This window comes from Podarcis cretensis (assembly GCF_951804945.1).
Source record: "Podarcis cretensis genome assembly, chromosome: 16".
Taxonomy (NCBI): domain Eukaryota; kingdom Metazoa; phylum Chordata; class Lepidosauria; order Squamata; family Lacertidae; genus Podarcis; species Podarcis cretensis.
In genome coordinates this window covers 18,669,398-18,931,732 of record NC_137186.1, presented here as the reverse complement: position 1 = coordinate 18,931,732, position 262,335 = coordinate 18,669,398, and the positions used below count along the sequence as shown (strand labels likewise).

General features: G+C 46.6%; 1 protein-coding gene and 4 long non-coding RNA genes across 11 annotated transcripts; 2 read left to right on the top strand and 3 right to left on the bottom strand.

Moving 5' to 3' along the window:
* Positions 1–19,918: 19,918 nt before the first annotated feature.
* MEF2D (myocyte enhancer factor 2D) lies at positions 19,919–160,549 on the top strand. 5 transcript variants are annotated; one of them, XM_079956839.1, is made up of 11 exons: positions 19,919–20,008; positions 96,369–96,678; positions 123,597–123,800; positions 136,119–136,256; positions 140,394–140,604; positions 141,883–141,939; positions 145,831–146,021; positions 147,128–147,148; positions 151,408–151,537; positions 156,599–156,824; positions 160,132–160,549. In XM_079956839.1, the coding sequence occupies exons 2-11, from the start codon at positions 96,625–96,627 to the stop codon at positions 160,457–160,459; spliced, it is 1,560 nt and encodes a 519-aa protein (XP_079812965.1). In that variant the 5' UTR covers positions 19,919–20,008; positions 96,369–96,624; the 3' UTR covers positions 160,460–160,549. The 5 variants fall into 5 exon arrangements, with proteins under 5 accessions (XP_079812965.1, XP_079812964.1, XP_079812968.1 ...); XM_079956838.1 differs by lacking the exon at positions 19,919–20,008 and adding an exon at positions 73,115–73,329; XM_079956842.1 differs by lacking the exon at positions 19,919–20,008 and having other exon boundaries at positions 156,599–156,692; positions 156,729–156,824.
* Positions 35,491–51,662, bottom strand: LOC307205118. The gene is made up of 3 exons (XR_013833885.1): positions 50,839–51,662; positions 50,262–50,398; positions 35,491–35,735 (listed from the first exon to the last, which is right to left on the bottom strand). It is a non-coding gene; the product is annotated as an uncharacterized lncRNA (long non-coding RNA).
* Positions 104,279–107,848, bottom strand: LOC307205183. Its single transcript, XR_013833943.1, has 2 exons — positions 106,983–107,848; positions 104,279–105,452 (listed from the first exon to the last, which is right to left on the bottom strand). It is a non-coding gene; the product is annotated as an uncharacterized lncRNA (long non-coding RNA).
* Positions 160,550–193,457: 32,908 nt separating the features above from the next.
* On the top strand, positions 193,458–247,510 carry LOC307205069. Of its 3 annotated transcripts, none has more exons than XR_013833820.1 (4): positions 193,458–193,551; positions 217,768–218,109; positions 220,214–220,318; positions 247,206–247,510. It is a non-coding gene; the product is annotated as an uncharacterized lncRNA (long non-coding RNA). The 3 variants fall into 3 exon arrangements; XR_013833821.1 differs by having other exon boundaries at positions 193,459–193,551; positions 220,217–220,318; XR_013833822.1 differs by lacking the exon at positions 193,458–193,551 and adding an exon at positions 215,073–215,148.
* Positions 247,511–254,715: 7,205 nt separating this feature from the next.
* On the bottom strand, positions 254,716–261,671 carry LOC307205153. Its single transcript, XR_013833919.1, has 3 exons — positions 261,267–261,671; positions 255,773–255,833; positions 254,716–254,776 (listed from the first exon to the last, which is right to left on the bottom strand). It is a non-coding gene; the product is annotated as an uncharacterized lncRNA (long non-coding RNA).
* Between the last annotated feature and the right edge of the window lie 664 nt (positions 261,672–262,335).

The following is a 262,335-nucleotide window of genomic DNA, read 5'->3' as shown; positions in this document are numbered from 1 at the left end:
TCATCACATCCAATGGGGATGTTTTGTTTGTGATGCTGTTTCCTCATGATGGTGGTGATTGTGGTGGCGGCGGCAGCCTCCTTTTGGGAAGCGGGTTCGCATGAAAGCAGGGAATCGAATGTTTTGCCAACTGTCTGCACTGTGTTGTTGCTGTTGCGTTTGTGTGTTTTCTCCTGTTGCTATGGAAATTCTAAGGGAGACAAGCCAGGAGATCAGGCGGGTGGGCAGGCAGGGAGGGGGGAGGGGAGGTAATGGGTGGAAAGGGAGCTGATGATTAAAATAGATGTTTTGAATTAAGGATATGTAACTGTGCTTTAAACCAAGGCTAGACAACACAGTGCCCTCCAGATGTCATTGGACTCCAACTCCCATCAGCCCCAGCCAGCATGTTCAATGGTCAGGGATGAAGGTAGCTGGAGTCCAGCAATAATAGCCGAAGGGGCCACAGGTTAGCCACCCCTGCTTTTAAATCCATATGCGCATGTGTGAGAGAAAGTTTCTCATGAGAGATGGTGGGTGGGGTGTCAGACCAGGACTACCTAACATCAAATCCCCCGTCCATCCATGAAGGGGATGGGCCATTCAGCCTAGCCTTCCTTACATGCTTGTTGTGAGACAAAAGGAGGACATCACTGCTGTCTCGCTGTGCTCCTTGGAAGACATGAGGGGGGAAACATATTATGTGTCACTAAGGGGACCTAAATAGAGAAATAAATAGGATGGCAATGTGGAGGCCTTTATTACATAGATTCACCCCCTTATAGCAAGGGGCCTCCCTTTGTAAGAAATACACCAGGGATGAGGAACCTCATGCCCGGGGGAGTGGTAAATGTGGCCCTTCAGGCTTCTCAATCTGGCCCCCAGAATTCTCCATGGGTAGCTCCTCCTCCTCCATCACAGCCCCTCTGCACAGGCCGTATCCCATGCCAAATCTACTTCCTAACCTTCTTGAATGTGCTGGCCTGGCCAGAATGTGCCCTGAATTCGGATGATGCCCCATGATTACCTGGATGGCAGACAGAGAGGGTTGTGTGTGTGTGTGTGTGTGTGTGTGGAAACTAGCTTATCACACCAAGGTCAAAATTTTGTTGCTGCTCCCGCTTTTGCCTCTGGCCTCTTTGGCCATGTAACCCAGAAGGCCACCTGAAAGGAAATGTGCTCCTCAGGCTCAAAATGGCTGCCTGTTTCTGCACTAAACGTTAGGCTGGACCTCCTGACGATATGAGCAGTTGGGACAGGGAAGCAGGCTGCTCTCTCCTTTGTTAAGCTTGAAGCCTTCATAGCCACCGATAGGGGATGGTGTAGGAGGCACCTTCCTGCATCAGCAGAGGGTTGCACTAACGGCCTTAGAGACCTTCCACCTCTGTGACTCCATGGAGCCGTTCTAGCTTAAGTCACCAGAACCCTGAAGGGCACAGAGGATCTCCGTCCTGCCCAAACACTTAGCGTCCATCAACGTGCAGAGGGCAGAAGCCAGGCCTCGGCCACAGTCCTCCTGGGGTATTTTCCTCCCTTGAGGTGTCTAAAATGGTTTCAGGCACTCCTTGGCCAGAGGCAAACGTGGGAGCTGTTTCTCTGCCTGGCAGGGCCCAGGGTGGCTGCCTTTCCTCTTTGCCCTTCATGCCCTCCTCCTGCCTCCTCGCCCTTCATTTCTCCTTCACGGATCTCTAGTCCTTGGAGATGTGTCCTCTGATCATTCTGAGTCTGCGCTGCAGATTCCCATCCTCTCTTTCCACCCGCACACACACACACACCCGCCCCAACTTCTCTTCTCCAGCAGTTAGATGTTAAGCTTGGCCTAGTTTTTCCTTCCTTTTTCTCTGGCTTCGCTGTTGCAATTGGGGCATGAGCTGATTCAAAGCACATTTGCATTGCTTTAAATCCAGACTAACACAGCACTGTCTTGTTGAGTCAACTGAGAAAGAATGAGTCTTCCCACACCCTTTGGGGCTCCTGTCAGCTGCTTTGGGGCAGGGAAGATTATTGATATTTATATTAAAATTGATATTTATATATAAAATATAAACAAGGGAGGGGAAACGCAGGTCCAAGCCCTCTCTATCTAGCCCTCAGGACTCACATCTTTTGTCCTATTTTGGGTGGTATGTAACCCCCCCCCCCATGTTGGTGTCTTGCTAAAACTGGACTCTGCATTCAACTACTTTCCTGGCTGTCCAGAAATCAGCCGAGGGCTGAGTGAGCCGTTATGCTCAAATACAGTACATATTTTATCTCAAGGCATGCATTTCTAAATATGCATTTTTAGGATAATATATATCTTTTAATGTGCTTTGGTATGTTTTTTGAACCTGGAACTGCACTGCAAAATCTGAAGGATTGCAAAATCTGAAGGATTATTATGATCTGCAAAATCTGAAGTGCAAAATCTGAAGGATTATTATGATCTGACCCATCAGTTAGTCCAGGAGATGTGGATCAGGTGAGTTGGCTTTAAAATGTGAGCCAAAGGAAAATCTCCTCCATCCCTCAGTGATACCTGTTTACCTGTCACAGCTTTCCCCAAAGAACCGACTTCCCAAATGTTGGGATCGTTATTTTGTGAAGGACCCAAGAATTCTGTTCTTAGCTTCTACTCTCTTGTTTTTAAATCTGGTTCAAAACAAGCTTAAGTATTAGTGCTCATATTAAAATGAATGTGAAATGGGGTTGACATTCCCCATATTTAGACCCAAAGGAGGGCAAGGTCCTCTGAGGGTAAGGCTGCAGTTGAGTGTTGCTTTGATCTCCAATGGCCTCTCCAGGTAAGGCTGGGAGAGACACACACACACCTGGCTGAAAACCCCAGAAAGCTGCAGCTAATCACTGTGGGCAATACTGAACCAGATGGGCCAATGGTCTGACTTGGTTTAATAAGGTAGCTTCTTACGCTGCAATGCCTGTGTCAGGGATGGGGCGCCTGTGGCCCTGCAGATGTTGTTGAACTGCAACTCCCATCAGCCTCTTCCTCCACGGCCAATGGCTGGGGCCTGACCATTGGCCATGTTGGCCAGGGCTGATGGGAGTTGTAGTCCCAACAACATCTGGAAGGCCACAGGTTCCACATCCCTGGCATGTATAGTTACCAATGCAAGTTCTGTATTGCCTGAAAGAAAAAGAACTTGGTGAGCATCATTCTGACTGCAAGAAGAAGTTGCGTCTCCCATGTGAGACCCCTTCCGCTCCCACAATAATTACCAGGGGCTGTCTGGCTTCTCCTTCAGCCCCTCAACACCAGTGCCTAGAACAATTTCATTTGTTAGATGGCGAACCTTCTTAAAATTAATGAACATAAGGTTGTCATGGTTGCCAAGGTGACGACACGTCGCCTTGGCAACCACGGCAATGCAGAGCTGGCGGAGTTTAATAAAGGGTCACGTTAGCAAACACGGGGGAGAAGCGAGAATATTTTTTTGAAGTGGGGGGGGGCCGAAAGGGGAGGCGGCGGAGAGAAGGAGTCAGCTCCCACCCACGGGATAGCGGCAGCCGGCCCAAGGCCTGCAACTCTCCAGTGCCCTCCTACGTTTAAGCTGGCCCTCTGGCCACAGTGAGGGGGGAGGAGTTGGGAGGACACAGGGAAAGCGCTAAGCAGGGGGACTTGCTCCACATTCAAGCTTCCCTCTGGGGCCAACCAGTGGGTAGAGGTAGCCTTGCCCAACCTGGTGCCCAGGTGTTTTGGGCTAAAACTCCCATCAGCCACAGCCAGCACAGCCATACCATTACTGCAGAGGCACAGGGAAGAGAGGAGATGGAGAGCGAAGGGGAAGAATCCGAGGGGAGCGTAGGAGAAGAGGACAGTGGACCGAGGGATTCCATGAGCCTCTCCAGCGAATCGGAAGATTCACAGTAGGGGGCGCCAGTGGCCAGGGGTAGGGGGTTCCCAAGGGGAATGCCCCAGGAGCAAGGGGGCAGCAGGGACTCCCAGAGCAGTAGCTGGAAATCAGGACCAGCTTCCCCACCAGAGCAGAGTGGGGGGGGAAGAGTCCCAAGGATCGGGGCCAGTGCATTCCCCACCAGGGAGAGAAGATAAGGCAGGGCTGACCACGCCTCCATCAGAAAGTCGGACAACGGAGGAGAGGTCAGATCCGACCAGTGTCCCGGAAGAGGGAAGCAGTGACCGAAGTACTGTAACGGTTAGGAGAAAGGTCACTGGGCTGGCGCGAGAGGCAAGTTCAAATGTACAGGAGCGCGGGACAGCAGAGAATGAGGATTGGGAACCGGGTCCTAAAGCCCGCCGGAGGGAGGGGGAGGAGCTAAGCGACTCAGCGTCGGAAGAGTCCAGAAAGGGCAATGCCCCAGCGGGCAGGAGGACCCAGAGGAGGAGAGAGCAGCGTAAAAGGTGGAGCAGGGCTAGGATCTTAAACTGGTGTCATAGGGGAGGAGACTCAGACGGGACTTCGCCGGTCTAGGGTTTAAGACGTAGAGCTGCACGCTGTGGCTTTGAAATGGAAACTGAACTTCAATAAAGACTTTTGTACATAACGACAGCCTCGCGTTGGTCCTCTGTGAGCTGGGACCTAGGGGCAGCTCTGACAGTTATGTATTCATTAAATAATTTTATTGCCCACCCTTCACCAGCCAGATCCTTCGGCGGGGTTACGGCCATTTATGGTTCCGTTGTAATCCAAACATCTGGAGAACACCAGGTTGGTGAATGTGGTGTTTATGTATCTTTGCAGGTGAGCTGAGGAAAGTGTGCATGTACCGTATTTTTCGCCCCATAGGGCGCACCGGCCCATAGGGCGCACCTAGTTTTTTGGGGGGGAAATAAAGGAAAATTTTTTTTCCTTTATTTCCACCCCCAAAACAAGGTTGGGGAATCCAAACCAAGTTGGGGAACAGCGGGATGGCGGCGCTCCGCCTCCCCGCTGTCCCCCAAGCTTGTGGGGCTGGCGCTGGGGAGAAGCGCGCTTCCCCCCAGCGCCAGCCTCCAAACCAGGTCGGGGAACAGCGGGATGGCAGTGCTGTGCCTCCCCGCTGTCCCCCGAGCTTGTGGGGTTGCCTGATATCTGCACGAAGCCTGGGGCATGCTGTGCAGCGCGCCCCAGGCTTCGGGATGCAGGCTGCTATCCGCAAGCCTTGGGAGCCCGACGGGAACTCCTGCAGAGCTCCCAAGGCTTGCGGAGAGCTTCCTGAAGCCTGGAGAGCGAGAGGGGTTGGTGCGCACCGACCCCTCTCGCTCTCCAGGCTTCAGCGAAAGCCTGCATTCACCCCATAGGACGCACCCACACTTCCCCTTCATTTTTGGAGGGGGAAAAGTGCACCCTATAGGGCGAGAAATACGGTATATATTGGGGGGGTCTATCTATCTAAACAACTGCAGCACTACCCTTATCTGAGTGCTCAATATTACTTTGCATCTGCAGTGTCCTGTGTATTGACATCAATAAAAGGCTTTTTTTAAAAGCCTAACTCTAGTTGGGGGGTATTTTGTTTTTTGGGGGGTCACAGCTGGAGTGGGGAAAGGGTGTGAGAGAATATGGCCCTGCCCAGGGGCATGTTTGGCCCCGCCCATGGGCATGTTTGGCCCCACCCATGGGCATGTTTGGCCCCACCCATTCTGGGTTCCTCACCCCTTATCAGGCAGCTTGGGTTGTACAAAATGTACCATTGCTTATCATAAACAGGTTGTTTTGAAAATCCCACTTAGATGTTTTTGCCTGTGAAGATTTTCCATAATTTTTAACCTTCACACAAACAACTGAGCCCCTGTCGCCAAAAAATAAAAGGAGGAAGGAAAAAAGAACAAACAAAAATATCAATACTGTTTGTTACAAATGCATGTTACACATTAATAAAAAAGATGAAGTAATATTCAGAATATACTAACTGCAGGCATTGGTTTAGGATTATGTAAACCCTATTCAGAGTATGTTTCTCTAGTGCCTGTCCAGCATTATTTCCTTACTCTAATAATTCCAGCTTCCTTCCAGCTTCCAGGTCATGTGGCCAGCATGACAAAGCCACCTCTGGCGAACCAGAGCAGCACACGGAAAGCCGTTTACCTTCCCGCTGGAGCGGTACCTATTTATCTACTTGCACTTTGATGTGCTTTCGAACTGCTAGGTGAGCAGGAGCTGGGACCGAGCAACGGGAGCTCATCCCGTTGCGGGGATTCGAACTGCCAACCTTCTGATCAGCAAGCCCTAGGCTCTGTGGTTTAGACCACGGTGCCACCCACATCCAGTATCGCCATACTGGAATTCAAAACAGACTGCTGTAGGGCTAGGCCATGGGAACTCTTAGATCTCTGGCCTCAGAAATATACAGCAACATAATGTGCGTAATTCAACGTTTCCGAGATATTAAAACATGAGTGAGATACCCATTAAAGTGCTTGGAGAAGTGTGTGTCTGTGTGTGAGAGGGGGGGGGGTGTCCTTGTGAAAGTCTGGATGCTGGACCAGACAGGACTTTGGCCTGATCCAGCCAGACTCTCCTTCTGTTCTTGGGCTCTTTGGTGCTGCCCTAGGAACTCACGACGGAAGCGGGGAGCACGTAACAGCATTTACTTTAAACATTTGTGGTGTTCTCTCAGGCCTTTGCCTGTTCTAATACTTTATCCTGGGCCTAGCCTCCCCTCTGGAAGGTCTCCCCACGCCTCACCCTGTCCCGCCTCACATTGCCCTTCCAACCATTCACAAATCTTTGCAATAGCACTCAATTCAGATATTTTCTCTCTCCCTCTCAAAATGTAGGCTGCATTTATTTAAAACATTCACACGCCTCACCTCTCTCCCTCAGTTCAAAGGAGCTTACAACGCATTCCGGCTCTAAGGAGATGTGATCTTCTGGAGGTTTATTATACTTGAAAGCTTCTTTGGAACAGGCAAATACCTCTCTGATTTTTTATTTATTTTGCCTATGCTGCAAAGCAAGTTTAGGTCCTCCCTGACTTCAACTTGCCCACTTTTTTTTACTTTTTTTTTGCGCCTAAGTCTTGTTAGCTTGCTCAGGCTTAGATCACCCAGAGACACCCTTCCCTATTAAACAGAGTTGTAAATATTTGGTAATTGGTTTTCAGTGGTTATTTTAACAAATTTGACTGATGCTTTACATACCTGGTTGTTGTTTATTGTACTTTATTTTGTTTGTATTGTGGTTATCAGCCACCCTGAGGCGGAGTATAAATTTAACAAATAAATAAGAATTAATTAAAATCCAGCCATTCCTCCACAGACTGAAGTAAAAGCCCTGTTGTATTAGGCCAAAGCCAGGTCCATATAGTCTAGCATCTCTCCTTCTCACAGTGGCCAACCAGGTGCCTGAGGGAAGGGCGACCTGAGCACAGCAGCACTCTTCCATCCTGTGGCTCCCAGCAACGGGTTTTCAGAAGCATTGCTGCCTCCATCCAACCTTGGAGGCAGAGCACAGCCATCATGGCTAGTAGCCTTATACCCTCCATGAATTTATCCAGGTTGGTGGTCATTACTGCATCCTGTGGGAGCGAGTTTCATCGTTTAACTACGTGCTGCATGAAGAAGTCTTTTTATCTGTCCTGAATCTTCCAACATTCAGCTTCATTCGATGTCCTCTGGTTCTAGCATTATCAGAGAGGGAGGGAAACTTCTCTATCTGCTTTCTCCACGCCAGGCATAATTTTATAAACTTCTATCATGTCGCCTCTTACGTGCCTTTTCCCTAAACTAAAAAGTCCCAAACGCTGCAACCTTTCCTCCTAAGTGGGAGTTGCTCCACCCTCTTGACCATTTTGCTTGCCCTTTCCCAACCTTTTCCAACTCTGCAATATCCTTTTTGAGGTCAGGCCATTGGAACTGTACACAATATTCCAAATGTGGTCACACCATATATTTGTACAACGGCATTATGATATCAGCAGTTTTATTTTCAGGGGGGCATAAATGGTTCTTCAGCCTCACAGCAACCCTGTGAGGTAGGCGAAGTGGAGAGATGGTAACTGGCCTCACAGGTGAGGTGGGATTTGAACCTGCATATCTTAAACCCTCCTGTTGACATGCTAATCCTACACCCCTTGCCCATGATGCCACATCAAATACCAGACAGATGTGGGTTCACGTATAGGCCACGCCACAGAGTACAGTGGTACCTGGGGTTACATATGCTTCAGGTTACATACGCTTCAGGTTACAGACTCCGCTAACCCAGAAATAGTACCTCAGGTTAAGAACTTTGCTTCAGGATGAGAACAGAAATCGTGCTCCGGCGGCGCAGCGGCAGCAGGAGGCCCTATTAGTTAAAGTGCTGCTTCAGGTTAAGAACAGAACTCCAGAACAAATTAAATACTTAACCCAAGGTACCACAGTACTGATCGGAGGAGAGGGTTCCCTCCCTTATCTGAGCCTGAACCTGCCCCACCCCCACTATCTCCCCCCAAGACACAAATGTCAAAGAGCTTAAATGCAATTTTACGTAACCTAATGAAGACCAGACTGGCCACTAGCCCATCTTTGGCATTAAATTTCTGCAAAAGATGCTTGGGGGAGAATTTGAGTAGCCTGAAGGAAAAATCACATATTGCCAAATGAGCAACAGCCTCCTAAATATATGGGGTGGGGGGTGTACTTAAGGGGAACACAAGAAACAGTCAAGGAAGGACCTTCAGGTAACCTTGAGGTCTTAGCACACAACATCTATCAAACCCATCTTAAGGACTAGGAATTTGTCCCCCTTTTTTTAAAAAAAAGCTGAAATTCTCCCGACTAGCCTTTCCTGACATGATACTTTGCAAATGTTTTGGACTGTAAAGGTAAAGGTAAAGGTACCCCTGCCCGTACGGGCCAGTCTTGACAGACTCTGGGGTTGTGCACCCATCTCACTTAAGAGGCCAGGGGCCAGCGCTGTCCGGAGACACTTCCGGGTCACGTGGCCAGCGTGACATCGCTGCTCTGGCCAGAACCAGGGCCAGAGCCAGAGCCGCACACGGAAACGCCGTTTACCTTCCCGCTGGTAAGTGGTCCCTATTTATCTACTTGCACCCGGAGGTGCTTTCGAACTGCTAGGTTGGCAGGCGCTGGGACCGAGCAGCGGGAGCGCACCCCGCCGCAGGGATTCGAACCGCCGACCTTTCGATCGGCAAGCCCTAGGCGCTGAGGCTTTTGGACTGTAACTCCCGTCAACTGCAGCCAGCACCTGTTGAAATCCTCACTTCTACACAGAGGCTCTCCAGAGTTTTGAACTACCTGGAGATGCCATTGGGGCTTGAACCTGGGACCTTTTGCATGCTCGACCACTGAGCTACAGCCCTTCCCCAGTAAATCTTTAAATCTTCCCTTTTTGTTTTCATCATACATCTGAAGAGCCTAGGTGGGACAGCGAACTTGCTTCACTTTGGAGGAGCTCAGAAAGAGAGAGAGAGAGAAAGAGAGATGTTATTACTCACCAAAAAAGGAAAACTTGTAGAGGCCCGGCTGCGGGAGGGAGGGAGGGAGAGCTGGTTCATTTGAGATGCTGTGCATTTTTATTCCGTGAGATAGGGGCTTTTCGTAGCCTCATGCGCTGATAAGCAGCATCCCTTCTGGGACTCAGGCCTCCTGGGTAGAACAAGGCACTTGGCTCCCTGGGCCAATATATACATCAGGGAAGTGAAGTGTGGGAACGAAAGCGACGGGGGGGGGGGGGGGAGGGCTGGGGAGAGTGGGAAAAGACAGCAGCACTGCAAGGAAATGCTGGCATTGGACCAAGGCACCATGGAACTCCTGTACAAGGCTGAGAAAGCTTGGAGGCTTCCCAGTTTTGTGGCGTGTGCCCCAATCCTTCTGTACGTTTTCCTCAGATGGCCATCACTACCTCCTGTTGGCGTGAGTTCCACAGTTTAACTCTGTACTGTGTGAAAAAGGACTTTATTTTATCTGCTCTGAATCTTTCAGCTTTCAGCATCCATGTAAAAATGCAGCAGGTGAATCTAACAGAGAGGCAGTCAAACTGGTGCCACTCATATGTTTTCGGACTATTCCTCCCATTATCCCTCCGAATATTGCTGGCCGTGATGGCTTAAGGAGGGGGGGAGACTGAGATAAGTAGTAGCCCACAACACCAGGAGCACTTCACAATGGCAGCCCCCCCCCATCTAATTCATAAAAGGAGATGGTGGTGGTGCAGAACATTGGTGTGTAATTATTTCCCAGCAGATCAGAATGTGCTGAGTCCAGTGCTTTTTTCCTGTGGGTACTGAAGGGTACGCAGTACTGGCACCTCCCCCACCCCTATCCTGAGGTTAAAAGTGTGACACTTCCTAGTGAGTTCTGGCACGTTTTCTTTTTTTAAAAAGCATTGGTTTTAACAGAGATGAGAAAGGTTTTTCTCCCTCAGTCTGGTCACAGTGCCCCTTTTCACGCAGTGCTTAGTTAAACCGTGGAACTCCCCCCCACAGGAAGCAGTGAGGGCCACCAACAGGGATGGCTTTGAAAGAGTACTGGACAAATCCACAATCGGAGGCAGCAATGCTTCCGGCTATCAGTTGCTGGGAATCGCGGGAGGGGAGAGGCCTCTTGTGCTCAGCTCCTGCTTGCAGGTTTCGCCGAAGAAGCACCTGGTCACCCACTGTGAGAACAGGATGCTGGACTAGATGGGCCCTTAACCAAAGCATCTGAAGGAGAGTATGTCAACTGCGTCGCTTATGGTGTGCAGACGGTCTCAGGATCAGGCCGTGCTGGCTTGCCTCGCTGCATGCATGCAAGCAAGCAAGCAAGCAAGCAGGCAACCAACTCCCTCCCCCTCCCTCTCCCCCGCCCCTTGCCATCTGCAGCTGCCTCTGGGAGCCAAAACAGCTGCCTGCCTCTTTAAATCGCTCTCTCCCACGTGCTGTCTGGTTGTGCTGGAGACGGTGACGCACTTGTGACGTCAATGGGCGCTAGGGGAGAATTTAGAGCCGGGGAAGGGAGGGGGCAGCTGGAGAGAGGGAGATGTCAGCTCATTTGCATTAAAGGGCCGGCCAGGATTTGCTCCCCCGCCCTTCTGGTTCTCTGGTGGAGGGAAGGGGCGCAATAGAGAAACGACGAGGAGGTGGGAGTGGGGGGGGCACCAAAGTGCAGAGACGCCCCCTCGGGCCCCCCACTCCGGGCTCGGGCTCCCTCTGCAGTCTCCTCACAGTCGCAGACCCTGCAGTAAACAGCGTGTCCTTCCGCGCCACCAGCCTGAAATAATCCCTCGCCTGCTGTCACTCAGTGACACGATGCCCGCGGTGGCGGCAGCGGCAGCACGAGAGGGCAGGGAGGGGACACGTGAGCGCTGCGCGTGTGCAAGCGGGGGCAGGGAGGTTGGCCGGGCGGGTTGCGCCTGCCAGGCGCAGCCACTCGGTCACTAACCCCAACTTTCCTTACCTGCCTTAGGCAGCAGGTGAAACTTTTTCCGGCAACGGTTCCCTTCTCCTGAATGTCTCAGAGGAGGAAGGACCTCGACTCTGTGCTAGAGCATCTGCTTGGCATGCAGAAGGTCCCAGGTTCCATCCGTGGCATCTAGGAAAGTTTCCGGGCTGAAACCCGGATGAGCTGCTGCCAGCCAGTGTAGGCAGAACTGAGCTGGGTGGGCTAACGCTCTGACCCAACAGAAGTATTGATTCATAGCCATGTTGGCGAGAACCTTATTTTATTTTGCGTGACTCAGTGACAGAGCAGGTGATTTGTACGCAGGAGGTCCCAGTTCAGTTCCCTGCCTAACTTGGTAAAATCAGTTCATCCTATGTAAATCAGTTCTTTGCACAGAACAATGTGGGTTAGCACCTTTATCCTGAGGGAAGGGTGTAAGCTCAATGGTCAAGCACCTGCTTTGCATGGAGAAGGTCCAAGCTCCAACACCTCCAGATATTTAGTTATGGGGCTTGTTGGCCAGATGCTACCCAAATGTCTTGCAGCACATTTAAAATATTAATACATTATACCATACAGGGCTGCTTGAAACTGTGGAGAGACACTGCTGGTCAGTGTGAACAATAATAGGACAGATGATATATTTCTAAGCAGCAGCAGGAAGACTAGATTAATGCTCACCCTTCTGCATTTATGCAGCACATTTCAAGCGTGACATGCTTCATTTCTGTAATTCTTACAATAACTCAGCAGGGTAGGCCAGTCTCATTTCCCACAAATTATAATGTATTGAAGAGAGAGAAAGCCACGTGCTTAAGCTTAGTACAGTGGTACCTTGGGTTAAGTACTTAATTCGTTCCGGAGGTCCGTTCTTAACCTGAAACTGTTCTTAACCTGAAGCACCACTTTAGCTAATGGGGCCTCCTGCTGTTACCGCGCCGCCGGAGCACGATTTCTGTTCTCATCCTGAAGCACTATTTCTGGGTTAGTGGAGTCTGTAACCTGAAGCGTATGTAACCTGAGGTACCACTGTATAGATAAGAACGGAAGGGGCCTGCTGCTGGGATCTTTATCAAGTCCAGTGTTCTGTTTTCCACTATGGCCACCAGGAAACTGACAGGTAGGAGAGGGAAGCAGCAGATTTCCCTTGCTGTTGCTCTCCAGCAATTGGTGTTCAGAGGTAGACTGTTTCTGAACATGGGTGCTCCATTGACTCCCAGACATTTGAGGGACTGCTTGTTGATTTCTGAGAGATTCATGGTTAGTTTCTGTTTGGTATTTGATAACTGTGCATGTGATGATTTGGGTATTTTAATGAGCTTCTGTAGGTTTTTTTTAGTGCTGCGTTTTTATTGTATGGATCAGTTTTATTTTTTGTATGCATTATGCAAGTTGTCTAGATGCTTTATTGTAGTAGGCAGCCAAGAATTTTAATAGACAGAATGATGAAGAAGAAGAAGAAGAAATTTATTGTACACATTTTGATGTCAGCTCAAGATGCACCTTTTTGCACAGGCCTTTGGGGGCTGGAGGATGAGATCAGGATATCTCTCAAATTTGGCATTTACATATTAAGTGGTTTAATTGTATTGAGCTGTGTGTAAAGTGCTCTGGGTGATGGGCATAAATGCATGGTGATGGGCATAAATAAATTCTTAAAAATCAAATTTAGGTCTTATGCCTATTAGCTAATGATAGACCTGACCTTCTTAAAACGGTGGTCATCCACACACCTTGTAGTGGTGAATTCTGTATCCGTTCTGTGGAGGAAGACTTTCTTCTGATTGGCCAGGTTGTCCATCTATTTCATTGGTTTGGAAAAGGGCAACCAGAATGATCAATGGAATGGAGTGATCCCCCTCTGAAGACAGGCTGCAGCATAGGTACTTTTTAGTTTAGAGCAGGGTTTCCCATACTTGAGTCTCCAGCTGTTTTGGGATTACAATTCCCATCATCTCTGACCAATGGTCCTGCTAGCTAGGGATGATGGGTGTTATAGTCCCCAAACAGCTGAAGACCCAAGTTTGGGAAACCCTGGTTTAGAGAAAAGGTGACATTATAGGGATGTATAAAATCATGCATGGCATACAGAAAGTGGAGAGAAAAAAGTTTTTCTCCTTCTTTCATAATAACATTCGAATTTGGGGACATCCAGTGAAGCTGAATGTTGGAAAATTCAGGACAAATAAAAAAAAATACTTCTTCATGCAGTACGTAGTTAAACAATGGAACTCCCTCCCACAAGAGGTAGGGATTAATAATAATAATAATAATAATAATAATAATAATAATTTATTATTTATACCTCGCCCATCTGCCTGAGTTTCCCCAGCCACTCTGGCCAATCGAGTGTTAAAAACAATACAGCATTAAATACTAAAAACTTCCCTAAACAGGGATGGCTTTAGAAGAGGATTAGACAAATTCACGGAAGATAAGGCTATCCAGTGGCTACTAGCCATTATGGCTATGCTCTGTCTCCACACTTGGAGGCAGTAATGCGTCTGAATATGAGTTTCCGGAAGCCATGGATATAGGGGTGGAGAGAGAGAGCTCTTGTGCTTGGATCCAGCTTGTGGGTTTCTCACAGAGATGTAGTTGGCCACTGTGAGAACAGGATGCTGGACTAGATAGTCCATTGGCCTGATCCAGCAGGCTCTTCTTATGCTCATATTGCAGGAGCCAGCATTCTAACATTATAGAGTTGGGCTCCTGTACAGTGGCGTAGTGTGGGGGGTGCAGGGGGGGCCGGCCGCACCGGGCGCAACATCTGGGGGTTAGGGTTAGGGGGCGCAAATCCACGGGTTAGGGGCGCAAATCCACGGGTTAGGGGGTGCAAATTACTTGCCTTGCCCCGGGTGCTGACAACCCACGCTACGCCACTGCTCCTGTATCCCCATTGATTCCCTCTTAACTGTGGCTTGATTAGCACATTTTTATTATGAGCAGCAGTAGTAGTAGGCAACAATCAGTTGCACATCAAGCTGTCATTAAAGACAGAACAGCAGGCCAGGCTTTTTTCCTTGTCAGATGACAACCCGATTTACCCACCTGGAATCAGTGACTGACAGTCCCAAGATCAAAATTTGCCATGAGCAGTGGAAAAACCCCTGCCACAGATTGCCGAAGGAAATGGCATGTGTGGTGCATAGCCCCTATCTTATCTTCTACACCACAGGGAAAGTTGTTGCTGACCAGAGCTTTTGTGCTAGAAGAGGCTCTGGGGTAGAAAAACTGGAGTGCAAGTCGACAGATGACTTGGAAAAGACATTTTAAAATTAGGCATTTCCTACAAGGGACTTCGCGTTCTCTGCAGAAAACCTGCACGGTTCAACATTTTCCTGGAATCTTGTGCTCGGCACCAGAGGGCGATAGAGTGCCACAACCTCTCTGTACCTTGTTGCCCCAAACATGGTACGGTTGTCTTTGAACACCACAAAGGTCAGTGAGATGATAAGGAAAAAATTGCTTGAGTGCATTAATGAATAAAAATGCTTCTTAAAAGTGTTTCTTCTGAAGTCTTAGAGATGAACCTCAGAAAGATTGTGGGAATAATATTTGCATTTTAAAAAATCACCAGTGAAGTTTCTGGGGTTGTGACTCATTCTGGGAACTGTAGGGCCAAGATAGGCAAATCAGATGAAGGCTGGCTGCATAGCTCCATTGCCTTATACTAAGTCACGTTATTGGCCCATCTACTTCAGTATTGCCTACATAAAGTGTGGGGGAACTCTGACCCTGCAGAGGCTGCTGAACTACAACTCCCATCATCCCGTTGGGCACACTTGCTGGGGCTGGTGGGAGTTGTAGTTCAGCAACATCTACAGGGCCAAAGTTTCTCCACATTGCTCTACACTGACTGGCAGCAGCTCTACAGGATTTTAGGCAGGGGACATTCCCAGCTCTTCCTGCAGATGCCAGGGATCAAACCTGGGTCCTTCTACATACAAAACTCTTCCCCTGTAGATGACAGTTTCTTCAGTGGACAAATTGTCAACGCGGGAAGTTGTCACCCTAAAGGAGAGCTATTTAGTTACATGGGGAGTTTGTGCAATGGTAATGGGTAACTTGCAAATAATATGTCCAGTTTAGAAGCTCTTTGGGGAAACTGGATGTAATTACCCAAACTGGAGCTGATCTAGGAGATTGTGGAACACACAGTGGCGTAGCGTGGGGGGTGCAGGGGGGGCCGGCCGCACCGGGCGCAACATCTGGGGGTTAGGGTTAGGGGGTGCAAATCCAGGGTTAGGGGGCGCAAATTACTTGCCTTGCCCCGGGTGCTGACAACCCACGCTACGCCACTGGGAACACACACACAAAGGAATAATTAGTACAAGGAAATGAGTCTGGTGAATGTGGTTGATATTTTATTTTGGCTGTGAGTCAGTGTGTGTGTTTTTAAAATGCAGCTTGATGAGGATACTTAGGACACATCCAGATGGAGAACTCTTCCAGGAGCAAACAGATGCAGTCAGACCAGGAATAAAAGTTGAAGTGTGATGGCTTTGTTTGCAAAACCAGACTCAAGCAACTGAGGCTCCGAAAAGGCTTGAGAAGGGGAAATCACTCACTATGCAAAATACATTTTAACAATTAACTTGCAGATGGATTCTTCTCTCCCCGTCCCCTCCCCTCCTTGTTTCTAAGTTAAACTTCTGGAAATGTGATATTTTGCTGTAGAGGTTGCATTGTTCTCTGACACTGAAAATGGCTTAGGTGTGAATTCATGCAGTGTAACTGGTCTCTCAGCTGTGTGGAAAGCGAGTAAGGTGTGTGTAGGTGTGAGTGGGTGTGAGTGTGAGGTTTCTGTTTCCTGATTTGCCAATTGCAAGTGGCTGATTTTGCTATGTGGCACCCCAGGCCTGGAGAAATTCTCTCTAGCTGCACTGTAAATGAGAAGAAAGCCAAAATCACAAGTGCATTTAATGTTCTTTAATTGCACATGGGAATCTTCACCCACTTCACCATGAATCACAAGTCCTGCGACTTTTTTTCAGGGGAGATTGTGGCCACATTCGCACCATACATTTAAAGCACTGTGATACCACTTTAAACAGTCATGGCTTCTCCCAAAGCATATTGGGAACTGCAGTTTGTTGAGGGTGCTGAGAGTTGTTAGGAGACACCTTTCTCCCTCACAGAGCCACAATTCCCAGAATTCCCTGTGAAGAGGGATTGGGTCAGACCCTCCAAGTGTCCCTATTTTCCAGTGACAGTCCCAGATTTACAGAAGCCATCAGAGTTTCTGATTTGATCATGGAATGTTCTGCTTTTCCTTAGAACATCCTTATTTTCATTGGAGAAATGTTGGAGGGTATGGAGTTATTTGATTCCAGAGTCAAGGAGAAAAGTAACTATACAACCTTTAGAAGATATCTGAAGGCAGCCCTGTATATGGAAGTTATTTTAATGATTAATGCTTTATTATGTCTTTATTTATGTTGGTAGTTGCCCAGAGTGGCTGGGGCAACCCAGTCAGACGGATAGAGTATAAATAATAAAATTATCACCATCACCATCATCATTATCATCTAGTACGTCCCTATTTTCTTGAAGAAGAGACAAGCCCATTTTTCAGTTTCACACAGTTCTCAGTTGTTGGACTACAACTCCCATCATCCCTGAGCGCTGGCTTGCTAGCTAGGGGTAATGGGAGTTGTAGTTCAACAACATCTGGGAACCCACAGGTTGAGAAAGGCTGCGTGACCAGGGTATCTCAAGCCCATCCCCTAGGCATACCTCTTCTCGGGCGAATATAATTTGGGGGGTAGTTTTAGTAATATTATTTTATCTAGACTAGAGAAAAGTCTGCCGTGTTCCTTCTGAAACACTTTTGTGTACTTCCTAGGGGGGGTAAGCGTGCCACACTTTGGGAAACAGTGCCCTAGGGGAACCCTTCAGACTCCTCATGGGCTCATGAGGGAATTATATTCATTCATTCTAGTCTGTACCTATTTAGAAGTGCTAACTGGCCTTGCAAATGCTTCTATGTATATGTATTACAAGGTCTTCTCTCAGTGCTATTTTTTTTCCAGAAAAAGAGGAGCCAGAACTCACCAGGAACACCTCCCTCATTCTCTTAAAATTGCAATGGTGCCCCCCTGAAAGGTGCTGGAACTGAGTTCCAATGAGTTTACTTCTCCTAAGGGGGAAAAAACACCTTTTTGAATCTGAAATTTATTTATTTATTTGATGGTGACCCTCTAGAAGAGATAACAGGTCCTCTAGCTGTTGCCTGTGAATGTTTCCCTTCCCTGGCCCTTCAAACCTTGAGGGGACAGTGTCAGCTCTCTAAAGAGAAATGTTTTTGATATTCTGGCGCTTTGAAGCGAACAAGGTTTTCCCATCACACTTATACAGGGAAGAGAAGTTAAATATTATTGTTGCTATTACTATTATTATTACTAGTTAGAGGTAGGTAGCCGTGTTGATCTGCCGTAGTTGAAGCAAAATAACAAAATTCCTTCCAGTAGCACCTTAGTGACCAACTACATTTGTTATTGGTATGATATTTCGTGTGCATGCACACGTGGTATCTGAAGAAGTGTGCATGCACACAAAAGCTCATACAGTGATACCTCGGGTTAAGTACTTAATTCGTTTCAGAGGTCCATTCTTAACCTGAAACTGTTCTTAACCTAAAGCACCACTTTAGCTAATGGGGCCTCCTGCTGCTGCTGCGCCGCCGGAGCACAATTTCTGTTCTCATCCTGAAGCAAAGTTCTTAACCCGAGGTACTATTACTGGGTTAGCAGAGTCTGTAACCTGAAGCGTATGTAACCCGAGGTAAAGGTAAAGGTAAAGGTACCCCTGCCCGTACGGGCCAGTCTTTACAGACTCTAGGGTTGTGCGCTCATCTCACTCTAGAGGCTGGGAGCCGGCGCCGTCCACAGACACTTCCGGGTCACGTGGCCAGTGTGACATCGCTGCTCTGGCGAGCCTGCACCAGCGCAGCACACGGAACGCCGTTTACCTTCCCGCTATTAAGCGGTACCTATTTATCTACTTGCACTTTAAGGGTGCTTTCGAATTGCTAGGTGGGCAGGAGCTGGGACCGGAGACGGGAGCTCACCCCGCCACGGGGATTCGAACCGCCGACCATACGATTGGCAAGTCCTAGGCACTGTGGTTTTAGTACCACTGTACTAATAACAAGCTTAGTTGGTCTCTAAGGTGCTACTATTACTATCATCATTATTATTAGTTATATACTACTTAATGCCAACTCAGGCTTCTAAGCGGTTTACAAAGTATAACATTCAGTTACCAGTTGGCTTAAAAAAAAAAGTAGACCCATTTCTTTCTAATTAACCCTACTCTCCTGAAAGAGTCTAGAGGACCTGTGTCAGTTGGTTCTTCATGTAATGGCAAAGTCCTCATGAGTCATCCCTTGCAGGGTTTTAGTCCCAACACAAAAGTGGGGGGAAATGGCCAAAAACGGTCCTAAAATTGCACAGAAAGGTTTTTTAAAAAGGCATGAAAACTGTGTCTAGCAATTTCACAAGCCTTTGGAAGTGCAATTCTAAGAGCCCTTGTAGGCCTGTGGAGAGTTGGAGTTTGAGGAAGGAGGTTGGGAGCAAGTGATTGTGTTAGAGTTTGTGTGGTAGAGTTTGGCATCTAGTAAGCGCTGCTGGTTTTTCAAGGGTTTCCAGAGATTTGGAGGGTGTTTGCTGGTTTTCCCAATAGGCATTTCAATTATATGTGATTTCATGTGCAGTGCCTCAGAACATAACCCCCACATAAATTGGGAGTTGCCTCTCTCTGTGTATAGATATACAGTAGATATAAGGGGCAGGAAATGTCCATCTGCCTGAGTTTTTTTAGGAAGAAAAAAATACCATGTTCTTTAAATGGATAGTGTAATTTGTGAGTTTGGACCCATCAGACCTAAATAACGGGTGAAATCATGCCAAGTCATGATTCATTCTTGAATCAAAATGGCGCCCGCATCCAAACGTTCATGAAGACTGCCACCTCCACCTCAGAAACCCTTGTGCCGAGTTTGGCAACAGCATTTTGAGAAGTGCCTGAATGCATGGACAAGAGACAGACAAGTTCCTGTAAAGAATCCTGGGAATCGAGTTTGTTAAAGGGTGTTGGGAATACTAGCACACTTTTGTTTTCAAATTATGTATCCTTACGTCGCAGTAGCAAGGACCCTTTTCAAAGAAGTATTTCTGGTGATCTCTGAGAAAAGGCAAAACGTATTCTACAGCTTTTTATAGTACTTGAACTGAAACTCCCCCCCCCCAAAAAAAAACCACCTGCTGCCACATTTTGGCTACCTTTTTAGTTGATTGAAAAGTTATCTTTATTAAAAAAAATAGTAGCTGCAAAAGAATAGAATGTGTTTTCTATATACGTAAGCATGAAATACAATATTATAATGTATTCATATACAAAAAGCCAATTATGGTTCAAAGAGCTTTGCATATATGTATTAGGTGACCTTAATTTCTATCACATTTTAAGCAGAATGTTGTTTGATGAGTGAAAATAATCCATAAGGCCGGTCGTTGTATTGGAATCGTCTTGACCAAATGTGGTTTTAAGCAATTAATCTAACCAGCCAATCAGTTAAATGTCACACCCTCTTATTTATTCTGCTCTTTCTCTCTCCCTCATGGCTTCTTTAGGAATGAACACACTGAATATTGATGTGTCCAGCTGTTCTTTGAGGCTGGGAGGGAAAAAAGGCTGATTAAGAAAAAAGAAACGAAAGAAAAGGTAAACAAACACACACGAGAGACAATGTTGTGCAGTGGTTAGAGCTTGGGGCTAAAGGGCATTGCATTCTCCACGCAGCTGACCTGCCTTGCAGGACTGTTGTGTGGAAAGAACCGGCCCCATCGCCCTTTTGAGAAAGCGGTAGCATTAAAATGCAAATAAACCTTTGAAAAATGGCTCGTAAAACCATTTAAAACGCTATAAAATCTTTTAAAGGGAGAGACCTTTTAACCCGTCTTGCAGGGCTGGTGTAAAAGACCGGGGGGGGGGGGCAAGCCACGTCCGCTGCCCTTTTGAAGAAAAAGGTAGCATGGAAGAATGCAATGCACTTTTAAAAGAAAAAGTGTGCGGAGGACCAGAGGGAAATCCTAGTGCTGCCATTTCTGCCAAGCCACCCAGAGGGGGCCCAAATCCAGTTGCAATACGGAGGGAGAGGGAAAAGAGGGCAAGGCGGAGCGCGGGCCGCTTTAAGCAATCCTTTGGCGAGCTGAACCAACTTCCCGCAGGCGGAAGGATATACTGGCAGAGGCCGCACTGCAACCTAGCTTGCATGTTTGCAAGGAGGAGGAGGTGTGTGTGTATTGAGATGTGCGTGTGTATGTATGCATATATAAAAAATTTTGGGGCCTGGTTGGCCCCGCCCTTCCTTTCCTGTGATTGGACCCCGGTCGCCATCTGCTTTGCTTCCTCTTAGCCCCCCCTCCTTTTCCAATACTTGGGTTGCACACACTCACACATACACACACACAATCTCTCTCTGGCAACGTTGTAGCCTCTCCTCCACCCCCCCCGGGTTGTGCAATGTAGTTGCCTTGTTATTAATTTATTATTATTATTTTTTAAAAAAGAATTGTCGCTAGGAAGGAAGGGAAGGAAGAGAAGCGCGAGAAGAGGAGAGAGAGGCAGAGCGAAGAAAGAAAGAGGAAGAGGAGGAGGAAAAATTAAAAAAAAAAATCAAACGAGGACGCAGGATTGCAAAGAATCGGCGGCGGCTCCCAGGAAGACGAACTTTAAAGCTGAGGGGGACTGAGATTGGCATCGGGGCTGTATGCTGGGAATGTGCTTGTCCTCCTTTTAGGCGGAGGGAGGTTGCCTGGTTTTTCTCCCCCCCCCCCCGCGCGCACTCCCCGCCGCCTTTTTGTTGTTGTTGTTCGAGAGAGGCCCTTGAGCCAGCCAGCCTGTTCTTGGGAGATCAGCTGTCTTTGGAGGCGCTCCGAGGAGCCAAAGGCAGAGAGAGAAGGTAAGTGAAACTTACACGCGTTGTGTCAGTTTTCTTGGGGATGGTGTTGTTCTTGTGTCCTCCAACCCCACCCCCCGTCTCTTTCCGGGGTGCAAAGCAGGATCTTTCTTGAATTGGGTGGGGGAGACCAGATCCCCCCCCCTTCCCGGGGCCTGGGGTTGTTTGGAGAGGAAGACGGCAGGAGGCTGAACAGAAAAATAAGACATGGACTCTTCCAAGCTCATTTCCTCATGGCATTTCTGTTTCTACCCCCCACCCCGCAAACAATGGTACAGTACTGTAAAGCGAGGAAGCGGGGGGGGGGGGAGATGTACCAAGGAGAGGCAGGGCAGAAGTGGCTGCTTTCTTAAGTGGGGGGAGATATGTGTGTGAGTGTTTTTAGGGGTCACCGATGGGGAGGGGGAGATGAGGGAAGTAGTGGAGATGGGCAGCTTCCAGTGGAAAAAGCTAGAGAATTGATCCGTGTGTGTTTGGGTGGGAGTGGTGGGGTGTAAAAAGAGAGGCAGAGAAGGGAGCAAGCACTTGAGATGGTTGTGGAGAGTTGGGGTGTGAAATCTAGTGTTGCTGGAAAATAGGAATAAAATAAGGTGAAAGGGAGAGCTGTGGGTGAAAGTGCAGGTAATGGGGTGCATTAGAAAGTGGGGTGCATAGTGCTTGGGTGCCTCTTCAGAGGTGGGAGGGAGAGATACAGGGAACTTTAAAATAGAAGATAGGTAGGGAAATTGTCCCAGTATAATGTATCTTGGGGTTATCCTGAAATGCAGGTTTCATTATGGTGTGTGTAGTCAAAGGTTTGGGGCAAAAAGTGCATTGGAAGAATACTGTAATTCTAAGTGCGAGTTGTGTTTTTTTATGAGAACTGAGGGAGAAATATTGGGGTGCTTAGATTCTGATGTTATGAGACGGCATTTGTAGAGAGGAGGGGAAGAATACACCCCCCTCCCGCCCCACTGACTTGGGAAGAATGAATGGTTAAAAAGGAAAGAGGAAGGATAATAAGGAAATACGATGGGTACAAATTATGCAGTCTGGCTGAAGAATATAAGGGAAAGAATCATGCGAAACTGGAGGAATGGTTTCTTGATATGTGGAAGGAACTGGTGGAAAGCAATTCTGCAGGAAGTGAAAGGGTTTGTGCGGGGGGGGGGGGGAGAAGGTTAAAGGGGAGCATCTTGGAGCAAAAAAGCCAACTATTATTTTATGTAACTGGTGCTCTTTAAAATGTGCTAACCTCTCTAGATCTTGACGTCCTGTCAAGTCAACAGTGTTCCCATTTGACAAATGGAGGACTGAGGCCCAGAGAGACCAGCAGTGCAGGCATATGTGCCTACCCAGAAATAAACCCCATTGAGTTCGATGGCACTTACTACGCAGAATTAAGCACATAAAGTATTTCAGCCTAAGTTTGCTTAAAAGCCACTAATGGAGATGAGAGTCCACCACCTTCCAAGGAAGGCTGTTCCTAAGTCAGTATGCTTGATGTTTAGTAAAAAAAACCAAACCCTGTCTTGTCATTTGAATCCATTGGTTCTAGAGCAACAGCAAAGAAATCTGCTCCATCATCTGTGGGACAGCCCTTCTCAGGACCTTTTATGTTGGTCCTCAGTTGCTGTCCCAAATTGAAAACTGTGTCTCTATGTGCGGATATTCGTTGGCAGCTCACTGTCCTTATCAACATAAGCACAAAACAACAGAGCAGCCACGCAGGATTTGTGGGTTGTCCTTTGTGTTGTGTGTAGGACTGTGAGGAATTGCTTTATGCCCCTACGAGGTGTCCTTCGCAAGCCTATCACCCTCCAGAAGTTTTGGGCTACAACTCTCAGTTGTGATGCCTGGGCTGATGGGACTTGTAGTCTAAAACATCTGGAAGGGGGCAGGTTTGTGAAGGCTGGCTTGGAGGCTTAAGATTCACAGAGGCACTTTATTTTAAAGCATCACAAAGTCTCTAGGATGTTTGCTGTTGCTGGTTCAAGAGTATGAGCCAAGAAGTCTCAGGTTCAGATATTACATCTGCCATGACCTCCCCAGATACCCTTTGCCAAGTCCTCAGCACACACACCTTGCCCCCCATATGTCTTGATCAAAGCAAATAATTATTGCTACTAGCCATGGGGAGCCAAATAGAGCCTCCAAAATTGGAGACAGGGTACCTGTGACCGCTAGATTCTGAAGAAAGGGCTGTTGCCTCTGTGCCCTATATATGGCCTTCCTGAGAGTATTTGTTGGACCCACCTTGACTTGACCCAGCAAGGCAATTCTTGAGTTCATAATACTGGCCTTCTGGCCAGCCCCGTTGCAAGAATTACCATCACAGGGCATGTAAAGAGTTTTGAGTGCTTAAGAGAGAGAGATTTATGGCAGTAATATTAGATTTGCTACGCTACCCCAAACCTCCAAACAGACATTTATATGACAAACTATTTATGACCTCATTGGCCTCAGAAGTAATTTGGAGCTCAAATTAGGCCAAGTGCCATCTTCCAGTGGGACTGATTCTCTTGGAACACAGCTGTGCAAGCCTTTGTATTACACGGAATTCTCTGCTGGACAGAATGAAGAGCTGTGTGTAACCTGAAGCATTCCAGATCCTCACACCAGTATGTGTTGTTTTGAAAACATTTCCCAATACCCTTTTATATGTGTGTCAATGTTAATAGCAGTTTTTGGATATGCTATGTGGATGGGGCCTGGTAGTTATATTTAGCAAACTGTCTCTTCCCCAAATCCAGAATTGTGAATAGGCAAGGATTATGGGAGTTGTAGTCCAGCAACATCAGCTTCCCCCATCGCTGACCTACTTTGTTTCTGTTCTGATTGGTGATGATTCTGCTGCTGCTGCCATTTAGTGCAACCATTGCAAGCTGGTGTCCTCCACTCATAGGTTTTGGATTACAACTCCCATCAGCTGGCTGGGGCTGATGGGAGATGTAGTCCAAAACATCTGAGTGGAGGACACCAGCTTGCAAAGGCTGCACTGGTGAAATATTAGTGTGCATATGTGTGTAAGCAATACTTACACTGGTGCCTGTGTTTGGAGAGGGCAATGTGTCTGGCTTTTGCAGCTGGAGGAGTGAAGCTCATTGGACTAGCAAAGCCAGATGCTCTTGATAAGCAGAAATTGTGGGCTTTGTTGACCTCCTACTTTGTGGAGGCTGCCAGCTCTGGTTGTTTGGATCCAGTTAAAATCCTAGAAAAAGCTGGTTGTGTGGACTTCTTCGGCCATTTCCCAGAGATGATGATGGGTCTCAGAGGACTGTTGGAAGAGGGCAGCGGGGCATCTGCAGCAGCTGTGCTAAATGTCAAATTGTTCTTGACATGTTTTTGGGTGTTTGTGTCTCTCCGGGCACCCTTTTGGGAAGGGAAGGCTGTTACTTCTGGGCTGATACACTGGGTACTATTCCCTTTTCAGGCAGCAGGGAAGACGGGTATTTTGAATTTTGCCAGGAGTGAAAGCAGAATCCTTGTGATGTGCCGGGTGATGGTGGGGACTGGATTTTTTTATAAAAAGGATGAGCAATTGTCTAGATGGCTTGCCAGCCAAGGAGTGGAAACAAGTTACTTCTCCCAACCCGGCTTATAGCCAATCCATATTCATCTGCACACCACACATCCTCTGTCTCCCTTGTGGCAGTGGTATCTTCCCTACCCCCTCTTTTTGTTTGCCATCTTAGTTGTCCTCTTGCACAAACATCACACACACTTCAGCACTACCTTTGATGTACTTTGTTGTTCTTGTTTTCATAGCTGTTTCCCCTGTGGTACAAGTGTGTTTGTCACTCGGCTGGACCCTTTCCCCCTTATATTACTTGTCTGCTTGTGACTGACTCTTGTGTGCGTTTACGCACATTTTTCTCACCTGGCCGAAGTCAGCCTCTGATATCCAGTGTTTGCATGGTGCTTATTCTCTCTCTCTCTCTCTCTCTCTCTCCCCCCCCCCCCCCCCCCCGTCTTTGCAACAGAGGCCCATCTCTGTCTGCCCCTGCCTTCCAAAATGAGGCGGGTAATGTCTACAGCGAGGGCCTTTTTGGTGATGGTGCCCTGTTTATGAAACACCCTTCCTCACACCCACCACCTACACTTTGGAACTCGCTGCCTTTTGACATCAGGCAAGCACCTTCACTCTACTCTTTTCAGGGCCTTCTAAAAACAATGTTGTTTAGACAAGCCTTCCCAGATATAAAGAATGTTGATGTGTGCTTTAATCTGTTTTTAGCTTATCATTCGGTTTAATTATTTTTGAATGTTTTAAATAACTGTTTTTACTAATAATTTCATTGTTTTATTCTTTTGTAAACTGTTTTGAGGTGTCTTTTTTTGTTTTTTGTTTCAAGCAGTATATAGATTATGATGTGAATAAAATTAATAGACAGATGCCAGTTCAGGGCCTGTGTCTTCAGTGCTTGATCTGTTTGTTTGACGTTCGAATGGCTAATGGTTTTTTTTAACTCCTTGCGTACCCCCATTTCAAGACTTTGAGGTGTATGATTTGCCTGTATGATTTATCGCCATCCCTCTTGCAGAAGATTATAAATGGGCAGAACAGGATCTGTATCTATCTGTGTCATATAAACCGTTGCTGGTGCTGCCTGTTTGAACAGTTGAGGGGATGGCAGAATGGAGAGCCTGGGGTTTGAAACCGTCAGCCTGTTTCCCCAGGATGTTAACTGGCTCACCTGCCCTTTAATCTAGGCCTGGCTGAGTTCAGCTCCAGAGGGATAATATGTGGTAATGAAGCTGGCTGCTTTTCACCGGTTTGTGCGCACTCTTATTGCCTCCTGTTGTTTTTGCTGGTTTCTATGGTTATTGTTATAATTTGTCACTTTTATGAATGTTGTAGCCGTTTTGCAGGCTGGGATGTGGCCCAGTGGCATAAACCAGCAGTGCACACGTTCACCCCACCCTCACTCAAGTAAATATAGTCTCACTTCTGTAAGCAGAGGTGCACAGTCTTGGTTGCTGTTAAGAGTCCCTCTCTCCAGATCCAAACTCTATGCAGGTGTGAGAAAGGGGAGCTCCACAACCCTCAGCCCAGTATCGCACTCCATTTCTGCTTTGATGTGCCCTCTGCAGGGATGTTGGCCTCTGTTATCCTGTAAAATTCATATGCCAAGTTTGGATGGTTAGATATAAAAATATCCTATTGAGATACTTGTATCATCATCATCATCATTAAAGGTAAAGTTAAAGGGACCCCTGACCATTAGGTCCAGTCGTGACCGACTCTGGGGTTGTGGCACTCATCTCGCTTTATTGGCCGAGGGAGCCGGTGTACAGCTTCCTGGTCAAGTGGCCAGCATGACTAAGCCGCTTCTGGCAAACCAGGGCAGCGCACGGAAACGCCGTTTACCTTCCCGCCAGAGCGGTACCTATTTATCTACTTGCACTTTGACGTGCTTTCGAACTACTACCTTGGCAGGAGCTGGGACCAAGCAACAGGAGCTCACTCCATCGCGGGGATTCGAACTGCCAACCTTCAGATCAGCAAGTCCTAGGTTGTGTGGTTTAACCCACAGCGCCACCCGCATCCCTATCATTATTATTACTGTTGCATTTATATCTTGTCTTTCCTCCAAGGAGCTCAAGATGGCAACATGGTTCTTCCTCTCCTCATTTTATCCTCACAACAACCTTGTGGTGTAGGTCAGGGTGAGAAGTAGTGACTGAGCTCAATGTCACCCTGTGAGCGTCATGGCTGAGTGGGGATTTGAACCCTGGTTCCCTAGGTCCTTGTCTAGCATTTGAACCACTATACCACACTTGCTCTCAGATTTCAGGTTTCTTCATGGCCTAGAAACATCTTAAGTCAGCCTTCCCCAAATGTGGTGTCAACTGGGGCTGATGGGAATTGTAGTTCAAAATGACTGTGCTGGCTGGGGCTGGGGCTTGAGGGGGACTGTAGTCCAAAACATCTGGAGTCAGGTCACCAGCTTGGGAAAGGCTGTATTAAGGTGGCATGTTTTTAGATGTCTTGATGGACAGTGTTGCTTGTACAAGGTTTGTTGGGTTCCTCTAAGGACTAGTCTATCTGGCCTCTGTTCCTGATAGAGATGGACTTTACCAAGAGAGCACACTTTTATTTATATACTAAGATAATCTATATCCTGTCTTTCACAACATGCTGTTGGGGCAGGTTACATTGCATCACAAATACTACTCAGCAATGCAAACACTTTACACCTATGAAAATATTGTTGTGCAGTTCCTTTATTTGGTGGCACAGTAAATAAATCCTTCCTGCCGGTCAGAGGCAGAATGAAAAAGCAGCATTTTTACCTGGTGTTGGAACCTGCCCGCCATGGGTACCTGTCTAATATGAAAGCGGAGAGTCCTCTGGGTATGGGGTGCCACTCCCAAGAAGGCTCTGTTCTATTTTTTTCTGGACAATCAGATCTTTGCTAATGGTGCGGCTACCAATAGAGCCTCGCTAGCTGGTTTCCACTTAGAGGCAGGACAGTGTTTGGAGAGGGTCCCAAGTTGTTCAGGGCTTCATACGCCAGAATCAACACCTTGAATTGCTCATCTGTGTGGGCTCCCAAACTCATAGCCACTCATAGTCAAGGGTCACCCACAAAACACGCAGATTTGGTTTTAACACATGGCCTTAGGGAAAATGGGGTTCCTGAGTGTTTGAGTCTTTTGTTTGGCTGCCCAATGTGTCTCTGGCAGGTGACTCTGTTTTTCTGCCTTCATTCTCAAGTTTTATTTTCTCTCTCCCTCCCTCCCTCTCTCCCTCCCTCCCTCTCTCTCTTTTCTTCCTTCCTTCCACCAGCTGGTTCAACTGCCTGCCTGTGGCCATGTCTCTAACGCTGTGCGGTGGGGCTTATTGCTCTTTCCCCTTCCTGTTTCCTTCCTCCCCCCACTTTATCGTCAGCATCAAAGAACCTGTTGTAAAAAAATAATATTAAGATGATAGTTGACGGTCTTTGGGTTCTGAACCACTGTCTGGAGCTGATAATGATAACTGATCTAAGACTGAATCCTGACAAGACAGAAGAGGGTCTTGGTTGCATAGGAACGGTCAATCTAGTGATAGGAGTTGGGTCCATGGACACATTTGCAAATGGGAGAAATTGTTGTGGGCATCTCTCTCTCTCTTTCTCTCTGACACACACACGGGTTGCCTGCTCAGACCCTGAGTTTTCAGGGCCCAAACCTGAGATCTAGGGATGGTGTTATTATATTTAACCACAGTCACTGAGAGCATGTCATTAGAATAAAAAAGTACTGTATCACAAGTGAGCAAATATGTTGCTGGTTGGAATTTAAGATCGAAACCTTAGCTAAAGCAGAAGTGAGGGGACCGTTCCTTCTCACCTGCTTAGGGAGCCTAAGTAGGGAATATTTAATCTAAAAGGAGAGAGTGAAGGAGGACAGAGGACTTCAGAGAGGCTATGCAGTAATTTGTAGCTGGCTCCTGCCAGGCTAAAGCTTGTAAGCTGCATGCACAGTCTTCTTAATGAGCACCACCACCATCATAAGTAATCATCATAATAAAATTTAAGGCACTTTTCCCCACCTGGAGATTCAAGCTCTCCTGCTGCCACCTGGAGGGGCCCTGGAAAACCTGGAGAATTCAGACAAGCCTTACACACACATTCACACGCTGCAATCAAACAGACATCTCAACCTCTTACACTGGCTACAACAGGATGCTTCTTTCAAGCCTAATCACAGTGTATCTGATACACTTGGTATCTGAAGAAGTGTACATGCACATGAAAGCTCATACCAATAACAAACTTAGTTGGTCTCTAAGGTGCGACTGGAAGGATTTTATTTTTTTTATCCTGTGAGGTACGGTAGGTTATGTTGGGGGAGAGTGGCTCAATTCTGACATGGGGTCGTGCAGTGGTTAAGGAAACTTGCCATATTTTTTGCTCTATAAGACTCACTTTTTCCCTCCTAAAAAGAAAGGGGAAATGTGTGTGCGTCTTATGGAGCGAGTGCAGGCTGCACAGCTATCACAGAAGCCATAACAGCAAGAGGGATTGCTGCTTTCACTGCGCAGCGATCCCTCTTGCTGTTCTGGCTTCCGAGATTCAGAATATTTGTTTTCTTGTTTTCTTCCTCCAAAAACTAGGTGCGTCTTGTGGTCTGGTGCATGTTATAGAGCGAAAAATACGGTAACTCTGATTTTTGACTTATGGAATCGTAAAGCTTGGTTATAATTCTGTTTCCATCACTCGGGACTGGTGCACCAGGGAAGCATGAGTGAAATTAAGAAGCATGGGTGTTAGAGGATACTAGCTGGCCGCTGTTTGAAAATTTAAATCATAGATTTGGCTGTATAAACAATTGGTTTGCGCAAACCATTATTTGATTTTCCTTCCCCTCCTCTACCATGCTAACTCATTGCACCCCAGAAGTTTTGGCGACAACTCCCGCTGGTTTGTGTTTTGAAATGATTTCATATTTGATTGTTACTGTAATGATGTGTTGATGTGGCCTTTTTTGTTCTGTTTTGTGTGAGCTGCTTTGAGCGCATTTATATGGAAAAGCAGCATTCAACTTTTGATAAAGAATGGTGATAACTTCCATCAGCTCTGTGCTCGTGAGGCGTGATGCGAGTTGTATTCCAAAATGTCTAGAGAGCACCAGGTTGGCAAAGGGCTGTTCTGTTCAGCTATTGGCCAGTAACACTGTTGAGAAATCTGTGGTGGAAGAGAAAATCTGCAAGTAATCTGGGGGAAATTGGCCACGGCAATAGCAAATTTGGGATGTGTTTTGATAAAACACCGGGAGGATTTGAAAACCACCATAGTGTTCCCTTTTTGTCTTCTTTTGCAATACATATATTTTTTTTTAAAAAAATGGGATTACTAATTTTTGTGTGTTGTCAACAGTTTAAGTATGCGTGAGGATCTGTTTTGATTTACATTGCGAAATAGGATTCAAAGGTTTTAAAAAGATTGCAAAACCACAGTGAGGAAGCCCATCGGCTGGAATATCAAGCAGTTCATACCAATTTTTTTGAGGGTGAAGGGAAGTTAATTTGCCCTCCTCCTCCTCCTTGACAGTGAGTTGAAGAGTAGGACAAATTGAGTGAAGGCTTGGGCCTACCACTATTCAGGGTTGCTGGGTCTTGGGGACACCCCAAACCCTCTTACAGAGTAGGACTTCCACCTGCTCAAACTATTTTGCAACGGTTGTGACGTGGATTTTAGATACCTCATCCCTGATCAATGCCTGTCCTGATCTTCTGTCTCTATATATACTGCTTTTCATCACTGTTCCCACAGCCAATTAAAACCAATATCAACAATTAAAATGTCTTTAAAATATTAATATAAAAAGACTGTGGAGTACATAAAATCAGGTTTGGTTTTTTGTGATTAAGTGCATCTTGGGATCTAAATAAATAAAACAACCTATTGATTCAATTATCAATAAGTGAATGAAATACTTGGTTAGTGTGTATTGCTAGATTTTCCCTACTTTGTAACAGAAAAACACCCCTGCTAGATCAGGCCTCCTAGTCCAGTATCCTGTTTCTATGCCCAAATCTCCAGGAAGTCAGCAGACGGGTGCCACAGGTACCCTACTGTTGTTAAAGTTCTCATTATTTTAATCTATATGCTATCTTTCTACACGAATATGTCCATGGTCGCTCACAAGAAAGCAAGAACAAGAACAGCAGTGCATATCAAAGCGTCATCACAACAATCTATTGTTTAACCAATCAATTTCAAAACAGAATACAGCAATCCAAATAAAACCGCATCTCGTTTCAGTCATAATTGCAGCTTTGTAACATTTTAAATTCATTACAAATAGACAATGTCAATCATTAAAGCAGCGCATCAGTTCCTGTTCTTTATCTGTTGTTAAAATGTGTAAGCCCTCTAGAGTCAAGTATGATAAAATGGTTCCAAGTTTGATATTAATAAGACAGCCTTTGCTAACCTGGTGCCCTCCAGATGTTTTGGACCCCAGCCCCCATCAGCCCCAGCCAGCACAAGTAGTAGTCCAAAACATCTGAAGGAAACAATCTTAACCTGGAGGTTGAGAATGGCGACAATAAAATTATGCCCGGCATGGAGAAAGTGGAGAGAGAAAGTTTTTCTCCACTAGAACCCAGTGGAGACTGTCCTATGAAGTTGAATGTTGGGAGATTCAGGACAGATAAAAGTTATTCATGCAGTGCATAGTTAAACCATGGAACTCTCTCCCACAGGAGGCAGTGATGACCACCAACTTGAATGGCTATAAAGGAGAACTGAAGAAATTCATGACAGAGTAGGCTATCAGTGGCTACTAGCCACAATGACTATGCTTTGCCTCCACAGTCAGAGGCATCAATGCTCCTGAATGCCAGTTGCTGGGGATCACAGGTGGGGAGAGCACTGTTGCTAACATGTCCCGCTTGCAAATTGCCCGCAGGTATCTGGTTGGCCACTGATAGCATACTGGTCTAGAAGATGTGCCACAGCCCTGATCAACCAGTCTCTTCATCAAGGTTCTGCTTAGCTAGCATGGTCAGTAGCCATCGGCAGGCCTATATAATATTGTGCAGGAAACTCCCCATTTATGCAGGGTTACATTCCAAGGCACCATGCACTGCATATATTTTGGAACACCATTGAAAAAGCCTGCAAACACCCTCCAAATCTCCTTGCTCAAGCTCCAACTCTCCACAGGCCTCAAAGGTTGGTGCAAAGGCTCCTGGGATTGCATTTGCAAAGGCTTGTGTGGGATTGCTAGAAACTGTTTATGTGGTATTTTTGCCATTTTCACACTCTTTTAGGGTCATTTTTGCCCCTTTTCATGCTACTTTCAGGTTCATAGAGATGCGTGTGTGCACGTGTCTTGAATGTGTTTAAATGGGGAGTTGTCTGTACTATCCTTGTGGATTTGAAGCTCCAATGGAGATTGGCTGAGCTGTTGTAGTGGCACAGAATGTTTGGGTCTTGTTTTGGAAACTGTGAGGGAAGGGACAGTTGTCAGCCTGACTGGGATTGAAATGGCACGTGAGGGTAAGATGAGGATTGGTAAGCAGGGTAGGTAGATGACAAGAGGCCTAAAGGAAGAATACAGAGCATATTTCAAAAAGTAAAACCAGGACACCCCAAAAGTAGTTGAGCTTTTTGTTATGCAATTTTTCAATTGACTGGCCTAAGATCCAGGACAAAGCACCGCCTTTCGGAATTCCCTGCCCCCTGGACCTCAATTCCGCCTTTGAAATCCCATTAATGTCTGGAAAAATCTGGACATATGGCAGCCCTATTTGTGGCTCCCAACTATGGAACTCTCTACCACCAGAGGCAAGTCTGTCAGCTTCAATGAGGTGTTTCTGCCATCTATTAAAAAAAAAACTTACTCCCTTTGGCTGTTGGGGACTGATGAGATGGTTTCCTTTCTGTTCACTGTGAATGATGTATTTGGGGCTGATTTTTGAATGTGGTGATTGTATGGTTTTATTGTTGATTTTTTACTATATATTTTTTATTATATTTCCTATGCACCATCTTGGAATGCTCAGATGAAGGGTGGTCTAAAAAATATAACAAGTAATAATAAAGTAATAATATTTAATTGAAAGGACAGATACTGTCTTTGCTTTTCAACCGGTTCAAAGCAATGAAGTCCAGCAAGACTTAATTGTTCTCTTGGCTGAGACATCTCTAGGATGTAGGGCCTTAACTAAACATGTTGACAAGTTGAACTGCTCCAATTAATGGTTAGTCATTTACTCAGCACTTGTAGCGTTTGGTTTACAAGCCTGATGCCATTCGTCTTTCCAGCCCTTGCAAGGTAGGCCATAATAATGTTCCCATTTTGTGGAGGAGACACCGAAACAAACTAGTCAGGGGGAGTGTGAGCTAGAATCTGAACCCCGATGCAGGTCCACTCAAGGTGTATTTGGTGGGGTTTACTCCCAAGTAAGAGTAAAGGGGATTGCAGTAATAATAATGTCTTTTCAAGTTCAACTCCTTCTCTCTGAAGTGTTTATGTTGAAGATGCTGCTGAAGAAGCTATAAAAGGAGGACCAGTCAGACCTTTTATTATTGGCATAGATGATATAATTATTTTGGGATGAGGTTAATAGAAGGGGTTTGGGGTCAAAGCAAATCCCTTAATGCTTAAGCCATTGTTGTAAGAACACCAGTGGTTATGAGTGACCTTTCAGGCAGTCAATAGCAACTGCTTGGCTTTTTAAAAGAAATTGATTATAAATTGCCTCCTAAATGATTGATTTTAGCTCTTTCTATAAGCTGTAAAATACTCTCCAAGCAAAGAAAATAAATTTGTACCGTACAAAATCATGAGGTGAGAGTTTTTTAAGGGAGGACTTTGAATCCCAATCAAATCAGATTCTTAATTTTTATTATTTGACAGCCTTTGCCAACCTGGTACCCTTCTCCAGATGTTATAGGACTCCAACTCCCATTAGTTCGCAGCCAGCACAGCCATTTTGGACTCCCAACTGCGGCTGATGGGAGTTGTAGTCCAAATCATCTGCAGAGCACCAGTCTGGTTGAATGCACAACAGAAGCACCCATTTAGGTCAGATCAGGCTGGGTCCATCTGGTCCAGTCTTCTGTTTCCAGCTGTGGCCAAGCAGGTGCCTCTGGAAAAGCCCTCAAGAGGAAGTAAGCCTGAGTAGGGATTTGAACCTAGGTCTTCCCCTGGTTCCCCCAGCGAGCCCTGGTCAACAACTAAGCTGCCATCAGGGCAGTCAGTATTTGAAGGCGGGTTCCAGGGCTGCCCCCGCCCCCCATGAGGCAAGGTGAGACAGCCACTTCAGGTGGCAGGATCCACATTGCACAAAATCTGGGAGGGTGCAGGAAGTTTAGTGGTGAAAGTGGGCAGATGTGTTGTGGGGGAAACATCTGCCTTGTTTGGACTTTCAGCAGCTCTGCTGGTTATTTGAAAACAGAGGAAAGGGACAGAATCTGATAAGTAACTTCATTGGGATTAAGGAAACAAGTCTGTCTGGGGCCCTACCAGAGGTGGCCAGTGGCCATGGATGCTGGTGGGTGGCGCTGGACACATACTTCAGCTTTCCAAGAATCCTCATTTCTGTTTTGTCTTTTAAAAAGTAAGTCTCTAGTCCTTATGGTTGTGAAGATGTGCTTGGATCGTGTAGGGACAATTTCCATGGAAGAATTCAGGGGCTGAGCACCATCGCTGAAATACCTGTGTTCTGCCGTCCTCTGCTCTGTCTGTGTGTAATTGACAGCGACATTGTTTTTTTACTTTTGTTCCCTCTTGCTTTTTTGGTCAACTCTTGAAGCACCATGCAGATTATTAAATTCTCTGTGCCAGTTCGACTCAAGATCTGGCCTCCAGCCGGGCAGTGAAACCCCACCTCCTGATTTCCTGGAAAATGTCTGGGACCTGTTTTATCCTTTTAAATACCGGTTGTTCCTGACTTGCTGAGATGCAAGGCAGAGGGAAATGAGATTTTCTTTGGCAAGGAAGAGGGGGAGTTCCAAGGGGTAGGATGCATCTCTTATTTGCCATTTCCCCCTCCTGTGAGAAAACGGGAATAACCTGGCTAGAAGTGGTCACGTTAGATCAGAGGTCTAGAATGAGTTGCAATTGCAGCCCAGGCTACTGTCAGAGAAACAGTTCCTTTGCGGGCTGAGTTTTGGCACAGCTTTCGCCTTTAAAATTATGACTTTGCTTATGATATTGCTAAATTTGGGGCTGGCACACACAAAAAGATTTGCTGGCATTTGAGACACACACTGAGAATCTTGGTTTTCCCAAGGGTGGCGATTTCTCTGGTTTCTCTGGTTCTGAGGGCCAAATTTCATTGTTAAGTTTTCCCTGTAGTAGAGAGAGAGAGGAAAAATATTGGGTGGTGGGAGAAATCTCTTGTGTCAAAGATGATTCTGAACAAGAAGCTTAAAAATTTGTGGTTTCTAAGGCTATCTCAGGAGTTTTAGGAAAATCTGAGGCCAGCTGTTTTATGATTAATTAGAAGAGCCAGTGTGGTGTAGTGGTTGTAGAGTTTTGGGCTAGGTCCTGAGAGACCAGGGGTCAAATCCCCACTTGGTAATGAAGCTCACTGGATGATCTTGGGCCAGTCACTTACTCTCAGGCTAACCACCCTCACAGGTTTGTTGTGAGAATAAAATGAAGAGGGGGAGAGTTACGTACACCACCTTGAGGTCCTTGGAGGAAAAGTTGAGATAGAAATGCAATAAATAAAAGTAATTTCCAAAGTTAGATGTTTTTTGCTGGACTGTGTGGCCAGCAGTGATAACTTTGCACTCATACATCTGATCACAGTTGCTCTTATGTGTGTGGATTATTGAACAGGCACTGAAAAATCCCCCAGTAATAATGATAGTTTTAAAAACAACAACAAAACAGTGCTGGGTGAGGCTTTGTAGTACCAAACATCTGGAGGCAGCAGGTTGGATAAGTCTGGTCCAGAGAGATGTTCTTGCAACAGTGTTTTCCAGGTTGACCATGGCCTCTTCCTCTAATAATAAGGCATTTGTGACTTCCTAGATCCAGCTAGATGGTATTCTTCCACTGGATGTTAAAAGCCAAGAGAGAAAAGGCTTTAGCACTGGTACCCTAATGGCAACACTTCTAACATTTTGCGTCTGTTGGAAATCTTAGACTTCCACGTATATTAAAGTTGTCTTGTGTAGCTCTGCTGTATCGTAGCTATAAAAGTTGCCTCTCGCCAACCCCGTTTACTGGAAATTGTGACAGATTCCGTCTCTAATTTACATTAAGAGCGGAATCCCCTGTAAATTCCCAGGCTGTCTTGAAGGGAGCAAAATCAATAGGCCAGGAAGGTGCCAGCAAGTTCAGTGTCATGTCAGGAAACTGCGACCTTTGTCTCCTTTGAAAACCAGCACCTGCCCTCCTACGCAGCCAATCCCTGTCTCTTCTCCCCGCTGTCCCAATTTTTGAGCAGTATGCAGACAAACATACATGAACCTCTGCAGCAATCTGTTTCAATTTCATTTTGTGTACCCTGATTTTAAATGTCTCCCCTTCTTTCCTGTTTTGAAAATGCATAAACAGAGCCTCCTCCCCATGATGGTACAACCTTAATCTGACACATCTAGACAGCTGGCAAAAGCAAATTCACAATTGGATAGGAAGGACATGGGAGGGGGGTGGGGAGAAGAAATATTTTTGGCTCTGTCAAGGCCTGACGCTGCTGAGTCACTGGATCTAGGTGGGGACCCACCAGGGAGTATTTATTGGAGTGGGAGAGGGTGGATGTTGCTTGCTAGGCCTCTTAGCTGAGAGACTAAGCAACGCAGAAGAATCTTGCTTCTGTAGTGAACCTGCTAGGTGGCCCTGAATGTGGCCTGTCTGTCTTCAGGAATCATTCTTCCTTACAAAGCTGTTGTAAGGATTAGGAGAAGTTCTTTAAAGGCTCTAGAGCAGCCTTTCTCAACCTGTGGGTCCCCAGATGTTGTTGAACTACAACTCCCATCACCCCAGAGCCACAGCTCAGGGATGATAGGAGTTGTAGTCCAACAACATCTGGGGACCCATAGGTTGAGAACCGCTGCTCTAGAGCATTAGGCCAACAGGGTGCCCTGGTTGGAGCTGGTGGGAGACTGGGAGTTGCATCTAAAACATCTGGAGGGCTCCAGGTTGGAGGTTGCTGTGCTAGGTGGTGATCAGGTAGACTATTCCCCTGCCCCTCTCTGCAGTGTTATTTAATGTTTGCGTTTATATCCCACCTTTTTCTCCAAAGAGCTCAAGGTCCCATATATGGTTTGATTCCCACAACAACCCATTGAGTTTCATAGCAGAGTAGGGATTCAAACCCTGGCATGGGAGCCAACTCCTTGGGGCTGAGGTCTCTTCCCCTCCCCCAATAAAATATTTGAGGTAGCTGGGCCCCTCCAAAGTTAATGGGCAACGCCATTCAAATGGCGTGTGCATGCTGCGTCATGTGATTGATTTATATGGAGCAGAGCTAATCTGCACCCCCCCATATGTTATTCAAGTTGACACCCCTGAACCCTGATGTCCTGGGCCCTAGTTTGACACACTAACCACTACGTAGCACTGGTTCTCATTTATACAATGTCACCAGTACAAAGACAAAATGCTCTCAAGTATGTCACAGTACAGTATTCTCAAAATAATATATGCAACCTTATATTATCAATGGGCTTCTTTCTGGTCTGTAGTGCAGTTTTAAATTCTGCCTTTCTGCTGCTTAGTGTAATTATTAAATGTATTTGTTGTTTCATGCCCGTGCCATTTTTAATGATGCGTAGAGTTTGGTATTTCTTATTTTAGCTTAGTTTTATTAGTTTAGTACTGTAAACCCCTCTGGAATTTTCTAAACGAAGAGCAAGCAGTAAATAAAAGGAGCAATAATGCTTGTGGTCATGGTTTATTTATACATTGCTTTTTGGCCCAAAGGCACCCCCAAAGCAGTGAGCAGAATATTACTATGAAAGAAAAAATATGAAAACAGTACAATAAAGAGAGGCAGTGTGCTATAGTGGTTAGAGTGTTGGGCTAGGAACTGGGAGATCAGGGTTCTAGTACTCACTCATCCATGAAGCTCACTGGGTCACCCAGTCACTGTGTCTCAGCCTAACCTACCTCACAGGGTTGTTGCAATGAGAAAATGGGGAGAAAGAGAACCATGTTTGCCACCCTGAGCTCTTCGGAGGAAAGGCAGGATAGGAATGAAATAATAATAATTTTTAAAAAATCAATTACAGCAATAGAAATGGAGATGTTGGAGATGTTTTTTGGAGATGTTGACAAAAAGAAAAGAAAAGAAAGCTCAACAACTTTGTCCAGATTTTCACTTTTGGGATTATGACAACGCTATCTAAAATATCTGGAGGACATGAGGTTGGTGGAGACTGATGTAGGTGCTCAAAGACTGAACTGCAAGGGAGAATGGGCTGAGGCCTTGATGGGAACGGGAGAACTTTGGCTTCCTGTATGATCTTTGCTGAACAGGCTAGGCAGTTTTCTTCACAAGGGGTTTTGTGTGCATGTCTTTTTAATTTTTTCCTGCCCTCTCACAGTTCAGGGGTGCGTTTGGGATTTCACGATAGCCCAGCTGTACTTGAATGGAACTGTAGGTGCGTTGTAGGAGGGGGCTGTATTGTGGAACTCTGTCGTAGTGTTTTCCAAATTTCCAGTGTTCATGCAGCACTTGGGTTTCTGAATGGATCTTGAATGGATCCTTTCTTATGCTCGAAGAGCTTTTGGGGTTTGGCATGAGGGCACCTAATGAGTTGCAACAGGGAGTGTCTTCTTGGGGCAGATAATTTGGCTGCTAAGCCACCTACTTCTCATGTAGAAGGCCCCATGTTCAAACCCCAATGTCATTTCCAGGCAAGGCCTAGAAAAGGCCCCCTGCCTGAAACCCTAGAGAGCAGCTGCCAGTCAGTGTAGACAGTCTCGAGCTAAGGAACCACCAGTCTGATTTGATATAAATTGGTTTTCTATGTTCCTAATTAAGAATCTAAGAAGCTGGAGTCAAGAGGAATGTCTTCACTTGGTGCCGGAATGATGACAATGTCTCTGCTTGATGTACCTGCAAGGGGAGATTATTTCACAAACAGGTTTCCATTTAGTAAATTATGCCACTAACTTACTTCTCATGAGCATGGTAGCATATCTCCTTGGGGCAGGCAATTTAGATATTACAGCTTTGGAAAGTGTATATCCGACTTGCGGAGATTGTTTTTGAAAGTGACAAGACGCAGTAGACTTTGGTGCTGGTGGGCGTTGCTCCTAAGTTGAAAGCCTTTGCCACTTACTCATTGATTATTAAATTTATATCCCTCATCTCCTCCGAAGAGCTCAAGGTGGGCTCCCTGTTTTATCCTTGCAACAAACCTGCAAAGTGGGTTAGGCTGAGAAATGGTGACTGACTGAGCTCAAGGTCATCCACAGAGCTTCAGTGGATTTGAATCTCAGGTCCTAGCCCAAAGCTAGAATCCCTGCACGAAACGTAGCCACCCCCACAGGTCTGGTAAAGAGCATGAGCAGACACCCGCCTCCAATGTGAGCAAGGAGCTCCACTGTAGGACCCAGAGGGCATCCGGGGAGATCTGACCTCTTAAGATGAAGCAGAGCACTCTCTCCAAAGGGCCCTGGGGTGGTGTGGCTACCCTGGCCTGACCTTGCCCCTTTCAGAGCTGCTCGCACCCTCAAGTATACATCATAAATAATAGGTGATGCTCGCTCGCTCCTCCGCTCACTCACTTACGTAAGGCTTTTTAGTGAAGGACCTCGGAGCACTTTAAGGAAAGAAGGTCAGTGCCATGATGATGGTGCATGTAGAGAGAGCTTGTAAACTGAGGCAGTGAGGAGGCGGCAGGTGACCTTGGCTAAGGTCAACCTTCAAATTGCTTTTCCCCAGCCTGGAGTCAGAATCCCAAGGAAGCTACAGCCGCGGCTTGCTGAAGCGAAGCCAGTCTTGCTTCAGAGATGAGAGCAGATGACTCTCCCTGCCCCCCCCTTGCCATCCCCTTTGCAAGCAGTCATACAGACTGCAATGGCGTCTCCCTGCCATTTCTGCCGTTTCAAAAACCGTAACAGCCGTTGACTTTCTCTTTTTGATACTTTGGTAATTTAATTTCCTTTTCCTTTTCCTAGATCCTCTACCCTGGTTCATCCTCCCTCCTTGTTCCCACCCTCTTCCTGCCCTAGAATAGCTGGTGCTGATTCTGTAGCATCCTGCTGGTTCCCATGGCAACCCTCTTTAAAGCCAGGCATCCAGACAAGTCATGGGATTATGTTTTCATTGTGGGGGGATCAGGCAGTAAAGGTGTGAAGAAGGGAGCTAGAGAATAGGATGGGTTTTCTCCTCTTGTCTTTCAGAATTCTAAATGCTTGCACTTTGCAAACAGGCAGAAAATACAAAGCAATATAGGGATGAAAGTAATATTGCCTCATTGCATGCCAGGGACACTTTTAGATACTAAGAAATGGATCCTTCCCCCCAACAGCACGCCAGCCAGGAAGATGCTATGCCAGCCTTTGCCAACCTGGTTCCCTCCAGATGTTAAGAAGAAGAGCCTGCTGGATCAGGCCAATGGCCCATCTAGTTCAACATCCTTTTCTTACAGTGGCCAGCCAGATAGATGCCTGTGGGGGAAACCGCAAGCAGGACCTGAACACAAGAGTCCTATCCCCTCCTGTGGTTTCCAGCAACTGGAAATACTGGGGGTTGAACCTGGAACCTTCTGTGACCAAAGCAGGTCTTCTGCTAGGGAGCTAAGACCCTTCCTCTAATTCAGAGGTAGCCATCGTGGGGCCCACCAGATGTTCTTGGGTCTTGTTCTCGCTTGAAACTGGCACTGTAACATAGCACTGCCATGGTGGAAGTTGAGCTCCAAAACATTTGGAGGGTACCAGGTTGAAGAAGTGCTAATGTGCTGCAGTTTCAGAGTGTTGGGCTAGAACAGGGGTCAGCAAACTTTTTCAGCAGGGGGCCGGTCCACTGTCCCTCAGACCTTGTGGGGGGCTGGACTCTATTTTGAAGGAAAAAAATTGAACAAATTCCTATGCCCCACAAATAAACCAGAGATGCATTTTAAATAAAAGCACACATTCTACTCATGTAAAAACATGCCGATTCCCAGACTGTCTGTGGGCCGGATTTAGAAGGCAATTGGGCCAGATCCAGCCCCCTGGCCTTGGTTTGCCTACCCATGGACTAGGACTTGGGAGAGACCAGGGTTCTAATCCCACTTGGTTATAAGACTCACAGGGTGGTTATGGGGATGAAATGAGGAGATTGGGGAGAACCATGTTTGCCACACCTTGAACTCATTGGAGGAAAAGGTAGGATGTAAATGCAGTCAGTCGATGATACTAAACTTAGGTGAACATAGAGCAGGCATAGGCAAACTCAGCCCTCCAGATGTTTTGGGACTACAACTCCCATCATCCCTGACTACTGGTCCTGTTAGCTAGGGATGATGGGAGTTTTAGTCCCAAAAACATTCGGAGGGTTGAGTTTGCCTATGCCTGACATGGAGCTTCCTGCCTTCCGAAGTCCCAGAGTCTCTGACATCACCTTGTATTTCTGGACGTCCCATAATATCTGAACAGACCCTTTTATATATTTAGAATCTCTCTCCCACTTCCCACTGCCAGCCCCCAAAGCAGCCACGGTTCTGGTGCAGCATTGCATGTGTTAAGGCAGCATATTTTGGGTTGCCGCTGTGGTTTAGGCACTGCTGTGTGTCCCCCTCCCTCCACACAAATAAACACACTGTTGTTGTTTTTCTCCACACCCCCAGAGCTGTTGTTGTGGATGGCAAAGTGCCCAACTCTCTTGCTCTCCTTCCTTCTAAAAGTTACTCACAGCAGTTAGGTTTGGCCACAGGGGAAATATAATGGGAGGGAAACTTTTTGTTGGGCTTTTATTTATTTATTTTTGATATTTATTTTTAGAGGATTGCCCCCCCTCTCCAGGAAATGGCTGGACAATCTAACCTCACCTCTCCAGTAGATTTCCATCCTATGTAAATGACATGGTTAATAACCTTGCGGGGTTGGTAATGTGAACGCTGGAATACTGTACTGTGGTTGGGGTTTGTTTTTGCAGATGCAGTGCTCATACAAGAACAAGCTGTGTACAAATGCTCAGTGCTCAGGACCCTTCATGTATGTTAAGCACATAAGAAGAGCCTTGCTGGATCAGGCCAGTGGTCTTTCTAGTCCAGCATCCTTTTCTCACGGGCCAACCAGATGCCAGTGGGAAAGTAGAAACTCATATTGAGAAGCATTTCTGCCTCTGACCATGGAGACAGAGCATAGCCGTTGTGGTCGCATGGGAAAGGTGCCAGATTGAATCCCTGGCACCTCCAGGTGAGGCTGGGAAAGACCCCTGCCCTAAATGTTAGAAAGCTGCTGCCAGTCAGTGTAAGCAAGGCAGAGCTAGATGCACCCCCTTGGTCAGTGGCAAAGGCAGCTTCCTGCATTCCTAATAAATGTGTGGCTGGGCTGAGTTTTCAGTCGGGAACCTTGTGCATCATGTTCTTAACTATGATGCTACACTGGGAGTGCTTGGAAAAAAATGAGTGATGCTTGGTCTCTCAGTAATTGCCAGTGTATAAGCATGTCACGTAGGGAAGGAAAGTCTGCCAACCCAGCTAGGGTTATGTTGGCCAGATCAGAAGTTTATTACGGTTCAGTTTCTGAATTTGGAGGTTGTGGTTCTGCCACTGTGGCCATGCACCCCCTCTTCCATACTGTCTAATTCCCCTTTTTTGTCGTGAAAGGCTAGTCATTGGCATCTGGAAGCACAACCCATAGACTTCCCCAGCATGGTGCCCTCTAGATGTTCTTGGCTACAACTTCCATCAGCCTCTATGACCTGGTCAGCAAGTGGGACCTTGTAGTGGTGCTGCCACCTGGGGCTGCCTGGTTGGTGCTGACCCACGGCAGACTTTTTCCAATAGTGGTTCCCCGGTTGTGGAATGCCCTCCCTAGTGAATGAGAGCTGTATCCCTCATTGATAACTTTCAGGAGGAACTTGAACACATTTCTGTTTATTCAGACGTTTAGTGGCTGAAGAAAACTGCTCTAGACAACCCAAAGGATGGAAGAATGTTTCCAGTTTTTTTAACAGCTTTTAGAATGTTTCAAACTGTAACTGGTTTCAGATGTTTTTAATTATAATTGTTTATTGAAAGTTTGCTTTGTTTTCCTTTCAAATGTCGGTTTGCTACCCTAGGCTACTTGGGGAGGAAGAGCAGGATGTTAATAATAATAATAATAATAATAATAATACAGTTGTGCTGTCTGGGACCGGTGGGTATTGTAGTCCAAATAACCAGAAGGGCTGGACTAAGGAAACCCAATTTCAAAACTCTCACTCAGCCATGAAGCTTGCAGGATGGGCACTGGAACAGTCAGTCCCTCTGTCTCCCATTGCAGGGTGGGTGTGAAGATAAAATGGAGAGGGATCATGCATGAAGCCTTGAGATCCTTGGATGAAGAATGGGACATTGATGTAGCAATGAAGCAAATGTTCTGTGTTTATAAGCACACTGAGGGTTGAGTAATTTTTGGCTTGGGGTTTTATATGGTAACATCCCGAAATACTTAAGGGCAGGGGACAGCAAATAACAACAGTAAATCAGGCAGGACCCGAGCACAAGAGCCCTCTCCCCTCCTTTGGTTTCCAGCAACTGGTATTCAGAAGCATTACTGCCTCTAACCATGGAAGGAGAGTGTAGCCATTGTGGCTCATGTTGGGCTGTGGGTGGAAGGGGCGGTCCACAACCTGTTTGGTCCTCCTGTTCGGCAAAGGATGCTGGCAGGGAAGGTGGCGGCAGGGAGCAGTAATGAGGTGTCCAAGTATGGAGCAGTGTGTCTGTTTGTCTGTGCGGACACAGGGCCTATTCTGTGCCCCCTAAGCCAGTTGACTGCCTTCAGATATGAGGGATGATGGTCCCATTGTGAGGTTGCTTGCCCATTGCAAAAAAGAATAGGGTCTGCTTCCCACCCCCCACCCCCCCAAAAAAGAGGATGCACATTTGCAAGTACTGATTTCTGTGTATAGATGCAAATTTAAAACAAATGTCTTTCACTTAAATAGAAATGTGTCTTGCCATTGTGGAGAGGGCCTTGACATATGCTATACATTTAAAGCCTGCCCATTGTACATTTAAAGCACATGACTTCCCTCAAAGAGCAGTGAGAACGGTAGTTTCCCCATCACAGTTCCCAGCATCCTTAACAAATAGCAGTGCTCAGGATTTTGGGTGGAAGCTGTGTGCTTTAATTGTGGGTTGAATATTCTTTAAATGTGTGGGGTGGATCACCCGGCACCTTGCAGGCTGAGGCCAATGCAGCTTGTTTTTTCAACATTGCGGTATATTGTCAGATTGCGATGTTTGGCTGGTGATATACCGCAATGTTGAAAAGCTGATACCGCCCAACCCTAGCACAGAGCCGTAGAAAGCCGTAGGTTTCAAGAGAGCCCTTAAACTAGCTTTCTATCGTGTGCAGGGGTCAAGGAGGTTGCTGAGGCCCCCAAATCTTTTCCTGGCTGCCCAAGAGTTTTTGGGATGGTCATGAACCGGGGGGGGGGGGGAAGAGTTGAGAGGCTTATCCTCGTTACTGAGTAGGGTATCAATTTGGTGGTAGTGGAAAAAACAACTTGAGATGATTTGGGGGTAATGAAAGGTGGTCACTGAATGGAAGTTGAATTGATGTGGAGCAGAATTTGTTGAATGTATTGGGATAAACAGGAGCATGACATAAGATGGGCCTGCTGGATCAGTCCACTCTGACCCATCTAGCCCAGCCTCCGGTTCTCACAGTGGCCAACCAGATGCCTGTGGGAAAGCCGCAAGCAGGATTCAGACACAAGAGCACACTCCCCTCCTAAGATGTGGAACAACTGAAGCATTACTGCCTCTAAGGGTGAAAGCACAGCATAGCCAGGGGCAAAACTAGGCTTTATTTCACCAGGGTCAAGGACTCAGTTTGGCACACCCCCTTCCACGTGCTTCTCTCTCTCTCTCTCTCTCTCTCTCTCTCTCTCTCTCTCTCTCTCTGTGTGTGTGAGTGTGTGTGACACACACACACACACACACAGGCAGGGAGTGTGTTTCGGTGTTGCACACACACACACAAACACACACAGAGGCTGGGAGCCTCAATGGTGCCCCTCTGGAGAACTCTCAGGCCATTTGGGTGGGAGATTAGTTGCCTTGCCTTCTGGGACGTTTAACATCTAAATGTGCTATCTACACATCTCAATTAGCGCTGGCAAATTTGCATCTCTGAGCCAGTGCCTGAGCTCTTTTATCTACCTCACAACATCCCTTTGATGTGCGGAGCTGAGTTTGAACACTCAAACTCAGTTTCTCTACTCAAGGCAGTGTGAGAATCCAGGTTTCCTGACGATGCCTGATGGGTCATGGTGGCAACCAAGTCATTACTCTAGTAGCCATAAGGTTTTATTGTTCCTGCCTAAGTTTAGGGCAAGCCAAGCTTAGACTGGCATTTATAGGCTTTCAGGGAAGCAATGAGTCTTCTTGTTTTCCTTTTCAGTGTAACCCCTTCATCTCCAGGGCCAACCCATCTTCCTCGCGCAGTATTCATGCCTTTTTCTCAACTTTAAAAACCCCCGAACAAATATTTTTCTTTGTTCTGGTTGGCTACTCTTGAATAGTAACCTACTAAAACTGTGTGCATGCATGCACGTTCTTGTGATATTGATATCCAGTTGTAGTGTAGTGGTTAGAATGTTGGTGTAGGACCTGGGAGAGACCAGGGTTCAAATACTCACTTGACCATGAAGCTAACTGGGTGACCTTGGGTCTGTCACTGCCTCTCAGCCTGACCTACCTCACAGGGTTGTTGTGAAGAGAAAAAAGAGAAAGGGGGAAGCATGTATGCCAGCTTTTGCCCCTTGGAGATAAAGGTGGCATAAAAAAAGGTAAAGGGACCCCTGACCATTAGGTCCAGTCGTGACCGACTTTGGGGTTGTGGCGCTCATCTTGCTTTATTGGCCGAGGGAGCCGGCGTACAGCTTCTGGGTCATGCGGCCAGCATGACTAAGCCGCTTCTGGCGAACCAGAGCAGCACACGGAAACGCCGTTTACCTTCCCGCCGGAGCGGTACCTATTTATCTACTTGCACTTTGATGTGCTTTCAAACTGCTAGGTTGGCAGGAGCAGAGACTGAGCTACGGGAGCTCACCCCGTTGCGGGGATTAGAACCACTGACCTTCTGATCGGCAAGTCCTAGGCTCTGTGGTTTAACCCACAGCGGCACCCGGGTCCCTAAAGGTGGCATACCAATGCAATAAATATAGAAATTAAATTCTATCCATATGTATTTTTGTGTGATACCCATATCTATCTATATTTCTGTATGTGTGTGTCATGTATATGTTTATGTATAACAACACTAGCTTGGCTGCTGTTCTCAACCTCCCTCTATGCCCTGTTGTTTTGGGTGTCTAAAATGGGGTGTAGGCCTACCAGCCAAAGACCTGGGTGGTGTTTCATGGAGTGAGTCTGTTTTCTGAGCAAAGTGTAGCTTCTAAAGCCTTGGGGAGCCTTTCTGAGTCTGTTCTCAGGGTCAGATCCAGAAACAAAGTACACCAGGCTGCTGGTATATCTTTGAGCTGCTTATTGCCACCCAGATTGCCCTTATGGAGAAATCCAGCCGAAATCTGGGGTTTTCCCCTCAATTCTGAGAGAAGCTCAAATAATTAAATCAAGGCTAGTGAAATGACCTGAGGGAGGTCTTCTGTTGCATCACTTGATTGTTGCTAGATTTAAACAACAACAACAACAAAAACAGTTTTGATTAGGCATGGGGAATTTCTCAGACATGTCTTGCAAATCTTTAAAACTCCAGAAGGGAGACAGAGTTGCAGTGAGGCATCTAAATATTTGCAGCTTTGAGCAGGGCCAGGAAGAAACCCAGTTTGCAAAGGGGTGTGTGTGTGTATGTTCCTGCTGGGTCAACGCAACCCTGTGCTAGAGAAACTTTCCTGGAAGGAGAGGGTCAACGGTCACACTTTGGCACCACTGTGAACATGTCACTTGTGGTTGTCGTCATATTTGCTGGATCCAGTGGCTACGGGGAGGCACTGCCCTTAACCTGCCTGTTCTTCCTCTCCTGCTGGATAGCTGTGTGGGCTGCAGGCCTCTCTCAGTTTGAAAGCTGATGATGAGCATTTTGACCTGTACAGTGTGTGAGGTAGCTCCAGCTGCCCCAATTAACCGAGGGGACTCTCCATTTTCTGGTTCCTGTCCTTGGGAAAAAAAAATCCCTCTCTGTTTTTGCCCTTTGGGGGATACTTGTTAATTTTTACTTGTTTATTTCATTTCAGAAAGTTTATATGTGGCTTGTTAGTAAAAACAAACAAACCTCAAAGCAGGTTAAAAAAAAGTGTAAAACAATAAATTCATCTGTAAAAACAGCTATTTTACACATACAAATCATAATTAGAATCAGTGATAAGCTAAAAACTACTGTAATTAAAACAAGCCGACTTTGATTCTGTGCCTCCACATTTGAAGACTGTAAATGCTTCTGAATTGGTTGCTGGCAGGAGGGGAGAGTTCAGCTGCTTGTGGGTTTCCTAGAGGCCACTATGAGAACAGCAAGCTGGGCTAGATGGGCCATTGGCCTGATCCAGTAGTCTTTTCTTATGTTTAGTGCAAAGAGGTCCCATCCTAATGGCCCCTGTCCGGCTTAGACGGGCGACGAATACTGGAGCCTTTCAACAGGCGCAGCCCACAACAGTGTGCTATTTCCCCACTGTTTTCTTCTCTCCTGTCCTCAGAGCGGTTATTGCTTTCGGCCCTTAATGCCTGTTGATTAATGAGATTAAAATCTTAAATTCCTAGTGATTGTATTTTGCATCTGGCTTTCTTAAGGTTTTTTTGTTTTTGTTTTTGTTTTCAGTTGGTCAGTGGGAACAAGGGAGGAACAGCCTGTCCTGGATCCCGATTTGATAAGAAAGAAAAGGATGGTTTTGCAGGGTGGGTGGGGAATTAATTCCTTCAAGATAATTGTTTCTACACCCATTTGCGTCACCAGTAAACAGCTGGACTGCCTTCAGACTTCATGTCATTTGCTGCAGAGTTTTTGCAGCTTTTCAGTCTTCTTCCTCTCCCTTCTGTTTTGATTGCACCTGTTGTATTATGGAAACCATTGCCAACATGGTGCCCCTCAGATGTTTTGGAGGGAAACTCTTCTCAGCCCCAGCTGTGCTGGCTGATGGGAGTCCAAACTGGCAATGTGGGAGTTTGAGTCCAACACATTGGGGTGGGTGGGCTATGCACTTGAGAGTGGTAGTTTCGTGGGGGGTTTTTGCATAAGGCCACAGCTGTTAGGAGGGACGCGGGTGGCGCTGTGGGTTAGACCACAAATCCTGGGACTTGCTGATGAGAAGGTCAGTGGTTCGAATCCCTGCAATGGGGTGAGCTCCCGTTGCTCGGTCCCTGCTCCTGCCAACCTAGCAGTTCGAAAGCACGTCAAAGTGCAAGTAGATAAATAGGTACTGCTCCGGCGGGAAGGTAAATGGCGTTTCCGTGCGCTGCTCTGGTTCGCCAGAAGTGGCTTAGTCATGCTGGCCACATGACCCGGAAGCTGTATGCCGGCTCCCTCGGCCAAGAAAGCGAGATGAGCGCCGCAACCCCAGAGTCTGTCACGACTGGACCTAATGGTCAGGGGTCCCTTTACCTTTACCTTTACCTTTACAGCTGTTAGAGATTGTGGGCATTTGTACACTCCAGTCCCATAATAGTTCTTTGTGGGCAGAAAATATATGTCACTTTAAAGGCCAAGATATTGAACCGGCCAACCTGTTTGGATTGTGTTGGATGGAAGGGATTGGAAATAAATATTCCTGCATTGCAGGGGGTTGGACTAGATGACCCCTTGGACCCTTTCCAGCTCTACAATTCTATGTAGATTCTGTGAAACAATTATATACAAACCATACTTAAGGATAACAGGGTCCTAGGGTCTAGGTCTGGTCACCTCACCCCATCTCCAAAGAGGATCTTCTAGCATTAGAGAGAGGCAGGTAGAATGATATGAAAAAGGCAGTGCAGTATAGTGGTGACACAGCTTGACCAGGACCCCTGGGGGAATCTCCTCAAAGCAGAGGAGGGACCTTGTGGAGGGTGGCTTCTGGCAGAACAGGAGACCTCAAATAACCTGGTATCATGCTAAGCCAGCAGTGGCAGCAGCCCCCTTTCATTCCCAGCCTCCTCAGGGTGCAGATGGTGTCATTTCAGGGAAGGAGTATAGAGCTCATCTGACCACCAGGGGCATTTATTCTTGGGGTCTACATGGGAGCAGGGAGAAACCAGGAGAGGACCCTGGGAGCCAGCAGGTGACCAGGAAGGGGGAGGAGCTGCCTGAGATATCATGTTCCCAGTGGGACCTTTACTAGGATAACAGCAGCTCACCTTCTCTTCAAATCCTGATCTCGGATATTTCAGCGGTGAATGGCGACTCCATGATGAGACTTCTTCTGCCTTGAATTGCTGGCTGCTGAGGGGCAAGCAGCAGGGTACAGCTATTAAATGCATTTTGTGGTTGGAAGGGGCACTATCACGTCCCCTTGGAATAAAAGTGCCCCCTCCTCAGAGTTGAAGGCCTGGCTGCTTTTCACCTGGCTGCCTGTGTCAAAAGCGTTTGGACGCAAATGGCCAGCCATTAATCTCTTCCCTGTGCTGTTTTGCTAATCCTTAATTAGCATCTTGTTGTAAGTTCGTTATCTAGTTATGAGTTCCATTTAGCAGGCGTTAGTGGAGTTGGCGGCAGGATAGCAGCCTTCGTGCTGTAGGTTTTGTTCCAGGATCTAAAACCTGAGAGAGGTAATATTCCAGAAGGGAATCGAAAGGACTTCTGGTATTCTAACAGATGGAGGTGGAAACGAGTGACAGGCTCGCTTTTTCCAAAACCTGGCATTTGAGATTGGCATTATCGTGTTACACACATTTGTCTGCAACTGTTCACTGTTTAAATGAAAAGGATAGCGCTGTGAGGCACTGTGGAGACCATCTTGTCTAACATTCTGCAATGTGGTGGGATCTGTAATCATCTCCTGCTAAAGCAAGGGTGGAGAATCTCTGCCCTAGGGTGCAAAAGCAGCCCTCTGAACCTCTCTTTCTGGCCCTTGCCAGGCTGGATTTTGTCTTTGAACTCTGAACATGCATCCTGCTTCCCCTGGAAGCTTGCTCGGAAGGGAAGGTGGCCCTTATTCTAAAAAGGGTTCCCCATCTCTCTGCTACAGAATCTACCTAATTTACAGTTTTGCAGCTGCAGCTAAAGAAAGAAAAATGCTGCAATTCTCTAAAGATGTCTGTTGTGGACTGCAAAAAGGACCATCTGCAATGCTATATTGATGTTGTTACTCTCAATTTGTATTGATAATTATTAGCTTTATATATTAGCGGTTTTATTGATGCTATGTTTTGTCCCTGCGTCCCTGGTGGTTGTCCCAGCAGGGGATTTAGATTCAATAAAATTTGTGATTGTAGGTCTTTGTACTATTCCCATTTTTTTGTAATTGCTTTTGGGTCACAGACAAATAGAATCACTCACCTAATTTACATTTAACCACATGCCTCATTCAGATCTTCTAGATCTGCGGGTTTCATAGTGTGATCTATGCACTGTGTGAAGAAGTACATTCTTGTGTCTGTCCTAAATCTTCCAGCATTCAGCTTCATTGGATGGCTCTGAGTTCGGGTGTTATAAGAGAGGGAGAAGGCCAGTGTTAGAAACTGAGATACGAAAGCTAGGTTCTAAATGGCACCTTAAACCTAGGTTATAGGCGCAACAACAGAATGTTTAGGTGCACTTTTTTGTAACAAGAATACAAAGCTAGAAATGAAAGAACTGCAGCCAAAATCTTATGTTCATTTTCACATGGTCTAGTCCTTCCCTTGCCCACCCCCTAATATTCTTAAGAGGGTCTCTTCTTCAGTCTTCAGAGAGTACCTGGAAGTGGGGAGACAGAAAAAGGTCCTCCTTTCCTTCCACTCTGCAGTTTTAATTTGAAACCTTAGGCGCAGTGCTGCGCCCAGAGCTCAAAAATTGTTTGTGGTAATGAAATTCCCTGTCGCAAAATGGGACTTGCGAACACTGGAGAAAACCATTTCTCTATAATTTCACACACCTCTGTATTAGTTGTATCTGACCAAGGTGGGCCTCTCTAGTCTCCCACAGGGGCCAACTGGATGTAGATGGTAGGTCAGTCAGCAGAACAGGAAGACAATAGACATCCCCCCATTGTTGCTCCACAGCGGTTGGTATTCAGAGCTAGACTGTTTCTTAGCATGGAGGTTTCGCAGAACCACATTGACTAGACAAATTCATAGAGGATAACTCAATTAGGTGTAATGGCATAATGCAGCCTCCTGCAATCCCGTGCCCTCCAGCTCCAACACCCTTGATCCCTGGCAGTTGGCCATGCTGGCTGATGGGAGTTTGACATCCAACAGCTTCTGGAAGGCATTGGATTGTGGAAAGCTGCTCTAGGGCCCCTGAAATCTATGTCCCGATTGAGCTGGAATCTGTAGCCAGAAAATCCATCACCCTGTTTACTATATATTTGAGAAGCATTGATCATTCTTGAGATCTGCCATAATTCTGAATATTGTTAATAATAATAATAATAAAATTAGCCAGCTCCAGGTTTCATCCAGCAAGGCAAATACTGTGCCAGGTTGGGCATATAAATACCCAAAGTGACAGCAAGTGTCATTCCCTTGTGTGATGCAGACCTGCCGGCTGGATTGAGTTTCCCAAGGGGATGGAGCTTCTCAGTTACACATTTGGAGCTTTTAATTGTGCAAAGAGACTCTGGATTGTGGGGATGGGGGAATATCTCTCTTCCTTCAAGAGCCTTGTATGCTACTTCCTCCCCCTATAAAGGGGGCATCATAAAAGCAGAGATCCACCACAAAAGGGTGGCAGGTAGCTTGTCAAAAGTCAGCAAACCTGAACAAAAATATTGAGGGGGGACCCCAAGGTGAAATGTTCTGGGGGTTTTTTATTTTACAAATTGATTATTTACTTCTTCTTTTTTCAAGCGCATAGCTTGCTGGCCCTTTTAAAAATGAGATTCTTTTCAAAGGTGCGTCTACTCCCCAATATTATAGATGAGTGTTGCAAATTGAGCCTATTTAGTTACAGGCTGGCATGCATAGTTTGGCAAGAGAGCAATACGATTCTATAAATAGACCTCTCGCCTATGGCGAGAGAGAATCTTCTTGGGTGAACAGACAGGAACCTTCTGTAATTAAGGAAGAGAGTCGGTCTTTTCCCCCTCCTCATTCTTCCCTTCCCAGGCTGTTGTGGTGCAAATGATCAGTTTAGGTATGTATTGGCAGTTACGCATGCAGATTATTATTATTATTATTATCATCATCATTGTAGGCTAGGAAACTGGCACTGTTGGCCAAGCTGGGCTGTTCTAAGATTCCTTTCAGATTGGCCTTTTCTCATAGTTTTTTTTTTTTAAGGGCACATGTAATAATGTAAAGATTACTCCCCCACTCACCTCCTGCCAACTAGTGAGTAGAAAGGAGCAAAGGGAATGTATTTCGTGAAGGCAGGTGAGGCTGAGGATTTTGTCCCTGGGGTTTCTTATCTCGATGAAAAGCTCCACAGTGTTCTTTTCTTTCTGACTGAGAAAGTTTTGCTACATTCCTAGGGCTGGAACGCACGCAGAAAGTCTGACCCCCTTTCCAGGACTGCAGAGTACAGAATGGCAAGGGGCCAAGTTTAATTATAGGAAAGAAGGAAGAGGAGTGTGTGTGTGTGTGTGTGTGTGTGTGTGTGTGTGTGTGTAAAAATTGCCTTTGAAAATTGTCATTGGGCACAGTGCAAATGCATGTGGTACAGTTCACAGCAAATTTCCTTTCATATTGTGCCCAGTGTGCGACAGCTGTGTAAAAGGTGAATTCCATGTTAGGGATCGTTAGCAGAGGAATTGAAAATAAAACTGCCAGTGCCATAATGCTGTTATACAAATCTGTGACTGCAATTGGAATACTGTGTATGGTTCTGGTCACCTTACCTCAAAAAGGATATTGTAGGGTTGGAAAGGGCAACTAAAATGATAAAAGAGGATGGAGCAGCTCGCTGCAGTGTTTGGGACTTTTTGGTTTAGAGAAAGGGCAAATATGAGTTTTTTCTCTCCCTCTCTCATAACACTAGAACTGGCCAACATCCAGTGAAGCTGAATGTTGGAAGACCCAGGAGAGATAAAAGGAAGCACTACTTTATGCAGCACATGGAACTCACTCCCACAGGAGGCATTGCTTGCCACCAACTCAGACGGCTTTAAAAGATTAGAAAAACTCATGGAGGAGAAGGCTATTGATGGCTACTTGTCGCAATGTCTGTGCTTTGCGCTCTGCCTCCACAGTTGCTGGAAACCAACAGGAGGGGAGAGTTGCTCTTGTGCTCAGGCCCTGCCTGCAGATTCCCACAGGCATCTGGTTGGCCATTGTGAGAACATGATGCTGGGGCAGCTGGGCCATGGCCGTCATCCATTCCCAAACACTGCAACTTCTCTTTATAGGCGAGTCACTCTTAGTTGGCTTGCAGCATTTTCATTCTCTTTCTTGTTGTGCTCTTAAAAGCCTCCATTCTGACATACACAAGCATCAGCTCTAACCAAACCCCAGGATGGTGGGTGGGTGCAAACTACAGATGGAAGGACCTGGTTGTGCAGATGAGGACTGGTTTGCTTCCTTTGAATTCTGTGGGACAAAGTATGGCAGCCTGACAACTTGGGAAAGAGTTGAGAAGGGGCTTGTTCTGTTGACTCATAGTGCAACTACTTTGTGGGGGGGAAACGCTGGTGGGTTATAGGGTGGGGAATATCTCCACCTCCTCCAAAGTTTCACAGATGGCAGCTAGCCTTTCAGCAGAGCCCTGATGCTCATCTGAAGACCATCCCAGTTATTTTGGAGGGGGTGGAGGCAGGGCCAGCTTAAGCATATCCGGCACTGTGGTGCAAAGATCCCTCCAGTGCCCCCTTTCCGTTTCCCAGAGTTGCCAAACTTTTTTAGGGAGGACGGTGCTGCCGCCGATGCGCCCAGCTTTGCGGGGCTGGAGGAGACGGGCAGCGGCTGAAGGACAGCTCCTCCGGCAGGGAAGAGGCAGAGGCTGGACGCGGCAGCTCCCAGCTCAGCTGGCCACTTCGTGCCTTGGTGGACAAGGCAGGCAGAGGCTCTGGGCGCGGTGCTGCTTTGGCGCAGCATGGCGGAGGCGGGCGAGGGTGGCGAGCTGATGCTGGGAGGCGCCACGTCCAGCCTCTGCCACTTCCCTGGCGCCCTCCAGAACTTGGTGCCCTGCGCCACTAGCCTCTATAGGTAAGACGCTCCTGGGTGGAGGCATTCTACCACCCCATGCACCTTTTCACAGGGATGGTGAACTAGTGGCCTTCCAGATGTATGAGGGTGTTCACTCTGTTAGCTTGCTAGCAATGAGTGAACATACGAACCTGCCTTATTCAGAATCAGAATATTGGTGCATCTCTAGCCCTCTATCGCCTCTGGCTCTCTGAGGTCTCAAGGGGAGGCTGTTCCCACAAGCACATCCTAGCCTAGCATTATTTCCTCTGAGAATGCTGTGGATTGGCACCTTCTGTATCCATATAAGACTCAGGCTTTGCCACGGAACTGTGCCCCAGCCCTCAAATGAGGCAAATTTTGTTTGCAAGCTTGATGTCATCCAGAATCTGGGGGAAATAGCTGTCCCACCTCCCTTGCAGGGCTTGAACGTGAGAAAACAGGGATAAATATAGTCATGTAGCAACTGCAGAAAAGACTGAAATAAATGACGTGGGCTGTAGTAGCTTCATTTAGGGCATTAACAGCAATGTATATCATGGGCATATAGAGCCCCCCAGGTTGATGTGATTATCATGGACTGAACAAATTGGGAAGGAGAGGCTTTTTTTGGAGGGGGAGCGTCATGAAAAAGGTTCATTCCCCTCCCAAGGATAGAAACCCAGTTCTCTGAGGTTTGCAGGTTGGCACATTATGAATGTTGCCATCTTGGCTCATTCATCCAAAGTCCATAAGAAAACTGTCTGCCTTCATTCTGTATTTCTCCTCCCTGCACCCTCTTCTCTGTTGACTGAAGTCTTTCCCAACCTGGTACTCTCCAGGTTGTTTGGATGACAGCTAGAGATGTGAGACCTCCAGATCTGACCTGGTGTCTCCAGGTTTTCCTGGCCTCCTCCAGGTGGCAGCTGGAGGGCTTTAATCTCCAGGTGGGCAGGAGTACCATTAATAAAAATAAAAAAAAAACTAAAACATGTTAAGATTGTATGTGCAGATTGCAAGCTTCAGCCCAGCAAGAGCTGGCTGCAAATTATAGCCTAGACATTTGGGGGGGGTCTGCCCTCCTCTGCTTCCCTCTCCCAATTAACCTACATCTCCAGAGCCCTCTCCGTGACATCACTAAAGGTGGCCGCTTAAGTCTCAGGTTTGGGCCGTGAAATCTCAGGATCTGGCATACTTCCGACCTGGCAACCCTGTCAGCCCCAGCCAAAATATGTGCATGCTGGCTGGGAGTTGTATTGGGGGTAATGGGAGTTATAGTCCAAAAATGACTGGGACCAGTGGAAGTTGTACTGATATTTTCAGTTCCAGTTCCCATCGGTGCCAACCAGCACTGGAGGGCATCAGGTTAGAGAAGGCTGATTTCCTGTAAAGGAGGGTTGCCAAGTTTCTAGAGGCTCAGACCCTCAGATGCAAGGAGCAGAGGCTGGGAATGAGAGGGTGATTCCTGGCAGGTAAGGGAGTGTAGCTTGGTAGTTTAGGGCTGGATCCCAGAGGCAGGAGATGTAGGAATATAGGAAATTGCCCTTATACTGAGTCAAACCATTGATCCATCTAGCTCAGTACTGTCTGCACTGTTAGGCAGTGTCTCTCCAGGGTTTTAGGTCTCTCTCAACCCTACCTGGAGATGCCAGGGATTTTCTGCACACATAGCAGATGCTCTACCATTGAGCTATTGCACTGGTTTGATCAAGAGGGAAAACTGGCTATGCCAGGGCTCTAGGAAGTATAGTTGGAAGAGCGGAATCTCTCAGGCAAATATATAGCTGTGTGCCTCTTGAGGACACTGAGGAATCAAACCGAAGCTCACAACCACATCCTGACACCTGGAAATGATCCTATGGTATCCTACATTCCTTTACTCCAGAATAGCCCCTCCTGTATTGGATTTCAAAGCAGGTTGAGGGAAGTTATAGAAATGACCATCAACAGTTTCCCTTCAAAAGCCCCGCAAAACTTTAAAGTCATGGCTCCAGTTGTACTTCTGACTGTTATACCAGCATGATGTACTGAACTTCATTCACACCATGCCGAGATCCAAGAATGAATGTCATTGGACAACATTGCTACTCCCGCACTCTTTCTGTGCATGCCTGCTTCTGTTCCCCCATGATTCCCCCACCAGAGGTGGTGGGATTTCCTTCCTTGGAGGTTTTAAAGCAGAGGTTGGATGGCCATCTGCCTTGTTGAGATTCCTGCATTGTAGGGGGTTGGGCTAGATGACCCTTGGTGGTATCTTCCAACTCTACGATTCTCTGGAAACGGCAGGAAAGAACTGTGTGCTGTTGTACTGCCCCAAATTTCACCATTTTATCCCTTCGATTTTCCAAGTTTAAGTGGCCTGCAAACAGATTCCGCTCCCCCCCCCCCCCCCCGGGACCGAATAACATGGAAATGCGTGATAAACACACACTATATTCCCTTAGTTTTCCAGAAGTGGTTTTTGTGCCATGTGAAAGCCCAAATATGGTGTGGAAATTAGCAGTTAGGGAAATGGAATAAACTGCAGTGTGAATGCAGCCCTGAAAAGTTCCTGCACTTCTGAATGTAACTGCTGCACCTGGTGGTTAGGACACTTGATTTTTCCAGGGGCCAGTATATTGTGGAAGTATGAATAGTAGGAACAGTTATGTTGGCACAAGTTTTGTACATAATTGGGGAGGAAGGGACCACTAAGAGTGGTCCCCCAAATGCTAGTTGTGCCAGTTCCCCTCATTGCCTCCCCCCTCAGCTCATGGGCAGCACCGAAAGGGGGCAGGAGGTAAATGCCCCCCCAAACAAGGAGTTTGCCCCCCCCCCATTGCTGGACTCTTGGCATTAACATACAGGCGTCAACCATTTTGCATGGGGATTCAATTTCTGGCCCCCACACGTGTCAGTAGTCACACGTTAGTTGGACGTGTGCAAAATAATTGCCGTTTGTACTTGTATACTGTTAATTTAACACAGGGGTCAGCAAACTTTTTCAGCAGGGGGCCAGTCCACTTTCCCTCATACCTTGTGGGGGGCTGGACTATATTTATTTTGGGGGGGAATGAACGAATTCCTATGCCCCACAAATAACCCAGAAATGCATTTTAAATAAAAGGACACATTCTACTCATGTAAAAGCACGCTGATTCCCAGACTATCTGCGGGCCGAATTTAGAAGGCAATTGGGCTGGATCCGGCCCCCAGGCCTTAGTTTGCCTATCCAAGCTTTAACACATGGTACACAACTCAGGGGCAGCGCCTAGGACTTGCCGATCGAAAGGTCGGCGGTTCGAATCCCTGCGGCGGGGTGCGCTCCCGCTGCTCGGTCCCAGCGCCTGCCAACCTAGCAGTTCAAAAGCACCTCCGGGTGCAAGTAGATAAATAGGGACCGCTTACCAGCGGGAAGGTAAACGGCGTTTCCGTGTGCGGCTCTGGCTCGCCAGAGCAGCGATGTCACGCTGGCCACGTGACCCGGAAGTGTCTCCGGACAGCGCTGGCCCCTGGCCTCTTAAGTGAGATGGGCGCACAACCCCAGAGTCTGTCAAGACTGGCCCGTACGGGCAGGGGTACCTTTACCTTTACCTTACACAACTCACCCACCCAGAAATATACTTTACCCTTTCTGTGCCTGCCCAAAAATTCTGGTGCCACTGTTTCAGCTCCATTTTGTGGCTTAAGCACAGCAGCAATTGCAAGGCTTGGCAGGTGTGCCTGACTGCCGGGCCCTGGCAATGTGGATAGGCTGTGGTTAGAAAAGCTGTGAGGTGATTCAGAGCCGCCCAGCTCATGTTCACAGCTCCCCTCCCCAGGAATGCTAGCAGCTGCTGCCTCTCTCCTCTAAAGGCCTTTTCGCCTAACCTTTTGAAACCCTTCCTTTAAAACTAAAAGCAAATAACCCCCCCCACGCAAACATCCTGGGTTAGGTGAAATGACCACTGCATGTGGCATTTGAGGGGATGGCAGTCAGACACAAGAAAGAACAACTTCACCCAGTGCGTAGCTCACCTACGGAACCTCCTCCCACAAGAGGCAATGATGGCCACCAACTTGGATAGCTTTACAAGGGGATTAGGCAAATTCATGGAGGAAGTGGCCATCTTGCATTTCAGTTGCTGAGAATCACACCTTGGCCACATTCACACCATACATTTAAAGCATTGTGGTTCCCCTGCAAACAGTAGTAGCTTCCCCCAAAGAATCCTGGGAGCTGTAGTTTGTTAAGTGTGCTGAGAGTCATTGGGAGGCCTCTAGTCCCTTCATGGAGCTATAATTCACAGAGTTCCCTTTGAAGAGGGATTGATTGTTTAAGCCACTCTAACTTTGTATTGGGGGGAGGGGGAATAGGAAGCTCCTAGACACCCTCAGTACCTTTAACAAACTACAGTTCCCAGAATTCATTGGGAGAAGGCATGACCACTTCAAGTAGTATCATAGCGCTTTAAATGTAAAGTGTGACTATAGTCCTTGGGAGAGTTGTTGTTTGGGTAATAATAATATAAATTTATATGCTGCCCATCTGACTGGGTAGTCCCATCCACTCTGGCGCCGTTCAACAGTTATCAAACCACAGCAAAACATCAAACATAGAAAAACTTCCCTATTCAGAGTTGCCTTCTAAAAATCAGATAGTTGTTTATTTCCTTGCCATCTGATGGGAGGGCATCCCACAGGGTGGGCGCAACTACCGAGAAGGCCCTCTGTCTGGTTTCCTGTAACCACATTTTGCAACAAGGGAACCGCCAGAAGGTGGATCTCAGTCTCTGGCCTGAATGATGAGCTTCCCAGAAGAGGCATTTAGATTTGCCGCTGTGAGAAAAGGATGCTGCACTCAGTGGGCCTTTGGCCTAATTTAGCAGGACACATTTTGTGTTCATAGGTAAGCCACTTGGAGTGGCCTCCTTTTGGCTATGTCCACACTTCTGCTTTCCCTCCAACCTCATCCAGCAGTTTGCCCCTCCTGGCAGTTTTCAAAGACTTTGGAGGAGAGGGACTTGAACTTGTGTGTTTTGCCCCCCAGCCAGGAGAGGTTCTGCTTCAAACAGTTTTTGGGGAGCTCTCTGTATGTGTGTGTTTGGTTTCCATGGGGATGATGACAGGCCCAGCTGTCACTCAACCTGGGAGCAGGGTGTTTGCGCAGGAGGCGTGGGGGCCTGCTGCCTGAAGTGTTTCTTTAAAGTTGCTGACTCATGTGAAGGGCAAGTGTGTGTTTGTGTGTAGGTGAGCCAGAGAAGGAAGGAAAGATCTATAGCTTGATCATTACTTCCTGAGCCCCTTTTGACCATCACTGGATGCTATCTCCAACCTGCTGGGTTTCTCTCCCGCTTTGAAAGGAGCAGGGAGGGGGAGACCAGCGTCAATACACAGCTTTCCTTCCCAAAATAATATCTCCCATTTCTGGGTTTGTTTTGTGGTGGTGGTGTTTGTCAGGTCTTGTTCAGTTTAACCTCTATTCCTTTTCTTGCAATAGCTTCCCACTTCAGCAGCTTGAGAATCATGCCTTTCATTTGAAAGAACCCAAGCAAGGTTTTAGCCCTCATGGATGCTGCTAGAATTCTGTTTCAAAAAACATATGAGCAGCACCTTCTGTGTTCTCTGAAGCCAAAGTAGGGATGCTAGCATTGGCAGAACGGGACAGAAGACATAATTCTTTGCTGGACCCCCTTCCTGTTATCAAACATGATACATGATGGAAGCTAAATAAATATACATAACTTGTAATTTGCTAAATCCAGCTTGTTATGCAGAGCAAGTTCATTATTTCGATTTTGCAGCTTTGCTCTCAGGTATCTGGAAAACAAAACTTTACTTGAGGTTACCTGCTACCTCCCACACCCACCTTCTAAATGGGAGAGGGCTTCCTTCCCATGCCTTCAAACCTCCTAGGATATTTTTACACACACACACACACACACACACACACACACACTGTTCTTGTCTGTTTGCTTGCAGTGTGTTCAGTGGCCTAGGGTGGGGGAAGAGGTTCACTCTGTGATATGTGAGAAGTGACACCTCCGCCTACGTGGGAATTGGCCATCTGTAAGGCAAGCCTGTTCCAGACCAGCAACCAAAGACCTGTAAATCCAGCGGGTGCTCAGCTCAGCTCCCTCCTCGTAGGTGCCATTGCGTGGCAGATAACGACAGTATTATATAACGCCGCAGCCTACCTTGGCATGCGCTTAGCCGGAGGCTTCTAAATCATTAATGCCGTTGCAATCTTTGCTGTTAAGTAGGTCAGAAATGAGATGAGAATTCGGGAGGGCAGCGCGGAGACTTGGCAGGCAGGAACGTGAGCACAGTTGGCGAGTGAGCGAGGCTGCCTTCGCCACCTCTGATGCTGCCAGGGACAGGCTCGGGAGGTGGCAGTGGCGAGGGGGATGATGACAACGATGTCTGTAACCAAATCTGGAGCTGGGGACGGGTGCCTTCCAGCCTAAGGTGCTTGCTGGGACTGGCGCCAGGGGATGTGAACTAGGATTAGGTGTGATCTAGCACCTGAAGGTCAGAAGGTTGGCCTGGGAAGGGCAAAAGTGTCTGCTCCAAGTGGGGAACGCACCCCAGGCTGCTTCTGTACATGCAGGTCCTCTGTTGTTTACTAGGCTGAGGGGTGGCCGCCTGCTCATCCTAAACCCAAGCCCTGGGTGAAAGACATCCTTTTATGACCCAGTTTCCTTTTGCGGTGGGAGGTTGGGGTGGGGGGCAGAACTAGATAGTGAACTTCAAACAACAACTTTGCTGTGTGTGCCAATTTGATCAGGTATTCCCTTTTGCAAAGGAAAGATCCCTGTTTGCCTCAGGCCTTGGGCTCTTCTTACGCTCTTTTCAGGAATGCAAAGTTGCTTGAGCTACAATCCAGGGAAGGTGGGTAGATAGCTCCTGTGTCCAGAAGATGGGCCAATTGCCTGTTCCAGACACAGGGTTGCACTACCTCTGAAGGAGCAGATATGTAGCTTGGGGGTACTCCTGGATTCATCTTTGTCTTTAGACTGTTGATGGGAACGGACAACTGACAGCATATGACACCTCTGCAGAAATATCGGCCCATATGCTATGCGACCAGGTTCAGGGTTTTTGTAATGATATAGAAAGCCACAAACAGATTAAATCTGGTGTCCATTAAGGACTGCCTAAGTAAGCTCTTATATCCCAGCTTGATCACTGACTGAAGTGCTGTTAGTTGCCCCCCCCCCCCATGTTTCTGGAACCCCACTAACTTCAACTAGAAATTGGGCATTGAGTGTTGCCAGCCCTATGCAGAGAAACACTCTCCTGCAGAGTTTGGGCAGGCATCTTGGCTACTAACCTGCTTCAGGTGTCTCAAAGATGTTCTGTATACGCCACCCTGATATTTCACATGAGGGGCAATCCATACATAAAAACGTATGAACTGCACAGGTTGTCAACTTTTGGTGACCTGGGTCCAGGACTCTGACCTACAACAACAAAACGTGATTTGGTTCATTTTAACTTTTGACCAAGTCGCTTAAGTCTTTCTTGACAAGTCCTTTCTGCCTGTGCCAGCAGAGTGACCAGATGCTTTGTAGAGGATTGAGCTCCTATGCTTTTTTAATTGTGATGCAGAAAAGGGGATTTTGGCTCCCCACCCCCGCATGCAGTATTACAACAAGGCTCTTAAATCTATCAATAACGCCCTGACCACTAATGTTTGTGGCCACTCTGAGGGGTGTTCGTTCTCTTCAACCCACCCGCAAAGCGCATACACACAAACATTGTTTTTACCTCTTGCCCTTCCAACATTCATCCATCTGTTGGTTTCACTTCTGTCTCTCCCTGTGCAAGAAGGAAGTTGATCAGTGAGACTGAAACTCGTGGTTCTAACAGTCACATTGCTCTGTGGATTGGCAGGCCTAGGGTGAGCCTGGATGCTCTTGCAACACACACACACATGAAAACACTGCTGCTGCTGCTGCTGCTGCTGCTGTATCCTGTTCATGTTATTATGATTGTTGCAACTACCTCTGCCCCTCCTGATCTGACACCCCCTCCAAATAGGGCCACACTTGTCCCACCCTCCACCCCTTTTAGCACAGATTGCTGACTGAAGCTTTCCGCGCCATTGCACATTGCGCACCGCTTGCGGATTGCTACATTCATGTTTTTCTATAATTTCTTCTTCTATGGCATGGGTAGGCAAACTAAGGCCTGGAGGCCGGATCCGGCCCAATCGCCTTCTAAATCCAGCCCGCGGACAGTTTGGGAATCGGTGTGTTTTTACATGAGTAGAATGTGTGCTTTTATTTAAAATGCATCTCTGGATTATTTGTGGGGCATAGGAATTTGTTCATTTCCCCCCAAAAAAATATAGTCCGGCCTCCCACAAGGTCTGACGGACAGTGGACCATCCCTCTGCTGAAAATGTTTGCTGACCCCTATGGACTTGAAAATGAAAAGGGTGTCTTATTAAGAACATAAGATGAGCCTCCTTAGTTGGGCTAAGGACCCGCCTAGTCTAGTGTCCTGTTCACACTGTAGCCAACCAGATGCCCCAATGTGAAACCCACAAGCGGGACCTGAGCACAACAGCATTTCCCACACCCCACCCCACCGCACCCCAGTGGTTTCCAGCAACTGGTATTCAGAAGCATTACTCCCTCCAACTGCTGAGGCAGAGCATAGCCATCATGACTCATAGTCATTGATAAAAGGTAAAGGTAAAGGTACCCCTGCCCGTACGGGCCAGTCTTGACAGACTCTGGGGTTGTGCGCCCATCTCACTTAAGAGGCCAGGGGCCAGCGCTGTCCGGAGACACTTCCGGGTCACGTGGCCAGCGTGACATCACTGCTCCGGCCAGAGCCAGAGCCAGAGCCGCACACGGAAACGCCGTTTACCTTCCCGCTGGTAAGCGGTCCGTATTTATCTACTTGCACCCGGAGGTGCTTTCGAACTGCTAGGTTGGCAGGCGCTGGGACCGAGCAGCGGGAGCGCACCCCGCCGCAGGGATTCGAACCGCCGACCTTTCGATCGGCAAGCCCTAGGCGCTGAGGTTTTAACCTACAGCGCCACCTGCGTCCCCATATAGTCATTGATAGCCTTCGTCAAATCCTTTTTTTTAAAGCCATCCAAGTTGGTGGCCATCATTGCCTCCTGTGGGAGAGAGTTCCATAGTTTAGCTGTTCGCTGCATGAAAAGCACATTCTTTTGTCTTTTATTAAGATCTGTGGTGTGACCACACTTGGACAGTTCTGTTCACCACATTTCAAAAAGGGATGTTGTGGAGCCAGAAAAAGATGCAAAAAAAAAAAAAGAGGCATCCTAAATTATAAAGGGGTTGGACTGAATATGTTAGGAGGAAAGATGATAATTTTGGGGGTTATTTAGTTTTTTAAAAGAGTAAGTAAGTAGGAGGGGGGTCTGATAGAAGTTTTTTTCCTTATTTAACAAGATTTGTATAGTGCTTAAACAACATAAAAACTCTAAGTGGTTTACATATTATGCCATGGTGTGGAGAAAGTGGATAGTCGTTTTTCTTATAATTCAAGAACCTGGACAAGTGGGGTGAGGGGCTTATTCAGTGAAATATGGTTTGCAGTAGATTTAGAACTGACTGCAGGAACCTTTCCTTCACACGGAACATGAATTTATGGAATTCAGGGTCATAAGGTTGTAGTAGCTTAGATATGGTGGCCATGTGAGAAGATACAGCAGTCTGGGGGGGCGGGCATTTTATGAAATGGGACTTACGATCAGTCAGAAAATAGATTCCAGGATGGCATTGTCATCTGCAAATCAAAATATCGTGAATAAGACACTTACTATCGGCAGCAAAAGTGGGAGGATTTAGGAGACAACTTGCTGTCAGAATGGTTCCAACAAACTCGGGCAGTTCCATTGATGGAAAAACTGATGCAAAAGGTGAAAATACAGGAGCAATCTTTAGAAAACAAAAGGAGAGTTTCAAGTGGCATGGGATCTCTTTATTAAATACATGGCAGAAAAGGAACATCACTGGCCACATGTGGCCTTCTGTGGAGTGACATAAGATGACACTGTAGACAAAGAGAGAGAGAGAGAATTCCAGTCTTAAGTAGAGTAAATGTTGTACAGTACAGTACAGTAGACTCACAACTCACATGTAATTTACTTATGTGATTGCAGCTTTGCGCAGGTGGCAAGAAAATAAATAAATGGAGGTGGGGGAGTCAGAAGGGGCAATCTGAGACCTCTTATGACCATCCCAGAGCTCTGGATAGGTAGGGATGGTTGTGCAGGCAACAGTTCTGGGAACTTCCTAACTTTATGTGATTTTGCCTTTTCGTGTGAACCCTAGTGTAAGTTGCAGGTCCACTACGCATCAGAGATCTAACCAATGCTCATAACTGTATGCTGCATGTATGTTTATGATGCTATACTTTGTTTTGTTTTTGTCGCAAAACAACTAAAATCTATTTTTTAAAAAGGGACTAGTAACTTTCAGGAAAGAGAAATGTGGTCCATCTGGTGGTGCTAGCATGATGGGTTTTTTTTCCCCCCTCTGGAAATGGTTTGGGGTTGGTATTGGATAATGCACGGTTCTATTTTCTTCCCCACGCTACCTTGCCACAGTTCACGGGATATACAAAAGTCAACATTTGTCAACTCCAGTGTACGCATTTTTCAAAACCAGTTGCCAGTTCTCATGAAGGAAGAGTCATAGAGTATCCAACCCAACGGGAGACTCGCCAGAAATTCTGTGTGTGATCTCAAAGGTCTGTATCATTTCTCCACGTATTCAGCAATGGTTTCTGGTTGGCGAACAGTCTTGTTGCCCCTTGTTGGAAGACAGCCAAACACATCAGGCATTTACCATAGCTTCCCACCCACATGGTCATGACCTGAAGCTGTGTGGCTTCCAAGCGTTACCCCCTTCGTGTTCCTACACCCAGAGGGAAGTTCTGGAAAGTTTTTAAAGACTGAACTGAACTTGACTATGCAGAAATATAGCATGCACACAGCACTAACAGCAACCCATCTCCCTATAGTGTCACCTGATTTGTGTGTTCTCCTCTAGCATAAAGGCACAACATAGCCACAAGCGCTTCCATTTAAAGCAGATATCTGTGCTTGTGGAGGAAGGAGACCTCTGGCTCCTCTTAGTTACTGTACCAGATGCCCATCCATAGAGATACTTATTTGAGTCTGGGGCATCCAGTCTTGGAGCTGTAAAGACTTTTGGGGCAAACTGAATCCCTGGCAGGAGCACCCACAATCAGTTGGGTGGAGTCTTCCTTTGGGTCATCCTTTCTGCAATAAGCCACCTTCCTGCAATGTCTTTGGCCACTTTGCCATCCAACTATCCGATGGCAAAAGGGATAGCATGATGGGTTTTAGCAGCCTTTGCCCACCAGACATTTTGGCCTACAATATCTGTCACCTTCAGTGAGCACAGCTGTCCTCCCATCAGCCCATAGCATCGCTGATGGGAGTTGTAGGCTGTCACATCTAGAGGGGAGCCAGGTTGGTGAAGGCTGAGCTATAGGGCCCTCCATATCCACAGGCTGCATGTCACTGAGTGCCAGTTGCTGGGGAGAGCTGTTGCTTTAATGCCATGCTTGTGGGCTTCCAGGAGGCATGTGTTTGGTGGCTGTCACTGAGGAGAACAGGGTGAGGGACTAGATGGGCCTGCCTTGGTCTCATCCTAAGGAAAGAATGGCAAACTTTTGGAAAGTTGTCCCCTTTCTTTGTCCCTTGCACTTTTGCCAGCTTTGAATAAACATTACAGACCATGTCCTGGATTCAAAGAATTGTGAAAAACAATTTGGGCTTACTTTATTTGAGTGCTTCTGCTGTGTCACATAGCAAGCTGCATTTGAACCTGAGGGAGGTTGTTATAATAGTATTGTGGAGTGCAGGGGTGTGTTCCAGTTAGCCTTCCCTTCCCTTGGGCTACCACAAGCCAGTGTGGTGTAGCATTGAAACTGATGGGCTAGAAACCTAGGCTGATATCTTAACAACCATGAAAGCTAACTGAATGACTTTGGGTAGTCAGTTATATACCTCAGCCTTAACCTACCTCACAGGGTTGTTGTGAGGATAAAACTGAGTGGAAGCAGGGCGGAGAGAGAAGCAGTAAGCTCCTTGGAGGAAAGTTTGAATAGCAATGTAATCAATACCATAAGTATTATTTGAACCCTGACGGTATATTTACAGAAATGAAATGGTTATCAAATTAGACTCATTTTTCTGTTTAGACTACTGGCTCTGAACAAAATTGCCTTTGGCTTGTAGCATCTGGCATGTTGAACTGGGAAGGGAGAGTCCTACTGAGGACAGTCCTCTCCCTTTTTAATGGATGTTTATATTTTTTGTGTCACACACACTCACTTGTAAACTATTTTGGCTCATTATGTGGCATATAAATAAATTATCATCATAATGAACACCTCCCCGGACAGCAGACTGAGGGCCTGCATACAGCTCACCTGATCACTCTTTCTCCATACCATGCGATGTGTCTCTGTTTAAACAAGAGCACTTATTTCTGAGGCTGAGTAGACACACTGTACCTTAAGAGCGCATAATTTTTTGAGGGAAAGAATGCAATTCGAATGTGCTCCAAAGGTACATTGTGTATGTACACAGCCTAAATCTGCAGCAGTGCATGATAAATTAGCCTGTGCATATTTTATGCAAATCTGTTGTGTTTGTTGGTGATGCGTGACCGGCCAAGTTAGTCCAGCATGGAAAGATGGGGATGCTGAGGAGTGGTGGTGGTGCAAGCTGCTGTGGCGGCTGTGTCGCTTTAATTCACCTCCCTGCCACCCGTTGCCAACCCTCTTCTATCCTCCACGAAGGGAACAGCTGACCTGGTGTGACCTTGGTTAGCTTGAGTGCATTAGGCTGTGTGTGTGCACGCGTGTGTCTGTTGTTTTGGGGGGGGGAGGGAGAGCATACTTGTATGGTTTGCTGTTAAATCAAGCCTCTTCATTGGAACTGCTTGCTGCGAAAGGCAACCGTCTTCTTCCCCCCAAGTTGTAAATAAAAAATAAAATAAAAGCCGAACGTGTCACATAAACAAGACGCACAAAAGGCCAGGCGGGGTTAATTCTTTGCCACCTTCTGTTTGACAAGTAAGATTAGGGCTGGCACTTCACCCTGGCCATGCCTTATCGATTAGCGCTAAGGAGATTACTTGGTTGTTCCAGAAGGGCCGGGAAAACTTTTGCAGCTCCTGTTGTCTGTAGGAATTGGGTGCCTCACGCTCCAGGCTCTGATGCAGGCTGATGGCAAAGGCATTTTCCATTGCTAATGCTTTTTCTTCTTCTTTTTTGGTAATTACACACACACACACACACACACACACACACACACACAGTTCTGCTCAACGCCAGATAGAAGGGGAACAAGGCAGCAAAGGGTCTTTGGGTACCTGAAAGGCCAACTGATTTACTGTGCCAAGAGCTTTTGCTGACAAGAGCCCACCCACTTGTGCCAGTTGCTCCCCTGGCCAAATTGAGCAGAAGCATGTCATTGACACCTTGTGGCATGCTTTACTCAGGCTGGGCCACAGTCTGGAGCCACTCAAGGCCGGTGGCCCACCCCCAAAGAACAGGCTTCAAAGGGAATCATCCCTTTGGAGATGGACTGAGGGTGAAGGACCAGTTCCTGGCCTGTATTTTTAGGTCTGGACCGATTCCTCTTTTGAGAAGGGACAGACGGAGAAGGGACCGCAGACTGGTTCAAGTAAGGGCTGGCCAGCCCACGGGCCTTACAGAGGAGAACCACAGAACTCAAGAGGATGAGTGTCTTCATGCAGCCTTCACCAACCTGGTGCCCCCTAGCAGTTTTGAACTATAACTCTCATTGGCCTGAGGAGAGGTTTCTTGTGCTTTTACCCCCTTTTTAGTAGGAGGGAAAGTTCCACCCGAGTTGTTAGCTTCTGGTTTTTCTGCAATTTAGCTCAAGCATCCAGAGCTGCCCATTCATTTTGCTAGCCCTGCTCCAATGCCGGGGTTGGGGAACTTTTATTTCAGCCCTAGGGCCACATTCTCTTCTGGGCAACCTTCCAAGGGCCCCAGTGTGACAAAACTGGTCGTGCTCCCCTAAATCTGCCTCTGCTAGCAGGCTAGTTTTTACCCACATCTGCAGGCCCCTCCTTATCTTCCATCCAAGGAAGCAAGAGGCATTATCCGGAGTTCAGGGGCATGATGCAACAAGGAAATAAAACACCTGAGGAGGGGGTGAATCAGGTCCGGTGAGGGGTGTAGCATGGGGAAAATTGCGAGGGCCAGATAAGGATACCTGGGAGGGGGCACATTTGCCTCCCAAGTCTGTGGTTCCCCACTTCTGTCTTGTGCCGTTCCAGACAGCCACTCCCCAAAATTAAGTGGGAGAAACTTGTTCTCATTACTTCACCTCCATGCCACGAGAAAGCCTCACCGATAGTCAGTGTGGTGTAGTGGTTAGAGTTTCAGATTACGATCTGAGAGACCAGGGTTCAAATACCCATTTGGCTGTGAAGCTCACTGAATGTGACTTGGGGCCAGTCACGGCCTCTCTGCTTAACCTACTTCACAGGGTTGGTGTGGGATTAACTGAGGAGAGGGAGAACAATGTGTGCCACCTCGAACTCCATGGTGAAAAGGTGGGAAATAAGTGCAAGAAATAAAGAAATAAATGGTCTCTCCACATCTGCCTGTTGTTACCACCTAAGGAACTGAGGCAAAAGAGTAAAAGTTGGCAACCTTTTCAGTGTTTCTGGGCTTCTTTTGCTTTGCACAGAAAAGGAAAGGCAGGGGTGGAGTTTGGGAGAAGGGAGGAATCTCTTTTCCCCTCCTGGTTGGGTATATAAGAGATTGTTGACCTGTTTTATTTCATATATTGTAACTCTGATGTTAATCTCGGCCTAAGCCACCCTGAGAACTTGGTTATTTGGCATAAAGATGCCTGAAATAAAAATAAGAAATTTGTGCTTCCTTGGGTCAAGGGGGTGGTGAGAAGCTCCCAGGGAGCAGGACACAGGCATGGTCAGGATCTGAGGGAATTCATGTTCCCAGGCTTTTGGCCATTAGTGGCTACTGGGAAATTCTCTCTGCCCCCTCCCTTCCACCCCACCCTCATGGTCTGTCAGATACAATTACTGATGCTATCTGAGGTTTCCATCTCAAGAGGCTGCCAGTCCACAACTTTAACGTTTCAGCTCCAAAACCTTGAAAATAAAGAGAATGAGGACTGCTGATTTTGATTCTGGAAATATTGACCTCCCTGAGCAGAACCAGTGTGGGGGAAAGAAGTGGCCTAGTCCAAATTGGCAGCCTTGGTTTTCAGACCCCAGAGAAGCCCACTGGAATGTGATTTTACTGGTCAGACGGCTAACATACTAGCAAGGAGGCAACCATCACAATTCCAGCATCTGCCATTGGGCTAATTGCATTTTGAAAGGCATACACTTGGGCAAAGTAGGAAACAAGAACAAAACCATCTGATTATGGGTGATTTGAGGGTTTTGGTTTTTGACATTTATATCCTTTCTTCCTAGCGGTGCCAGGTGTCCTGTGTAATTCTCCCCCTCCCCATTTTATCCTCACAAACACCTTCTGAGGTAGGTTAGGCTGAGAGATTAATACTGGCCCATGGCTCACCCAGCAAGATTTGGGGCTGAGCTGGGAACTGAACTTTGGTCTCTAAAGTCCTGGCTCCACACTTTAACCCCTAACCCACGCTGGTTCAGCACTCCAGACTGATCCAGTCCTGATCCTGAGAGGAATTGCCCATTGACCTTTGCATGTACTTGATTGGCTATAGTTCAGCATGGTGTGGGGGGTGCTTCCCCTTTTCCCTTGACAGATCTGATTTCTGAATCTGCCAGGTTTCTGTGATTCACATTTATGATAATTTTAAACCTCCAAGAATCTGGCCTGAATAAATCCCACTCCTAATGTGACTTTTTGCACCATTTCCACTTTTGTGTGAGAGAAATCCAGTGGTGATTTGAGAGCAAAACCCTACTGATTTTCTCCTCCTCCATATCTCAGGGTTGCCATATGTCCAGGAAAACCTGGACATGCCCTCTTTTTTGGACCCAAAGTGCCCATCTGGACAGATTTTTACATTTTAAAGGAAATGTCTGGGTTTTTCAGGCTTGGGTGACTCAGGCTCGGGCTGGCAGCAGCTTGGGCTGTCCTCTTTTTTGCTCTTCAAGATATGGCAACCCTACCATATCTTATCCTCACAACAACCCTGTGAGGTAAGTCAAGCTCAGAGGCAGTGACTGTTCCCAGGTCACCCAGCAAGCTGCATAGCTGAATTGGGACCAGGTCCTAGTCCAATACTCTAACCACTATACCATGCTGGCTCTCCAGGTTGTTCCTAAAGCTATCTTCATGACTTTCAAGAAAACTGAGGGAGTAAGGTAAAGGAGGGGTGGTGAAGTTAGAGAAATGTATGGGCACACTTTATATAAATATATATTTTCCTTCATGTTGTAATTTATATCCTTGCTTTAGTGCCCTTACCGTAAACGCTAGCATCTTTTCTGTCTGTAATGAGATTTGTGGCATGCAGAGTACTGGGAAAACTATTTCTTTCTTTCTTTTTAATTTAATAAAGGTTTTTGGTTTTGTGTAATGTACATTCTGCTGTTCAGAAATCAATAGGAGGGAGCAAAAAATAAATATACACATGGAAATGAACCCAGCGCTTCAAATGTGGGCATCTTAAGTTCATGATGGTTTTAAGGCCGGGGGCGGGGGGGGGGGTAGCAATATGTGGAAGGTATTTGAGACTGGATGCATTTGAAATGCAAATTGCTCAGCCAAGTCATTTTTGTTAATGTTCTCCCTGTAAGGTCAGGATTGATAGCATTGATATTTTAATTTCTTGTACAATGGGGATGGTAGAACATCTGGACTAATTTCATTCATTTTAATAACTTGTATGGCGCTTAATATAACAAAATCTCTTTAAGTGGTTCACAACCATAAAACCACAAGCAGAAAGTCATTGGAAAAACTGAAATTAAGCCTTCAGCCTGTAACAGCGCTTAGAAGAAAACAAGCAAGTGACCCATGCTCAAACCTTAAACAGTGGTTAATCTTAACCACTGTCTGCTGTAACAAGCCGATTTTTGAAGTTGGTCTCCAAACTTCCATAATAACCTCCAACCATTGGCCATGCTGGCTGCTGGGAGCTGGAGTCCAGCAACATTTGGAGAACCAGAGGTTTCCCACCCCTGGAGGCAACTGGAGAGCTCTTCCTGCTCCAAGGAAATGAGTGAGATGCAAATCATAGGAATGCCAGAAGCACTGAGATAACAGACATCTCTAGGCCCATTGGCTCCAGAATTGTCTGATTGGCAGCTTGTGGGTGGGGATTTTCCCAGCAGGACCACCCGAGCTCCTTTAATGTAGGGATATGGAACTTTCTCAGCCCAAAGGCCACATGCCAAAATAGGGTTGGGGAAATGGACGTGATTCTTACCTTTCCATTCCAGCCACGTACAGATCAGAGGCTTCTGGACCCACATACGTCTTTCCATCCTCCAGTGGCACCCTTTCAGGGCCGATGTGATGCATTTAATGCAGCCAGTCCCAAAGGCCTCACCGCTACTTTTTGTTTTGACTTACAATTTCAGCATAGTCTTCAAGGGCAGTCCCACATTGGACACGTTGCAGTAGACAAAGCATGTTTCCAAGCATGGATACTATGGGAGGCTATCTTCATCTGGGATAGTCCATAGTTGGCACACCAACCTAAGCTGCTGAAAGGTGCTTTGTGCCAACAAGGCTACTGGGGTCTGTAGAAAGAGTCTTAATAGCATGCACAAGGGCAAGTCTGGATGAAACACCATCCAGAACATGCTGCACAGCTGTTTCCTAAATCGGACAAAGCAGCTGCCCACAGCATCTCCATCTTATCATGGCTGAGTTTCACCTTATTGGCTGAGCATTGGTTCATAATTTCCAACAGCATTCCCCGAATTTGATGAAAAAGGGAACTAAGAGATGGGTGTCTTCAGTATACATGGGTGGAGTATAGAGCATTCAGTATACAGCATTCAGCGGAGGAGGACAACACTGATCTATGTGATACAGCCTAGCATAAATGTCATGAAGCAGAGCAATAATTCGCAAAGTACCACCACCTGGAATTTGCCAGTGAGGGATGAATAGAAATGCCAAAACACAATGTCCCCGATCCCACATCCAGTAGCCACCCCAAGAGGATTCCTTGATGGTCGTTGTCTTCCCCCCGCCCAGCTTCCATAGCCTCCCATTTTAGATGATGGCACAGGTTAGTTAAGAAAAAACAATGCATGTGGTGTGTTTGGCTGGAATTGCAGCAGGTGTGTTGTTTAAGTGCAGCCCCCCACCTTTCGTTTTCTGAGTGTACCTGCAGAAAGTGCATCCTTTTTTGTAATTTCCCTCTTTCATGACACTAGAACTAGTGGAAGTCCAATGAAGCTGAATGGTGGAAGATGAAGTACAGATAAAAGAAAGAACTTCACTCAGCACATAGTTAAACTTTGGAACTCCTGCAGGAGGTGGTGATGGCCACCAAGTTGAGTGGCTATTACTGTATTAATAGATTGTTATTAATAGATTATTAATTAATTAATTAATATTAATGGTTCTATTAATAGAGGACTGGGTTCATTCATTGAGGAGGCGCTTCTGAATATTAGTTGCTGGAAGCCCCGCAAGCGGAGAGTGCGCTTGTGTCTGGGTCCCTGTTTCCCACTGAGGCATCTCAGGGGCCCCTGTGGGAACAGGATGCTAGATGGGCCCTTGGCCTGATCCAGCAGGGCACTCCTGATGTTGCGACGGGTTTTTCTGTGCGCTGGAATCCAAACATTCCGGCCCGGGTCCGTCTCTCCTGAGGGGGCCCACGAGTCCGCCTCTCCCACCAAAATGTCAAGATCCCTTTCGGGGAGCCCGTCCTGCCAAAGCCAGAGGGCGGCCAAATTTCCACCCGGCTCATGCACGCGCGCGCGCCTTCCCTCCCTCCCTCCCTCCTCCTCCTCCTCCTCCTCCTCCCCCCCCCCCCGGCCACAGAGGAAGCGAGAGAGCCCCGGCTGGCTTCGGGCAGCTGCTCCAGCCCCCCCCCCCGTCCTGCCCGCGTGCGCTCCTCGCTCCTCGCCTCTCGCGCTGCGGCGCTGCAGCTGTCGCTGCCCTTTAGCCAGCCCGGGCCGGTCCACCATCCCGGGGCAGGGTCTGGGCCAAGGAAGGAGAGAGAGGCAGGCTGGCCTTTGGAGGGAGGGCGAGAGCCGAGCGCGCCTGAGCCTGGCCCGAGCTGCTCCCGCAATAGCCTCTCGGACCCGATCCAGGGCCGTCGAGGCGCAGACGTGGAAAGAAAGGCCGCCGCCGCCGCCGCCTCCGCCCGCGCGTCTCCGCCCCGCGCCGTGAGTCCCGCTGCGCTTCACTCTTTCCACTGGAGAGCTAAAATTAGCCGCTCCTCCGCAGGGCCGGGAGGGAGGGAGGGAGGGAGGGAGGGATCCGGCGGGCTTGGCTGGACCCGCGAACCGCAGAGGTAGCCTCCCGCCCGCCCCCCTTTCCAGGCGAGGGGCAGCGTTGGGGGGAAGTTCAGCCGGGACCCCCAAGCTCCCCTCTTGGCCCGCCTCTTGGGCGCGCACTCAGACCATTGTGCGCGTTTTCCTGTCCGGGGGCTTCAGATCCCCTCTTTCCGACGGATTTCTTTCTTTCTTTTTGGATCTTTTTTATTTTTGGCAATTCCCAAAATAGAGCCTGCCGAGGCGTGTGCTGCTTGTGGGGGAGGGCGCGTTTTCCTGCTGGCTGCGTGGCGGTTTGGAGACGGCTCTTGAAGGTGGTGCGGGGCCGGAGAGACCTCGAGGCCGAGTTTCTTTCCGCAACTTTGTTGTTTGGTTTCTGCCTGGGGAGGTTTTTCTGTTGCTTCTAGGCCGAGCTGGTGGGGGGTCGCGCACCCATCGTGGGTTTTTCAGGGCGAAGGTTGATCTGGGTTTTGCTGGAGGGGCTCTGTGTGACTGCCGGGTTTCTGACTCGCAGGCTGCTCACTTCCAAACGACCTGTTTGTTCAGCGTTTCCCCTTATTTGTTTGCCCAGAGTTTACAGGGAGGGTATAAGAAGCAGGCTGCATATTGCATATTCATTCTGGTTTGTTTGTGGGGAGGTTATACAGTGTCAAGCAAACTTCAACCCAACACTTTCCAGTGCATTTTGCCGGTATGCAATTGAATCCTACTGGCAATGCAGCAGTGGTATGAAATTGCCTCCAGTTGTTGAGCACCCATCCTAAATTGTACTGCTGAAATGAAGACATTGGGGTAACCAGGAGTGGGTTTTGATATAGAAGGACTGTAAGCTCATCTCAGTTCTTGTACACAAAACAAATCGCAGGGCTCAATATTCTATTACCATTACCATTACTATATTTGTAAGAGCACATCAAATTTCCTAAAGCACTGTACATCCTTTAAAAACGTGAGACAGCCCCTCTCCTCAGGCTCACAATCCAGTGGACATGATACAAAAGGAAAAAGGAATGCGGAGGGAAGAGGAAATCTTAAGTGTATGTTGTATTGTTGGGTTTGTGGACCAGGGTGGTGGATCTCACATTTATAATATATCCCCCCAAAACTGAAGTTTGCCTATCCTCATGTAGAGCCCTAAAATACTTTAATCAGAACTTTTATGTTATTGTTTTCAACAAAGAACCGAACCGAGATTAGAGCCATGCTGGGTAATGGCAACCCCAGTGGAACTCCAGCACCCTTCAACACATGTACGTATGTTTCTTGCCACTTGGACCTGCTCTGCTTGAAGTTTTTCAGGTTGGAAGCAGAGAAGCAGTGACTAAGGCAGAGCCCAGAACTGGGAGGCTAGTGTCTAGTTCACTGGGCAGTCCTGACTTTTCTTCATTGGTCATCCTTTTCTTCTCAAAACCTTCTGTAGCTTCTCCACTGAATCCATCCAGATTTGTCCATGCCCTTTTATTTAACTGAGATGCCTGGAGCTGAACATGGAACGCTAAATGCCTTTGAAAAAGAGAGTGTATTTTTCGGTTATGCCTGATGCTTTGCAATGGAATTGAATTGAAGAAAAAATCAGCAGCATAGAGTGACTGATGTGAGCATATTCTAACTAATAGACTTAAACCATTGCTCAGTAGAAGAGCACCTGCAAAGGTCCCAGATTCAGTCGCTGGCAGCATCTGAAGGGATGGAATAGCTGATGATGCATCAGAAAGACCCTTTCTCAGCTGGAGACCTTGGAGACATGCTGCCAGTCAGAGGAGAGCAGCCTTCCCCAACCCTGGGGCCTTCCAGATGTTTGGAACTTCAGCTACCATCTCATCGGGTCCAGTCAACACTGGGTGGGGCTGATGGCATTTGTAGTCCCAAACATCTGGATTGGAGGAGGCTGGAGTTGATAACATTAGGTTAGGTGGGTCAAAAGGCTGATTCATTATAAGGACCAAACTAGACAATTTTGGAAGAAGAAGAAAAGTTGGTTGGGGGTTCTGAGTTCCTTGTATTTCTAGTTTACAGTCTCCTATTCTGCCCTTAATGGGACAACTTACAGGTATAACTATAATTCTCTCCTGATGGGACAAATACTGACTAACAATGTGTGTGTGTGTTTTAGATGATTGAGAGGGAGAACTGTGCAGGGAGAAAGGGTTATTACCTCCTGCTCTCATACCTCTCCTGCACAGTGTTGAGTCCCTGATCCAATTCCTTCCCACCTGCATTTTGTTTGTTTTTAAAGGAAAGATCTGGACAATTGGTCCTGGATCTTCCGTGTCTCACTTTGTTCAATCATTCATTTGCTGAAGCAGAGGCAACCAACTGCTCTGTGGCATTTGAAAGATGAACAGATTTATTGGGGTGTAAGCTGTCATGGGGCCGGAGCCTGCTTTTTCAGATGAGTTCTATGATAACATTTTTTTACAGGAAAAAGTACCTCTGTTTTCTGGTCCCTGGTATTATGCCAGGGGTCAGCAAACTTTTTCAGCAGTCCACTGTCCCTCAGACAGTGTGGGGGGCTGGACTATATTTTTTGGGGGGGAATGGATGAATTCCTGTGCCCCACAAATAATCCAGAGATGCATTTTAAATAAATATTTATTTATTTTAAATAAATATTTATTTATTTTAAATAAATATTTATTTATTTTAAATAAATAAAAGCACACATTCTACTCATGTAAAAACACCAGGCAGGCCCCACAAATAACCCAGAGATGCATTTTAAATATAAGGGCACATTCTACTCATGTAAAAAACCCACTGATTCCTGGACCATCTGCGGGCTGGATTTAGAAGGTGATTGGGCCAGATCCAGCCCCCGGGCCTTAGTTTGCCTACCCATGTGTTATACCTATATAAGTTCAATATATGTACTGTGGAGGGCGGAGGCAGCTTGTCTCGAGTGCGTGTAGCACCTGCATATCTCACACAGCCTGCCATTTTTCACACACTGGCAAAGTTCACCTGTGTAACTGTTAAAAATAACTGTTGATAACAGATTGTAGGACGAGAGTCTGTTTTCCAAACGTATCTTTAGCCAAAAGTCTTCCTCCTCTTCTTCTTGTTGCTTTTGGAAACAGTGCTACTGCAAAGTAAATGGATACAAAATCATAACAGTCGGAGCCTTCAGGAATATGAGAGGATGGGAAAATTCCTTGGGGTGAAAATAAGGATGCCCAATTTTTGTCTGTGAAACGTTGGAAGTTATTTGTTCATTTTGCATGCAGCCTTTCTTCCACCGTGGAACCCAAAACAGTGCATGTTAATTAATTGATTTATTTCATACATGGTTCCCAGACTGTCTCCCATCTAGGCTCTGATCAGACTGGGTCCTGCTTAACTTTAGCAAAGCGGGAGCCTCGTGCGCCTTCAGACCATAACCTGGGCTCATCATGTCCCTGTCGAGGGGCATGTAAGGAAGTAACAATCTGAAAGCCCATGGTAGAGCATCTGCTTTGCACGAAGAAGGTTGCGGGTTCAATCCCTGACATCTCCAGATAACCCTGGAAATGTCCCCTGCCTGGAAACACTGGACAGTTGCTGTCAATCAGCATGAGCAGCATTGAGCCAAATGGATTAGTGGCCCAGCTAAGACTTTTCCCCATTTCCTCATGTACCAATAAATACTGTTGTCTAATCCGCCAGTCTTCAGCTGGTGGGAGTAGGAGTCCCAAACATCTGGTGTCAGGTGGGTGAAGCCAGATTTAGGTTGTTGATAATTTCTGAATGGATTTCTCCGGCCCCACACCTCACATACACCCTTAGACACACACCCTCTCCTTCACTGCAACATTTGTGGCCACAGGCCTGAGATAATATGGGTGCTGTGTGTAAATTGGGTGATGACCCCCCACACACACACATTGCAGTGTGACACCTGCCAGTGCCTCTTCTTTGCTTGATGTGAAGTTTCACAAGCCTTGCATGTTGTAAGTATTTTAGCAAGGGTTCCTTTGTGGTTCTCTCCTTGTCGTCGCCCCCCCCCCCCAAAAAAAATTGGCCTGTGTTTCATTTGTGTGGGTGGGATGGGGGGGGTTGGAGAGGGGAAACAGATGTAGAGGGAGGGCGGAGGACAGAGAACAAATATAAGAACATAGTAAGAGTCCTGTTGTATCAGGCCCATGGCCCATCTAGTCCGGCATCCTGTTCTCAAAGTGGCCAACCAGATGCCTGTAGGAAACCCGCAAGCAGGACTCGAGCACAAGAGCCCTCTTCCTTCCTGTGGTTTACAGCAACTGTTATTCAGAAGCATTAGGGCCTCTGACCGCGGAGGCAGAGCATAGCTGTTGCGGCCAGTAGCCATTGATAGCCTTTAGCTTTCATGAGTTTCTCCAATCCTCTTTTAAATCCAGGCAAGTTGATGACCATCACTGCCTCCCATGGGAGAGAATTCCACAGTCTACCTACGTGCTGCGTGAATAAGTAGATGACTTGATACTGTATAAGGCAGATCATGATGTTCTGAGGCTGTGTCAGGTCCCAGAAGGGTCAGGTTAAATACTGTACCCTTCATGATTTCATAAAGGAAAAGAGAGCCATGCTTGTAACACCCCCGGTTCTTGTACAGTGGATCACTGCCTGAGCTGCATTTATTTTTGTCTTTTATTACACTATAGAGGCACCCCTTTAAAGTGTCCAAACCAGGGGTGGCAGAGAAGTTTGTATGGCCCACATTTTTAAGCCAACCGACCTAATTTGTATTTCCTGGACTGAGAAAAAGGACCGTAATGTGATCCACTATTCAATTTTGTGCATTTTGTATTGCAGTTCTTGTAGCAAAAGTCATAAAGTCTGCAATTTATATTAAATATCTTTAGAAATGCATGTATTGAGGTAAAAAGCATGCTTAGATGTGCATTTTGTGATGAAACACATTTAAGTATACATTTAAAGCCTTGTGGGGAGTTTTTTTAAAAATAAATAAATAAAAAGCTTTCAGATTCATGCTGCCACGGAACAGAATGGACTTATAAAATAAAGACCTGAAAAAACTGATAGAAAATGGTCTGCTCCATCAATCCTTACAGTAACAAGCAACTTACAGTAATTTAAGGGTGAGGAACCTAAGTGTCCCCCAAATGTTGCCCTCCAGGCCTCTCTATTTGGGCCCTTTGGATTCTCCTCAGACCATATCCCTCCATGCCTTTTGTTTTCCTGAATTGAAGACGGGGGAAGCATAGGGAGCTGACTCTTACATGGCAGGCTTCTGTCACATCTGTTGCCACACCCACTTTTGCCTTTGGCCCCACCCACCACTGACATGCGGACCTCCAAAGCTTCGACAAGAGGGAATGAGGCCCTTGGGTTGAAAAAGGTTCCTCACCATTATCGTAATTTTTGGTAAGAAGTGTTAAAACAGTACATTTAAACAATTCCTAACACCAGTTGAATTAGAAGAAGAAGCACATCCACCCCAAACTGATCAGTCAAGTGGGATCTGAAGCAATGTTGGAGGCTCCTCTCCATCTTTGTCTGTTGCCTTCATTGAATTAGCAACAGCCCAGTCTCTGCAGATAGGAAACAGTTTTCTGGGTTAAAGCTATGTAAGAAGAAACACAGTGCTTTTGAGATATGTTATCAACAGTTCAAAATATTCTCCCACCAGTTGCAGGGTGTGAAACAACAGGCTGTTTGGAACATATGCTGTAGGAGAGTGGATGCAGGGCAGGGACTTTCAAGCATCCAGGATTGTATTCGTCATTTCCCCACCATGTGCTTGGTGCCAACCCCAGAACTTTGAGCAAGATGCCCACAGTGAAACCCATCTTACCCTGTAAGGGGAGTGGGCAGGGGAGCATGCTGCAACTCAGGAATCTCCCCCTGCTTTATTATTATATACCACTTTTCATTTATAAATCTCAAGGAAGTTAACAAGAGCCAGTGTGGTGTAGTGGTTAGAGCATCAAGCTAGGACCAGGGAGACCAGGGTTCAAATCCCCTACTTGGCCACGAAGCTTGCTGGTTGACCATGGGCCAGCCCCTGCCTCTCTGCCCAACTTACACTGCATTGTTGTTGCAGGGATTAAATGAGGAGGCGAAGATGCAGCACCTTGAGCTCCTAGGAGAAAAAGGTTGGTTATTAAATAAATAAATAAGAAAGAAAAGCATTAAAATGAAAACATCCAGATAGCCACAACACACAATTCTAGCAATTACAGCAGCCAGAACTATGAAAGAACTCATTAGCGATAACCAGGAAGAGAGAAAGGTCTTTAACCTTTGCGAAAGTCTTCCCTATGTTAGTGAGAGCCTAATCTTGTCAGGGAGCTCACTCCACAAAATGGAATTCTTTCCATTCCTGCTGCTTCTGATACTCTGTGCAAGGTGAGAGTGATGGGACTCTGGGTCTTTTTGCCCTCTGGGGTCAGCCCTGCTTGGACAGAAATGCCAGAGGTGATTGGCTGTGCCTACAGTATACATCAGCATGGTGCCCTTCAGGTGTTCCGAAGGAGGAAGTTGGAAGAGTGGCACTCTCTCCCACTTCCTCTTTCAGCTCTGTTGCTTTTCAAAGCTCAGGTTAATTGCACTGGATCTGACTTTTGCCCAGACCCCTTGGAAAAGCAAAGTGTGTGTGTGCACTCACTCCCCATCTGATTATCTTTATGGATTATGAATGATATTACAGGCTGATGAGATGGATTTGAAGGCCCATAGCTTAGTGGCAGAGGAAAGGGGGCTAGGAAAGGCCTCTACCTGAGGCCCTCCGAGCTACTGCCAGTCAGAACAGACGACACTGGCCTAGAGGGACAGAATCTGAGGCAGCTTCATATTTTTTTTAGCTTTGCTTTAGATCCCTGTGTTCTAATACAAGAGAATGACTGAGGCGGGCTTGCTTTATGCACACAGCTTTCCCTTTTTTTAAAAATGTGCAAAATCTGTTCCTTACAAGTGCTGCCACAGCTGATCAGCAGCTGTCCTAGATTATGTGCATGTGTGTGTGTTTTGTTTCCAGTGAGTGACAGATTCCAGGGTATTTACAAAGGGCTTGCTTTTTCAACCCCTTCTGGTGGGGAGACATCACAGAGGCCCCAAGCGTAATGCGGGAGGTAGCCTGGTTGGTGGGTGAATAATATACTTGAATCCTGTTTGCTTCCTGCTTACCTGTTTTCCACAGGCATCTTGTTGGCCATCGTGAGAATAGGATGATGGTCTGGATGGGCCATTGATCTGACCGAGCAGGCTCTTCTTGTGTTCTTAAGTGCTCCTAGTTTTTTGTTTATTGGTTTGCTGATGAAAAACCTGGGGCTTCCATGAGGGAGAAGACACCAGTCTATGTTTGGGACCTCTGAGATGATTGGAAGGGGGTTGCTCTTTGGAGTGTGATGCTGAAGGGTCACACTCTGCCTTTCTGCCACGTTTTGGTGGGATCCAGCTGGGGTGGAGTGAGAGAATGGTAACAGATGGGAAGAGTTTTGGATATTGATGAATGATGTTCCCTGATTACCCAAGCCTGGTCGCCTTACAAATGTTTTGGATGACACACTTCCTTCAGCCCAACCAACGTACAGTAGCTATTTCCAACTCTCAACTCCCATCGACTTCAAGCAGCACTGCCATTTTGGACCACAAACTCACGTCATCTTGGCTGTTTTGAATGTCAGCTCCCATCATCTTTAGCCAGGATGATCCTTAGCTGCTTGTTGGGGCTGATAGGAGTTGTAGTCCAAAACATCTGGAGGGCACTAAGCTGGGGAAGGCTGTGTTTCTGGTGGTAAATATGTAGCAATTTTAAAATGATGTCGTTTTTGCTATTTCTAAAGATTGACCTTGAAATCCATTGGTTTTATATACTGGCTCTTTTACAATGAACTTGAATGTCAGTATAATAGAGCGAATAGTTATAGTGTTTGTGATTGTAATGTTGTGAAATGAATTTGAGAATAGACAGGTCCTTATGGTGTGCATTGATATGCATGTATTTTTGCAGTTACGAATTGCTGTAGAATTCACTTATTGGTTTGTTGCTCTAACGACACATTCAGCAGAATCATAGGCAGATCCACACCATCCATTTAGAGCATCCAACTCCCCCCCCCCCCCAAATCCTGGGAACTCTCATTCCACCTATAATTGCCAGTAGCCTTAACAAACTACAATTCCCAGGATTCTTATAGGGGAAGTCATGTGCTGTAAATGAGCATTGGGTGTGCTTTAAATATACACTGTGGACCTCCCCTTTAAGTGTCAAGTCTAAAATATAATGCTATCCGTTTGCAGGTGCATCTCTGACCGCCCACCCTTTTAAAACTCCCTGCATGTGGGAGAGAAGGGGTTCCATCTTTCCCCCTTCCTGAATTGCTAGTTTTCTATCTGCTAGAAGATTGCTTTTTTATGACGTACACAATCATGTGTTTTCTTCCCCTCATGCTGCCCACCATCTCAACACAGTGTGAAGTGGCACAGCTCAGGAAAAGCTTTGCCACTAGATCAGACAGAATGTATTAACTGGCCCTTGGAGGGTCTAAGTCTTGGGGACTGACCTTGGGGCGACACCTCTAGGGGAAAGATGCATAACCTAGTTGCCCTTGGTGATGTTTCTTCTTTTGTAAAGAGGCCTTAAGCCTCTCCTCCTCGGCTTATCTCTTTGATCTGCAGTGCATAATTATTACAGTGTTTCCTCAAAACATGTTTGCTGGGCCAATCCTGAGGACAAGTGAAAGGGTGTGTGTGGAGAGCGGCACAGACAGGGATGGGGAACGTCACTCCCAGGGGCTGAATGCCCTCCAAGACCCTTTGCCTGGCCCTTGGGACTCTCCCCAGGCCACTCCCCCATACCAGTTCAGCTCTGCATCCTGCTTGATTGTTTCTGGCTGGATTAGAATGCGTACTTGAAGTCTGGTAATTTGTCTTGCTTGCCTGGGAGAGAGATGTTTGTGTGTATAGAGACGGGCTGTTTTTGCATGGAGATAAAATTAACCTGGGTTGCTCCGCCTACTTCCTTCTGACCCTGCAGACCCCTGGCAAGTGAGCGCTGGAGGTTTGCCTGGAAGTGAATACAGCTTTGACTAAAGTATGGTGAGGGAAGACTGGGTCTGGGTCTGGGAGGAAAATGGCCCCTGCTCTGGAACACAAGAAGAACCTGCCTCCTGTGGGAAACCTGCAAGCAGGTCCTGAGGACAAGAGCCAGGGCCGTCTTAAGCATATCCGGCGTCGTGGTGCAAAGCTCCCTCCGGCGCCCGCCCCCCTGTTTCCCAGAGTTGTCAACTTTTTTTAAGGAGGGTGGCGTTGCCGGCGGGGCTGGAGGAGGCAGGCAGCGGCTAGATGGCGACTCCTCTGGTGGGGAAGAGGCTGAGGCTGGACGCGGTGCCTCCCGGCTCAGCTGGACGCTTCATGCCGCGGTGGCCACGGCAGACGGAGGCTCCGGGCACAGCACAGCATGGCGCAAGGGTGGCGAGCTGATGCCGGGAGGCGCCGCGTCCAGTCTCCGCCTCTTCCCTGGTGCCCTCCAGAACTTGGCGCCCCGTGCCACTAGCCTCTATGGGTAAAATGCCCCTGACAAGAGCATCTCACCCCCTTGTAGTTTTCAGCAACTGGTATTCTGAAGCATTGCTGCCTCTGACTTTGGATGCAGAGCATAGCCTCCATGGCTCATAGCCTTGTCCTCCATGAATTTTTCTAATCCTCTTTTAAAGCCATGCAAGTGGTGGCCATCTGTGCCTCCCATGAGAGTGAGGTTGACAGTCTAACTACGTGCTGCATGCAGAAGGACTTTCTTGTTCCTGTCCTGAATATTCCATCATTCAACTTCACCGCACGTCACTGAGTTCTAGTGTTAGGAAAGAGAGAGAAAACCTTTTCTGTATCCACTTTCTCCGTGCCAGGCATAATTTTATTTATTTCTATCCTGCCACTTCTTACTCAACTTTTCTCTAAACTAAATGGTTCCAAGCACTGCAACCTTTCCTCAAACGGAAGGTGCCCTGTCCTTGCTACCAGGCATTACAGCATTTCCATGGAGACCCAGAAGAAGAAGCGGAGTCGGCTAAGACCTTGCCTCTTTGGCCCCGAGGAGACCTGATCCAAAAGGGGGGAAACATCCTGCAGCTGCTTGAAACATCATATTGTGTTTTTAGAGCAATCTGACCCTGTGCACCCAAACACCCTGGCTGAAAATACTTCCCGGCCTTGACCAGGTCATTTCCTGGACACAAGCCAGCCTGGCCTTGCTTGTCTGGCTCCATCTAACCGTCCCTTGTGGCCAGGGCTGCCTGGTCCATGGATCCAAGACTGGGAAGCAGGGGAGTGCTGGAGGAAAAGGGTAGTGACTGGCATATCAGAGTTCATAGCCCAACACACTAACCCCTATGCCACACTGGCTCAGCCTTCCAGGATGAACCTAGGCCTGATCCTGATGGAAATTGTCCATTATCCTCTCCATGCACTTCACTGGCTTCAGCTCGGGTTGGGGAGGGGGCTCCCCCATTCCCCCAGCCCCTTCCAGATCTGATTTCTGCATCTGCCAGGTTCACAGAATTTGCTTTCATGCTAACCGAACACCTGTAAAAATCCCGTTCCTGCCAGTGCAACTTTTTGCACTATTTTTGCAAAATCCGGTGGCGGTTTGAGAGCAAAATCCTGCTGAGGATGATAAGGTAACCTGGAGGAGCAGAGGTTTTCATTTTTCTCTTTAGTAATTCTTTTAATGAGGACACCTCTCATCCTCCATGCTGAACCTCCTCATTATCAGGGATCTGAATTTCCACTGTGAGGCTAGTGACAGGGAGAAAATCTTCCAGCACCACCTTCTTGCAGAGAGAGATAGCAGTTGGTTATTTCATGCCCTGCAGGGTGCTGAAAGGCGTGTGGGCGGAGGCTGCAAGCTTAATGGCCCCTCACTTCCCTCCATTTAGAGAGGAAGTTCTATTTAGTGCAGGCTGATTGAGGGACGCAACTGGCTTGCGGCTGGTACCTTTGGACTGATGGTGGAATGCTCCTTGGAGATGAAATAGAGAAATTCACCGGCAGTTGCCCAGTCTTATTTTCTTACATTAGGGTAGGCAATGTGGCACCCTCCAGACATCGTTGGACTACCAGTTGCATCATCTCTGACCATTGCCTGTGCTGCCAGGGGTTAATGGGGCATCCAGTGAAGCTGAATTTCCTTTCTTTCTTACAATCTAGTCGTATATAAATTGCATGAAATTAAATAAGTATTGGACTATGTTTCAAATACACCAAGAGTGGCAGTAGGAAGACCACAGGGTTATGGTATATCATACGGGAAATCCCTGGAAACTTTGGATTCTGTTCGAGTCAGCTGCTGCTTATCCACCCTTTTTTGTTTTTCTTCAGGCAGAAATGAAATATTTTCCCCTATCCCTTAATGTAAGCTTCTATTGAGCTTTTCAGTTTTCATACCTCTTTCATCAAGAGCAACAAAATCAGAAGAAAGGAAGGGAAAATGGAGAGCGGAGGAAAAGGCTTCACAGAATAAAAGAAGCAAGAATACCCATGTGGTTTGAAGTGGATTGGCCCCTATCCAACGGAGTTGCACAAACGTGTCCATGCAGACCAGGCTCCTTCAACTCCATATATTTTGGACTACAGCTCCCATCAGCCCCAGCTAGCACAGCCACGGTGGGAGTTGTAGCCCCAAACATGTGGAGTCCACTGGTGGATGACAATAGAAACTTCCCTTTGTTAAGTAAGGACTTGTTCTGCTACCTCCCCAATATCTGGTTTTTATTTTTCTGAGGGAGAGCCCCCAAAGTGCAGGAATATGATTCAGTAACCTGTGGACATTAGGGAGTCTTGTTTAAATCTTGATTTTCTGTTGTACAAGGCGCACAAAGAGAAGAGGGCCTAAAAGTCTCAGCTGTGCTGATGGTGTGGCTCTGCTTCCCTTCTTTAATTCCTTTCCCACTTGATGGGAAGGAGGGACCTGGGGCAGCTGGCTTCTCAGCAGACTTGGTGCAGGCCCCTTCTCTCCCTCTGCACAGGTCAGTCTGTAGTTATGAACTTATTTTGGAGCTGAGAAGTTCATGGATAAGGAGAGGACTAACGGTTGGTAGACAGGATAGCTAAAGAGAACTTCCATATCCATATTCAGCAGCTGGATGCCTCTGAACAGTAGTTTCTGGGGGCCAGGGACAAGCAACAATGGGTGCTATTGCCTTTTAGGGGGTTTCCAGAGATAGCAAAAATGTTTGAATCAAAATGCTGGACTCAGTGTGGTTTTGGTCTAATCTAGCAGCAGCTCGGCTCCTTTAACTGTGTCCCCCCCACACACATATTGAGTGGTGTTGCGTTGATTTGTCCCTTTTTATGTTTAAGCTGGAAAGAGGGATTGCATGGGCTAGCCATGCGATAATGCGTCTTGAGCTGTTTCCTTACTCTCTTTTTTTCTACTTGCCTGGGCCTGGGCCATCACTTTGAAGACGTTTGATGATGGCCCCTGCTTCCTTGGGAAATTGCTTGTCATAATTGCTTCCAGGTCCTCCTTTGCCCTGAGACTATAAAACCCTCCCCTCTCGCTTTTCCCCCTTAACCTTCTCTGTTCTCTCTATCCCACTCTACATTTTCCTGGGCTAATGCAGGGTGAGAAAACTGTCTCTGGCAAGCAGTCAGTAACCACCTTGCCAGCTGGCAGTTCCCTCTTCCATGGGGAGTGGAAGGGCAGGAATGCAGGAGGAAAGGTTGCAGCATTTGGGACTTCTTAGTTTGGAGAAAAGGCGAGTAAGAGGCGAGTTTATGAAATGATGCATAGCATGGAGAAAGCAAATAGAACTTGTTGGAATGGAATTGAGGGCAGATAAATGAAAGAAAGCGCTTCTTCACTCAGCGGCATAGTTAACTATGGAACTCACTGCCACAGGAGGCAGTGATTGGGCCTCTTGCATTTCATCAGAGAGGGCATTCTGCAACATCACCACTGCCACCATCGTTGTACAGTGGTACCTCGGGTTACATGCGCTTCAGGTTACATACGCTTCAGGTTACAGACTCCACTAACCCAGAAATAGTGCTTCAGGTTAAGAACTTTGCTTCAGAATGAGAACAGAAATCATGTTCCGGTGGCGCGGCAGCAACAGGAGGCCCCATTAGCTAAAGCGGTGCTTTAGGTTAAGAACAGTTTCAGGTTAAGAACGGACCTCCGGAACGAATTAAGTACTTAACCCGAGGTACCCCTGTATTTGTATGCCGCCTTTCCATAGTTGAAACCATGTTCAAGGCGGCTCACAACATGAGAAGATGTACATAATTGCAAAGATTTCAAAAATGGTCATAAACGATAAATAAAACGCATTAAAAAGTACACTACAGAACTGAACAATTTCCACGTCAGCCATAAGAAGATCTAAAGATACAAAAATTAATATCAGTAACAGCAGCACCCCCCCCCCCAAGAAAATTCTACTAAACATTACCCCAGCCCAAGACTGGTGCCAGCAGTGGAAAAACCTTCCTCTGTGTTACCATCATGGCCAAATTGTCTTGGTTCCGCTTGCTGATCTGAATTCCTTTACCTGGGCAGTAGAAGCAAAGATGGATGATGATGTTGATTTTATTTTATTTTCATGTTATTAGTATTATTAATTTAGTTTGCCCAAATGTATGTTGGAACAGGTGCCTGTTCTCTGTTCTGCAAAAACTTGGAAGTTCCATTCATAGACAGGCGCTTGGCTGCTCTTGGCTTGTTGCTATGGCACCTGATTTCCCCCCTAATATGCTTTAGTAAAATGTGCCATGATTAAACTCCCCTTCCTCCCCGCAATAAGGGATAAGTAAATGATTAGTGATCACCTTCTTCCATTTGAAAATAATGGGATGCAAAGATCAGGGGACTTGCTGGTCTGTGTTTTGAGATTGCACAGGTAAACTCTGCTAGCAGTTTGAGAAACCTGGAGTCATTTCTGAACAGAGAAGAAGAACCTGAGAGTTATTAGGAAACCCCCTTCTCCCCTCATAGAGCTATACAGTGGTACCTCGGGTTAAGAACTTAATTCATTCCGGAGGTCCGTTCTTAACCTGAAACTGTTCTTAACCTGAGGTACCACTTTAGCTAATGGGGCCTCCCACTGCTGCCACGCTGCCACCGCATGATTTCTGTTCTCATCCTGAAGCAAAGTTCTTAACCCAAGGTACTATTTCTGGGCTAGTGGAGCCTGTCACCTGAAGCGTCTGTAACCCAAGGTACCACTGTAAATTCCAGAGGGGATTAACAGTCATTCCCTCTTCCCAGGGAACCCTGGGAATTGTAGTTCTGTGAGGGAAATAGGGGGGTCTCCTCATAACTCTTAGCACCCCTCACAAATTACAGCGCCCAGGATTTGGGGAGGGGGGAAGCCATGACTGTGATATTAAACTGTTTTAAATGTGTAGTGAGGATGGGGCCTAAGTGCTCGAGAAGGCTGTTACTGCAGCCTAGGTGGTGCACTTGTAGATCTAGAGCTCGGTCTGCCAGGTTTGTAGCAGGGAAGTTCTAGAGCGTGATCACTGAGTTGATCCCGAGTTGAGGCATGCACAGAACCTTCTGCATGTGCATTCCACTTATGACCTGGACAGTCCAGAAGCATGTGCTGTCTGCTGATTGCAGGAGTTGATGTTGCATCTCTTTTTCATTGTGCCTTGATTTTTTGCAGAGTTAGGACAGATAAAAGAAAGTGATAGTATTTTTACAAAGTGAGGAAGTTCATGGGAGAAAGATGAGCAGGGGAGGGACATGCTGGGGAAAGAAGAGGGGAGCACACACTGCAGAAAAATTTCAGTGTGCAAATTCTCTCTCTCCACACACACATGGGCATTTAGAATTTAAATCTCAAAGAAGGCGAGGCAACTAATCTTCCCATCCAGTTTACACCAGAAAAAATCCTGCAATTAATTTGTACCCCCCACCCAGATCAAATCAGTTGTGCTTTGATTCATTTACCCCCCAATTTGTTTCCCAACTCTAAAACCTCTGAAGCCTGCATCAATTGCCTTTCGACACCTTCCCATTAATTAATCCCCCCTAAATCATGTCTAGATGAAGTCATCTGAAATTAATGCAGTCTCGCAAATTAATACTCCACCCCCTAAACCCAGATCAACCTCCCAATTCAGTTATCTCCCTCCTCAATGCATTACCTACCTGGAAACACTTGGGGAAAATATTGGGGCGGGGCAGTCTTCCTGGACCTACCCCTAGCAACTGTGTTTAGGGCAGAGCAGAATGAGCAGTGGCAGGAACAAAAGGGTTCTCCCCCCCAGCTGCCCAATTTCCTCCCTCTTGGCCCCCCCTTTAAAGAGACATATTAAGGATTGCACTTCTCCCCTTCCTGCTCACCCCAACCTGCATAGTGTAGAATTTGGCAGGGGCTGTGAAGCCGCAGCTGGCACCTGATATTCTCCAGGGAATGATTAAATCTGGGTCAGGAATATAACATATATATGTGTGTGCGTCCTCTCTCTCTCTTTCCCCTCCCTTACTTAAATTCCTCAGGGGACCTGATGGAATTTGTCCTATCATTTGAGCTTCCTGCAGGTAGAACTCACCTGCTGGTGTTGAGTGAGGGGACTCTGGCTGTTTTTCCCAGGTGGAAGGGCCTGGCCAGCAGTCCTTTGCAACTGACAAAAGCTTGCCCCTTGTTTCTTTTGAGCATTCCTGTTTCTTAAGCAGAAAGGGAAACGGGATCAGCTGAGCAAGGGCTGGTCACAAAGGATCTGGACAGGGCAGTGGAAACATGTCGATGTTCCCCTTGGGACATGTCTGGATTGTGCTCCTGGCTCAAGGTCTGGATGATGACAGGAATGGAGCTGGTGAAGGAATTTTCTCTCCTCCCTCCCTCCTCCCCACTCCCAGTTCAGATTTCCCGGGTTGGATTCACATGGTTCCTCATGGTTAATGCTGCAATTTAAAAAAATAACCACCCCCCCAAGCACTTCTGCTGCTCCCACCCTTTTTGCTTTTGCAAAAGTGTATTCCAAAAGAGGGTGGGTTGGTTTTTTACACACACACACACACACACACACACACACACAGAGGCTTCATTTAATTCTCACTCGCTTCCCCCCCCGCCACCCCCCCATCACTGCAGAAAGCAAACTCTTCTCCCCCTCTTCAATTTGAGGCAATTTATTGGGAGTCGGGTATGAATTACAAGGCACAGTGCTAACGAGCACCTGCTTGTATGTAATTGACTTGACTGCTAATTGCTGGGATAATCATACTTTGTGCATAATGGTTTTCACAGAGAAGGTTTGTGGTGCCGTGCACCAGGCGGTAGCTTGCTTGGCTCAGGCGCGGGTTGCAGCGGGGGGTGGGGTGCGGGGGGCGGCACAGACCTGGCTAGTTCTTCCATTTTCGAAGCCTGCAAAAAAAAAAAAACACCCCCCCCATCTCAACCATTTCACCAGTCTTGGCAAATGTGTTGCCTGCCAGATGTTTTGCACTGCAACTCCTCTCCCTCCCTACCCCAAAACTGAGTGATTCGGCAAACTCCAGATTCTTTCGGGTTCGACCCATAACATACCAGGTAGCACCATTTTGGCTTCAGCTCTTGATCCATGAGAGGTTCTGCCCTCTGGTTCATCAGATTAGCACAAGAATCCAGGAGGAGCTTTAGAGGTGGATCAGGCCAATGGGGCCCCCGTCTAATTCAGCAAACTGTTCTCACAGTGGCAAACCAGGTGTCTCTTCCGGGAAGCTCACAAGTAGGATTCAAATGCAACAGCCACTCTCCCCACTTGTACTTCTCAACAACTGGGTATTCAGAGGCTGAGACTGGAGGAAGTACACAGCCATGATGAGTAATAAGCTTTGATAGCCTCCTCCTCCTCCGTGAATTTGTCTAATCTCCTTTCAAAGCCATCCATGCTGGCAGCCATCGCTGCCTCCTGTGAAAGTGAGTTCCATAGTTTAACTTACAAGCTGTATGAAAGACTGCTTTTGTCTTGAATTTTCCAACATTCAACTTCATTGGACATCTGTGAATTCTAATGTTATAAGAGAGGGAGAAAAACTTTTCTCTATCCACTTTCTCCACTAAATGTATAAACTTACAGTCCGAAGTTCCTGCCTGCTTTCTTGGTTGAATTCATATCCAACAACAGCAACATTTGTACCCCACCCAGCTGACTGGGTTGCCCCAGCCACTCTGAGTGGCTTTCAACAAACTATTAAAAACACAACCAACCATTAAAAGCTTCCCTCTACAGGGCTTCTCTTCAGATGTCTTCTAAAAGTCGTATAAACATCTCCTTGACATCTGAGGGAGGGCGTACCACAAGGTGGGTGCCACTACCAAGAAGGCCCTTTCATCCAAGGAGTTCCAGGGTGGTATACATGGTTCTTCCCTCCCCATTTAATCCCCACAACAACCCCGGGAGGTAGGTTAGGCTGAGAGTGAGTCATTCAGTGAGCTTTACAGCTGAGTGGGGATTTAAGCCCTTGTCTTTCAGGTCCTAGTCTAACACCCTTAACCTCTGCACCACACTCGCTGCCCCAGTGGCCTCTTATTGGCCTCCTTCCCAACCCAAAATCAAAGTAGCAAGTTCCTGTCCGTCAAGAATCTGAGCCTGAGAGACAGGGTTGCAGTTTTGTGCTTGACTGCTTGCTCCTGTTCCTTCAAAGAATGAGTTGAGGTGGTGAAGACTCACTGATCTGTTCATGGCAGAGCAATATGGTCATTGCTAACATTCGTTGCTAACACACATTGCTGTGTGCTTTAAAATTTTGCAGAGGGGTGCTACATTCTGTGTGATGTATTTATTAATGACATGCTTCGCAAGCTTTCCCTCCAGTGATCTCAAGGTGGCATACCATGTTCTACCCTCCACCCCCTTAATCCTCACGACAACCCTGTGAGGTAGGTTAGGCAGTGACTGGCATAAAGACACCGAGTGATCTTCATTATTTACTTATTGCCCGCCCTTCACCCTAAGGTCATGGCTGAACATGGGTCTCCACAGTCCTAGTCAACATCATTCTGTCCACTATGCCACATCTACACTGCAGTGAATTTTGAGGTTCCTGTATTCTGCAGATTCCCTGATTCTTGCATTAATTCTTGTTGGGTCTAACGGGCAAATTCTTGTTGGGTCTAACGGGCAAAATAGTTTATGAAGGGCAATGAGAAAGATTTGTGCACCTTACATAGTTTTCTGCTTGCATTGCTCAGTTACTTGGTGGTCATATCTTCTGGCTCATTGAAAGTTTTAGAGTGTAATGAAGTGGCTCTTAGCTTGTGATTTGAAGGAGTCCCCACCCCTTCAAAAACGTGGTGCTGCCAAATCTCTGTGTTATTACTATTATTTATTGCATTTATAACCTACCTGTTCTACAAAGGAGTCCCAAGATGGTGTGCGTGGTTGTCCCCTTCCTCATTTAATCCCCACAACAACCTTTTGAGGGAGGTTAGGCTGAAAGGCAATGACTGGCCCATGGTGAGTGTCATGGCTGAGTGGGGATTTGAACCTTGGTCTCTCCCAGGTCCTAATCTGATGCTCTAACCACAACACCATGCTAGTTCTGTGTAGTGTGCAGAGAGGAAAGGGAATGAAGGAGGCTGAGAAAGAGAACACACGCGCACACGCGCACACACACACACACACACACACACACAAAGTGGTACCTCTAGTTACGAACTTAATTCGTTGTGGAGGTCCGTTCTTAACCTGAAACTGTTCTTAACTAGAGGCATGCTTACACTAATGGGGCCTCTTGCTGCCGGCACACAATTTCCGTTCTCATCCTGGGGCAAAGTTCTCAACTCGAGGTAACTCTTCCAGGTTAGTAGGGTTTGTAACCTGAAGCATTTGTAACCTGAGGCGTTTGTAATTCAAGGTACCACTGTATATATGAGAGAGAAGAATTGCTCCATGGTAATGGTTACCATGGTGACCTCTCTATCTATATCCATGCATCCCAGCTGCCTACATCTTTATTTCTCTGTTTTGCCCCTTACGTCTTTCAGCAATTTAGGGTGAGAGAGAAAGAAAGAGAGTTTGCTAGCTGAGGTGAGGAGAGGCATTCTCCCCTGGCAGGGGTAAGGTAAAGGTAAAGGTACCCCTGCCCGTACAGGCCAGTCTTGACAGACTCTGGGGTTGTGCGCCCATCTCACTTAAGAGGCCAGGGGCCAGCGCTGTCCGGAGACACTTCCGGGTCACGTGGCCAGCGTGACATCGCTGCTCTGGCGAGCCAGAGCCGCACACGGAAACGCCGTTTACCTTCCCGCTGGTAAGCGGTCCCTATTTATCTACTTGCACCCGGAGGTGCTTTCGAACTGCTAGGTTGGCAGGCGCTGGGACCGAGCAGCGGGAGCGCACCCCGTCGCAGGGATTCGAACCGCCGACCTTTCGATCGGCAAGTCCTAGGCGCTGAGGCTTTAACCCACAGCGCCACCTGTGCCACCTCACGTAAAGCCATTTGCAGCTCCAGATAGCATTAAACAATTTGTTGTCGATTATGTTGTTATTTACCTGCCCTTCACCCTTAGGCTAGGTTGCAACAAGTGAAACACAATGTTAAAAACAGTTTAAAGCAACTTGAAACCACAGATAGGAAATCCAGATCTCAGAGTCCAATCCTCCGCCTGCCCAGTCATCTGTAAATTTGGCTTTCTCATTGTTCATCCTTCTTTCCAGGTTGTTTTAGGGGAACTGAAAGGCACCAGTCCCAATACTGATCTTTGGGGGACTCTACTGTTTACATACCCAGAGTGTGAGAATTGTCCATATTTCACTGGGTGACCCAGGATCTAGTGTCCTGCAACTAGGAGGGCATGGATTAAGGATGCTCCTGAGCTGTTTGGGCTTCCAAAGGCCGCAGTGTTTCTGAGGACATCTTCGTCTGGCCTTTCTCCTTTGAATTGCTGTGCCAATGCTTGGCATCATCAATGCCACAAAGGTGTTCATGTGGTTAAAAAAGCAAACAAACAATTAAAAGCTTCTAGTCCTTAAGACAGCAAAGGCAGGCGCCAAGGTGCGGGCAGCAACACCATGCTGGTGAAATGTCAGAAGACGGCTGGGCCAGGGAAGGAAGCAGGGTCAGGAAGTGGGAAATCAGCATAGGATTGTGGGGGGAGAAGCAAAAAACCATGTTTTCTGTTTTCTGACTTTGCTTTAAAATGTATGTAGACTTGCAATAGTCTTGTTGTTGTTGTTGTTGTTGTTGTTGTTGTTGTTGTTGTTGTTAATAACAGTAAATAAATTATTTCTTCCCATCAAAAATTCATTCTTGCTAGTAGGGGTGTGTTGGACCCTTTTAGAAGGTACCATTTTCCTGCTCCAGCTTCCACACTTCCTTATGTTCCTCCCCACCTTCCAAAAAGCTGCCAGTTTGTGTTGTGTTGAGCGATCAATCCTGGGAAGTTGCAAAATTGTTTCATCGCAGTGCAAAGGTCCCAGTGAGCCAGTGGTTTCTCGCCAGCAAATATAAGGAAGGCTCACAGCTGCAGTGTAGAAATTATAGGCTTTGAACTCCCTGGTCAACTTCTCTTCCCTACCCCACCCCCAACACATTGATTGAGTTGTTATGGGGTGTGATCAGAGAGAAATGAAAGGCAGAGAAGTTTGCAGAGATAATTACGTACTTCTTCGCAGTGGTAAATCACCCAGTAGTTTTTGATGACACATACTGTCCTGGCATCAGTAAGCCAGTTAACACATACAGTATGCTAAAAATCCTTTGTCCCAGTTTGATCCACAAGTGATAGCATTGGAATTCTTCGGCATGCTTTTCATAAAAGAAAGCACTTCTTCACAAAGCACAGAATTAAACTATAGAACTCAATCCCACAAGAGGCAGTGATGGCCACCAACTTGTACGGCTTTAAAAGAGGATTGGACAAATTCTGGGGGGGCAAGGCTATCAAAGGCTACTAACCATGATGGCTATGCTCTGCCTCCATGGTCAGAGGCAGCAATGCTTCTGAATATCAGTTTCTGGAAGCCACAGGAGAGGAAAGAACTCTTGACTTGGGTCCTGTGTGCGGGTTCTCCGCATGCATCTGAGTGGCCACTGTGAGAACAGGATGCTGGAGCAGATGGGCCCTTGGCCGATCCAACACGTTCTTAAGTTCTTACATTTTAAAAACTTGTTTCCCTCTGGTTTACAACCCTGTCCCCCAACCACGTAGACGTGTACCTGAATCCAGGATAATACCTCCTACACCTGATGAAGTGAACTGTAGTCTTTAAAGTGCCACAAGAGTCTTTGCTAGTTTTCATGCAAGGTAAAGGTAAAGTTACCCCTGCCCGCACGGGCCAGTCTTGACAGACTCTAGGGTTGTGCGCTCATCTCACTCTATAGGCCGGGAGCCAGCGCTGTCCGCAGACACTTCCGGGTCACGTGGCCAGCGTGACAAGCTGCATCTGGCGAGCCAGCGCAGCACACGGAACGCCGTTTACCTTCCCGCTGGTAAGCGGTCCCTATTTATCTACTTGCACCTGGGGGTGCTTTCGAACTGCTAGGTTGGCAGGCGCTGGGACCTAACAACGGGAGCACACCCCGCCGCGGGGATTCGAACCGCCGACCATGTGATCGGCAAGTCCTAGGCGCTGAGGTTTTACCCACAGCGCCACCCGCGTCCCTAGTTTTCATGCAAAGTGACATGTAAACACTAGATGCCCCTCCGGAAATCCTTTGAAGTAGTTTAGGCTTAGGGGCTCCATGCTTAACCGGTGGATTTTAGGGCCAAGTAGGATTTGAACTCTGATCTCCATTGTAATAACCACCATACCACATTGAGCCCACATTCACAGCATACATTTAAAGCAGCATCCTATCACTTTAAACAGTCATGGCTTCCCCCCAAGGAATTATGGGAGCCATAATTAAGGGGGCTGAGTCAGGAGACACTCTCCTCTCTCTCAGAACTACAATTCCCAGATTTCCTTGGGAAGAGGGATGGATTGTTAACCACTCTGTGAGGGGTCTCCTAACAACTCTCAGCGCCTTTAGCAAACTACAGCTCCCAGAATTCTTTGGGGGAAGCCATGGCTGTTTAAAGTAGTACCAGAATGCTTTAAATGTATGCTGTGAATGTGGAGTCAAGCAACTGATGCTTTTCCCCTTCTTTATTTTTCTTTAAAAGAGCTGCTTTTCTCGAAGTTGCAAAAGGGGAAAATGATTCAGTTGTTTGTTATGTCTCTTTTGTCCCTGGGTCTTCCAGGTGTACAATGAGTGCTTCCTGTTTATGGCCTTGACACTTTCAGGACTTGTTCTAAGACAAAGTGTTGTGTGGAAACTTTTCCGTAAGGTGTTCCCTGGGGGTGGGGAAGGGGGAGGGCTCCAGAAAAATGTGTTCCAGAACTGAGTTGTTGAGTTCTTCTGAGTTCAGTTGCTTTTAGGGCAGAACCGATTGGTGCCATTTTGCTGCCTTAAATGGTGCTGTTTTCCATTTTTATATACATTTTAATACTTATTCATGTTGTCCATTTTCACCCATTGTTGTACATTTTTATGAATGTGAAATACAATTTTTGAACTACTACTGTCATGGTCAAATGGGGGTTGAAGTGGCTTTCAAATTCTACAGGTTCCTGAAGTGTTGCTGACCTTGTCTGTTGCAGCTAAATTATGCCATACTATATTTGTTATTCTTTAAAATACTACTGGTAATGTCATGGGAACACAAGGTATATGGGGCTTTATGGAGGGAATAATATCATTTCTAGGGAAGACCTGACTTCCAAGCAGCTGTTCCAACATTACATTCCTCATAAAGCATATCCAGATCTTTAACACTTATCCCTGTAGGTAGAAAGGCAGCATCTCAGGTTGCAGGGTTCTGATACACTCTTCTCTCGGTCACACGCAGACCTTTGAACCCCCACCTTTCATTTAAAATCAGGCTCCACTGAACCCTGAAGTGTGTCTATGATGTATGCAGATTAATCACCCCACCCCATTTTCTCATTGTAAATCTGTCCTGCAAGCTACTTCTGAATGTACCACATAACAAGAGAAAAAAGCAATAGTGTTAATTCTTTTTCTCCCCCTCTTTTTTTTGTAGGCTTCTTTTATTAAACCTCATCACAAATTCCCAACGCATCTGGATTTGCACAGACAAGTGGAATACCATGAACTGAAAAAGCAGCAACAAACCTTTTTTTGTGCTTAGTTTTTTATTTTGTGATTTTCTACTTTTTTTGTTTTTTCAAAACGATTTTTTGGATGACAGCACTTTGAAAAACAAGGTGTTTTCCTTTTTTTAATTTTTGGAAATTAAAAAATTAAGCCGCCCCATACCGTGAGGATCTCCGGAGAAGATGGGGAGAAAAAAGATCCAGATCCAGAGGATTACGGACGAGAGGAACCGGCAGGTCAGTTTGCATTAAATGGATAGAAATTGTACATCATCATTTTTCTGTCTTTATGGTGGTATGGGTGGTGGGGAGAATTTGCAATTTCTGCAGAGTCCCAAAGGGGACGTCACTTTTCCCTTGCTTTGTGCTTTGACTTTGCTGACTCTGAAATTGAACCTGTGCTTTTCAGTAGCACAGACTCTTGTGAGTGGTGCATCAATTAAGTGGTTTGGAGCTGCTTGGGAGCCTAGCTGGGTTTCCAGATCTCTTTCCTGAGACTGGGGTGGAACAGAGGAAGGTGCCTTATGTTGAGTTGGACTGTTGGCCCATCTAGCTCAGTATTGTCTACACTGATTGGGAGCAGCTCTTCAGGGTCTTTCTGGCTGGAGGCAGGGTCTTTCTCAAGCCTCCTTGAAGGCGCCATTGGGATTGAACCTGGGGACTCATGCCAAGCAGATGCTCTGGATCTGAGCAACTGTGATGGTGGATGAAGCATAGGAACTACAGTGTGGTCTTACAGGCCAGGGAGCAAAGGCTGGAAGTTATGTGCCCTTCTGGGGAGCAGTTCACACCACAGTTTGTTGTCACTCCCGCACAGCAAAGCAAGTTGGTGCTTTCCATAGATTTCAGTATTCAAAATTGTCTTTGGAAAGATGTGGGGCGGCCTCAAATCAGGGGTCTTGTGCGTTCTGGGATGGAACTTCCTGCCAGAAACCACTGAGGTCGCATTCACACTACACATTTTCAGCACCCTGATTCTACTTTAAACCATCATGGCTTCCCCCAAAGAATACTGGGAGCTGTAGTTTGCTAAGGGCGCTGGGAGTTCTTAGAAGACCGCCCTGTTCCCCTCCCCTCCCAGAGCTTCAATTCCCAGAGTGGTTTAACAGTCAATCCCTCTTCACAGGGAATTCTGGGAATTGTGGCTCTGTGAGGGGGGAAAGGTGTCTCCTAACAACTCTCAGCACCCTTAACAAACTACAGCTCCCAGGTTACTTGGGGGGAAGACATGACGGTTTAAAGTGGTATCATAGTGCTTTATGTGTATATTGCCAATGTGGCCACTATCTCCCCCCAAAAAACACTCATCAGTACATTGCCAGGTCTAGCTTGAAGCCTCAAAGCTTTATTTTTCCTTGTCAAGGTCACTGGGGAAGGACAGACATCTCAGAGTCATGGCCCAGAATCAAAGATTTGTGGTGGTAGGCATGCTTGGCTTGAGGGATTTTGCTATCTATGCCTTCTCTGTCAAGTGCTGAAATAAACCATCCAGGCTCTTTTAGCCGCTTCTTCATAACCTGCACTTCTAAAATATCAGGAATGAATCCAGTGGCCAGCAATATGGCCACCACAAGATGCAGGGGCGGCCAGCAACTAAGATGGCTTTAAAGGGGGTTGGACAGATTCATGGAGGATAAGGCCATCAGTGGCCACTAGCCTTGGTGGCTTGTGTTGTTTATCTATTTGTTTCATTTACAAATTACTTCCCTTAAAACATGTCATAGTGTTTTAGACCCCCTCCCCCATTCTTCTGATGGTAAATTGTTTTAACTGGTTTTAATATCCTGCTTGTGTAGTGTGGTGCAGTGGTAAGAGTGTCGGACTAAGACCTGGCAGGGACCAGGGTTCGAATCCCCACTTGTTGACCATGACACGCACTGGGGGTGACCTTGGGCCAGTCAGTGCCTCTCAGCCTAACCTTCCTCACAGGCTTGTTGTGGGGATTAAATAAGCAAGAGCTACTTTGTGCTCTTTAGAGAAAAAGGTAGGATAAAAATGCAGTTAATAACAATAAGAAAAGTAGTGGTGGTGGTGGTGGTGGTGGTTGTAGTAACCTGCCTTGGGGCCTTCTGCTGAAGACTGGGCAAAATATCTAATGCATAAAAACATTGGTAACAGAAACCATTTCAAGTCCAATGCAGATACAGACTGGGATAAAAACAACCTTCATTTAAAAGGCTTGTTGAAAAAAGTGTGGAAAGAAAGGTCTACAACAGGCACTGGAAAGACAATACAGGCTGCTCCTGTAATGGCATGGTGTGCCTCTCAACCCCCGTTGCTAGGATACGTGAGTCATGTTCTGCTTTCATGTCCTGCTTTCTGGCTTCCCAGTGGAGCATCTGGTTGGCCCCAGTGAGAACAAGATGCTGGACTAGATGGTCTCCCATCTCCTCACAGAGCTAAAACCCCCAAAGTGCTTTAGGAAGAGGGATTGATTGTTAAAAGACTCTAGGAATTGTAGCCCTTAACAAATTGCACTTCCCAGGATTCTTTGGGGGAAGCCATGACTATTTAAACTGGCACCATAGGGGAGAGCCTGTCACCAAAATTTTTATTCAAAGATGAGCAAGGAAGAGTTTTGGCTATTGAAATACAGGCCCAAGGAGAAAAATTTTTGCTATTAGGAATTTATGCACCGAACGAAGGGAATTTTATAGGAAACTGCATGAGACAATCCTGGACTATTTGGACTACACCAACATCATTATGATGGGAGATATGAACGGAGTGGTCTCTACAAATATGGATAAGTCACAAGACCTAAGTCTAACAAAAGATGGCAGACTACCCAAAAATTTTGAACTAACTGACAATATGGACTTAATCGATATTTGGAGGACTAAGAATCCCTTAGGTAGAGAAGGAACTTTCTTTTCTGAGGCTCATCTGTCATGGACAAGAATAGACCAAATATGGACAACTAGAAGGCTGGCACCTATGATTAGAAAAGTGGAAATCTGCCCAAAAACTTGCTCCAACCATAACACTATGAAAATGGAATTAAGACTTACTCCAATTGGCTCCTTTAGATGGAAAATGAATGACACCCTATTAAGAGATCAGGAGATTGTGAAGAAGGCCCAAAAAACCTTGAAAGATTATTTTGAAATAAATTTGAATATCTGGTCAAGATTGAAACTTTCCTTGTTGGGTCGAATTGCAGCTATAAAGATGAATGTATTGCCGAAGATGTTATTTTTGTTTCAGACCCTACAGATCGTGGACAGAGTGGAGTGTTTTGGGAAGTGGCAGAAAGATATTTCTAGGTTTGTCTGGCAGGGCACAAAGCCCCGAATAAAATTTAAAATATTAACGGATGCAAAAGAGAGAGGGGGGTTTGCCCTGCCAGATTTAAGGTTATATTATGAAGCTGCGGCTTTCTGCTGGATGAAAGATTGGTTACTCCTTGAGAACACTGACGTCCTAGATCTGGAAGGGTATAATAATGTTTTTGGATGGCATGCATATTTGTGGTACGATAAGGTAAAGGTTCATAAAATGTTTAAAAACCATATTGTCAGGAAAGCTATATTTATGGTCTGGACAAAATACAAAGACTTATTGGAAGGTAAGACCCCGAGGTGGTTATCACCAGCGGAGGCCAAGGTTCGAAAAAAAACCCAATATGGAGGCCGGATGGCCGAAATACTGGGAAATAATAGAAAAAATTGGAGATAATTGGAGGCTGCAGAGCTTTGAAAAATTAAAGAATAGGGTGCAAGACTGGTTTCATTATGCTCAAATTCAAGAGGTTTTTAAGTCAGACAAAAAAATAGGATTCCAGGTGGAAAAATCGAAATTAGAGACAGAACTGTTAGAACCTAAGACCAAGGCGCTTTCAAGAATGTATAACTTGCTGCTTAAATGGAACACCCAGGATGAGATAGTCACATCAGCCTTGATAAAATGGGCTCAGGATATTGGGTACAACATTATGTTAGAAGACTGGGAAAGGTTATGGACCACTGGAATGAAATTCACGGCATGTAATGCCCTGAAGGAAAATATTATGAAAATGATATATAGGTGGTACATGACCCCAGTCAAACTTGCAAAAATATATCATCGGTCTGATAATAAATGTTGGAAATGTAAGGAGGCTGAAGGGACATTCTTTCATCTTTGGTGGACTTGTCCAAAAGTGAAGGCCTTCTGGGAAATGATCTATAATGAGTTAAAAAAGGTGTTTAGGTACACCTTCCCTAAGAAACCAGAGGCCTTCCTCCTGGGCATTGTGGACCAAAAGGTGTTAAAGAAGGATAGAACTTTTTTTATGTATGCAACTACAGCAGCAAGAATACTCATTGCAAAATATTGGAAGATACAAGACCTTCCCACGCTGGAAGAGTGGCAGACGCAGTTGATGGACTATATGGAACTGGCTGAAATGACTGGCAGAATCCGAGATCTGGGAGAAGAGACAATGGAAGAGGACTGGAAGAAATTTAAGGACTATTTACAAAAACATTATAAGTTGTATGAATGTTAAGAATCTGCATGACTTGGAAATTTTAGCTCCTGCAATTAGATTAGGAAAATAGAAAGTTAAGTTATAAGTAAGAAAAAGTTGAAATTTAAAGTTATTTTATGTATTATCTTAAGGTATAAATATTTGACAAAAGGTACTTTAAATTTAGAAGTAAAACACTCTGAAAGATATAAATAAGATACGAAACAAGGTAATAATTTGCTGATATGTTTATTGTAAAGAACGCAGGGTGAGGGAGATGTGGGGAAGTCCAGTTAGTAACCTAAAAATGTATTTTGAAAGTTGGATTGTTTTTCTTTCTTTCTTTTTTCTGGTTTGTCCTTCTTTTTCTTTTCTGTAAACTGAAAATGTAATAAAAATTTTAATAAAAAATAAAATAAAATAAACTGGCACCATAGGATTTTAAATATATGGTGTGAATGTGCCCCCCCTACCTAGGATGGAATCCTTGCCTACTTAAACCTTACAATTTCCTTACCTTGGTGGTCCACCTTCCAGAATCAGAGCTCAGTTGATTATATATTTATTTAAGGTGGCTTTTGAGTGGCAATACAATTGCCCTAATTGGGTTTTTGTGCTTCTTAGCTCACCCTCTGTCTCTGGGGTGCAACAGGCTATAAACCAGGAGGTACAATAACATAAATGCTGTGTCTTTATGAACATGACATTTAGGCAATTTCTAATCTGCTTCCCACTGGCCGGGGTGACTTGGCCTCCTTCAACTCCCTTGTTTGTTAACTCTGCACCATAAGGACTTGTAACTTGCATACTTAAAGCAAGGATAAAAGCGACTACCCCAAAGCAAGCAGATTTGGGGTTTTCAGGGGTGATCTGGAAATCCTGAAGGCTTTTTTTAAAACCCAATTTCTTCTTAGCACCAAAACTCCGCACCCTGCCTTGATAGTGTCCTGCATCATGCTTGTTGAAGTGGGGTAGAGGACTGTTAACAACAACAGCAACAGCAACAAAAACAACAACAATAATAACAACAACAACATGGAACAAGGTACCTGCTGTTCCATTGCTAGCAGAGGGATTGTTCTGGCAGGCAGCAAATTTGCTGTGGCAAATACTTTTCCTACCCTTCAGGGAACCACCCTCAAGGTTGTGAGGTCTTAAAATTAACCCATCGTGACAGATGGCCTAGTTCGATTTCCAGCTCCCCAGCAGGTCTGTTCTCTTGGCAACGGCCCCTTGATGCAGACTGAGGTTGTTTCAATAAACACCTGAGAGCGAGCTGTGAATCCCATTTCAAGAAATTAAAACACCAGCCCTCCTTCCCCTGACTCCACTGTTGACAAAGCCCAAGGGCAGGAGTGAGTGGTTAGAGAGAAGGCCACATTCACATGTACAAAGGCAAGCTCTAGTGTTAAGGACTTCTGTCAAGCTGCTTTGGGAGGGTGTTAATGAATTGTTTGTTGTTGTTCTTTATCTAGAGAGGCCTCTTCCTCACAGTTTCAACCCCCACCCCACAAGGCACTTGTGCAGGGTTAGGCACCACTTAGGCCTCATTCATATCAAACATTTAAAGCTCTATGATTTCACTTCAAACACTCATGGGTTCCCTCAAACTATTCTGGGAGCTGTAGTTTCTTAGTGGTGCTGAGAGCTGTTAGAAGGTCCCTGTTCCCCTCACAGAGCTACAATTCTCAGAGTCCCTCTTCTCAGCTCTCTGGGAATTGTAGCTCTGTGTGACAGATATGAAATACAATTAAAACACTGCTCTGACAGCAACATTCTTTATGAAAATGCAAAGTCAGTTAAAGGCTGACATTAAGTTACACGTGGCTAATTTAACAGCTTTGGAACACAGTTTCCAAGGGTTCTTCACCACACATTAGAAGCCTTTTAGTGTTGTAGACATTCACGCCTGTAAGGGGAGAAAATTCCACTCATGGGGCACTACCACAGAGAAGGCCCTGCTCCAGGTTCCCCATGATGGGCAGCATCAGTTACTTGGGCTGGAAGCAGCCCCCACCTCTTGATTTTAAGCCCCAACCTGGCTGATGTGGAAAGAGGTGCTCTGACAAATATCAAGGCCACAAGTTATTGAGGGATTTATAATTAATGTTAGCACTTTGATGTGGGCCTGGTAACATATAGGCAGCAACAATAGATTCCATAGAATATGTGTCACATAATAAAATAAATTCTTGTGACTCCATTCTGCACTAACTGCAGAATGGAAGAAGGAACTGAGCTGAAGGAATTGGAAACTCTGCAGCAAACTTGGCACTCTTTCAATTCCAGATTTTCATTTCAGAAATTCTCCTAGTTTCACCAAAACTCAGAGCTGAGCAAGCCTACTGAAGAATCAAGGGAAGGAGCCTAATAAATCTCCTGGGTGGAAACCTTGCCTCCTGTGTTGGTGTCTGTCTTTTTGTTGATTGTGTTCGTCCCTCGTAATAATAATTAGGGGTGTTACTTGATAAATCAACGTAGCGTGATTTTTAAAATCTTAAAAAAGGTGCTCCCAAACTAATCAGATAGACATTTTCCAAATTAAATTGTTTATTACTTTTACATGGACAAATCCACGAAGGGTGCCCATCTTGAACGAGGCATTGTCTTCCTGCCCTCCGTTGCCCCCTCTCTCACATACAGGAGGGAAACTGTCTTGCCTGCTGCAGCAAGTGCATGTACCATCAAAGTAAAGCCTTTTTAAAATAAATAATAATAAATGGAGCTTTCTTCATTTGCATCATGGAAGCATTTCGTCATTTGCAAATTTATTATTGAATAAATTAATTAAAACGCACATGATTCTTCCATTAAGATTTCTTTCAGTTGAGTGGCAGCCCTAATAATGATCCCATGTGGCATTCATGCAGCACTTGAGAGAGTTCAAGGCATTTTGCATGATCTAGTTCTCAGTACAACTACCCTGTGCGGTAGGGCAATGGTGTTAGGGACAAATGTAAGGTTCTGCACTTAGGAAGAAACAGATACACAAATATAGGATGGGGGACACCTGGCTTACGAGCAGTACATGTGAAAAGGATCTAGGGGTCTTGGTGGACAGCAAGCTTAACATAAGTAAACGTGTGATGCAGCAGCAAAAAGAGCTAATGCTATTCTAGGCTGCATTAACAGAAGTCTAGTGTTCTGATAAAGGGAACTAATAGTACCACTCTATTCTGCCTTGGTCAGACCATACTTGGAATACCGTGTCCAATTCTGGGCACCACAATTTAAGAAGGATGCTGACAAACTGGAACAAAGGAGGGCAACCAAGGTGATCAGGGGTCTGGAAACTAAGCCTTATGAGGAGCGCTTGAAGGAGCCGGGTATGTTTAGGTTGGAAAAGAGGAGACTGAGAAAAGATATGATAGCCATCTTCAAATATCTAAAGGGCTGTCATCACATGGAAGAGGAAGCATGCTTGTTTTCTCCTGCTCTGGAGGGTAGAACTCGAACCAATGGCTTCAAGTTGCAAGACAGGAGATTCTGACTAAACATTTTGGAAAACTTTCTGACAGTAAGAGCTGTTCAGCAGTGGAACAGACTCCCCTGAGAGGTGGTGGACTATCCTTCCTTGGAGGTTTTTAAACAAGAGGTTGGATGGCCATCTGCCATGGATGCTTTAGCTGAGATTCCTGCATTGCTAGATGACCTTTGGAGTCCCTTCCAACTCTAAGATTCTATGATTCTATTATTCCTATCTGCAATATGAGTATGAGGCTAAGGGGAAGAGGGGGCTTCCCTAGTTAGTTCCTGGCAGGGGCAAGAATGGAACTGCAGGCTTCCAGATTCCCTGCCTTAGTCCTTCATCCTATTATAGCTGTCTTCTTGGTGCGGAGTTTTGGTTTTTATACACACCCCTTTCAGTGCACTTAATTCCAAACAGGACATTATGCTGCCCATAACAAGCAATGGCAGGCAAATTTGGTTGGGGTGGTTTTCCTGTTCCCTTTGGAACAACGGGTCTTTTGAGTTTTACTTCTTAAAAGTTTGGGGGAGCCATTTTCCCTGTAACAGTAACGTCTCACTCTGAATATGACTGACTTGTCTGAAGGATACTATGGCTTGAAAACAGAGACTCTGCATGTACTGTTATTACCCAAGAAAATGTTTTAATAAAAGCATATTTAAAAACAAAACAAAAAATGGTGGGGGAAGGGGTGATTGAGGAGGAGAAGAAATTGTGAAAGCACCCCAGTTCAAAGCATTTTGTTTGGTTTGGTTTTTGTAAGGCTAGCAGGAAACTTCCTATTGGCAATTATTATTAAGAAAGCTGCTGGAACTTTTTATTGGAGTGGTCATGCTTTGCAACAGAGGGAAGGCCAGCGCTAGGTGCCAAGGACAAGCTGGATGTATGTCTTTCCATGGTTATTTGAAGCAGTAAAAGTGAATGGAAAATACTTTCCAGTTCTTTGGGGGCTTTGATTGAGTCCAGGTTCCACAATCCCGTCAGGAAGGAGGGGAGGCATTCTGTGTCAGAGTGCAGGGCCAAATCGATTGCCAGTTTCTCATCTCTTTCCATTGAGCTGCTGTTTGTGTAGCTAAGCTTTGCGGGAGAGAGCTGTTGAAGGAAGATCTGTTAGAGAGGCTTCTTCAGGCTAGCAGGTTAAAGTACCTGGCTTATTATTTATTTTGTTACATTTGTCTGCAGCTCTTCTTCAGTCACAGAACCCAAAGTGGTGTGCATGTGGTCCCCAAGCAGTCACCCATTCAGGCACTGGCCAGATACATACCTGCTTAATTTCAGCAAGGTGCTGGACTCGCATACCTGCTGGCCTGCTTTTACTGCAGTGTCTTTAGAGCCAGAAATGTTCCCATGGGAGACATTGCATGTGGCTGGTTCTCAGTGAGTACTGAAAGCATTCTAAAGGTTTCTGGAAAACCTCATAAGGGTAAAGGGACCCCTTACCATTAGGTCCAGTCATGGACGACTCTGGGGTTGGGGCGCTCATCTCGCTTTATTAGCCAAGGGAGCCGGCGTACAGCTTCCGGGTCATGTGGCCAGCATGACCAAGCCGCTTCTGGCGAACCAGAGCAGCGCACGGAAACGCCATTTACCTTCCCGCCGGAGCGGTACCTATTTATCTACTTGCACTTTGATGTGCTTTCGAACTGCTAGGTTGGCAGGAGGGGGGACCGAGCAACGTGAGCTCACCCCGCCGTGGGGATTCGAACCACCCACCTTCTGATCAGCAAGTCCTAGGCTCTGTGGTTTAACCCACAGTGCCACCCGCATCCCTGGAAAACCTCATAACAGCCAGCTATTGCCACCTTGCAGTGTGTTTACACTCACACAAACCATCAGAATCTGAGGTTGGGCATGTGTATTTCTGTGCCTTCAATGTATGTGCCTTCACTGTACTCAGTTATTCCGCTGTAGCCCATTTTGCACAGATGTAGGACAGTGGTGCAAAACCAGCACAAACTCCACAAAGCGCCCTGAAAGCATGCAGATTTTTTTTCTAGTGTACTTTACCAGTGGCACAAAATGAAACATGCAGTGGGAAGGCTGTGTGTTGTATCAAGTGCTAGTCCTACTCAGAACAGGCCCATTGAAAATAATGGACAGGGCTAACTTAGGTCTACTCTGAGTTTAACTTTATTGAATCCAACCCTGTGCCTTAGATCTATATGTGAGTTACCCTGGGCCTGGGGTCATGATTCATCTGCCACATCTGTCAAGAGATTAAACTTCTAGAGACTTGGGAATGGCAGGGGGACAAGTTAAGGCAGAAGGACAGAGGCTCCTGGGGTCTGTGTTTTCTAAAAGCATCCACATCATCTCCACAAATCAAGATATAAGACAGTGGTGCTTATCTGCAAGAGATCCCAGAAACTCAGGGCTGTCCCTGATCAAGAGGGGTCATTGAAAATGATGTCCTATTCCAGTGCTGGATTTGCCCCTCCTGCAGGGGACATGAGTGGGTGGTTTTTCACTGGGCTGGGAGAGTTGGCAGAAGCCAAAGGCAAGGATGCCGAGCCTGTAATAGTCCCTAATGACATTACAGGGATTTGCAGAGGGGATTTGCCATTGCAGATCAGTCCACTGGTCCTCAGGGCCTGGCCGACCGGCTGGAGAAGCGGCTGGTACCTTGATGTGTTGGGAGAGAGACAGAAATCCTCCTTCAGTTATGCCAGCCTGGACGGTCCAGTAATTCCTTCCACAGTCCTTGGTGCACACGGCTTACACCCTGGAGAAGGAGATTTGATTACCCTCTTCGTCTTAAAAGGTTAATGCCTCCAGATGAGGGTGAGGAGGCCTGACTAAATCCTATCTTAGCCCCAAACTGAGTGAAAGCCTTTTATCATTGTTCTGCCTTGCCCTCCCCTCTTCCTTTCCCTCCCACCCCTTAAGAGTTGGCTGCGTTGCTGCAGATGTGAGGTTAGTGCAGCCTTGGCCAACCTGGTGGCTTCCAGATGTTTTGACAGGCTGTTTTGGACTCCAATCACCAGCTAGCACAGCCCTTTTCAACCACAGATCCCGTCAGCCCTAGTCAAGACAGCCCCAGCCATTGCTTCTGCATATCTATCGACCCCCAACTTCACCACTACTGGAAAGACAGTAAAGAAATAAGTTGCTGGTTGGGGAAGTCTGTTCAACAGCAAAATAATATCTGAATGTGATGTATGCTTAGATAGGATGGACCTCCATTTGCACTATTCCGGCTGTTAAGAACATACTTTTTATTTAATTTATGGTGTTTATCTTTCTCCTTTTTCTACAAGGAGCTGAATGTGGTATACATGGTACCCCCCATTTAAACCCCACAACAAACCTGTGAGGCACATTAGACTGTGGCTGACCTAAATTTACACCTAGAGAGCTTCCTGACTGAGTGGGGAATTGAATCCTGGTCTCTCCCAGGTCCTAGCGTGACACGCCAACCACTACACCACCACTTGTTCTCTGCAGCTTAGCAAGAGCCTGGTTGCCCCATCTGACCAAGGTGGCTTCATTGAGTTCAGCATCCTGTTTTCCTGCAGTGGCCAACCAAGCCATTGTATTATTTTGGGGGGAAGGGCCACGGCTCAGTGGTGGAGCATCCTCTCTGCATGGAGAAACTCGCAGGTTCAAACCCTGGAATGCCCAAGTAGGGCTGAGAAAAGACTCTGTCTGAAATGTTGGGAAATGCTGCCAGTCCGCGTGCACAATACTAAGTTTGATTGACCCAATGGTCTGACTTGAATTAAGACAGCATCCTAGGTTCCTAGCTGTTATCTGGAGACATGCTGCCTCTAAAAGTGGAAGGTCTGCTTAGGGGTGGTGTTGGCATGGTAATGAGATCCCCTAAACTGGTGGCTAGGGGAGTTCAGTATCTGTTCTAAGGCTGCACTCTCAGAAGAATAGATCAGGATTTCATGACATCTGTGGCAAATGATGAGTCTATTTCAGGCCCTGCCTGGTACCAGGACTTGTGCTGGATCTGTGTGTGTTCGTTCTGGATGGAAAGCTAGTGACCTAGGTAGACACTTTGCTACCTGGTGAGGTTTAGGCTTACTGAAGTTCTTAATCTCTTCTGGGATAGGTGAGGAAGGTGTCTGTCTTTGGATGTGATGGTTCTAGGAAGCACTCTAGAGAAGTCCGATCTGGCCACAGTGATGTCTCAAATGGGATCAGGCATCCTTTTCCAATCTTGTACCCTCCTGGTGTTGTTGGACTACAACTCCCACCATTCTTGATCACTGGCCCTTCTTGACACCCAGTTGTGAAAGGTTGTATTACTACAATGTGCTCTCTGTAAAAGGTAAAGGACGCCTGGACCATTAAGTTCAATCAAAGGTGACTATGGGGTGCGGTACTCATCTTGGCGTTTGTCCACAGACAGCTTTTCTGCGTCATGTGGCCAGCATGACTAAACTGCTACTGGCTCACGGAGGATCGTGACGAGTGCCAGAGCGCACGGAAACACTGTTTACCTTCCCACTGTAGCAGTACCTATTTTTCTACTTGCACCGGTATGCCTTCAAACTGCTAGGTAGGCAGAAGCTGGGACAGAGCAACAGGAGCTCACCACCGTTATGCGGATTTGAACCACCAACCTAATGATTAGTAAGCAGAAGAGGCTCAGTGGTTTAGACCACAGTACCACCCGTGTTTTACCTGCTTTCTGTAGGGCTTCCCCTGAAAAGTGTCTGGAAACTTTGGCTGGTCCAGAATGCAGCAGCTAGAAGTGTTCTGGGGCCAGCAATGCTTTAGAATACCAGAATTCTGGAACGGCAGGTCCTGCTGGACTAGATGGGCCATTGGCTCTATGCTCTTAGGTGAATGTGCAGTAAATAGCCGGTGCCACCTAACCTCCTTAGCGAATATATTTGGATGAATGCTCAATAAACATGTTGTCTAGAAGTGACCAGGGCTTAATTCCTTCTTGCAATAAATTTCATAATGAAAGACATGAAGAAAGGGCTCTCTGGGTTAGGAGTTCCACACAGCCAACTGGAGACCCCCTCTTCTTTCTCCAGTCTTCAAGAGGGAGTACGCGGTTGCTTGTGGTCTGAACAGGTGAAGGGGTTGTGTGCCAGCTGCCTTTTGACAGCTGAAGAAATGAAACTGGAGGAAGCCTGTGGTTTAATGGGGGAAGGGATAGATGAACCCTAGGAGGGGCGGTGGGGGCTGCAGAATAGAAAAGAACCATAATTACCTCTGTGCCAAGAAACCTCGCAAACAATGGCAGCATACGGAGTTTGGAAGCCTGACAAGCTCGGTGTTTCCATAGCATCCTGGCAGTGAAGAGGCTGAGTTGTGAATCAGGAGGTCCCTACTTCAAATCTTGCCTCTGCCAGGAACTCGCATGGAGGGTGGCTTTGTTAAGCTGTTCTCCCTCAGCGCCCCCCTGCCCACAATATGGGAGACTGACACTCCCCTACTTCATGGGGTTGTTGTGAGGATTTCAGAAATTCATCACTGAATTTTTTATTTATTTTCTATTGCTTTTGACGGGACGCAGGTGGCGCTGTGGGTTAAAGCCTCAGCGCCTAGGGCTTGCCGATCGAAAGGTCGGCGGTTCGAATCCCTGCGGCAGGGTGCGCTCCCGTTGCTCGGTCCCAGCGCCTGCCAACCTAGCAGTTCGAAAGCACCCCCGGGTGCAAGTAGATAAATAGGGACCGCTTACTGGCGGGAAGGTAAACGGCGTTTCCGTGTGCGGCTCTGGCTCGCCAGAGCAGCGATGTCACGCTGGCCACGTGACCCGGAAGTGTCTCCGGACAGCGCTGGCCCCCGGCCTCTTGAGTGAGATGGGCGCACAACCCCAGAGTCTGTCAAGACTGGCCCGTACGGGCAGGGGTACCTTTACCTTTACCTATTGCTTTTGACAAGGTTTTAGTCTTCTGGGTGGCCAGCAATCTTGCTTCAAGGGGGACGGGGGGAAGTAGCCAGTAGTTTTCACATTCCTTTGGAGGAGTCAATGTGCCTCTGCTGTGCTGAGTTAACATAACATTTATTTTTTTTATTAAAATATTTATATACCACTGTATCATAAAAATATATCATAGCAGTTTACAAAAATATAAAGCCAAACAAATAGCAACATAAAAAGTTAAAAAAACAAGTTAAAGGCAAAAAGAAATTTAAAAGGCCATTGTGGGGGATGTACTCTTAAGCACCTGCATAGGCTCAGAGGAATAGAAAACCTTTCAGCAGGCCTTTAAAAGTTGGCATTTAAAAGTTTGTTATTTTTGGGAAATTAATAAAATATTATGGAAAAAAAATAAAAAGTTAAAGTTGGTTCCGTGAATCTCTATCGGTTGAGTGTTCCACAGCACTGGGCCAGTGACATTAAAGGCTCATTGTTGTCAAATGAGCCCCACCAGCACAGGAAGAGCCTGTTGGATCAGGCCAATGTCTCTTCTAGTTCTCACAGTGGCTGATCAGGTGTCTGTGGGAAACCCGCAAGCAGGACCTCAGCACAAGAGCCATCTCTTCTCCTGTGGTTTCCAGCAAATGGAAGCATTATTGCCTCTGACCGAGGAGGCAGAGCATAGCAATCATGGCTAGTAGCCATTGATATTCTCTTCCATAAGTTTGTCCAATCCTTTCTCAAAGCCATCCAAGTCTGTGACTATCACTGCTTCCTGTGGGAGCAAGTTCCATAATTTACATGAAGAAATATGTTCCTTTATATGTCCTGAATCCTGAGTTGCAGGGAGGGGAGGAGAGAAGTCCTCTTATCCATTACCTTCTGTTCTTGCAGTGATGGAGAGTTTTGAGATATTCCTGGTTGGGATGGTTTTTTCAGGGTTTATCTGTGCAAATGTGTGCACGTGAACCCTGCAGAAGAAGGCGGGAATGAACTGAAAGAAAAGAAGGTTGTGTTGAAAAGCTCCTAAGTGGTGCTCAGGGCAAATATGAGGAAGGGAGAACAAAATTGATTTTTTTAAAAAAATAAATTTATTCAAATAAACAGCACAGTACCATGTGTGTATGAAATATTGATACAAATACTGTATGAAATATTGATAGAAATACATAGATGTATAAATTGCATGAATAAATACACAATCATTAAATATTGATAGAAATGAAAAGCTGTTGGGTTGTATCCAGCTCAGACAGACTCAGAGGTGACCTATTGAAATCAATGGACTTGAGTTATTCATGATTGACTTAAGTCCATTTGACGTCAACAGACCTGCTCTGAACACTCCCCATTATTTACAACAAGGATAAACTTCTCTACTGAGCAGTATCTAAATTATTTCGAAAATATCAAAGGGGTTTGTGGCACCTTTAAAAAAAGGCTAGAAAATTTTACTGTGGCCAAAGCCAGCCTTCACCAACTTGGCACCCTCCAGATATTTTGGATTACAACTCCCATCATCTGGGGCTGGAAGGGACTTGTAGTCCAAAATATCTGGAGGGCACCAGGTTGGCTAAGGCTGGCATAAGATGTTGTAGATTAGAGTGGACTAGTGCCTTAATAAAATCTTACATATGGCGCAAGATCCTTTGCAGCAACAAACCAAACAGAACGCTGCCTCTTTAGAATGTATAGAAGTCTGGGTGTAGTCTTCAGAACAACAATAAATGGAAGTCAGTCATTCTTAACCTTTTTGTTTGTTTTTGTCTTCAGTCTCTCAGCTGTATAAATGCTGTTTTCCCCCATCTTAGCCAACTACTCTCAGTTTAAGTAGGGCTGGAGAGAGACCCATCTACTTCTGAGTAGTTTTAACAGGCAATCTCTCATCACAGGGAACTCTGGGCATTGTGGCTGTGAGAGGGGAATAAGGGGTCCCAGCTCCTTTGACAAACTACAACTCCCAGGATTCTTTGGGGGAAAGTCACGACTGTTTAAAATGGTATGATACTGCTTTAAATGTGTAGTGCAGATGGGGCCTAACTCAGCAGCTGCTTTGTACGAAAGGGTTGGCTGGGCCCCCATGAGTGAATGAGAACACTACCATTTTGCCTTAAGGAGAATGCTGCCAAGGTATGTGCAGATCTACAGATAGCAACTTGGATTGATCATGGAGAGAAACCAGAACACAGGGCCTATTGGAGCCTATGGAGAAGATAGCAGATTTTGAATGCAGATAAGACACTGAGCAATAGAGGGTCGCCATCTCTCGTTTTTAAAATATTTCTCTCATGCTGGTCTAAATACTTCTCCAAAAGGAGATGTGAGTTTTCTTTTTTTAGCAAAAAGTCTTCAGAGTAATGCAGAGTACATCCAGCTCCTCTCTGTTGGAAGGGGTGGGGACAGGCTGATGGAGAGAGTGCCTCTGAGCATGTATAAAGTGCTCCTTCTACAGGGCTGACCTTACCATTAGGCAGTGAGGTGCTTTTTTTGTGAGGAGGGGGTAGAATAATTTTTATTTCATTTTATATCGTATATAAAACAGAGAGCAGTTACAACAGCAGGTGAAAATTAAAAGATGAAAAACAAAACTATAAAATAGTCACATAGAATATGCACACAGGTTAAAAATAACAAAGTCCAAGTAAAGAATATCAGCGTTATCTGATCATCAAGTATAGTTCCAGATTTGCCAGGCTTGTGACGAGGGTTGCATTGAAAATGATGCCTCCATTGTATATATGACAGTGAGGCCATGAAGGGGCAGCAAATTGTTGTTTATGTAATTTATTGCATTTTTACTCCTGGGGAGAGGCACTTGTGGGATTTTCTGCCCCGAGTGCCGAGATGTATTGGCCGGCCTTGAGTATTACGCACCTTGACTTGGCAGGGGCGGGGAGATGGTACACAGGGGATGTTTTGTTGGGGGCACCAAATGTCTTGCTCTAGTCCTGCCCCTGTCTGAAGGAGCAGCAACTATTTGCCAAGATAAATGAATAGTACTTCCATGTGCTGAACAAGTATATCCTGAATATCAGGCATGGAGGTAAGCAGAGAAACGGCATTCAGAGGTGCTGCCTGGACTAGATACAACCTCACGAAGGTCTGAACAGATTTTAGGCGAGGGAGCTCTCTCCATGGCACTTTGCTACCTTTAAGTGGAATATCCAGATTTAGGACCAGTGTACCTCAAGATGTCAGGGACAAACACAAGGGATTCTCACTTCCCTGTCCTCCTGGAAGTACCTGTGTGAAGTGGGTTGCTAGAAAAGATGGACCTAACCCAACATAACAGAGGCCTTGTACAGAGACAGGCCATTGGTCCATCTAGCTCAGTATTGTTTACACTGACTGGCAGTGTCTCTCCAGGGTTTCAGACATAGAGTCTTTCTTGAACCTGGGACCTGGTGCATGCAGAGCACATGCTCTAATACAGTAGTACCTCAGGTTAAGAACTTAATTCATTCCGGAGGTCCGTTCTTAACCTGAAACTGTTCTTAACCCGAAGCACCACTTTAGCTAATGGGGCCTCCTGCTGCTGCCGCGCCACCGGAGCACAATTTCTGTTCTCATCCTGAAGCAAAGTTCTTAACCCGAGGTAGTATTTCTGGGTTAGTGGAGTCTGTAACCTGAAGCGTTTGTAACCTGAAGCGTATGTAACCTGAGGTACCACTGTACTGAGATACACCTCTTCTCCAGAGGCTGCTCTTATTAAGGGTTCAATGTTTTGCATTAACCAAACTCCTAAAGAGAGGATTGCCCAAACAGTTAATTTTTATTTTGGTTTCTTTTTTGCGAGTAACTTCTAGGAAAATGGGCTGTTAACATTCCAGCAGTTTGGCGTCTCTGAAGGGGGCAGCTTATAGATGGACAGGAAAGGTCCAGAAGGGAGAGACAGGAAAAGGCAGGCAAGAGAGATTTGATGTGCAGCATTAACTAGTCTGCAGCAAAGCCTTCCAGATGTTTTGGGCTACAACTCCCATTGCCCGCAGCTTAAAGGGAGTTGTTGTCCAAAACATCTGGAGGGGCATTAGGTTATATAAGAGCACAAGAAGAGCCAGCTGGGTCAGGCCAATGACCTGCCTAGTCCAGCAACCTGTTCTCACGGTTGCCACCTAGATGATGCCCGCGGGAGACCCCAGGCAGGACCCCAGCACAACAGCCCTATCCTATCCCATGTGTTTTCCAGTAACTGGTATTCAGAAGCATTGCTGCCTCCTACTGTGGAGGCAGAGCATAGCCATTGTGGCTGGTAGCTACTGACAGCCTCCATGAGTCAGGCTGTTCTGATGTTGGATGAGATAAGCAAGAGAGAGATAAGCAAGGCTGGTGAAGTAGTGAGTGCCACTCTGGTGCCCTTTGGACTGAGAAGCACCTCACCTCCACCCCCTGGTTCTCTGTGGAACCACTTGGCAGCTACAGTGGAACCACTTTATCCCCCTCTCTTGCCAGGGAGCCAGATGGGCAAATAGCAAGAGGCCGCTCGGCTTAACGGGCAGCCTACAGTCTGCAGCCGAAACCTCCTTCATAACGCCGCCTGCCTAAGCAGCCTTTCCTGTCTATCGGCACAGGCTGGCGAAAGAGGAGGAGGAGGTCAGAGCCGGCCGCTGACCCCTGCCTTGATTCTGAAATGAAGTGATTCGCTTGACGCGGAGCAGGCCAGAGACCCTGGCAACGTGACTGCTGCTGGCTCTGAGGCAGCGAGCCCAGAAGACAAAGTATGGGGCGGCTTAGCCACCTCACGTGGCGGGGAACAGCTGTGTCGTGTGCCATCTTTGCGCTCTGAAGGGGTGAGGCGATTAGAGCCCAATCTTGTTAGGAGAGAGAGGGAGGGAGGGAGGTGGGGCCCGGGCTGCTTCTGGCAGAATGCAGAAAGAGAGGCATTCGCAGACCTGGGCCCTGCTTTCCTAGCTTGCCCCCTCCCTTGCAAAAACTAACAAAAACAAAAACCAGCCTGTTATTTTTGCCTGTGGGATTGTGGTGAACCTCCTAAGGGCTTGGCCTCTTTTGCAAAGCTGCTTCATGCTCCAGCTTTAATAGCATCTCTGAAAAACAATGTACACCACCTTGAGCTGCTTGGAGAAAATGGGGTATCCAGTGTTAGAAACTCAGATATTTAAGCTAGGCGACAAATGGCTCCTTAAACCAGGGTTACAGTCAGCAAAACGGGATGCCATTTTTGCATCAGACGGCTTGAAAGTCACATTTTTCAGTACGACTTTTGACCTCCTGAAATTCATTCTGATTGTACAGATCAAATGTAATGGGTAGAATTCTGCAGGATGTGTTGCTAGTGTGTGAAAACAGGCAAGACCCAAGGATCCCCAGGCATGCACCTCCAGATGGCAGAGACGTCAGGCACTATCTTGGCGCCCAGGTGTCTTCACTAGGTCGCAAGCAGCTGATAGCCAGGTGCAAAATGTGCCTGGCGAATTTCAAACGTTGGGTATACCTGTAATAAATAAAATAAGAGGATCCAGGCTGGTGGACCAGACAAAAGACCCATCTAGCCCAGCATCTGGTTCTTGCAAAGGTCAACCAAGGTGTCCTAGTAGGAGGCCAGTAAGCAGGACATGAGTGCAACTGTGCTGTCCTCAGCTGCAGGCCCCAGCAGCTCGTATTCAGAAGCAGACCACCTGCAATAATGGAGGGAGAACATAGCCATGGTACCTAGTAGCCACTGATAGCCTTATCCTCCATTAATTTCCTCTGGGTAGCCCTCCATGTTGGTGGTCGTTGCTACCTCTTGTGGCAGTGAATCCCAGGGTTTAACTACAGGCTCCATGAAGGACCTCTGTTGTCTGTCCAGAATATTTGGATACACAGCAGCTTTAGAGCACTACACTGGATTCTAGTACTATGCGAGAGTGAGGAAACCTCTTCCTCCACTCCATGTCTAATTTTATACACCTCTGCTATATCCCCTCTTCAACCCACTTTTTTTTTCTGTAGCAGGGTTTTGTTTAGCCTTTTTAAAATATTTTTTCCCCATTGTATAATGTATATAAAACAGAGAGAACAGTAGCAACAATAGATGAAAATTAAAAGACGGAAAGCAAAACTTTAAAATAGGCACTTAAAAATAAGTTCAGTTACAGATGGTTTAAAGTAACAAAAAAAAAAAAAATCTAAGTCATAGAAGAAAGAAGCAAGAATAAATGTCTTCACAAAAAGAAAGTAACATTTGCTTATCAAGTACAGATTGCCAGACTTGTGACAAGGGTTGTCCCGCTTTATACATAGTAAAGGAATGCCAAATCATATGAAAGATTTCTGGAGGTTCTCATCCTTGTCAAAATCTCAAATTATGTGCCATTTTTTCCATTATAGCTGTATTCCAGAGTGAGTGGTACTGAAAAGTTCAGTGTAAGATTTTTTTGGCTGTTTCCCATTGAGTTGCAATTACTATTTGAGCTGCCACGGTAATATACAAGACCAATTCTTTGGACAAGAAGTCTACAACGGCATTGTCAAGCAGGGAATTAATTCCTTGGACCTTTTGGTTGTTTGCTCTGCTTCTCCCTTTACTTCTCCTATCCCTTCGCCCCACCTTGACACACAGGCAGAGAGCCTGGTAAGGAGTGAATCCTCTGAGGCGTCTCAGGTTTCAGCTTGCCTGCCCTCTGCAGTGGCGTGTTCAGGGGCATCCTGTCATGGATCAAGTGGCTTCATCAGGCGAGAAGGGCAGCCAAGCCTGTCTCCATTTGTCAGGAGCCAAAGCGGGAGGCAGGATCCGTCCAGCTGAGAACGGGTGGGGAGGTGACATTGCCAAAGGACAGCGCTGGGAAGGGTGGCCCCCCTCTGCATGTGATGGGCAATAAGGAAAAATTCACAGGCAAGGTTAGAGAAGCGGCTGGGACGGAGCTTTAATCTGACTGTTTAACCCAGGGGTCAGAAAACCTTTTAGCAGGCGGACGGTCCACTGTCCCTCAGACCTTGTGGGGGGGGCAGACTATATTTTTTGGGGGAAATGAACATATTCCTATGCCCCACAAATAACCCAGAAATGCATTTTAAATAAAAGGAGACTCACGTAAAAACACACTGATTCCTGGACCATCCACAGGCCGGATTTAGAAGGCGATTGGACCGGATCCAGCGCCCAGGCCTTAGTTTGCCTACTCATGGTTTAACCACTTTCAGGGGGAGCGGGAGGCTCTGGGTGGGTCTTGCAAGGCACTGTGGGGATTCACCAGGACGGCTTCTTGCCAGTTCAGCCCAGAATGCTGCTGGACTCAAGTGACTCAAGACAACCAGTCTTATTCTGCTGCTTGGATGAACAAATATTGTCAATTTCAGTTTCTCTCATTTTTCCATTTCCAAAATCAACTTCCTCCCCCCCCCCCCCCCGCCGAGGCTTCAGTATTTTTGTGTGCATTTCACCTAATATACACAGTTGTGCATGCAATTTTGCCTAAAATGCACATTTTATGCAAGTAATTCCCACTATTATAATGTCTCTCAGTCTAACCTACCGCACGTTGTTGTTGTTGTTGTTGTTGTGAATATAAGAAGAGCCTGCCGTGTGTCCACCTCAAAGGTCCTGCCAGGTGCAAAGAGCATTAGAGGTGGTTTGTCTATAACTGTTAACAAGCACAAATAATCAAGAATGCACAATTAAAAGATTTTGGGAGACAGGGATGCCCAGTGTTTTCAGTCATTGTATTGGGTAAAGATATTGAAACTGAGCTGTATGGACTCTTCCACTTTCACCTGCAAGCTGGGGATTAGACATAAGAATGTCTCTTCTCCCGCCCTCGCCCCCAAAGAAACCCTCAAACCGTAGCCTTCTCTGCATGGTGCAAACTAGCATATATGGGGAAAGTGTTCATCTGAGCCTTCTTCCTTGATAGTCCATGTTAGTGGTTCCCAAACCTTTTGGAGCCTCCTCCTCCTAGGTTCCATAAACTCATCCCCTGTGCCCCCTCCCTTACCCAATTAAAAACATTATCCAGTATAATGGCTTGCATGGTCCCCTAAGGAAGATAACACTGCAATAAAATTCAAAACAGTAACAATTCATTGCACATTTATTCAAAATCCAATTAAAACTATTTAGTTTAATTAATTCAACACAGTTGACGAACTTGAGCCAGTGATCCCAGCTCTTTAAAGTCTCTTAGCACCCCCTTAGGGAATCCCAGCCCCAGCCCCCCCCCCAATGGTACTGCCCAGTTTGGGAGACGCTGGCCTTTGTGAGAAGAGGAGCCTGTATGTCTGAGCATACCATCTCCGCTGCCTCCCATCCTGAAGTGGGACTGCCTGGCTTTAACACTTGATTTGCTGCTAGTTTGGTTTCAGCCTCTGCAATGTGGAGCAGGAGACTGGCCCACCTGCTTTCTCTGGTTGCTCGTGCGTGCCGTATCTCTCACTCTTCTCCTATCAACCAAATTCTTTGAGATCCTCAGCAGGCAGATGCTACGAAAACACACAGGCTGTTCTCACTATTGGAAGCCACGTAGCCCGGAATCAAAGGGAAAATAAATTTCACCCGAGTCCCCAACTGAGCTTCCATCTGTCTCCTCCTCAGCACTATAGAATCTCTCCCCTCCTCTCTTCCTCCCCTTCCCCCACTCTGCAGACTCCATTGCCTTGGAGTTCACAGAAATACCAGGGCCTCTCTTTTACACTCCAAAAGCAGCATCTACATGCAGCAGACAGCTGGGCCCATAGGACTGGAAGAAATGTCATGCATACTGCCTTTTAGGCGTGGGTGCTTGGGTGTCTGGACTCAAGCAGCCCTGGCAGCCCCAATGAATCCCAAATTCACCCCTACAGCAAGTTATGGTGTTGGTTTTCTACAGTCATCTGTTTGACCACTGTGAGAACAGGAGGCTGGATTAGATGGGCCATCGACCTGATCCAACAAGCTCTTCTTACGTTCCATACATTCAGGATGTGAATGCAGCAAGGCTACTTGAGCAGGAGTCACGAGGAGTGAAGCGAGGCTGTGCTCTGGCTCCCACTCTTTTTAACTTTTATATTGATGATTTGGCACCATATTTAGCCAATGCAATTTCCCCTTCTCCAGTAATTAGGAACAGAAATATTTCAGTCTTTATGTATGCAGATGATTTAGTGCTTCTTTTTCTTTCCTGATTGGGCCTCAAAAATCTCTTAGAAGTGTTCAGCACACACTGCAAACAGGAAAGCCTATCTTTATATTATTCTAAGACTAAGATTGTGAATTTTGGCAGACCCAGTCCTAGGTGTATATGGTGCTGGGATCATCAGGCTATTGAACAAACTCACTCATTTACCGGTAGATACTTGGGTGTACTTTTTAATGCAGAGCTTTCCAAACTTTCCTGTTGGTGACACACTTTTAAACATGCATCATTTTGCAACACAGTAATTCAATTTTACTGGCAAACTGGTGGTTAAACTAACCCCTTTCCAGCCCTCGGAGGATCACAGGGAGCGTTCGCACGACACACACACACCTCAGCTGACACACTAATGTGTCGCAACACACAGTTTGGAGGCAGTCAAAGTCAAAGCATAGAAAACCATGGGGGCACTGATGAAGTTCTGTTACAGTAGGGGAGGGCAGCAGGATGAACCTGCCCTAAAAATATTTGGTAGCAGAGTGCTTTCCCAAATGCTAGTATATGTTGTTGAAATCTGGGGCTCTGATTCAAATTCCATTCAAATTCTAGAAACCGCAGAATACGTTTTTTCAGAAGCTATTCTCTCTACCATCAATAATTTCAGTAGCTCTTCTTTGTACAGAATCCAGGTGGCCAACAACTGAGACAAGAGTGGGCTGTGCTCAGTTAAAGTATACAGTATTTTAAAAATTGCTATGATGCCTATTGAGCATTTTACTGCTCTGTGCTATATGGAATTGGATGAAAACCAACTCTGAAAAGCAGCTTGTCAAGATGTTTTAGCCTATTATTATTTTCCAGAAATGAGTTCTGCTTTGACCTTGAATAAGTGTCAACTAAGGGATTGGCTCTTCTGTATAGAATCCAGAAAAGACCTGCAACTAATTTAAAACACCAGATTTCCCCCTTTGAATCCACTCTTGAGAACAGAGTATTTTAGAGCTAGTTATCTGACCTAACTCTCACCAGCTTCCTTAAGAAACGCCTTTATTGAGCTGCGTTTCCAGGTGACGGTTTGGTTTATTTTGAGTGACAATAATAGTTTTGTAATACAGAGTGGCCCTCCATGCACTGACTGCAAAAATCAATCAATCAATCAGGAAAAATGAGTTAGATAAAATCACTATAAATTTTTGTGGTGATTTGGAGGTTTAATTTGAAATCGAGCTAGATTCGAGTTTGTTGGTGTCTCTGGTAACCTCTTACATCATGGAAGTTGGCTCATATTATGGATGTATTTTTTATTGGTATTGTTGCTGGTTTGTCGTGCAAGGCCTTTGGCTAGAACGATAAACTTTGATTGGTTGATACTTGAGCAGGGTTTGAAGATGGGGCTGGAAAGACTTCCTGTGATGGGGGCGGCATTTGCAATCCAGGTTTTTACCCTCAAGGTGTCTGTGTAGGCCTTAACATTGCATTACCTTAAAAAAACAACGCAACAATTTTGGCACAGGAGCATGCCCCCAGTGTTCATGGCTGTGTATGAGTAATGCTCCTGCTGATTAGTATGTTTGTGTGTTGCCTCTGGATTGGCTTTCCCCAACCTGGTGAGCTTCAGATGCTTTGCACTACCACTCCCAGACAGCACAGCTGTATCCAGATGTGGAGAGCATGATTCTGCTGGCTGGGGCTAATGTGAGTGCTGATCCAAAATGTCTAAGGGCAGCAGTTTGGGGGAGGCTTTTCTAGAGACTAAAGTTGCCACCTCTTTTTTTGTAGTTCTGTTTTCAACAGCTGCATACCAGGCAGGGCTTCAACTGGCATACATTTCCCAGGCTTGAAAGCTCAGTGGTGGGTAAATCTCCATATGTACTTCTGACTATCAGGGCAGCTGCTCCAAAGCATTATGGCCCCTCAGAGAAAGGCAGTGTGGCAATGTAAGGGGCACCCTCAGGGGCTAGTGTCCTTTGGAACTCCCTGCCTATTGACACCAGACAGGTTTCTTCACTGTACTCTTTTTGGCACCTGCTAAAAACAAGTAGCCCACCCAAATATGTGGAATGTTGACAGCTCTTTAAATCCAGTTTTAATTATTTTTCAGAGTAGCTATTTTAAAAATAATTTTACTGGTTTATTCTTTTTGTAAACCACATTGAGTGTCCCCCCCCCCCTTATAATCAGGCAGTGTATAGATTTTATGAAATTAAATAAGCTGTGTCCCAGTTACAGGAAATGTAAGCGTTCTTTAAAGAACTCCCCAATGAGGGCAGGGTTGCAAGTACAGCAAAGTCTGAACAAACCAACATCTAAAGTCGAAAATCAGTCTAGGTCCAAGCAGGGAATTAAAGTTAAGTACAGCCTAGCAAGACGGAGGAATTAGAATTGAGAACTAGGCGCCAGAGAACAAGAAGCCAGAGAGACCTGTGTTGCTTCCAGCATCTAGACGCCTTAGGAGGGAGGCCTTATTTACTCTGGCATCCTAACCCAGACCCTTACCACAGTTGCTGATAATGAAGAAGTATCAGGGATTGGTTGCTTGTGGACGGCCCCTTGCTTGCGAGTAGACCAACAACTTGGGTCTTTATTTTATTTATTATTGCATTGATATCTAACCTTTTCTCAATAGAGCTCAAAGTGGCGTACAAACTTAGCCCCCTCACCATTTTATCCTCAGAACAACCCCTCAGGTAGACTAGGTTGAGAGGCAGTGACTGGCCCAAAGCCACCCAGTGAGCTTCATGATTGAGTGGAGATTTGAGTGCTGGACTCCTAGTACTAGTCCAGCAATCTACCCACAACTCCATCCATACTGGCATACTGTGTCGTAGCTCTTTGGCCTGGACCCGAAATTTTTGGTGCTCTCAAGGACTGGAAGACAGGCAGGCCATTCCACCTCCTCCTGCTGATCACTTCCTGCTGGAGCTCGTCTACAATGACCTTGCCTTCCAGGTCCCATATCCCATGGTACCACCCTCAGCATTGGATTCAGGATCATTGGTCAGTGGGATATCTGGGTCGTCTCCTTTGGACTCCCTGCCTGGGACAAAGTCAGGCGAGACAGTCCTTTTCATTGTCCCAGCAGCAGTAAACAAAACAGGGAGCCTTGATGGGGCTTCCTAAATGTAATTTCTAGGCTTTATTGAAGGGAGATTCATTAGCACAAAGTTTTAGCACTGTACTTTAGTCAAACACCTTTGAAAAAAATCCTGATACGACTACAGTATGTGCGTTGATAAAGATCACACTGAAACAATTTTGATGCAGCCAGCCTACCACATATAAAAAGATTGCTTCCCCCGCCCTTTTCATAGTGTTCTTCAGTGTGTTGTTAATGTGAAGATGAAAAGACTTGAAAGAATTCAAAGCTGCAGCAAGCTGCCCACGCACCACACCTCAGGAAATATAGGTATGAAATATAGGTATGAAACAGAGGATTCCTAATGCATCAGTTCCGCTTCCAAATCACCTAGGGTGTAAGTGGGGAATATTGCATACGTCTTCCTGATTATAATGCTAGTGTTTTCTAATGTTAGTTTTGCACAGTTGTACCTGCTGTTTGACGGAACTGTGGCTGTTTGACCAATATACCAGCATGCCAGGCTAAATTTCATTCACACCATTGGTTGTGAAGTGACACAAGAACCATCATCAAGGGACAATGTCACTTCTCCCCCACCCCTTCCGCACATGCCTGATTCTGTTCCCCCATGAAAACAACACGACAGAAATATATATGCTGGTATACTTCACTCCTGCTACTTTCTAGGTCAGGGGGACTGCAAATGGACATTTTCTAGAATCACATGACACTGAAATGAGCACTAAACATGAACTATATTCTGGAAGTGGCTTTTGCACTGTGGGAAAGCTCAAATATTATCTAGAAATTAGCAGATATGGAAATATCAGGGAACTGGAATAAACTGCTGTGTGAATGTCGTGTGCCAGTGTGGTGTAGTGGTTAGAGTGTTGGGCTAGGATCTGGAAGACAAGGATTCAAATCCCCACTCAGCCATGAAGCTCACCCAAGGGTGACCTTGGGCCAGTGACTGCCTCTCAGCCTCACCTACCTCACAGGGTTGTTGTGGGGATTAAATAAGGAGTGGGAGAGCCATGTACTCCACCTTGACCTCCTTGGAGATGGGGGGATATAAATGCAAATAATAGTAATGATACATAAATGTAGCCATGGGTTTGTTTTTGACACCAAAACCAGAAATTTGGCTGAGAGAAATTGTAGAAGTATCTCTATGGCTATCCCCACCCCAAATAATTTGTGATATCTGCCATTCAGTTATGTTGAGCTAGCTGTTGCTGTCTCCTGATTTGACCCTCCTTGCTTTCTTGACTTGCTTCCCACAGGTGACATTCACCAAGCGGAAGTTTGGGCTGATGAAGAAGGCCTATGAACTGAGCGTCCTCTGTGACTGTGAGATTGCCCTGATCATCTTCAACCACTCAAACAAGCTGTTCCAGTATGCCAGCACCGACATGGACAAGGTCCTCCTCAAATACACAGAGTATAATGAACCTCACGAGAGCCGGACCAATGCGGATATCATTGAGGTACGATGTGCTGCCCGCAACCTGTGGGTTCCCAGCCTTGTTGGGCTAGCAAAGCATTTGCCAGTGCAATACCCCAATCTGTTGGGATGGTCTGTCTTTGCTGTTGACAGCTCAGTGTTCTAGCTTTAGGTGGTGTGGTGCCTTCCAGGTGTTTTGGGCAGTTGGAATCCAAAATGGCCACACTTGTAAGGACTGGTAGGAGTTGCATTCCAAAATGGCCCCACTGGCTGGGGGCTGATGGGAGTTGGAGTCTAACAACATCTGGAGGGCACCAGGCTGGGGAAGGTATCTCATTAGTAAGATCTCAAAGCAGCTGGCACTACCAAGGCACAAAAGATGAAGACAATATAGGAAACCCCAAATTTACAAGGGGGTAACATTCCAAGAGGGACGTGGGTGGTGCTGTGGGTAAAACCTCAGTGCCTAGGACTTGCCGATTGTATGGTCGGCGGTTCGAATCCCCGCGGCGGGATGAGGTCCCGTCGTTCAGTCCCAGCTCCTGCCCACCCAGCAGTTCGAAAGCACTCTTAAGTGCAAGTAGATAAATAGGTACCGCTTTATAGCGGGAAGGGCGTTTCCATGTGCTGTGCTGGTGCTGGCTCGCCAGCTGCAGCTTCGTCACGCTGGCCACGTGACCCAGAAGTGTCTTCGGATGGCGCCGGCTCACGGCCTCTAGAGCGAGATGAGCACGCAATCCTAGAGTCGGACATGACTGGCCCGTACGGGCAGGGGTACCTTACCTTTACCTTTAACATTCCAAGGCATCACACGCATCAGTGAAATTATGTACATTCAAAACACCCTCTAAACCACTGGAAATGATTGAAAAACCCTTTAGAAAACCAGCAGCACTTACCAGATGCCAAACTCTGCCAAACTCCCACCACCTCCTTACTCAAACTTAAAACTCTCCACAGGCCTCAACCGTTGGTGTAAGGTTTGGTGCAACATGTACAGACCATGTTGTTTTATGGATAATATCTGGTTCCTATGGATAAAGGAAGGGGAAAGCTGTAACGTCTCAGACAAGTGTTGTAGGTTGAGCGCTTGCTTTGTACACAAAAGATCCCAGTTCAATCCCCAGTATCTCCAGGAAGGACTGGTAGCAAAACTATACAGTGGTACCTTGGTTTAAGAACAGCTTAGTTTATGAACAACTTGGATTAAGAATGCTGCAAACCCAGAAGTAGCTGTTTTGGTTTGTGAACTTTGCCTTGGAAGCAGAACATGTTTCGCTTCCTGTTGAGTGTAAATTGAGTCCCCCGCTGCTATGGGAAAGCACACCTTGGTTTAAGAACATTTTGGTTTAAGAACGGACCTCCGGAACGGATTAAGTTCGTAAACCAAGGTACCACTGTACTTGAAACACAAGGGTCTGACTAAGGCCACATTAACACCATACATTTTAGGCAGTATACTACCAGTTTAAACAGTCATGGCTTCCGCCAGTGGATTATGGGAGCTGTAGTTTGTTAAGGGAGCTGAGAGTTGTTAGCAGACCTCTATCGCCCTCATAGAGCTACAATTCCCAGAGTGGTGGAACAATCTCTTTCTCTTCGTAGAGAAGTCTAGGAATTGTAGCTTTGTGAGGGGAATAGGGGCCTCCTAACAGCTCTTTAATAAATTGCAGCTCCCAGGATTCTTTGGGGGAAGCCATGACTGATTAAAGTGGTATCACAGATCTTTTAAAGTACAGTGTGAATGTGACCTAAGTATAAGGCAGCTTCCTGTGTTCCTGTGTCTGGGGCAGAAACACTTCCAGGGTGATTGCGGCAGTAGGCCAGAGGTAAAATGTGAGTCTGAAGTGAGGGCACCCTGCGGCAGAGACTGGCGGGGTCTTAGTCCTCAGCCTCCCAGGTGGCCGCCTGCCTGCCCCCTTCCTGCTGCTTCTCCCCCTCTTTTTTCTCTAACGGATTTGCAAGCACAAAAGGTTTCGTTCCTGCCTGCGCTACGTTCCAGAGAGTGGGACAGAGCTGAGATTGGAGCAGTTGCTTTGTCACCTTTCAATGAAAAACTGTGTGTGGGCAGCTCCCTTTTATGCTTGGCAAGATTTAGACAAATGAACGGTTTGGCTGGGTAATTATTGACATTACAAGTGAGCAGAAATTAAGGCACGCAAAACCTTTAGTCATTCAATTTATCTGCTCGAGACGGCATGGAATAGGACAGCGGTGGAGAATGTGTATGTGGGGGGGCGGGAGTAGACATTCCAGGGAGGGTTGCCTTTTGGGGGCACGATGGGCACATTTCTTACCAGGTTTGCACATATTTTTGCAGTACTAAATACATTGCTTGTAATATATGTGTGTAATATATCTATATATTACATTAACATTGATTTGCAGCAGATGGAATATATGAAGACAAAAAACGGGATATCAATTCAACATGCTGTTTTTTTAACTGAAGTTCTTTTGTCATACTTTGTGAACGATGAGGCCTCCTTCTCTGGCAATTGTCCAGCTGCAGGGTTTTGAACCTGGGTTTCCTCAGCCCTGATGTCGAACCACGGCACCATACTGCCTATGCCTTTGTCAGTAGGAAGTGTTGCCCATGCCCTGTAGTCAACTGGATGTCAGCTGGAGTCAGGGTGGATGCCAGCTGCCTCTGCAGGGTGGGCCTCTTTAGACCACTGAGTCTGCTGTTCAATTCCACTGCTAGCCACCTAGGATAGAAGAGATGGGAGGAAGCAAATGATACTTGAATGTCCCAGAGCCCAGCCGTTGTGTCTCAGGGTCTGCTTTGCATGGGGAAGATTCTGTGTTTAACCCACAGTGCCTTCAGTTCAAAAGATCTTGGTTGGCTGGGCTGGGCTGGGCAAGATCTGAGACGCTCAAAAGCATACATTTTCAGGCTGGATGGACCACAGCTTTGTAGGCCAGGAGCTGGGAACCCCTTTCAGCCTGAGAAAAGCAGTATGGGCAGTCTTCCAGGAACCACATGGCACTGGTGGGTGGGACCAGAGGTGAAAGTGGGTGGAGCAATGGAGTATTGATTAATTTATGAATTGCCTTTTACATGTCTGCTTCAAGGCGATTTATAGAGAAATAAGAAATGGTTTTAAAAGTTTTTAAAGCAGTAAAAAAACAGCAACTTGAAAACAGGTTTTAAAACAGTTCAAAGTGAATGCCTTTCCACCCAGCTGGAAAAGGCTGTTGAAACTAAAATGCTTTCATTTGCTTCTGGTAAGTACACATAGTGTGCATCTGCCATATCTCAACAGGAATGCTTTTTCACAGGACAAGGGCAGCTGCACCAAAAGCCCTGCTCCAAGGTGCTGTGTAGTGGGCTTCTGAGATTTTGGATGTGACTCATCCCTTGGTACAATAGCCATGGAAAAGTTAAGAGGTTTTTGCACATGCATACACCTACCCCTTTCCTTCATTCAAGCAGCTTAGAGGCATTATCACAGCTTATGTGCACATACAAGCCATGCAAAGCATAAGAACGTCAGACAAGCCCTGCTGGATCAGGCCCATCTAGTCCAACATCCTGTTCTCACAGTGGCCAGCCAGATGCCTGTGGGAAACACTGGATCAGGATCCAAGCACAAGAGCACTGTCCTCTCCTGTGGCTTCCAGCAACTGTCATTTGGAAGCACTATTCCCTCCATCTGTGCACCTAAGGAAGGAGTGGAGCAGGGTTGATGCAGGAACATGGCCTGGTAGAGGACCACATTCAGCCCCCAGGTCTGAGATTCCCGACCTTTAATGTATTCCTTTGCCCGGTGGTATTCACTTCTCTTAGTGTACCATACTGAACACATTTGTCTTGGCCCAAAAGCATCACCAGCACTCAGAATGGTGTCTCCCTGTCCTCCTCACGGTATGAACTCTCCAAATGTTTGAGTCCTTGTCACTGGGAGGAACCCTCTGTGGTGTACCATGCGAGGCTGCCTCCAAAGACGTTAACTGAGCACAGGCTTCTGGGCTCTGATTTTTCATGTCAATTCCTGCACCCTTTGTGAGCCTGACATGTATGTTTATTCTCAGTGAGTCTCACTGGAGTCTGCAGAGCTGAATCCCACACCTTGCACCTTTCATGCAAATGAAACACATTTGCTTTTATCTTCATCCACTGAAGCTGAATGGAGGAAAATTCAGGACAGATAAAAGAAATCGCTTCTTCACGAAGTACATAGCTCAGCTATCGAACTTGCTCCCACTGGAGGTAGTGATGGCCACCAACTTGGATGGATTAGACAAGTTCATGGAGGATTAGGCTACCAGGGTCTACTAGCCATGATGGCTATGCTCTGTCTCCAGGGTCAGAAGTGGTAATGCTTCTGAATACCAGTTCCTGGAAGCCACAGGAGGGGAGAGTGCTGTTGCGCTCAGGTCCTGCTTGCAGGTTTTCCCACAGGTATCTGGGTGGCCAAGGAACAGGATGCTGGACTAGCTCGGACATTGGCTAGACCCAACAGGTTCTTCTCATGTTTCTGTGTTCAGGTTCAAGGAGCCAAAGACTTTTGTTCTTTCCAATAACTGGGAGTCTAAAAAGGAAGGCCTTACATGGTGTGGCCTCCCAGACCACACTCTAACCACACTCCCTCAAGAGGATACTCAATGCTGGTTCTGGGGGACCTTGCCTGTTCCCCAAGGTCCTTTCTTGTGTGTGTCTCTTGTGCTGGGTTCATCCTCTGAGGATTCCATCTCCTGTTCTGGGTCAGGGCTAGGCCTGCCATGAGCAGGCCTCTGGTTCTGTGGTTCTCTTCCCAAAAATATCTGACCTACTTTGTCTCCTGTGATCGTTTTGCCCTTCGCTTCTTCTTATACGGTTCCCTATTTCAGCCTCCACCGCTGTTTGTCAGCCAAAGGAGGCTCTCATCTGCCTCACATGTGAGAGGTTGCAGCTGCCGTGCTGTTACACATAGCTAATTCTCGGGGCTTTGCTCTTGCCTGTTATTTTTCCGTTCTGAGATGTAGGGCCAGTGGAAGGAGGAGGAGGAGAGGGATGTCCACTGACAATTAGGGCTTGTGCTTTCCACACAAAGTGCTAAGCGAATGGAGGACTGATTTAAAAATAAAACAAATGCCCTGTCCACAACATGGGAGATGATTGTCCTATTTCAACTTTTGGTAAAATGAGAGCATTGGCTGTTGAAATACAGGTGGGCGTGCGCTTAGGAGATTCTAGAGCCACTGTAATTGTTTACAGTAGCCCTCCTCAGCCTAGTGTAGTTCATATGCCCTAGCCAGTGTTGCCGTGGAGTTTGAATCCAAAATGGTTATGCTTTCTGGGGCTGATGGGAGTTGATTTGCTTGTATATTGGGTTTCTTACAATCATTTGACAAATATAACAATTACAAGTATAAAACAATAAAAGTGTAAAAACAAAGTATTATTATTATTATTATTATTATTATTATTATTATTATTATTTTCAATTATTTCCCAAAGGAGGCCAGGGAGGCAATATAAAAATAATACAAACTTATAAAACCAGTTAAGAATAGTTCCAATACAGCTGCAGCCTTGGTTGAAGATCTCCCCTGAAAAGGCTTTTCGAAGGCACTGAAAAGATAACAGAGGAATTGCAAAGGGTCAGTGCCACCATTCTAAAAACTCAAATTGTACTTCGAAACATCTGGAGGGCACCAGGTGGGGGAAAGCTGGTTTAGGTGATTGTTTCTTGGGTTTCTTTTTTACATGACTAATTATCTCAAGACTTAATGAGTCCTTTCCTGGCTTCAGCTTCTAATTTGATTACACCAGTGTTTCTTGACCTTTTCTAAGATTCAGCCCTCCACTTCAGAGATCTTTCACCGATCTTGAGAGGCTGGGGGCCTCCTTGGCTATACCCACCCTTGTGTCACCTCTGAATCCACTATCTGGACACTTAAGGCAAGACCATCCAATGATGACTTGCCCAAAGTGCCTACAGGAACCCTTTCTACAACCCTGTAGGGGAAACCAGAATAGAAACATAAAAAGAGCTCTGTTGGAGTAGAGCAAAGTTCCAGTCTAGTCCAGCACCCTCTCTCTCAGAGAGTCAGACAGAGGATTCTGGGGTTCTCCCAATAGCAGGGTGTTATGGCCATCCCTTGTGGCTTGTTCCCCAGCACCTGCTATTCAGTGGTAGACTGCAATGGGACGTGGAAGTCAGCTATCACGAATAATTCTGTCAGCTTATATAACCCCTTTCCCCGCAAAGACCCAAGATTCTGCTGCTGGGTCAGACCATCTAGGCCAGCAAACCCTTTGCCAAAGTGGCTGGCAGATACCTCTTCCAGGAAGCCCACACACAGGGCAAGAAAGCACCAACCCTCCACCGCAGTCTTCCCCCACCCCACATCCCTCTGTCATCATCCCCTTATCACAGATGAGGATCGTGGCTGAGAGATTTATTTAATCCATTTATATCCTACTTCTCCACAAGATTTGAGATGGTTTGTTTAAGGTCACCCAGTGGATTCATGGCTGAGGGGATTTGACTTCAGCAAAGGCCTGGCGCCAGCAGTAGCCCAGGTCAGGCCCTGGCCCAAGGCCCCAGGAGCTCAGAAGGAGCTACTCAGTGGCCTGGCCTGGCTGTGCCGCCACATCCCACCCTCCTCTCTGGGTGCCCCGGATGGCTGTTTTAGCCACATGCTGAAGGTGCCTGGTGGTGTCATAGGGTGAAACAAGTCAACCCCCTGCCCATGCAGTGTGGTGTGAATCCAGTCATGGGATACCAAGGACCCCAAGGGTGCCAAAGCAGTTGCGAGTGCTCAAAGAGCCTCACCATGCAAGCGCTAGAACATTCTGCAGCCCCTGTTTGCCTAGGAGCTGTTTCCGGCCTGAGGGTCACATTTCCTCATGAGCAACCTCCTAGAGGCTGCATCGGAGTGCTTGGCATGGCCAAAAGTGGATGGAGCCACAAATGTTGCCTTTGGAAAGTAGGCAACGCTTAAGCCACACACAACTCAGAGAATCCTGCATACCCCTCTCTCCATCCAGGCCCGTTCAGAGGCAACTTCGCAGTGCAAGGACACATTCCAGCCTGGCAAAAAGCACTTAAGGAAGGGGTTGGACAGCATCAGGTTAGGGCTGTGGCCTGGGAAGAGGCTTGGCCTCGGGGAGACTCCCAAGGGCCACATAGAGATGCCTGGGATGCGCCACATTTGGCCCATAGACCTGAAGTTCACCAACCATGGTTTAGAGCAGGGTTTCCCAAACTTGGTCTGTTTTTGGACTACAATTCCCATCACCAGCGATTGCTGGTTCTGCTAGTTGGGAATGATGGGAGTTGTAGTCCAAAAACCGCTGGAGACCCAAGTTTAGGGAATCCCGATTTAGAGTGATCCTCACTGCACTTTCTCTCTGTAAGGGAGGATTGACTGAAAGGTAGAGATTTGCTGGCTCATGGATGGGCAGGGATTTGCATTTGAACCTTCCCCATGTACTGCACTAGCTATGTAGAGATGGAAAAGGTTCAGAAGAGGGCAACCAGAATGATCAAAGGGATGGAGCGACTCCCCTATGAGAAAAGGTTGTAGAGTTTGGGACTTTTTAGTTTAGAGAAAAGGTGAGGTAGAGGCAACATGGCTGGCGCTTATAAAATGATGCCTGGCATGGAGAAAACTTACGGACATCCAGTAAAGCTGAATGTTGGGAAATTCTGAACAGAGAAAAGAAAGTACTTCTTCACACAGCACGTTGTTAAACTGTGGAACTCCCTGGCACAGGAGGCAGCCACCAACTTGGATGGCTTTAAAAGAGGAATGGACAAAATTTGGGAGGCTAAGGCTACTAATAGGGACGCAGGTGGCGCTGTGGGTTAAAGCCTCAGCGCCTAGGACTTGCCGATCGAAAGGTCGGCGGTTCGAATCCCCGCGGCGGGGTGCGCTCCCGCTGCTCGGTCCCAGCGCCTGCCAACCTAGCAGTTCGAAAGCACCTCCGGGTGCAAGTAGATAAATAGGGACCGCTTACCAGCGGGAAGGTAAACGGCGTTTCCGTGTGTGGCTCTGGCTCGCCAGAGCAGCGATGTCACGCTGGCCACGTGACCCGGAAGTGTCTCCGGACAGCGCTGGCCCCTGGCCTCTTAAGTGAGATGGGCGCACAACCCCAGAGTCTGTCAAGACTGGCCCGTACGGGCAGGGGTACCTTTACCTTTACCTTTTAAGGCTACTAATGGCTACTAGCCACAGTGTCTATGATCTGCTTCTACAATCAGAGGCAGTAATACTTCTGAATACTAGTTGCTGGGTGCACAAGAAAGGAGAGAGTTCTTCTACTCGGGTCCTGCTTACAAGTTTGGCCCCTGTGGGAACAGGATGCTGGACTAGATGGGCCATTGACTGACGCAGCAGGATTCTTCTGGTGTCCGTATGGTCTTATATCTGTTGCTGCCTTAACAAAAGCCCCTGAGCCCCCCAAATTCCCATGTGGTGAGATCTAGGAAACGGCAGGCTGCCCCTTCTTTTGCTTTGTTTTTGCTTGTGTTGACACTCTGCTCGGGTTACTGACATAAAAGTACTTTGCGTCTTTCTGTAGCAGAGCATGTTGCTTGTAGTGGCTGCCAGCTGGAACGGGTTGGATCAGCCCGGCCTGAGCTCCCTCCTTCCGACTCCAAGCCAGCTGCTCAGAGACCCGGCCGGTGGCAGGCCCCATTAGCAGGGCCTAAGGAATCTGCAGTCTGCGTTGCACATGGCTGAGCCCTTATCTGCTGCCCCAGGCTGAGCTGCCAAACACTGGCTGTCCCTTGTGCCCAGACAAAGACAGACAGCTGCGGAAGTTGGACGGTTGTTAACTGGCTCTCATACAGTCTTCTGTGGTGGTTTGCAAAGTAACAGGGACAGTTTAAAAATGGAGGTGGGGGAGAGAGGGAGAGATGATTCTGATGAGGAGCCTACAATCTGAATTTCTATGCTGAAGATTCATAAGAACATAAGAAGAGCCTGCTGGATCAGGCCAATGGATCCATCCAGTCCGGCCTCCTGTTCTCACAGTGGCTGACCAGATAACTGCGGGAAACCCGCAAGCAGGACCAGGTCAGAATGCAGGGCAAAGACTTTCATATGTGGGTATGAACCCGGAGTCAGAGCTCTGCTCAAGAGCAAGCAATCCTTGCGGGTAGCGGCTTTGGTTGGAGTGTGGTCCCTGGTAAGTCTTCCTTTTCAGACTCCCAGTTGCTGGAAACAGCATAAGTCTCTGGCTCCTTGAACCTGAACCTAAAAATACAGTGGTACCTTAGGTTACAGACGCTTCAGGTTATAGACTCTGCTAACCCAGAAATAGTACCTCAGGTTAAGAAATTTGCTTCAGGATGAGAACAGAAATCATGCAGTGGTGGCGCAGCGGCAGCGGGAGGCCCCATTAGCTAAAGTGGTGCTTCAGGTTAAGAACAGTTTCAGGTTAAGAACGGACCTCCGGAATGAATTAAGTTCTTAACCCGAGGTACCACTGTATAAGAAGAGCCTGGTGGATCAGGCCAGTGGCCCATCTAGTCAAATTCCTGTTCTCACTGTAGCCAACCAAATGCCCGTGGGGAAACCTGGAATCAGAATTCGAACACAAGACTCCTCCCTCCCCCCCCCCCCCGTGGCTTCCAGCAACTGCATATTCAGAAGCATTGCTGCCTCTGACCATGAAGGCTTGTAGTCACTGGTAGCCTTATACTCCATTAAGTTTTTTTATTCTCTATAAAAAACCATCCAAGTTGGTGGCCATCAGTGTCTCCAAGAGTGAGGTCCACTGTCTTAACCATGCGCTGTGCCGTGTGAAGAAGTCCCTTCTCTTATCTGTTCTTTATCAGTGCATCATTTTATTTGTTGTTGTTGTTGTTGTTGTTTAGTCGTTTAGTCGTGTCCGACTCTTCGTGACCCCATGGACCAGAGCACGCCAGGCACTCCTGTCTTCCACTGCCTCCCGCAGTTTGGTCAGACTCATGTTTGTAGCTTCGAGAACACTGTCCAACCATCTCGTCCTCTGTCTTTTCCAGGGAGTCTTCTCTTCTCATGAGGTGGCCAAAGTATTGGAGCCTCAGCTTCACGATCTGTCCTTCCAGTGAGCACTCAGGGCTGATTTCCTTAAGAATGGATAGGTTTGATCTTCTTGCAGTCCATGGGACTCTCAAGAGTCTCCTCCAGCACCATAATTCAAAAGCATCAATTCTTCGGCGATCAGCCTTCTTGATGGTCCAGCTCTCACTTCCATACATCACTACTGGGAAAACCATGGCTTTAACTAATCGGACCTTTGTTGGCAAGGTGATGTCTCTGCTTTTTAAGACGCTGTCTTAAAAAGACAATAGGCATCATTTTATAAACGTCTATAAATCCATTGCTTTCCATGTCTCTTCTCAAAGTATTAGGATTGTTCTGTGGTATACATTTAAAGCATTATTGTGCAACTTTAAACAGTCATGGCTTCCCCCAAAGGATCCAGGGAGCTGTGGTTTGTATAGGGTGCTGAGAGTTGTTAGGAGCCCCCGATTCCCTTCACAGAGCTACAAGTCCCAAGAGTTCCCTGGGAAGAGGAACTGAATGTTGAACCACTCTGAGGACTGGAGCTCTATGAGGGCTCCACCTCCTTTGAAAGCAATGGGTTCTGCGCATGGAGAAGCACCATCATGCCCATTCATTTCAATGGGCCTTGAGATTTCCTGCTGAGACAAAAGCAGTCAGGGTTCCCATTTCTAAAAATGATTCCTAGCCCCATTTCTGAAACTGCTGAGAGAAAGAGGAAATAGGGATAGGGATTGATTAATAACATTCATTAATTTCAGTGGGTCCACTCTGAGGATGACTAATGATGGATATAACCCATTATTTCTAAATCTTCAGCTATATAGATATATTAGCATATGCATTTTTCATGTATTTCTTTTTCTTTGGTGAGGTACAAGTGGCTGGCCTGGTCACAGAGACTGCTCACTTGGGTTTTGAGCTAAAATGGTTACCGTCGTTAGGAAAGTCAGGGACAAGGAAGAACTTCTTATTTTCTCTTTTACTCATGCCCCTTTCAGTTTCTTATTGGCATGGAAAGAGCCCAAGACTTCCAGGAAACATTGCAGCGTTGACTTTTTAAAAGAAATTGGCAAGTGATGATCCCATAATATGGGCTAATTGCTTCTGGTATTTTGAAAATACAATGATTAAGTGTGGCTGAGGAAAGCAATCTTCAAATTGGCTGCCACGCGTGGAACCAAAACTTCTTAGACACGGTATTTGATGGAGGTTTTCTGCCCTAACTCTCTGAGCCCGGTCTTAATGATGTAGATCCAGCATGCATATGAAATGTATAATTGCTCTTCTTCATAGTGGTAGGTGACCCTTGAGAGAGAAAAGTGCAATCCTCTCTCACAGTTCATTAGTGCTTGAGTAATTCTGGAAATCTAAGATCACTGCAAATCCCCAGTATCAGCGTCTTAAGTCTCCAGTTAATTCCACCTCTGGAGATTTATGGTCCCTGGTTCAAACTAGCTCTGCTATTAGCTGCTTCGGAAGCCAGTGGGTGACCTCAGAGCTAGAATCGCTGCAGTTTGGGGTTGCAAAACATCTGAAGCGGCTCAGTTTGGCTCTCCTACCTCCAAACCCTGATGTAGGATGCTTACAAACCATGGCTCAGCAAACTGGAATAAAATTTGGCGTTGTGAAGGGAATTTGCAAATAGTGGTTTTATGTGAACCCTAGTTTGGCACCACATGTGAATTGACAAACCAGGAGTTACTGTTGTCAGTAACTCCAGGGTTGGTGCACCTAAATATGGGAGTGTCAAGTAGATGGAAAATGAAAGCAGACAAGCCTTGGTACCGGTTTTGCCTGTTGTTTGTTTGGAAGTTCAGCCTGTGATCTGGAGTTCTAAAACCTGTAGTTACTACAAGCCATGGTCAAGGTGAACTGATCCACTTACATGGTGGCTTCCACTCCTTCCTGCCATCAACATACTTGGCCAATCATAACAGTGGGACTTGTCATCATAGCAACCATCTTAGCCTGATTCATACATAACGCTAAGCCTTGGTTTCTTAAACTATGGTTTTATTTGATCATCTGAACCCTACCTAACAGCTTAACTAGGGTTTATTTACTGCTCGCAAACTACAATCTGAAGCCATTGCTCATTTTGGCCTTACAAACCTTTGTTTTATTTGAACTGTGGCTTGGTGTTACATGAGAACTCAGCAGCCTTCCTTTACTGTGGTTTATTTTGCAAGAAAACAAACTGACTGTTGGAGAAATGAGCCATGGTTTATTTGATCACCCGTTGGACAGCTTGAGGTTGCTTATTAAACAAACCATGGTTTAGTGGTCTGTGTGAACCAGACCACTATCTCTTCATCACTCTCCACCTCTGGTTTTATCTCTGGACCTAAACTTCTCCTGGTTGTGCTTTCAGACATTAAGAAAGAAAGGTTTTAATGGTTGCGACAGTCCAGAACCCGACGGGGAAGACTCCATTGACCAGAGCCCTCTGATGGAAGACAAATACCGTAAAGCCAGTGAGGATCTTGACATCCTGTTCAAGCGCTACGGTGTAAGTAGCTCGCCACCCCAGGCAAAAAATTCTTCATTGTCTCTTTTTTTTTCTTTTTTTTGTTCGTTCGTTTGTTGGATTTATCCCTCCCCTCCCAACCCAAACTACCTTCTCCCCCCCCTCCCCCCTTCCCCCCCCCGGCCACGTAACAGGCGCTGAACAAGAAGCATAGAGAGTGTGAGAGCCCTGACGGGGACGACGTGTTTACGTTGACGCCTCAGACGGAAGAGAAATATAAAAAGATTGATGAGGAGTTTGATAAAATGATGCAGACTTACAGGCTCACAGTGAGTAACAGCTGGTGGCCTGCCAACGCCTCCCCCTCCCACCCGCCCCATGGATAGGGCTGCCAACCTGCCCAATATTTCTTAATAATACAAATAACAGTCCTGTTGAAGTGGCCTAAGCGCTGATCAAGCCGCTTGTCCTGAATGCTGATGGCCTGGCCTGGATTTCCTACTCGGTTTTAGAACACAAGGAAGCAAACTGAGGAAGATGGGGGTTAGGAGAATTTTGAGATTATTTCCCTTCTTCATATAGTTAACAAAAGAAAGCAATCTCGCAGAAGCAGCAAAAAAGAGATGGCACCCTTCCCGGGAAATGGTTCTGCACATGCTTGCTGTCTTAATGGTGAGGCACTCTGCACATGCTCAGAGGTACCAGGACCATAAGCCGATGTAGTTGTGGCTACATATATAGTTATATATACATATATAGTTGTGGCTATATATATATAAAATAGCCAGTTACATTCATGAAGGAATTGCACTCAGAACATGCCCAGAGGCCAGGATTTTTTGTTTGTTAAGCAAAAGTTGGCTGCCCTAACCCATGACGGGGGGGGAAAGAATCTTACGGAGGGGGGAATCTTGCATGGTTTGGCTTTCACAGAGCCTCAGCTAATTTGCACCCCTAAGCAAAGGAGACGGTTAAGAGAAAGTCCCTCTGACACCCAGAAGGCAATGTGTACCTGGTTGCTAAGGTACCGGACAGCGAGGGATGCTTAGTTACGCCGAAGCCTTGCTAGGCAGCACTGTGAATTTGTTTGGAAATGCTCTCTTGAAAAATACTTCTGAAGGACAGTCCTTAGTATAAACCTCTGAAATACAAACCTCTCTCCCATCCCCTCAGTATAGGAGTGGGATGAGGATGTTTATTTTATTTTAAACATTTCTATTTATCTGTTTTCCCCCCTCTTCCACAAGAGCAGCCTTCCTCAAGCCGGTGCTCTGCAAATGTCTTGGACTCCAGCACCCAGCAGCCCTGGCCATTAACCATGCTGGCTGGGGCTGAGGGAAACAGTAGTCGAAAATGGCTGTGCCGGCAGGAGATGTAGTCTTAACACCTGGAGGGCACCAGGTTGGGGAAAGGATCTCATTAACAGGATTTCAAAGCAGCTAGCACCAGTGAGGCACAAAGGATCAAGACAATATCAAATAGTGTGATGAACTATTCTAGGGAAAAGCTGAAGCTTTGTTTGCTCCCTGCACCAACAGCGGACTAGCTACTAGATTTAAACTGGTCCAGTGCCAATAGCTGGACAGTGCTAGCATCTATAAAAGGTGCAACAGAAGATTTATTAATCTATTAATCTCATTGTTTGAGGTTTGATGGCTCCATTCTTCAGGGGAGGTGGTGGAGAATAATCCTTATACAATCCTTACTTCAGAAGTGTCATATGAAGCTACCAACACACAACATGTCAAATAATCACCCTGTAAAAAGCAAGAACAGAGCACCAATAATGATTCAGTCCCAACAAGGCAGCATTTTTTAAAAACAGAAGGAAGAGGGTGCAATCCGTGTGACGTTAAATCCACACGCTTCAGACCCTTTTGGGTTCAGCATGTGCTTCTCATGAGAACTAACCCCAAATCCTTGGCCAAACTAACCTGTAACCCAAGAACAGCTCCCGCATTCTCAGGATTTTAATTTGCCTTGTTGGTGTGGCTAAATTTGTACCTGGCTGACTAAATAAATCCCCAAGCACTTCTGAGAGATGGATCAGGCCCTGCCCCACCCAGGTCTGGAACTTTCTTGAGCAAGTCAAATGTGGTTTCTGAGCAGAAAGAGTTGGGGGATTCTCTGGTTGCCGTTCCATAAGAGAGTGATATCTTGACATTAAGCTGCCTAATGCAGGGTCCATCCAAGCAAGGCACTGTTTATTACAGCCTTCACCACACTGGCGCCCTTCCAGAGGTTTTGGACTACAGCTGTGCTGGCTGGGGTTCATGGGTATTGTAGTCCACCAACATCTGGAGGTAACCAGTGTGGCTAAACGCTGGTCTTCTTTGATGGCAGGACCTCTCCAAGGTCTTTCTTCCACTTTGCTACCAGAGATTTTAAAAAAATACTTTGCTGATGAGTTATGGCCTTAACCCAGAGACTCGTGTCTGAAAATTCCTGGAACTCCTTGCCCGCTAAGCCAGGAGTTGTGATCTCGAGGTAATGATCCCAAAACAGTTGCTTCTGAATCCTCATTGTTCGGCACACTTTTCTGACCTTGTGCTCTGAAATAAGACCCTCCTTCCCTTTCTCTCATCTTCCCTTTTCTTCGACTTCTGTGGTATCTGGCTAAGATACAAATAGGCAGGCAATCTTTTTCACCCCAAGGGCCACATCCCGTCATAGGCAACCTTTTGGGGGCTGCATACCAGTGGTGGACATGGGCAGAAGCAAAAAGTGGGTGGGCCAGAGGCAAAAGATGGGCCGTGTGATGGATGCAACTCTCATCTTTCCACAGTAGGCTATAGTCATGCAAAAGTCAGAGGTTTCCACACAGACCGATTTCTCCATCCTCTGTCCACGCCAGCAAGACACATTTTCAGAGTTCAAGGACATACTCTGGCAAGGCAAAAGCACTTGGGGAGGGCATGACGCAGGGGTGGAGAGAGTGTGTATCCTGGAGAAAGTCTTGTGAGCCCAGTGGGGATGCCTGGAGTACTGCCATCATCCCATAAGGCTGATGTTCCCCACCCCTGATCTAGGAAGCCCATTCCTGTTCCTTTCAGTGACACTAAGCATCTTTTCAACTCCCCTGTGGACAACTGGGGAAAGGGGCAGGCAAGAATTGAGCACATTGGTTTCAGTGCACCCTGCCCTCAAGTGGCAATCTGATGTTGTGGGGAGATCTGGGAGCTTGTGCTCGAGTCCTGCTTGTGAGTTTCCCACAAGCATCTGGTTGCTCGCCATGAGAGCAGGATGCTGGACTAGATGGACCATTGGCCTGATCCAGCAGGCTCTTCTTACGTTATTAAACAGATGTTCCTTCAGGCAACACATTTTGGTTACCATCTTTGTCGGGGGCGCTGCAGAACCCGGCCCCACCCCATATTTTTTACATGTGCTGTTACACGATGTGGGGGATCCATTTGAAACTGCACCCATCAAAACACTGCTGAGTTTCATGGTGCCCTCAGTGAAGATTGTAATCAAAACATGTCAGGTAAACAAATGATAATTTACTATAACATACAGCACTCCCTATGGTGCTCTTAAGGGCAACATTTAAACCATACATTTAAAGCTCCATGAAACATGTCTTCCCCCAAAGAATCCTGAGAACTGCAGTTTGTTAAGGGTGAGTTGTTAGGGGACTGCACTTCTCCTCCCAGAACTACAATTCCCACGGTTGGTTTAACAATCATTCCCAGTGTGGTGTGGTGGTTAGAGTGTTGGACCATGACCTGGCAGAACAATCAATCCCTTTTCATAGGGAACTCTGGGAATTGTCGTTCTGTGAAGCAAATTACGGTCTCCAATAACCCTTAACAAACTACAGCTCCCAGAATTTTTTTTGGGGGGGGTGTTATCATGGTGCTTTAAATGTATGGTGTGAATGTGACCCCCAACCGCTTTTGACTACATCTCCCATCAGCCCTGGGTGGGGCTGATGGGAGATGTCATCCATTACGCCTGGCAGGCATCCGGTTGGTGAAGCCTGCCCTTTGGAGGTTCTCTGTTCTTGTTCCTGGAACAGTCCAGGGACAGTGGCTGATAACAGAAAGCATCCAGCTGGAAGCCTTGGCTCCAATATGCACTTGTGGTCTTGTGAATGCTGCTTGCCAAACCTAACACCAAAACCCCTTTCTATCAGCTTCCTATTTTAAACATGCTTCTTTCTCTCTCTCCCCTCAGTCTGCAGTTCCGGCTCCAAATTTTGCCATGCCTGTTACGGTTCCAGTGACCAACCAGAACACGCTGCAGTTCAGCAACCCAGGAGGCACCTTAGTGACCCAGTCCCTCGTGACCTCCTCCTTGACTGACCCGCGCCTCCTCTCACCACAGCAACCGACCCTCCAGCGAAACACAGTCTCTCCGGGCCTCCCGCAGAGGCCAGCCAGCGCAGGTTTGCTCTTTATTTATTTGATTTTATTCACAAAAGTTTCTGCACCGTGAACTCTTTGGCGGTGGTGGAAAGTGGGGAGGGGGAGTATCATGGTAGTGAACATCAGTTGGTGGTGAACATCAATTAAATTGCATTCATAGTTCAATATATTTCACAGATTATTATTATTATTATTATTATTATTATTATTATTATTATTTATTGAATTTATAGCCTGCTCTTCCTCCCCAAGAAACTCAGGGCAGCAAAGAAAATGGACCATTTAAAATAAAAACAAAGCAAACATTTTAAAACAGATAAAAACATTCTAAAAGCAGTTATATTTAAGAACACTGACAATCAATTACCATTAGATCAGCTTAAGACAGCAACATTGTATGTGACAGCTGAGATGTGTGTTTTCTGGTCCTGCACTCTTCTTGTGAATATACTGTGTTTTAGCTGTTTTTAAATCTGAATTTTAAATTGTTGTATCTCGCCCTGGGACCTCTTGGTTAATAATAATAATAATAATAATAATAATAATAATAATAATAATAATAATAATATTCACCAGGAGGTCCCAGGGCAGTTTACGACATTTTAAAATTCAGAATTTAAAACAGTTAAAACTTGCTTCGGCAGGGCTGAAAAAATAAAATAAAAAATAAAACAGTTAAAACATATTATATAATATTTCAATTATTATTTTTCAGCATTTTATTAATGTTGTTGGGTCAACCTGGATGGCTTCAAAAGAGGATTGTATAAATTAAGAGAAGGCGAACAGTGGCTGCAAGCCATGATGGCTATGCTCTGCCTATACAGTTGGAGGCAGTAATGATTCTTAATACAGTGGTACCTCAGGTTAAGTACTTAATTCATTCCAGAGGTCCGTTCTTAACCTGAAACTGTTCTTAACCTGAAGCACCATTTTAGCTAATGGGGCCTCCTGCTGCCGCCACACCGCCGGAGCGCGATTTCTGTTCTTATCCTGAAGCAAAGTTCTTAACCTGAAGCACTATTTCTGGGTTAGCGGAGTCTGTAACCTGAAGCGTATGTAACCCGAGGTACCACTGTACCAGTTGCTGGAAACCACAGGAGGGGAGGGTTCTCTTGTTCTTGAATCTTGCTTATGGGTTTTCAACAGGCATCTGGGTGGCCACTGTGAGAACAGGATGCTGGGTTAGATGAGCCCTTGGCCTGATCCAGCAGGCTTTTCTTCCATTCCTCTGGATCAGCATTTTGGAATGTGTTGGAACATCGTCTAACTCTCTTTGCCCATATTCTTTTCCTTAGGGGCAATGCTTGGAGGAGACCTCAACAACACAAATGGAGCCTGCCCGAGCCCAGTAGGTGAGTAGAAGCGAAGTGGAAGCTTGTTGTTCCAACAGCCAGATGTCAGGAAAAGGGTTCTGGAGAGCCTTCCCTTGGATGAATTGTGGTGGGAAGGTTGTTGGCCTTGGGTCCAAGCCATTTCATGCACAGGGACAAGAAAGGGGGTGACTGGGAATGGGGGTCCCACGTAGATGAGGCCCACGCAGCAATCTCAGCCCAGGGTCAGTGCGTGAGCTGCATCCTGGATGAGCTGGGCGCTGTAACTATAAGAGAGCAGCAGAGCTTTCAGCTCTTGCGATAGAGGAAGGAGCTCCAAGCTTAAAGAGCCGAAATAGAACTTAATGCAGTTTGGGGTGTAATGACTCATAAGGTCACATGTTGATCTAAGGAGCTGCTGATCTATGTGGGTGACACAGAGCAGCTTGAGAAATTTCACATCGCAAGCGGGTAGATGGCAGTGGAATCAAGGAGGCCTCTTGATGGTTTTCTCCCAGGGCTGGTCATGCGGAGATGCATTTCAGTGTCAGCATTTAGGAGCCAGCTGCTTATGATCCCCAAAATGGGCCTTGAGAAAGCTTGGCCTGGAGAGCCCCAACCTCAGGCCCTCAGACCTCTCTCACTGGCCCCCAGAACTCTCTCCAGGTCACATCCTTCCCCAGCCATGCTTTATACCTTCCTTGAGTGTTTTTGTCTGGCTGGAATGGGTGCTTGCTTGGTTAGAGGAATGTAACAGAGAGCTGGGGCTGTGTGTGTAGAAATTAGCCCACACTACAGAGGTAACCTTCACATTAGTGGCTCCATCCACTTTTGCCTCTGGTCCTGCCCAGTGCTGACTTGTGACTTCTGGAAGGTTGCCCAGAAAAGAGTCCCCCACCCCAAAATCGGGTAATTATTGCCAGTTAATTAAACAAAATAAATCACACAATATATTCTCATTTAAAAACTATAAAATAACAGTTTAAAAATATGGCAAAGCAACAGCGGCTCGACTCATGGTTAGGAAACACTTTCTGAAAAACTTATCTGCAAGGCTGACATAATTACCCACTTCAGAAATCTGCCCTTAGAGGAGGGAAAGGGGTGGATCCCGCATTATAGGGCCAAACCAGGCCGAGTCCAGACAAGCAAGTCTTTCCGCGCCAGTTTTAATTAGAGACTGCGCTGCACTTGGGATCACTTTATTTGACCTTGTCAGTTTCAAAACCAGCCCTTGTTTTAAAACTCCTGTTAAAATGACAACCCTTCTGGGTGGCTTCAGAAACCATGCCTGAATCCCTTTTAAGCGACTCTTTGTTTGGTTTAATTGTCGCACGGCAATGGGCAGGGATGGCTCTAATTGGACATTGAGACATCCTGGCCTTGAGATGAAATATATCAAGGTGTCCTGCCTCTCGTGGCTTTAATAATTGTGTAGCAGAGAGAATTTCTGAAGGTGCGGCTTCTCCCACCTTGATAGCACTGGGAGGCGAGGAGGCTGCACCCTCCCAAGGGCTGTCTGCTTCCGCTGCTTTTAAAGGCAAGTCTGGCAGCAGTCCCCTTTGTTGCGCCTTGGTGCCCCACTTAGGATTCAGTGGGGGAGGCAGATTGGAAGATGGATATATAAATGTGTGTTTATATGGATACACATGTCATACATGCATAATGGGGCTGCCATCCTTGCTCAGCTTGCTCCCCAACCCCATCCTGACTTCATCCCAATCCAGGATTGTGATGTGGCACTACAGATCCTCCATTGGGGGCTGTGTGATGACAACTTTACATTTTACACATCCTAGTGAAACGCATATAGATATATGCCTGGTCTGCCTAAGGCGGTAGAGAGAAGGGATGACAGTAAGGGCTGATGAGAAGCTCAGGTTGTGACTGGATGGAAGGCCTCAAATCTCAAACACAGATCCCCATGGTGGAGAGGCAATTACTGCTTGTTTTAGAATTGCAGTGTTTAATTGGGTGTGCTTTTTTGAAGATAATTTAAAAAGGTGTGCTGACTATTCAGAGACCAGACTCATTGGAAAATAAAAAAACTTTACAGTGGTACCTTGGGTTAAGAACTTAATTCATTCTGGAGGTCTGTTCTTAACCTGAAACTGTTCTTAACCTGAAGCACCACTTTAGCTAATGGGGCCTCCTGCTGTCACTGCACCGCCACTGCACAATTTCTGTTCTCATCCTGAAGCAAAGTTCTTAACCTGAGGTAATATTTCTGGGTTAACGGAGTCTGTAACCTGAAGCGTATGTAACCTGAGGTACCACTGTATTATTATTATTTTTAAAAAAACACCATAAATAACAGCAGCATCTTAAAAGAGGTATCCCCTTTTCTTTCTTACGTAGGAGGGAATGCCTCTTAGGCCCCATTCACACCACACAGTTAAAGCACTATGACACCATTTTAAACATTCAAGGCTCCCCTCGCCCAGAAGTTCTGGGAGCTGCAGTTTGCTAAGGACGCTGAGAGTTGTGAGGAGACCCCCTATTCTCCTCACAGAACTGCAGTTTCCAGAGTGGTGTAACAAACTGTCCCTCTTTGCAGGGAACTCTGGGAATTGTAGTTCTATGAGAGGAATTGGGGTCTCCTCACCACTTTCAGCACTCTTAACAAACTGCAGCAGATTGGGTGGCAAGGGGAGGCGGATACTGCTTTAACTTAACCTGAGATCCCTGAGTGCTGAGCCTTGGCCCTTCCCAAGACTCCTAGGCACACTGGCTGTCCCTGTCAATCTTCAGCACACACACAACGTCCTGCCTCTCCCCTCATCTCCCCCTCCCCAAGCATCTCTTCTGTCTCCAAAGCAGCCCCCATGTCAGCTGCCGTGCGCGGCTGTTCCGGCTTGTAACTTGGCAGGCCCTGTGAATGTCATCATTGACGTCACCCAAACATTCCCCTCATTCCAGGAAACAGGAGCAGGGAAGCAGGAGAGCCCAGGGGGTAGGCCCTCAGAGAGACCTCGCCAAGCCCTGGGACTTTCTCAGGACCTGTGGGGTGTGGGGAGACTTGACACTCTGCCCCCCCACCCGCCCTCTCCTAGCCTCTTGTTCCTCCTCTTGGTGCCAGTCACAAAGCCAGGAGGCGGGTTGGTGATCTGAGGCCTGCCTTGATTTCTCCTATTAGCCTTATTGTGACATTGAAACACAGCAGCCAGATTATTGGCTAGGGTTCCATTTTGATCTCACATAACCCGTGTTTTAAAACAGCTGCAATGGTTGCCGGTTCGTTTCCGGGCCCAATTCAAGGTGCTCACATTAGTGTTTAAAGAACTGTACAGCTTAGGCCCCAAACACCCAAAAGAACCTTCCTGCAGACCCTCTTGGGTGCTAAGATTGGCAGAGGGGGTCCTCTCGCTGGTTCACTTCCTTCAGAAGCTCAAGGGTGGTGGCAACCTTGGACAGGGCCTTCTCTGTGGCAGCCCCTAAGTTGTGGAACTCCCCCCCCCTTCATTATACAGAATCCAACAAATTCTGAAGACACATCTCTTTACCTTGGTTTTTTTACACTTGAGGTGTATGTTTTTGGGACCCACCTTATTTCTATGTTTGTAAATTGTTTTAAACTGTTTCTAATATTGTGTTTCAATATTGTAACCCACATTGTGGCCTTAGGGTGAAGGACATGTAATAAATTATCATCAGCAGCCCTGGCAGCTCCAGGAAGAGCTGGCCATATCCCCAGCCTAAAACCCTGGAGGGCCCCTGCCAGTCAGTGTAGACTATACTGAACTAAATGGACCAAGAGTCTGAGTTGGGAAAGGGCAGCTTCCTGTGTAAACCAGGAGAAAATAGAGATTACTTGAGGCACACTTACTTTGACTTACTTATGTTTGGGCATGGGGACAAGTTTAAGATACTTCCCAACATTGCCCATTCTTTGAAAAATAATATCTGTTTTTCCCCTCCCTCTTTTTTCTCCAGGGAATGGTTATGTCAGCGCCAGAGCCTCCCCGGGTCTCCTTCCCGTGTCCAATGGCAACAGCCTAGGCAAGGTCATCCCGGCAAAATCGCCGCCACCACCCTCCCACGGCACTCAGCTGGCTGCCAACAACCGCAAACCAGACTTGCGCGTCATCACCTCACAGAGCGGAAAGGGTCTCATGCACCATTTGGTGAGTCCAACTTAGGGCAGAGAAATCCTGTGTGTTTCCAACTTCAGCAGGCTCCTGGGCCTGATCCACCACCCTCCATTTTACTGAAAGGCTGAGCCAAGGAGGAGATACCAGCCCTGACTTTGGTCTGCATGGAAACCTCTTCCCACAATCCACAATCTTTTTGTCAGTGTTTCACAAGAACGCATGACGTTTTTGACCATGCTACACTCTTGAGAGCTGGTGATGATTGTAACAACTGTTTAGACTGGCACTGCAAAAATCCTATAGCTGTGCTTGCAGATAAGTGTATCAAGCAGGGCTGTTATGGCACAATTCTAAGCATGTTTATGCAGAAGCCATTCCCTCTGAGTTCAATGGGAATTACTGCCTAACAAGCAGAATTCCATCCTGGGTTGGTTAATCAATTGCATCTGCATAAATGTGTGTATCAGAAAGGAAGACTGCCTACCTGGTGTAGAGATGATGAATCTGCCCCTTCTTCTCTCACACACACTCGGAATGCCACTTCTAAAACAAATAAAACTTCTGAAATAAAAAACACACTGCTTAGATATTTTAAAAATACATACTGAGTTGTCTATAGATTGATTAAAAAAATTAAGAGCCTGTTTCTAATTTTTTTTTTAAAAAAACTGATGGCCAATTAGTTGGTGACAAGCAGTGAAAGGTTTATTATCTATTAATCTAAGCAATTAATTGATTAAATGTTGCAGAGTGTTGCAGCGAGAATTCCAAATATACGACACCAGCATGTGTGAAACTGAAAATACCTTTCTGGTCTCCACACTTGTGACTCTCAGCAACTTGCATTCAGAGGCATACTACTTCTGACAGTGGAGCTGTATCATAGCCATCCTAGCTAGTAGTCATTTCCACCTTGGATATTATCTGGCAGTCCCAAGCACAGCCTGTTCTTTCTGTGGTGTTCCCCTTGTCACCTCCCCCCAAATGTTTTCAACCAATATCACACAGCAGACCCTTGAACTTCTGGTCTGCCCTGCATGATAGAGAACAGGATACTCAATTAGTGTTGAAAGTGGCATCAAAATTAAGCATTAAACGTAACAATTTCATTTTGGTTTCATTTTTATTCCACACCCCAGACAGAGGATCACTTGGATCTGGTGAGTTTCCATGCTTGCAAGTGTTCTGTGTGTGTATGTGTGTCTTTGGGTTCTGTTCCCTTTTTAAAAAGAATAATTGTCTTGAAATTGTGAGACAGGGGAATGTAGGGACTTACTAGAGGAAACTCAGTCTGCTTTCAGGCGTCTTCTAGGGTGCCTTGATTGGTCCAGGAAGGTGGGTTGGCAGCCTGCCCTCCCAACAGCTGGCACGACTTTAGCAGCTGCATTGAATGGGTATGTGTGCTTGCACGTTGCCTCTCCTGTGTCCTGGAGTGGTGGAATTGCAACTCTAAACCAGGCGAGAATGGAAAGTGTCCCCCTCACATGCTGTCACTGGGCCTGCTTAAGCAAGGCCCCCTTTGTCCATCCCCTCTGGCGTTAGATGTGGGTCTCTTCTGCCTCATTCCTTCAGCTGTCTGCACAACAGCCTTTTCTGTGTGGGGTACTCTGCCCCATCTTTTCTGCTGCTGAGGGGCTACCTTCAAACAGCCCCCCTCCTACCCCTGTTCAGTGTTGTCACTGCATGTGATGCATTTCCCTGCAGATTGTGGGAGTTCCCACCAGGTTGGCAAAAGCTAATCTGGAGTGGTGGTGGGGATGGTGAGCCTACTGAGGGAGGTGGGGTGCCACAACAGAGAAGGCCCTCTCACCCCACACATCAACCTCCTCACCCTGGACAACAGCAGCACCCAGAGAACAGTGCGAAGTTGCCTGTTTGGCTCTCAGGTGAGTCCCTGTGGTGGTGCTGGCACCTTCATGAGCTACTTTAATTTGTTCTCTCTCAAATTCTGCCTCGAACAGCCACCCAGATATCCCTGGGGATCAGGCTCACCCCATTTGTTTACTTGTCCAGTGGGATTTATATTCTGCTGAATAAAAACAAGCAAACTTCTGAAGCAGTTTACATAAAACGATAAAAGTACCCCCAAAAGATCACACTTAAAAGCAAGCGGGCATAATAAAATCTTATCAACAAAGAGGTAACAATCAAACAGTTGAAAAAGGAAAACACCCCAAAGATGCGTCTTATAAATGCAATAAAATTAGGATTCACTTATAAATGTGCCTCGGATGGAAGCGCAGTCCCCCGATCTATACTTAACTCCCCAGATTGCATGGGCAAAGGGAGTGCCTTGCCTTTGTGTTCATCTGCATGCTCTGTCTGGCTGCTGCTCTGCCCCCCACTTTCTTCTTCCCCCCTATCCAAGTTTCTTTTCCCGCCTGAATTACATCCTGCTTGTGTTCATGACTGCGTGACTTCTTGTGTTTTTCAACCAAAAGTGGACTCTGAAATCTAGAGCTCAACAACTTATAGGGGGGAAATGCATTGCAGACTGAGCAAGTCCATAAAGCTTATTCTTATTCTTTTAAGGAAGTGTATGTGTGCGTGTTGCATGTGAGGTAGAGAATGTATAGAAATAAAACATATACAAACAATACAGATCCTAATAGCAATATTAAAACATAAAAACCTAGAAGAACACAGAAAAATAAAGCTGCAGCAGACATAAAATAGACTAATTTGGGAAGGCGCAGGCAAAGAGAAAGATCTTTCGACAAATGCCGAAAATTATGCTGGTGCTTGCTCTGCTTCTAAAGAGGGAGCATTCCTGAGAACTGGTGCCACAATGCTGAGAGCACATGGCTTGAGCCACAGCATGCCTTACCCCAGGGGCAGGTCTACATGACCCAGGGTGGGATGCAGTAGGAGAGACAGCTTTTCAGATACCCAGGTCCATAATCCTAAGGGGCTGGTAGCAGACTGGCAGCCAGTGCAATTCTTTCTACAGCCGTGTCACATGTTGGTGATAGTTTGCTTCAGAGAGCAACTGTGCAGCCAGCCGTGTTCTGCCCTAGCTTCATCTTCTGGACCAAATTCAAGGTCAGCCCCCCGTAAAGCACATTGCAGGAATCAAGTCCTGAGGTTACTGGTCCGTGGAACGCTGTTGCCAAGCTATCCCTGCCCAGGAATGGTTGTAACTGGTGCACCAGCCGAAGCTGGTGAAAAGCACTCCAGGGCGCTACTTCAGTGACCACTTGGGTCAAGAAGGACCCCAAGATTACACTTTCTTCCAGAGGGAGTGCAACCCAATCCCGAACAGGCAACTCACCACTCCCACCCCAGGGCCTCTGCTTTGCCGAGATTCCATTTCAAGTTTATTGGCTTTCATCCAGCTCAGGCACTGGTTCAGGACTGGCTCAGCACCTCCTGGTTCAGATGCTACAGAGAAATAGAGCTGTGTGTCATCAGCTTACTCATGACGCTGGGCTCCAGATCTCTTAATGACCGATCCCAGAGGCCTTGTGTGGATGTTGAATAGCATTGGGGATGCAGTACAAACAACTCCCAGGGGGCTGAAAGGAGTTGGCCCTGTAGGAATTCCTATTATTAGAATGGTAGAGTTGGAAGGGACCTGAGGGTCATCTAGTCCAACCCCCTACAAGGCAGGAATCTTTCACCCAATATGGGGCTCAAACCCTCAACCCTGAAATTAAGTATCTCATGCTCTACCAACTGAGCTATCCCAGGTTATTGTTATTATATTTATTGTTCCTAATATTGTTATTAATCCTACTTCCTACTCACGATGTGGCCAAGGTGGTGGGAGAAACTGGCTCTTGTTCCGGTTCTTCCTTCGTTGACATTCAGGGGTATCCCTTAGGAAACGTGGCAGTTCCTAGGTTGAGACTCTTGTGGAGGCCTGATGGGGCCAGTGGGGACTCCTTCTACCCTTCAGTGCCCTTTGGGGAGGGTGGTGTTCCTTGCAACTTTTGGCTTGTGGGCTTCTTGGATGAATCCACCTGGCCACCTCAGGAAAGAGGAAGCTGGTATAGGTAGGCCTTTGGCAGGAGTGGCCATAAGGCCAGCAGATTCCAGCTAGATAATTTCCAGCGATATTACAGCCAATTCCAAGAAAGTTGCCTCTGTTTCTCAGCAGATGCTGATAAGGCCAGGTCATTCGTATCCCAGCTGGTTGTTACAAGAACCTTGTAAACAGGGTTCTGTTTCGTTGCCTGGGTTTGTTTGTTTTCCTCTTCCCTCCTCATCACTTTTTTCCCCCTTTTGTGTGGTGTCTTCTTAGATTGTAAGCCTGAGAGGGAGGGACTGTGTTTATTTTTGTTGATATGTAAGCTGCAGGGCCAGATAGAAAAGCTTCGACTCTGTCAGCCGTGGTAGCCAGTCTCTCTATATGCTCTGCTATGAATCTTTAAAAGAGCCTGCCTGCGGTCTCCCCATTCCTCCCCACCTCTGCCTCCCACTTGAAGGACCTGATACGACCTTCTGAGCAAAGAAGAGGGCAGGGGAAATCCCCGCAGCTGCACCACGAGGGAATTTGTTCTAAATACCCCTAAGCCTATTGGGTCAGTGATCACATCCCAGGCTATTGTAAGCTGCAGGTGCCTTGCCAGGCTCCTCCAAGCTCAGGGGCTTAATGCTTATTTTCAGCGTCATCTTGACTCTGTAATTGGGAGTCAAGGGGTGCTTCAGGGTGGCACAAGCGCTGCCAGCACCTTCTTCCTTCATCTTGAAAGCCCCAGCAGTAAAAGGGCCATAGCTCAGTGGCAGAGTTTCTGCCTTGCACGCAGAATGTCCCGGGTTCAATTTCGGCATTTCCAGGTAGGACTGGGAAAGACCCCTGCCTGAAACTTGCCACTGCCAGTCAGTGTGGACAATACTGAGCTAGATGGGTCAGTGGGTCTGACTCAGGATAAGGCAGCTTCCTGTGTCACTTCTGTGGGGTAATGGTTAGAGTGTTGGACTAGAACCTGGTAGAGATCAGGGTTCGAATCTCCCACTTAGCCATGAAGCTCACTGAGTGACCTTGGGCCAGGGTCTCTCGGCCTAGCCTACCTCACAGGGTTGTCCTGAGGACAAAACAGGGAGGAAGAGAACCGTGTACTCCTCCTTGAGCTCTTTGGAAGGAAAGGTGGGATATAAATGTAATTAAATAATAACAAAATTAAGAGCAGAGCTGGCAAACCTGCAGCCCTCAGGCCATATAAGGTCCCCAGTGAGCTTTTCTGTGGCCCCCAGAGAGACCCCATCAGCTCCACCACCCAGTTTATTCAAATTGATTGAATAAAGCTAAAGGGTTTCACAGGCCTGGCTTGTACCTCTGCTACATTATACCCTTTTCAAACACTTCCTTAAAGTGGCTGTGTCGCTTTGCCTCCAAGCATGTATTGCCTCCTTCCATATATTTTGACCTCCTTTCTCTTTCTCTCTCCCTCTCTTTCCCTCTTCTTCCTTTTCCCAGCAAAACACGCAGAGGCTGATGGTCTCCCAGGCGACTCATTCTCTGACCACACCGGTTGTTTCAGTGGCGACTCCAAGCCTCCTGACCCAAGGCTTGCCCTTCTCAGCAATGCCGACAGCGTACAACACAGGTGAGCCCGCCGCATAGGCCAGCGCGTGAAACACAGCGTGAGGGAACTCTCCTGCACACCCTTCTGCTTCCAAAGCACTCCTGCGGAAAGCAGACGGCAACCCACTTGGCGAGGGGCTAGCTGTGTGTTGCGTTCACGGTGTGCAAGCCAGACTGTGTGACGAACATCTGGAGATCCCGCCACCCTCGAGGCAGACAGAGCAAGCTGGAAGGGGCTGCAGCCAAGCAAAGGAAGCCCATAGCTACTAGCTGCCTCTCTCTGGTCCTTAGTTATTTATCTATACCACCCTTCATCAACCTAATGCTTCCCAGATGTTCTGGACTACAAACCCCTTCAGCCCCAGCCAGCAAATTGATGGGAGCACAGTTGTGCTCGCTGAGGCTGATGGGAGTTGTAGTCCAATCATCATCATCACCATCATCATCTGCCAGGGACCAGGTTGGCAAAGGCTGGTTTAATTTGACCTATTTTCTTTACAAGTGAAAAGCAGTGGGACAGGAAAAGTTACTACTCAGTGGATAGAACTGTGTGGACGAGAACCCTGTTATTTTTTGGACCATAGCTCAGTGGCAGAGCAGGTGTTTTGCATGCAGAAGGTCCCATCTTCAATCCCTGGGCTCTCTGGGCAGGACTGGGAGAGAGAGACTCGTACCTGAGACCCCTGAAGAGCCACTGCCAGTCAACGCAGACAGTAATGAGCTAGGTGGACCCAATTAGCTGACTCAGTACAATAGGGCAGCTTCCTATGTTGCAGCATTCTTGCGTGATTGTGGGGTTAGAGGGGATGGTTTCAGAAACCAGGACTAGAAGCCTGAAGCTGACGCAGAAAATGAGAGGGAGCCGGTCTTAAGGAGCAGCTCTGATGCTGAGGAATGGAATGAGGTGCGAGGTCAAACACACCCATCTTAATTAGCAGACGGAGCTGACACCTGTCTGCTCAGAAGCGATGCCTTTCTCGGGGTGACGGCAAATCATCCTGAGGTGTGTGAGAGCAGTTGGGCCGTGGGGCTCAGTATATTGCAAATAGAGACGCCCCTTTGAAACACTATAATTATGGGGCTGAAGCTCAGCGTTGGCCATAGCCTGCTAGCCAAAATGAGTGCCTAGAAGCTGACACCCAAGCCCAAGAGCTACTTTCTCCAAAGTGGCTGCTGTTTCTATTATGGTACTGCAGCCTTCACCAACTTGGAGCTCTCCAGTTGGTTCGGACTACAACTCCCATTAGCCTCAGCCAGGAGCCCAGAACCGCCATGCTGCCTCGGGCTGATGGGAGTTGTAGTCCAAAGCAGCTGGGCTGCCTGGGTGTTTGTCATCCCAAACACCTGGAGAACAGCATGTTGGTGAATACTGCCATTTTCTCTGGCTGTTGCTTCAAGCTTTTTTCTCTCTCTTTCCCTGCATGGCTGATAACATTCATATAGGAACATATGTGTGCATTGGTTATAGTTTGCAATGCAGGGTGTTTGCTTTAAGACTGTCGGCTGTTCTCTCCGTCGCCCACGCTGGCCCTTCTCCTCTGATGGGCTGGCAGGCAGAGGTGGATAAGATGCCTACTGTGATGCAGAGCATTGAAACCTGACCCTCAGAGCAACTAGAAACCATCCACAGCCACCTCTCTGCCTTCTGAGACATCAGCAGGCCTTGTTTGCTCAGCAACTGATGACCATACCTTCAAAAACCTGATTTTGAAAAACAGAAGGCAGCTGAGATTCTTCAGAAGTAAAATCGGATGGCCCCCTTTCCTGTCTTCGACACACTAACTCCTGCTTTGCTTCTGTTGCCTTTTCAAGCGCAGAAGGTGCTCCCTCCCATCTCGCTGATCCTTCCTGTGGAAGAGAATCTTGCAGATCCCATCCAGCCTATTGCACCCTATTGTCCGGGCGGGGTGGGTGGCAGGCAGGTCGCCTCAGAATTTCCCAGCAAAGACTTTGGCAGCTGTTCACACTTTGCTCTCAAACAGTTTTGACAGCTGAGGAGGGGAGGGGTGACAGAAACTGCAGACACCCTAAGCAAGAATGGGACAGTGCAGCCAAGCAGATGGGTGGGGGGATGGACGGACAGGACGGGACACCCGGCATTCAGGTTGCATTGTGTTCACATCACACCCAGAAAGGCATCTCAGCAGAACTGCCTCCAGGGAATCCTGATGGGAGCTTGACAGCTCCTTGAGAGGCAAGTGAATTTTCCCCTTCTTCAAATATTTGAGGCATTGTCTCTTGGGGTTTGATTGCAACCCCAAGAGGGTTCCCCTCCTCTCCTTGTCATGGGAGTTTCACACAAGGAAGACAGAGACCCGTTTTTCACAGCACAAAAAGCTTTTTTAATTTCAATAAACTTTGGGTGTTGAAACCAACATGAAGCGGAATTACAACAGCAGGTCTGAGAACCGCTGGTGCCTTTTCCCACCCCAAAGCACTGGGGGTGGGGGGTGGCATTTAGTGTGACAAATAAATCATGCAGAAAAACAGGCCCAAACCTTATTGTTTCCCCAGCCCTGAGCACTGCAGTTTTCTGTTTACTGTCTTGGCGATTCAGGATGGTGTGTTCTCAGGCAACCTTGGCCTGTTCATCCTTGATAACTCTCCTTGATTTTCATGTGAGATAGTTAGCACACTTTTCAGTCCTATCGTGCTGAACTGTGTGGGTTGTGCCATTTGTTGTCATATTGCCTACACTGACTGGCAGTGGCTGCCCATGGTTTGGGGCCAGCCCCATCTAGAGATGCCAGCGGTGATGATGGTGTGATAATTCATTGCCTGCCCTTCACCCTAAAGTCCCAGGGTGGATTACGATATTAAAACACAACATTAAAAAAACAAGTTTAAAACTACTTACAGCCACAGAAATAAGGCGGGGTCTAGAAATAACACCTCTCAGGTGCCAAAGGCCAGCATAAAGAGGGGCGTCTTCAGCATTCAATGGAAGCTGTTGAGTGAAGGTGCCAGGCTCACCCCGGTGGGGAGGTTCCAGATCTTAGGTGCTGCTACAGAGACGGCCATCTCCCAGGTCATCTCCATCCTGAACATCTAAGGGCAGTGGAACAACCAAGGCCCCCCCACCCACTGACCTTAGCACCCTAGAGGATCTGGAGAAAAGGAGGTCTCGCTGATATTTAGGACCTGAGTCGTTTAGGGCTTTAAACACTTACATGAGCGTCTTGAATTGGCCCCGGAAACGAGCCAGGAACCTGGGTTATACACAGTGCATGGTGTATAAGAAGTGCACAATTTATTTTAAATAAATAAATAACCCACTGTATCAGCCAGGTTTTCCCCCCAGCATCTACCTAATTCTGTAACTAAGCTCCCCACCTTCATCCTTTCTTACCTTTATCCCCTCCCCTGTTGTCCAAGTTGCCTTTGGCAACCTGCTAGTCGCTTTGGACCAGAACACTCCCATCAACTCCAGCCGGCACAGCTGCTTTGGAAGCCCAACTCTCATCAGTCCCAGCCATATGATGCTGCCACTGGATGGAAGCCTGGTCGTGATGACTGGGGCTGATGGGAGTTGTAGTGCAAAACACTTGGAGGGCACCAGGTCGGGGCAGTTGTTCTTGCACTCCCCTCTTTATCTCTTTTTGTTCTTATAAAATCTCTGCAGGCTACCGCTGCACACTCTGCTACTTTTAACACGACCACCAACAGAACTTTCTAATTTGCGTATTGTTTGTAGTTGTAGATCTGTATCCTCCAAGTGTATCTGTTTAGTAGACAAAGTATCCATTCTTCCTCTGTGTTTAAGCAACTGATTAATGGCAGAGGTTCAACTGCATCTCATAACCAAACCAACCTGCCAACTCTCACTCTTTGTTATATTCCAAGTGAGGTGTGGCTGGTTATATATAAATGCAATGAACGAATTTACAATTTAAAATACACTTCCTGTGCTGCATAATCTTGCAGTTAATACTTCCTGCCTTTTGTTTGATGGGAGCCATGTCACTACTAGACCTCTAGGAACATTTTGACTCATTGGGCTTCTTTGTGGTCACAGGCAACTGTGACAAAATGCTCATAGAGTGCACACGGTGTGCTGCTCTTCAGCCTGTGGTGATCCAGCTGTGTTGCTTTTAGAGCAGGTTGGGAAATTAGCAGGTTGCTAATACTCCTAAATGTTCCCCGAAAATGGATTCCTGCACATACTCTGCTTGTGAAGCTGCCAGGGGCAGTTGGCTGCTCACAGAAGACAAACGCTGGACTCGAGGAAGCCTTGATCTGGACCAACAGCAGGGCAGCTTCCTACCTTGTTCATGGATATGTAGTCCTCTGCACATGATCCCCCTCGTCATCACAGCTGGAGGGGGGAACTGTGATATGCAGGCTTCTTTGGCAGCAATCCTGCATCCAGATGGTCACATGACCAGGTCCTCAGCAGCCCACCTCCCTCCCCTCTCAACCTTAAGCAAAGTGTGTCTATTTTTCCATTCTAATGTTAGCAATGGGCATGTGCATAGGGTGCCATCTTGTGGTAGGTAATTTTATAAATCTTGCTCATGCCTTCCCTTCAGTAGTGTGTTCATTTGCATTTGCTAGATCTGATGAACTGGGCTTCTGGTACACTTAACAGGCTCTCTGTCAGTACAATGTCTGGGTGTTTTTTGGCGCAGGGTTTGGGACAGCCTTGCCTTCCAAGGGGCCCCTTTTCCAAATGCCGGTGTGTCTGAGGCTGGTCTGGAGGGATCAGAGACTTGCTCTGTTGGCATTTTAATGGGAGCCTACCGAATTTCCCCTTCTTGAAACAACTTGCCAACCGAAATGCCACTGACCTTTGAAATTTGCACCCTGCTGAATCTTGCAGTGCAGTTTTGTAAATGAAAAAGTGTACAAAAATGCGTTCTTGTGGGGAAGGCATGCACTAAAATATGTATATTCATGAAAATAACCTGCAAGAAAATATTGCAATCTTTGCAATTCAGGGGGTTGGACTAGAGGATCCTTGAGTCCCTTCCAACTCTACGATTCTATGATTCTGTAGGAATACATCATACTAGGGGAAATTGCTTGCAAAGGCCCTACCGGTGTGTCTTCGGCTTTTGAAACCTTGTCCCCCTTTTCTTTTCAGACTACCAGTTGACCAGCGCGGATCTCTCATCCCTCTCATCGTTCAGTTCACCCACTGGTCTGTCTCTGAGCAACATTTCTGCTTGGCAGCAGCAGCAACAACAGCAGCAGCAACAGCAGCAGCAGCAACAACAGCAGCAGCAACAGCAGCAGCAGCAGCAGCAGCAGCAACAACAGCAGCAGCAACAGCAACAGCATCTGGTTCCTGTATCACTAAGTAACTTAATGTAAGTACATTGCAATAATCCACCCCTGTTGCAAAATAGGGCAGAATAGTGGCATGGCCAATGTGTATGCGATAAAGGTAAAGGTACCCCTGCCCGTACGGGCCAGTCGTGTCCGATCTCGCTTAAGAGGCCGGGGCCCAGCGCTGTCCGGAGACACTTCTGGGTCACGTGGCCAGCATGACGAAGCTGCTCTGGCGAGCCTGCACCAGCACAGCACACGGAAACGCCGTTTACCTTCCTGCTATAAAGCGGTACCTATTTATCTACTTGCACTTAAGAGTGCTTTCTAACTGCTAGGTGGGCAGGAGCTGGGACTGAACGACAGGAGTTCACCCCGCCGCGGGGATTCGAACCACCAACCATACAACCAGCAAGTCCTAGGTGCTGAGGTTTTACCCACAGCGCCACCCGCGTCCCCAGACGTTGTGTTACATGTGTGCAAACAGATAACAGAGTGTGCATATAGGCTACGCACAGTCACCATACACGCACATTCAGCACACACCCTCACCAAACATACAGGCGCGGAGGACTCAATGTCTTTTTTTCCCTCCCTCGAGAGAGTCTAAAGGGTTGGAGAGACAAGACCAGGAAGGCTCCATTTGACCCCTAGGCCTGAGGTTCCCCACCCCTGAGATAAACCATCCTCTCTGTCCCTTTGAGATTTTCCTTTGAGACCTTGCTTTCTTCATGCATGCTTTTGCTGCCATCTCATCTCCCTGCCTTTCCACTGCTGGGCAGTGATGTAAATTTTTACAGCAGCAATAACAGTCATAGAATCGATAGCATCTTGTCCTGAGAGATGTGAGGAAACAGGTAAGGAAAGTCACTGGAGGAGGAAGGATGCTAAATTATTCCAGTGAATTGCAAACAGCATGTGGAAACAGATAACTTTTTAACAGGACGTCCCCAACCTGGTGCCCTCTGTGTTTTGGACTACAGTTCCCCTCAGCCACAGCATCGTCCAGCCATACTGGCTGGGGCTGATGGGAGTTGTGATCCAAAACATATAGAGTATACCTGAAGAGGGACATAGCAGTAAAGGTTGGGGCAAAGCTTCAGCCCTCCTACAACACATTTTGCCATTCTAGCATAAGTGATGCACAAATAGAGGCAAATTGCCACAATTCAGGCAGGTCGGCAGAATTCAGAATGTAGAATTCTGTCTTGCTTTTTGAGTGCATATGCAGCTCTGCCCTCAAAGCTCCCCACTTACCATAAAACCTCTGAATTTCTCCCCAGTGTGCAGTGTTTGAGTCAAACAAGATTGGTGTGTGCCATGTCAGCAAAATGGATGGTGTGTGTATGTGTAGAGGGTGGCTGAGCCCAAGCAATACTACCATGAGGTGGAACGTGGGTCAGAACATTCCCGCCACTTGCAAGACTGTGATCCAAAGTTACGTGATCTAATTGGAACACAGATTTTATAAATTGCTTGCTTCAAGAACTAGGCTTTTTTGTGGGGCAGAAGAAACTACATCCTGGCCTACAGTTACCAAAAAATGTCAGTGCTGAGCTCTGCTTTCTGTCCCAGAGCATCCTTCAGCCATGATCTCTCCTCAGTCACATGTTGTGCTGCTGGCAGAAATTTCTTGACGGACGGCTTGGGGGAACTGACATGAATCTGTCACTGGAGCAAACAACCCAACCGGTCACCGTCTCAACTTCCGACCTGCGAGAGGCCAAGGGCTGGTTGGTTACATAAGCAAGGCCAGCCAAATGACTCTGTGTTGACTGAATCTAGTGGAAGAGGCGCCTCTTTTGCCCCAGGAGCTCTGCAGCTCATTTGCAAAGCCCAGAGCTCAGCAGCAGAGGACAGTCTCTGCCTGCAGAAGGTCCCAGGTTCCCTTGCTGGTATCTCCCAACAAAAGGGACCTCAGTTCTAGGCAAAGGACCCCTTGGAGAGCCCCAAGAATCCAGAGCTAGATGGACCCAGGACCTGATGCAGTTGAAGACAACTCTCTGAATGCTGACATTTTCAAGGCCACAGCTCAGTGCTAAGCCACCTGCTTAGCATTTGTTTCTCCTTGCAAATTTAAAGAGAGAGAGTACACCAGACATGTAAAATAACCTGCAGCTGAAGAGATCATAAGAATGCCAAATTAAAAAGTATATACGCTAAGACATTGAGAACCCCTTGTTGGCTCCAGGAAATTTATGTGGACATCTCAGGTCTCACTTTCAGGTCTCACTATCCAAACACAATGCATTCTCAGGAAATTGTTTGTTAAGCAAGCATTTGCATAACGACGATTTCCATTGATTCCTATAGAGAGATTTCTAATGCGTTCCCGACCACGGAATTTCAACCCCCAGAATAATGAAAAAACTTGGGGAAACCCTCCAAAACCTTGCAAAAGGGCAAACAAGGGATGAAGAAAAAAGCTCTCTCCTCCTCCCTCTCCCTCCCTCCCTCCCTCCCTCCCTCCCTCCCTCCCTCCCTTCTACCATGGTTTCTGGCAAAATGACTGCCACAAACCACAAAAAATACGGGTTGTTTAAGGCTGCTTATTTGTTTACAGTCCTACATGCAGGTCCAGCTGTTTGGCTGTCTGAATCTGCGGTGTGTATAGCGAGGTTTGGGTACTAATTCCTCGTGTTTGGATAAGTCAGTTTTTGTTTAATGAGCATTTGGATAGTGGGACCTGCGTGTAACACTAAACCAAAGCACACCTGGTAGTAGGCAGGGCCGGGGGAATTCTAAAAGAAGTCCAAAAGAAGAAAATATGTTTTTTCATGTGCTTTTCTTCTGCTGCTGTGTGCTCCTCCCCCAAATAATTTCTCAGTCAGCCTCTAGCTCTTTCCGTACTCAGGCTTGCAATTCTCACTCAGTTGCTCTTTCTTCCCTTCACTCTCTCCTTTTTAAATGCACTTCTCTGTAAACGACTGCTCCTTGCTGTGAGTTTCCCACCCTATCTTTTCTTTTTTGAAGCTGCCCCTTGCAAATCAACCCCAAAGGCCCACACTCCCCCTGTAGGTGGTCCCAGCCTTGGGGCATGCAGGAAAAGGTGTGAAATCAAACTAGGAGATCTCAGGTCCTGGCCTCCCAGGCCTCTTATTTCCAAATCAGTGAAGTTTGGAATGGTTCATTCCGCCATTTTGATTCAATATGGTGCCCATAGATGAAAACTACCTCCTCCGTCTCAGGAACCTTCAACTTTTTGTGTGTGTGTATGATGTTGTATTGCGCTTTTACTATTTTTTGTTGGGAGCCGCCAACAGAGAACAGGTGGACAGTCCCGTTTCCAAAACATATGCTGGATAAATAAACGAGCCCCTGTGTGCCTGTCTCTCCCCCCCCTTGCAGACAAGGAACCCACCTGTCCCACGCCAGCACCTTGACCGTCAACACCAACCCCAACATCAGTATCAAGTCGGAGCCTGTTTCACCCAACCGGGAACGCAACACGGCCACCCCGCTCTCTTCCTTCCCTCACCAGGCCCGGCATGAGCCTACGGGACGTTCACCCGTCGACAGCCTCAGCAGCAACGCCAGCTCCTACGAGGGCAACGAGCGGGAAGATCAGTCCCGGGCCGACTTTGGCTCCTCTCTCGGCCTCCTGAGACCCACTGCCGAGGCCGAGGGAGAGAACCCGTCCGTGAAGCGCATGCGGTTGGACGCTTGGGTGACATAACTGCCTCCCCCGGTGGCCCAGCGCCCTCCGTCAGAGCTGGTTTCCGCTCTCCTGCGTGTGTGTCTGGGGGGGCGGGGGAGGCAGTGGTTGGGGAGGTGGGGGGGACGAGGAGGGGAGGTGTGGGAGGGGGGAGGCACAGGGTGGGCCGGGTGGGTGGGAGGGGGGCTTATTATAAACTGCCTGAGAAATAGCTTTAGGATTTTGTAGGCGTCCGTTCTAGCGACATTATGCAGTACATTTAAAAAAAAAAAAAGGCTCTTGAGGACCGTTTTGAGAGCCACTCAAAAGTCTGACTATATAAACCCCCTCACTGGTCACCACACTCTCTCCCGGCCCTGGGTCCCACCTGACACAGCCCCTCGTGCGAATGCCAGCCCTGGGCTAGGCCGAGGCTGGTGAAAGGAAACGTCTAGGGTGGGAGGGGGTGGGAAGGGTGGGGTATCTTGGGTGGCAGATGGGGCGAGGCTTGGCAGGCTGCCATTTATTTGTCTATGGCTGGTCCTAACGTAAAGACGAGAGAGAGAAGAGTGCCTTTGGAAAGTCAGAGTCGTTACAAAGAGCTAGGAGGAAGAGTGTCTGTTTGCAGGCTTTGGGTGGCAGGGGCAATAGGCAGCTCAAGGAACATTAGCTTTAAGGTGGGGGCAGTTTCTAGTTTGGCACAACTTGGCAGAAGGATGGTGGAGATTGGAGACACCTGCTTGCTTCGAATCTCGCCTGACGATGTCTTGTACGGAGACATGGTTGTGTGTTTCGTTTTGCTTTGTTTTTCGTTGTTGTTTTTTTTAAAAAAAGAAATTAGTTTATCCAGGTAAACGAAGGCTGGAGAAATGCAATAGCTTTAAGAGAGCTGAATCCGGTGTTTCCCAAACTTTTGATAATCTGGGATGCAGGGTTTTTTTCTGGAGGGAAAACAAGAGGCACACTTTGTCTATAGCGCTCCAAAAAGGGACAGCTCCGAGGAAAAGGGGCATGAACTCTCCTTGTCCAGTCCATTTGGCCCCCTGGGATACAACCCGCCCACAGGATTGGACCTCTTTGTGGCTACCCAGACGTCAGTAGGGTTCTTCACTCGTTTGCGTTGATGTCACTGCCCTTGCATTGATGGATGCATCCGACATGATGGCTTAACGCTCCCAGTCATGCTGGGCTCCTTTTCCCTTGTGTAGCACCCCAGGGTTGGCAACTGGGAATTGTCCCTCTGGCAGGGACAAAGGAACAGGGAAGTGGGTAAACCGGGGCAGCCACTGAGCTGGGGTGCGTGAACATCCACAGATGGGGAACAGTCAAGGAAGGTGGTCCTTCCATTCTAGAAAGCTTTCCCTGAGTTGATGTGGTCACAACTTTGCATTATTGCTTCAGGGTGTGCCCATGGTGTGTGCTGTCTTCTCTGCAAGGCAGCACACCTTGAGAAGTCCTCCTGAGAAGGTCAGGTTAAAAATGAGGCACCTTGCCATCTAGAGGGTGGTGTTGCCAGGCATGGGCCACCGCTGTCCTGCATCACAGGGAGCTCGGCTTCAGGAGGGCTTGTTGGGGCCTCTTCACACTTGCCATCACATGTTCACTTGCAACCACAGTTCCCATCAGGGTGTTTGCCTCCCCCCCCCCCCAAATACCTACTTACCCTCAGTGCATCCTTCCCCCTTTTTACTAGGCTGAAATCTTAGGCAATTACTTGAACAGGTTTTGGCTGATCCAGCCATCGAGTAAATATGCATAAATTGGAGTAGGAGAGAAAACAATCATTTTAGAGGAAAGGGGGGAAAAACAACCCCTGGCCTCACTTGGACTGAGTATGCAGCCTCTGACAAGGACATGGGGCAGTTTTTTGCTTTTGTTTAATATGTATTTATTTAAATAATCGGTGCCCAGGCAATGGAGAGGGCAAGGTTTTTATAAAGTCACTTAAAATGCTTTTGAATGGGTTAACTTAAACAATTACCTGACTAAGGCTGCAATCCTCACCTCACTTACCTGGGAACAAGTCTCACTGAATTCAACGGGGCTCACATCTGAGTAAAAGTGGCTGTGAATGGGGAGCCCTGATTTTTATGGGTTGGTGTTTTTTTTTAAGAATCTGCTGGGTGAAAAGGCTCTCAAGAAGATGTCCCTGGCTGTGTTGATTAGGAAGCACATCAAAGGGCCCCACTTCAGTTAATTCATAAGGGAATCAAACACTTGTAGGCTTCCCCTTTCTCTTTGGTCTGAGTAGCTGCACAGAACAGTCCATGCCCATCTTTCCAGCAGCAATCCTGGGAGCAAATCTTAATGGACTCTCTGGACATCTAGGATTGCATGGTCGTCCTCTTACGAGGAGGAGAGGTAGTCAACCTGCTGCCTTCTGGATGCTTTGGACTACAACTCCCATTGACCCCAGTCCCCACAGCCAATAGTGATGGGAACTGTAGTACACAACATCTAGAGGGCACCATGTTAACTATACATGTCCCAGAGCATTCCAGCTTTTGCAAACTCACTTTGCTAGTCTCTGTCTTGGTTCCTGGCTCCAGGACAAGACGGGCATCCCTCATCAAATAGAGCCTTGAGAGTCCAGGGCAGGCGGGTCAGATGATTTGGCACCAGCAAAAAGCCTGTGGGCAGGGGTGATTTGCCTCTTCCCTTTCCCACGGAAAACCCTGTGTCCCTCCACGGGGAATTGAACTACGAAAGGAGGGCAGTCGTGTTGTTAGCTCAGGAATCTTGTATCGAAGGGCTGTCTGGGAGCTCCTGGAGGGGAATGGTGGGGCGCATTCCTCCACTTGAGAGCTGCCAAGTGGGGCAGGGGGTATCAGGGCTCAGTGTGTTGTTTTTTAAAAAATATTTGGGAGGGTAGGGGGTTAGGCTTTGTTTACGTTCATTCTTGTCCAGAGTTTGTGGGCTTCCAAGCCCCGTACGACCTGCAGGCTTGCTTCCTTGGCTGTCTCAGCATGCAGGGCGTCCTTTGGCATGGAATCGTTCTGGCTCTGCCCCTCCTGCGGGGAGGGCAGCTGTTGCTCCTGCAGTAGCCCCCCGAAAAGCTTTCATAGCGGTTGGGGAGAGAGGCAGAGAGGCAGAGAGGCATGCAACTCCGGGCAGGCAGAAAGGGGGTGGCTTGGTGCATGGAGAGAGCAAGACTGCTATGCTACTCCCCTGGCGTAGCTCAGAGTGTGTGTGCATCCAGTCGTTGCAAATATCCCCCCACCCTGCCCTGCCACCGTTGCAGAGGGACGTTGCAAGCCGCTGCCGCAGGTTTTGTCTTTTGTGCATCCACAAATCCTCTGCGAATCTTCCACGTTGACTTCCCTTGGCCACCCACCCTCTTCCCGCACAGCTTTGCATATTCCCCCAGCTAGCCTGCAAATAAATGTTTTTTTCCTCCTCTTGTCAGGAGACTTACGGCAGGAATCACGGACATTTCACGAGAAAACCACCCCCATCGGCTAAATAAGCCTACCTGAACACCAAAGTTGACGTAACTTTGGGTGGAGAAACATGGGTGTTTTCATACTTTCTTTTTGAGGGGCTGTTTTGCTCTCTGACGCCCGGTGTGTGGCTTACAACTTGGGAGCCCTGGTTTGGAATGGAGGGGGGTGTTTGAGCAAGAGAGAGAGAGAGAGAGAAAAATGGACCGACCCATGGCTTATGGGGCAGCAACTTACAGAGGGAGGAAGGACCAAGAGCCAGCTGGCCAAAAGTCAGCAGTGGGTTCATTGGGGATCTGGGGTAGAAACAACTCAACTTTATTAAGGCGGATCAGGCTTGCAATATGGCAACTCTTACCATTTGTGGGAGGGCACTGCAGAGGGAACTGGCATTTGCACTCTTGGTTTTTTGGAAAGAAGGCCTTTGTGGTGTTTCCATCCATCTGGGTTAATTCATTGTTTCACACCCGGGACTGTGTAATTCTACCCGTCCTCCTCCTCCACCTTCTCATTTTTGAAAGACGAGCAGAAGAATGACAATCTGAAATCAACACCCTTGTTTGTATTTCTATAAATATATTTCTCAAGATCTTTTAATTTTATTTCTTGTGTTCATCCGTACTGTTGACAGTTACATTGTGTATATTTTTTTTTTAATTTGGAAAAAAATAATAATTTTTTTTGGCGTTTGTATAGGGTTTTAGTTTTAAAAAGTTATCTATATATAAATATAAATATATATATATATTATATATATTTTCCATTTTTAAAAAGGGGTGTTGCAAAGAAACACAAAATTGCACGATTTAAATATGACTTTAGTTGAAAATGCTGCAGTTTTTAGAGATGTGGGGGGGAAATGGAGCTTATTTATTCTCAAAGGCTACAAAAAAAAGTGTACAATGCATGAAGAGAAAACATTTACAAGAAAAAAGACAAAAAAAGACAAAAAAGTGTAACCTGAACAAAGTGTAGCGTTTTGAAAAACACACAAAAAAATTTAAACAACAAAAATGGCTAATATATTGTGTTTGGCTGGTTCGCTTTTGGTTTTTAAATGTTTCCTTTTTTTTCTTTGAGAATGAAATACAATAGTGTATATTTTCATATAAGAAGTATGCACTGATATGTTTAAAAAATGATATATTACTTTCTAAAAGCGTGGTTACTTAACCAAAGTCTGTTTCTGCTCTTTTCCTTTTTTTAAAAAAAATTAAGAATCTCTCTATGGTTCCTCAAACATTCAAATGTTGTAGTTTAAATATAGGTGATGTTGTCCATAGGTTCCTATACACTGCCCTGAAGTTATGGTGGGGCCTTACAATTCTTTATAAAAAACAAAACATGTATATTAATAGCCCTAGTAGTGAATGAAAGCTTGAAAATGTAGTTGCCGCATACTCTAGAGAGAGGCTGGGGGACCTTTCTTCAGGGTTCAGGGCCATATTCCTTCAAAGGCAACCTTTCAGGGGCCGCATGCCAGGAGTGGGTGGGGCCAGAAGCAAAAGGGGGTGGAGCAACAGATGCAACTCTCACCCTTGTGCTTTCCAGCTTCACAAAAGCCGCAGGTTTCTACACCAATGTCTCTCTATTCACCCATCATGCAAGAGGTGCAATCACAGTTCAGGGATGCAGGGCCAGTGTGTGGCCTTGAGAGAATTGGCCCCCCAGGCCTGAGATGCCCTACTCCTGCCCTAGAGGTATAGCTTTAAAAACACCCCTACATAACACATTTGCTACAGACATTGGGCTGGTTACCACGTGAAGCTCCTTGATGAGGGATTGTGTGAAATTCAGCCCCCTTCTGTATTCCAGCATCCCTCCGCCCCTCTTCCATTGAGATTTGGGGCTGAGATGCAAGTAGGCAGCCCCTTCCAAAGCCCTTTTCCTTCTCTAGTGTAAGAAGACCAGGCTTCAACACCATGCTAGGAGTTGGGATGATGGCAGCTGCAAAAGGCCTCTGGGTTCCTCCAGTCATGGTGAAGTGATGTCTCTGATTTCACAGCTCTCGATATTGGTAGCACGTTTGCTTCTGTGTTAAAGGTGCCAAGTTATAGCCAACATTTGCCATACTAGGAGTAAACCTATCAATTGATGGCCCATAAATTTCAACACACTTCTTTGGAGTAGAACTGTTGGTGATAACCCACTGTTTTGAAACAGATCTAAATACAATTACCCATACTGAAAACTATTCATGAGGAGTTTAGTATCATTAACTACATTTTATCAGTCTGTGGGTCCCCTTTTTATCCTCGCAACAACAACCTAGCAAGGTAGGCTAGGCTGAAAGTGAGTGTGAGCAACCCAAGGTCTCCCTGTGAGCCAAATGGCTGAGTGCAGATTTGAACCAAGGTCACACCACTAGGCCACATCTAGCCCTTGCAATGCAGGAATCATTCCTCCAATGTGGGGCTCAAATTCACATCCCTGAGATTAAGGGTCTCATGCTCTACCAATTGAGCCATATTAGTCCACAAGGCTTATGCTGTCTGGGGCTGATAGCTGTGCTCCAAAATGACATTCCTGGCTAATGGGAGTTGGAGTCCTAGATGGTTGGCGGGATCCATTCATAGTGCCACGTTCCACATTGAACCATCCCTGGAGACTCTTTCTGCTTTGGAAGGCAATACTGGTGGAGTCTTGCATATGCTCCTTTATGCTACTAAAATAATATCCTTTTTTGCAACTGCCAAAGAACCCTAAAAGCACAGGAGAGCCTCACTTTACAGCCCTTTCATGAATTAAGAGGGCTATTGGTTGATGCACTGGGAGAAACCAGCATCCTCTTTAGGTAGCCTTTGTGTGAGCTGTCGCTCCATCGTTTGTTTCCAAAGAAGGTCTGGTGGAAAACAGAAATTGGACATCCCTGAATTTTTCTGTCACTTTTTTACTTTTATGTATTGCATTTATCTCCTACCTTTTTCTCCAAGGAGTGCAAAGTGGCATACATGATTCTTTTCTCCTAATTTAATCCCCACAACAACCCTTTGAGGTTGAATTTACACTGAAAGGCAGTGACTGGCAGCACAAGCTAACCCAGGGAGCTTTATGGCCAAGTGGGGATTTGAGCCCTGGTCTCCCAGGTCCTAGTCTGACACTCTAGCTCAGAGCTTTCCAGACTTTTCATGTTGGTGACACACTTTTTAGACATGCATCATTTTGCAACACAGTAATTCAGTTTTGCATCGTTTCATGGCACAGTAATTCAGTTTTACTATCAAAACAAGCAGTGCTTTTTTTCTAAAAAAAATGTTTAGGGTACTCTCATTTTCCTACTCATATTGAAATGCTACCCTTCAATGAGGCCGAACTTAGATTCACAAAGTGTTTAGGGCTATGCATACCCCTGCATACCCCCAGAAAAAAGCACTGAAACCAGGGGTTAATGTGAACTTTCCAGCCCCGGGAGGAGCATGGGGAGCATTCGCACAACACACCTACACACTGCAGCCAACACACTAACATGTCGCGACACACAGTTTGGAAAGCTCTGCTCTAGCTACTGCACCACATTTGATCCCTTTGTGTAGAGTGGCATCAGCCTGTAGGAACAGACGAATCAGCCAGTTTCAATTTCTCTGTTTCTCCTTTTTCTAATCTTAAGTTCAATTCTCTACGTTCCCAAATCGGTTTGTGGTTAAAAAATATTTTAAAGTCCTCAAGAAAAGTTCATCAGCATTTTAGTGCCGATTTCTTCACAAATACACACATTTTTGTCTGCAGGTTTGCCAAATCAACAACTGCAGTTGCAAGACAGCTGGAAATAAACAGGGCCATAAAGGTAAATTTAAAGGTACCCCTGACAGTTATGTCCAGTTGCGAATGACTCTGGGGTTGCGGCGCTCATCTCTATAGGCCAAGGGAGCCAGCATTTGTCCGCAGACAGCTTCTGGGTCACGTGGCCAGCATGACTAAGCTGCTTCTGGCGAAACCAGAGCAGCGCACGGAAACACGGTTTACCTTCCCGCTGGATCGGCACCTATTTATCTACTTGCACTTTGACGTGCTTTTGAACTGCTAGGTTGGCAGGAGCAGGGACCAAGCAACGGGAGCTCACCCTGTCGCAGGGATTCGAACTGCCGACCTTCCGATCGGCAAGCCCTAGGCTCTGTGGCTTAGACCACAGCACCACCCGCGTCCCTAAACAGGGTCATAGAATCATATAATTGCTCCCAGAAGCAACCATGGGGCCTGGAGTCTTGCAGAGGAGATGGGCAGAAGCAGGAGGGAGGCGGTGTTAAACCAAACCCTGATAGTGAAAATCTGGGGGAAGCAACTGCCAGTGCTACCTTAGAAGCAGATTTTTAAAAACCTTTCTGCCTTACTACCACTTAAGAGAGGAGGTGGATTTTAAATAAATAAAAACCAGAATGCCATCCTTCCAGCCGGAACATCAGTAGGTCATTGCAAACTAATGATGGAGCAAGTGAGGGCCAAACAGAATTAAGTGAAGGTTCAGATGGGCCCTGAAGGTATCGCATTAGCCAAAGCCATGAAAGAGATGTCTACAAAGGAAATTTATCCACAATAAAATAGCTGCTCCTCTGCGGCATGGCTTGCATCTGAAACGCAGGCATATTAGTTGTAAACACCTGAAACTAGAAAGGCTTGGCTCACATGCTACTTGTGAGTGTGGGGCAAAAAAAGGACAATAATTAAGTTTTCTTCTCCATTCGTTTCAGTGGGGACATTGGAATGGCAGTTCTTTCCCCACTGAGACCTGGACATGCTCAGCTTGGTCTGGGCTGCGCCCTTGGTGCTTTTTTGTGGTCGACTGACACTTCTTGTCCATCTGCCTTCCCTAACCTGATGTCCTCCAGCATCATGCATCTCCAGTGGCTGGGACTGAGGTGATGGTGATGGAGATGGTGTTCAAAACATGTGGAGAGTGCCAGGCTGGTTCACCCCAATCTCCAAGCAATGAGAGGTTCCTGCGCTTACCCAGGGTTCGGGTTCCTTGTAATGACAGTTGATGGAGACTGGGGAGTCTTTAGGACAGTGGTGGCCAAACCTGGCCCTCCAGCTGTTTTGGGACTACAATTCCCATCATCCCTGACCACTGGTCCTGTTAGCTAAAGATAATGGGAGTTGTAGTCCAAAAACAGCTGAAGGGCCAAGTTTGGCCACCACTGCTTTAGGATATGTGGTTTTATTTGCACATATATACAACCTGAGCATAGGATGGAGGGTCTCAGAGCATCAATACTCCAACGGATCTTCCTTCCCCCATTTGTTTCCAGGGGATCCTCAAGCAACAGTTCTTGGGTTCACATTTCTGTGTCTCCAGCTTGCAGTATCAGGCAAACTCAAATGCACAGTTCTCCTCTTTGTCCTGCTGTACTCCATCCTAAAGTGACATCCAGCCAGGTGAGGTGGGAAATGGCCTGCCCGTTTGTCTCTCTGGTAACAGGGCTCACCAAGATGGAAATGATGGGTACTTAGCCGATTACATGGATTTGCCCACTAGGTGGCAGCAGAGGTCGGTAATATTTCCACTCAGATATAGGGACTGGGTTTTCTGTCACTCTCCCCACAGAGCCTCACCTGAACCGTCTCCAGAAGAGCGGTCCTGTGCACCTGCAGCTGAGAGGAGGAGGAGGAGGAAAGTGGAACCTCAGAGCTGTCTGACTCACTTTTAAAACTCACCGCCCTTCAGCTTTGCTCCCCATGCTACTTTCAATCAGTCCCTGTCTTCCTGGCCTGGGTTTCATCACCAGCTCTGCTCTTGGATATGAATCTGGAGGCGGAAGAGGGCTTCAGCGGAGGGACTACTCTTTTCTGAGGGGAGAAGCACCAACAGCACCGGCTAGACCTGTGGTTCCCAATTAGGGGTTCAGGGACCCCTGGGGGGTACGCGGAATGCACCCAGGGGGTCTGTGGCCCCATCCCTTGCCTCCCTCCCAACTAAATTTTTGCATGGTAATGTCACAAATTTTATGGTCTGTTTTAGCGCTGTGCGATTTTTCATTATATCGGCCAAAATCGGTTTTGAAATCACAGCGTAATAACGATTTTGACCTGGCAATACGCAGCAGTATATCGCTCCTTGCGTGAGGGAGAGCAGGGCAGCCAGTTTCAAGGCACCACCGATATCGCATGATGATCTCAGCTGATAACACTGCTTCTTTGTTAGCTGCTCTGCTGGCTTGATGCACAACCCCCCCCCCCATCCTCTCCCACTCACACCATGCAGCAGAGGTGACCCCACTTCTCTCCCCACCCATCTGACCTCTGCAGCTGCTTCTTCCCTCATCCCCACGCAGGAGTGCCAACTTGGCCCTGCGACTGTAGGTGCCTGCGACCGTGGGCACCCACATGGCTCAGGCACCGAAATTTGTGGGTGGCTGGCCCCTTCATGGGGAATTTTGTGGGTGCTCTGGCACCCAGGGCTCCAGGAAGTTGGCAACTATGTCCCCACGCCTGATCTGCACACACCCCACCCACGAGATCTCTGTGACTGCTCCTTCCCTGGAGGTGGAAGAAGGTGCCAAAGGCATCTCTGTGCAGAGGGAATTCTACAACTTAGGGGCTGTCACAGAGAAGGCCCTCTCCTGGGCTGCCACCACCCCTGAGCTTCCCACCTGGATGCAGCAGATGAAGTTTAGGCAATGCATTAAAAATGACATCCAAACAGGATAATAAATTCCTATCCCAGGCAACAATCTGTAGAGAAGGAAATGTATAGAATTTATGCTAACCAATTATAATTAATTATTTTGAAGGGGGCCATCTGCTTTCATTCATAAGAAGCTGGACCAACCTATTGCAAAAGAGTGTTTTGCAAACCTTGTGCCAATTTTATTTTATGAGTCCATTTTCCCACAATTGCTATTTGCCATACTTTATTGTACCATATTCACAAAGGGCATGGTTAAATTATGGAACTCCCTGCCACAGGAGGCAGTGATGGCCACCAACTTGGATGGCTTTAAAGGGAGATTGGACAAGAGGCTATCAATGGCTACAAGTCATGATGGTTCTGCTCTGCTTCCAAGGTCAAAGGCAGCAATGTCTCTAAATACCAGTTGCTGGAAACCACAGGACAGGGGGCCCTTCTAGAACTTCAAGCACCACAAAGATTTGCTGCCTTCTTTCTGTTTCCCTTAAGCCACCACCCCAACCCCAACCCCCAGTCTTAAATTTGCTTGAAACATTTCTTTAGCTAAAGTTGGTCTTGAAACAAAAGCGGGGAGGAAATCTTGTACTCTATAGGATTACAAGAACAGGTGCCAAAGTGCCCTGTGTTTGCGGTAAGACATATCCAGACATTCAAGCACACATCTGAGTCCCTCCCAGTGAAATCCACAGGACTTCAAAGTACTCAACTCAACCTGGTTTATTCTCAGATTCTGCTCTGTCTCATTCAGTCCGTACGTTGGGACTTCCAGTTTTCTCAAATGTGAGGTTTTGCTTCTAGGACATTTACAACATGTGGTCACAAGGCGGCGCTAGATGGCAATTAAGACATGTTTGAATGGTAAGACTGGCCACAAACCACGAAATCTTGGAGCGCACCTTTCCGGGGCCAGTTTGCAGTCACCCCACCTGGGGCGCTGATCTGCCCTGTTGAAAATGTTTTCTCAAATCAGATCCTTTTAATTTATGGCACAGCAACTTCCTTTAAGAGAAGGGAGCTTGTTTTCTGGTAACAGGACTTGAGGACGTTCCCAACTCTCTTCTTTCTCAAAGGCTGTTACTGACCTGGGCTTTCCAAGATTGCACTTCCTTCTTATGTATGGAAGATGTTTGTTAGAAGTAAATAGGCGTAGATCTCTCATTTTATTTCAAAATAGACCCCATGTGAAAATTCATTTTACTGCATGTTTTCCCTAATATACACAAATGCAAGTGCAATTTTGTCACACATAACAAAAAATATATGCATTTTCGTATGTTTTGCTCACTAATATATGCACTTCCCCGAAATATGTATTTTGTTGTTGTTGTTGCATCACAAAATTTTGCATTTTGCTTGGGAACACTAAGAAACGCATAAGGGTGAAAGATTAGTGTAGTTTTGAAATCAGTGGGGCTTTGAAAGGTTCAGTTCACCGTCTTGATTCAAAATGGCGTCCAGTTGTAATCAAACATAAATGAAAACCTGCTCCATGATCTCAGGAACCATCATGTCAAATCTGGTCATGATGGCTGCATACATGCTATACCTGCCTTTAAGGCACATTCAGAACACATCCTTTCCCTCAAAGAATTCTGGGCAGTGTAGTCCATCCCTTGTAAAACTACAATTCCCAGCAACCCTTGACAAACAACAGCGCCCAGAATTATTTGAGGGAAAGGATGTGCTTCGAATGTGTTTTAAAGTTATAGTGTGCACACAGGTGACCCCTTAATAGGTGTCAGAATGTATTGGGAATGGTGCTTTTTTCAGAGGGTACTCAAGGCTACACAATGCCAGAATCTCGTTGTTGTTGTTGTTAAAAAGTGTAGCACTTACTGTAACAACTTCATGGTGAGTACCCCCTAGGAAAGCACCTGCTTTCCTGGGGGGGGGGGAGAAATGATTGGAAACAAGCAGATAATACCACTAAATAAAATCACTCATGGTGTTTTGCTGTGCTTCCTAAAAGAGGCTGAGGAAAATGTGGGGTCTCTTGCTCCGTGGTATTTTGAGCTAATGCTGTGGCTGATTTTGAGTTTCTTTTGCCATCTGTTATTGCTTTAATTGTTGCTCTGTGTGTGATTTCACTGGGATATTTGATAATTTGCAGGGAAAGTTGCTCAGTAGTAATGCCCCATTTCCAGCAAAAAGAGTTTCACAGGCAAGAGGCAAAGGAAGATCTCCTCTCTTCCCAAAACCTGCTGCCAGTCAAAATAAATAGTGTTAAGTCTAGCTCAGGGGTGATGAACCTTTTTCAGTATAACCTTATAAGCATCCAGTGGTGGGTGGGGCTATGATCCACAGTGGGCGGAGCCTGAGGCACAAAGTGGGCGGGACCAGGGGGAAATGGGCACAGCTATGGAGGGGGCTCTTCCCTTTATACATTGGCTGCATTCCAGCCATGCCAAACTTTGAAGCTCCTTCACACCTACAGGCCTCTCCAATCCCTATCCAGGCAAGGAAATGCATTACAGTGGTACCTCGGGTTACAAACACTTCAGGTTACATACGCTTCAGGTTACAGACTCCGCTAACCCAGAAACAGTGCTTCAGGTTAAGAACTTTGCTTCAGGATGAGAACAGAAATCGTGCTCCGGCGGTGCGGCAGCAGCAGGAGGCCCCATTAGCTAAAGTGGTGCTTCAGGTTAAGAACAGTTTCAGGTTAAGTACGGACCTCCAGAACAAATTAAGTACTTAACCCGAGGTACCACTGTATTTGCAATCCAAGGACACATTCCAGCCAGGAAAAAGCAATTGAGAAGGGTGCAGAGTCAGGCCAGTGAGGGATGTGGCAGCGGGGGGCAGGGCACATTTTGCATCCAAGCCTGAGGTCCCACACCCCTTGTCTCAGTTGATACACATCCTGATTTACAACCTGAACCCAGAGGTTCAGGCTGTAAATCAGTATGAATAAGAGGCAGGAAATCAATATTTTAAATTAATAAATTGGGGCATGGTGTGACCTAGACTGTTCTGAAACAAAGGGTGCATTCAGACATGAGGAATATTGTGTTCGTTTTCGTGATTGTGATGCTAGCACTTCTGTTTTCTAATGTTCCTTTCAAACTGCAAATGCCTGTTGAGTTATGGAAATGTGACTTTTTGACTGATATACCGCCAGGTTGTGCTAAAATTCATTCACACCAGCAGGCATGGACCTACACAACGATGAACAACATTGTTACTCTCCCACCTATTCTGCACAAGTCTTGAAAACAGCAGGAAAGGATGGCATGCCAATATCCTGCCCCAGATTTCATCACTTTACTTCTACCATCATCTGGGCTAACGGGGCTGCAAGCAGATTTTTATTTATAAATTTATTTTATGAAATAACATGGAAACGAGCGCCAAACATGAGCTGTATTCCATCACTTTTCTAGAAACTATGCAGAAGCTCAAATATAATGCAGAAATTCGCAGTTGGGAAAACATTGGGGATACAGAATAAACAGCTACACAACCCGAAACTTCCGGGTTGGCGCCATCGCCGAATGGCGGACTCCCTCCGAGCTCCGGAGGGAGCCTGCTCGGCAGGGGCTGGGTTCTACCGCGCCGGCGACGCGGGGACCCTCAAAAACCATGGGCGCTGAAACCCATGGGCATGGTGACTCGGCGGGCACCATTTGCGCCCCCCGACCCGCGAAGGAGCCTTTTTAAAGGCTGCGGAGCGGGTGACGGGGGTGGTGGTGCTGTGAGTCCTCCGCTTCCCCTGCCGAGCGAAGCCGCATGCCATTCGACGGAGAGCGCTGACTTCTTCCATTGAAAATTTGGTCTTTAAAAGAATAACCCGTGAGTAATTGGAACTTGGATTTAAAAAGGGGAAAAATTCTATTTAAATTCGGAGTGAGCGGGGGAGGTGCAAAAAGGAAGTCAGCCTCCCCCCTGTTGTAGAGGAGCTAAAGCAAAGGATTTGACAACTAAGATCGAGTGTAACCTTGTTTTGATAAAGTTATTAAATTCGCGATGGAAAATTATAAGACTGGGCTGGAGGAGAAAAGTGGAATGTGAATTAAAATGCAACCCCCCCCCCCCCGGAAACCCCAGGAGCGATCTGAAAGAGCGCCGGGAGAGGAGAAATAGAGGTTTTGACAGCTGTCAAAGGAGCTGTCAAAGCGGAAGAACAAAAAGAGAACTTTGTTACGAGGACTTTGCTGGTCACATTTGTTACAAATTGGATATAAATTGTTTAAAACTAGGAATAATAAGTTACTTTGACTGTTGGGTGTGATCGGGAAGGAAACTGAGTTACTATAATCCCTCTAGAGGAGCTGTGGGACACTACAAGTATTGTTGGCATCAAATTTGAATAGGACTTTTTATCGCCTGGGAAACTGCAGAAATGGAACACTATTTTGTCTACAGAGGTCTACACACTAAAGGAGACAATAGATTTATCTATTGAAGAATGGAAGGGACTTGACGTAATGTTTTGTTCCTGAATAACAAAGCCTCTGCAGAGGAATTAGAAGCTTTTTGGAATTAGAACATTTGTGCAGGAGAGCAGGGGAAAAAAAAAAAAAGAGGAGGAGAGAGAACAAGAACAATAAGAATAACAAGAACTGGACAAAGTTGGAAGATAGACTCCTTCCAAGATTGGACATGTGAAACCAAAGATGACCAAAAGATGGCAAAGACTAATAAAAAGACGGCAAAGCAGACTGGTGAAGGACTCTGGTTTTAGATGTGGGAGCTCCAGGATGACAGTAGACATTGATGGACATTAGGAACGCAACCGGGAAAGGGGGGAGGGAAACTTGGAATCCAAAGGGTGTTAAATTACATTTTATTCTTTTTTTTTATCTTTCTGTTTATCTTAATCTGTATTGCATATTAAAGACGGGAACTCGTGGAAGGGAACAGGTCGATTTTAGGGGATGGGAAAATATTTTTTTTAAATTGGGCCAATGATAATAATTTTAAAATTTGGGGTAAGAATTTGTTGAATCTATTTGAAAGAATTGGAATACAAGAGGGGGAGGGGAGGGGAAGTCCTGGAAAGATGCCAATGAAAATAAGGTTTTAAATTTGGATGTTTTTCTTTTTCTGTTATATTTGAAAAACTTTAATAAATATTATTAAAAATAAATAAATAAATAAACAGCTACACAACCCAGTTTGGACTCTGGTAGACATCTGTAAAGCAACTCCTATATAATTAAATTAATCACACCTCAGAACAAGCAAGAAATGTACACCCCAAATCCGGCATGGCCCCTTGGGGACTAATAGATCCCACCTGATCACTTGGGAAATCTGGAGATAGGGCAATAAGCCCCCTCCTCCCCCCCCCATTTATTTTTAATTTTTTACACACCCAGAGAGGCACACATTAAGAGGAATGTACCAAGCCATGTGGAAAAGAACCGCCATGTTTCTAATCAAAAGGCGCTGAGCCCCATAAGCAGGTGCTGGTCTGCCAAAGAAGGCCTGCAATTTGCAAGCAACAGCTGAAGAATTTTTGTCGCCCCCTCCCCTCCCCACTTCCCCTTCGGGCACAGAGGAAGGGGCAGAGTGGTGGGAGGGGGGAGAGAAGGGGGGCTAATTAGCAATTAGCCTCCCATCCCAGCTGAAGGAGCCCTCTTAATGCGGAGAATGGGTTTTTGAGCCTGTAATCGTGAGAGACTCGAACAATGGCAGCCAGAAATAATGTTGGCAGATGTCCCGTGGCATTCTCACCCCCCCCCAACTTCCCTCCCTCCCACCCCTCCAGCCCCTCTGCTCCTCACCTGATTCTCACTGTACACTCAGGGAAGAAACATGCCAACAGCGGTCGCCTCTTCCAACAGCTGGGGCCCTTGTTACTTATTATATCATACTTTACTGCTTTGCCAATACATCGCTGCTGAGATAACTGGAAGCTTGTTCTTCACCAGGTCTGCTCTTATACAGAGTTCTCAGGTCCCGAAGACAATTCCTATACATGTGAGAATGCAGGAAGAGGCTGCTGGATCAAACCAGTGGCCTATGGTGTGGTGAGCCAGTGTGGTATAGTGGTTAACAGTGGTGGACTCGTAATCTGGTGAACCGGGTTCGATTCCCCGCTCCTCCACCTGCAGCTGCTGGGTGACCTTGGGCTAGTCACACTTCTCTCAGCCCCACTCACCTCACAGAGTGTTTGTTGTGGGGGAGGAAGGGAAAGGAGAATGTTAGCTGCTTTGAGACGCTTTAGGGTAGTGATAAAGCGTCCAAACTCTTCTTCTTCTTCTATCTAGTCGTGCATTTTGTTCTCAGAGGCAAACCAGAAGCACACAAGCAAGACCAGAGCACAAGAGCACTTTCCCCTCCTGCTGGTATTCAGGAGCATTACTCTGCCTCTGACTGTGGAGGGAGAACATAGCCATCGTGGTGAGCAGCCACTGACCGCCTTCTCCTCCTCTACGAATTTGCCCAGTCCTCTTTCAAAGACATCTAAGTTGGTGGCAGTCACCGTCTCCTGTGGGAGGGAGTTCCATAGTTTAACTCTGCACTGCAGGAAGTACTTTCTTTGATCTACCCTGAATCTTGTCACCCTGACCTAGCCACTGTGATCCACGCGACGGTCACCTCCAGATTGGATTACTGTAACTCGCTCTACGTGGGGCTGCCCTTGAGACTGACCCAGAAACTCCAGCGGGTGCAGAATGCCGCGGTGAGACTCCTTACGGGGTCCTCGCTGTGAGATCACATCCACCCAGTGCTATACCAGCTGCACTGGCTCCCGGTGGAGTATAGGATCAGGTTTAAGGTGCTGGTTTTAACCTTCAAAAGCCCTATACGGCCTAGGACCCTTGTACCTACTGGACCGCCTCTCCTGGTATGTCCCACAGAGGAACTTACGGTCTTCAAACAAAAACATATTGAAGGTCTCAGACCACAGAGAGGTTAGGCTGGCCTCAACCAAAGCCAGGGCTTTTTTGGCTGTAGCTCCGATCTGGTGGAACGCTCTGTCACAAGAGACTAGGGCCCTGCAGGACTTGACATCTTTCCGCAGGGCCTGCAAGACAGAGCTGTTCCACCAGGCCTTTGGCCAGGGCACAGCCTGACCTTTGGCAATCCTCACAGAACTTCTAGCCCAAACGGTTGCCATTAATTTGACTGGAATTAATTTTATAATGAAATGATTTTAGAATGTTTTACCATTTTACTGTTGTTAGCCGCTCTGAGCCCGGCTTCGGCTGGGGAGGGCGGGATATAAATTATTATTATTATTATTATTATTATTATTATTATTATTATTACATTCAGCTCTGTTGGATTGTCCCTGAGTTCTAGTGTTCTCAGGGATAATTTTACAAAATTCTATCATATCACCTTTTACTTCCTTTTTTTCCCTAAACTAAAAAGTCCCAAAATGCTGCAGCAAAGGGGAACCTCAGGCCAAGGGGACAAATGAGGCCCTCTAGGCCTTTCTGTGTGGCCCTTGGAACCCTTCCCAGTCTTCCCCCCTCCACCTCCACATCATGCTCCTCACTGGCCCTGTCTCACATCACAATTACAAGTGGATAGGTTGTGTCCTTCAAGTCTACCTTTTCCAATTTGGCGCCTTTTGGATGTTTTGGACTACAACTCCCATAAGCCCCAGCCAGCACAGCAGTTTTGAATTCAAAACCAGCCCCTGAGGGCGCCAAGTTGGCAAAGGCCGCTACAGATCCTCAGGGCAACCGTGTGCCCAAATTAGAGCTGAAACAAATATTTGAAGCAGGCCACATTTTCCAATTCCATCATCTACAGCAGGGCTTGTCAGCCTTTTTAGGCCCATGGGTCATTTGGAGTGAGGAGTGCCATGGGTGTGCCACACCAGCAAGTTGTTTCTCTACCCCAGATCAGATCTCCTCCCGTCCCAAAAAAAGCGGGGGAGGGAGAAAGAGAGAAATCACACACATGTTCACTTTGCTTTTCCAGGGTATTTGAATAAAAATTGCAGCCAGTAGAATTAATCCCAGCCTTCAGAAGCACATAGAGCTGAAACAGGAAGTGAGAAAGAGTGTCACTTTTTCTAACTTCCTCCTTCAACTCTATTTACCTCTCAAGGGAGAAAAAGGTAGCCACCTTCACCAACTCATAACCAAGGGGGCTGTGAGTGAGGGTGGGGGCTCAGAGGCTTTGTGGGCACAAGGTAGGGGTAGACCTCAAGAGTGCCACTGCTCCCATGGGTGCTGTGTTGGTGACCCCTGATTTATAGTTCAAGACAGCAGATGCAGTGATTTTTTTTTTCTTTCATTACAGAATTGCTTTTTAAAAATCTGCATACTGTATATATTTGAGTTTCCACAGCCCAAAGTCTGGATTTTTCTTGGGGCAGGGGTCCCAGTCCAGTCCTCCCAGTCCAATCCAGTTCTCTCCTGCCCCTGTTCATAACCTCTTTTCTGTTACAGAACAAGTCCCTCCGGCCTTTCTTCCTTTGCCCTTAAAGGTAAAGGGACCCCTGACCATTAGGTCCAGTCATGACCGACTCTGGGGTTGCGGCGCTCATCTCGCTTTCTTGGCCGAGGGAGCCAGAGTACAGCTTCCGGGTCATGTGGCCAGCATGACTAAGCTGCTTCTGGCGAACCAGAGCAGCGCACGGAAACGCCGTTTACCTTCCCGCCGGAGCAGTACCTATTTATCTACTTGCACTTTGATGTGCTTTCGAACTGCTAGGTTGGCAGGAGCTGGGACCGAGCAATGGGAGCTCATCCCGTTGCGGGGATTTGAACCACCGACCTTCTCATCAGCAAGACCACAGGGCCATCCGCGTCCCTCCCTTGCCCTTACATACTGACTATTGAACACCTAGCTCAGCATTCCCTACACTGACGGGCAGCGGCTCTCCAGGGTTTCTGACGGGGGAGATGCTGGAGGATGAATTGGGGCTCTTCCGAGTGCAAAGCAGGTGCTCCGCTGCAACTCTTCCCCAAAAGGCATATGAACACAGGAAGTGGCGCTGCACTTCCTGCCCGTTGGTTTACTTAGCTCAACACAGTACTGTCTGCGCTGACGGAAAGCGACTCTCTGGGGCAGCTTTTTGAGCAGGGGAAAAAAAGCTCTTTTGGACCTCATTTCGCTTATCTGTGACAATCCTCTTAACGTGTGTGTGTGTGTGTGTGCGCGCGCGCGCCCGTTATAATGTGCATGTGCATATATAATATTTCAACTCAATGCGCCACGCTTTTAAAAATATTATTTAGGAGAAAGGAAGGAAGCGTTCTTTTTAAAAAACGAAATGAAATGAAAAGTTGAAAGGCACGGAAGGAAGGGCGAAGGCGACGTGTAGGTGAAGGGAATGATACGGGAAAGTGTGGACGGAGGAAGAAACGACTGGAAAGCAAACGAAAAGGAGCAAATAATTTTGGAGAGAGAAGGTCATCCCTCGCCTCTCCCATGCCAGGGCTAATATTTTTTAAAGGCTATTTCCCCCCCCACCCCCTATGACAAAATGCAGACCAATCCTAAAGCAATGTCCCCGGAAAGGGACATCCTTTTTGGCCCCGCAACTGTGGGTGGCATGCAGTGTGCATGGCCCTGGCAACGAAATTTGTGGGTACCCGGCCCCTTCATAGGAATTTTGTGGGTGCTCGGGCACCCAGGGAGTTGGCAGCTCTGCACCCGCCCATCCTCGGAGTCAGAGACTCAGAGTCCCTGAACTCCGTGGGGCGGAGTGTGCGGTACCCGCCAGCGAAAGGGGCTCTCGCCGTTTCCAGCCCTCGCCCTTGGCGCGGACTAGGGCGGCGGGAGCGCCGAGGACGCCTCCTCCGGCCCTGCTGGGCTCTTGCGCGGGGCTTGGAGAAAGGGCCAATCTCAAGGAGTGCCTTGCAAATTTAGCGTTGCGTTCAGACTCACGGGCGTCCACGGAGGAAATCGTCCCTCCCTGAACCCCAATCCGCAGCTCTCCAGTTAGAAATAAAATAATAATAAAAGAAAGTTTCTAGCATTTGTAGGACCTGAGCTACGAGGCTAAATGGACAGGCAGGATCCATCTCTTTTTTTAGTGAGAAACGAGCAGGCTCCCACATTTTCAGCGTTGGAAAAACCCTGCAGGGCTTAAGCCAATGTCAAGTCCTACTCAGAGTGGGGGGAAATGGGCACGGCTAGCAGAGATCTAGTCCTTTTTGCTTTGAGTAGGCTGGATTCATTTGCTGCTCAATTTGTGCGTCTCAAGTCACACTTTGCTGCTCCTTCTAAATCTAAGACCTAACAAAAAAAGCAAAGGGGGTGATTTCTAGAGAACGGGAGACACTTTCCCTTTCTCAGAGACTCCAGTCCCTCAAGAATTCGAAGGAGCCCTACTTCTGAGTAGTCATGTAGAGCAGGTTGCCCTGAGATCCTTGGTCCTTGGCCCCCGCTCCTGTTGTGCATCTAGACATCCCAAGGCAAGTCTGTGTCCTCAGAATATTTTATACTCAGAGGGTCTTTCCCTGAACTCCTTTGTAGGGTCGGGTTTGGACCATTACTTTAGCTGATAAATTAACCTGTCAACTTCGAAGAGCACAAAGACCCCCCAAAAACACAGGCGGATTTCTAATCACTTGGTTTTATTCCATTCATCAGTTCCTCGGAACAGAGGCAGGCATCCTTCTGAGCCACACTCGGTCACACGTGGAGAGCAGACACACTTGGACAATGATCTGCGCTCCGGAAGATACTCTGATGTTGCAGGCTCGTTCCAGGGAAAGGTTTCTCACTTCCAATTGCTTGCAATGTTTTTCTGTTCTTGTTCGAAAATGACAACAACATATTTTACAACACCTTCCCCCAATGTTGTATAAATTGCATTTTTAATAGTGAGCGTATTTTGAAAACGGGTTCATCGCTACCTGTTTTTGTTAAGCTGTAGAAAAATACGTAAAAACAATCCTCGAAAGTGGCGATTTACGCGGTAGCACAATCCTATAGGCTTCATTCAGGAGTCAAATCCCACGGAGTCCAATGAGGCTTATTCCCCCTTAATCTTTCTTAGTAAAGCGTGCCCTGGGTAGGCTTACATGAGAGCAAATCCAATCCAATTCACTAGAACCGATTTACAAGTAAACATTTAGGAACCCTCTTGGATTAAGATTTTATGTTTGTTTTGTTTTTAAAACTATTTGTTTACAAATGTTTGAGATCCGGGGCGTGCAGAGAGAGAAAGGTGTTTGGAACTTTTTCACGTTTTTTCACTTTTAAAAACCCCCTCTTCTTTCCTGCGCCTTTTCCGGCATGTCAATTCCCCGCCCCCAATACATAAACCCTCCCAAGGTGGTTCTCCGATGCGTTTCTTCATATTATGTTAGCGTAGGTGGGTTGGCGCACACCTTCCTCCCAGGGGCATGATCCAGTCACCCTAAGCAAAATTCCCCTGTCCTTTTAATATTCCCTCCTTGTGATTTTGGCTTAGGCAGAAAAAAAAAGTTTAAGAAAAATGAAAGTCGACAGAGCGCTGGGGTGGGCGGAGAGATTTCTCCATTTGGCTAGCTTAGATCGTCCTGATAGGGGTGGAAGTCATCAGATGACCATTTGATGAGCAAAGAGAGCAAGGCACAACACCCCTCCCGCTCATCTGTGTGTGTGCCCCCCCCACCCAGAGAGCCACCCATCACTTGCATAGGTAGAAAAAGACCCACCCCCTGGTATAGAGCTTATTCCCACTTATCCACGATATAATTTAATTTAAAACATTTGTGCTTGCCTTTTCCAGCTCAACAGGTCGCTCACGCGGCTAGCTGACGAAGGAGAATAAAGTAGTCATAATGGAATTCTAAATAATACTTTTTGGGTCTTTGCTTTCGAGGTGTCTGGTTTAGAAAAGCTTAAAAGTTGCTGCTGAGAGGACATGACATTCATTCATGCTGCGTCATCGGTGTGCCTTTGCTTTCTACAGAAGAAGCAAACCGCAGGTCCTGGCCCCAAGGCGCTTACAATCACAGTTTGTCTGCTGTGGGGAGAGGGAGAGAAAGAGGAACCCGAAACAAAGGAAGGCGCAGCGCGGGTGGGGAGTGTACCTGGGTAGGTAAAGGACAGGATGCCGCCAGAACGAAACAGATTATTTTAGAAAACCAGGCAGTGGTCTGTTTCAGTTGGAGAGGTTTACGCACAGGCTTATAGATCTCTCAATGAGATTTTTAAAAGTGATGCTTTGTAGACAGTGCCCCTCCCATCTGTGGAAACCCTACCATTATCCCTCAGTTTCCCTTATGGCGGTGCAAAAGCAAATAGCAGATAGTAGCACCCTCCGACGCGCTTCAGCTGCGCTATTTCTCCAAGCGCCTTCCTGAGAAGGAGTTCGTTCCACTGCGCACGAGAGGCTCACCTACCTCACAGGGTTGTGGTGAGAATAGAATGGGGGATAGGAGGACCGCATGCAACGCCTTGAGCTCCTTGGAGGAAAAGGAGGAGTATAAATGTAAGAAATAAAATAAACAAACAAATAATAATTGATAGGTTTCAGCCGATGACGACGGGGAGGGAGGCGTCCGGATCACAACCACAGGCGCTTTACGCAGCCACGTCCAGAGCCCTTTTCAGCAGAGAAGCCCCAAGCCTCATGTGCTCCTACTTCCCAGGGAACACAGACAACTAACTACCTTACACCGAGACTATGGGACCATTGAGTTCAGTATTGCCTACACTGGCTTGCAGCTGCCAGTGGTACTTTCTCCGTGGTACTTTCAGAGAAGCGGCGCGGAGGTCTCAGCCACAGAGGGAGATTGAATTTGAACCTGCAGGCAAAGCAGACGCTGAGCCAAGGCCCTTTCCTTCCAAGACGAGGTGGGCGGTTTCGCCTGCTCCAGCAGGGCTCTTCTGGCGACGTAAATCCCATTCAATGCTTCAGCGTGAGAACGCGCGCGGGACTGGAGTGCTGGAGCTTGTACTTGGGTAATATTTTTGAAAATGCAAAAATGAAGATTATACAATGAATCTCTTCCCCCACCCACGACCGATTCAATTTCAAAGAGCCCCCAAGGTATAATAATAGGATCGTGCACCTAATATATAATAGAAAATAATTATCATGACGTCTCCCATCTTCCCTCTAACGACCTGGTGGGTGGCGTTATACCCGAGGGTCCTTCTCCCCCAATTTTTCGTCTCTTTTTGTCCACCTCTTCAAGAGTAAAGGAAACTTCTGGACAGCTGAAACCATGGCGACACCGCACGGCGCGGGGGGGGGATCTTAATTTTAAGGCACAGAGCTGGTGGGATTCCTCCCCCATACACATTGAGATGCGTTCATTGCCGAAGCGGTTCGCTTTGCAGACATCCTCACCCCCTTTGATGGTGTATCAGCGCGTAAAGAAGACGTGCGGGGCTGCGGGCCCTACATTGGGTCAAGGGCCACATTCCTTTTTTTGGCCATCTTGCCGGGGCCATATTCGAAAGAAAAATGCGTGTAAATTTTCCCTTTTGGTAGCTTCTACACTGGCGCCTAGCTCTAGCCTCCCTCCAGGCAAACAAGAGGCACGTTCCTGCCATGCAAATGAGCTCAAGGGAGAGCGCGAAGTAAGGCTGGTGGGTTTGACTGGGGAAGGAATGTCGCGAGGGCCAGACAAAGGGGTTGCGAGGGCCACATCTGGCCCACAGGCCTGAACTTCCCCGATTCTGGCTTAAAGATTAAGCCAAACCTGACCAGCCTTCCTGGAGAGCGTAGTTTTTGATGCGCCCAGTAACTAATGAAGTCGCATTAGTGGTACCTCGGGTTAAGTACTTAGTTTGTTCCGGAGGTCCCTTCTTAACCTGAAACTGTTCTTAACCTGAAGCACCATTTTAGCTAATGGGGCCTCCTGCTGCCGCTGCGCCGCCGGAGCACGATTTCTGTTCTCATCCTGAAGCAAAGTTCTTAACCTGAGGTACTATTTCTGGGTTAGCAGAGTCTGTAACCTGAAGCGTATGTAACCTAAAGCGTATGTAACCTGAAGCGTATGTAACCTGAGGTACCACTGTACAAATTAATATAGAGCTTCTTTCTTTCTTTCTTTCTTTCTTTCTTTCTTTCTTTCTTTCTTCAAAGCTAGTGGGCTTAGGGATGCAGAGCGATCCCGTCCATTCATCCCTTCCATCATCAGGACATCAGGACAGAAAGGGAGAGAGAGATTAAACTGCAATGGGGTAGGAATTCACGTGCGCCATGGGGCAGGGGTGCCAACTTGAATAGAATATTTGGGGGGGGGGTAAGTCCCGCCCTGCATAATCGATCACAAGATGCAGTGCTCACACACCAATTGAATGGCAATACCCATCAACTGGGGTGGGGCGGGGGGGCTGGTCCTCTCAGATATTTTATTGGGGAGGCTAAGGCCGCTCGGCCCCTAGGAGTTGGCTTCCATGCGATGTGGAATTTTTGGGGGGGTGGTATTTAAAGACTACAGTATTTGAGGGCGAGAGTCTTTGACGGAAACCAGAGGAATATGACACAGAAGTTGGATTAGGGCTCGGGACCAGATTCTAAGCGCCACCTGAGAAGAGGTGGGTTTCTCCGAAGAACCCCTTTGTATCCATCCTATGACAGAAGTAAATGAAACTGAGCCTATTAACTTGGCCTGAAGCAAACCTCCTCTCTCTCTCATCCATATTTGGGAAACTCTCGATCTTGTCTCAAGGCCGTGACGACTGAGAGAAGGGAAGGGGGCTTGGGCAACGCGATGTGCTCCCCGCACCCCACAAGTTATTTACACCAGAGTCTGGTGTAAATAACTTGTGGGGTGCGGGGAGCACATCGCGTTGCCCAAGCCCCCTTCCCTTCTCTCAGGCGCAAAGGCGGTATGCAAAGCGCGTTTGACAAATAGGTGGGTTAAACAATTTCCCCCCGCAGGGAGGGAGAGCGAGAATGCAATCCAGGCCAGATCATCACAACAATAAAGTTGCGGAAGCCGACTGCGCTGCTGCCCCGGTCGCGGGCTTTACTTTTTGTCTAAGCAGGAAAAAAAAATTCAGGTTGCCTTGCGCTGGTTGATGCAAGGCGGTTTGCGTAACCGGATTTCGCCACAGCATGCTCCGAAGGCAATTTAATGGGACTTGCTCTAAATAAAATGTCCATTCACATCGTTGTTGGTGCGGACCCAGCTTGGTCAAGCGATTGTCACTGATTTCATTCGGCCCAGTATACCTGAAGGAGCGTCTCCACCCCCATCATTCAGCCCGGACAGTGAGGTTCCCTCACTGCGAGAAGTGAGGTTACAGGGAACCAGGCAGAGGGCCTTCTCGGTGGTGGCGCCCAGCCTGTGGAAAGCCTTCTCATCATATGTCAAGGAAATAAATCAACTATCTGACCTTTAGAAGACATCTGAAGGCAGCCCTGTTTAGGGAAGTTTTTAATGTTTGATGTTTTGTTGTATTTTATTATTTTGTTGGAAGCCGCCCAGAGTGGCTGGGGAAACCCAGTCAGGTGGGCGGGGTATTATTATTATTATTATTATTATTATTATTATTATTATTATTATTAATTATGAGTGGGATGGAGGAGAGCACAAGGCAGCTCTGCCTTTCCCTGGACCAGGCCTCACCTGGTATGGAGGGTGGAGGGGCTTTCTTTATTTTCGTTTCCACCCTCTAATAATTTTTAATGACTTCAAATATATATATATATATATAGGGCAGACCTAAGAGAATCCAGTTACAGGGACAGATTGCAGAATACCTAGTTTGGAATCGGACCAGATACATTGTCTTAGAAGAGTGGTTCCCAGTTATTTGTGATGATTGAATCAGTGCAGCTCCTCTAAAGCAAGTTGTGGGGGCTGAGAATCTCGAGTCCCCATTAATAAAGGGAAGAAGAAGAAGGCGTGATGTGGGGGGGGGGGGGGAGAGAGAACCACACTCCCCTGAGCGCTCAGACAGAGCAGACATGGTTGAAATCTGCCTCTTTAAGGGAACAATATGACATCCACTGTTGAGCAACTACCATCGGAGCCGCCACCAGTAAGAGAAGCTAGACTTGTTTTCTGTGTTGCCTCTCTAAGGCTCCTGAACCGAACTTTGCCTCAGGTGGAGAATGTCCGATGTAATCTGGGATGACACGGGGACTCTCCTCCAAGTCCAAGACGGCAAATGTGTGGGGGGGGGGGGTTGCGGTACAAGCCGTGAGCCCTTGGGATTTATTTGTGAAAGGGTTTGGCAGGACCAGAAAACTGAGAAACACGCGGTATGTTGTGAACCGCCCTGGGATTTTAGGATGAAAGGCGGTATACAAAGTTAAAACATAATAATATCAATAACATCTATAGCTATCTCTTGGAACAACAACAGGACATATAGATACATCACACACGCCACGCCACCCCCTGCTGTCCTTGTTCCAGGAGATGGGGCTACTTTGTGGCTGCTACGATTGTTGTAGAAAAGAATTAGCAGGAAGGGAGAGAAAATTAAGATTAAACCGACAATAACGCAGTGTTTCTCACAATCAACATTTTCCTCTTCCTTTCCCCCCCTTTCACTTGACCGTCTTGGGCTAGAATGGAACAAAACGCCATCCTGCCTGCTAATTTTTGGGTTTAACCTAGGCATGTTGACTCGGGAGTAAGCCCGGCTACATCCCGTGCGTGTGACTCCATGGACGTGTGCCCGGCATTATCATTATCAGTAGTGGTAACAGCATTTATTAATTTTGTGCACCGCCCTTTATCCGTAGATCTCAGGGCGGACCGCGCAGCCTTACAGCGCAGCCCTAGGTATGTCTACTCAGAAGTAAATCCGCGGGAGTTCGACGGGGCTTGCTCCTAGGGAAGCGAGCCGGCAAGCTTTCCCTTGTGGAAAGAAAGTCTCCTTTAACCCTCTCTGCGCAAACCAAGCCGCCAGGTTCAATAAATTTGAAACAAATGAAAAATTTCACTCTGTGGGGTCTAATCCTGAACACGCACACAGTCATCTAATAGTAAAAGTCCCGTTGCCTTGCATAAGATCCGGAAAGGATTCTGGGACACCCATGCCTCCAAAGGGTTAAATACTCGCAACCCCTCCATCATAGAGACCCACCCCCTGCTGCATACAAAATTGCTCTGTTTTAGTCAGTCTCTACACCTTTGGTTTGTTTTCATCCCTCTCTGACTTTTTGGTTGACGTGTTAATTTCATCCTGTGCCAATTTCTGCTCCAAGATTCTAGTCCCTTGGGTTCTTCCGGACTCTCTCTCTCTCTCTCTCTCTCTCTCTCTCTCTCTCTCTCTCTGTGTGTGTGTGTGTGTGTGAGAGAGAGAGAGAGAGAGAGAGAGAGAGAGAGAGAGAGAGAGAATCATTCTTCGTACATGCTAAACCTTGACCATTGAAGAATTCCCACTAACCCCCACCCTTCCAGCTTTAGGAACAACCCCCCCCCCAATCCTATCCCCCAATATAGGCTGCCCATCCGCCACTGCAGGCAGAATGACCCAGGGATACCTGCACCATCTCCCAGCCGCTGCCGTGGCTCGCGGTTGCCACATTTTGCATACATGGTAATGAGAGTCTAATTGAGCGGCCGAGAAGATGTGCAGCTCGTTTTCTCACGGAGCTGTTCAAACCATCTCCAGCCGCCTTTGGCCCAAGATATCTCTGCTCCCCTGTATATGCGCCAGGAGGACCTGACAGCTTTTACACCTCCTCGAAAATACAGGTGCAAGACGCTTATTGGGGTGTGTGTGTGTGAGGGGACAGAAGATCTAGTGGTGGATCTGTAGCAGATTACCAAGGGCCGGATTCTCAGTTGTCTAATAAGCGCTACTCTCCCCCCGCAAAATAGGCTGCTGAAATTAAGAAATCTGGTGGGGAGAGGCAAAAGTGAATTTTTCGTGTGACAGGACTCGTGAGCTCCGTTCTGGTCCAGGAAAAAATAAAAATAAATTCCTGACCGAGGTTGAGTATATGCTCAGAGGCGCCCTGGCCTTTAAGTTTATGCTGCGCTGTTTTGCATCTGGCTCCATTGAGAAGCGGGGACCTTGGTTTTTTTGGGACACGCATGCACAGAGAATAGATCTCCCAAGCTCGCCCCGGATGCCAGCTTCCTCCAAAGGCTTCTGCGGGGTCGTCCGCTTACACGTATCCTGCCAGAATAAGCGGGGAGCCCCCTCCCCCCACGACATCATCTTCAAATCCGTCTCCGTTTATAAAATAAAAAATTAAAAAAAGATTGCTTTCTCGTTAGAGGATCAAAGAGGCAGGGGAGAACCAGGAGGGAGAAATTAATCTGAATTAATTAAAAAAATATATATATTTTAAAGCTAGAGACCTGTCCCAGTGAAAATGACTCCTAAAAATCTCCACGCCAACCTTTCAGAGTCGTACAGGGGTAAGGAAGGGATCCTGGTCTTTTGGTAAGCTGTGGGAAAGGCCACAAGAATATGAGAAAAATATATTTAAAACAACAGCGGGAGAGGCAAATTTTGCTGGGTGTGTGTGTGCAGAATAAAGCCCCTCTTTGGGATTTTAATATTCCGCTTATGCTATTTTAGTCATTCATTTGTTTTAAAGGGAGAAAAACTGGGATGGTGTTTTTGCCTATTGCGTAAAATGGATGGCGTTTGTTGCCACACACAAACACACACACACACACACACACACACACGCGAGAAATTATCTTTACCAATCGGGAGAAATGACAATAGATGTATAATCAGAATAATGAGCTCAGAGGCGGAGATGGGATGCTTGCGAATTTATTGGGGGGGGGGGAGAGGAAGAAGGAAGTGTGTGTGTGTGTGAGAGAGAGAGAGGCAATCAGGAGGTGTCTAATTATAATTGCCCCCCTCTCTTAGATTCTTTTCTGCTAATGAGCATTTTCCTAGGGTGGGGGGGGGAAGGAGGAGGAGAGCAGGGCGACCCACGTGGTGGCGGCTGCCAACGCCGCGTTTAAATCAAGCCCTGTGGAGGAATTGAACAAAAGGTAGCGCGCCTTGGTTTGCTGGACACGTCTGAGGCCAGACAAGAAAGCCCAATTTATTGGGGTTGGTGAGAACATCATCGTCATCATAATTCTTTTTTTTTAAAAAATCATGCTCAAGGAAAGACTGGAGAGAGAAAATAAGGTGGGGGCACCAACATTTGTCTCCCCCAAATGATGGAGAGGTCCAGAATCCGATGTGTGCCTCCGAACTAGTCACTGGCTGATGCTCCATCAATAAAACTTTGGGGTATTTTTTTTGGGGGGGGAGGGAATCCCCCATAACTTTAAACGCGGGCTCATTTTTAATATGGTGGTTTAACCCGCCCCGGGACCTTAGGGTGAATAGCGGGTAATTCATACAAATAACAATAACGTACATTAAAACCAGCGTTTTTATAAATAAATTAAAAAAGCAATCTAAAATACAATTTTGATTTTAGTAATAATTCTTAGAGCAGGAGTGAAACGATGGGCTTTTTATCACGGACTATTCCACCATATATATATATATATATATATAGAGAGAGAGAGAGAGAGAGAGAGAGAGAGAGAGAGAGAGAGAATATGAATATATATATGGGGGGGGGAGAGAAATGAAGGGAGAACTCAATAGAACTGCCATGGCCCGCGGCAGTCTACACCTGGGTCCCAGCTGCCGGGGATTCACGCCTGCTTACGGGCTCCCCCGGAGACATCCGGTCTCCTGTCGAAATGTGGGGAAGACTTTGCAATTGCGCTGTCCGTGGCCTGATGCGCCAGGCAGGCGGTGCTGCGTCCCTATGGGGAACGTGTTTGGAGAGGGGGTGCGCAGAGGATTCCAAGATCACGTACAGAGTTTTCTCGGAAGCCAGCTTCAAGGACCGCAGTGGGATCTACTCTCGAGGAAGCCTGCAGAAGGTGGCAAGCTGGCTTGGAAAGAAGCCCCATGAAACTGAGAGCAGGGCTGACTTAAGAATAAAACGTTGACTAGGACCAAGCAGAACGTTTTGGCCTTAGAATACAAACCCCGCCCCGCCCCTCCACACACTCATACACACACCCCAAACACACACTTCCTCCTCGCGAGTAAGTCCCATTGAGCCTAGTGGGAATGGCTTCTGAATACAACAAGCAGAAGACCTGGGCTCTGTGTTTGTGTGTTTCTGTGTGTAATGTAAAAACAAAAGACAAAGATCAGGTTGACATGATTCTATGACATGTTCGCAAAAATACTTAGTTTAATGGGACTTAATAGCAAGCAAAGTTGCAACCCTGCGCACAATTTCTGAAGCCTAGATCCTGTCGTTATCAGGCCATCTCCCACGGAGTCCTACTCAGAGTAGACACTTTGCAACCAATGGCATCGTCTCTTGGTTTCGTGGAGTCTGCTCTGAATAGGACTTAGCTGGATTCTTACTTCAAGTAATTTTAAAAGCAAAACTCCTCGTCGAGGAGCGTGGAGGGGGCTTGGCGCTTGCAGGGCGGTGTGTGTGGTGTGGTCGGAGATTGCTTGTTGTCCCCCAGAGTGTGTGTGATGCAAAAAAGTATTAGACTTTGGGAATTGGGGGCCGGGGGCTGTCTGATCTGTGGCTGACAATGAACTTGAGACAGCCTGCTCGCCCATTCTCAAGTTCAGCTCTTATTTTCGGTTCCCAGGCATTGTGAGGTTTAGGACGTGCCGGGGGTGGGGGGAAACGGGGAGGAGGGAATGAATTAATTGCCCATTTTCTACGGGCCGTTAGATTCTGCTGTTTTGTGGAGAAATCTGCCTTGGAAACCAGACTGCCTAAGAAAACGCACCATCTATTCTGTGAAGTTGATATTCTTTCCCCCCCCCCCGCAACACCACAAACACCCCAGAGAAGGAGGGGGCAGTGAAATCTCAGCTCATTGGCTCCTTGGAACAGGGGAGGGGGCAGAGATTTGCAGACCCCCAGGGGCATCTCTCCTCACCCCTCTCTTCCAGTCTAGACGTTCAGTCTTATGTGTTTTCCTAACGCCTCTATTCAGAGCGAGGCGTTGGAGATGATATTATGATGGAAATTTCGGTGTGTGCTACCCTCTCGCCAGCCCCAGTCTGGAAAACTCCACTTGGGAAGGAGAGAGAGGAGGGACAGAGGGACAATTGAGCCGCCACATTTCCACGGTCTTGGATCTGACCCAGACACATTCCTAGACTTAAAGAGCGGGGGAAGGGAGAGCTTTGCAAATAGGTGTTTATTTTTATTTATTTATTTCATTTTAACTGCTCACACATCTCCTTTTCCATTAAAATGTTTCGCCTGTCTATCTAGCTATCTGCCTTCATCGCAAACAAGCTGCCTGACTCTCCTTCCTAGGCGGCGGATGACCACCTGTCAGGGATTCCTGAGCCGTGTGATTCCTGCATTGCAAGGGGTTGGGCTGGATGACCTTTGGGGTGTCCCATCCAACTCTACCTTTCTGTGGTTCCATGTCCCAAAACAGCCCGTCAAGGGGAATGCTGGAAATGGCTCTAGAACAGCTTTTCTCATAAGAACATAACAACAGCATGCTGGGTTAGGCCAATGGCCCACCTGGTTCAGCCTTCTGTTATTCAAGCAGTTAATCCCAGGCCAGTGGGAAACTCGCAAGAGGTCCCACTTTCCCTTCCTTTGGCTTCCAGCTTCCGGTAATCAGAACCTACACAGCCTCCATCCGTGGAGGCGGCAGAGGATAGAGATCATGGCCAGTAGTCCCTGACGCGCCCTCTCCTCCATGGACCTGTCCAATTCTCTTTTAAAGCCATCCCAGTTGGTTACTATCACTGCCTCCTGCGACAGCGAGTTCCACAGTTTATGCGCTGCGTGAAGGAGGGCTTCCTTTGACCTCTCCCGGCTCTTCTCTGATTTTCGAACCAGAAAATCCAGCGAAGTCCAAGGGTACTCAACTGCTCCGTTCAGGGTGAAGAAAAATTTGAAACTGGAGATGGCACCATTAACTGATGGGTACAGGGGTCCCTTTACCTTTACCTTACAGGAGTAAACCCAGTCCTTTCTGGGAATAAGCCTTCCATGAAGTCAGTAGGGCTTAAACTCTGGGTGAAAAGGGGCGGAGGGGTTAGGGACTCTGCTTACTCTCTGGCGCCTCTGGAGTAAAGGAAGCAGGATCTCTAAAGCAGGATGCAATGGCCTATGTATCTATCTTTGTGTGTGTGTGTGTGTGTGTGTGTGTGTGTGTGTGTGTGTGTGTGTGTATGCATGTGTATATTGATGGATGGATGGATTGAATTTGTATACCGCCTTTCACCCGAAGATCCCAGGGCAGTTCACAACAGAAAAATACAAAATGAGAATACAAAATACATAAGATCTGAAGTCGGTCAAGATTAATAAACATTTGTGCCACGCAATTAGAGATAAGCACTTCAGACTGCGCGATTTAAATCGGAGAGATTTTGGGGGAAGGGCTTAACCGCTGTGCTATACCTGCAAAAATGCTTTCACTGGCTTACTGGACCGGTTATCTATTTGAAATACAGTACTATAGATCTCCCCTGCCTTTACACCAAATGATCCCCAAGTCGGTGAGATGGGGGTCAGACCTCCTAAGTATGGACATTCCTCAGGCAGAGACTGGTTTCATGAGCTTATGTACTACATTCTAATCAAGAATGTACGTTTTCTTGGAAGCAGATAAGATACACGCACACGAATACGCCGATTTAACGAGACTTACTCTCAGGTCAATGTCCCTAGGATGGCAAGTTTCCTGCTGGCGATCCTATATGCAGACTAACTTGGGAATGAGGCCCATTAGGCGCACAGAAAGACTTGCACCTTGGGAAACGTGCACAGGATTGGGCTGTTCAGAGAAAAAACGCCACATGAGCTGATGACATTCTAATAAATAACAACAGCAATAAATCATATCATATGATCATCATCTGCAACGTGTGTGTGCATAAATTCATCTGTAAGAGTCTTTCTCGTACGCGCAAAAAGATCAAGGTATCTCTAGTTTCCTTCCCTCCTCCCACCCAGTCTAGGCATGCAGAGAGAGAAAAGGGGGGACAATGAGCTAAAGGAGGCCCTTGTGTTTGTGTGTTGGGGGGTGAGGTCTGAAGCCTCCTGAATAGACGCTCCTCCGCGACGTCATCCCGCCTGCCCCCACCATCCCTCCACAAGAGCGAAGGGAACGGGAAGAAAACGCTCATTCCAAGGTCCGCCTGGCAGGCTGCGAAATCCCCTCCCGGGGAAAGGCAGCCTCTTCTTCTTCCTCCTCCTCCTTCTCTCCCCCTCCCCACCTCCACCCCACACACCCGGCTCGCTGCAAGCCCAGGAAAGGGTAAGGAGAACTCTCGTCACCTTCGCGATCCGCAGGGCGAGGCTCGGAGGTGGGTGGAAGGCGCTCGGATCCTGAAGCGCCTAGCAAGGCACAGCCTCGCTCGCTCCTCTTCCCCCTCTTGCTGCAGAGATGGAGCGGCTGCTCACTGCCCTCCGAGGCCGGAGGGGCTTTCTCTCGGGGCTGAGCGACCCCTCGGCTGCGGCAGCTCGCCGTGGAATTATTTAACCCCCGTAAAAATCAGGGTAGGATTTGGGTTTATTGATTTATATTTTAAGGAGAGGAGGACTTGAAAGGCAAAATGGAGTGGCTCCTTTTTGCAGTCAGAATCAGATTCCTCCTCCTCTACTTCTTCACCGCCTTCTTTTTGAAAGCAGGTAGAGCTGGGCATGTATAGAGTTGGTAACACCCACCCACTTCCTTTCTGGATTATTGGTCCTGGCCCCAGAAGCATATCTGAAGTTTTTGAAGAGTGGGTGGGTGGGATCTTTTTGCCTTGTTCAGAAGCAAGCAAGGCCTTTGCAGATTTCAGAAACTAGGTGGGTTTGGGTGCTGTCCAATTAAATTTCTCCTCTGGGTATGTGTTTTAAACCCCTCTTTCCTTTAAAATGTGGGGTTCAGGGCGACTTGGAAGTGCAATTTACAATGTTTGGATAAATCAATCTTTTAAATCTCCCTCATATATCACTTTGCCAGATGCGAGGGACCTCACCTTTTCCATTTTTGGCAGTGTGCTTGGACTACCCCCTTGCCCCCCCAAACAACAACAACATCCCAAACCCTTGAGATATTTAAAAATGATTCCCCCCTACTCAACGTCTTCTTTCTGTTTGGGTATAGTGGGATTTATTTCTGAGTAAATGTGTCTAGGATCAGGTTCCCAGTTTATTTCAAATACACTGAATTTTCAGCCTGGTGGCATTGATACTGAAAGGGCGAAATCGGGAGATAGGGAGGGACCCCCATCCTGCAGCCTCATTGATTTCTGTATGATGTTGTGGGCAGAGTGAGGTGTTGGTCAGGTGAATTGGAGTTCATATTTGTGGTCTACCAGGGCTGCAGTTGGACCACTCACTCTTTTTGGCCAGATACAGGAATGTGGTCAGCATCAAATGGGGAGACCCAAGGATACCCCCACAAGCACCTTGGAAGGATTGTAATTCATTGATAAATACAAGCAACCAAAAGGGTTTATTTTTTGGGGGGTGGGGCAGCAGCAATTAATTCTCTCCAATTCAAACTAATAGGATATAACAGTGCTCAGTTGGGGCTGTGACCCTCACATTTGGGAATAAACCACATTCATTTTGATAGGATTTACTTCTATGCAAATATGTGTAGGATCAGGTTGAAAACCTTTCCCAGGTCTCCAGTTTCTGTTTTATTTTCATTTTGACTTCACCTACCAGCAGCACAATCCTATATGCCTTGTCTACTCATTTGAGATTTTCTCCCAGGTAAGTCTCTCAGATGCAGCCTTCAGCTCATGCACTTGGAAGTAAGCCCCATTTAATTCAATGGGATTTACTTCCAATTGGACCTGCATCTGAGAAATGCTATAAGGCTGCAGCCCTGAGCGCAGCTACAAAGGAGTATGTCTTTAAGAACTCGCTTGGAAGTATTTCAGAGTAGATGTGCTTAGAAAACTGCATTTGCATATTCCCTGTTTGTTTGGGAATAAGTACTTCTGATCACAGTGGGGTTTACCTGTGAGTAAACATGCACAGGATTGAGCTGGGAAAGGGATTAAATGGGCATTATTCTTGAGGAATGGGTGTGTGGAGAGAGCATTGTTCAGTGGCAGAGAAAGGGCTTTCCATGTGGAGGGTCTTCAGATCAACCTCAGACATCACCAGTTAAAAAGATGTCAGGTAGCAGATGGTGGGAGAGGGGACTCCGAGAAGACTGGGCTGGCAGGAGAAATATATCTGGTCTGGCATAAAAAGAGCTTCTTGGGCACCTAAATATCTTAAGTAGGATTAGGAAAACCTGCCCATTTCACTTTCATCTCATTCTTCTGATCTGCAATTAACTTCCACACATTTCCATAACAGTTTAGGATTTTTAAAGAGAAAACTCACATTTTTTTTCTAATATGCACCTTTTTTGCAAAGCAATTTTGGCCACCACAATGCATTTTGCACGTTATTTTCTCCAATATATTTGCATCTTAATGCACACTTCCTTCTAGTATATGCAATTCTGTACATGTTACTTGGCAGGAGAACTGCATTGCAAAATTCAGAAAAGTGCAAATTTCAAAAGATAGTTATTGTTTCAGAAAGTGTGAACTGGCATAGGTTTGCCTTTAAATATGGTATCTTGCATCCCCCTTAACTGCAAGATACCAAACTGTAAAAGAAGTACTTTACTTATATCTTGGAATAACCCTCACTGAACACTGTGGGGTGTTTGTAAGTAAAGGTAGGCAGGGTTGCACAAGTCTAATTCATCAGCTTCTGCAGCCGCAGGGCTCAGACCTTTACACTGGGAGATGAGACAGCCTCTTGGATTCATTGGGCTTGAGTAAACATGCATATTTGATCCCAGAATTAAAGATCAGACTGTGAACATTGTGGTTTAATTTTTTTAGATAATTTCAGTTTCCATTCCTAAAAGAAAGGAAAATCCTTAAATAGTTTACAGCATATGATTCAAACATTACAAATGCAACATTCAGAAATATCTGAATACACAAAAATCAGTTACAAAAATGCTCTTTAAATCCCTTGAATTGACCAACTGTATCAATGGGGGCAGTGGAAACAATTGCTAATTACTAGAAAAGAAAGAGAAATAAAAGATTACAGATATTAGAAGGCTACATATGTTTTCTGGAAGGTAAAACCATCCCATTTTTTTCGGCGGCTCCTAAAGTAGTCCCTAATGTGGCGTGATCTGGATTTCCACCCAATGGGTTCTCATTACATAGAGGCCTCCTCAAAAATGCATTTATTTCATTTCGTTTCATTCACAGCATTTGTGAGCCACTCCATGATGTAAATAATTATTAAAAAACAATTATTTAGGTGCAGAATAAGACATTGCTCATTTAGCCAATGGATCTAATTTAAAATAAAAAAGATTACACCATGTGTGTGAGGGGGTGAGAGAGAGAATGTTTGGATGCGAATGCAGCAGACAAAATGGCTATGAGGCAGCCCATCTGAAGTCCTGGCCTGAGGTAAAAGCCTTGGCTTTTTCCCCCTCACAAAATGGACATTTCCAGTTGTCCTGAATGCTTCCCTCACACTGAATGGGGGACTGGATTGCAGCGGGCATCAACTCTGCCCACACAGCCAACCTAACGACGTTCTGGGCGAAATAGTTTCACAGGGCTCAGAAGACCTATAAATAGAAAAAATGGTGGTGAGTCTGCCTTAGGGATGATGTTTGTGTGTGTGTGTGTGAATCACGGCAGAACAGTCTGTTTAAGCAGAAGATGCCTGGTTCATTAGGTACTGATATGTGGTGGGGGGGTTTCCCTGCTTTACTTTTAAATCTTAAAGGTAAACATCAAGTGCATGTTGGTTATTTTGATGCTTTTGCAAACATTGGATGGTGTATGTGCTGAGAGGAGTGGGAGGGAAAATGCTTAGTGATCAGTTGGCTGGCTTTTCCTTCCATGTTTTTCTGCCGCTGTCCTCAAATAGACTTGTTGGTGTTTCTAGCCCCCCCCCCCATTGAAGTTGAACATTCAGGAAAAGGGATCTGGAATATCCCGATGAAGGCCGGACCCTGTATGGCTTTAGCTGCCAGATTCAGGCTTTCATTTTCCCACTCCCCCAACTCTGATGACAGTGACTCAGGGGCTCTTTTTCTATAACCCAAAAAACAATATACACAATGACTCTCATAAATACTCTCTCTCTCTCTCTCTCTTTAATAATAGACTACGGTAGAAATCAGCTTCCTGGTGTCATGTGGCACCTTCAGACTTTTAAATTTATTGTGGCTTCAGCTTTCTCAAACTACAGCCCCACTGGGCTTAAAAGCCAACGCTGTAATAAATCAGTCTGTTTTGTTTTCTGCACAAGACAGGCGATGCAATCCTGCGCATGATTATTCCAAAAGTAAACACTGCTGTGGAATTGGTCTGAATGATACTGGGCCTACCTTACCGGATTGTTGCCCAGGTTGCCGAAACAAATGTCTGGGATGGAAAATGGTTTGAACATTCGGTAGGGGGAGGATGGTAAACACACACACACACACACACACACACACACACACACACACACTCAATTCTAATGTGGTAATTTCTCTGATATTGTAGAACTATCTGTCTGCTATTTGCTAGCAAACTCTTGTCTGGTGCCAATTGCAATAACCCACCCTTATCATAGCTACAGCTTAATTTTTGATGAGTGGCTTATAACAGAAATATGCCAGCAAATCTGGTCTGCCCATGTGTTACATAAAAATATTGTATATGCAGAGAAAAAGAATATGCTGGCAATTGTGATGTAAATGTCTATGCTATCTAAAAATATGTGTGCATTAATAGTGTGCATTTAATAGTGTATTGTTAAAATAAGAAAGTAAGTGTATACTGTATTACATTTACAGCACAGCCCTATACATGATTACTCAGAATTAAGTCTCATTGTTTAGAATGAAATTAACAGCTATGTTTGTATAAAACTGCAGGCTAAGAGGCAAGAGGGTCATGATTTCTAATGGAAATAATTTATCGATTGCTTAAAAATAAAAATAAAAAAGGTAAACAGAATAAAATGAATCATGCTCCCCCTTCAAAACTATTTTATTTTGAAGGTGATTTTTTTAAAAGAATAAAATCTATTGCCACACTATGGCAATTTTTTTAAAAAAATATGGCTTCCTGATCAGTTTGTCTTTCACCTGGATTGATTATGGATTCTTTAAGATGGTAAAAGAAAGGCAGGGAAGAGAGGAAATTAAAAACCCAACAGGACGGCCTGTTTAAAATCAACTCACTGCTGCCTTGATCTCTGACTTTGACTCCAGCGATGGGGAAATAATGGACAAGAATTTTACCGTTTGTGAGGACGTCACATGATCATGGGGTAGGGGCGTAGGACTTTCACAGGTGACTATAATAACTGTGATTGGATGTAGAGGAGTATGTGTTTGCAAATAATTTGAAACCATGACTGCAATCCATTTTTAACGTTGAGTGACGGCTTGCTGAGTGACATGGTGATGGGGGTGGGAGGCCTTCAGTTTGAGAAATGCAAGGCCATAACTTGGTTTTCCTTTGCCCAGAATTGGTTAAGTGGTTCTTTTGATTCCACCTTCTGTAGGCCTACATGGCATTTATACATATTGTGTATCGTGTGTGTCAGCATACCTACATTTGCTTCATATAGGGAGATATGCAGGTGGCAACGGTGCTTAAGGCGATCTCTTTCTCAGCTCTGACTGGCCTGCCTTCTTGACATACCCATTCAGGTCCTGGCGACCTCCAGGTCTGATTCCTGCAAGGCGCTCTTTGAAAAGCAGCTGGAAACTCTTACTAATGCAAAATGCTGCAGCTGAGATGCTGATGGGCGTGAGGCATTTTGATGAATGCAAAGCAGAGTTAAGGCGGCCTGCAATGAAATGCAGATCCATAACATATAAAGGCACTTGAAATAAAATTTTATAAAAACAGTCTCGTAGCCAAATGGCCAGTGGACTTTCAAGATACCATATTATCAAACAGGTGTATGTGTGGACATTGGGGGAAGTGAATTCCATAAGGCTGATGTCTTCTGAAGCCCATGTCTGAGCCAGACATGTTTTGACCATGGAAGCTTCTTCAGTAGCTGATAGACATCAATCTAAGCATAAACCCAGAGGGCAAGGTCATACTTAATAATGTAATGAAAAATCCTTTACGGACTGGAAAATATAGACCCAAAAGTCTGCACAAATGCAGCACCCAAAGAATTTTTCTTCAAACAATGACTTTCATCACCGAGACAAATTGCTCCTCTACCTTCTTGAATCCCCCCCCATTATAAATGTGTGTGCACAAACACACACCTGCTTGACAATGTCATTGATGAGGATGTGAGCTTGCCTTTATTTCATTTCAAGTTGCTTGATTTGCTATAGATTTGTGTTTTATTTACAGGCTGTTGTGGCTTTGTTTAGCATCTAGTAGGACTCATCAGGGGACACATTCTCTTCTTTGTTTTTGCGGGGGTTTTCAGTCCCTTCACACCAGTCTTGGGTGATCTGTGCTGGTTTCCAGGCATGATGTGAATGGCATAACCTTTGAAATCGTAAATGACCTTGGTACCTTAAGAACCACTTTCTTCCATAAGTGTTTGCCAGTGAGCTCCAGGGGTCATCTGAGGCCTGCTCCAGATCCTACAATACCTAGAAGGCACACTTTAGCAGTGGCCAAGGCTGGTGACCCTTTACTTTAGGCTGGGATGGGCACCCATCCTGCGGCATTCTTTGCCTTCCAAGCTGCATCATATTGTTTTAGAGGGGCGTTAAAACAGGCCTTTGGCTTTGTGGTGATTTTTCTGGCTGCTTTGGAACTGCTGTTGGTGGGGCTATGCAAAATTTTTCATGTATGATTTGATTTGAAACCGTGGACTGGTTTATATCTGACTCTTGTTATGATTTTAATATGTTAGCTGCTTCCAGTTTCTTTTGAATATTTGGGGTGGGGGTGGGGGTGGGAGAAATTGACTTGACTTGTCATTTATTTCAAATGGGAAGTAGGACAGGATAGGACTGCATTGAAGAATATATTGTATATTATTGTTAACCAATCAAAGAATGTTTGGGTTGCAATTCATTTTCTGCAAGTCACATTCTGTTCAGTTGGAACCTACTCCCAAGGAAGTGCACATAGAACTGCACAGTTAATTGTTTAACTACCTGCCTTTTAACTGATTCATTAAATTTAAATAAACGTCCATTTTACCAAAACTTCACTTTGAAGCATTAGGAGTGAAAGGACCTGTCAATTTCAGGTTCTCATTCCTCCCCCCCCCCCCCATCTTAAATTCAGTTCTCCACATTTCTGTAGCAATCTGCATATTCTATTTATCTATCTATCTATCTATCTATCTGGGAAAAAAAACAGCATTTTACTCAGAATTTCTCCAAATAAGCAAATTTTTGCAGTTTTGGTGTATGTATTTTTGCAAGTAATTTTCTTAATGTAATGCAGTTTTGTAGGTTATTTTAATTAATGTATATTTTTAATGCATACTTTCCCCAAGCATATGCATTTTTTTGTAAATCATGGCTGGTTGGAGAACTGCACCACAAGATTTGATAAATGTGGAAATTTCAGTGGATGGCTGTATTTTGGTTCTTCACAAAAGTGTGAATTTAGTAGATCCACCTTTAAATGCAGACTGAATCAAATTTCTCCTCCATCCCTATGAAGCGCTGTGGGTGCACACACACACACGAACCTGCACCCTCATAAAAAATCAGCCTGAATTAATATTTCCCCCTTTTCAGTTTCCTTTGTGGTAACACAGAGTGGAATCCAAGCCACCTCAGCTCCAACACCTGAAATTTACTTATTGAAACTGGGTCCCCTCAGTCAACAAAAGTTGTAGTTGTTTCATCTGCTGATTTTTAAAGGTTGAAATGTGTTGCATGCATTTAATGAAAATCTTAGGCTGGAAAGTCCCTCAGAGTCTCCCAAACCAGTCCTTCTTTCCCCCTCCTTTAAGGCAGGGCTATCCAACCCCTGTCTTAGTGAGAAAGGCAGGACTCTTAGTGCTAAATTTATATTATGCATCAAAGGGCAGCATAAACACACATAAGCCATGGAAAGGAAATAATCTAGCTTGTTAGATCTGGGTGTATCAGGCCAGGTCTAGCCTGTAGACTTAAGGAAGCTTGGATAGCTCCCTTAGTAGAACATGAGACTCCTAATCTCAGGGCTGTGTCTTTGAGCCCCCCACAGAGCAAAAGATTCCTACATTGCAAGGGGTTGGACTAGACACCCTTGTGGTCCTTTCCAGTTCTATGATTCTAAGATACTTAAAGATGCAAATGGACTGAGAAAGAGAGGACTGCTGTTTTGGAGTTCATTTGGGGCTGCCTGCCTTTTTTGTAGCTGTTCCCTAAATGCCGAGAACTGCAATTTCGCCTAAATTTACCAGGGGAAAGATTTCTCCTGTACGGAGATAAAAATGATTCTCGGTGGAGGCTTATGATGGAACGGGTGCATGTTTGTCTCAGCGTCCACACAACACAGTCAGCGTCATGTATTCTCTTCCCCAACTGCACACCTTTAATATGGATTTATACCCTTTCTGGGGTAGGCACCCTGGCCCCTTCCACCTGTTGTTAGACTACAACTCCCATCAGCCCCAAACAACATGGCCAGTGGGCAGGGGATGATGGGAGACGTAGTCCAACACCTGCCTAACCCCACCTGATCATACCTGCCTCCCCCACCCCCAAATCCTTTCGGAGTAAGCTTTCTTTACTGGTTTCCCTTCACAAATTTTAACAGATCTTCTCAGTTACTCAACTGAGTCCTGTAAGCCACCAGCGAGACTTGCATTTATGTATTTATGGGTGGATAGAATACTATTATTATCATTATCATTATTATGAATAATAATAATATTATTATTTCATTTATGAATAGCTTCCCACAAGGCATCTCACAGCAATCCCATGGCATATGTGAAACAGTTCCATACATAAAAACAGTTAAAAACAATTGCATACGAAAAAATATATATATAAAATTATAAATATAAAACTCATTTTAAAAAACAACTATAGAAATAAAAACATTTTGGGGGGAAAGACATATGTTAAATCAATTCAGATCCAGGAGAGATAGAAATTGGAATGAAGAGAAAGTACTTTTCTTCAGGAAAAGAGGATAGAACCCAATAGCACATTTAATAAAAAATCAATTCACGTAGAGTTGAATGAGGCTTTACCCCATGTTATGTTATGTTCAGAGTCCCAACAGCATCTATGGATTTTTTTAAAAAAAGCTACAATAAACATATTTGGAGTTGAGGTGTCCATAGACCTCACAGACTGAATTTTTTTTTTTAGGATTGGTTTTCACAAGGGCTGGGTGGGATCCATTTCATTCAGTGAGCGTGGCCTTTGAGTGAGTCATGACCGCATGAAGACAACAGAGTTTTGGCTGCATGACATTCATGAAAGATAGGTTTTATGATCTTTGTGATTCTGCAACTAGTTTTTTCTGTGTTAAAATTAAAAATGAAACAAAGCATTATGATGGCATGAAAACAGCTTTTGTGGTAAAGAGTAGGGCAGAGAGAGAATGCATGGACTTATTTTATTCCGCGGTTACTGAATATTAGTCAAAGCTACTCTCTCAACCCCTTTTGACCAATGTGATGTCTTCCACCTTTCCACAGACCCTCCAAGTGTCCCTATTTTCCAGCAATGCCACTGAATTAGAGAAGCCGTCCTGGTTTCTGGTTTGATCCCAGAATGTCCCACCTTTCTTTAGGATGTTCCTATTTTTATTTGAGAAATGTTGTGGGATATGGAGTTATCCATCCCCCAAGCCGTCTGAAGGCAATCCTTTATAGGGAAGGTTTTTTTAAAAAAAGTTTAATGTTTTTATATATGTTGGAAGCTGCCCAGAGTGGTTGTGGCAACCCAGCAAGATGTGTGGGGTATAAATAGTAAAATTATTATTATGGAATGGAAGAAATGTTGGAGGGTATGCAATCACAATTTCAGGTTATTCACAATTATACTTGAAAGTGACAGGGAAATGTACCTGAAAGTGTGGGATAAACTTCCTTGAGGCAACGTCATCTAACCACCCCGCAAACCAGTCAGAATTAAAGCTCAGCAAACAACTGACATTGTCTAACAGCCCAGCAAACTTGGTACAGACAACTCAGCCTGAACGTTCAATACGCAGGTCATCTGGAATGACCACAGGCAATTTCATTTATTCCAGTTTGACTGGCATGTGGAGAAACCTCCCACCTCTTTGTGATGTTGGCGCATGGTAGCGTTGACCTGTCTTAGGTAGGATTAAACCAAAGCATCTATGCATTGCAGCAAATTTGTGCAGCACACATTCTGAAGAACTGGAGCAATGGAAAAGGTTTTAGCAGGTGTGCAATAATAGCATATAGAATGTATACCAGCTAATATGTAGCTGGTGATCCAGCCGAAGTCCAGCACTTGGGGATTCTGTTTATTTCAATGGAAGAGATTTGCATCACAATCTTTTCTTAGGGTTCAAAGGAGCTCAAGATGAGAACTCCCCATACATGCCTGTTCTTCACTGTGTCCACACAACATTGTTGTCATCACAATGCCAGCCAGCATTCCTGCCCCACATTTAATCCAAATATACAGTGTCCATTCAGTCTACTGGGCCCACGTCTGTGCGACGCCCTCCTGACTGAGATTAGAGAACCTCCTTGCTTGACCAAAACTTTCTTGTTCCAGCAGGCATTCTAAGGTAGTGTTCGGTGATTATGTTTGTACTGTCCCATTTTCTATGGGTTGTTTTTTCGTACACAGCTTAGAAATGCAAATAATTATTCAGTGTAAGAATGCCATGTAAATAAAATAAATAAAACAGCTATCCTTTACATGGAAAATACAGTGTTTTAAAAATACCTCTTGCCAAAGAACCATTTGCAATATTAAATCCCTATTGGGGAAGCACCATTGCTCCCTCGTAAATGTGCATAGCATTGTAGCCATTGAAGCTAAGGTGTGTATGCGTGATATTGCCCAACAATGTAACACAACATAACATAATTTTATATTTTTATATTTTCAGTGTCAACTGGTGTGTGTATGGATGTGTGTGTGTATACACACACACACACACACACACACACACACACACACACACTGCTTGATTATAACACCCCACAAAGCAGTTTGCAAAGAATATATGTATATGCACATTGCTGATAGTGTTTGGAGCTTATTTACATCAGCACAAGTTGAGCTGGTTCCTATCGCTGTCTGTCTTCGTGCAAACCCAATCAGCCTTAATGCAAGCTGAGTTGCACTTAAGTTGCACTACACACACACACACACACACAGATAATATATATATATATATGCATTTACATATGAACCACAGTATACTCTATACTGCCAATTACCTACATGCCAAGGCAACTGAGAGAGGTTCTCTTCACCCCTGCCCCCATTTGGACATCCTTTGAAACAGCATGCACACAAACACACAACCTCCGCCTCATCGTGAATGTGGTGCCTTACTGCTGTAACCCTAAACCCACTTTCTCCATTGCACCCAGTGAGTTGCCTTCGAGTCTGTCCTACGCCTTTAAAAAATCAGTGGGCTTCTGTTAGTTGTGGCAAACATCTCGCTCCCACTCATGATCTGCAGCAGGGATGCCTCCTCCAATGAGGCCATAGAGCCAGGCCTACCAGGAGCCATGGACAGCCTTATCTGCAAATTTGTCTGATTCTGTTTTGAAGTTGCTCACTTTGTCTGCCATCGCGAATGCCCTGGTCTACCCATGTGCAGTGTGAACAAGTCCTTCCCTTTGTCTGCCCCGAATCTTCCACCCTGCAGCTTCACACCCATCCACCAGGGCTGAACAAAGGAAGCTGCCTTATACTGAGACAGACCATCGGCCCATCTTGCTCAGAACTGTCGACACTGACTGGCAGAGGCTCTCCAGGGTTTCTGGCCAGGTTCTCTCTCAGCCCTAGCTGGAAATGCTACTGGGATTTTGAAATATACTCGGAGTCCTGTAGTAATTTCATGCTCTTTATTGCAGCTTGTAGAACAGTGATTGAATTGCCCCCCCAAACCTCAGGCTTTTATATACATTATTTACACAATGAGTCTCGTCTGGTTGGCTGATTCTGCTTCCCTCCTGGAGCCTGATTGGTCTTTTCCTGCAAGCCAATCAGTTGTTGCATTCTAGGATCCTACTTGCCTATTGTTCTAGGATCCAAGCTTAGTGCATAACAGGATTGAACCTGGAACCTTCTGCATGCAAGGCAGATGCACCACCGCTGAGCCACGGCTCTTCTTCCCCATATGCCATGATGAGCGAGGGAGGAAAGCTTCTCTCTGCCCATTTCTCTGCCCATTTCATGGGAAGGCGAGGTGCACATCTCAGAAGGAAATTCCATGGTGTTCAGTGGGGCTGGAGGTCGGATTTCTTGGGACCGTGACTGCAGCCTTAATGCTTAATAACAGGAAAGCCCATGTTCACAGGCCACCAGCATGAAATTCAGGCATTGGGGGCAAACCAGAGCGAAATCACAGCATCATAGAATCGTAGGCTTGGGAGGGGACCCAAAGGTCATGTAGTCCAAAAGCCCCCCCCCCCCCCCCCGTAATTCTTTTTTGGCTTCTCGTCTGGCTGTCCTATGTTGGAAACATTGAAAAGCAGGCCAGACCTGATGCATGGGTGGCAACTCCCTGGGGCCCTGGCCTGGGTGCCCAAACACCCACAAAATTCCCCATGAAGGGGCCATGCACCCACAAATTTCAGCATCAGGGCCATGTACGGTCAGAGGGCCGTACATGGCACTCCTGGCTGATGGGAGCTGTAGTCTGCAACAACTGGAGGGCACCAGATTGGAGAAGGCAGGGGGCTTCAGGCATTTGATGGTGAGCTGTGGTCCACAAAAGCATCTACCAACATAATTTTTTGTTGGTTTTTAAGCCCCCCACCCCAATTATTTATGTTGCAGCAAACCAGCAAGGCTGCTACCCCTCTGAAATTAGGTTCAGCCAGTTTCACTCCTCTCCGTGGAACGGCAGATTTACTGAGAAATGACTCCAGTCGATGATGAGTGGCTGGTTCCCAATTCATGTATTTTAAACAAGTCTATCTAAATGTCTTGAGAATCAGAAAATGCAGAGCTTCAAACTGAAAGAGTTTTTGCTTAATGGGGACGTGGACGACATTTGCATGCTGCCCCATAATATAAAAATTTCTGTCTCTGCTGGTGGTGCTGGTACTGCCTACCCTTGAGTACCACCGGGGGGGGGGGGGAGCAACACTGATGACATCCATGTAGAAACATCCTGCCATGCTATGCTATAGAAATAAACTGGCTGCTTTACCAATGCAGAATATGTGCACAGTATAAAATACGATGCGATGTAACACAGCCCTGTCATCCTATCCACGCTTATGTAGTTGTAAGTCCCATTGAGCTGAAGTGGACTTACTTCCGAGTAGGGATCGCAATGTTTTCTAAAGAATCAATGCACACATTTCCAAATAATGAAGAGTGTGTGTTGTGGCACCTTAAGGTCTAACAAATATGTTGTAATGCAAGCTTTCATGGACTAGATGCAAGGGTCAGCAAACTTTTTCAGCAGGGGGCCGGTCCACTGTCCCTCAGACCTTGTGGGGGGCTGGACTATATTTTGAAAAATAATAATGAATGAATTCCTATGTGCCACAAATAACTTGGAGATGCGTTTTAAATAAAAGCACGCATCCTACTCATGTAAAAACAACAGGCAGGCCCCACAAATAACCCAGAGATGCATTTTGAATAAAAGGACACATTCTACTCATTTAAAAACATGCTGATTCCTGGACCGTCCACGGGCCGGATTTAGAAAGCGATTGGGCCAGATCCGGGCCCCAGGCCTTAGTTTGCCTACCCATGAACTACAGCCCACATCTTCAGTATTCTGCTCATTTGGGGAGCAGGTGGGCTAGGATCCACACACACACAAAACACACACACACACATATACTTGGAGGGTGGATGCAGATGTTGTGGCCAAATGGCCATGACATGCAAGATGTTCATTCTCAGATGCATCTCCTTGAAGCTTCAGGTGTATCCAAGGCTAGACCAGCATCCATTCACAACAGCACTGAATGGATGGCAATACAATCTTCCTAGCTTAGCTATGCTAATTCAACACCTGTGTTTGTAAGTAATATGAATTATATGTGTGTTGGAGGAGGGAGGGTGTCGATAGGCAGGCAGATATCTATAACAGAGGAAAAGGTGCAGCAGTCTGAGGAATCCTGGCAAAGGTGGACCCATTCTGTGTGGCCCCCTCCTCCTCCACCACGTCCTCAGAAGGGGCTGGGCTACAGGAGCCAGCGCAGTTGTTTTCCAGCAAAAGAAACAAGCTCGTTACAAGGAGATCTCTTCAGAGACAAAGTCGTTAACACTGTACATTTTATGGACTTGTTTATATGGAGAAGGCACTAAATAAAATCCTCTAGTCAGCCTCTGCCAGCCTCCAGGAGGTGGGCCAAAGGATAGCAGGAAAAGGCTCCTATTATATTCCCTGCTTTCTCTCAAGCTGTTGAAGATGGATATTTCTGGGGCTTTTGCCAGCTTCATGTTTTCCCCTTTGTTTTTTGTAAAGTGTGTTGGCAAGGATGCCAAGTGGAAATGAGAAAGAAAGGCTGTTTAGAATGGAGAGCTCAAACAGGAACAGAGGAATTATTCTGAGGCTAGAATCCTGCGTTGGGGAGGAAGCCCTATTGAATTCAGGGGGACTTACTTCCAAGTAAAAAATCAGGCGATCAGGCGACACAGTGATGCAATTCAGTGTCGGGTAGATTTTAGCATATAGGCAGACCTCAATGGCTGGACTAGGAGGAGAAATTTTTCAATGCACACTTGGCAATGATGGGCGGGGGGCTGCAGGTAAGCAAGGGCGGGGTGTGATAAGATTCTCACTAGGCAATTCCAAAGCCCCACTCCTTTGTAGATTCAAGATTATCATTTTTTTAAAAAAATCTGTGTCTGAAACAAAAAAGGTCACACTGCGTATTAACATTTTTTTTCAGTGCCAGGTGAAGATATTCCATGTCTCCAGGCATTTTGCGCTTGAGATTATTTTTGAAATTTTGCCCTATTTCGCTTTGCATTTACCTTTAATCTAATTTGTTTACTTGCTGTTTTTAAACTGGATTTGTAGGTTGGATGAATTCACATGAGTCGTACTTCTGGCATATTTTGATGAGGGGCTATTGAAAAACATTTTAAATCAATAAAATGAAATGTATGCTTTGCGAAAGCTCTATCTAGTCATGTTGTTATCAACACATAATTCTCACCCTCTCTCTCTCTCTCTCTCTCTCACACACACACACACACACTTTAAGGAATATGTGCCTTTGACTCACACTCCTCTTACAGAGGCTCCTTGGAGTCTCCCTAAGGTTGGGTTGATGTAGCAATGCCATGGTAGCAAGCCATCATTGGACGTGGAGAGCCGTCAAATGGCAAACCACCTATAGGCGAACAGTCCCCAGGTCCAGGCTTGCTGAAGCTTGGATTTGGCAAGCCCATCAAGATATCGTTCTGAGCAGTAACACATGCAAAAGGCATACCTGTGGGTGGAGGGTGGATGAAGGGTGGTATACAAATGTAATTATTATTATTAATAAGATGGTTAGATCCTTGCATGTGGTGGGAGCAGAGTTGTGGAAGTCTCTTTGCAGTCAGGAGTTTCATTCAGCGCTTGATAGCTTTTGCTGGCACCTGAACACTTGAATTGCCTTCATTGGAAAACAGTGTATGAGGTCATACAAAGGTGCTGGTGTGTGTTTGTGTGTCATCTGTGAACACCACCCTCACTGCTGCCATCTGGTGCTGCTGCCACAGCCATTAAATGGTGAGCATGCATTTCCGCTAAAAGGATGCATGCAGCTTGAGTGTCAGGGCTGATTGACACATGCCTTGCACATGGGACCTTGTATTGTTGGATAATTCAGGCTGAACATGTGAACTGTCTCCTTTAGAAGGTCGTTCTTGAGGGTGTAGGAAATAAGTGGGGGGAACCATGCAAAGCACCTTTGAGCTCCTTGGAGAAAAAAAAAGTGGGAAATGATAATATAAATAATAATATCAACTGCTGGTGTCAGGTTGAGGACTCTAGCTCCTGTATGCCTAGCAAACAAAGAATGAGCTAATAGAGGGAGAAAGTTACCAGTCTCTAAGATGTGCTAGTTTTTATTATTATTTTCCTTTCTTTTAACATGGGGAAGCTTTCAAAAGTGGCATCCCCCCCCCAACTGTGGTCCATCACCTCAACACCATCATATATGCAGAACCAGTCTATGTTGCAGTAGAGGCTGAACATGCAAGTAGGTTTCTCTGGATCAGGGTCATTATAGTCATTTAAGCTGAATTGGTCCTTCCAGCAATCCAAATCATGGTTGGTGTTTGATGGATGGGAAAGGGGAGGAGAGAAACACTTGTAAGTCCCATTGAAATAAATGGGGCTTAAAAGTGTTTCACGTCTGTCTGGAATGTGCTCAAGATGTTTTAACATGTTGCTAAGTTGACTGCCTTAAATTCACCAATCTAGACCTATTTTTTTAAAACCGTTTCCAAATATTAGTACAGTACCAATGATCCACTTGCTTTTAATACATTGCATTGGGGTTGTGGAGGGGAAACAACCGCTTTGAATATTTCAGCAAAAGTGTCCCCCTGCGTTTCAGTAGAAGGCATAAGCACTTGCTAAAATCTCTCCCACTGAAATAAACGGGACTCCCAATGTTCCACGTTGGCATGATTGTACCGCCGTGGGTCTTACTGTTATTTAAAAAAAAAAACCACAAAAACTTTATTTGAGAACACATATATAGAGTTATCTTCATTGGCATTTTTTATTTTGCAGATAATAGTAAAGAATAACCATTAATAAGTATAATCATTAATTAAAAAAAGCACAAGTAAACTGTGAGTAAGTACCGAGTAAACATAAGGTGTTGTAAGAAATGTAAGCTTCATTTCTCTACATTCCAAATTGTGAGAGATAAATGCTTTTGGAGGAGGGAATCAAAATTCGAGTTGTACAGAATTCATTTTTGGCTCTGAAATAGACGCGGGAGTGCTGCTCAGCTCGAAATACGTCCCGAGTGAATTGAAGGAACGCGCCACAATTCCGGCCCCCGGAATTGTAACTCCTTCGGGCAGAGATATCTGGCATCGTCAGATTAAATCCCAGCACGTTATGCTTTCTAGAACCGCGGATCGGGTCCATTGGAGAGAGAAAAACCCAGTTCCAGTTCCATTTGTATCATCGCTTGTGGCGGGAGAAGAGATCACAAACCAGCAGTCCTCCCCCAATTTACTGAAAGCAAGGAGGTCTTTCGTTTTAAGTTCCTAGTGGTTTATTTTTTTTAGACACTCTTCTTCCTTAGACCTCAGATGTGAATAAAGGCGAGGAGGAAACGCAGACTTCACGGTATTACATTGCAAGGGGCTTCTGTACCCCGCAATGAATCCATCGCGTTGCGTTTTTTGATTCATCGGACGGAAACGCATTTTGAAAATAAATTTGTTAATTTTTTAAGGTGGGCTCCGAGGCTCCTTGTTGATGCAACAGACAGGATAGCGCGGCAGGGAATCTTGAGATCTGTTTTCATCCGGTCCCACGCAGGATATGTGGCTGTTCCCGTTGCTTGCGGATCAATACTCTGTTCACAAGCGAATTAAACAGAGAGCACTTGGGCTGCAGCCGGTTTAAACCGGTTCAAACCGCAACGCAGACAGTCCGGATTAAAACAGAATTGGATTGCAGTTTCAGCAGAGCTTCATTTTCATTTTTATTATTAAAATCTCTGGAAGGAAGAGGTCTCTTGGATTAAAATTCCGGCCCGAATGCGGGTCGGAGTTGCAATCAAATACCCGCTTGCGCGAAAGGCTGGCCACAGTGGGATTTGCTTCCGAGCCATAGGATCGGTCTGCGAGGCTGCAGTTCTGTACGCCTCCGGATAGGCTGAACCTTTGCATGTTTGCAAGGAAGTGAACCAGGGCTTACTCGCAGGTAAATGTGCATTTAAAAAAATGTCCTGTACTTGGCAAAAAAAGACTGCAATCCAATACATACTTACCTAAGGGTAAGTCCCATTGAACTTAGTGGGACTGACTTCTGCGTAATAGAACCACGCTGTAATATCCCTTTGAACCCAGTGGATCTTTCCTTCTGGGTCACAACTGCAGAGGATTAGTTGTAAATTGGAAATGAATTCGTCCTGGTTTGAATGAAATTTCCCTTCATAATTCATCAGTTCATTAGGTTTGGGATGTAAGGGCTAGGGGGAAGACAAGAAGCAGATCTAAAGTTGTTTGTGTGTTTTAAAACAGGACTTTGAAATATTCCATATACAGACATATACGTGTGTGTGTGTGTGTGTGTGTGAGAGAGAGAGAGAGAGAGAGAGAGAGAGATGTTGTTATAAATATTAGCATAAAATGGCAAATATTCAGGATCCGTTTCACCTTTGTTTTCAGCTTCCTTGCTCCTTTGGCCTGGGAAGGGAAGCGGCGATCCTCGGATGCAAACGCCCCGGCCGCCGATTGCGCGGAACCGGAGGAGACACCCGAGGATGCGGGATAGAATTCCGCAAGGGAGAGCTGGAACTGGGCGCGCCCAGGTGCTGGGCGGATCCTTTCCTTGTGCAGCCCGATCCTAGGCGTCGTTACTCGCCAGCAAAGCCCCTCTCGGTTCAGAGGGAAACGACCCTCAAGTTGTGTAATTTAAAAAAATGGATAGGATTGCGGGCAGGGCCAAATCCTCTTCCCTCGTGGGCGTCTTTTGGGAGGGAAGTTCTCCCGGGCTGGGGGCTGCAGGTAGATCTCTAAGCAGGTTATGCACAGCTGTTAGGATCACAGATTTACACGGGGTGGGTGGGCTCAAGAGAGTATAGGTGGAAGCAAATTAAGACGGGTTTGAATGGAGGGATTTCGCAAATCCTGCTCCAGAGACATGATCGGGAGTCAGGGATATTCTTCCCAACGCAAACCGTGAGATTTGTTCTGCATGGGTATGTAGACCGGGAAGGAAAGGCCACCGTGCGGCGGAACCTCCTCCCAAGTAGCACATCTATCTAATCTATGTGAAAAATTCGAGCCAGTGCGGGCAATACAATAATAACCTTATAAAATACTGAAAGTATGTATGGCTACTATTTGCGATACGTTTATTAGTGTAGTTCCTATAATAAACATCTCTCTGGCTCGCTACCCCGATAGTGGGGTGGCATCTGAACTGTCGGAGGTCGGAAGAAGCCTCTCGGTGAGTGGGGAAAGAGGCCTTGCATCTTAAATCCAGGCCAATCATTTAGGGACCCAATCCACCGGCGAGAGAGGCTCCTGCTGACACCGGTGGATGAGCCCCCACCCCGGCAGATCGAGCCCTCAGAGAGATGTACAAGATCTGTCTCCTCTTTCCTTAGACGCAGCCTCCCCGCACCCGCTTGCTTATCACATAAGCTGCAACTTTCAAAGGCGAGGAGGCGCTTTATTAAAGCCAGGCTGGGACGCGCGCGAGGGGCGAGGACTCCGGTGAGGCCCAGAAGGCAGCGCGAGTCCTGGGCAACGCAGCCCCTTTGGGATGGAGGTGTGCGTGTTAGCTATGGGGCCAGGAGGCCATGGCTTTTCAGAAGCGAGTCTCCCCACCCCTCCTCCAGTTTCTGCGCCATTCCTTACACTAATGACGCACGAGGGCTGCTGCCTGTGTCCGCCGGATTCCACAAGGCTCCTCGCTGTTGCCTCGCCGGAGCAGACTCAAGGCCACGGCATTTACTCAAGAGTATTTACTGGAATTAAAAGGGATGAGGGTGGCTTGTGTTCGCGCCTGCGCAGCCGAACCTATGCACGCTTTCCTGGCTGAATTCAGCGAGTTTTCTCCCAGGTAAAGGCGCGTAGAGGTGCAAGCTAAAAGCTCTCCTCCTCCTTTCTCTTTTCTTTCATTTTCGACGGGCAACAACAGGAAGCAGAGGCTGCCCTGAACCAGGGGGAGATGTACCCACCTCCGTTTTCTGTATCCTTGTTAAGGAAGTAGGAAGGGCGGCAGCTCGGTGGCCCAAGCTGCGATTTGCTGCAAAGGTCCTAGGTTCAATCCCCGCATTTATGATGGAGCAGCTCAGTCGGTAGAGTATGAGACTTTTAATCTCCGGGTCGTAAGTTCGAACCCCGCGTCGGGCAAAAAGAGTTCTGCATTGCATGGGATTGAACTAGATGACCCTCGTGGTCCCTGCCAACTGTACAATTCTGTGATTTGCTTACGTATATATTTGTTAAATTTATATGCCACCTTTAGGCACAGCGGGGCTTTTATTTATTACTTACATTTATACCCCACCTTTTTGTCCCAAGGAGTGGAGTACATGGTTCCCCCGCTCTCCCCACAGCATCCCTGTGAGGTGGGCTAGGCTGAGAGACAGGGGGTAGCCAAAGGTCAAACCCATGGAGCTTCATGGCCGTGTGGGGATTTGAACCCTGGTCTGCTAGGTCCCAGCAACCCGGCATTACACCACGCTGGCTCTCATCACCAGGAATGTCGTCAGGTGGACCAACAGTCTGACGCAAAATAGGGCAGATTCCTATTTAAATTTGCCTTTTGGTCAGAAACATGTGGACCAAAGCGCCTGCTTTGCCCGGAAAAGTTCCCAGGTCCGACCTCCAATTCAAAGTAATTCATTGAATCTGTACCCCGCCTTTTCTCCGCTAGGAGCCCAGGGCGGCAGAAAGCAACAATATATTTCAAACAATTTCCAGTGCTGGTTGAGAAAGCTCTAGATTTAAACGGCTTGTTGAAAGAGGAAGGTTTTCAGGAGGCGCTGGAAATACAACGGGGATGGCGCCTGGCTAATATAGTTTCAAAGGGTTAGGAAGCCACCACCACCAAGGCCCGGTTCCTACATCAGGCAGAGAGCAGACCTCCAGGTGAGATGGATTCTGCAAGAGGCCCTCACCGGCGGAGAGCAGTGATCAGGAGAGTATATAAGGGGTGAGGCGATCTCTCGGGCATCCTGGGGTCCCAAACCGTATTTGGCGTTATGCGCCCAAACCAGCACATTGAACCTAGCCAATCGGCAGCCAGTGATGGCAAAGGGTTTTTCTGAAGGCTGCTTGTGGCATAGTGTTTAGGATTAGTGCTAGGACCTGGGAGACTAGGGTTCAAACCCTCGCTCCTTAGGCTAACCTACCTCTCAGGGTTGTTGTGGGGATTAAATGAGGAGGTGGGGCGGAACCAGGTGTGCTACCTTGAGCTCGTTGGAGATTACGGCGCCATACAGATAAGCAGTTCCGAGCCGAGGTGTCCCTGTGGTCTGACGCGGTATATAAGAACGGACTCCTATTTTCCTAGACGCTCGACAATGCGCTTCCTTTCGGATGCTGCGCTCTATTCTAATATTTACGGCCCTCGCTCGCTCCATTGAGGAACTGGAGGGGCAGCTGCGGAGGGAGAGAGCGCGGGAGATTGCGGAGCGGGGGGGGGGAGGAGGAAGGCGAGAGAATCAGGACGGGTGACGTCAGCCTCAGGGAGCCAATCGGCAGCGGGCGAGTGGGGCGCGAGTGTGAAAGAATGAATGGGTCGTTCGCTCCTCCGCCTCCTGCCTTTTTCTCTCAACGGAGGAGCTGCGGGCAGCAGGGAAAGTGCTGGCCAGAGGCCGGAGCTGCGCGGGTCCCTCTCCCGCTCCTCAGCGCGCGCAGAATCCGCGCTCTCGCTCGGCCGCAGCCTTGCTCTTCGGGGGATCGTGCCTTTCTGGGCGGAGGAGGAGAAAGGAAAAGGAGCGCGGGAGTCTGGGTGGGGGTCGTGGTGCCTGGGACCCCCAGGCGCAGCGGGATCCGACGCCCATCTTCACCGGAGCGAAGGCTGCGCTCGGCTTTCCCTCCGTCCGCGTAAGTTCAAGAAGCGAGTTTCTTGCTGGGACCCGGGCGGCGGGTTTCGTTTCGTTTCATTTCTTTGCGGTGGCGGATCTGCGAATTTTCTAGCTAAGGCTGCCTCCGTTTGGGCCGCGAAAGTGATCCTATAGCCCCGTTGAATTGGATACGATTTACTTCGGAGCAGGCATGGCGAGGATCGCGTTGCAGCGCCAGGAAGAGGGGGCTTCCCTCCTGCCCAGATCTTCACACCCTGCCACGTTTTGGCAGAGGCTCTATTAATTGCTTGGAAATCTATTTTTGCACGATTTAAAAAACAAAACAAAATTTCTTTTTGCTATGGTTCATGCCTCCCCTCCGCGCCGCCCTGGGGTTCGCAAAGGATGGAGAGCGGCTTGAGAATATATGGTATAAATATAACTATAAATTAGACTGTACTCTCACAGGCGAAAAGAGGGCCGCCCTTGCGCGCTCGGGAAAAGGCTTCTCTGCCTTCATCCCGCTCCTCCCAAGAGCAGCCTGAATCCTGCGCAAGGTTCATGATTTAACCGATGGGTTCCTCTGGTCCCGGGTCTGGGGGTCCTTGGTTCAAAAGAGCTGGCAGAGTTTTCCCGTACCTGGATAGGCAGCGCTGAGAAAGGAGGATCAAGGCTGCTCGGTGTCTGCGATTTTAGCTTCTAGAAACCGCAGGAAGTAGGTAACGACTAGCTGGCTGAAGACATGCACCCTGAGATAGAGACCCCAGGAAACGGGGATAGCCAAGCTTAAGAAAGATAGGAAGCTGCTGCCTCATCCCGTTGGTCCACCCATTTCAGCGCTGTCTTCACTGACTGGCAGCGGCTCTCAGGGGTTTCAGGCGCGCGCGCGCGCGCGGGGGGGGGTGTCTTTCCCCCAGACCTACCTGGAGATGCGGGGTGGGGGCTGGCCTGAACCTGACACCTTCTGCATACAAGTAGATGCTCTTCCCCTGAGCTACGGCCCTTGGCCCTTTCGTGTGAACACGCAAGTATACAACAATGTTAAGTTTTCCCCATCATCCTTCCTTTTAAAAGTAAACGCAAGTAGTGTGTGCCTCTGAGAAACCGGGGAAGTAGCAGCACGGCTTAGCAGAAGTGTTTTTAAAATTTAAAGAGAGGGGAATTTCGCACTTAAAAAAAAAAAAGCAAGCACCCCGATAAAGACTGAACTTGTTCGGTAGCTGCAGGGTGTAAAATGACCGGGCGGGGGGGAATAAAATGGATTATTGGCAAGGAGACAGATTTCTTCCTCTTGGGCCCGGCCCTTTTCTGTGGGGCTTCATAGATGGAGGTTTTCTATTTGGGAGGGAGGGAAGAATTGTGACTGAAGCCCTGGCAACATTTTGAAAAGATGAGATTTGGGTGGTATATACTATCTGGAGGGAGAAGTAGTTCTAGGTTTGTTTTTTAACCAACCGTTTTCCTGAGTGGTGTGACCAGCCACAGAATTGTTTTGCAAAAGCAGCCAGCAAACTGAACAAAAAACAGCCCTCGACCTTTTTTTTTTTTTTTTTGGCTGGGTTCTCCCCCCCCCCCCCCTCAGTGGCAGAGTCAAAGATGGGGCATGATCTTTGGGTTTGTAAATGTAGCCGTGGGGATGTGTTGATGGATCTTGCAAAGTTAAAGTAGTTAGACTAGATAACCTCTGGATTCTGTTGGCATGTTTGATGCTGCACGTTTGCGGCTATGCTGGATAAAATGAGATCCTCTGCGTGCTTCACCAGCAGAATCCACACGCCTCCGGTTTTCATTTTGGCTAAATAGGCTGCAATCCTATGCACACTGACCTAGGTGCAAATCCCACTGGCCTCCTTGGGACTTCATTTATTTAGAAGATTTCGTACCCTTTGCCATAACGTTCTAGGGCACATTGCAGCATACAGATGTAAAAACAGGCAAAACCATTACAGCTGTAAAGCAAATATACTAATGAGTAGGATCATGCCTTCAGACTGCAGTCCTATCACCACTTACCTGGGTGTACATTCAATAGGATTTCCCTCTGCATTGACATGGTTAGGTTTGCGCTGTTAATTTTATTTCCTTTGGCACTTCCTTCCTATGTGTTCAGATGTGTGATGTACATTTAAATGGGGGAAAGGAGGCCAAACCATGATGTTTATAATACAACCTGCATGAAATAATGTATAAGTTTAAATGAGGTTTAAATGAGATCCTCAATTGAAATTTTCCTGGGAGGGGTGTGCGCATTAATGTACTGAAGTTTTTATTTTATTTAAACTGTATTTTTATTTAGCTATATATATATTTGCATTTCATTTCCCCCTATTTCACTTTTTATATGCCCTTTCCCAACCATGTAGGTATATGTTTGCATATAACCCAAGAGAAACCTCCTTGCGTCTGACAGTGGACAGTGTTTTGCAAAGGTTTTGCCGTAATAAATGTGTTCATTTTTACGGGGCCACAGCACTTTAGCTAAAAAAGAAAGAAGGAGAAGAAACCCTCAGCCTTGTAGACAAAATCCAGCACAAACCCTCACAATAGTTCATATTTTCTGGGGCGCTGTCCTTTGGGGTTGAGAAAAATGAAATGGTGGCAAATGGATGGGTTTATGTGTTAATACATTTATCCCCTTCCTTTTTTCCTCCCAACCAAGAGACCCCAGAAAGAAAGACCTGGAGGAGAAAGGGAGGTCTGTTCCTTCTCCTGGCGCTGCTGCCCTTGCTGGCGAAGTAGATAGCCGGGGTTGGTTGTTATCTTTGGTTATCTAGCTGTATGAGTGGGGTCAAGTCTTCATAAAGCTAGATAACCGAAAGTAAAAATAACCCCATTACACGCCTGAGGAGGAGAAGAGAGAAGACTTTTAGAAAAGCAAAAGGAAAGATCTCTAAGAAAACAGAGACCGAAACAAAAGCCCTCTTGATGCTCAGGCAGTGATTAGAAGACGTGGAAACAGAAAGAAAGAGAAAATCTCATTTCTGGATGCTAGAAGCTGGAGGTAAGCATTCTGAATTCCCAAACCCATTTCATTTTCATCCTTGGAGTAGCTGTGCTTAGATGCAGCTGTGGAGTAATGGCCACACGAGGCCTGATGTTTGATGATGTTGTGTAGCTAGATCTTGCTTTGCCGTTGTTATTCAGACTGCTGTGGCCGGCGGGTGGGGGAGGGAGCTCCCTGGCCCTGGCTTCCTCCCCCACTGACAGACCCCTTTTGCTGACTTTTCATGTTCCATGGAAGCTACATTGCAAAGGTGTAATGGGTGGCACATCTGTAAGGAGCACAGCACAGCAATTACTAGGATTCCATGTATCATGGAGAATTCCAAAGTGGTGCATGGAATAAAATCCACAAAATGCCAATAAAACATCATAACGCATTGATTCGAATGCATAATGAGAGAGGCATAATGGAAAGCCTGTGTGAACCAAGTAAGTGCCAAACACTTTGCAGTGCACATGCCTATCTAATATTATAGACATGTGTGAGATTCTTTAGATGTGATTTCTCCTTTGCAGGGGGTTAAACTAGACTCTACAGTTCTATGAGATTGCACTGTAAGTAAATGCTAAAACATAGAACATGATGGGTTTAGTATGTATTTGCTTTTCAGGCTCTTCTCCTTAGCTACCACAACAACGAGCACATTTCTAGTAACAGGCCTGTTAGTGATCATTGCCATAGTGGCACAATTCTCTCCTGTAGATTTTGGAGTTGAGAAATGAGCTGGCTTGATTTGCCTCCATTAGTCGGCTTTGACCAGAGATCCCATTGGGGAAAGTGCTTCTGCCATAGGCAGCTTGGCCCTGTATACCTGAAGTAGCGTTTCCACCCCCCCCCCCATTGTTCAGCCCGGACACTGGGGACCAGCTCCGAGGGCCTCCTGGCGGTTCCCTCCCTGCGAGAAGTGAAGTTACAGGGAACCAGGCAGAGGGCCTTCTCAGTAGTGGCGCCTGCCCTGTGGAACGCCCTCCCATCAGATGTCAAGGAGATAGATAATTATACAACTTTAGAAGACATCTGAAGGCAACCCTGTATTGGGAAGTTTTTAAAAAATAAATGATTTTTTAAAAATACATAAAATATAATAAGAATCGATTTATTCAATAGAACAAGAATATTTAAAAAAGCAGAAAAAAGTAAGGAGAGAGAAAAGGTGGGGATATGTATACATCCCTTTACCATACAGTTGTACCTTGGATTCCAAATGCCTTGCGAGTCGAATGTTTTGGCTCCCGAATGACGCAAACCGGAAGTGAGTGTTCTGGTTTGCAAACATTCTTTGGAAGCTGACCATCCGGTGAGGTTTCCGTAGCTTCCGATTGGCTGCAGGAGCTTCCTGCAGCCAATCGGAAGCCACTCCTTGGTTTCCAAATGTTTTGGAAGTCGAACGGAGTTCTGGAACGGATTCCATTCAACATCCGAGGTACCACTGTATTTATATCATATATATCCTGTCATTTATCCACATGCAGAGAGGAAGAGCCTCTCATCTGCCAGCTTTTAGAAGACACCTGAAGGCAGCCCTGCCTAGGGATATTTTAAATATTTGATGCTTTATTATGCTTTAAGATTTTGCTGGAATCCTCCCAGTGGCTGGGGCAACTCAGTCAGATGGGTGGATGATGATGATGATACTTTTTAGACAAATGGTCCATTGGTCCATTTAGCTTGGTGTATAATCCCAGCCTAATTCCTGCTTGGAGGTGGCATCTGGAACCATCACCACGGGAAGAAGTTACCCTCAGCCTTCCTTCCTTCCAGCTTTTCACCAGCCTGGAGGAAGGAGCTTCTGCTTCCCAGGGACAGTTGAAGTATGTCAGGAAGAGAAGACAAGGAGATCCTGGAGGAGCCAGTCAGCAAGCATGCAGTCAGGGCTGGCGTCAGACAAAGGCACTGTGGGGCACCTGCCAGCAGAGTGGAGGAAGGGCCATAGCTCAGTGCTTTGTATGCAAAAGGCAGGTGCTGCTTGTCAGTGTAGACAATACTAAGTTAGATGGTCAGACCTATGTATAAGGCCATTCCCTATGTCCCTAAATTTTTTATGAGGTTCTTCTAATTCTCTCTTGGTCTCTTCTTTCTCGCTGACCTGGATTATCCCAAGAAGTTGCTCCTATGGGGAACCTCGTATCACCTCTGCATTCTTCTGACTCTCTTCTACAAGGAAATATTGGACTTCCAGCTGTCGTCTGCATTCCCTGGAATTACGGTCAGTATGGTTTCCCCAGTCATTTGGAAAGATTGTTTAGCTTTGGTGGAGCAGAACTGGGAAAGAATAATTATTACTGGTGCACTTTTACAGTGAATCTTGCCACCCTTATACAACAGAGGAGTGAGTTTTCTTAATTTTAAAAGAAATTTTAAACTGAGTAGCAGTTCACACAAAATAGGCAGAAGAGGGAATAATTCTCCATGGTGTGTGTGCACACACAAAAATACATATGTGGAAATAATTATTTAATCTTAGAATTACTGTTAGTTCTTCCTTATAATAATGAACACATTAAAAACTAAGAAATCCTATAATATTTTGTAGTGCAGGGATTTGAATGCTGTCCCTCCTGCCTCTTGATTTAGACTCCAAATTCCTTAATTCCTTCCCCATTATATGCCCATTCAGCGGCTTCAATCTGCAGAACTGGCAGTGATACAGATGACACATAATACCAATTCCACATTTGCAAGAACAGTTTTGTTTAGACAAACCCACCCAGATAATATAGGATGTTTTGATCTGTTTTTAGTTTATCAGTGTTTTTAATTTTTTAGACGTTTTAAATAGTTGTCTTTAGCTGTTTTTACTGTTAATTTTACTGTCTTATTCTTTTTGTAAACTGCTTTGAGGTGCCACCAAAATCTGTTTGGATCAGCTTTCCCCCCTCCAGAGATTTTGGACCACAACTCCCATCAACCCCCAGCCAACATGGTTGTGCTGGCTGGAACCATGGGGCAACATGGCTGTGCTGCAAGAAGCTGATGGGAGTTGCAGTCCAAAACATCTGGAGGGCACACGGTGTGGGGAGGAGGCTAAGCTAGTGGATGTAGGCACATGGAAGTGAAATTTTAGATGGTAAACTCCATCCTCAGGACTTGGGGGTGGGGAATCATGCCAGGATCAGAGGCTGCAACAAGTGGTCTTTCCCCTCCCGCCTCCTGCAAAAAGGCCTTGTGTCTCTTTCTAAAGCTGTTGTCCGAAGCATGTTTTAGGGAGGGGAAAAACACTACTGAAAACAGTGGGGTGCTTGCAGTGGACATTGGGCTAGGAGTGGAGTGGGTAGTGGTGGTGGGTGTAATAAATCCAATACAGGAGTCGATCTGGGGTTGCACATCAGAGGCTGTTGCATGATTCATAACACAGTCCACAGTTTGCTGATGCTCAAGAGTCACAGGTCGAAGTGCCTTTGCTTCGGATGGGAGGAGCTCTTTATGCTAAAGAACCCAGCTGAACCCCAACCAAAGAGGCAGTGCAGGCCAGGGTAAAGGTAAAGGTACCCCTGACCGTTAGGTCCAGTCATGGACGACTCTGGGGTTGCGCGCTCATCTCGCTCTATAGGCCGAGGGAGCCGGCATTTGTCCGCAGACCGTTTTTCCAGGTCATGTGGCCAGCATGACTAAGCCGCTTCTGGCGAACCAGAGCATCGCACAGAAACACCGTTTACCTTCCCACGGGAGCGGTACCTTTTTATCTGCTTCACTTTGACGTGCTTTCGAACTGCTAGGTGGGCAGGAGCTGGGACCGAACAACAGGAGCTCACCCCGTCGCGGGGATTCGAACCGCCAACCTTCTGATCAGCAAGACCTAGGCTCTGTGGTTTAGACCACAGCACCACCTCTCAACAAAATTCGAGGGGCAAAATTTCCAGGATCATCAGGAAAAGCTCCCAAGACAGGGGTGGGGAACAGGGTCTGAATGCGGCCCTCCAGGCCTCTCTGTCTGGCCCCTAGAACTCTCCATAGACCACACTCCTTGCTGGTCCCATTGCACACAATTTTTCGGTGCTTCTGCCTGGCTGGAATGTGTTTCCGAGCTGTGATGATGTTTGCTTGCCTGAATGGACAGTAGAGGAGTGTGTGTAGAAACCTCTGGTTTTTGCATGGCTGGGATGGAGCCTTCTGCACAAAAGACAAGAATCTCATTTCTTGCTCTGCCCATGTTTGCTTCTGACGCCACCCCTAAAAGGTTGCTTGCAAAGGACTAAGGGTTCCCAACCCCTATTCTAAATGAAGCCCGGCTTCCCCCACCCCACACATATGCACACTTGGGATATCAGGGTCTGAGGTACAGGAGCAATGATATGAGTCTCTCTCAGGTTTCCCTGATGGTGCCCCTCTTCCAGATTGCTTCATGCAATGAAAACCAAGGGCTGTCCACATCTTGGCTTAATGTGGATTGTGAGCCCTTGCGCCTCTTTTAAATGCCCCTCCTCCATGAAGGTGTTTCCCTCCAAGTACTGCTGCACCACACTTTCTCCTCCCTAGAGCCAGAGATTCCCCATACTTTGGAGATCTGAACAGGAGAGCAACTTCAACTGCGCAGGGAATAGGAGGGGGAAGCAGTAGGGGGGAAACCTTCAAAGAGGAAACACAAATTCTCCCCTGAAAAGGAGATGTGAATAATTTCTCCCTTGGGCGGCAGAATACTTTGAGCCCTCCCTGTCATTGCTCCTCCTGTTCCAGAGCCCGTGCTGCTCCTGGATTCAGCAAGCAGTGGCAAGATGACCAGGTGCCCAACTTGGGCTGCACTGGGCTGGCATATGCCCCAACTGTCCCTGCTAACCTGAGGCAGTTCCTCTTCTGTGGTCCCTGCCCCTGGTAAATCAGTGCCCCAATCATGTCTCAGTTTGGCCCTTTGGGGAGATTTGGGACTGGAAAGTGCCTGTCATTAGGAGTTGCTGCTCTTGAGGTTCAGCCCATCACCCCTTCTCTCTTAAAAGGGGGGGACACACACACACACATACACCTATCTAGGTAGTAAATGTTGCAGGTGCTCTGGAATGACCGCCTTCAAGATGCATTGCAAGAGCGGTTCCAGAAAAGCAGCCATCTTAATCTCTTGAGACAATGCAAAAGAAAAATGACCAGTTGTACTCGGAAGCTGATGCTGTAGTAAATTTGTCAGCCTCCAAGGTGCCACAAGACCCTCTGTTGCTGTGGCAAGACAAACCAATTCTTCCTTTTAAGAGTGCAATTATAGTTAAGCTTACTAGCACAATGTTCAAGTGGGAAGTGAAATAGGGGATGGGTAGCATTCATTGCGCAAGGACAGTGTTTCCAGTTTCATCTCTGAAATGCTGGCGGTGGGGAGTGAGTTTTGCAGTGGAGGGATTCCGAAATAACAGGGGACAAAGGCAAAGAACAGGGAAGTTTGGTGTTAGCTCTCTGTCCTCGGTGCTGAATCTATTTCCTTAAAGCAATATGCCTCTGAATGCTGGTTGGTGGGAACCACAAGTGGGAGAGCATCATAGCTCTCAGGTCCTCCTGGCAGGCTTCCCATTGGGGCAGCTGGTTGGCGACTGTAGAAACAGGATGCTGCACTAGATTGACGCCCTTTGGCCTGATCCAGCAGGGCTTTTAAAGCAGTGGTTGGATGGCCATCTGTCATGTATGCTGTAGTTGAGATTCCTGCCTTGCAGGGGGTTGGACTAGATGACCCACGGGGTACCTTCCAACTCTATCTTCTATGATTCTATTATTCTTGCCAGTAACAGTGAGAGAGGGCCCTTGCTTCCATGCCCTGCCTATGGGCTTCCTGGAGAAATCTGACTGGGCGCTGTAAGAATAGGATGCTGGCCTAGATGGGCTTCTCATCTGATCCAGCAGCCTGGCTCTTATATCCTGATAAGCTATCAGAAGAGTGCATTTGTTTTGTAAACATTGCCAGTGCTTCTCCCCCAAATTCTGAGTCAGGGACCCCAAATCTGGTCAATGAGAGGAATGAAGCAAGGCCAGCAAAATCACAGAGAGTTTATTCTGCTTCCCAGATCCAGGTTTTCAAACGATTTGGGGGGGGGGGAATACAAGCATGGGAATTTGGAAGAGAGGCAGACAACTCCCCCACCCAGCTTCAGCTGCAAAGTAGGTCAGTTTGGTGGTGAAAAGTTGGCTCAGAGGCCCACTTTGCAAGGGGAAAAAATATAGAGACAGTCCCAGACAAAGCATGGGATGGTTTGTCTCCAAGAGAGTTCTGTAGCCTTAGAAGGAGAGGCCCTTTCTCTGCACAAGGTATGGATAATGTAGTTTTCACTTCTTGTCTTATGTCACACGAGTTGATGATCCATATGCCGCCCCTCATAAAGAATCTGTGGGAGTCAACATATATTTAGATTTTCCAGGTCTGGGCTTTGACTTGGAGACCATGCTCAGGTCTTTAAGAGGGAAACTTGAGAGTTGCCTCCAAGTTTCAAGAGAGCGAATGTGGCACATGAGTAATAGTTGATGTTTTGATCAGGACTGCGTTGGCATTGGGAGCTGGTTTGAGCATTCCAATGGCCAGTGCTCAGCACTACCCACTTTGGAGTCATTCATCATGACTGTAACAGGCAGCATTCAAAATGTACAGGCCTTGTGGAGTTAGCTTGGGGTACCCAAACACCAGTCTTTCATCTTCAGAAAGCTCAAGTGATCCGATTTTTCTCACTAGGAAAATGCATTGCCCCCCACAATGAAACACAGAAAGCAACTGCATGTTCTGAAGGCACTGACTGGACTTGAGGTTAAGCCCTCCAATTGTTTTTGGACTCTTAAGTACCTTGAAGACATCCTTGGACAAATAAGCTTGTGTGTGTGTGTGTTTGCACATGTGCCAGTATGAGGCACAACATAGCTTAAAAGAGGGGAGCGCTTGCAGGCAATGCAGGGATTTCAGGATTGCTGGCACACAATCCCATTTCATTGCCCCGATCAGCAGCTGGGCAGCTGCATTCTGCACTCACTGCAACATCTAGGCCATTTTCAAGCAGAGACACATTGCAGTAGTCCAGCTGTGAGGGTTGCCAGCCAGGGCATGGTTCACTGAGGCTAGGCAACCCCCACCTTCTGTGTTGCACAGTAAGCTCTGCTTAGTTATATTTGACCTGCCTGTGCAGAGAAGGGGTGGGAGGAGAACAATGTGACCCCAGTTTCAGAGCTGAGGGGAATTAAGGCACTGAATCACCTGGTGCAATGGTGGCTTAGTGGTCTAAGCACTGGCTTTGGGCATTCCTGCATTCCTTAGACCCGTCAACTCAAATTCTTCTGGATCTGCTGCCTCTCTTTAAATTTTAAGCCCATGAGATCAGCCCCAGCACACAAGGGCAACGGAGCAGTTTGGATGTTATGTGAAAGACCACCGGTTAGATGTGTGAGCAACTCCCAGCAACTGATATTTCAAGGTGTCCTGTTTCCAACAGGGGAGGGTAGGACATAGTCATTGTGACTTTCCAAGTTGGCGAAAGGTTGCTTTGATGTGCCTCAGGATGACGTGCCAAGTGGAGAAGAAGCCCTTGGCCAGCCCACCCTCTGTGGATTTAGGGTTAGCTTTTGGTGAACATGGAGCTGAGAAATGTAATCAACTATAGTTTTAATTGATTATTTGAGATTATTGATTATTTGAGTCAATTTTTCAGAAACTAGGTTAGCATTAGTAGCTTGTATTAGAGCAAGCTCCAAGGACAGGACATTCTGGGATGTGCATGGCATTGAATGGAAATGCTTTTCTCAACATTTGAGGGGTGGGGGATGTTTTGTGTGTGCGGTGTGAGTTAAGAACAGGTATATTTATTTATCTGAAACTAGTTTTTCCCCTCTTCTCCTTTTGGCTCCAGTAATGTGGGAGGGGAAAATAAAAATCTGGGCAGCCGGCTGCCTGAATTCATGTCCCTCTGTAAATCATCAGCAAAGATGATTCATTGTGGATCCTACATCAGTTAAATCACACATGTGCAGTTAAGAAGAGGTGAAGCAGTCTTCCGCAACCTTTTTCCTTCCAGATGTTTTAAGCTTCTACTCCCATCAGCCCCTGGGGCTGTGCTCTCAACAACCCCGGCATCTTGGTGGCTTGGGCTGATGGGAACTGTGGTACAAAATATCTGAGAGGAACCAGATTAGGGAATGCTCCTGTAGTGGCATGGCTGCAAGTGGAGTCTACTACATTCAAGGCCCCAGACGGACATGTGCGAGATTTATTCCCAGAAGAGGTAGAGAAGGCCACCAATTTAGATGGCTTTGCAAGCGGGTTAGACAAGTTCATGGAGGGATGCTGTGATGGCTATATGCTCCCTCAACTGCTGACATTCAGAGCCTTACAACCCCCAACTTCAGGGAGGAAGCACAAGGGGGGAGCAGGCTCTTAAACTTAGGTCCTGCTTGGGGGCTCCCCACTGGGGCAGCTGGCTGGCCACTGTGAGAGCAGGATACTGGGTCCCCTTTGGCCTGATCCAGTAGCCAGGCTCTTCTGATGTTCCTATACTCAAATTCGACCTTGTGACCTGCCTGAGGCATCATCCTGATTCATTATGGCCGTCTCAGCCTGAAGTGGCAAATATTTTGGCTTTGGGCGATCTTAGAGATACAGTTCTGCTGTCAGACCTGTCGCCCTGATTATGCCCTGGCTGTTATTAGATGTGATGTTGGCAGAGCACCTGACATTGGCCTGGGGGTGTTTTCTGGGGGCCTTAAGCCTGCCTGGATCCTCCTGGTGATGAAAATTCAAGTTGTAGCGTGTCTAGAAACCATGACTCAGCAGCATCCCCAGATCACCCACAAAACTGCATTTGTTCAGCTTGTAAAGTAAGCAGTTGCGAACAATATTTGTTTGCAGAGGGGTAGGAAATAAGGTGGCTTGTGTAAGCAACTGTTCCATTGGAATTTGGGGAGGAGGGGAAGGAACATTAAATCAGTTGCTGGCCTCTGAATCCAGAGATTTCTTTGAATCTCAAGCTTAATTTTTCTCTGTCGTACAAAAGCACATTTGAAATTACATGTAGAATAATGCATAATATAGCCTTATCTATAGTCTGAAGTACTTCTGGAGTGATAAAGAATATTATATATTGGATTTTATGTTAAGTTTAGTGAGATCCTGAGGGCAGCAGGATAAGACAGGTCAGATATTTGTATAATTTATTATTATTACTTTTATAGCCCAACCTTCACCAAATGGTTCCAGGGAGGGTTTCAAACAGTCCCCCCAAGCTTATTTCATTGATTTTTCACAAAAAAGCATTAAATTGTTGTCCAGTATCATAAGTTGCGTTACCTAAACAATACAAGAGTGCCCTTATTTGGGCTTTGGACAAATCACTTACTTAAATAACTGTTCCAAATATTTTTCTGAGTAGTGGGCAATGGGAACTCGCTTTCATAGTCAATGACGTAATAAATTAATGGATGCTACTCCATGTCAAACTTGTCTCTTTTGGAAGTTCCTTGTGGAACTCTTCTGTGGCAGGTGAAACTTTCTGATAAGGCCACATCCCACACAACATTAAACAGGGCTGTTCTTAAACGGAGGTACCACTGTAGTTCTTTATGACCCTTAGCACTACTTGAGCTAAGGTCCAGGGCGGGGAATGCAAGTTCTAGGTTAGGCTGCAAGGATTGCTTAGGGACAATAGAAATAACTGTGAAAACATGGATCCAGAATTTTGGGTCAATAATACATTCCTGTCATAATATCCAGGCTTCCCATGGACACGAAAGGATGGAGGTGCTAGGAGATCCTGCTCATGCCTTTCCCTGCACAACTGTCTTGCCAGAAAGACCAGTTGGGTCCCCAAATATCTGGGGATGCTGCCACCACACACCCTATTAACCCTTAAAGCCCCCAGGCTGGGTGAATTCTGGGAGATGGTCTTCTGCCCCCTCCAGAGCCAGTGTGGTGCAGTGGTTAGAGTGTCAGACTAGGACCTGGGAGATGAGGGTTCAAATCCCCACTTGGCCATGAAGCTCCCTGGGTGATCTTGGGCTGGTCACATCCTCTCAGCCTAATGTATCCTCATGGGGTCATTGTGAGGATACAGTGGAGCTGGGGAGAGAACTTTGTACATCAGGCATAGGCAAACTCGGCCCTCCAGATGTTTTGAGACTACAATTCCCATCATCCTTGACCACTGGTCCTGCTAGCTAGGGATGATGGGAGTTGTAGTCCCCAAACATCTGGAGAGTTGAGTTTGCCTATGCCTGTTGTACATCATCTCAGGCTCCTCGGAGGAAAAGTGGAGCATAAGAGTTGTTGTTGTTATCATTGCTTTTATCTCCAGTAATGCCCACACTGAAAGGTCTTCCTGCTTGCGGTGATATCAGCGAGGGGCTGGCAGAAAGTCCCCCTGCTTCCCCTTGTCTTATCCTGCTAGCCACTGGCCTCTCTCGGAAGTGTGTGGGTGTGCTTGGCTCATTGAGCTGGATGCTCACTTGCATCTGGAAAACCTTGAAAGACGCTTTTGTTGAGACTGCAGGGTTTGGAGAAAGACGTGTGTGGATTGCGCTTTGCTAAGGAGCGTGGGTCTTGGGTAAATCCAGCAACTCTCCTCCATCTCAGCATTCTGCCTTCGGAAATGTTATTGTCTTCCCGCTCTCCCTCCCTTGCTTTCCAAGAGGGCGATTTAAGCATTCCTTTTCTTTTTCTTTTCTCCTCTTTCTTGGTGTGACTCTGCAGACCGATTTCTGCAGAAGGTAATTTTAAAACAGCAGCAGCAGCAGCAGCAACCACCAGGCTAGTGTATTAATTGAAAAGTGGACTCTTCTTTTCCACGTGTCTCGGAAATTTTAAAGCTCCAGGGAAACACCTTTTCTTTATTGTAAAATGCCCTGCGTTTATTGAAAAGTGTGCATAATATGAAATGCAAACTTTAGAAACAGCAAAAGGGCAAAAGCAGCAGCCATGCAGCAGAACAATGAAAACCGTAACATGCATGGAATAAAAATATTAAAAGTCCTTGCCACCAAAATGACAACAGGCAAGCACCACTGGAGAGTCACAGACTTGGACTAGTACCTTGAAAGGACAACTAGTCCAAACTCTACTTTCTCAAAAGATACCCCACTCAGCCTCAGCTTAGAGGCCTCCAGCCAGCGAGAGCCTGCCCAGCCACCCCCTCTGGCTGGGGGGCAGCATGGGTGTCGGGGCTCCAATTCTCTTCTGTCTTCCAAAACCACGAGGCACAGCTGCTTATCAAGAGGCAGGGGTGCCAACTTGAATAAAACATTGTGGGAGGGGGCAGGTAAGCCCCCCCTGCATAGTCGACCACATGGTGTGGAGCACGCACACCATTTGAATGACAATGCTCTTCAACTTTTTTGTGGGGTGGGCCCCATCAAATATTTTATGGGAGGGGGGCAAAGATCCCTCGGCCCCTAGGAGTTGGCTTCTGTGCCAAGAGGGGAGGGCTGACGGGGTGCCAAACTGGAATATTTTTAGCAGGTCCTAAAAAGAGTACAGTGAAGGGCGCCAGCTTGATCTCAAAAGGCAGGGAGTTCCAAATTTAGGTGCTGCCACACTAAACGATTGAGTTCTTATTTATTTATTTATTTTATTTATTTAAATTCTATACCGCCCTATACCCGAAGGTCTCAAGAATGCGGAATGAGTACAGTGGTATCTCTGGTTAAGAACTTAATTCGTTCTGGAGGTCCGTTCTTAACCTGAAGCTGTTCTTAACCTGAGGTACCACTTTAGCTAATGGAGCCTCCCATTGCTGCCACGCGATTTCTGTTCTCATCCTGAGGTAAAGTTCTTAACCTGAGGTACAATTTCCAGGTTAGCGGAGTCTGTAACCTGAAGTGTCTGTAACCCAAGGTACCACTGTATTATGTGGCACCTGTAGTGGTACCAGTTTCACAGATCAAAGTAGTCGAGTGGAAACATGTAGGGGAATGTACGGAATGGAGTCTGATTGGCTGGTTTTGTTCCCTTATGCACGAAGGCACACAGTGTCTCACAGTGGAACCCTGTTTGTGGGTATTCAGATGCATGTACCACTGTATTTGATGGGGCTTACTCCCAAGTCCATGTTCATAGCCACTTTCTGTGTGGCATCAGATTGGCTGCGTAGACCTGCACAATCTTATTTGCAGAAGTTGTTGCCAAAAACGGGAGGGGGGAAATAAACATTTCAAAGAAGGATTGCAATTTATTGAGGATACTTTTAGCTTGAGCTCCATCCTAAGATTTCAGGGTGGGGGTGCAACAGTTTTAAAGCCGACAACTGCAATTAAAAGAGCAGATTGAAAAAGCTGCAAATAGTTAAAATTGCAATAAACAAAAATAAAAATAAAAAGCCATTCGAGCTACCACATCTGCAGGAGTATCTCACAAAACTTCTTACAAATAGTTAGGTGTTTACTGTTACTTTCTGGCAACGGTTGGCTGTGCTGTGCAACCCCATTTGGACTACAGTTTTGGTATTGTTGAGCTGGGAAAGGTTCAGAAAAGGGCAACCAAAATGATCAAGGGGATGGAGCGACTCCTATGAGGAAAGGTGGCAACACCTGCAGCTTACTCGATTAGGGGGAAGATAGGTGAATAACATGACAGTGGGGTGAAAAAGTGTTCCCCGCCATCTCTCATAGTGAGGGTGTGTGTGAATCTGCCATTTTGGGTTTTTCCTCTGTTTTCTAATCAGAATTTCAACACTTCACATTTCCGCATCAGTTTGTGAATATTTTTTTTAAAAAGTCATATTGAAAATTCATGAGCATTTTTGTGCGAATTTCTTCTAAGAGACACAAGTTTGTGTGCAGTTTTGCCCTGTGCGCACACAGTTTTGTAAAGAAATTTCCCTCAATATAACGCATGTCATGTTATAATTTGTGTTGTTTACACCAACATATGCATTTATATGCACACCTTGCCCCAGTAAGTGTGTTTTTGTACTGGAGAACTGCACTATAAAATTCAGAGAAGTGCAAATTTCGAAGGGCGGTTGTTTTCTGGTTCTCTTTAGCATTTAGGAAAGCATGAATTACGTACGTTCGCCTTTAAATGTGAACCAAATTAACTTTCTCTCTCATCTCTCCTCATATTATCGTAATCCAGCATATTATCGTAATCCAATGAAGCTGAATATTGGGAGATTCGGGGTAGACAAAATGAATAACTTTTTTCGCACAGCACATAGTTAAACTATGAAATTTGCTTCCTTTGGATGTAGAGGGAGACACCAATTTGGAATAGTTTAGATGGGGTTCAGACGAATTCATAGAGGATAAGGCTATCAATGACTATTAGCTGCAGTGGCTGTGCTTACTACCCCCAGAATAAGAGGGTGACATGTTTGTTTGTATTTTATAATGATGTTTTTTAATGTAGGAATCCCAACTTGGGAGAAATGTGGGATATAAATACATTAAATGAACAAGCAAGCAAACAAACATACAAATTAATAAAATGAAACTAGTTGGAAAAAACAGTAAAAAAAAATCAAAACACATTTAGAACAAGCAATTAAAATACAGTTTGCCCTGGCAGCAGCCCGGTGGACAGCATCTTTTGCCTCTTGGTGTCCAAAGGCCTTCAAGAATGAAAAGGCATTGGTCTGCCAACAGAAGGATAACAAAGAAGGAACCCCACAATATGGGAGCAGCCACAGCCCCCCCCCTGTAATACTACCAACTGTTGCCCTTAGGAAGCTGGACTAGATGGGTCTTGGGTCTTAGGATTTTGGAGCAGCTTTTAAGCAATTTGGTTTGCCCACTGACAAAGGCTGGTCCAAGAAAAGATGATAGTTGACCATTTCCACTTGGTGGTGGTTGCCTTTGCCAATTTCCTGCTGAACATCTCTTTGTCATGGCGGGACTCGCATTTGAATCATAAATAGCTAGGTGCAAAATGGACGTTGGAAGAACCAGCTGCAATTTCAAGCACTTCAGGTAAACCTGCAGCAAAGGGCTATTGTTAAACTCAAAAGCTTGTCTCACAGGGAGGCAGTGATGGTCGTCATCCTGATATATGGCTCTTGCAGATTTCATCTCAGTGCCCCTAAAGGGACTGGAGAAATGATGTAAAGAGCAGAAGTGGGGGGGGGGAGAGAGAGAGAGAGAGAGAGCTTGGGAACCTGCAAGAATAAGGGCACTCATTTGTCAATTTGTTAATACCTAAAGGAGTGTCTCCACCCCCTTCGTTCAGCCCGGACACTGAGGTCCAGTGTTGAGTGCCTTCTGGCTGTTCCCTCACTGCAAGAAGTGAGGTTACAGGGAACCAGGCAGAGGGCCTTATCTGTAGTGGCACCTGCCCTGTGGAATGCCCTCCCTGCAGATGTCAAGGCAATAAACAACAATTTTACTTTTAAAAGACAACTGAAGGCGGCCCTGTTTAGGGAAGTTTTTAATGTCTGACACTGTGTTGTTTTTAATATTCGGTTGGAAGCCACCCAGTGGCTGGGGAAACCCAGCCAGATGGGTGGGGTGTAAATAATAAATTATTATTATTATTTTTATTATTATCAAGGCCTTGGGAAAGACAGACAAATTCATGGAGGTGTGTGCTATCAACAGCTACTCCCCATGATGGTTATGCTCTGCCTCCATGGCTGGAAGTAGCAATGCTAGCTGCTAGAAGCCACAGATGGGGAGAGGGTTCAGGGCCTGCTTGTGGGTTTCCCATTGGAGCATCTGGTTGGCCCCTGTGAGAACAGGATTCTGGACTAGATGGGCCATTGCCCTGATCCAGCAAGCTCTTCTTATGTTCTTATTATCCTGGAGTGGGAACAATATATACTTGCCTTTCCTTATGGGCAGAAACGTTTGTGGCTACGTTTGCCACCCTATCCTCTGTTCAAGGGGATTCTTTATCTGACGTAAAGAACTGTGGCTGGGTTATTAGTTATTTTTGTCCTCCTGGTGAGGAGGATGAGAGACTGTGCCCCCCTACCCCCTCAATTGGAAGAGGCTTGAAATCCCCTCCAGGTGGCAATGCGAAGCAGCCGCCAGTTCCCCAGCAAGAGCACATCACTCATTCAGTTGCACGGTCTTTAAATCCACCCAGTGCACCATTAATCCAGGCAGTGCTGCTCAGGCCATTTCTGGAATCCTTAATCCAGCAGGTGACTGGCGGGGATAACGGATTAGCGATGGCGTTCCATCCAAGGCTTCATCCTGCCGGGCTCTTGAGCCTCCATGGGTCCTGGGCAGCTGCCTGTCTCTACCAAATGTGGATGCCAGCCATGAGATGAAGAGCGGTGGCTAAAGCCAAGATGAAATCGCACAAGATGTGCAGGGTATAAACAGGGTGCTTCATATGAACATGAGAGGAGGCCGCTGGATCAAGCCAAGGGCCCATCTAATCCAGCCTTCTGTTCTCACAGTGGCCAACCAGGGGCCCCCAAGGGAAAACCAGTGGTGGGAGCATACTGGGTGTGGAATGAGCTGTCAGGTGAACACACCCTAAACCGTCTAATCTGTTTAAAAAGATTTTGATCAAATGAAAAGGTGGCCGCAGAGAACTGGGCAGCAGATTTTAGAGTTGTTTTTTAATGCAGCTACAGTGGTACCTCGGGTTACATATGCTTCAGGTTACATCCACTTCAGGTTACAGACTCCGCTAACCCAGAAATAGTACCTCAGGTAAAGAACTTTGCTTCAGGATGAGAACAGAAATCGTGCTCCAGCGGCACGGCAGCAGCAGGAGGCCCCATTAGCTAAAATGGTGCTTCAGGTTAAGAACAGTTTTAGGTTAAGAACGGACCTCCGGAACGAATTAAGTACTTAACCCAAGGTACCACTGTATTTGTATTCTCGAATGCCATCTCAAGAATCATTCCTTTTGTGTTTGAGGGGATGGGCAATGCCTCTCATCTACAGCAACTACCAGTTCATATCAGGCTGGATCCTGGTGCTGATGTTGAGTTGTAGTCCAAAACACCTGGAAGAGGAAGCAGGTTGGCTAAAGCAAGGACATCTCAAGAGGTGGCTAGGATCTTGGTCCACCTTATCCCTGATGCCTTGGGAATTAGCCTAGAGGTTGTCATGCCAGACCCTTCATCATTCCAAAGAAAAATCATATTGCTTCCGAAAAGATTGTCAGGCTCAGTTCCCGAAGAGGAGGGGGGAAAATGTAGGAGAAGGACGGTAACAAAATAGTGTTGCTCTATGTAGAATTATAGAATTGTAGAGTTGGAAAGGGACCCCATGGATCAACAAGTCGAACCCCCCCCCCCACAGTTAACGAATCACAGCTAAGGAAGCCCTGACAGATGTCCATCCAACCTCTGCTGAAAAACCTCCAGTGAAGGAGACTCCCCCACTTTCTGAGGTCGTCCATTCTACTGTCAAACAGCTCCTGCCCTCAGAAAGTTCTTCCTAATATATAGTCAGAGCCTCTTTTTTTATCACTGGAATCCATCGGTTTCAGGTTCTGAAAACAAGTTTTCTCCATCTGCGATGTGATGGCCGTTTGGCTGCTTTTTTGAGGATCATTGGCATCTTGGGTTTTAAATCAATGGTGGGCAAACAACTGCAGAACCCATGAAAGCAGCAAGGGAGGCACAGAAAGAATTGGGGGCGTCGAGGATGGAAGGAATCTGGTCTGAACACTGGAGTGTTCCAAACAGATCCTGATTTCCATCTGCAGAGATGTTGGAGGCCCTGAGACTCTAGCCTAGTTTAGACAGGACCAATTAGGCCTTCCATCACGATTGTTTGGTTTGTGTGCAATTTTAACGGTTAAACTGACGCGGTCAATGTTTGACCGCCAAGCCGTCCTGTCTTCTTTTGGTTGTGGCTACCATTTGAATTTGAGGCTTAATTTTGCTTTGTCTCTCTCTCTCTTTCTCTCTGCAGACGCATTTTAATTACAGAACTAGCCAATCCCAGGCCATCATTTTGTTTTCCTTGCCACTGCCCGGGTCCGTTATCATGTTCCACCTATGCGCTTGCGCATGAATCTCCCTTGGCAAAGCAGACTGCGGTGGGGAGGGGGGGGGGTAGAGAAAGAGGCGCTACCGCCTGCCTGGTGCGCCTTCCTAATGACCAGTCTGTTCCAGATTGGGAGTGGCAGGAGGAAGGGAGGGTACCTTGTGAGAGGCAAGCGGTGGTGGGAATGGTTTGCTCAGGATTTGGGGGGGATTAGATAATTCATCACAAGAGCGGCAGCAGCAGAACTCACGCCAAAGGCAGACACAAGCTCCTTTCACCACGATCATGGTGGAGAGCAAAGGCATTAACCCCCCCTCTCATTAGGCATTCCAAGCCCATCTCTTCTCCTTTTCTTTTAATAGTTAAACCTGATTTGCATGCATTTGCATAATGAACATCATTTGCATTCCCGGTTTGTTGGCTACCTCTGTGGGAAAAGTCAAAGCGGGCGATCTGGGGAGAGGGATTTCAGCAAAGACAAAAGGGAAGATTTCAGTTACCCCCCTTCGCTTGCTCCCCCCCAAACAGTGAAGAATTTAACACACAACCAGTTCCCCCCTGCCTCTTTGTGGAAGACAGAGAGGCCTGTCAGGATCAGTGTGTATCCTAGCATTTGTTACTGTCTCCCCCAACCACTTCCTGCAATCCTTCATCTCCTCCTGAGCTCTTTCCCCCTTCCTTTTGGTTCCTTCTGAGGGTGTGAGGTGAGAGAAAACAAACTGTGTGTGAGAGAAAGAAAGAAAGAGAGAAAGAGAGCGAACGAACCACCATTTTAGGTAGCTGGCATCTATAAAATGGCGGATCCCTCACACAGGTCTTGAGCAACATGACTGGTGATGTGTCTCAGATTTTGGTGGATTTGCACAGTTCAGAATTTACCTCATGAATTGTCCAGTGTGGGCCCACATACAAGCAACACTACATGCACCAACTCAATCTGCTTTTTAAAAGAAGATTATTTTGGTGTGGGTTGTTGTGGCTGGACGGTTTCACAAAACGACACAGGCACATCCGATTGTGTGATTGCCAGGCAAAGTGACACAAGCTACTAGCCTGAGCATTCTTGTCTATTTGCTATATATATATTCTTTTTTGAGATATGTGTTCTTTTTTGATGTTAGTCTGTACGTTGCACCTCTTCCAAAAGCAGAGTAGTTCTAGGGGAAGTAGTGCTCAGTTGTTGCTCACCAGAGGAGCATTTGAAGCTGCCTCATGCCAGGTCAGACCTTTGGTCCATATCCCTCAGTACAACTTGACACTGACTGGCAGTGGCTCTCTTTGGACCTGCCTGGAGGTGCTAGGGATTGAATCTGGGACCTTCTGTGGGCAAAGTAGATGCTCTACCAATGAGCCCTGGTTTTCCCCCAGGTGTTTCTGAAAACAGTATTTTGTTATGGGGAATAATGGAGTCTCCCTACAGACAAAGAACAATATTTAGTTTCTTAGTAGAAGAGGGCATGTGCTCTCTCCTTCACCCCTAACTCACACAGGGGGAATGGTTGAAAAGCAGTGCCTATGAAATTTCTAGTGATGGGTGTGGTAACAACATTTCTTCTCCCTTGAAAAAGTTTTGGGTCTTATGCAACTAAGTTCCACTCAGAACAGACTGACTAAAATGGATGGACTTAAGGTAGTTATGGTCCTTGATTTCAGTGTGTCTATTCTGAGTTATTTAAATGCATTATTCTTATTATTATTAGCACAGCTTGTCATCATTGTCATAGTGCTCCAAGAATGAGATGCTGTGCCTCCTAAAATTCATTTCCCTACATAATTCTTTAGGGAATTATGTCTTCATTCTTCTCAGCATGTTGTTCCTTGTTTTAATGACACAGTAGCACCATGTATCCTGTGGTTGATGTGAAAGACTTTTGTGTGACGAGGTTGACTATCTCCAGAGCTCTTCTATTCTTTTTCTCTCTCCCCCCCACCCCGACCTATATAATCTGACAATGACAAACCAATGGACCACCATAAAGCCAAACAACAGCAAAATTCTGAAAAAATTAGGACTTCAGGGAAGCTATCACTCCTTGATTTCTTCAAGTGAAGAAACAAGCCAGTCTAGGATGTCCATAAGTTTGCCACTCTGTGGTATAACCTTCAAGTAAAAAATGCCTAAAGCTTCCAAATTCAGCGATTCACCTGAGAACTGTCCTGTTGAATCAGGTCAGTGATGCATCTCTGCAGCCATTCTGGTTCTGGAAGTGGCCAGCCAGATCCATCTGGGAAGCCCACAAACAAGTCATGAACATGACTTCCTCTTCTTTCTTCCCAGCAGCTGTAAACTGGTGGTTCCATTCAACTCTTGTGACTAGTACAGTATGGGCAAGAACCAGCCACTTACAAAGCTACCCTAGAAGAGTTGCCTGACCCTTAACTTCAGTCATTACCTAAATGTCTGTCGTTAACTAAAACTTCAGTCATTAGTTCATTTTTCCACACACTAATGCGAGTCTGACTGATGGACCACAGGAGCACTCAGGGTCTCTCTGAGGGAGACAGAATTCACAGCTTGACTCATGAAACAGCAAGCTGCAGAGCGAAAAAGACCATGGAAGAAGCATTGTTGCATCAGGTTTTATAGCATTAGACACATTAGTGAAGGTCAGATCTCTCAATTATTTGCATGCTATTTTATTGAATGTGTTTCATATCCCTCCATTTTCTCCAAGATCAAGGTGACGTACATGGTGCTCCCCCTCCTAAATTAACCCCCACAACAACCCTGTGAGGTAGGTTAGGCTAAGAGGGGGCGACTGGCCCGAGGTCACTCAGTGAGCTCCATGGCTGAATGGGGATTTGAACCCTAGTCTCTCAGGCCTGGTCTGAGACACTAACCACTATACCACACTGGCACTCAGTGTGTTTGCTGTTAGAAGGCCTTCCTCCATTACTAGAGGTGAACAGGAAATGTTGCAGATGAGACCTTAATCTAAACATTATCCAGGCTGGAAGCCATTTACTGCTTCAGCTGGGCTGGTGTGATGCCCTTTTCCTCAGAAGACTGTATTGGCCATGGTGGCATCTTCTGGAGCAGGGCTAGGCAACCCTTTTTCTGTTGAGGGGTTCATTCTCTCCAGGATTATCTAGTTGAGGGCCACGAGCCAGGAGCAGAAGAATTCTGGATTAACTAATCTGGAATAAAGACCACCTGCTTCACTTTTCATTATAGCTTACTCAGACTTGAATTCCCAGTCCTATGCAAATCTATTCAAAATAAACCCCCACCAGCCAGGATGGAGGCACACACAAACCTGGCCAATACAGCTACAAATCTAGAAAGCAAGTGAATGTAACTCCTTTCTAACTTTAGTGTGGTGTGTGTGTGCTGAATTTTACAGTGCATTTTTTTCCAGCTAGGTAATGGTTACAAAAATGCAGTTACCAGGGTAAAGTATGCGTATAAAAGCATATGTTATTGAAAATAATATAAAATTACTATGAGGAAATTGCTTTGCAAGAATGTGTATATTACAAGTAATTTGCGCTAAAATGCTGATGATTTTTTTCAGGGACCCTTTTCTTTCATATATACCATATATCTATCTATCTATCTATCTATCTATCTATCTATCTATATATATATCTCAGATGTGGAACTGAGGAGAACTGAATTTAAGAATGACAAAATGGGGAACTGAAAGAAACCAACAGTGACAGATTTGCCCATCCCTAACACACACACACACACACACACACACACAGACACACACACAGAGAGAGAGAGAGAGAGAGAGAGAAGGAAGGCTATCTTTATTTTTTAAAATCCATTTCTTTTTATCAAATAAAATAACTCTGCCCTTCCAAATGTTCTGAAACTACAGGGTGGGGGAGGCTTAGCTCAGTGGCAGAGCATCTGCCTTGAATGCAGAAGTCCCCAAATTCAATCCCTGGCCTCTTCAAGTGGGGCTGTGAGAGGTTCCTGCCTGAAACCATGGAGAGCTGCTGCCAGTCAGTGCAGGGCATGAGCAGGAAAGAAGGACCTCTGGTGGGACCTTCTGGAGCAGCTTCAGGAGACATCTGGGTCCATTTGTGTCCATAGCATCTTCACACAAGAGAGATATTTATTTTAGTCAGAGCATTTGCAGCTCACTCTTCAGCCAAAAAGGCTCCTACAGCTGTTTACATACGAACAAAACAAGACCATCCCTACAATTAAAAGAACAACAACCCTACATGACACACAAGGGAAAAGGGACAAGGAGGGAAGAGGAAGATCAAAATCACAACTTGGGCATCCATTTCTAAACGGCTGTTCCAGAAATGACCAGCTGAAGATGCCTGATGGAGCTGGGCTTTCAGAAAGCTGATGGAAGGACTCCTCTGCTTCCCATCTCTCCCACAGAGGCAACCCTGATGGGGTTGGCCTACCATAGCAGTCGATGAAGTGAGTCCTGCTTTCTGTATTCTTCTTCACTCCCTCAGCAAGCCCCCTGTGTGTGCTCACACTCAAACCCCCTTCCCAATAAGAGGTATTCCCCCCCCCCTCTGCGGTGCTGGTAGGCTTGTCAAAGGCTGACCTGAGCAAAAGGTTAGTTAGCTGAGTGGAGGCCAAAGGGTTGCTGGGTGAAGGGAATTGCAGGGCTGGGGTGGGGGGAGGAATTGTGAAAGGACCGGGCTGCGGTGTAGACGGCACATTGATTAACGAAGCCCCACCATAGCAGTTCCATTGCCAACGACCTGCTTAATTCACAAAACTCTTAATTGTTCCAGAGTTGGTTCAGTATTCCTTCTCCCCCCAGCTCCTCATACAAAGATGCCATTGTGTGTCGTGGTGATGACAGCGTTGTTTTTTGGGCCAGAGAGAGAGAGAGTGAAGAAAGAAAACTCTTGCGGGGGGGGGGGACGTCTCCCAACAGGGTGAAGAGGTTTAAATCAGCTTAGCCCAAATGCCAATTAATAAGGAAGAGGATTAGCCTCTGAGATCTATGGAATAGAGCATCATTGTATTCCTGGGAGGCTGTGGAATTTTATTTCCCTTTCCTACAACTTGGCTGCGCTCGTGTTTTCCTCCCCAACAACAGCCAACTGCTTTTCTTGACCTCATGTAGCTTATGGAGTTGGAGCCACAATGTGCCTCTGTGGGTTCTGCCATGGTCCAGTCTAACCATTTATATGGTTCTGCAGTCGTTTACCTGGGGATGATGGGAACTGTAGTCCAGCACACCTGGAAGGCGCCAGCAAGTTGAATGCAGATTCATCTTCTTCACACGGGACTTAGTTGAACTATGGAACTCTCAGCCACTTGAGGGAGTGATGGCCAGCAAACTGGATAGCTTTAAAAGAAGGCTATGCTCTGACTTTGCAGTTAGAGGAAGCAGTGCTTCCAAATTCCATTTGCTGGAAACTGCAGGAGGGCAAAGGGCAGCCACAGGCATCTGGGCAGCCACTGTGAGAACAGGATGCTGGACTAGATGGGCCATTGGCCTGATCCAGCAAGCTCTTCTTATGTCCTTAACCCTATTTTTAAAAGAACTTTATGCTAGAGACCTGTGAATATATGCGTGCATTTTGTCCTCAAAGAAGGATCCAAATTTTGCATGGCGGAGAGCCAAACTGTGTGCAGAATGCCGTTATGAGAGTGAATTATATTTTCTGTTATTTTGCATAGATTTATTTGGCTTCTGGGAGACCGTAGAGAGGCTTTGCAAGCTGGACAGTTCCAAGCGTGTCTCTTAATATTTGTTGCTACAGCACAATGACCCTAAGGCTTATATTCCATCCCTCTCTTTACACTGGATGACTGATGAAGCTCCTAAACTCCACTGGCTAGTCTAGCATTGCCTCCCCTCGCTGATAGTAGGCCTGGCTGAACTCTTAAAAAGAGCCACCATCCAACTTGATCCACTGGGGACTGAACCTTGGAAAGCCTTCAGCATGTGCTCTGTGGACTGATCCATGAAGATGACACGTTGTGAATCAGGCAGTTGGCAGCTTTGAGGCAGAGAGAGGGAGGGGGAGAGAGAGAGAGAAAAAAAAAACTCTTACCCAGTCACTTTAATTGGAGACAGGGCAGTGGCCTCAGAACAGCAGGTTCCACACAGTTAGGAGAGCAGCAGCCTCTTGCGCTTGTTGGCCTAGTCTTCCTTTATGGAGGTGCCCCACCCTAGCATTTTTCGCTTTGCCTCTAGTAGGAAAATTTCCTGGGCTGACCCTGACAGGAGACTTCAGAGATACAGCCTGGGACTTCCCACTGAACTATGGGTTCTGACATACGATGATGCCTTTGACCTGGTCTACACATACTGAGGGAAGCAGGTGGCGCTGTGGGTTAAACCACAGAGCCTAGGACTTGCTGATCAGAAGGTCGGCGGTTCGAATCCCCGCGATGGGGTGAGCTCCCGTTGCTCTGTCCCTGCTCCTGCCAACATAGCAGTTCAAAAGCACATCAAAGTGCAAGTAGATAAATAGGTACCACTCCGGCAGGAAGGTAAATGGCGTTTCCGTGTGCTGCTCTGGTTCGCTAGAAGCGGCTTAGTCATGCTCGCCACATGACCCAGAAGTTGTACACAGGCTCCCTTGGCCAATAAAGCGAGATGAGCGTCGCAACCCCAGAGTCGGTCACAACTGGACCTAATGGTCAGGGGTCCCTTTACCTTTACACATACTGAATTATGAGTGAGCATAGTTTTCAGTGTTCCCGTAAGAGGGAAACCTGCTCAGCAGGAAGCAGGCTAGGTTCTCTCTCCCTGGTGTGCTAGTACTCTACTTGCAGGGATTTTGTACGGGGGAAATGGCACCTCAGCTTGCACTGGTGCCAGCCTAGTCTACCACTTCAAATATTTACTGCCTTTCCCCACCCCTGCATATGTTCACAGGGCCTTGTACTGAGTCAGGCACTGCGAGCTGAAGAGATGCTAGGAATTGTAAGAGAAGCATACACTGAGTCACTAAGTTATGGCCCCCTTCCCTTCAGAACAAGTCCCGTTGCATGTGGCATAAAAGTAACACAAAAGATTTTGGCTCCATTCTGTTAGAGCAGATCCAGCTTTGTGGTGTTATGGGAAGGTTGTGTGTGCACTGAAACAGCACATCTAAGGGCTCATCCACACTTTATGCCTAGAAAGCATGGGTCCAAGCAGTTTTCCTCTTGCCCCCTTCCTTTCCAAGGGAAAACCTGCTCTTTAGCAATAGACCGGAACAACTGACAATGGAGGGGAAAGACAAATTGCCGTTTGCTCGACTGTGTGTTAAAGAACGGTTTTCCCTGGGGGGGAAGCAGCAGGAGAAGAGGAAGTGTGCATAAGCCCCAAGATTTGGAATGCTGCATCCCCATTACATATTTGGGATGATTTCAAAGTGGTGTAAGTGTCATGGCTTCCGCTGCCCACCAAACCGATGTGACATCATTCTGTAAGTCTTCGTGGGGCTGGGAAATAAGAACATAGGAAGACCTGGCTACTAGCCCAAAGGCTCATCTAGTCCAGCATCCAGCTTCCCACACTGGCCAACCAGATGTCCATGGCAAGCCCACAGGCAGGACCTGGTTGCAATAGCAGCGCCCTATCCACTTGTGATTCTCAACAACTTATCTAAGGAGGTAGCCATGGAGGTAGTGCACAGCCATCATGGCTAGTAGCCATGGATAGCCTTATAGATAAACTCAGAATTGTAGAGTTGCAACCACCTGCAATGCAGGAATCACAGCTAAAGAACCCCTGGCAGAATCACCCTCCACCCATTTGTCTAATCCCCTTGTAAAGCTGTCTTGAGTTGCTTTACAACTACATCTTGTGTCACTGAATCCCACAGATTAACTGTAGAAGCTCTTCCTGTTTTTTTGGTCCTGAACCTTCCCACGTCCAGCTTTATTTGGATGTCCCCGTTGGCTTTTAGCATTACAAGAGAAGGGGAGAGAAAGAGAAGAGGAAAGAGCGTTGAGGCTCTCCTCTAAAAAGCGCCCATGCCACTAGTGCATGAATGGCCTGAACATCTTTGCCCAAGATGTTGGAGGAGATGGCTCGGCTGTTGTAGCCGCCGTGTAATTTATGACAGGGGTTTGCGCCATTGTCTGGGTCTCTCCTGTATTTTCATGAGGGCTCTGCCTCTCTTCCCAGACCCCTGCTGCGCCCTGGCTACTGTACGGTTGCTAAGGGACATGTCATGTTGTCTATCACTATGCGGGGAGGTGGGGACAGCCTTCAGTGGGCCCATCTGGAGCCTGAGGCCTACATCCCCACAGGCGGGACTGATCGTGGCCCCAAGAAGTACAGAGGGCCTGGGAATGGGACATTTAGATTCCCCTCAAGTTCATGGCCACCGGAGGCCTTTGGTTCTCAAGGGTGGGTGAGGAGGGGTGAAGAGTGGATTGTTGGCTGTTCTGCTCAGGGTTTTCTGGGTTTTTCCACCCTCCCCCCATCAATTCCGTCCGTATCCTCGCCTGCATACTGATCCCCCTGGCCTATTCTCCTCCCGACATGTGCCCACATAAATAAATTACCCCCACTGCTTGCATTTTGCAGAACAATTGGCCCCCTAAACTCTATTCATCTCCAGACAGCACCTATTATTCCCCCGATTAAAGCCAACAGAATGGTTTGCAAGGGATACTGTTAACTCTGTCAAACTGTAAATAAGATGCTAATATAAAAATAAATAAGGGCGAGAGAGAGAGAGAGAGAGAGAGAGAGAGAGAGAGAGAGAGTTGGTTAGCACGGAGGGCTTGCGAGGTGGGGAGAAAACGGAGAAGGGACAAAGAGAGGGAGACTTCTGCGCCTGCTGCCTTGGGAAAGCAAATGAATCTGTAATGACCACTGTGTACAAACTGCAGGAGATAATATAATGGCAGCCCTTGCGAGCACTTGGGGCTGTTTTCACCAAGGCCTGTTTATTATGAAAGCCTCATTGAGACCTTGGTTGTATAAATGGCAATGTTGCCAGTGGGGACCTTCTCCCTATCCACTCCTCCTCAGCCTGATTCACCACCTCTCCAGATAACGCCTGGCAAAGGCTGGGGTTTTAAAGGATTGGGGAATTGTTTCCTTTTTTCATTTTGACTCCATGCACCCGATTCCTAGCATTTAATACAACACGATACACTGGAATGAAGAATTATAGGCATTTGATTGATCAGTTGAACATCATGGATTTTCTTCCGCAACCAGAAGGGCAAGATTTCAGCTGGGGCTCCTCCTTCCACCCTTTGGGCCTCCCTCTTCTGCTCAGGGGTGGGAGGAGAAACCAAGTTCAGTTTACATTCAAAGACAATCCTACAAAAATTGCGCTTTCTGAACGAATGCATAAAAACCAGAAATGCAGCCACCCCCCACCCAAATTCGCACTTCTATGAATTTTGCAATGAAACCCTCCATCCCAAGTAATTTGTTGTTTTGTTTATTGACTAAACTTATTTGTTTATTGTCACCCAAGGATCTCCAAGTGATTTACAGTGCATAAGATCTAAAACAATAAAAAGGGAAGTCTCATATTGCATGCAACGTATTCGGAAAACAGAAACAAAATACCAGCCCCCTCCCAAAAAAGTAATAGAAAATATTAGCAACAATAAACACAGCAATGCTCCCACCCACTTACCAGCAGAGAAACATAACATCTAAGGATTAACACCCTGCTCCCTAGTCCCCAGACCATTCACATTAACCCATCTCCCCCTTCTCATCTCCCCAAACAACCTAGAAGTCCAGTGTCAAGGCCAGCTGCGGTAAATCAGTGGTGGGTGGGTCTTTCAGGGATTGTCTGGCATCTCTCCTTTCAGTGGAATTGGAGGTTTTTAAACAGAGGTTGGGTGGCCTTTTATCAGGGATTTGTTAGTTGTGGTTCCTGCATCTGCAGGGCCTTGGACTAGATCAGCCTTTCTCAACCTGTGGGTCCCTAGATGTTGTTGAACTACAACTCCCATCACCCCTAGCTAGCAAGGCCAGAGCTCAGGGATGGTGGGAGTTGTAGTCCAACAACATCTGGGGACCCACAGGTTGAGAACCGCTGGACTAGAGGACCCTTGAAGTCCCTTCCAACTCCAGTTCAGGGAGTAGCAGCAGCAAAAGCCAACCAGGACGATGGTCAAGGGTTTACCTGCTCTTCAATTGCTCCTGTTGTAACATACAAAAATGCGTTATATTTGGGGGAATTGCTTTGCACTTGTGTGTGTATATTAGGAGGAATCTCCACTGCTGATGTATTTTGGTGGTGACTTTTTAAGAAAGCAAACACTTGCAGACCAATATGGAAATGTTGGCGAAAGGGATTGCAAAAATGAGAAACTGGAATGGATGGATTTGCCACCCCTACTTCTGTTCTTAAGTCCACATTAATCTAAAGCACCTTGACAGGCATACACGAAAAATGGTCAGAACTATGTTCATCAAGCATTTAGTTAATTAATACACATACACCCCACCCTTTCCCCAAAGAGCTCAAGGTGGCCTATACAGTTCTTCCCCTTCTCCATTTTATCCTCACAACAATCCTGTGAGGTAGGTTAGGTCGAGAGGGCTAGCAGCCACTGACACGCTTCTCCTGCATGAATTTGTCTAGTCCTCTTTTAAAGCCAGCCAAGTTGATGGCCACCACTGCTTCCTGTGGGAGCAAGTTCCATAGTTTAAATTATACGCTGTGTGAAGAAGGATTTCCATTCATATGTTCTGTTCTGATGAAGGTAGGATTTTGCCCAGTGGTCGATGGCTCCCCATTCAGTAGTGAGGGACCAAGACTGCAATCTGGGAGAACTGACAAAACCTGTCCTGGAAACCAGAGGCAGGTTTAGAAACTTTGAGGAACCCTGGTGTATTCCTGTATCAGTAGCATCTCCTTCACTCCTGGGAAGGAAAGCGTTGCCACGTAGTGGGGGCAGAATATGACCTCAACCAACAGGAACGTGCCTCTGTGGACACTTCCTTTCCTGCTGTGCCTTTGCAAACCTGCAGAGGTGGAGAATCTATGGTCCTCCAGCTGCTCTTGAACTCCTTACCCCCTTCAACCCCAACCAGCTTTGTCTGTGGGCAGGAACAGAGGCAGTCTTAGCCCAACAGTATCTCGGTGGCCACCCCACTTTGCAGGCACTTCCCTCCCTGTAAAGACAGGCTCATCGCCAGCTGATAGAGAAAGAAGACATCACAATTATATGCAGGTTGTCCATGAAAGGGAATTATTAAGCGTTGCTCGTTCCAATGACTGCAGCCAGAAAGAGTCTGAGAAATAAGCCCCTTCATTATAATTATTCGGATTTGCCCTCCATCAAAGGCTGGGTGGGGGGATTGAGCCTTTTAATCTGACCACATGCTTCTGCTTTGGGGATCTCGACTGGTTTGTACCACCTGCTTCCAACTCCGTGTGCCTTTTGGTAAAAACCTTGGCAATTTTATAAGGGAGGCATGGGGCGTGTGTGTGTTCTCCCCTGTTTGTTTGTTTTTTAAATAAGAAAATAATGTCATTTAATTTGAAAAAAGTAATAAATAAGGCTAGGATGTGGCTAGTTAGGTGCAAATGCATTTGCTCCTGAGAAGACACAGTTCTGTCACTGTTGACCATACCCTTTGCCACCTTAGCACCCTCCAGATGTTTTGGACTTCAGCTCCCATAAGACCCTGCATCTTAAAGCTGTGTAGTTCAAAATGGCTGTGCTGGCTTGGGCTGATGAGAGTTGTGGTCCAAAACCACCTGGAGGACACCAGGATGGCAAAGACATAGGTCAGACATAGGTTGGAAAGCCACATGAGGGGAGAGGGCTCTGGTGCTCAAATCCTGTTTGCAGGTTTCCCACAGGCATCTTGTTGGCCATTGTGAGAACAGGATGCTGGACTAGATGGGCCATTGGCCTGATAGCCAGCAGGCTCTCCCTAAGTTCTCACGGAAATGTTACCTTGGTACGGTAGTTTCTAAACTCGCTCACACATCCCTCTCTGTCCTCCCATCCAGACTAGCAAGTTGCATTATCAGAGTTCACAGGCAAAAACTTTGAAGGAAGAGGAATGAACAGGGGAAAACTTTGAGAGTTTGAAGCAAGACTAGTGAACAAAGGGGAAATGGTGTGTGGGCTTGGACGTGTCACAAGTGTCAAACTGAGAGTCCTGGAAGTTCCCAACCCTGTTTGATAAATGGTCCACTGGCTGCATCCAGCATGATACACACACAAGCGGTGTAAGGGCTTAACCTCCCTCAGTGTTGTTACTTGAAACAAAAGTGGTATGGCCTAGAGATGGCTTTGAATTTGGTGGCAGGGGCGCCAAACCGAAATGAACAGTCCGTTACATAAATTTGTTTTTAAATCTCTTTCTCTTGCCTCCCCCCTTCCTCCTTGTCTCCCTCAGGTGGATGCAGTACAGAAGGACAAAAGTGATTCTGCAGCAGATTCTTGCAGTGCACCTGCTGAAAATGATTCCTGTGATGTCCTTGCATGTGCTTCATGATGGCCAAGCCTGTTTCTTTTTGTCCTTTTTAATTGGACCAGGACTATGACGACTTCAAAAATGCAGCGCTATTGAAGCGAAGAGACTTATGAGTGTCATTATTTTTGTAGACTTTGCCTTCGTTGTCGGCGGGGTGTGTGGTTTAAAAGGGGGGGGGGAATGTACCAAATTACTTTTATATGAATAATAAATGCAACTCAAATGACTGGAAATGTTTGTCGTGGCTTTACTGAAAGAACAAGGCAAAGCTGGCAAGTTGACGGGGTCAACTCACAGGAGGGTTCTTCAGGCAAATATGGAAGGCTCAGGTGTTTCCTGAGAAAATACAAGACCAAAACAATGTGTTTGTGTGAGGGTGTCCTGGTCTCAGCCAAGCACTCCATCCTCTCTCTCCAGATCAAGGCCTGAAAGACCAAGGAAGTGGGGTCAGTGGGGTCACATGGAGCGCAACTTACATGAAAGCCCAATATGTGACATTGCACCACATCCATAACTAATCAGGGGCACCTCTGGTACTTTAAGCATCAGCCTTAGCTTCTAATTTCATCAGCTTTGCAGAGATAGCCTTAACTCCAGTCTGAAATCAGCAGCTTTTTCTTTTAATTACTGGATTTCCCTTGGTTTTTGAAAAGGAAATGTACTAAAATTCAACTTTATTTATTGACTCATTTGCATTTATAGTCCACCTATCCTCTAGGAGCTCAAGGCAGCACACATGGTTTTTCAACCTCAATCAGGCAGCAAGTTAGTGCTGTGAAAAGTACAGTACAAGTCTTTAGAAATAACTCTGCATATAAGCACAGTTTAAAATGATTCCGGCACAGATGCGGAATAGACTAAAGATGCTTAAAGGGATTGTTGAAAGAGGAAGAACTGTGGCTCAGTGGCAGAGCATCTGCTTCGGTTCCCTAGTTCAATCCCCAAAGGCATCTCTTGGTAGGACTGGGAAATACTCCTGCGGCAAAGACAATACGGAGCAAGAGAGACCAATGGTCTGACTCGGTATGAGACAGCTTCCTGTCTTCCTAACATTGAAAAGGCATACAGAGCCGCTGCCTGTCTAAATGTCTAGTGGGAGGGAGTTCCAAAGGGGAGGTGACCAATTCCTATATCACACGGTGCTCCTGCAAAGCACAGTGACCCCTGCGTTACATAAGGGGTGTGACTTTCTTACATAAGGGGTGCGACTCCCAACATTGCCTCCCTCTTGCCTCAGTTTCCTGCAACTCCACACCCCCACACCCTGTCAAAACACTGACAGAGAATTGACTTGCCACATAACGCCTTTGCCCTCTGTTTCTCTTAAAGTCCACTGAGCTAGCCTCAATGAAATTTAGCCTATTTACTGGATTATCTGCAAAACCCCATTTATCCAACCATCCCCACCACTCTTAACTTCTGTCTTCTATCTCTGAGACCTCAGCAAAAAGGTCTAGATTTGTATATAAGGAAGACTCCTATGCCAGCATAAATTGCCATAAGGGTTTATCCAAACCATGGGTAGGCAAACGAAGGCCCAGGGGTCAGATCCGGCCCAATCACTTTCTAAATCCAGCCTGCGGACAGTCCGGGAATCAGCGTGTTTTCACATGAGTAGAATGTGTGCTTTTATTTAAAATGCATCTCTGGGTTATTTGTGGGGCATAGGAATTCGTTCATTCCCCCCCCCCCAATATAGTCCGCCCCCCCCAAGGTCTGAGTGAAAAAGTTTGCTGACCTCTGATCCAAACGACAAGAAGAAAGCGAGCAATTCAACAGGTGCATTTTGAAGAAGGAAGCTAGCAACTCAGCAGGTGCAATTTGCTGCCTCTCCAGCCATATACAGATGTTCTAATTTTACCTGCTCCCTGAGGGAACTCTACAACCAATAAATATAAACAAGTAACTATAAGCTAAATGCAATAATAGGTGTACCAACCATCCACACATTCAACTCCTTCTAATTATTTTATTAAATCTGGTTGGGAGATTCAGGACAGACAAAAAGGAAATAGCTAAATCACCTGCAGTTAAATTATGGCCACCAATATAGGTGATTTTAAAAGGAGGTTGGACAAATTCATGGGGAATAAGGCTGTCAGTAGTTACCAATCATGACGGCTGCATCCTGCCGCCAGTGACATAGCACGGGGGGGGGAGGGGAGGTCGCCTCAGGTACAAAATGTGAGAGGGGCACAACAAGGTGCAATGCCCACACAATGCCCTTGGGCTGGCTGAGCTGGGAGGTGGTGGAGCGGCCAAGCCAAGAAGGCGTGTGGTCACTGCCACCAGCAGCAGTAGCGCTGGCAGCCATGTGCCTTGTGGGCTTTGCACACACTCCCTGACATGAGCTTCCGACCCACCCTGGGCACTGGCAACCCATGCTACGCCACTCCCTGCCAATGAAAACAGAGGCACCATACCTCTAAATGCCAAACACTAGGAACAACAGTGTGGCCACATTTGCACCATACGATTAAAGAATGAGGTGGTATCATAATGCCTTTGATGTATGGTGTGAGATAGGTCTAGGCTATTATTCTCACACTTGGTCTTAGCCAAAAGGCCAAGAAGCGATTCTTATATTGAATTGCTTGTAGGCTTTCCAGAGGCAAGAACTGGACCAGAAAGAGCAACTGCGATGGTGTGGATGAGCCCAAGGGGAAAGGCCTGCAGGGCCCACAGAAGGGCCTTAGCTCTACATGGAGCTGCCCTTGAAGATTACTTGGGAACTTCAACTGGCCCCAGATGCAGTGGGTAGAGTATTGGCTGGGTTTCCCTTTAGAAATCATAGAACCCTTGTACTAAAACAGCCACACTGACTGCCAGTTTGTTTCCAGGCTCCATTCTTCAAGGTGCTCATGTGAGTGTCTGAAGCCCTAAACGACTCAGACCTCAAATATTCGAAAGGCCACCTCCTTCCCTGTAGCCCATCCTGTGTGTTAAGATTGGCAGAGGGGTACCTCCTGCTAATTTCACCTCCCGCAGAAGCAGAGGCAGAAGCAGAGGCACCATCTTTCCAAGTTGATTGAGGGGCTCTGATGTGACATCTTGACATTGCGTGACGTCACAAGGAGCCAGGGAGTGGAGCTGAACATTGGCGGGTGGGGGGTGAAATTGCCTTGGCCCCTAGGAGTTAGTGTGTATGCTCAGAAGTATGGTAGTACCTGGGGAGAGGGCCTTCTCTGTGGCAGCCCCTGAGTTGTGGAACTCCTTCCCCTCAGAAGTGCACCTGGCACCTTCACTGCACAGCTTCCAACAAATTCTGAAGACACATTTCTTTACACTGGCCTTTGACACTTGAAAAGTGTATTTTCAGAGCCCACCCTATTCCTGTAAAGGTTTTAACTGCTTTTCATTCTGGGAACTGCGAGAAATCAATTTAATAATTAATAAAGCAGCAGCCTTCCATGGAGAAAGCTCTTGGTTCAGTTCCTGGCATCGCCCCGTAAGGTTTAGAGAGACTGAAACCTTGGAGAACTACGGCCAGCCGTTGTCAGCAAGACTGAGTTATATTGTTAACAATCTAGAACGAGTGTGGTGTAGTTGGTGAGATTGTCAGCAGAGGCGGAGCTACATGCTCCAGCACTCGGAGTGGGTGTGCACCCAGGGGCGGGGCTAGCAGTCTGCAGGGGCGGGGCTAGCATCCCAGCAATGTCACTCCTCCTCAGGATGGCACCCGGGGCGGACCACCCCCACTGCACCCCCCTTGCTCTGCCTCTGATTATCAGACTGGGACCTAAGAGACCAGGGTTCAAATCCCTACAAATCCATGAAGCTCGCTGGGTGACCTGGGGCCAGTCGCTGCCCCTCAGCCTAACCTACCTTGCAGGGCTGTTGTGGGAAAGAATGGTGAGAACTACCTTGAGCTCCTTAGAGGAAAAGGGGGGGGAGAGATATAGAAGCAATACATAAATACAGTGGTACCTCGGGTTACATACACTTCAGGTTACAGACGCTTCAGGTTACAGACTCCACTAACCCAGAAATAGTACCTTGGGTTAAGAACTTTGCTTCAGGATGAGAACAGAAATTGTGCTCTGGTGGCGCAGCAGCAGCAGGAGGCCCCATTAGCTAAAGTGGTGCTTCAGGTTAAGAACAGTTTCAGGTTAAGAACAGACCTCAAGAATGAATTAAGTTCTTAACCCGAGGTACCACTGTAAACAGTCCTCATTGGAAGAAGTGTGGCCTAGAAAGGAACCAAATAAACAAAGAAATACCAGAGAGCTCTCTTTCAAGTAGGCTGTGACAGGGAAGAAATTAAGTCCAGTTCCCCAGCTAACACAAACCTGCCCAATTCCTGCTTCCTGGAACAGCAGCGAATCGACTTACACCCATCCTTCCACTTTGGTATTTTTCTGAATTTTGCAATGCAGCTTTCACCACCAAGAAATGTGTTAAAAATAAAGAGTGTGTATTGTATTAACAATAACAATGCACAATGTACAAAAAAATCACTATGTGAGGACAAATTGCTTGCAAAAATATGTATATTAGACAACACAGCATACAAAAATGGGGAAAATGCATACTAAAAGGCTGACAAATATTTGAGAGGGGGTTCCCCCCCTTTCCTTTTCTCATACTGCAAACTGATGTGGAAATGGGCAAGCTGAGTTTAAGGCTGGAGAATGATAAACCCAAACAGACAGATCTGCCCATCCCTCGGTCAGAATGGGACAGCTTCAGTTGGCACCAGATTGGCGGTGCCCAGCCAGTGGAGATAACTGGGGGGCAAAGGGGTCTTTGTTCTCAAATTTACTGCATTAATCTTTTCCCACGGTGGGCAAGGAAAGGGGGGGTTGTCATGGGCTGGAGTTGGGCTCTGTTTGTTTTTTTGTTTTGATGTAAAGGTCTTTCAGACGTCTGGGTTATTGCTATTGCACCATCTGCCATCGTGAAGCCAGCGCCTGGGGAGGCGGACGCAGCTGATGGAGGCGGGCACCATCCCTGCAAGTGCATGGGATCGGGTCAGCCACAGTTGGGAAGAGGCATCTTGATGACCCACATAAAACCCTATGAACCTGCTTTCTCTTTGAACGTGGAGGGCAGTGGTTCCTCTGGCCCAGACCAGGGCCTGAGGCCAAGAGGGGTCTCCCCTGCCCAGTCCCAGGACAGGCTCATGTGTCCATTGCAGTTTCTCATTTTTTCCAGTCCTAGGAATACAGGGAGTGGCCTTATATTGGGTCACATCTGTATTACCCAGTCTGGCTCTCCAAGGTTTCAAGCAGCGGCTGTTCTGACCTGGAGATACCAAGGACTGAACATGAGACCTTCTGCACGCAAAGCAGTTCCCTATGAAAAACCGCTTCTCTACATCAGTTTGCGATTTTTGTTATGGTCCTCTGGCAAATGGTAGCTTACATTTCTCCTGATCTATGCATTTCTGTACACAGTTTTGCCAATCATACACATTTTTGCAAGAAACCCCCGCTAACATTAAGTTGTTTTAAACTGTTATTAATATTGTGTTTTAATATTTATGTTGTGTTTTCATTGTTGTAGCCCACTTGTTACCCCAGAAGGGCAGATAATAAATTGTAATAATAATAATAATAATAATAATAATAATAAGTGTTAGTAAGCTATTTTCACAAATATATGCATATCTATGCACATTTCCCCCTAATGCACATAGTTTTGCTCACATTTTCTTGGCTGGAGAACTGCATTTGCAAGATTCAGAAACATCACAGCTCTATTCAGACCTGTTTCCTAAAAAGCACCCGTCAGTTCCCAAAGGTCTGCTGGAATAAAACAGTCTTCACCTGCTGGTGAAAGAACAAGAAGGAGGGGGAAGCTTAGAAAAAACATGTGTTTGCAGGGGGAAATGTGTGAAAAATGGGTACAAATTAAATGCAACAGTTTGATAAATTCTTTTTTAATCCAGAAAAAGAGAGGATGAGATGAGGGAGCGCATGTGAACATGACACAAAGTGGAAACAGGCTGTTCCGTTCACCTGTAGCACACTCTAAGGACTTATCCACATGTAACTATTGTTGGCGCTTTCCAGGCACAACCCACACTTTAAAGCTCTGTTCCTGAGCGCGCGCACGCACACACACACCCTGGAGCTTTCCCTGCAAAAACTCACTCTTTACCACTGAATTGGAGCAAACAGTAATTCATGGAAAACTCGAATTGCCATTTCAACTTTAGAGACCAGGTTTTTGCAGAGAAAGCTCCAGGGTATGAAAAAAAGAGTTCTCAGACACAGAGCTTTAAAGCGCAAATCTGTGCTTAGAAAGTGTAGGGCAGAAGTTAAGTGTGAATAAGTTCAGAGTGAATCAAAAAACTTTTTTCTCTCCCTTCTTCACATCACCAGAAATTGGAGCTGTCCATTGAAACTGAGTGGTGATCTATTCAGGACAGGTGAAAAGATGTGCCTGCTTCACTGAACACATCATTGACTTGTGGGACTCAGTGTCACAAGATATCAAAGAACTGTAGAACTGTAGAGTCGAAAGGAACCCCGAGGTCATCTAGTCCAACCCACTAGAATGCACAAATCACAGCTAAAGAATCCCTGACAGATGGCCATCCAAACGCTGTTAAAAAACCTCAAACAAAGAAGGGTCTATCACATTCCAAGAGAGTCCACTCCACCGTCAAACAGCTCCTACCGACAGAAAGTTGTCCCTAATGCTTGGTTGGAACCTCCTTTCTTGTCATTTGAATCCATTGGTCCTGCCCCTGGAGCAGCAGAAAACAAGCTTGCTCCATCTCCCATGTGACAGCCCTTCAGGTATGTGAAGATGGCTATGGTGATGTCCCCGAGCTCAGACGAGGCAAAGGTTTATCAGGTGGTTCCAAAGTGCTTAGCTGTATCTAGAATGAACCATGGTTGACGTCACTTTAATAGCTATGATCAAAAATAGAGAAAGTTCCCATGGATCGGTCTTTCCCAACACGGTACCCTCCAGATGTTTGAGACAACAACTCCCACTGGCCAGCAGGGCTATTTGGGATGATGACTCCCATCACACAACTATGGTGGTTGGGACTCTTGGGAGGTGTAACCCAAAATATCTGGAAGGTAGCAGGTTGGAATAGGCAATCGTTTTGAATTCTGCCAATTTTCAAAAACAGCTTGTAGGGGAAGAGGCCACTGTGTGAAAGACAGTCCGATTCTCAGCAATTTGATAAAGCAGTCCTGTTTTGGATCAGGTGGCCAAAGATCTCAGCCACAGCCAGAAATAATTATTCTTTTCTTAGGAGCATAGGAAGCTACATACACTGAGTCAGACCCCTGGGCCATCTAGCTCAGAATTGCCAACACTGACTGACAGTGACTTTCCAGGGTTTCAGGCAAAAATCTCTCCCAGCCCTACTGGGAGATGCTGAGAATCAAACCCAGGACATTCTGCATCCAAAGCAGAATTCCACCACTTTGCTACAGTCCTTACTTTGAAGAAGATCACATATACATATACCTAAACTATGCAGAATTCCAAAAGTGCAGCTCTCTTGCTCATTTGCTCTTCTTAAAAGTCTGGCAAAAATTCAATGAAAGAAAGAGGCATTATAACAGAATTTGCATTGCGATAATGCCCATTTTAAAAAATTAATACACTATCTGCCATCCCACGTTTGCTGTTCAGTCTTGTTCGTTATCTCAGGAAACTCACCAAAGGTTCCTGGGGTGTGTAGATATTTGGGGAGGGGGTCAAAAGGAGTGGGGGGGCCTCTCTCTCTCTTTAATTAATCAAGGTACTTGACTCGGGTGCATGCTTTTCCACATGAACAGGCATGAGAAATCAGGGGAAGGGGGTGTTGAAGCTTTTTTATTTTTTGTCTCATTCCATTACAGCTTCAAATGGTTAATTAAGACAATAGAGCAACTGAGACTGGCTCCATGAATGGACGTCTAGACTCTATAGTCCGGCCTGCACGTTCCCCATCAGAATGTTAAGGTGGCTTGTCGGCCTCCACCAACACCCCCCCCCCCAATAGCTCACCACCAACCACTCCGCCCCACCATCCACTTCCCTAAGCCCCCTGCCCGCTCCCCTTTGTTTTTGTCCTCAAACAATCATGCCTTTGAGAATCCTGGCCAGATTGGCAGTTCGTCTGGTGTGAGGCCGGGTGTCTACCTCAAAGCGAGCCTTCCCAGAGCCTAATATGATGAGGAGGACCATTAAAGACTGTAAAAAGGGGGGGGGGGCTTTGCATTGTCTAGTCCTTTGCTGTTGTTGTTGTTGATGATGGCTGAGGTGGAAACAATCTTGGCGGGGCCTGATTAGCATGAATCCCCTGCTTAACTTCTGTGAAGGAACCATTGCCTCAGCAAAGGGGCTTAGAAATGGAAAGCTGAGTTTTTGAAGTGAAATTTTTAGGAAATATGCCCCAGATTTCTGACTGGTGAGTCAGTGGTGGTGCAGTGGTTAGAGTCGGACTAGGACCTGGGAGACCAGGATTCAAATCCCCACTCAGTCACAAAGCTCACTGGGTGACGTTGGACCAGCCACAGTTTTTCAGCCTCACCTACCTCACAGGGTGGTTGTGAGGATTAAATGGACGAGAAGAGACATGTGAGCCACCTTCAGCTCCTTGAAGAAAAGAGAGAGGATAAAGTGTAATAAAAATGTGATAACAACAACAAAGGAGTAGGAGTTAGATGCATATATCCACTAGTTAGCATGTTTATCATATAAGCACTTCCTTTGGAAGATGCAGAGGGACCGAATCTTAACCACAGTGTGTTTTCGTGATCTCAGAAGCCTGTTCCATAGTCTCTCAGAGCAGGGCTTTTAGAGTGGCTGCCCTTCTTTTGTGGAATGGCAGTCCTGTGGAGATACGACAGGCATTCCCTATCTGCACTTACCGCAATCACATTTTTGTTCTGTCAGGCTTTCCCAGCTGGTTAAATGGGTCTTTAACATGAGTGTCCATCTTGGTCTTGCTTTAAATGCTTTTGTTGTTTTTGTGTTTTTAATTATCTTATAATTAAATGGCCTTCAGTCAGTGGTTTAAAAGCTGATCAATACTGTACATCAATAATAATAACTTAGCATTTCTATTAAACCATCAGTGTAGATGATGCAGTACTGCAAACAGAACATACAATGGCTGGTGGCCATTGATAGCCATAACCTTTATAAATTTGTGCCATCCTCTTTTAAAGCTGTCCTAGTTGATGTTCATCACTGTCTCTTGATGGAAACTAATCCCGTGGTTTAACTATGATCTGTCCTGAATCTTCCAACATTGTGCTTCATGGTGTGTTCACAATTTCTACAATTCTATGATTCTATGAAGAGGGGGACTTTTCTCTATCCATTTTTTCAACCGCTCCTGGATCCAACCCTGCTTCCAGATGGTTAGGTGGCAGCAGTGGCAAAGAATGTATTCTCCCAGCTTCATCTGATGTGCCAGTCCAGGAATGCCCCTTCTTGGAGAAGTCTCAGTCAATCACATCCAGGTTAGACTACTGTAATGCTCTTCATGTGAAGACAGGCCAGCTCTGGTCAGTTCAAATTAGGATGCCAGAGATCAGGCTTGAGCCAGCTGATCCGATCATATAATGCTGATCTTGTAACAGAGTCATTGGTTGCCAGTAGAGAAGTGCAATTTCCATGTCAGTTTCTAAAATTTTTAAATATAAAAATTAATTTATCATGAGTGTGCACAGATGAGCACTGGTAACATAGAAGAGGGCGTAAGACATATATTAATCAAACACTGCATATACACAGATCTCTACAATATTTCAGAAAAGAACAATGGGCAATGGAGGATTTGTAGAGTACCACAAACAGAATCAGAAACAGGATTCAGAACTCCAAAATCCAGGAGATCATAATTGTAGAAACTTCTAACTCTGCCTGTTGAGATGCTCACTGTTTTCTTTGTTTGCGGGGGGGGGGGGAGTTTTTCAGATTCTATTTATTGTCATATTGATACTGCTTTAATGCTTCTTGTACAGTTTTCAATGTAACACATTTCTTTTGTACCTTCTTCTCTTGCCTCCCTCCTTCCTCCCCCCCCCCCACTGCCTTTCTCATTGTAAACGTCTTGGGGCAGGTACCTGTCCTCACTGGGTATGAAAATGCCATGCATGTTGATGGCACTTCAGAGCAGGGGCAAGGAAAGTTTTCCAGCCAAAGGCCACACTCCTTCATGGACAACCTCTCAAGGGCCACATTCCAGTGGAGGATGGACTGGAGGGAGACATGGGCAGGGCAAAGGATGTGATACTTATCTATAGCCAACAATGTTTACCACCCTAGAACCAGAAAGTTTTACACACACACACACACACACACACACACACACACACACACACACCAGCTTTGCATTCTCCATCCAGGAAAGCAGGAGGCATGATCAAAATTCATGGACACGTCCCAGCCAGACAGAAGGACTCATAGGAGTTGTAGAGCATGGTTGATGGGGGATATGGCTGGGCAGAAGGGGTATCACCCGATAAGGGGGTGTACCCTAGAGCTAGGGCCATATAGAGAGGCCTAGGAGCCGCATTTGGCCTCTGTTATATGCGGTGGTGACAATAGTGATGGTGATCCGTTGTGTGATGGCCTCCAGATGCATCACATTGTAGATTAGATGGATAAGGGATACAGAAAGGGGTCATTTTGTTGGTGCCTTTGGCTGGAGTGGGATCTGCCAACCTTGGCAGCTGTTGGACCAGCTTAACCCTTCATCAGGCTAAGGCAAGATCCACCAAATGGGTGGTTAAGTAGAGTGAAAAGTCAAGATCCAGACAGCTGTTGAGCTTTTCTATTTTTCTTTTTTTCCAAAGCTGTTGAGCAAGATCTCAAAAAAAGAGAGATGTTTGTGAGCTATTTTTTAGGAAATTCTCCATACATATGGGTTGCCATATGTCCAGATTTTCCCACACATTTAAGCGATTTCCTGGGCACTGTTTCCAAGGGCCAAATCCCAGCAATGTCTGGGAAATTCCGGACGTACGGCAATCCTAGGTTAAGCGGCTCCTATTCTATGATCATGGCAGAGTGGGCTATCAATGGTTACTAGCCATAATGACTATACTCTGCCTTCATGGTCAGAGGCAATAATGCCTCTGGAAGCCGCAGGAGGGGAGAATGCTCTTGTGCTTGAATTCTGCTTCTGGATTTCACATAATGGGCATCTAGTTGGCCACTGTGAGAACAGGAAGCTGGACTCAATGTGCCCCTTTTGGCCTGATCCAGCAGGTTCTCCTTACGTTCTTTACCTTTGCCACACGGCCGCCATGTAAAGCATTCCAGAAATCTCCTGGACACTCATTGACGTGGTTCTCCATCCTTTATTGCTCACTGATTTGGTTTTCATGAGGAAGCACACCTGCCAATCAGTTGTTGCATTCTAGGATCCTACTTGCCTATTCTTCTAGGATCCAAGCTTGGTACAGTGGTACCTCGGGTTAAGTACTTAATTCGTTCCGGAGGTCCATTCTTAACCTGAAACTGTTCTTAACCTAAAGCACCACTTTAGCTAATGGGGCCTCCTGCTGCTGCCGCGCCGCCGCTGCACAATTTCTGTTCTCATCCTGAAGCAAAGTTCTTAACCTGGGGTACTATTTCTGGGTTAGCGGAGTGTGTAACCTGAAGCGTATGTAACCCAAGGTACCACTGTACATAACGCCGTACCAGGACACTGTTGCAAAAGAGGCACCTCCAATTTATCCCCATTCAGCTCCCGAAATCACAGCACCTCCGTCTTATCATAATGAACTTCAAGTTTGTTCGCCTTGCTCTTTCCCAAAACTGCCCCCAGATCCTGTATTCCCTCTGGGATTTAGAGATATACTTGACATCTCCGGAGGCGGCCACCACAGATTACTAGAAATGTGGCTTTGGCCTAAAATTTAGCTCCACTACCATTTACCACTGGTTCTATTCCTCTGTGAGATTTTGGCTATCAAAGCTGTCATGCTGCCATGACCTCCCCCCGCAACTCCAGTTGACTTCCTTCTGCAATGATGTGCCCATCTCACTTTTTGCAAGTTCTTTAGAGCTCTCATGAGCCTCGCCATGGGAGCGAAAGAGCCAAAGGAATGCCGCTCCACACGTTGGAACTTGGGCCTAAATTATTCCAACTGCATACTTGCAAATGAGCTCGCCTATAGATGGTAGAGACAAAAGGTCATTAACTTCCCATGCACAGGCCCCGGCCTAGCTGCTAATTTGTCACCATGCTAATCTGACCCCCACTCCTCCTCCAAATTTCCACCCCGCCTCCTGGCATTTTTCTATTTCAATAATAGGGAGGATACACCCCCCCCCCCAACCTTAGTACTTTTTAAAGAGGTATTTAATAGATCAAAATGTGGCGAAGAAATAAAGATTCTGCAGTATATTTAAAGTCAGGAAGAATTATATGAGAGGAAAGAAGTGAAATAATGTGATATCTAGAAAGAAACTAGGCTGCTTTGTTTGCATGCGTCCCCCACCCAAATTTGTTTGCTAGGCTTTTTATATATAACAACAAATATATAACATCACACACACATTACAGCATCACAGACAATTGTTCCCAGGGAAGAATACACTTCAAGTCATCTTGTTCAGGTTAGCAAAGATGCTTTGGAGGGTTTATCTTTTAAGACCAGATTTGTTTGTATGTTGAATAAAGGACTACCTTATTGCATACAATTTTTTTCGGTCTTTTCGTTTCCTATATTGCTTTTAAGTTATGAGTTATTTTCTCATATGTAGCGAATCACCAGGCATTTTAAGTCCAGGGATAGTCCTTGTAAGGCCTTCCAGGTTTGAGCTCTGGATAGCCGAGTGATCACTAAAAGAATAGTCAGTAAGTCCTTATTCTTTATAACAGCATTTAGGTCTTTGAAGAGAGACAATAAACAGAACAGGGGCGAGTGATCCATGGGCTTTCGAATGATCAACTACCTTATAGCATTTGGGATTTTTATTTTAGAGAAGGAGAGCTCTGTTCATAAAAGTCAAATAAACATATTTTTTAAAAAAAAGAAAAAGGAAAGGAACATAAGATAGAAGCTTATAAAAATATGCATGGCATGGAGGAAGTGGATAGATAAAGGTTTTTCTCCCTCTCCCATAACACCAGAACTTGTGGGCAATCCAATGAAGCCGAATGCTGGAAGATTCAGGACAGAGAAAAGAAATTACTTCTTCATGCTGCACATAGTTAAACTATGGAACTCCCTCCCACAAGAGACAGTGATGACCACCAAACTGGATGGCTTTAAAAGAGGACTGGAGAAATGAATGGCTATCAACGGCTATTAGGCATGACAGTTTGCTCTACCCCCTGAGTCGGAGAAGACAGTGCTTCTGAATCCCAGTTGCTGGAAGACCCAGGAGGGGAGAGAAGCTCTTGTGCTCAGATCCAGTTTGCAGGTTTCCCACAGGCATCTGGTTGGCCACTGTGAGAACAGGATGCTGGACTTGATGGGCCATTGGCCTGATCCAGCAGGCTCTTCTTAAATTCTTATGTCCGGTTAAAGTGAAGGTAAAGGGACCCCTGACCATTAGGTCCAATCGTGGCCGACTCTGGGGTTGCGGCGCTCATCTCGCTTTATTGGCCGAGGGAGCCGGCGTACAGCTTCCGGGTCATGTGGCCAGCATGGCTAAGCCTTTTCTGGAGAACCAGAGCAGCGCACGGAAACGCCGTTTACCTTCCCGCCAGAGTGGTACCTATTTATCTACTTGCACTTTGATGTGCTTTCGAAATGCTTGGTTGGCAGGAGCAGGGACCGATCAACAGGAGCTCACCCCGTCGCGGGGATTCGAACCGCCGACCTTCTGATTGGCAAGTCCTAGGCTCAGTTGTTTAACCCACAGCGCCACCCGCGTCCCACTATGTCCAGTTATGTACCACCAATTACCAGTCACTGGGGACCATCCGTGAGAGAAGGTGATTGCCCTCAGCTCCTGCCTGTGGGCTTCCCAGGGGAATATGGCGGACCTTGTGGGGAAAAGGATACTGGATGAGACAGGCCCTTGGTCTGATCCAGCAGCAGGATCTTCTAGTGTTCTTACCTCACAAAGGAACCAGCCATTTCTGAGCAGATCACAAGAAATTTAGCATCCCCTCCTGATGCGATACCTTTTCCTTGATTATCCCTTTAATTATAGGGAAATTAAAAGCGGTTCCTCTCTTCTAATTGCTTTCCGTTACCGAGACACACACCCCTCTTGCCAGCCCAGCCCAGCTCCCTTTCATATGTCCTTTTTTGATATCTCTCCTGCCTTCTGTCACCTTCTGTCATGTTTGTTGCTATGGCAACCCCAGTCAGTGTGGCTCAGATAAAGGGTTGGTATCAGAGTCGGTCTCTGTGCCAAGTCTGTGGAGGCTGGGCAGAAATCGGTGTTCCCCACCCCCCAGTCCTGGTTAAAGGGTCTGTGTGGGCATGGAGACCGAAAGCAAATGAAATGGGGCTTTCTGGCATCCTGAGAGTGGAGCGAAGGCAGAGCATTTAGCATTTCCAGTAAATCTTATTTTCAGCATCTTGTAAATCTTACCTATTGCATTTTGCGCTGTTTTATCCTGTAAGCTTTAGCGTCTGCTTCAGACCAAAAATGGTTTCAGTCAAATAAATGGCTTGTTTCACCTCAGAAAAAGGATCATTTCTCAAAATAATTCTGGCAACTTCAATTGGTTGGCAGAAAGATGGTATGAATGTATCTTCTCCTTAATTCATTTCCCCCCAAGCTTCTGAATGATCGATTTTGCTCAATTATTACATCCAAGTTACTTAATGAGACAAGATTTTGCATCGCTTTGCATACTTGTTTCAAATCATTCTTCAGAGAGTGAAATTTGAGGTGTTTCAAAAAGCTGAGTTCAGAGGGCTGCAAAAACTTTATAGTGTGTGTGTGTGTGTGTGTGTGTGTGTGTGTGTGAAGTAGAACCTGATATTCAATTCTAAATTATACCAATGTCTAAAGAGTTTGGATCCGAGTTGAATTCACAATTCAACAAATATTTCACAAAGTTGTTCAAATCAGTTTAATTATTTATTTAAATCTTTTTTTTAATCCCACCTTTCCTCAAATGTGGGAACTTGCACAGAAATATTAAGACAACAAAATCAATATATTAGATCAA

What these genes read in the sequence shown, in the direction of transcription:
- MEF2D (XM_079956839.1), top strand. Translation starts at nt 96,625, where the DNA reads ATGGGGAGAAAAAAGATCCAGATCCAGAGGATTACGGACGAGAGGAAC. An exon ending in TCCTGTTCAAGCGCTACGGT is followed by an intron (nt 136,257 to 140,393) that starts GTAAGTAGCTCG and finishes CTCTCCCCTCAG; the next exon opens with TCTGCAGTTCCGGCTCCAAA. An exon ending in AGGGTCTCATGCACCATTTG is followed by an intron (nt 146,022 to 147,127) that starts GTGAGTCCAACT and finishes TCCACACCCCAG; the next exon opens with ACAGAGGATCACTTGGATCT.